General features: G+C 36.2%; 6 protein-coding genes across 10 annotated transcripts; 3 read left to right on the forward strand and 3 right to left on the reverse strand.

The window, feature by feature from the left end:
• Positions 1–444: 444 nt before the first annotated feature.
• LOC128223545 (uncharacterized) lies at positions 445–7,889 on the reverse strand. The gene is made up of 4 exons (XM_052932821.1): positions 7,620–7,889; positions 2,197–2,328; positions 1,151–1,285; positions 445–692 (listed from the first exon to the last, which is right to left on the reverse strand). The coding sequence occupies exons 1-4, from the start codon at positions 7,852–7,854 to the stop codon at positions 445–447; spliced, it is 750 nt and encodes a 249-aa protein (XP_052788781.1). The 5' UTR covers positions 7,855–7,889.
• Positions 7,890–24,769: 16,880 nt separating this feature from the next.
• On the reverse strand, positions 24,770–33,285 carry LOC128223546 (uncharacterized). Its single transcript, XM_052932824.1, has 3 exons — positions 31,971–33,285; positions 25,305–25,520; positions 24,770–25,065 (listed from the first exon to the last, which is right to left on the reverse strand). Exons 1-3 carry the CDS (start codon positions 32,802–32,804, stop codon positions 24,859–24,861), a joined length of 1,257 nt encoding a protein of 418 aa, XP_052788784.1. The 5' UTR covers positions 32,805–33,285; the 3' UTR covers positions 24,770–24,858.
• Positions 33,286–41,486: 8,201 nt separating this feature from the next.
• Positions 41,487–44,153, forward strand: LOC128224697 (coiled-coil domain-containing protein 190-like). The gene is made up of 3 exons (XM_052934673.1): positions 41,487–41,910; positions 42,996–43,198; positions 43,454–44,153. Exons 2-3 carry the CDS (start codon positions 43,124–43,126, stop codon positions 43,649–43,651), a joined length of 273 nt encoding a protein of 90 aa, XP_052790633.1. The 5' UTR covers positions 41,487–41,910; positions 42,996–43,123; the 3' UTR covers positions 43,652–44,153.
• Positions 44,154–51,425: 7,272 nt separating this feature from the next.
• LOC128223547 (mucin-2-like) lies at positions 51,426–133,641 on the forward strand. Its single transcript, XM_052932825.1, has 5 exons — positions 51,426–51,921; positions 58,261–58,350; positions 63,263–64,297; positions 90,278–91,129; positions 129,593–133,641. Exons 1-5 carry the CDS (start codon positions 51,426–51,428, stop codon positions 133,639–133,641), a joined length of 6,522 nt encoding a protein of 2,173 aa, XP_052788785.1.
• Positions 133,642–139,954: 6,313 nt separating this feature from the next.
• LOC128223767 (protein crumbs-like) lies at positions 139,955–199,651 on the reverse strand. 4 transcript variants are annotated; one of them, XM_052933135.1, is made up of 27 exons: positions 199,413–199,651; positions 190,853–191,446; positions 181,584–181,817; positions 181,162–181,278; positions 179,157–179,296; positions 178,297–178,513; positions 176,816–176,993; positions 175,533–175,668; positions 174,362–174,536; positions 173,451–173,588; positions 172,744–172,933; positions 171,120–171,240; positions 169,671–169,884; positions 168,090–169,151; positions 165,471–166,179; positions 164,368–164,480; positions 162,313–163,087; positions 159,176–159,308; positions 158,079–158,286; positions 156,412–156,525; positions 153,710–153,844; positions 153,108–153,341; positions 148,257–148,376; positions 147,778–148,008; positions 146,285–146,430; positions 145,384–145,465; positions 139,955–144,843 (listed from the first exon to the last, which is right to left on the reverse strand). In XM_052933135.1, the coding sequence occupies exons 1-27, from the start codon at positions 199,474–199,476 to the stop codon at positions 144,704–144,706; spliced, it is 6,720 nt and encodes a 2,239-aa protein (XP_052789095.1). In that variant the 5' UTR covers positions 199,477–199,651; the 3' UTR covers positions 139,955–144,703. The 4 variants fall into 4 exon arrangements, with proteins under 4 accessions (XP_052789095.1, XP_052789096.1, XP_052789099.1 ...); XM_052933136.1 differs by lacking the exons at positions 190,853–191,446; positions 199,413–199,651 and adding exons at positions 185,699–186,098; positions 188,050–188,173; XM_052933139.1 differs by lacking the exons at positions 190,853–191,446; positions 199,413–199,651 and adding exons at positions 185,699–186,080; positions 188,050–188,111.
• A 7,349-nt stretch (positions 199,652–207,000) lies between these two features.
• On the forward strand, positions 207,001–239,680 carry LOC128223821 (uncharacterized). Of its 2 annotated transcripts, none has more exons than XM_052933240.1 (23): positions 207,001–207,035; positions 214,203–216,356; positions 216,760–216,850; positions 218,692–219,569; positions 220,613–220,747; positions 221,489–221,632; positions 222,382–222,578; positions 223,190–223,305; positions 224,125–224,191; positions 225,078–225,160; positions 226,250–226,356; positions 226,810–226,932; positions 227,481–227,687; positions 228,731–228,846; positions 229,263–229,301; positions 229,529–229,592; positions 230,256–230,362; positions 231,018–231,240; positions 231,591–231,706; positions 233,585–233,671; positions 235,473–235,551; positions 236,102–236,277; positions 237,560–239,680. In XM_052933240.1, exons 1-23 carry the CDS (start codon positions 207,018–207,020, stop codon positions 237,708–237,710), a joined length of 5,478 nt encoding a protein of 1,825 aa, XP_052789200.1. In that variant the 5' UTR covers positions 207,001–207,017; the 3' UTR covers positions 237,711–239,680. The 2 variants fall into 2 exon arrangements, with proteins under 2 accessions (XP_052789200.1, XP_052789199.1); XM_052933239.1 differs by having other exon boundaries at positions 207,029–207,094.
• Positions 239,681–258,028: the final 18,348 nt, after the last annotated feature.

Here is a 258,028-nt window from a genome sequence, read left to right on the forward strand (position 1 = left end):
TACAGGATTTACTTTTTCTGTTTACATTTTCATCGCATTTTTTGTACTCAAACACCGGATGTAGTCACTTTATCGGGCACATAGTGATTACATTCAACCAATTTTATTTATCTCATAAGAAACGTAACATTTTCTAGCGTTGTTTAATGTTTAGTACGAAAGTGGAACTTTCTTCACAAACATTGTGTAAACACTAGAAATCCCTGTTGTTTCGAGTGCAAATTGGTCAGTTCAATATAAAATATATAGGAAATTTATTTAGCAGTTACTAACGTTATGAATTCTTTTTAAATACTCTTTATCAAAAAATGAAATTAAGGATCATGCCGTTACTGTCGTTCTCTTTTCCTTAATAGACCAGTCCCATAAATAAAGTGCATTTATTGTCATATTTGTGTTAACAAAATACAAAACTAAGTGTACGCAATAAGGTTTTCCGAACGATCATGCACAGTTCCTCATGTAGAAGTCGACGCCGTCCCAGGGCCCGTAATCGCCGGGATTTGTGAGCACCGTGCACGTGTCTAGCTTACACTCCGTGATGTCATGGTTGTACCGAATCGTGACGCAATCGGTTGCTAGGCACTCGTCCATACACATCTGTGGAGTGTAGCTGGGATATACCATACTGAGGGCACAAGATAACGTCATATCCGGATAGATTTGGAACGTCGATCCGTATGGTGAACAACCTGCATTGAATTTAGAAAGTGTTTCTACTTTTAAAATTACAGACATATGAGCCAAATAATCATGTTTTATGTTTTAGAAACGAAACAAGGGATATTCAGTCAGGAAAAACTTCACCAAAAACAACGATTACAACGACATGTTTTCAAAAGAGGTATGCTCATTTTCAGATACATTTTCATTCAGCCGTTTGTTTTGAAATTGCTTTTGACCATTGAAATAAATTATTTACAAATGCTTATAAAAGTATCACAGCCCAAAGCATTTTTACAATTGTATTAATAGTTTGCGTTTATCAAGTGTTGTACATGCTGAAAGCGTTGATTTTAACCCACTTCAATAATGATTTTGCATAGTAAGATAGTTAGGCAATAAAGGGATATTCCCTCGCCTTCGTGCGCAGATCGTGTGAATTGGCGCAACATTTTAGATAAGTCCTTTCTATAGGCTCACAACGTACTTGGTTCGCATGTCTTGGTGGCCGGCCGGAAGCTGTATGCAGGGTTGCATATACACATTCCTCCCAACCCACACTCTACGTGGGGACCATAACAGTCTCCGCTGCTCTCACAAACACCACCGTGATTGGTCGCGCCTATTCAATGGCGGGAAAAAGGATAATTTCGACAAACAGGATAGTGATGAAAACGTAGGTGTTACATTGACGTGCCAAAACATACAAAACCTATGATGTCAGTCAAGAACAAAACCTAAGAGATGGTCAAAACATAGGTTTTAAAGCTGCACTCTCACAGATTGAATGATTTGACAACATTTTTATTTTTTGTCTTGAAACGAGCCAATTTTGCGAAAATCCATGGAAACCAGTTATATACGACTGCTGACAAAAATAGTTCGCAGGTTTTTATATTTAAGTTTAAAAATTGATGTTTTATGCATTTTTCTTAAATCGTTAGCCAAAAAACATTATGTTTTGAACGGAAATATGAAAATCCACGATCTGATTTTTTGTCAGCGATCTTATATCATTGGTTTGCAGATATTTACTCACAAATTTGCTCTTTCCAAGATAAAAAATAAAAAAGATGTAAAAATGGTTTATCTGTGAGAGTGCAGCTTTAAGTGGCAATGTCGTTCATTTTAAGGTTAAGGAGTCTTTTAAATCGCCAAATAAGTACTCACTCAGAGACTGTTTCTAGAAAATAACTCGTTTTCATAAAATAATAATTGCAAAAGGAACTTTATCCTATTTGACGGCACATAATTACAATTTAAACGCGGTGTACACAGAAGACGCAAACGCTATAATTGCTGCACTAAGAGTGTTTTAACACTATTATCATTGGGATGTATTACTTAAATAGTTAGATTTTAGTCTATTGTCAAAGGTACAAAAGACCTTAAAGTGATACTTATCTACACATTTTAAGTTCAAAATATACATGTTTTATTGTGGACTCTTGAAATACCTTTACATTTTTAACATGTCATAAATGTTTTTATTTTGTTCAGACGTAAATATTCCATCTTAATTTAAACACATACCTTCGATACATTTTTGTTTTTTGACGGGTTCGGTGATAAACGCTACCCCGCATGCGCATTTTCCCGCCTGACACGTGGTGTTTTCGATGATACAGTCCAAGTTGCCCGTGCAGACCGACCCAATCAGAACATCTGAAACAAGAGAGAACAGTAGATGGGGTCACCTTTTAATTGTTAACTTACCAGACGTGTCCCAGTTGTTTCCTGTAATACAGTCATAACAACAAATCTTTGTCAATCATCCTATTCTCGTTATGGAGTTATTCATCCACGCACCCGCCGGACGGTTCTATTGTACCATACCATCGTACACTCGCACATCATTTCGTTCGTGTACATGCTTATAATTAACCACCATAATATGATTATGGTTAAAACTTTTATCAATGGAAGACAGTTGTTTTTCACAATAGTTGATGTTTATTTTCATACTGGATTGATTTAAGTTGGTTTAAACAATATTTATTGTAATATAACGTCTCTAAATTAAATATATACATAAAGTTTAATATAAGCAGAATCAATTAATTAACTTTGGTAATACTAGAAAAGGCGACATATAATATAGCACAAGAGCACAACACAAATTGATCATAAAAGAAAGGATATTGAAGCTTCAATGAAGCTCTAAAATTGACCTAAGTTGTATTTGACGTTCTTATTGGTTGAAACGCCAACAAAAATGTCGTTGAACTTAGAACGCTCATACGTTTTAATTATTTTATGTGATGAATGAGTGCAATGTTACTCTTTATAAGAAAATGCTCAGGAAAAGCATGTGTATTACAGTGTAGCATGAAGACACAGGTAATTCTCGTAAGAGGATATTCATGTAAAATACTCAATTCCCATGCTTGAAAAAACCTTACTTGTTAACAGCAACTGCAGTACGATACCAACAGATTAATGAACTTTTGGCTTTGAATAAGTTAGTATCGGGTTGTTTTGTTTTTACAACGACAAAACTTTGTTTTTGTACAGTAACTTATGAATTATTCTCAACAAGATATATACATATATGATTTAAGAAAATAAGTGCAATCACTTGTGCTTAATTCATTTTCACTGCTGCTTGATGATAACAGATTGTTTACGAAACCAAATAAAAACTTCTAAATCAAGTTAAAAATGTTGACATAATGAAGGACCAATCCTTGCCCTTTCTATGGGGTTTTATGATTCAATAAATAATCATCTGGACGTAAAATTTTAAAGAATATTATAATAGATTATACACAATTTAATATCCACTCTGCAGCTGAAATTCAATTTGGGATCCACTATGCAGCAGAAAAAAAGATGTTTTGAATTGAGGCTAAGAATTAGAGAAGTGTTTATTAAAAAATAAGCTGATCAAATAATTCATGAATGGAGTTTTCTTATCTCAATTTTGACATTAACATAATTGCAAAAAGAAGATAATATCATTTGCTGCTTTTTAAACCCATCTTTAATAATGGGAAATCATTTATTTGTTGAGACACATTCGCTATGTAAAGTGTAAAAGCCAGTTGAATGGGATCCTCTTTCACCAGGCACCACGGGGTGTTATCTTCATGACATAGTTGTTTCCTGCCTGTTGTTATATTCTTTGGTCTAAGGATCTCAATGATTTTGCTATTTACAACACCTGATTTGGTCAACCTCCCTTCTTCAAACATAACATTCATCGCCCTTTCGTCCCCGGCAAAGTTAAGTTTGGAATGCCATTTATCTGCGATAAATGAATTTGGTCAGGAGCAGGACGCCTTCAATAGCTTTTGGAAATGATCCAATGATGTTACTTTTGTGAGTCGATGTGGTAAGGTCCATTGGTCGGGAAAGAGTTACCAAACTCCATACTGACCGGCAGAAGGTCTGCATCGTGCATAGCAGATAGTCACAATAAGGACGGCTCCAGTGTTGGTCATCATCGTTTTAACGAATGAATCTCAACAAATAAATATTTTTTATTGAATTATGAATGAGAGTTTATATTTAGAGGCAGTTATTGTTATTCTGTAACCTTTTCCAGTTAAAAACAAAGAACGTTCATTAATTATTTGATATGATGGGTATCTTAGAACATCTCATTTTTTCTAAATATAAATACAAAGCACAAATTCTGAAGTTCCAACCTCTAATTAAATTGTGTGCTATCTATACACTTTCTTTTATTATATCGGTCATCAGTTATAGTTGATAGGTTATTGAAGCATAAAGACAAAATGTCTCACAGGAAAATGATGTTAATCAAAATTGGGGTGGGGAGGGGGGCACAAATTTAACATAATATTGCATTACAGTGACATATTATAGATAAAATTTGCTCCTTTTTTAAAAAAAAAGTATTTTAAAAAATGTGTGAGCCATAAAATCTGTATCATAAATCAATTTATAAAAATTAAGGTTTAATCAAGGTTTGCTAATTAAAACATGGCAATAAATAAGCAGCCTTGACTGCGCCTAGATTGCTATGTACGATATAAACGTTCTCTTGGTTATTGTGGAGCTTGGTTACTCTCTTCGGAGTCATGGCCCTTATAGCTATTACCAGAGTTAAAGCTCTTGTATCAGTCCCGTCATTATTTGTAGTGTCCTGCTAATTTCCATCAAAAACATTTAGCCGGAAAATGCATCTTAAAAGTTTCGACTGAGGACGAGAGGATGAAGAATTCTACATGTCTACTGTTAACAAAATAAAAACTTGTAAATGGCACAACTGATCCGTACGAATATTACAACAGGCAGGAAAACTTCGACCCATTAACAACAGACTGAAGAGGCAAAGATAAAGTACAAACCCTTCGAACCATAACTTGAACACCAACAAAATGGACCTGCAAAACCGGTCTGCAAATATTTAAATACGATGTTTATTCTCGTACCGTCCGCTCAATTAACGGAGCACCTGTAAGTGTGTTTGATGGCAAATTGTGGAGCCCTCAGTGTCTGCTGTCATTTACTGGACTCTCTATTAAAACCTCTTAAATTGGACATGGGATCTTAGCTAATAAATGTACACATGTTAAACAAAACTGAGTGAGGAAAAGTGCTTTCATGATTTGTTTGATTAGCTTGTTGTAAACTGATTTTTTTTTAAATGAAACCATTGGACGTGAAAAATTAAACGTGAGTAAACCTTGTTGGATATTTTTCGGTATTGTTGAGTTGTTTGGAGGTAGCGCTTTACTTATTGATAATTAATTAAACCGAACAATAATGCTGAAGTGTGTTATGTCGTACCGCCTGTAAAATGCGTAAAATGCATTATATCGTCAATACGGTGTTTTCATCAATGTGCCTCAAATTAATTTCAGATCATGAATTAAACAGCCCGGCATTTTGCATCGATTTGTCATATTGAAAGACCATCATTCACTTTTAATCTCAAGCTATATAGCGGATAAGCAGACCGGGTCGGGTTAAATTCAGTTTCGCCACATGTGTCCGGTTGTGCAATCATAAATTCAGATGTTATACAATCTCCCTTGACGAAATCATAAACTCTCTTGCAGTGAAATGGCTCGTAACAAGGGTACGAACGGGCAAATATCGCCTTAAAGGGGCTGTACTCCGTTTGATGAAATAGCGAAAAAAAATGTCGAAAACTGACATAAACTTGGTATCGATGTGTACAATGCATTGATACTTACTAACTGAAGTACCAAATAGTTTACAATTAATTTATTTTTCGCAGTTTTTTCGTATTTTTCTATTAAAAAAGATTACTAGGTATGTCTAGTAGAATTCATTCCTTATGTGTGATTGGCTGGTCGATGTTATCACGTGATATTACCAAGTAAGGTATATAGCTTAAATATTCCGACCGTGTATAGTGGTTATGAAGTGGTTAGTGTGCACTGGTTATGAAATCCTTTCTACGACCATTCGCACTGTACCACTGCCCCTGGCATGTACAGAAGTTGTCAGTTCCTTGCAGAAGTAAAGGCACCTAGTACTGGTTCACCGCCCAGGAAAGGTGTGCGGTGGTTGAACTGTCACTCTGGGACCCTTCAATGTGCTCACGCCGGGACCCGGAGTATAAACTACTAACACCACCACCACCACCGTGTATAGTGAGCCTTCGTAGCACAGTGGATATGACACTGGACTGCAATTTTGGCGACACCGGTTCGAACCCGGCCTCCGACTCGTTTTTTTTTTCATTTTTTTTTTTTTTTTTACAATTATGATGTCAAAGAGTAAAACATTTTAATATATAATTGTCCTGAGGTTCGTTACAGAAAAACACTTTTTGTGCCAATCTGGTGTACAGTCCCTTTAACGGGTTCTCGTAAAGAACTTAAATGTCAAATGAGTGTTTTTATCAGAAGTAGTAAGCCAAGTTGTATGCTCCTTGACGAGAAAGTATATTAAGTGCATTTTGCGGGTTGGCAAGAATCGGCGTATTGAAAGTCTCTTATGCATGAACACAATTGAAACACTGTGTGTATTTTTTTTATTCTCACCCTATAAAAGTATATGTACGATTCATTTAACAAACGCCGAACAAATTTCATTGGATCTGTAGTTTTGCAATATTTTCGCATAACTGACATACTGCGATTGGTTGAAAGCGGTATCATGCTCAACGTGTTAACACTCCAAATTTCAGTAAAATTACCATCGATCAGATGTCTTTATAACTCCTCAACATGTGTAAAAGCGACAAATCTATATATAACAGAAATGTTTCGAACATCCAAAATGGGTTATCCGAAAATTATGCATGAAGATGACAGCATGAGCTTTGTATTGATGTTCACTTTTAAGAAAGACGATATTGCAATAACACTATTTTAGAATCAAACCTGGATGTTTTTTACATTTAACAACGCAAACACAGTCTTGAAAAACACACAGTCTGAACAACCTTTTTTCAAATCTGAACCAACATTTTAGGTTATATTTAGCTATTACTTATTATTATTAATGTTGAAACCCTAATCAAGTGCGGTGTTGTTTTGGCAATACACAGTCATTTGAGTTCGTAACACCGTTAGTAACTTCAGTGTGTATAGGATATACACTCTCAGTGGCTTTGCTATTGCATGGTATGAAACCACTGAGAGCGTGTATCCCATAAAACAGTGTTACTAATAATACCATTACATGGTGTAAAAAAATAATCAAAGCAGCTCCGTGTGGGAATACAAACTCGCCCGAAATCGTGCGGTCGAGTATCATGGTCATTGCCAGCAGAACCTCTTTTCAAAGTTAACATCTAATAGTTGATAATTTATATCAAAGTTTTAGTATTGTGATAGGGGAAATTATACATTGTTCGATCATAATGCTATGCCATGACAGAAATGACGAAAATGACAGAAATCCTAACAGTTTCCATCAGATTGGTTTCAATATTGAAGATCTCGAAGCATTGTCCTAACACAATACTTATCATTCGCAATAAATTTTAGTATTTCCATACAAAGCAATACCTCGAACAAAGTAGACGCTCCCTGTGTCTGGCAACCCACATACGGTGGTGAGTACTGAAGCTGCGCCCCGACAAGACTTAGTCACGTGGTTAAAGAAGAAACTGTTACATCCGGGTAACCGTTCACACAAAACTGCGCAGCGCGATGGGTTGCCCACCTGTCCGAGATGAGTGCTCCCAGGGGGGTCGCATGCTAAATCCTGAAAGTCGTGGTTCCTGCGGAAAGTCTGTGACATATGGAGCTGTGATAGAACTCCTGAGAAAAAGGCAATGAAATATAACATCACGTTCATTACTAAAATTGTCTGGCTAACAGTCCAATATGCCATCGTTTCTGTGGCCGGCGTCTGCGGCTGATCTGTTATCGACTTTAAACTGTTTCTAAAGTTAAGTAGCAGTTTAATAGGGTAGTGTTAAAGGGAGAGTATCCGTTTCCCTTCTGCGTTGATTGCAAAATATAGGAAATGAAACATATCAAAACATTGCAAATCATTTTTTTGTATTTGTTTTTATATTTTATTTAACGTCACTAATTTTTAACCATTCATGTATTTGTGTATATGACTCTCTAGTAGAAACTGCATATTCTTATAACACATTATATTATATTCTGGGCGTGGTAACATAGCACTGTATAATTTAAAGAAAAATAAACAATACATGAATAGAGTTAACTGTAAAAGTTAATATTGGACATGTAATACAAAAGTCAACAGGGGTTACAAAGAAAACGTCAACGATACCTGATCGTATTTATACGAACTGTACTGATCTCACAGACATTGTTTTATATCGTCGTTATCGCTAACAGATTGCACACAAATCAATAACTCAGATATTACTAACGATTTATCATAGACTAATTCAAAAAAAAGAACTAATATTTTCAGGCTTTGATCTGGTGGAATCTATATCAGAATTGCTCACTCAAACATCGGGTATACCACAATGGTGCAAATTGAGACCATTATTGCGTTTTATTATTATCAATAGCATTGCGTGCTGTAGTGATAACATGAATATGGACCTGATTGCAGGTTGATCATCACTGCATGATGCCGGCTTTAGTTGAGCAAACAAATGCACATAAGCTTCAATACATTCTGAATCCCATTGAAGAATGGTGTAAGGCAAAAAATACGTCTTTGCATCCTACTAAATCGAAAATCGAAATTTGAAGATGTACTCTTACTCTCAAATATTAAGATTTACCGAAATTAATACAATTGTTTTAATGTACCAAAAACGATGAATACATGTCAAAAACAATGGTTCTTATGAAGGATACCGTGTTTAATTTGAAAGCAGGGTGCAGATTACACGATAATTCTACCTTATATGACGATAATAGATCACAGTAATGCACCAGTCAATTGTAACCACGGCCCCCAGGTCCGGGGGTATACCGGGGATAGCCGGGGAAATGGGCCGTGTTTTTACCTTTCAGGTGGCCCCGCAGTGCCGGGTGAATGCGGTGGTTTTGTCTTCGCACAAAATATAGCGGGGAATGGGCCTTACCTAGGCTACCTGGGGTGCAGGGGCATTTGGCGGGAATTTGACCATCAGTTCGTCCCCGCAGGGCGGGGATTTTACCCGGGGTTGGCTGGACCGAAAGTCAAAGTCCCCGCTATTCCACGGACCTGGGAGGGGCATGGTTACAATTGACTAGTGCATAAATACTTAAGCATTCGCCAATCATTTAATATATTTGCGTTTTCAGCTATTAAATTTGATACATTTAATCATTGAATTTTAATATATTTCGAAAATTCTTACATTTGATCTTTGTCAGATTACCTCGTTTGTGTGTTTTTGACATTGGTAAGCTGTCCAATCGAGCTAATATCAATTTGTATGATGATAATTGATTATTAAAAACAACAACAACGATGCATAGTAAGCGAAAACAAGCAGTTGACATTGCATTGTTGCGAGTTGTTATCTTTATTAAGAATTGTTCGGATAAGAGTGAGGTTTGTGCACATAAACTGATTTAAAACCCAAGTAAATTTACATTTACTTACCGTTCCAAGGCGGTACCTAACAATTCTTGATAAACATACCAATTAATATATATAAAGTATGTATGCACTGTGCTGTTTATAGAGTTATGTGCTGTTCTATGTTTCTTGTTTGTGAATTTGTGTTCTATGTCTTTGGCGTTTGCCCATTGCCACTAAACCGGGTTTATGTTTAAACTTTTTGCTACTGAGCATGTTTCTGTAGCTTTTTGCATATATATTGTGCTTGACACCATTGTGAGACAGAGTGAACCATTACTCATTAACACTATTAATGAAATATATTCCGGGAATTTAAGCCGCGAAGGAGAGGAATTCATCAACAGTCTAGCAAGGCCACTTCAACAGAATGTTTTTGATGAAACAATTAGACTATTTTCTAGAAATGATCTTGTTGATGACTTTAATAGACAAGCCCTGCTGGACTTTCCAGGACGGCTGTACGAGTTTAAGTCGAATGACTCAGGAAAGCTTTCTGAGCTTCAAAAACTTACAGCACCACACTGCCTGTGGTTAAAGATAGGCTCACCAGTTATACTCTTGAGAAACCTCACGGACACACTAGTAAACGGTACTCGTGGTGAAGTCTATGACATCGAAGTAGATGGGCCTGTTGTGGAATTTCCAGGATGTACTTTTAAAGTTCCAAAGGTTAAATTCACAGGTAGGAAAAAATAGTAGTTCATAAATAATTTAATCATTGCCTAATACATGTGCATGTACATGTAAACACAAACGTCTAGGTGTTTTTATAATCATACAAACATTACATGGCTGTTAAAGCAATAAGCAATAAGCAATAAGATGCCACATTTGGACAAGATAATAAATTTATATGAATTGCATCATGCATTATCTAGAGTGCAAAAGTACCAACCAGATCAACCTTATGTAATACAAAATCATTTTAGCTTGTTAACAACTTATTTAAAACATTCTCGAGTCCGCTTCCTGGGTCAGCAGTACTGATCGAGTGTCTATATGAGAGGCCAAAAGAACGTTCCCCGGCCGGGGATCGGTCCCGGGACCACATGTTCAGGATTCCGACACTCTACATCTGAGCCATCCTAACATGGGATACATGCAGTCTTTCAACAAACAACATAAAAGAATCAAAATAATCCACACATGAATACAATGTATTGGTATTGCAGAAGTTGTTCAAAGTAAACAGTAGTTATATTGCTTTTCATCTAATCATTTACAGTAAATACAATGTACATGTAGATAATATATTCGTAATGGAAGCAAATACTGTTTACATTTCGGTATTCAGGCCTTAGATGAATAGAGAGACCTGGCAAAGCGGACACAGTACCCACTTAAACCTGCATTTGCGTTGACTATGCATAAAGCCCAAGGAATGACATTATCAGTATGTCAGTATGAGAATCTTTACTCATGAATGCATTCATAAATTCATAGAATCATGTATTAAGTGTCTGAAAATTAATCAGTAATGTTTTTTTAATTAATCACTCAATTAAGAATCAAAACTTGATTTAAATCAAATATCAAGTTGTATTTAATCTTTTTGCTTCCAAAAACTACATTATAGACTGGATCTACATTTTGCTTTGGTGCATTTACATGTATGTAACTGTTTGGTGCATTTACATGTATGTAACTGAAGAAACAAGATACAAATTCAATCGCAATTAACACTGTAGCATTGGGTACAATAATGTAGATGAAAATGCCTAACTATCTAGCTTTACAAATGAAACAATGGCAGCTCAATGCAAACACTCATTAGATGGTGGCTCAATGCAAGCACGCATTACATGGCGGCTGAATGCAAACACTCTTTAGATGGCGGCTCAATGCAAACACTCTTTAGATGGCAGCTCAATGCAAACACTCTTTAGATTGCGGCTCAATGCAAACACTCTTTAGATGGCGGCTCAATGCAAACACTCTTTAGATGGCGGCTCAATGTAAACACTCTTTAGATGTTTTAAATGGCGCAATAAAATTACATGTATTAGAAAGTACCTCAGTATTAATTTCATTTTTTCAGAGACATGAGAACAATGAAATTTACATAAATAAGAATATATACAAATTCAGTCATTACATAGCTTTGTGGCACATTAATGAAGATGTATGCAGTTCTTTAGCCTACACGATATATATGTATGTTGCACTCTCCCGGGAAAAAGTCTAGTTCTGGGCTGAGGGTTGTTAACTTCCATCGGCGTTATGTCATCCCCTCTCCAACAGAAGTGTTTGAGTTCATGACGGGGACCGGAATAGACCCCTCCTTGGATCTGTCATGCTGCCGGATGCCCATTTGGTACGCAGCTATCTCAATTTGGAAAAGTTCAAATGTTTAATACCTAGGATGTTGTTAAATTACAACTATTTATTGGTACTACATGCTACTTATTGAAAATTTCCCTTGAAAACATTGTACAATTATTTTTGTCTAACCCACTTTCCTTATGATTGAAGTTATTCACTGGCACAGCAAGTGATGAGGTGCACATTTGTAATTGAAATAACTGGAGTTAAGGGTGCAATATCATTAACAATTCAAATTATATATCAGAATTAAGACTATTTCAATATCATATATTTACTATATATATATTAATTATATTTAGCTAATGAAACTGCATGTATTATGAAACTTATAAATATATGTGTTAATAATTGCTGCTAACCTTATTCCTACTGAATGTTTACATGTATTCTCAGTACATTTCAAAGAATTTCTGTACGTAATAATGTGCTTGATACAAACATATTTATGTTCTAAATTTTTGTCCCAGTATAGGATCTGCACAATATGTCAGATAGTACTGGTACATAATTAAACAAAGTCTTATCCGAAATTTAAGGTGTTTGTTTTATAAACTAAAATCATAAAAGTTATATTTATAGGATAGAAATTCATTGTACTTAAAAGTATATATTAACATTAAATAAATTCTGCAGAGCTGATTTGATGAATAATCCTTACCTTTCAAAGTCGCATGACCTTTATTCGCTTAAAGGGAGGTCCATCATGTGGCTGCGTCAATGGACGTTTCTTCTTAGGGGGAAGCGAGGCAACTGCTGTCTGACATGGTCCGGCGTTAGACTTTCTGGAGGTCACATGTTGTCCAACAACGATGCTGTTGACTGTATGCCGGTACTGTGGTGCATTTGGGTTTGTGTTTGCCCCTTTGTATGTAGATCGTTGTTGGTTGAAGATGTTTTTCAATCACATCTGAATTAACTAAGCCTGGAGTCACACACACTTTAATTGTTCAAAGGCAAAACCTGATTGTTAAATAGCAGAAATCCCCTTAAGCAGGCCTGGATGTCCTCGTGGCATTGCTTTGACATTAGACGTTTGCTTTTTTTATCAACATATTATTTACAGATTTTTCTCAGTTTAAAAACCAGTCAGCAATACATTCTATATCCTTCAATCTTTTATCATTATTATTGTCAATTTGTCGCATGTTTTGAAAAATGAAATAAGTGTTGATGTATTTTCTTAAAGTTCTATCGCGCCATTCAAAACATATCCTCTTTGACCTAAATCACTTTTGTGTTGTTTCAATACGTGTAACATTTCTGAAGAGCATCTTTAGCTAGATTTTTTTGCATTTTCAATCGGTTGTCTGAAAATAGATGGTCATTTATGAGTTTTCTATGTAGCTGCAAACAATTATGTTGGTCCAATTTATAGCAGTCTACAAATATTTGCCACTTGATAGTAGTACTGTTTGAAAGTTTAAGCATCCTTGTGGCTCTTTTGAAAATTCCACTTTTCAAAGTGTTATTTCTTCTTCTTTTTATACAGTGTGATACATCCATGATAAAAACAACATTAAAAAGTGCAGTTTTTTTTCAAATGAAGTTATATTTTGTTTTATCATTGGTTCCTACACATAAATGCATAAACGATCTGTTTGAAATTGCCCCATCCATGCACGTATAGAGGGTTTTGAGCCCAAATGTCCATACCGCCTCCCAGAAAGTTCTGATGCCTGGACTCCCTTAGTGAAAAATAGGCTATTGGGAATCTGAAACCAGTGATTCCAAGGAACAAGAGTTGGAGGATGTGCGTACCTAGTTGTTTGTCACTAGTGCCTGTTCTAATGGTGTGGCAATGGTCGCCCTCCACTCCATTGACCGTAAAACCGACCAGTTCTATCACATCCCCTTCCTTGCTGATTTGAATGTCATTGTCGGAATGAATGAACATTTCATCAAATATTAAGCTCCAATTCTGCTCACCTCAGGGATTGTTTGCCTTTCAGCCTCCTCCTTCATCTAATTTATCATATCATCATTTATGATGGGGGGGGGTTGCTTGACACTATTTTTATAAAGCATGGGCGTAGTCGCAGATGGCAGTAATATAGTTTTCGAAAGTTGCCTGTATGTCTTGGGGCTTTAGTTGTACAGCTGAATGCATGCCACTGAAGGATTTGGACCAGCGCCAACGACAAGGATGCCTTTTTGAATTAGTTAATTGTTCTTAAAAGAAATCAACAATGTGTGGATCAGCATCCTGAAGAAGATTTTTAATACTTTCAACTTCATCTGTTCCCGTTGTTTCACATGGTTCAGTAGTATTTCAGGTGTTAATGTTTTCCTTGTTTTGGCCTTTATTCTTCAATGCCATTTTCTGGCATGTAATGCATGTATTTGAGCGATGGGCGATTATTAAAACTTTCTTGAATAACATTGAACGCACAATTTTACAAACTTCATCATTATCATGTTTAGTCCAATTTTCAATAAAATGAAATCTGGTTAAAGTTGTTTGTTGTGTCACCTTACAACCTGAGCAGAGAGTAAGTTTAGTCCCAATTGTGCACAATACTGCAACACTTTCTTTTTCAAGTTTGTATGTATTGTCAATTTTGAAAGTATTGAGGTTCACAGATTTTCCAGAAATGTTCTGCTCCAATGTGCTGTCTTTGTTGAAAGTTATTTCTTTTACAACTTTGTTACCATTTTATGTGGAATCACTATCTATGCAGCACACTGCTCTATCCTTGTTGATGCTTCTTACTTTAGCAGTTAATGGAAACATTTCTGTGATATCTATCAGAGAATAATCATCTGATCTTGGCTGGAGTGCTTTAAGTGGTGTCAATTTAAGTCTAATATAAACAGTTTCATTGGCAGAACATTAAGACCAGGCAAAACGGTGGTCTTAGTAGCGGAACTTAACTGTTATTGTATATATACTGTTTTATTTATCATTTTCTTTAGGAATTCAACGGTTGGTTAAGCATCTTCGGGTTCAAGCCATTGCCTGAAAACGATTCTTTGGAAGAAAGTGACCACAACAATAACTTAGTTATAATCAGTATTTGCTGATCATTCGGAAAATCGTCATTGGATTATTGCGACAATATGACTACATGTTAATTCGAGTCCTAGTACTTAACAACGGAGACGTCAAGCAATCCAGTATGCGCAGATTTTGATGCGGGATAATGAAATCATAACAATTTTTACGTCTACCTTGTTTATATCGGTCTCATCTTAATTGAAAAAGGTGTTACCGCGGATATTAGAAAGGGTTATTTTATAATTCGTAATGCTGTTTTGAAATTTCATAAATCAATTTTTGCACTCATGCTCGATATTATTTATTGTTTTTTAATTGCTGTTTTTTTCGGGTTTTTTAATAAATGCATAGCCGAACCATTGCGGTCGAATTTCGACTACTGTATAAAGTCTTATTCCAGATATTTTGCGTACTTGCTAATCTATACGTACCGTGCTAAGAGGTACCCATGCTTTAAAAAATATTCAGAGAGAGATTACCTCTGATATAAAAAATCAATAGCAAAGAGGTTACCCGTGTCGCTGTGAAACCGAAAGTAGGGCGTTTAATTGAATTTTACATATATTTTTGACAATTTATTGCAATTTGTATGAACATGATATACACATGAATGCATGTAATATGTATGGTGTGTACATAATTAAACCAGTGGTTGATTTAAGTCCGTAGAACATAGAGAGGCGATGGTCGAGGCAAGACATATCGATATTGTGTAGCTTATTGTCGAGTTGCAATGATTGGAAAATGGGCACATTAAAAAAAAGACATAGCTATAACATTCTAGTGTTCCGTGGTATACTTCTTTTGCACATGACATACCTCCTTTCACTAGAATGAACATTAACTGGATTGTTGTCCATCGCCGTTTTGTTTTCAGCAGAAAATGACCGGTGCATGTGCAAAAGGGGTACCGTTTCAGTAGATTTCGCAAAGAGGGCACCGATATGGATACGCACTGTGTACTTGATATTGTTTGGAAGTGAAGATTCTTTCGATGACGTGAATCAAGGAATTTGCTAAAAAATACTGGAACAAAAAGCAGAATTGTTTTCAAAGTCAGAGAGAAAGGTGGTTCACCGTGAAGTCACAAGTGCATTTAAGGCAAGAGTCAGATATGTTGCCGGATATTGTATAGCTTCCCTGAGAAAGAAGTATTTAAAAATGAAGAAGTCTTCAACAGGAGCAGGCATTGATAAATACGATAATGCAAAGACATGCATGCACTCAAAGAAGATGAGTATTTTTTTAAGTCAATGACATCAGACCCATACTCCCTGATCGATGCCAAAATTTGTCTCGTTCTTTGACAAATGTAAAAGATGGTTTATTTATATTTTGTACTCATCTCACAGAGAAAGTTTAAACGCTTCTTACACATAAAATGCTATCATCTGCAGGTAAATTTATGCAATGTTCTTGTTTTAATGAACTTTCATCAAATATTAAACTGTTTGAGAATTTAACAGTATTGTGTGCATAGAACTATCCCAGGCAAGTTATTGTGGCTTAGAACCATCTTTGCAAATTGGAGATTTGTTGGACCAAATGACTCTCATGTCCAGTCAAATTGTTAAGGTACATGATGAACTTGTAGCTAAATTTCTGATGGTATTTTTGGACAATTTCGCAGACTTAAAAAACTCTATGAAAATAGAGAAAACACTCGCACATAGAGAGCAAATAAAGATTTCAAAATCAAAAAAATCTGATCAAGCCAAACCAATGCCAGGATCATCGTCGGGAAACGGAGCATATCCAAGAAGATTCTGAAGAATCTGTCATATGACCTCTCTGCGAGGCTGACCATAATAGGGATGAATGAATTACTTAGTATGTGCGACATTTGTGAATGTTGGATTCATAGGTCATGTGCAGGTTTGAAAAAAACCAACAAAATGGAAAAAGGTATCCTCTGAAGGAGCTCATTGGAGTAGTAAAATATGTTCGCCACAGGGTAAAAGCAGAAAATCTGGTAAATCCAGTAAATGTTCCAAAGTTTGAAAAGTTAAACACTAAACATGTGTTGATTGCTAAACATACCGGTATACAATATCCAGTACACGCGATTGGAGTGTTGATTAATGAAAACGCTTCTTACATCTAGGGATTTACCGAGGAATTACGCAATCAAGATGTCTGTGAAAGTGAAAATAAAATATCGCGAAAAAGAATTCGTCTCGTATGTATAAAAACGCGTCTCAATCAGCGAATAAACTCGAGGTAGGAATGAAAGTTCCAGCAACTTTTTGTAATGCATGCGCAAAGTTTGCATGTCAGTTTGTTCTTTTTGTTTGAGTATGCCGTAAAGGCCAATCTAACTTGCATAAAAGTATTTTTTCTTGTAGATGGGAATCTTACCTTACTTTTTTCATGAAAAAAATGTGGAATAATTTTTAAAATGACATATATTCACTATCTTGACCAAAAAATATATATATTATCCAGGCAATGTGATGAGCACCTGTGAACTTCAAACTAGCAATAAACTTGCGAGATGATGAAAGCAATGTTCAAATATCCTAATACATATACGTTTATCAGTTACTGCTATGAAACTAGCTAATTGCATTAAAATCCATCCATTACATTTGCACTTTTCGGCTAATACTTGGGGCTACTCATTTAGGATTTGACTTGTATTGCCTGTGACCAGAATTGTAAAAAGGTAAAAGCACGCTTGTCGATCCTACCACCTTTCAATGGTTTCAGTGCTTCCATTCTCCTTCAAATTGGAGATTAATCATCAAACTTGAATAATATTTTAGATCTATTGATGACATTTTAAGTATATGTATTAGCTGTCATCATATACACTATCAAATAAATTTAACCTTCTGAATTAAAACTTCATAAATCATACACGTCTGTTAAAGACGCTTCGTTGAAAGATCAAATTGAACATCAACCTTTATGACAAGTGGGATGATTTCAACTTTAAATGTTAATTAACCTACTTTGACAGCGATGATCCAATGTCCCCATCCTATAGATAATTCATTTCACAATTGTTGAGATGTGCTAGAGTATATTCGGACGTTGATGATTTGTATGCCCGTAGTAAATTCATTACTGCTTAAAAAGCAAGAATTTAGATATTATCCGATTGTGACAAAGCTATTAAATATGTTTATTTCCATTCAAATTCACGTTTAAATATAAAAAATCTCTTTGAGAACACATTGATGGTGGTCTCTGCGACATTAATTGATTAGCAGTATCCAAATTTCCATGTTGTATATTTTTATACTTAATATTCAATTTGTTTTTAAAATAATGTTCAGTATTTTTTGAAGGATATTCCTGCGTTGCGACAACTGCCACCTGTGTTTTCGTGCTGATTGTGAGGCTTATGAAATAAAGCCCTATTGGCTCGAGAAGAACACAAGTACCCCCTGTGGCCACTGCTGCGCTGCAACCATGACACAACAGCAGTCTAAGAGTGAGATGTTAGAAACTTAGATAATTTATTGTTTTATTTTTTGCACCAGTTTTCGTCATTGTATCTCAGTATGACTGACAACCTGTGACATAATTAACATACTATTATATTATGTTATATACAAAGTATTGCAAAAAGAAACCACAGGGGCTGTGCAATGCTTAGCAGATGATGTTGCTTACAGCTCATCTCAAAGTGTCAATAGCCTCTGATGGACTTTGAACCGGACTGAGTTCAGAATATTGAGAAACTGGGTTCTTGGGGCTTAAACATCCTGAACCAAAGCTTCATCTGTGGAATCGATTACTTCATACTGTTGTCCACCGTCAATTGAATTTTAGCAGCAGTCACAGACAGTCCTTTTTTCTCATATTTCCCCTTTGTGGTTGTCGACGCCTGGACGGATTTACCAGGGTGGCTAAGCGTCGCAGTTGGGATCACTTCAGGCATCTGTTCAGAGCTTATCGCAATTGAAGCAGTCACATTCATTGTTCCGGTTACTTCTGCTGGGGTCCGGTCTTTTCAGGGTGGAGCTAGTATTTGAAGTCTCCCGTCGTTTACCCTCCTGTTTGGTCCTACGCTTGAGCTCTGGTGTACCATGGCACGTTTCATATTATGTCCCTATTCAATAACGGCACCTTCAATTTGCATCACTCGTCTTTACAAACTCTCTACTTGGACCTTAGATGCCATATAACACATTTTCAAGAAATCCATTTTTTTCCTAATATTCATGCTGTGTTTCCGCTCCTCCTTTTTCAGAGAAGATGGGGCCATTTTTGAAACAACCATTGGAGACGAGGCTGGTCTTGACGAACGGGAAGTCGTGGAAGCGAAGATATCTGGATTCTCCTCCTCATCCGAGGATATTTCCCTTAGTTATTTTCATTAACGATCATGAAATGCATTGTGTGTATGGATCGCCCACCTTATCATATCCACGGCATCTTCCAAAGAGCGCAGCCGCTGTTGTACTACTCTTTCGCCGGCTTCACGGTTCAGGGAGTTGTAACTTAACTCATAATCAGTCAGCCCAAGCGTCTAGCGATTGCTCTGCAAGTTGACGCCCGTTTTCCAAACAAATCTTGCATTCCAAACCGTCTTTCAAAACGTTGCATTGTTATACAACTTAAAGTCCGGAGACTGTTCCATTACCAGATCGTAGTACTCGCTTTGCCTTCAAAACACCAAGAAGATAGGTAAGTGGCCTTGGCATACTTACCTCTACTGAAAACATCCCAATTGGATTTTCCATCGAAGAGCAACGCTTTTTGAGGGATTGATACCCTTGATGAAAGTCACCGATGAGCATACACAAATATATCTAAAATAGCCTGTAAAGAGAGACAATAAGCACAATTTGTTTAACCAAAAACGTGACGATGTCCCCTTAAATAATGAACATAAAAATAGGAAGTATTGGATGTTATGGAGTACCACAAATGACAAAGAAATAAAGGCAATTCACAAAAGTCAATGCTGAATTTGAATGGACACTTTCCTGAAAAGGAATATAACATTCAAAACACAATAACCATATTTAGAACAAGCAAAACGATTAAAAACAAATTATGAAATTAGCTAAGAACCTTATGTATTGCTAAAATGATACTGACTGTAAAGAAAATGCTTTTTAGTTTACATGTTACATAGGCACTACACAAAAGATTACCAAATGCAATATAAATATACCAAATATTATTAAAACAAAATCGCTGAAAAATACAAAAATGAATCAAAGCGCTTAAGGCTTTCGACCAGCTACGTTATCTGTATGTTCATGTAATTTGCATAACAAATTTACATAAACATCTTAAGATAGTGTAAGCATGTTCACGAATTCCTTCGCAAATTCTTAGATTTTTTATGCTGATGCTAAATCAAAACAATAAAGTATTAGTCACCTGAAATAAATACTCATTCAATATGTGCAATGCCCGAATAATTCAAAAGTAAGGAGTTACTTAATTACCTAGAACTTTGATTTCATAAACATTGCACTGCCACGGATAAATCATTGAAGCATGTTTTAGTAAAATCCACTTTACACTTCAAACATGAGTCGTTTTTAATTTACTTGCTTAACCAAATACATCCAACAGAATTTTGGACATGTAAATAAAGTTTAGTCTTGAGGTCTCTGTCTACGATGACCGAATCCTCACGCAAAATTCCTCTGGATCACATCATCCACATAATATCCATTCCCTATATGTATTGATATATCTTAATATTGCCCTCAACCAATGTCACTCGTGGACAAAAGGAGCAGATTTATATCAGTGGTTTATAATTATGCATATGCAACATGCTCAAGACTCTGTGCTGAGACAAACTGAGAAATCTTCACACATTTTCCGCTGCACACGGTACACATGGCTATACTCATAAAAACGTAGCAGGCCGAAAGCCTGTCAATGTTTTTAGCGTTTTGATTTTATTGTTAACGTGTAAAATATGCATTTAGTATAGGTTAACAATTGTCGTGTAGCCATTTATTTTGTGTAAGTACGTACTTACAATCTTTATCAAAAACTGTCAATTATAAGACGAGTTAAGGCTATTTTGAACATAGAAACAGTAAATTTTCCGGGTTAATTTCCGGGGAATAAACCTGTTCGAAACCGAAGACCCAGATTCTATTTTAACCGATAGTTCTAGATCCATGGCCGTGAGTATTCAAGAATGTAAACACAGATACATACATGTATTTATTTTGTATCAGTACGCGTTCATTTCGAAACTATTTGCGTGTTCTGCTTCTTATTAAGTGTATCATAAGTCGTCTATTTTTTTAAATAATTGCGTTTTCTATTATTTGAATTGCAAAATTACGCAATTACGCTTATTTGCAATGTTTTAACGGCTCACCATAATCTGAATACTTATTAAAGCCATATAAAGAAAGCTCATCATGCCGAACGCAGCTCCGTAGCTATAGAGTAGATTTGTACTGTAAATTTATTCGTTGACCATCGTAGTTCTAACAGCGCTTGTGTACTCCCGCGCGTGCATTACTCCGTCAAATGTTAAAAATGTTATGTCGATCTGACGATGATAGATTCCTTTCTACGGTAATAAAGGTCTGCAAGCATACAGCCTAATAACAGTGTGAACTAAAAATTTAATCAAATTGAAGTTTATGCGATGAATAATAGCACTGATAATGTGAGGCGATTAATGAAACCGTACAATAAATACGTAGAAATACTCCCTGTTTATGTTCATTTTTCTGCACTTAGATTTAATATAGAAAATACTAGACCAGATTATACCCAAAGCATAAATATAAAAAAATCAAAATCAAATTTAAAAACAATCATATGTATCTAAGCAGAGCCAAGCACTTAAATGTAATAAATTGGTTTAAAAAATGTCAAAAACGAGAGATTCCAATTCAAACTTGGATAGCTCTAAAGGTTTCACGGGATAACCAAAATGAGGTGAGAGTGCACAGAATTACGCTGGCGACCTCTCAGTCTTTGTCGACATCGCACGGTCAACGGTGACGGTGGTGGACCTACAGGAAGTCGGATCGCAGTAATAATCAATTCCATTTACAAGTCCGAAGTCGAAACCTATCGTATCACAAATAGTTTATAAATGATTATGACGACGAAGGCTAGGATTTTTAAGAATGATGACTCTGAATGGCTGAAAAATATGAGATTTATTTAAGTCAAAACCCCTGGGTTCAATTAAAAAAAATAACGAGAATAAATTAAAAAAAACACGTGACATTTGGCAGGAAAATTAATGGGCCGCATAAAAATGCCAAAACTGTACTTTATTTACTAGAAATAAGAAAAACATTTGGTTGATTATACTAATTTGGATGACACCAGCGGTCAAAATAAACGGGACTTAAAGGGGGAACAAAAATTAATCACCCAAACAGTCGGTGCTCGCATCGCCAATTTTATAAAAACAGGGCTTCTTACATTCCCAGCTTCCAGTGTTGCCATGGAGATTGTCTAGTGTTCACTGTTGCCTCCTTTAAACCATCGAATGGAGTTTATAAAAGCATTGGCTACATGGAATATGTATTGTTTTAGAAGACCTCGTATATGCATGGTTAATGGTATAGTGCAGCCTTTTCGCAAACATTGAAATCGAATTTTTTAACACCTGTTAAGATTAAGATGTTTAGAGAAATTGTGGTTTGACGTAGCAACAGATCTAAGATGTGCAAGTCACGCCGAGATTCAAGTTTTATTACTCATAAAGCCCATAATTGAGCATTTCAGTGAACATTATACATACAAAGTAAAAGTGAAATAAACAGCTCACTGTGATGCAGATTTTTTTCAGAAGCTTACGAAGGCTAATTCATGAATAATGCATTATAATACTAGTATTCAGTCAAAAGTAAAGCAAATTAGTATTATGTACTCTGTAAACCAGGCATTGTATATTGGAACAAATATAAGAATTAAAAGTCAAACATGAACGGGCACAATACAGGTCGATATAAAAAAAATTTTTAATGCATTATCATGTTTAACTCATTTGACTTTAATGATTAAAACAAAACAGTTTATGATTTGTGTCCAGATAAAGACGTATAAACGAGATTCTGGCGCGCTTTCAACTGGGGAACACGTAGCTATTATAAATTAAACAAAATATAGATTTGATTTTCAAGAATAGCAGAACCAAACTCTCTCTAAATTAGTTTTCGAGTTATACTTGGTAAACTTTAACATAGAAATTTTGATCATATCAAATAAATGTCACAGAGTCATTATAGTATTACTCTCAGAATGTTCCATTTAATTGTGACAACATTTGTGTGAGTAAAGAACGCACCAGTGAACATCCACACGCTACTGAAATGATGTCTTTAAAGTTGTCTAATTAACAGCAATTTGACTAAAATCTGAACAAGGATATTAATGATGAAAGTTGCATTACATATTTCAAATGTCCATCGTACATTAGTCTAGTTCGCCCTTAGTTTATAAGTCCGAGTCTTTCAAGCTTCCGTCCTTGTATTCCACGTGGAGAAACAAACTGCTATTTTCGGGCTTCTCCAACTCATCCTTGTTCCCTCGCACCACCCGACACAGTGTTCGCAAAATAACTTTAGAGAATATGGTGAAGAACGTTCGAGGGGTGAACACAACGAAGCTCTATCAAAGTCGTACACACCATAGCTTTTAACGAGCGTATGCACGATGAGTATCTGGCTTTCATTTAAGGAATGAATTGTGGGCTTGATGTCATTATCGGGGTATGAACGCAATTGGGCTGGTTATATTTATACCAATAGTTCATTGTTTCATTCAATAATTGTTAAAAAATACTTCATTTCATTTAAGAAAACAATTCAGTAACTCTTCCCTACCCATCATTCTGTAAATAGAACGACCCGACTTTAACCGGAAGCATTTTTTCCAATGACGTCACAAAAACGCGGGAAAAGATCTGCCACTTGAAATCACTTTTAAACGTAAAATTCAAACTCTTATGGCAACAATTCATTTAAAATTCCTGAATCCTGAATCCGAGTTCTCGAAACCTCTTAATTAGCTTATCTCAATTAGCGCTAAAAACATATTTAAATTTGATTTTTATAAATGATAAATGATTTATTAGGATAATCAGGCAGATCAATTATACTTAAAGTCTAAAAACATTGTTTTTAAAGCACTCATTTTAGTAAAGAAATACAAAACAAAGTGAGCTAAAGGCCATCAGGAGTTTTCAAGAAATTGAGCACAAAAAAAGTGTTTAACACATGATGCGTTGATCCCATTATCAATATGTGATTGACCATAGAATAGACGCTCTTGGGTTTATGTCATATTTAGATGATAGCAGAATAGACGCGCTTAGGTTTATGTCATTTTTAGATGATAACACAATAGACGCGCTTAGGTTGATGTCATATTTAGATGGTCACAGAATAGACGCGCTTAGGTTGACGTCATATTTAGATGGTCACAGAATAGACGCGCCTAGGTTGACGTCATATTTAGATGGTCACAGAATAGACGCGCTTAGGTTGACGTCATTTTTAGATGGTCACAGAATAGACGCGCTTAGGTTGACGTCATATTTAGATGGTCACAGAATAGACGCGCTTAGGTTGACGTCATATTTAGATGGTCACAGAATAGACTCTTTTAGGTTGATGTCATATTTAGATAATTGCTGAATAGTTGCTCTTAATTAATGATCATATATACATTTACATTCACGTACGTATATAAATAAGTATTTTACAAAACTTTAATAATAAAGTACTACTGTACAACCGTACGCTGTATTTTAAGTGCAAATTAGTTTATATCGGCGATAAACGACCGCTTTGAAAACAAGTTCCATTTGCAATATATGATTCAAACCACGGGGCTATGTCAATTTAAAATCGGTGGAAGAACGGCTTGAAGATGGTTTAAACGGCATGTTTTATTAATCACACAAAGTAGAAATAATGACAAGAAAACCAGTCTATACACAATCGACGAGAGAGTCAAGACTTTGTCTGCTCGGAGCGATCGCCCTTGTCAAATATTTCGTTGACCGAGAGTTCCCGATCTCTATCTAGCAGGTCCTTGGTGCGGATGTAACGAGCCTTCTCCGCTTGTTCCCAGCGCTGGTCGAACTCTGGCATCTGATGAACCGTGCGCAGGGAACCATCCGGGTTATAAGTATCCGGGTCAAAGGCCGGGAACATCGCCTAAAATAGATTCGAAAACGGATATTCTATTTTTGAGTTGTTTACCTTGAGTAGTTCTTTTTTCTTACAGATATTAAAAAACCAAATAGCAATATAAACAATCGGACAGAACATTTTCATGAAGTTGCAATTGAACTGACATTAATGTTTGTTGATGAATATGCATCCATGCATTACTTGTGTCTGTCCTAAAGCGTAATAAAACCATTTTATGAAAACGAGTATGAAATAAGAAAAACCTTTGGCACTGGCTTGGATTTTTTGTCGTCTGCTTTTGACTTCGTGTCCGTTACAGCGGCGTCTGACGTTGACATGTCGATATCGTCTGCGTTGTTACCAAGACGATGGTTGATTTTATCGCGCGCCGCCTTCAGTTCGGAGTCGGTAAGGTCCGTGAGAGGCTTCGGCTTGTTCCGCCGTGGGCTGGATAAATTTCCGGTTCCGGTGTGTAGATTCTGAAAGATTATGTCACTAGTTTATCGTATTAAAGACATGCTCTTCGGATAAAAGATTATCATTTGAGAGGTAGCGAAGCATCACTTGAGAAGCTGATTGTATGTTATAATCCTGGTAGATTAAGCGAATGGAAAGATTAGCACGTTTACCCTTTCAAAAAACCTATAGTATGCACCGTAACTGCCATAAAGATAAACACGCCATTAACTTGGCTAAAGACCAAAAAACAAATTAATTGCAGCACAAAAAACAATGTTATCTTTGGTGCAAAAAATATGACAGAAAATTGTTTTTTGTTTAATTACCGGGAACAAAATTGCTGAAACAACATTTCTAATCCACATGGACATTGAACGTGTCAAATGATGGCAATACACGTCCACGTCCTCATGTCTAGATACAAACGTTGTTAAAGGCGCACAATATAGGTTGATGCATAAAAAATAATGATCAAATACCGAACATAGCATATGAATTAGGTATCGATAAAAATATAAGCTTTTATTTTTATTAATAGCTACGTGGCCACAAATATATTTTTTATTTGTACCATAAATATACGCTTTTTTGTTTTTATCATTAAAGTTAAATTAGTCAAACACGATTATGCATTAAGAAAATGTATCAGCCTGTATTGTGCGTCTTTAGAGTAATGTAACTTGGTTTGTTATATGTCATTGAAATCGAAAATAATGGACCGATCACAGCAAACGAAATAGCATATCGGACGTACGGGCGGATATCATACACAGCTAATACACTTACAAGTATGGGGACCAGTTTAATTTGAGTTTGTATACCGATGTCAAATGCTATCTATCTTGTTGAAACTTTTAACAAAGAGTGAAGGTTACTCTATCATACCGCTGTCTTTGAACCTTAAGTGCAAGCTTTGTAAATTGTTTACAAGGCCTAAGGAACTGTCAAATGGTCTGTATATAACTTGTTAACAATCATCCTTTGTCCTGTTATAAATTGACGGTGGTTGGGTTGTGCACAACGCTACATTGTGTAATAATTCACACTAACTTTTCACCGAATTTTAGGAATTGGCACAGACTGAATAGACAATATAATATGATATAAAATAATTTATTCAAAAGCTTTCTGTGTTTGCTAATCAAATATTATTGTAAATCCAACTCTATACTTTCCATACCTATGTGGTCGGAAATAAAATAACCGAATGAAAAGAAAAACAGTCCATCACATTCGAACATATTTGAAGGGAGTTTTATCATTGACCGAAGTTTTAAATTTAAACATAAAGATCTAATAAAGTCTTTTTTCATAGGTTTATCATATAACTCACAAACTTCTATTACTCAAATACTTTTAGAAGTGCTCGCACTTACCTGTCTGAAGAAATATAATTCAGGATCTTACATAGCTTTCACAATTCAAACTCCAAAATCAGAGGTATGCACAATATGGCTATATAATTATTATAAACAAAAAACGTTTTGAGTTTGATTCTGAAAAAGGTTTAACGAAACACTGTACAAGTCGTTGCACTCATAAAGATTCTAACTATCTTCCCAGCTCTTCCATATACATCCTTATAAAGTTCTGTTTCATATTCAATCGGAAGATTATTTTCGTATAGAGCCTTTCTCACTCTGTAAACCTTCACTCATTCAACGTTTGAAATGAAAAATGTCTTCAGTATATTCAAAATAAATCTCTTCAATAAGATCATTGTACCGATGGTCTTTTAAAAGTTACCCATGAAAAATCAAATACGTAAAGTTTCTGATTTTTATTTGATTTTATATCTACTTGCTTGTCATTGACTATTGACTATTGACTATTGATACAAAATCGGTAGCAAAGGTTATCGAAATCTTTTGTACATCAAAATTGGGTTTATGGCAATTTGGAATTAGAGAGCAATAAAGTGCCAGTCTCACGTCTTAATTTATAATTAAAATGGCATTAATATCTAGATTTAGTAATAGATACAAGCAGATTTGTGCCGCAGATAAGATATAATTTAAATTTTAAAGCCCTTTAAACGGGATGGGTTGTTTACAGTTTAATGCTTTGGAACACATACAAAATTATAATATAATGTTACATGTTCAGCGACTAATTGTATTTATTTACGCAAACTTTTCGGTCGACCGAATGCACTTCAATATATTATTCATCCTGCAGTTACTTAAAGCTCCCAGTGAGCCCCTGTATCGCGAATCGTTCTAGGGTGTTACCTCACCATTTGTGTATGCGTGCTTGATATGTGTCTATTGTTTATGCGTGTTGGTCTGTGTCTATTATTTATGCGTATTTGTTCTGTGTCTATTGTTTCTGAGTGTTGGTCTGTGTCTATTGTTTCTGAGTGTAAGTCTGTGTCTAATGTTTTTCAGTGTTGATCTGTGCCGATTGTTTCTGATTGTTGGGTCTGTATCTATTGTTTCTGAGTGTTGGTCTGTGTCTACTGTCTATGCGTGTTTGATATGTCTTTTGTTTCTGAGTGTTGGTCTGTGTCTATTATAATGCGTGTTTGATCTGTGGCTTTTGCTTATGCGTGTTGGTATGTGTTTATTGTTAGGCGTTTTCTTTTGCTTGTGCGTGTAGGTCTGTGTCTATTGATAGGCGTGTTTCGTTTGTGTCTAATGTTATCGCGTGTTTGGTCTGTGTTTTTTGTTTCGGTGTGTTTCATTTGTGTCTATATGTAGGCGTGTTTGGCCTCTACTTTTTGTGTATACGTATTGGCAGGTGTCTATCGTTAGGCGTGTTTGGTTTGTGCCTATTGTTTATGCATGTTTGGTCTATGTCTATTGTTCCTGAGTGATGGTCTGTGTCTTTTGTTTATGAGTGTTTGTCTGTGTTTATTGTTTATGAGTGTTGGTATGTGTCTATTGTTTATGTGTGTCTGTCTGTGTCTATTGTTTATGAGTGTTGGTCTGTGTCTACTGTTTCTGAGTGTTGGTCTGTGTCTATTGCTTATGAGTGTTGGTCTGTGCCTATTGTTTATGAGTGTTTGTCTGTGTCTATTGTTTATGCTTGTTGGTCTGTGTCTATTGTTTAAGCGTGTTGGTCTGTGTCTATTGTTTATGCGTATTTGTTCTGTGTCTATTGTTTCTGAGTGTTCGTCTGTGTCTATTGTTTCTGAGTGTAAGTATGTGTCTGTTGTTTATGAGTGTTGGTCTGTGTCTACTGTTTATGAGTGTTGGTCTGTGCCTATTGTTTCTGAGTGTTGGTGTGTGTCTATTGCTTATGAGTGTTGGTCTGTGCCTATTGTTTCTGAGTGTTGGTCTGTGTCTATTGCTTATGAGTGTTGGTCTGTGCCTATTGTTTATGAGTGTTGGTGTGTGTCTATTGCTTATGAGTGTTGGTCTGTGCCTATTGTTTCTGAGTGTTGGTCTGTGTCTATTGCTTATGAGTGTTGGTCTGTGCCTATTGTTTATGAGTGTTGGTCTGTGTCTATTGTTTATGCGTGTTGGTCTGTGTCTATTGTTTATGCGTGTTGGTCTGTGTCTATTGTTTATGCGTATTTGTTCTGTGTCTATTGTTTCTGAGTGTTGGTCTGTGTCTATTGTTTCTGAGTGTAAGTCTGTGTCTATTGTTTATGAGTGTTGGTCTGTGTCTACTGTTTATGAGTGTTGGTCTGTGCCTATTGTTTCTGAGTGTTGGTGTGTGTCTATTGCTTATGAGTGTTGGTCTGTGCCTATTGTTTCTGAGTGTTGGTGTGTGTCTATTGCTTATGAGTGTTGGTCTGTGTCTATTGTTTATGAGTGTTGGTGTGTGTCTATTGTTTATGTGTGTTTGTCTGTGTCTTTTGTTTATGAGTGTTGGTCTGTGTCTATTGTTTCTGAGTGTTGGTCCGTGCCTATTGTTTCTGAGTGTTGGTGTGTGTCTATTGTGTCTGAGTGTTGGTGTGTGTCTATTGTTTCTGAGTGTTGGTGTGTGTCTATTGTGTCTGAGTGTTGGTGTGTGTCTATTGTTTCTGAGTGTTGGTGTGTGTCTATTGTGTCTGAGTGTTGGTGTGTGTCTATTGCTTATGAGTGTTGGTGTGTGCCTATTGCTTATGAGTGTTGGTCTGTGCCTATTGTTTCTGAGTGTTGGTGTGTGTCTATTGTGTCTGAGTGTTAGTGTGTGTCTATTGCTTATGAGTGTTGGTTTGTGTCTATTGCTTATGAGTGTTAGTGTGTGCCTATTGCTTATGAGTGTTGGTCTGTGCCTATTGCTTATGAGTGTTGGTCTGTGCCTATTGCTTATGAGTGTTGGTCTGTGCCTATTGCTTATGAGTGTTGGTCTGTGCCTATTGCTTATGAGTGTTGGTCTGTGCCTATTGTTTCTGAGTGTTGGTGTGTGTCTATTGCTTATGAGTAATGGTCTGTGCCTATTGTGTATGTGTGTTTGTCTGTGTCTTTTGTTTATGAGTGTTGGCCTGTGTCTATTGTTAATGCGTGTTGGTCTGTGTCTATTGTTTATGCGTGTTGGTCTGTGTCTATTGTTTATGCGTGTACGTCTGTGTCTATGATTTATGAGTATTGGTCTGCGTCTATTGTTTCTGAGTGTTGGTATGTGTCTACTGTTTCTGAGTGTTTGTGTTTGTCTGTTGTTTATGCGTGTTGGTCTGTGTTTATTGTTCATGCGTATTGGTATATGTGTATTGTTTATGCTCGTTGGTCTGTGTCTAGTGTTTCTAGCTTGTCGCTGTAGTTTACATTGTGTTAGGGAAATGAATAATAAACAAATAGGGTTGAATAAAGTTGTTTTCGTCCTTGGAACAGTTGTGATCTTACTCTTTACCTTCCCATGTATAATTGTATAGTTTGTAGTCTTGTGAATATTTTCCACGACTTGTAAAAAGAGAGAAGTAAATGTTACCGTTGCATGGGTGGCCATTTTGTGTGGAAAAGGTTGGCAGCCAAAAACAAAAGTTATGGCCTAAAGTACACAAACATGAAGTATTCCCTGATCTTATATACATGCGCATCAACAGACCGGTATGTTTTTCAAATGCATTTCTAGCGGTGATAAGTAATTTGTTACTTATACTTTCAGAAAAAAATCATATTGGTTCCATGATTCTGATTGATGTTAGCGCGTTCACATATTCCGTGATAAAAATTTTGACTCGTGCAAAACGTTTTGACTTCATCAGAAAAAATCACCACGCGATTGGCTTATGTACGATGGAAGTAATATTTGAAAAAAATAGAACGGATGTATTTTTAATGTCACTATTAGAAGCACAAGGTCATTATAAATAGAAAAAGCGAAGAATGTAAACACACGCTATGTTTACTTTTATGACGTTTGAAGTAGGTAAACTGTTTGTATTGAAGCCGCTTAAGAACGCCTTATAGCTCCCAATATTTGTCAAGTTGCGTCGATTAAACCTGCTTTATGGACTTTAAGGTATCTGATTTTCTTTTTGTCATGTCATTGGCCGTCATGTTAAATGTTAGTGTCAGATGACCATATATCAGTTTTGTACCATTTTAAAAGGGAATTGCGTACTGGTTACTTGAATGTTAAGTAAATGCCCGTATAAAAACACTACAGATAAAGTTGTCGGCAGTTTTATTGCGTTCTTTATTTTAATTGAAATGGGAAGGGAGATAATCGTTTATTTTAATCTTTCGAGGTCAAAATAGCATGTTTGCAGCATCTCTATCAGTAAACTGTTTTACTATTCTTCCTCTATGTATTAAACCCTTTCAAAGGTTACCAAACTTATTTGGGGTCACCAAGAATCAAAATGGCATATTATCGTACATTGGACAAGATATGATAAGTACGTGTATTAATGGCCTTATATAGGTCTAAAAATGCAATACAACCAAAAGATCAAATTTACTCGTTTACTCAATTTTCATTTGACAGATTCAATGACTTTATAACATACGGATCCTGATTGATCACCCCTGAAGTATCGCGTTGTCCTGTTGTCAGCAAGTACTAACATAAACTTTAATGTTTACAAACTTCAGAACATTCAGAAAATACAAATAACCTTGAACCTATGTGTTAAATAAAACCGTGTTTCTAAAGTTGATTGTTAAAGCAGATGATATGAGGCTAAATCAAATTATGGTTATCTAGGAATGTGCTGGGAACTATTAGTGAAGGCTGAAGTCAAGAAATTGTTGAACTGATTTAACATTACTGCTCCAGAAGACTCAAATGATTTGCCTCATTGACCCAAGCAAGCAAAATCATAAATAACTGCGTATCTTGTTAGCACCTATATTGTGGCAAAAAAGAAAAACTTAACTATTTCACGTTCTAATTCTTACGCTCTCATACTATACTTCCCTGTATACGACTATACTTCCCTGTATACGACTATACTTCCCTGTATACGACTATACTTCCCTGTATACGACTATACTTCCCTGTATACGAGAGATCTAACAAAGGGACTAAACATCGATTTCAATGTAACCTGAAGGCGTTTAGGTGGTCTCCCTTTACACAATACAAAATAAACTTACCTTTTCTACATTCCCGTCGTTCCTCAACGATTGTGCGCCATTGGGTATGTCAGCCTGCCCATCTCTGGGAGTTCGGTCGTCCGTCCTTTCAGTGTTTATATTTTCTATATGCGGTAGAGGAGCGGAGGCCCGGTAAGAACTATTCCCCGCGTGTTCTCCCTGAAGGAGAGGGCTTTCACGATTGGTAAGTGGGCCACCACTTGGTCGTGTTCTTAACGGACTACTTCGTCTCAGAATGGGACTACTTCTATGCAACAATGACGTGTATTTGTTCAGTAAAACTGCCTTTTCCGTGTTAGTTGCCTTGTCCTGTAGATATCGCGGTACAAATGGTTGGTTTTCCCCTTGGGCTGATTTCAGATGGGGTGTTATACGTCCCAGCGTTTCTAAGTAAGCGTCACTCTTTGCATGTGCGGCAAGAACTGGCACTAATGCTGACGGATTGTTTTGTAAGAAAACTATGGCATCATAAAGCTTATTCTCATCCTCTGAATACACTGGGTTGATAGACTGGGTCACAAAGGCGTTACTCTTTTCATTGTCATCATATTGTTTGCGTTGCGTGTTCATTTGTTTGTACCTCGGCGAGGTCACAGTGAGCACGTGTTTATCTTTCTCTTTCGCCCTGTCGTCAAGCTTCGGCGGCCTATGTACGCCCTGCCGGATCCGTTCAAGCTCCTTCTCGATCATCTTCTTTTCCTTGTCCAGGGCGGCGAGGCGGTACTGCGCGACAAACTCCGCCCCGACGCGGCGGTTCTCCGCACGCCGCGCTTCCCGCCGATTCTTCCCTCGCGCGATCTCCTGGGACCGCATCATATGGGAATACCAACTCATGGCCGTGTAACAGGATGACGGCTCCGGGATGTATTTGTCGCCGAGGTAATCACTGTAACATGTGCTTTATCTTTCCCCCCGAATGACAGGATAAAAAAATGCTACACCGCTATTGTATTCATAATTCTAAAAGCAATACAATAATGACTCATATAATATTGACACTGCATGCATATGTGCTATGTTCCAGCAATTAGAAATATCCCTCTATATCCGCTTTTGGAACGGTCCCTTGGTCTAGCCTATTATATAATTCTCACATAATCACAGTCCTAATGACTCCTTAAAAAACCTCACAGTTCAAACGTCATGTATGTTCCACATTTTTTATTTGTTTTTGCTTCGTACAACCTCTTTTAAATAGTCACATAATGCACCGCACGAGAACTCGTGTATCACATGTATATATACAATCCTCTTTTACATTGTTGTTGTAATCAATTTATCCATCGATGTCCTCTTCGTCGCCTTCTGAAATAAAACCAGAATATAAATATGTATTTCCTCATTAAAATAACTTCCAAACGAATGGTTATAGGAACCGTTTATGTTCGTTTGTTACATGTATTTTGAAATTGAATGCCCTTAAATATGAATCTCCAATGTCACGCAATCTTTAATATTCGAATACGAATTGAAAATAACACTGAATATATGAATACCGTAACCTTACTGCACTATTTACCAACACCCAGTACCAGAAGTGGTCTTCATCGGTAAAAAATAACGCTAAACTCGTTAAAGCTGAAATATATTACCAATAAACAAATCCCATTACAAGAAAAAACGTCCAAATGCACTTACACCAAGGTAAAGATAAAACACAACTGTAAATAATGCACTTAAATTAATTTCATTTGCTACAAAAAACATTTTAAGTTCCAATGATTTAAATTGACGAAAACATTTAAATTTGCCGATTGATTAACTTGTTTGTTTGATTAAAGATTAAACTGAATAACTTGTGATAAAAACGGCTTATTTGGCATATAAATAATATAAACCTTATCATGCTATGGATGTGGTGGTCTTTAAAACTAATTTTTCAATTTTCATTTACTGATTAGTTACGTAATAAATTGTTTCTAATCTTAAAGTAAATAAGCGCATGCTGCCGATGCTATTTATTATTAGTGTTCGAAATGATATTTTGTCCAATAGAATTCCATTGTAATACAATGTACATTCATTTCGGTAAATGAGTAGTCAGCCGTTATTGATTTTAATGAGGTAAATCAGTCGATTTAAACATAGGCTGGGTTAGTAGACGAAATATAATCTCAAACACTAAAGACCTGTTATCAGCAATTAATAAACCACCTGACCAATATACCAGACCGTGTGTCAGAGGCACTGTGTTAAACCGACATACCAAAAATCTGGTACGGTGAACTTGTTGACGTCAATCTAAGGCGTTAATACTTAATTACCGCTAATAAATTCCAAACTTTAGAAGACGATAGTTTGCTGCTTTTCTAACGGTGTTTTTTGTTTAGGATATGACACAAAATAAGTATCGGAGTGAATAAGTCTGCGTGTCAATACCAAATGGCTTTAATTAGTAATAGGTGTTATCTGACATCTTATACACCGGCTTAATGTCCAGGTTCTTGTATAGTACACCTTGAGTACAGTGTATTAAACATCACAAAACATATCAGGAACAAATGAAAAAGTATTTAATCCGTGAAAGACACTGTCCGTATGTTGTTAATTTCTGTGAATAATAATGATCCGCTGTAAAAAAATGCTTTACCATTAAAAACACTGAATCGCTAGAAATCGCATTTAACATAAAAAAAATCATAAAACCACCGGAGCTTTATTCATTTCTCTGGTAACATCACGCCGTTCGTCGATTAACCTATTCCTTATTATTTTTTTCCAAATCTCTGATAAAGGTTCATAAAAAACGTATTATTTATTTCGATATCACGTATCCTTCGGCCTACGCACACCAGTACCATATCATATGTGAACACTGCCCTACCTACACCCTCTACCCTTCACCATACCTTTTAAAGCTGCACTCTCTCAGATTGATCGATATGACAACTTTTTGTATTCATTGTCTTGGAATCTGCTGATTTTGGCGTCAATGCTAACAATTTAGTCATACGAATTCACTCACAAATTAATATACTAAGACTCAATTGAATGAAAAAATGCCGAACTATTCATTTTTCGTTAAGTATTAGCCATAAAATATATTTTTTCGAACGTTATACAAAACAAAGTGATCTGATATTTCATTAGCAGTCTTATATCAGCGTTGTTCAGATATTTTCGTGCAATTTGGCTCATTTCAAGACAAAATAATAAAAGTTGTCTAAACGGCCAATCTGTGAGAGTGCAGCTTTAAATTATAAAAAAACCCTGTTCCTTATTTCAATGCCAGCAATTTGTACTCCATTGCATACGCTATTTCCTTATTCCATAACGATACGGTCGACGTACCTCGAAACATTTCTTTAATATCACATACACGTATTCCAAAAACACACGCACACACCTTAATTCGATCTTGAACTCCACAGATATTGCTATATATAGTTTGTGAGATCAAAAACAATACAACGAACATTTAAACTTGATAAGAGTGTAATAGGTTAACACAATGGTCGTTTTTATCATTGCTACAATAGCGCTAATTGTCACAACTCTGGATGACTCTGCTATTTAACTCTTATCCAAAGATCATCTAGGAGACATCTTAATAATAGTTTCGAATAAAAAGAATGTAATACATTGCTGGTGCAATGAACTACCCAAGTTGTAAATGTCTCGCTGACATTTAGGTCTAAGTAATGTGTGTGTGTGGGGGGGGGGGGGGGGGGGGGGGGGGTCCAGCGGCATCTTAGTGTTTACCGCGAAATTTCTCTGTTCTAGCCAGCGCGCATGCACAAATGCTGAATCAACCGACTTCATATAAACCAATTAACAAAGCGGAACTAATCCAGTCGATAGAAAGCTAATGGCGGCGACATAAGTGTAAGCACTAATGAGATCCATTAAAACATAGAGGATAATTGTTTCAGTGTAACATCGTAATATATTTCACCGAGTGAGAATCAAAAGCTAAATTTCACGAGTGGCTACGAGTGAAATATTCACTTTTAGTGTTCACGAGGTGAAATATATTGTGAACTTACATTGACATTTTTTTTCTTTTTATTATATGCCTAAAACATAAAATTATTGTTTATGGATTTTTTAAGAAAAGCGCGCCAAATTGTATGCGAACGTTAGGACATTTCTGAAATGACGTCGTTGAAAGTGTGTCCCAGCCTTGAGTGCGCTGACGTTTAGTTGGAAATATATTTCTTTCATGCTTTACGATGAAATATGGGGTTTTAACAGTGAAATAACAACAGTGAAAATATCAATTTGATATTTTCACTGCAAAATAAGGAGTGAAAATATCAATTTTCAGAACTACTTTTAAAATCTTTTGTTGTTACATGTACTTGCCTTGATCAAAACAGAACACTGGACTTCAGTAAATTATGTCAAAAAAGGTTAAAAAAATAAAGACATATTTTATAAATTTAAATAAATATATAATTGGAAATTAACAACTTACCGTTTATTACCGGTTATCCCGTTTATCAAACATTTTACTGATCTTTGAAGCTGAATGTTCGAACATTTGCTTTCATTCCAAACAAATTACAGACAAAAACAACTGTTCGAACATAAATAAAATTTTATAGCATCGATCAAATGTATTTTGAACTGTTAACCGTTGTAGTACGTAAAATGGGCTTCCTGGAGAATTCACACAACAATTTATCGGATAGATCCGATATTTTTTACCCCACCCACATCTCAAAATGTGTCAACAAACTAGCGTGGCATTTACTCTTCTGGAAAACAAACATTTTAAAGCGAAACAGACTGGTCTCTGACAGTAAGATGACTGTATATTAACTTACTATAAAAACACGCGTATATGCAGTCTTAAAACTAAGAAGAATGGTTAAAATCCAATGAGTATCCACATTTGTTTTGCTTACTCATTTGACCTTCCAAATTTTCATCCTATAAATAGCGGCGTAGTAATTTGGTTAAAATAAAAAGTGTTTTCATTATTTTTTGGAACATTTGTGCACTAATAATACTTCATTTTTTACTGTTCATAAAGCTTTGCAATAAAAAACGAGCGAATATTAAGCTATAAGAATGAATAGCAGAGAACTATTTCTCAGCAAACCGAAAGTAAAAAAGTTGACAGCTATAATTATGCATGAGGGGCGCCCTACGGGTAGCGGCGTAAAGCCCACCCTTTTCAAAAAAGGGGGTAATTCAGAAATAAATAAAAAACAAATAAAACTCCGAAAATAAGCATAAAAGAAACAGAAAATTTGTGTATTTCAGTGTAAGATCGTATTTAATTTCACTCGTGATCATAAAAAAACTACATTTTCACTCGTGGCTTCGCCACTCGTGAAAATATGTTTTTCTATGACACTCGTGAAATAAAATACGATCTTACACTGAAATAAACAAATATCCTCTATATATATGCGGGCTAAAACAGTGAAAAATATCAAGAATAGTGAAATATCAATTTTATGTTACTGATAAATCTCAATAGTCCACCGGAATACATATAATAATAACAACCATAACTTGAACATTTTGTTTCCATAAGGCCATTCACAAGAAGTACGTTCTGTAGTTTAGCTACGACAGTGGATATTTTATCCTATTTGTTGATCGTCCAATATGCCAATAAAGTTTTATGTGGCTATAAATGTCCCCGTTACACCTGCCGCAGAGTTCGACGGAAGGATTATATTTCACGCTTCTGTAAACATAAAAAATAAATAGTAAATTCTGATTTAGGTATATCAGTCTTGGTTTAAAGATGATACAATAAGATGTAGATTGTAACATACAGTATTGATTAACATTCAGAATACATTGTTCATGCAATATCAGTGTGAAATATGATCGAATCAAATGAAACAGTGCAATCTTTGCCATAGTGTTGGGGCATTTGGGTTGATCGAAGAAAGCTACCACTGGAATTGGATGTTTTCCTTTGTTAATACTTTTCAGTAAGTTTAAATCGGCATAAAGAGCTCGTTTCTCGTTTTATTCGATTATTAAGATGTGATATTATTCCACACAATTTGTGATTGTATTCTCATAAGGAAAATGCGAAGTTGATTTCAAAGAACTCAGCTTAAGATAACAAGACAGTATGATTATGTTTTCTAATACGCTTTGTTTAAGTTATTTCAGTAAATAAATATATTTTGTCTTTTTAAGTACGGCTACAGAATATCGTCGCAAAAGGCGTCTATCAATTGATTGATTGATTCATGGCTTGATTGATTGATTGATTGACTGATATCAAAACAATACGACTTGAAAAGGAGTGTATACATGCACTCCACGAGTACCCATGGTGCTGTAATGAGAGTGTGGGGGGGGGGGGTTGTCGGGGAGGGGGCATTGTGCAGAGTGTACGGCTCAGTACCGCCTTGCCGCCCTGTGCAAGGATCAGTGAAAATGATAACCGTCCGCCCAAGATGGATGACAGGGCGGAGGAAATTTTTAAGCATGTTCTCACTGTGACCTCGCCCAGGTAACCACGCCACCGAGGAAACATGATGCAAGGTTAGAATTGGTCCTGTCGTGATTCAATTTATCAAAACACTGTAATAAGAGGATGAGAATAAGCTTACGACACCATTGTCTTCTTACAAAACAACCCGCCAGAATTAGTATCAGTTCTTTACACGCATGTACATGTAATCAAATTCTGGGTTATGACCACGGACACGTGGCAGTTCCCTTAAACCCCCGACGGAAGAAAACGTGTGAAATAGTTTCTATCGGGCCTCCGCCCCTCAGCCGCCTGTAGAAATTATAAACACGGCATAGACGGACAACAGAACACTGAGAGATTGACAAGCTGAATCCCCAATGGCACACAATCATTCTGGAGCGACGGAAATATGGTTTATTTATTTTTTGTAAAGGGAGACAAAACTAGCGACTTCAGAATAACCGGAACTAGGTGTTACGTCCCATTTTGTTATTGATCCGTTACACACAGGGGGAAGATTAAAGAAATAGAACGTGAACATGTTATTTTGCTTCTTACTTGGGCCAAAACAAAACAAACAGGAAAATGAGTGCTAATTCTATCCATTCATATTTTGATAGAGCTATTTTGATGCGTGAGTGTGTTCTTGTTGTGGTTTTGCAAGTTTGTGTCTCTTTTTCCTCTTTGATGAACAGCGCGATCGAAATGTACATGTAATCGTTACTGCACCTATTACAAGAATTATTGAATGTAAACACGACGACGTTTACGGTGCAAGTTATGGAGAAGTTCAACCTCGAGGGCGGCATATCCTTTAAATAAACCCATATCAAATTTGATTTAGCTCATATTACCAATTAAGCAGTAGGTACCACGGTGCTATATAACAGACATGTTCCGTGCTTATATGTTCGGAATGTTCGGCAGTTGAACAACACGATACTTGACGGGGTTATCAATTATGAGCCGTGTGTTCAGATGCCCAAGTTAGAGACATCAAAAACGTCAAAAGAAAATTGAGCAGACCAGTAAATTTCATCTCTTGAATATTTCACATTTAAGTGCTTAAGTACTTTACCTTTACAGAAAGATAAGCATGCATAAACATATTGATCTTAAATTCCTTAAAGCAGATTAAATAGACGTATTTTGGGCAAATATTGGGAGCTACCATACTTTTTAAGTGGGCTTCAAAACAAACAGTCCACCAGCTTAATGGGATATAAGTGTGTTTACATTCTTCGCTTTTTTATTTATATTGGTTCATGGAAATATATCTGTGTCACTAATAGTGGAAATAATATTCATCGGTCCCGTTTTCCTTTTTTAGGATAATTCACATCCTTAAGTTTTCATTTTTTGTAAAAAGGTTAAACTAATTTATTTTATGATGATTGTGAAACAAGTTATTACACCCTTATATGTATCACTCTCTTTGGCACGATGATACGCGGGAGTGTGGTCTTGTGTTGTTGAGTACCCGGAAGAAGTCTCCCTGACCAACTTGCTGATCGCAAACCTAACTCACCTCCTAGAAATTGATCTTAGCTCGCGCTTACCTGTGCGCTGACTTAACAACCTATTGTATTAATAGTTCATCGTTCACCAGCAAACCGCGAGTGAGTAGTTTCGCTCAAGTCAGCAAGTATTTTAGACTGCACCTATAAGTCAATATCTCAAATTATCAGGAATTATGTTAACGTGTTAAATCCAATCAGAATCGTATAATAAATAAATAAATAATATATATATATATATATTAATGCTTTTGTGTGAAAACAAAGAAATATAAAACGAAAGAAAAATCCTTATTATACAACACCCTTACACATATCCCTTACAAACAATATTCCATGCAGGGGATCGGCTTTCTGATGGTCCTGTAGACATTCCTACATATTTACAGGCCACCAATTTCTTTTTTGTATTATATTTTCCACAAAAAGTGGTCACGGTAGCGGTAATCTTTTCTGTTCCCTTTTCTGATCTAGGAAAACTTTCACAAGAATGAGAATTATGAATTAAGAATTTTGCAATGGGGATTATAACATTCAGAAGTATAAGTAAAGGGACGATAAAAGGAAATAACAAACACATATTTTCTCAGGACGAAAACTACTCCATTCAACTCTTAATTTTTGTATTCAATTTGTATGTCTATTTCAGCAAAAGTAACAGAAAAAAGTGGCTGCTCAAATTTCTATGAGCATCTGCCGTGGAACCAACCAACGACCTCTCGCTTTACAGGCGGACACTGCCGTGTCGATATAAAACCTGTATGTGTTTAGTAAACATGATTGCGGCGAACGTTTGCTGTTTGGTTCCCCGCTTGCATTGTATGCGCTGCCCTGCCATATGCGTTCAGTAAACATGATTGCGGCGAACGTTTGCTGTTTGGTTCCCCGCTTGCAGCGTATGCGCTGCCCTGCCATGCGTTCAGTAAACATGAATGCAGCGAACGTTTGCTGTTTGGTTCCCCGCTTGCAGTGTATGCGCTGCCCTGCCATGCGTCCAGTAAACATAATTGCGGCGAACGTTTGCTGTTTGGTTCCCCGCTTGCATTGTATGCGCTGCCCTGCCATGCGTTCAGTAAACATGATTGCGGCGAACGTTTGCTGTTTGGTTCCCCGCTTGCAGTGTATGCGCTGCCCTGCCATGCGTCCAGTAAACATAATTGCGGCGAACGTTTGCTGTTTGGTTCCCCACTTGCAGCGTATGCGCTGCGTTGCAACAGGGATACAAAACAAAACGTTTGCTAGCGGTTGTAAACGCTCGCCTTACTGAACCTACTGCTGGCTCTCTAGACAGCTCTCTAGTGCAGCAATATTGTACCGAATTACCGATTAAATAATATTCAAATGAAACAAAAAAACACGTAAAGTTTGAGTAGGTTCCAAAATATGAAATTGTAAATAACCAAGCCCGTTTATTAGGCTTTAAATTGTAATTTATATTTGATATACGGCCTAAAATTATTTGCATCTATTACTAGATCCAGGTATCAATGCCATCTTATGTCAAATTAAGACTTGAGACATGGATTTTATAGCTTTCTAATTCTAAATTGCCATAAACCCAATTTGATGTACGCAAGTTTTCGATAACCTTTGCTACCGATTTAGTATCAATAGTCAATAGATAGGCTGATGTGAAAATCATATAAAATCAGAAACTTTACAAATTTGATTGTTCACGGGGAACCGACACAAAGATCTCATAGAAGAGGTTTATCTTGAATATACTGAAGACATTTTCCATTTTACACGCTGAATGAGTTTGGTGGTTTACAGAGTGAAAAGGGATATTCTTAAATAACTTTCTGATTGACTATGAAATATAATTTAACACGGAAGTACATGGGAGAGTTCAATTAATAACTTTTTATTAGAGGACCGACTAGTAGCTTTTTCCAGAAGCCATTTAAAGAAGTTAAAGCAAATTTTTACCGTTATCTATTTGCGCTTTGGAAAATAACGTTTATAAATAATACTTATAAGGAAACAGTGTTCAAACCTCCGATTTTGGAGTTAAAATTGTGAAAACAAGGTAAGGGTCTATATGATATGAGTTTTTGAGACAAGTATGCAGGAATTTTTCCAAAAAGACTCTAACAAAATTGTATTCATGAAAATGAGTTATAGTTAGTTTTATAATTTATTTTAAACGGCAATGATAATACGTCCTTACAATTAAAATTGAATGTGTTCGATTATCTTTTTAAAATAACTGTTCGGGCAAAACCATGATTTTTCCATTTCTGACCATACAAATTGAATTCGAGATAGTTCTAACAAACACAGAAACCTTATGGATAAGTTATTTTATACCATGTTATATTTGTATTCAATCTGTGCCAATACATGGAAAGCGCGATGAACATTTAGTGTGAAAAATTATGCAATGTAGCGAAGTCGCAACTGAACAACCGTAAACTTATAACAGGACAAGGTCGGATCATTAACAAGTCTTCTACATGTTCCTCAGGCTTAATAGACAATTTACAAATCTTGCACTTGTGGTTCATTGCAGGTGGGATGATCGGATACCTTGACCTTTTAACAATATGGACAACCTATTAAACTCTTAAACTGTATAATTAAACTGGACAGGTCCGTAATGGCATAAATCTATCACTCGTCCCTACATCCCATCTGCCATTCCAAAGTCGAGTTTAAATCGATCTTAGTTTAAATTTTAACACCGACTATCAAAATTTAGATATGGCGACTGTCTAAGTTTAGATATGGCGACTGTCTAAGTTTAGATATGGCGACTGTCTAAGTTTAGATATGGCGAAACACTTCAATCAATTGACTTGTGCACTGTCAATATGTTTTAGAAATATAATTGGTGCAATTTTCTCTTTTTCACTTAAATCAGATTCTTGTTATCATCTTTACAACTAAAAATAGCATTAGTTTTTGCTGCCATTAGTTTTTTGACTTTGCAATAATTACTGTGCATATCAGTGAGGTTGTAAAACCACGTGCACGGGTGCGTGTGGACAACCTCTCGTGCTCTTCTTTTACCAAGACTATAGCATATTATCACACTCTTAGACTCAAAACTAATAATCTCTTTCCCCGAATATCTATAATATAATAAATGATTCACACAACATGATCCTGCAGCATCCTAATACCGGAACCGGAAGTCGATCCACTCCTGAGTCGAACAAGTGCTTCTCGCACATCTTGCTGACTCCGGACTGCAAACGGCGCACGACCATCCCCTTGGTAACCACGCAGACGATACCGCCATGTCCACGTCAGACCCCGCTGTAACGGAAACGAAGTCAAAAGCAGACGACAAGAAGTCTAAGCCTGTGCCAAAGGTGTTATCTTATTTCATGTTTGGTTTTCCTAAAATGGTTTTATTACGCTTGACAAACACTTTTTAAAAGTTCTAATGTATGAATGCATATTTATTAATAAACAGAAGGTGTCATTTTGTTCACTGCATGGAAATGTCAGTTTAATTGTTTATCTTGTAATTGTTTTAATATCTGTTAGAATTATTAAAATTACTTTAGATAAATACAAATAAAAAAAAGAATATTCATAATGATAAATATGTATTTGTATTTAAGGCTATGTTCCCAAACTCTGACCCGGATAAGTATAACCCGGATGGTTCCCTGCGCACAGTCCACCAAATGCCAGAGTTCGACCAGCGCTGGGAACAAGCGGAGAAGGCTCGTTACATCCGCACCAGGAACCTGCCAGAAAGAGACCGGGAACTCTCGGTCAACGAAATATTTGGCCAGGGCGAACAGACCAAGTCTTGACTGGTTCATTCAACCGCAATTATTTATCGTGTATATATACTGGTTTCCTTATTATTTCTTCTTTGTGACTGTGTACAAAAAATCATTTCAAACCAACTTCGATCTGTTCTTCTATTCAGAAGACAAGGTCGATGTATGATACCGACTTCTTTTACATTTTCAGCTGGTATGTCGCCATGTTTTAACCATTCATTATTAACAAATGTACCATAATACTGTTAAGCCATTTAAGTTAACCGCTCAGGTTGTTTGATCCTGAAGTCCTGTTTCCAGTCGAGTTTTGTGTATAACGCGTATCAGTCGAGACTGCATAGCGGTCGAGACGCATACATGCTTTAACACCGAACGAGACGTGGTGCAGGTCGTTTGATTTTGTGCGGTACATTTGAACATATGCAACGTTTTGTTTTTAATTGTATTTAAAATTGGACTTTCATTACAAACATTTACGAGTGGTTTGGATAAAAAAAATTGCTGCATGTAATAAACTCCTGGCATATTTTTATGTATTATTTTGGTTTAACTTGTCTGGTTCCGTTCTTTCATTCAATGTCAATCGAAACATCGATATCGCAGCGAGCTTTTTAGTGGTTCCGTATACGTAAACAGTGTTATACCGTGATACCCGGCGTGTCATACTATCACGATTATTGCTACGAATTGTGGTGAGATGTGTGCCAAGTATATCGTGTGCCTATAAGTACTGTTTAGTAGTTTTCTCGCCGTGCAGAAACTATTCGAAAAGTTCTCTTATATCAATAGTGTATTGTCTCAAAAATGTGGCATACATTGTAGCCGAAGGTAATGTGTCTTGGCATGTTTTCAACGTCCAAATCCCACTGCTTAGTCAGTGGCGCAGGACTCTGGCCTGGCCCATGGCTGCATCAATCACCACTAACATGGCTCATCACAACAACCTGCCACTCTGGCCTGGCTCAGCACAACATACTGCCACTCTGGCCTGGCTCATGACTGCATCAATCACCACTAACCTGGCTCATCATAACACCCTGCCACTCTGGCCTGACTCATCACAACATTCTGAGACTCTGGCCTGGCTCATCACAACATCCTGCCACTCTGGCCAGGCTCATCACAACATCTTGCCACTCTAGCCTGGTTTATCACAACACCCTGCTATTCTGGCCAGGCTTTTTACAACATCCTGCCACTCTGGCATGGTCCATTGACTGAATCCATCACCACTAGCCTGGCTCATCAAAAGATTCTGCCACTCTGGCCTGACTCATCACAACGTCCTGCCACTCTGGCCTCGCTCATGACTGCATCCATCACCACTAGCCTGGCTCATCACAATATCTTCTCACTCTGGCTCGCTCATGACTGCATCCATCACCAATAGCCTGACTCATCACAACATCCTGACACTCTGGCCTGGCTCATGACTTCATCCATCACCACTAGTCTGACTCATCACAACATCCTGACACTCTGGCTTGACTCATGACTGCATCCATCACCACTAGCCTGACTCATCGCAACGTCCTGCCACTCTGGCCTGGTTCATGACTGCATCCATCACCACTAGCCTGACTCATCGCAACGTCCTGCCACTCTGGCTCGCACAACACAACGTCCTGCCACTCTAGCCTGACTCATCACAACGTCCTGCAACCCGGCCTGGTTCATGACTGCATCCATCACCACTAGCCTGACCCATCACAATATCCTGCCACTCTGGCCTGGTTCATGACTGCATCCATCACCACTAGCCTGACGCATCACAACGTTCTGCCACTCTGGTCTGATTCATGACTGCATCCATCACCACTAGCCTGACGCATCACAACGTCCTGCCACTCTGGCCTGGCTCATGACTGCATCCATCACCACTAGCCTGGCTCATCACAACGTCCTGCCACTCTGGCCTCGCTCATGACTGCATCCATCACCACTAACCTGGCTCATCACAACGTCCTGCCATTCTGGCCTGGCTCATGACTGCATCCATCACTACTAGCCTGGCTCATCACAACGTCCTGCCACTCTGGCCTCGCTCATGACTGCATCCATCACCACTAGCCTGGCTCATCACAACGTCCTGCCACTCTGGCCTCGCTCATGACTGCATCCATCACCACTAACCTGACTCTTCACAACGTCCTGCCACTCTGGACTGGCTCATAACTGCATCCATCACCACTAACCTGGCTCATCACAACGTACTGCCACTCTGTCCTCGCTCATGACTGCATCCATCACCACTAACCTGACTCATCACAACGTCCTGCCACTCTGGCCTCGCTCATGACTGCATCCATCACCACTAGCCTGGCTTATCACAACGTCCTGCCACTCTGGCCTGACTCATCACAACGTCCTGCCACTCTGGCCTGACTCATGACTGCATCAAGCACCACTAGCCTGGCTCATCACAATATCCTGCCACTTTGGCTCGCTCATGACTGCATCCATTAACACTAGCCTGACTCATCACAACGTCCTGCCACTCTGGCCTGGCTCATGACTGCATCCAGCACCACTAGCCTGACTCATCACAACGTCCTGACACTCTGGCCTCGCTCATGACTGCATCCATCACCACTAACCTGGCTCATCACAACGTCCTGCCACTCTGGCCTTGCTCATGACTGCATCCATCACCACTAGCCTGGCTCATCACAACGTCCTGCCACTCTGGCCTGGTTCATGACTGCATCCATCACCACTAGCCTGGCTCATCACAACGTCCTACCACTCTGGCCTGGTTCATAACTGCATCCATCACCACTAGTCTGGCTCATCACAACGTCCTGCCACTCTGCCCTCGCTCATGACTGCATCCATCACCACTAACCTGACTCATCACAACGTCCTGCCACTCTGGCCTCGCTCATGACTGCATCCATCACCACTAGCCTGGCTCATCACAACGTCCTGCCACTCTGGCCTGACTCATCACAACGTCCTGCCACTCTGGCCCCGCTCATGAATGCATCCATCACCACTAGCCTGGCTCATCACAACGTCCGGCCACTCTGGCCTGGTTCATTACTGCATCCATTACCATTAGCCTGACTCTTCACAACGTCCTACCACTCTGGCCTGGTTCATAACTGCATCCATCACCACTAGCCTGGCTCATCACAACGTCCTGCCACTCTGCCCTCGCTCATGACTGCATCCATCACCACTAACCTGACTCATCACAACGTCCTGCCACTCTGGCCTCGCTCATGACTGCATCCATCACCACTAGCCTGGCTCATCACAACGTCCTGCCACTCTGGCCTGACTCATCACAACGTCCTGCCACCCTGGCCTCGCTCATGACTTCATCCATCACCACTACCCTGGCTCATCACAACGTCCTGCCACTCTGGCCTCGCTCATGACTGCATCCATCACCACTAAACTGGCTCATGAGAACGTCCTGCCACTCTGGCTTGGTTCATGACTGCATCCATCACCACTAGCCTGACTCTTCACAACGTCCTGCCACTCTGGCCTGGCTCATAACTGCATCCATCACCACTAACCTGGCTCATCACAACGTCCTGCCACTCTGCCCTCGCTCATGACTGCATCCATCACCACTAACCTGACTCATCACAACGTCCTGCCACTCTGGACTCGCTCATGACTGCATCCATCACCACTAGCCTGGCTCATCACAACGTCCTGCCACTCTGGCCTGACTCATCACAACGTCCTGCCACCCTGGCCTCGCTCATGACTTCATCCATCACCACTAGCCTGGCTCATCACAACGTCCTGCCACTCTGGCCTCGCTCATGACTGCATCCATCACCACTAAACTGGCTCATGAGAACGTCCTGCCACTCTGGCTTGGTTCATGACTGCATTCATCACCACTAGCCTGACTCTTCACAACGTCCTGCCACTCTGGCCTGGCTCATAACTGCATCCATCACCACTAACCTGGCTCATCACAACGTCCTGCAACTCTGCCCTCGCTCATGACTGCATCCATCACCACTAACCTGACTCATCACAACGTCCTGCCACTCTGGACTCGCTCATGACTGCATCCATCACCACTAGCCTGGCTCATCACAACGTCCTGCCACTCTGGCCTGACTCATCACAACGTCCTGTCACTCTGTCCTGACTCATGACTGCATCCAGCACCACTAGCCTGGCTCATCACAATATCCTGCCACTCTGGCTCGCTAATGACTGCATCCATCACCAATAGCCTGACTCATCACAACGTCCTTCCACCCTGGCCTCGCTCATGACTGCATCCATCACCACTAGCCTGACTCATCACAACTTCCTGACACTCTGGCCTGGCTCATGACTGCATCCATCATCACTAGCCTGACTCATCACAACGTCCTGCCACTCTGGCCTGACTCATCACAACGTCCTGTCACTCTGGCCTCGCTCATGACTGCATCCATCACCACTAGCCTGGCTCATCACAACGTCCGGCCACTCTGGCCTGGTTCATTACTGCATCCATTACCATTAGCCTGACACTTCACAACGTCCTACCACTCTGGCCTGGTTCATAACTGCATCCATCACCACTAGCCTGGCTCATCACAACGTCCTGCCACTCTGCCCTAGCTCATGACTGCATCCATCACCACTAACCTGACTCATCACAACGTCCTGCCACTCTGGCCTCGCTCATGACTGCATCCATCACCACTAGCCTGGCTCATCACAACGTCCTGCCACTCTGGCCTGACTCATCACAACGTCCTGCCACCCTGGCCTCGCTCATGACTGCATCCATCACCACTAGCCTGGCTCATCACAACGTCCTGCCACTCTGGCCTCGCTCATGACTGCATCCATCACCACTAAACTGGCTCATGAGAACGTCCTGCCACTCTGGCCTGGTTCATGACTGCATCCATCACCACTAGCCTGACTCTTCACAACGTCCTGCCACTCTGGCCTGGCTCATAACTGCATCCATCACCACTAACCTGGCTCATCACAACGTCCTGCCACTCTGCCCTCGCTCATGACTGCATCCATCACCACTAATCTGACTCATCACAACGTCCTGCCACTCTGGACTCGCTCATGACTGCATCCATCACCACTAGCCTGGCTCATCACAACGTCCTGCCACTCTGGCCTGACTCATCACAATATCCTGCCACTCTGGCTCGCTAATGACTGCATCCATCACCAATAGCCTGACTCATCACAACGTCCTTCCACTCTGGCCTCGCTCATGACTGCATCCATCACCACTAGCCTGACTCATCACAACTTCCTGACACTCTGGCCTGGCTCATGACTGCATCCATCATCACTAGCCTGACTCATCACAACGTCCTGCCACTCTGGCCTGACTCATCACAACGTCCTGTCACTCTGGCCTCGCTCATGACTGCATCCATCACCACTAGCCTGGCTCATCACAACGTCCTGCCACTCTGGCCACGCTCATGACTGCATCCATCACCACTAAGCTGGCTCATGACAACGTCCTGCCACTCTGGCCTGGTTCATGACTGCATCCATCACCACTAGCCTGACTCTTCACAACCTCCTGACACTCTGGCCTCGCTCATGACTGAATCCATCACCACTAAACTGGCTCATCACAACGTCCTGCCACTCTGGCCTGGTTCATGACTGCATCCATCACCACTAGCCTGGCTCATCACAACGTCCTGGCACTCTGGCCTCGCTCATGACAACACCCTGCCACTCTGGCCTGGCTCATCACAACGTCCTGCCACTCTGGCCTCGCTCATGACAACACCCTGCGACTCTGGCCTGACTCTTCACAACGTCCTGCCACTCTGGCCTCGCTCATGACTGCATCCATCACCACTAAACTGGCTCATCACAACGTCCTGCCACTCTGGCCTCGCTCATGACTGCATCCATCACCACTTACCTGGCGCATCACCACGTCCTGACACTCTGGCCTCGCCACATATCCAATCAAACGCAACAAAATGTAAGTGGGGACGAACAAATAGGGTCGATCTGTTTAGTGTATTCTTATTCACCAGAGGTTCGATTGTGATAATATATAACAGTTAGATTTTAACACGATCAAAACTCTGATAAATGAACATCCATCACTTGACCATAGAAATCACTTATTATGTCTAATACATTGATCTAAAACAACTATTTAAAAAAATGAACAAGTCAATTGTTTAAAGTCAAAATTCCAGTAAAAAATCAAACTGTTTATGAGTATTATAAAGAAATAAGAAAGGAAATATGTGATGCACTTAGTTTTTACCATGGGTCTGCTTCTTCATACGACACATTTCTTTTCTATGCAGCAATGGCAAACCCACTTTTTCAATCCAAAACGATCCTGTGTATTAAGACCGATTAAAGTTTCTATACTATTTTGTCATGACTAATTACTTTTCTTTTAAAGTAACCATTTCCATCACCTCGTCTTCGATGGATACCATGATTGTAGCTTGAGTGTGTGTGGATCAGAAATCAATATATGTTTATGTTGTTCATGTGAAATAGTGTTGCTTTCCTCAATATGTAGCCCCCCAAAAACATAAGCTGCCAATTCGGACCTCATGTTGAGTCCAATACCTGTGGATGTCATAATTTGACGGTTCCAACAGCCACAATATTATTTTACCATTGTTACCAGCCTCGCTTTGACGTCATTGATAGCGGAATAAATATTTACATGCATATTTAACTGTGTGAATAGGTAAAAACATTTTTAATAATATTAAGCTTTTATGTCATTTGTAAAGCAACCTTAATTTGTTTGCGAAATGTGACATGTAAACATTAATAATGACGTCAAGATAAATAAGAGCGCGCACATATTCAATGCTATCCATGAATTATTTATGCCAGTATACGGCATAAGTTTGTACAAACCAATACCATATTTAGTATCATTTATTTGTCTTATGTTTCAGAACGAAGTAGGGCATACGGCTTTTCAATTGTAAAGAATAGGAGAATATTTTAATATTGTCTGGAAACGACCCGAGAGGGACTCAAAACCATAGGGGTTGAGGGTTCCACTCCAACATGGGGCGTTTCCAAATAGTTGTTGTGTCAGTAAGTTTATTTATTTTTTCTGTAATTCAATATTTGCCAGTCGTTTCCAATAAATGAAACAACTTTTGCAAGGCATATTTACTCGAACGAGAAAGTTTGAACGTTCGACCTTTGTCATGTTTTTAAACGAAATTTTATAATATTTCGTCAGTCAATCTGTTTTAAACGCAGTGCATTATAATTTGTAAATATTAAGTTTATTCTTTTTTCAAGTTGTTAAAAGGTAACGTAAACGCGCATTGTTTCGCATACATAATGATGATAATGGAATCGCAATTTGATTTCAATAGGAACAAGATTGCTTTTATTTTCCTAAAAATAACATTACTCGGAATATGCATCGCAGCGCAAGGTAAGGTTTACTTAAAACAGTTATATAATTACCTTTTTTATTTAAACAGTAACGGATATGTTAATTGTCTTCTGGTTATCAAAGTAATGAACGAACTATTTGGCGATGATTTGTAATGCCTTACACAACTAATATACCTATATATCGAGTTTTATTTTGAGATTGTGTATCATTTACGCATATGTTCAATTGAATGGTTCGTTACTACTCGGAAAGAAACAGAATGGCGAACTTGGACGTTCCGTAACATGCAACTGTATTACCCAGAGATGCTGTGGACGTTTCGTACCAAACTTACCAATATGTTTTGGACATTACGCATAATTATCACACATTAATTATCAGCATATATGATGGAACTTTTCATTAGCTCTGAAAATATGTTCCATACCATAGACGTATTTCAATATGCCTGATGCCAACTGTCCCATGCAGAACTTACAGTACTCTCCAGGCAACATCTTGCCAACTGTCCCATGCAGAACTTACAGTACTCTCCAGGCAACACCTTGCCAACTGTCCCATGCAGAACTTACAGTACTCTCCAGGCAACACCTTGCCAACTGTCCCATGCAGAACTTACAGTACTCTCCAGGCAACACCTTGCCAACTGTCCCATGCAGTACTTACAGTACTCTCCAGGCAACACCTTGCCAACTGTCCCATGCAGAACTTACAGTACTCTCCAGGCAACACCTTGCCAACTGTCCCATGCAGAACTTACAGTACTCTCCAGGCAACACCTTGCCAACTGTCCCATGCAGTACTTACAGTACTCTCCAGGCAACATCTTGCCAACTGTCCCATGCAGAACTTACAGTACTCTCCAGGCAACATCTTGCCAACTGTCCCATGCAGTACTTACAGTACTCTCCAGGCAACATCTTGCCAACTGTCCCATGCAGTACTTACAGTACTCTCCAGGCAACATCTTGCCAACTGTCCCATGCAGTACTTACAGTACTCTACAGGTAACATCTTGCCAACTGTCCCATGCAGTACTTACAGTACTCTCCAGGCAACATCTTGCCAACTGTCCCATGCAGTACTTACAACTTACTTTGATTAAGATTGCAATTATGGCAAAGTCAGCGCCCTCAAAACTTATGTTTCGTTGACCATCCTAACATTTTATTATCCATGTGTTTTCTGTCTGTCTATCATACTGTTTTTTTGTTTTATCTGTTGCAAGTCATGTTAGAAATATTGAATTTCTATGAGAGCAATTTATCGTGCTAGTAAAAAAGCACGTGAGAATATACTGCCATATTGTGTATAAAAGTTAACTTTATATATTTGATAAAAAGTATATAATTGCCAACACATGAATTATTGACATATTTAAATTCGATATGTATGAAATTAAAGTTCAAAGCTTAATCGACGCGATTTAATACAAACATTTATGATAAAAAGTAAGACGACTTCAAAGAAACCCCATAGGTCCACCATATATAACAGCGTAATGCACAGTTTATGGAATAGGCATTCATTCAAATTGATTTACGATAAAAAAGTAAATATATATATTATATATATCGTCACCTTAGTGCAATAACTCAATAACTGCATATAGATATAGAAGCAGATATTGAGTTCTTGCACTAAGGTGACGATATGTTAACCTATTTAGCCACGTCTATGATGTCTTCCATCAAAATTAGTCTTTATGTATTTAATTTACAGTTTACTGACCGTTCCAAGGCGGAACCTAACAATGCTTGATAAACACACCTAATTTTCTATATAATATATATGCACAGTGATCAGATCGCACATTTTCATATTTAAGTTCAATTACTGATGTTTTATGCATTTTCACAAAACCGTTAGTAACTCTTTTAGCCATTAAACATTAAATTTCGAACGGAAATATGAAAGTCTGCGATTTGATATTTTTGTCAGCAGTCTTATATTACTGGTTTGCAGATATTTACGCCAAAATTGGCTCATTCTAAGACAAAAAAAAAAGTTTTCATTACGGTAAATCTGTGAGAGTGCAGCTTTAAACATTTCTTCCCTCACTTATACCTATGATTTATTTTGCCATTCAGACCGACCATACATGCAGACGTGCCTTGACTGTAGTGCTGGTGCATCGTGTGATTTTTTGCAGGTACTAAATTTGATATAAATAATCTTTCGTGCAGATAAAATCCCGGAAATGATGACGGTAAAGTTGGAAGGTAGTTGGTAGTTGGTAGTTGGGGATTCGAATAATCAACTACTTACCAGTTGCCAGTTGGGGATTCGAATATTCAACTACCTGCTAGTTGTCAGTTGGGGATTCGATAAACACTGTTTTAATTCACTTTTATTGGTATATTCGCCAGTCGGATATTCGACCATTTCCAGTCGATTATTCGCGAATGTTCAACTGCAAACCAGTCAGTAGTTGGGGATTCAGTTTATGTCTTATATGTATGTATCCGCCGCATGAAGAAACAATCGTACGGGTCACGCTAAATGTATGTGCGTAACATAAGAAAAAACAAATGGAAGGGGAAATTAATTTCTCACAATTTTGCTTTGTATTCACGTTTGCACGAATTCGTGAAAGATAAAATCGTTAACTCGAGAAAAATGAAACAATTTTTTTTGTAACCTCTGTCCGACGCACGAAATTTCATCTTAATTCTCGTCTTTAACAAAACAATAGGAAAAAACTTCAGGAACAAACTCAGTAGCCTGAAATTGAACCAAATTTCTGTTTCAAGGATCAATGTTTATCAAACACAAAGCGTATCGTTAACATTACACAACTATCAAAACTCTGCCATCGCTAAATATATGGTTTGATTATCATACGGTTAGTAAGTAAGAACTCACTACTGGTCAAAGCCAGTTTGTGGGCGGCAGTGTTTTGTGAAAGAACCGCTCATGTTTTGTAAAATGCACTTTTTTATTTCGAAACAAATCATTAGGAGTTTAAATCTAAGATACTGACAGCTGGAACCCTAAAGCAAATGTTGATATTTGCCTAAATATCGTCTTTGAAGACCACAATTTTCAAATGCGTTATTAACGGCTTTCAGCGAGTTCGTTGTAGCGTGATTGGTCGATTGACATTATCACGTGAAATTATTCAATGTATTGTTCTTAGGTCAAAATATCCATTCGGTTGTGTAAGTCCTTGTGGCCTAGTTGTGAAGGTGTAGGTTTTCTATTCTTTGCTTGACTTTACCGACGTAGGTTCGCACCCGACTAAAACAAAAATATTCTTTATACTTTAATTGTATTTTTTCTGCAATTTCGATATCATAGAGTAAAATAATGATAAATGAGTGTTTTCAGATATATTACCGGGAAAACTAATTTTGGTCCAAAAACATGAGCAGGTCCCTTCAATACATAGAAGGAAAAGGGGTAAACATGGTGTGGAATGCATATGCAATGTGTACATGTTTAATGGTCTGATATTGCTAATGGCTTTATTCATTGGTCCCGAGCCGATATCACAGGCTTCGGGCGAATAACAAGGCCTATTTTCACTTGTTATATACACTACTTAAAAGATATTATTCGATACGCAGACTCTCAAAAATTTGTACAATGAATAACAAATATAATGACATCAATTTTTCAGCAAAAGCATCATAAACACACCTGGCAAGATTGCCTTTCCTTTTTTATTGGTTTTAATGGATTGCTACTTGTCGACTTCGATTCGAGGTGTAAACTATGGAACTGTACCGCCGTGCAACAAAATATGGGGTCGGTGGCTTTCCGGTGGTCTTTCAGTTCCGGTATTTAAATATTTCTCTTATTTTGTTCAAACAGCGTTTTACATATTATTGTTATGTATTTAAACAATTATTTTACACTTATAACATAACATAACATGACATGACATGACATGACATGTCATGACATGACAGGACATAATATGTCATGACATGAGATGGCACAACATGCCATAACATAACATAACATGACCTGACAGGACATAACATAACATGACATGACATGACATAGCATGACATACCATACCATGGTATGACATAACATGACATGACAGGACATGTCATGACATGACAGGACATAACATGTCATGACATGAGATGACATAACATGACATAATATGACAGGACAGGACATAAAATGTCATGACAGGACAGAACATGACATAACATGTCATGACATAACATGTCATAACATAACATGACATGACAGGACATAACATGACAAGAGATGACATAACATAACATAACATAACATAACGCTTTAGTATTTAGTAAAACCAAACAATAAAGTATATTACATTTTTATAAATATATATAACCACAGGCATCTGGATCATTGTTTGTCACTTAAATGTTGTTTAACACCATTTTGGGTGCATACAATGAGATAAACAACACATCTGAAGATATTTAGTTTCTTTGATATACAAAAAAGAAACAATAGTATGTAATATATACATTTCAGAATGTTTACAGTACGAGATATTTACAGTTTACGGTCACGTTGGTACGTGTGACGTCATAGATTATTATGTTGGTGACGTCACACAAGAACATTGCCTGGATATGTGTTTGGACATGGACGATTGTAGAGCGGTCAGCTTCAATGCATTCAATATGTCATGCTTTTTTCACTCCTGTACGGATAAAACGCCAGATGACAACTCAGTGTTTATAAAACGGATTTGTGTAGAAAGTTCAGGTATCTGGAGTTAACAAATATGTTTCGATCTTGAAAAAAATACTATAACCCCCACAGCCAATACTAAATATAAACAAATCACTCCCCTTAAAAAATAGTATTAACAGTACGTACCGCATTGCAAATACTTACTGTATGATGTTTAAAAACAAAACTACACAACTCTATCATTGAAAATTGAAAATGAAATTGAAATTGAAAACTACAGTGGTTTTAAAAGACGTACCTTCCAGATGAGACTTACACATATCACTCGTACCACACCCACCCCCTTGTTCGAAGTATTCAATGGCTTTTAATTAGTACTTTGGACCCAAGAGATTGATTCGTGGTACGCCAACACTCACAAGTAGGCAGGAATCGGTACACAGACTCTCAAAAGTATTTATTATTGTATTGGTTACGCAACATTCGATTGAAAAATTGAGGGTGGGGGTACAACATCATGCATACATGTTATTTTGAAGGTAAGAGACCACCAAACAAAGTTACTATATATTCTTTAGTCGATTGACCAATTTTCACGATGAATATCACTGATTTCTAGTGTTTCATGAGCCCAGCAATATATATGGGAAGAAATTGCTACTTGTGTACTTATCGTTACTATCGTATTAACAACGTTAACACAAGGTTAAAACAGTAATGAACCTAACCACAACACACATCCAGTGTAGGTGTGCCAACGATGTGGTAAAAATGTAAGCAAAAACGTAGATCAAAAAGTTCCAGCATATTCAGCAAGTTTTTATAGAATGAAACAGGTTAATTGTTTACATAATTTCGCTCCGGATCCCTTTTACATGTCTGTCATGGCAGGAATTAGCTATTTATTTATTGAAATTTAAAAAACAAAATGTCATCAAAAGATACAAAATCATATTAAATCATGTTAGAAAGTGCATTTATCCATGATGACCCCCAAGCCCTTCCATAATTTATACCGAAAGTTTGAATACTTGAGTTTAAACACACTTTCATATTTAGACGCTGGATCTGGTTTTAAATGACACAATTATACTATTGGGAGGCAAAACAAAGGGTAAAACAACATATATTTTGGTAGTTTTTGGAACCCCGATTGACCCTTTAAAGCTATGACAATTTGCCTTTCTATTTCAGCACCTGTAAAGAATTACACTCAGATATGCCATGACTGCAGTAATAATTGCTTTCATTGGCTCTTTGTTTCTCGACTGTATACTGGACCAATAACAAGCAACTGTAACAGTACCTGCAGTGATTGTGACAACGTTGTATATGACCGGGCTACAGAGGAGTGTACTCAGAGGCAATGTGATAGACCGTATCTCGTCAATGGAGTTGGACAGAAGCTCACTCGAAAAGTTTCCTATCAAGGTGAAAGATTTTGTTTCCTTTATTGATCGGAAAATTACGTTTTTAAACTATGATGAGCTGGATCGCGTACTAGACAAGCAAACATGGCGTACATATGCACTAGGTATTCTGTAGTAAGCTTGATCAAGTAATAGCTAGCAGACAAGGCATTAGGCATACTATTATGAGCTGGATCACGTGAAAGCTACCGGAAAAGACACACAGATGCACTAGGCATACTACAGTGAGCTTGATCACGAGATAGGCTAGGAAACGAGACACACACATGCACCAGGCATTTATTATTTGCTGGATCACGTCATAGAGTATCATGCAAGATATACATATGTACTAAGCATACTTAAATGAGTTGAACACGTGAAAGACAAGCAGACAAGACGCACACTGGCACTATGCATTCTTTAATAAGCTCACGTGATAAAATAGAAGACAAGATCCATATGTACAATGCTTACTATAATGCGCTGGATCACCTGAAAGACATACAGCAAGACACGCACACACATGAACTAGGCATACTATAATGCTCTGGATCACGTGATAGTCATACAGACAAGACACACACACATTTAGTAGGCATACTATTATGCGCTGGATCACGTAATAGATAAACATACAACACACAAATGCACTAGGTAAACAATAATGAGCTGGAACACGTGATAGACAAGGAGACAAGACACTCACATGCACTAGGTATACTTTAATGAGCTGTAAATACGCCTCTCAAAGCCATCATTGTCAATGTTTGTTTCTTTTGTATTAAGCATAATATTGATTGCAAAGTCATCTTTAAGCTAACAAACTTACGCTTGAGTTTATTTCGTAGGAAGAGCTACTGCACTGTTGTCAGTTTTGAGAGGACAAGAAAATGTGTCCTTGGCAGAGATAGCAATACTACTTGACCACGCCTACCCTTTCAAGTGTTACTTTGAATAACAAAGTTGAAGTTATGATTTCCATTACTATGTTATACCTTCTCTTGATAAGGCTGGCTGGCTACGAATCGATCGATTATTATAGCTCCTATATTTTACGCCTGCAAAATATATTTCCTTCTTATATTGATGAGATATTACATGGTTAAGTGATTAGTTGTTAATATTAACAAAACTGTTAACGATTTATTTTCTAACTTTGATTTAATTGCGGATTAAAATACTTACCTACACAATCAGTTCAGTGATAATTACATTTTTATATTGTTATTACATTACAGAGTGTCCAGAATTCGACCTTCGATTTGTCATTAATACGCCAGCGTGTGAAGCATTTGCTGTCGACGAAGGTTACGCAAACGTCACAGATGGTAACCCGTCCCCTTCGGATCTGACTTGGTGCTATAAGCGGTGCTTAGACACGCCAGAATGCTTAGCAATTTCCTTCATGGCCAATTACAGTTGCTCTTATCATAACTGCAAAGATTTTGCTCCACTAGCTGTAGGTGCTAAAAATATGGTGTACCGTGACTGTGTTAACAGTAAGCATGTTTTTTACTTTATCTGATATATTTTAGATCGCTTGTTAAATCAGACTCTTTAACATTATCCTAAATGTACTCCTTGACATGCAACCAAACCCAAATACACCCAGGCTAAAAATCAAAGTGGGAGGCCTATGTGAGAAACGATTGCGCTTACCACTGCTTTAACTGCACTGCAACACTTGGTATGTTCATGATTATGGTATGTTCATGACCTATAGGGCACAGTCTGTAATACTTGAGCTGAGTGAAATTCGTTTTGTAGTCAGATCATTTCATCTCAATAGTTAAATGTTCTTTTAAAAGTGATTCATATCTTATAATCTATATGCCATGTACTAGTTTGTATATTGATAATGTTGTGAAGCTAAAACAGATAAAACCCATATGATGATGGGAATGCACTCCTGCGTTGGTGTTTATATGACCTGAAAAACAATTAGTGTCAGTAAACCTATAATATTTAAAAAAAAAAAACGAACAAAAACAAAGGGGTCACTCCTGCAAAAGACCTAGCATGAACTAACTATGAATTATTGCAATTTTTTAACAATCTCGAACTTTACTGACATTGATAAATTGCAATAAACTGCCGGTCACGTGATAGACAAGGCACACGCATGTACAATTCATGCATGTACTTTAATACGCTCGATCACATGATAAACAAGATGAACACGCGCACTAAGCATACTATAACGCGCTGGGTCACGAGACAAAACACACTATACTAAGTTGGATCACGTGAGCTAGGTCACGTGATAAACAAGAGACAAGACACACACATGAACTAAGTATACTTTAATGACCTGGATCAAATGATAGATAAGCGGACAAAACTTAGACATTTATTATGCATACTATAATGAGCTGATTCACGATCCAAGCAGACAAGACACATTCACATGATCTAGCTATACTATAATGAGCTACAATCTCTTTTATAGCCTGCAACAACCCCCAATACCAAACATGTGTCAACTGCATGCCTGGACCCAATTGCCAATCCTCATACTACACCGTTTCTGGTCCCGAGAGTTCGTGTCAACAGAAATGTCAAATGGAACAGCACTGTGGTGGATTGCAAATCGATGAACAACTTTGCTCCTTCTTCGATTGCACGCAGCCAACGATGTCGAGTAATTCTACATTTTACAGAAAAACATGTTCTGAAAATGGTATGAAATGTACTCATGAAAATAAAATGTCATTTATATGAAGCATGTGTGCAAAATAAGATAAACGTAACCTCTATATAGTTGACGAATACAGTTAAAGTTAAATGGGAATAATCATCAAATAGCAAATTTAAAATCAATGTACGTTTTGAAGAGCATACACTCACCCAAAGTTTTAACGAATCACTTGGGGTTTAAATGATTTCGAAAACACCAAAGCTTGAGGGTAGACTTATATTACTGTATCTTAAAGAACAATATCAACCTAACACATGGAGTAAAACAATAAAATATCAAAGATGATAATGAAATAAAATCACGAAACTAAAGGGAAATAAACTATATTATCCATTTTGTGATTAATAAACGTGTATGCCAGTATATGGTGCGAACCTCTCTGGCTGCGATGACCACCAAAAGCGGACTCAGATTGAGTTATAGAATAGTTCGTTGCTAACCATGGCTTTTGGTTGTAAAAAAATGTTTTCCCGACTGTACGGGCAATCCACTAGCGCACGGTTCCTCTAGTTGACATATCACTGTAAAATGGTTAGTTATTTCAAGAGTATGAATTATGAGTATGATAATCGTATACATATAAGCTGCAAAATTGGTACATTGATATTTAGTTGGTAAAAGTGTTATAGTTAATTCAGTTTGCTGAACTCGTTAGAAAGTATTGCTAAGAGGAGGTAAGTAATTTATCATATTATTTAAATACTGCTATATTTTGCTGATGTAATCAGAAATAGTAGAGTGCATAAAAATGGTTGCTCCTATGATCGGACCAATCCCTACCTACAGGAAACAATTCAAATCTCTGCCCGGTTACCGTCCTGTCAATACCGGCACCTACTACTGTGTAAGAATTTTATTGAAAATGCCAAATCGTAACACAGTAACAAATATTGCACTATACTGGGTGTAGGCCATCACACTAAAAATAAAACTTCTTTCTCATGCGGAAAAAGGATAAAAGATATACAGTGAAACACCTTATAATTCTCAATTTTCATCTTATTTTTAAGTTCTAAAAGATTATTTGCACATTTAGCATTTAAATGATGCATCTTACCCTGCTCATATGTAATGTTGGCAATTGAACTCTATTAATCCTTGTGGTACGCTTTCAGAGTGAAGGTCCGCTCACTGGAAAATTGACCAAGTTTCACCCGTTGTTACCAAATTTGTTCTCATCAAGGGATTTATTCAAGTCTTCCGCCAGCATTTACAGGGTAGTTTGACACCCATATGTTGTTCTGAAAGCTTACAGAAAAGGATGCAAAATGTTTCAAAATGACTAATCAGTTTCTCAATCATGACCCGTTCATATAATTTGACATTAATGGTAAAATACTTCTATAAACGGGTCATCTTTCTTGAAAATATGGGTAACTTGTGCTAGCTTAAGAATATTTGGACATGATCCTTGTTTCATGATTTCATTGGCCATTTTTCGGATGGTAACTTTTAAAATATAATTGCCAGCAATGATGGTTTGGGGAGGAATACGATCTATTCCAGTTACATTTTTTACTAAATCTTTATATTTTCCAATATCTTTATTGTCGACCGGGTTGAAATGAAAGTCAGGTGATATTTCTCCTGTATTTTTCAAGACTAGGGTGTTTATTGTTAAGCTGAGTTCCAGATATTCCAATATTTTCGGCTATATTGATGTAAAATGAGTTCATTGTTTTCGCCACATATTTTGGGTACTCCGATTTATTTGTAGGTTTCTGAGAGGGAATAGGTTTAATTATCGGCCAGAATTTTTTAGATTTGTGTCCTCCACTACATCGTTATTGGAAACAGCTACAAACGTTTACAAATCTTTGCCTTTTTGGTCTTGACAAATAGAATAATTGGCCATTTTACTTCCAATAACAGTTGGAATAATGAATAAAAATACAAAATGCAATGACTTTATCTGTAATGTATTTTCTTAATGCATGTAGGTTCCAGTCGGAAATTATATTTCACTTTAAACAGTTGCCTTCAAATATTTTACATTTTCAAATCATTTGGAATGAAAAATTAGCTATACATGTCGCTTTTACTTTTAATAATGTTTTCTTGATTTGTTTCCAGTTTTAGTACAATGATGCTTTTTTATGAAACTCTATGATCACACAGTTTTAAACCTTTTACTTTATAAGGCAGACTGTGTGTGATGTTTATAGTTTCAACCAATGACTGCATCGTATCTTTGAAAAGTTTTTAAACTAGGTGCTCTGAATTGTATTCCTCCGACTGCAGATAGAGTTGGGATCTCTAATCATAGAAGTACTTGGGGTTTACCTATAAGTTTATTATTATTTGTTTTATTGTTAAGTTTCCTCAAGTTAATGCATACTTTGGTAAGATTTACCTTTTGCGTTTTATCTTTTTGTAGGATTGTTGGGATAAGAGTGAGGTTTGTGCACATAAACTGGTTTAAACCCTCAGTAAATTTACATTTCACTGACCATTCCAATGCGGTACCTAACAACCCTTAATAAACATACCTATTTTTTATATATATAGTATGTATGCACTGTGCTGTTTGTGGAGTTTTGTGCTGTTCTTCCATGTTTCTTGTTTGTGATTTTATGTTCTGTGTCTTTGGTGTTTATCCAGTGCTATTAAACCGGGTTTACTACTAAACTTTTTGCTACTGAGCTTGTTTCTGTAGCTTTTCGTATGAATATTGTGAACAACTTTTACACAAAGAAATATTATACCTAGCGCATTCGTTCCGCATTTTTGCATGCTAAGATCTATATAAAAATTTGCAATCGGATTTCAAGAAAAAATGCAATACGACATTTGCAAACATTTGCATATTCGTGAGTTTGACACAAGTATTATAAACAATATACCAGTTTAAATATATGTTTTTATAGAACTTTGGAAAAATAAAGTTTTAAATTAAATTTAATTAATCAATGGTAATTTAAGTCATCGTAAGTTGATGAGGCGGGCTGTCTGTTGATGCATTTAAACTTTTTTTTTCAGTATGTTCAGTGTATGAGGTTTATAATGTAAGTGATGGAAGGGGAGTTGGTAAAACGACCATTCACAGTATGACGGAAAGACGTTCGGATATGCACGCTTGCTTTGAGAGATGCCTAGAAACTAGCATATGCAGGGCAGTCTCTTTCAAGCCTGGGAACAATGGATGGAATTTATGTACCTACCACACATCTGATTGCATGACCGAGAACGTTCCAGGCTGGATATTTTTATGGAGATACTGTTTAAATGGTGCGTTCGTTTTATCTTTAGACAATGTCTTCCCTGTCACCAAAATACGAACACCTAAATCATTGAATTAAAACAAGATGTAGTTATGAAGACACAGTATTGTTTTTACTATTAACGGATTAAACATGTGTATTAGATGTTGAAAATGATGACATTTTCCATATCAGTGATATTATTAAGGTAAACTGTGAAACCGATTGAATTTCACCTTATCCTTTTAGACAATAAGGCATGATCGTGCATGATTGTCATAGTAAAACACATGTACCATTCTGAACAGATATGTTATCAAATGAAGTTAAACGCTTTTGCAGATATAAGTGAGAAAACGAACCTTACTGCACTGATAGACAATAAAATGTCAGCCAACCAAACAATTGGTGCAGATGTAGAACAGCTATATCCGAGGGCAGGAGTTAATTGTTACACGCCAACTACATCTACACCTACAACTGCACTTACTATTGCATTTAACACTACATCTACACTTACAACTGCATCTAGCACTACATCTACACCCACAACTGCATCTAGCACTACATCTGCACCTACCATTGCATCCAGCACTACATCTTCACCTACAACTGCATCTAGCACTACATCTACACCTACAACTGCATCTAGCACTACATCTACACCAACAACTATATCTAGCACTACATCTACACCAACAGCTGCATCTATCACTACATCTGCACCTACCATTGCATCTAGCACTACATCTACACCAACAACTACATCTAGCACTACATCTACACCTACAACTGCATCTAGCACTACATCTACACCTACAACTGCATCTAGCACTACATCTGCACCTACCATTGCATCTAGCACTACATCTACACCTACAACTGCATCTAGCACTACATCTACACCTACAACTGCATCTAGCACTGCATCTACACCTACAACTGCAACTAGCACTACATCTACACCTACAACTGCATCTAGCACTACATCTACACCAACAGTTGCATCCAGTACTACATCTGCACCTACCATTGCATCTAGCACTACATCTACACCTACAACTGCATCTAACACTACATCTGCACCTACCATTGCATCTAGCACTACATCTACACCTGCAACTGCATCTAGCACTACATCTACACTTACAACTGCAACTAGCACTACATCTGCACCTACAACTGCAACTAGCACTACATCTACACCTACAACTGCATCTAGCACTACATCTATACCTACAGCTGCAACTAGCACTACATCAACAAACACAACCACAAACACATCAAGTAATTCGACTGTGGCAACGACGGCATCAACACTGAATACGACGATTTCCTCAACAATAATGAGTTCCTCTCTTGCGTCAAGCTCTCCAGGTTAGTACTTAATCAATGATTTTGTAGCATTGTTTTTAAGGTACAGACATTTGATTCTGATCATTTTTCCGCCATTGTTTTTATAATGTCACATATGTCCTCCATAATTATTATCCTCTGCAAAACTTCCTCGTTGTAACGAGATATCGTGACTTTGGGAATAAACTGGCTGAAAAATTGACAAGTGTATTCGATCATAAAAAAGGTGATTTCGAATCAACGTTTCTACTAATATCACAACTGAGCCCTGTTTGACCTTGTTTGTTATCTGATGAGTACTGCATAACATTTGATTTAAAGGTCAATATCGATAAAACAAAAGATAGTTGTTTTCGTTATGAATAGGCCAGCTCGCTATATTTTCAACAAACGAGAAAACACAATAGATAAGTAGCAAAATATCAATATTTAGGTGTTTTATTTTTAAGATCTGGAAGTTTTATTAACGCAAAACACCTAGTTGAACAGTCAAAAATGCGATGCGATATATCGACCGACTTACAATTACAATTATTGTACATACAATATTGGCAATACTTCTATACTCGGATGAAGTATGGGTCTTTGAAAATCTGAACATTATTGAACAAGTTCCCCTACATTTTCTCGGAAAACTACTCAAAAACTTATATGAGCACGCCCGCGTATATGTTGTAAGGTGAAACCGGTCTATATCCATTAGAAATAACCATAAAATGTAAAATAATAACGTTCAGGACATCCAGTGTTCGAGAAAAAAAACAAAATTAATTTATCACAAATTTGTTATATGTCTTGCAGTATGATATTACCAGATATTTTATATTGAAAAATCACATTAAATCAATTTTTAATAATACGAGTCCTTTAAAAATAGGGCTGCAACAATCTACAAATACAAGCCCTAAATTACACAAATGTGTTAAACCAGTCCGACCAGTTCAAGATTGGCACTATGTAATGAGGCAAGAGCTACTTATTATTCAAGGAAATTCTTGAATTAGAAAAGTATTATTAAACATTTCACCCATATTGATACTCTATTTCAGTTAATTTTGTATGACGAACAACAAACTCCCGTGAGAAATATGAGCGTATAATAGTGTTGACTACGCAGAAAGATACTGTCATACTTGTAGGTCGAAGCCCGGTGATGAATACCACAACTTACTAGATTGCCCATCACTGTCAACTGCTATAAAAATGACTTCCCCTTTTTTGCTATTGTGATACGTTTCCTTTATTCGATATAAAATGGTGATATAAGATATAATCTCAATAGTTAGAATTCTTTTTGTATTACTATTCTTTCCAGCACTTCCTACGCTCACTTTAAGTACAGGCATCGAAACATACCGACCAATATACATCATGCCATGCCTTTGTTCTACGGGAGCCTTTGCCAACCTCACCGTACAAGAAATAGTGCAACAACTTGAGGAAAACCTTACCGTATCGACTAAAAACCTCTCCTCATATCGACGCAAAAACGAGTGCGCTCCAGACGACCGATCATCGTCAAAAACAATAGGACGTGTTGGCGTTGGGATACTTGCTTCTTTACTGGCTGGAATTGTTGCCATGGATTTCGTTAATATTGTTAAAGCAATTAAGAGTGTGTTACACCTAATGGGAACATGTTGTTGCAAGAAGTAAAACGGACCTTGCAAAATCTGAGACAAGCAGGGCTATAAATAAAGCTTTGTTTGCCATTTTATGTTAATGCAATTTGTTTTTTCATGTGCCTTTGCTACTTATTCGTGTAAAATGTAATAAGAACAGTAGCCGTTTGAACACTTCAGGTCAATCGTATTCGAAACACCCATAAACAGGTTATTATCATATTTTTATCGTATTACTGATTTAATTCCAAAGTTTTAGAAACTTCCATCACCCAATTACTGAAATATGACAAGTGTAACGTGCGACGTCGAACAAACACCAACAAATCCCTTCAGAGAAAAGTATGCTCGACCCTGAAGGGGTCCACTGGTCTTTATATACAATAACTTCTCTATTCACACAGAGCCCGGGCTTTGCTAATTTGCATATAACCAACCAAGTTAACATCCGTTCTATGAACGTACGTCCGTTTATAAAGGAATATTATTATTATGAACGCACATCCGCCGCCTACAGCGGACCGTTAAACAATGAACGCACATCCGCCGCCTACAGCGGACCGTTACACAAGTTTATTATAATAACCAACCCTATATTTACAGAAACAAAACCCATAAAGACATACGGGTCTTGTTCATGTCCTTCGTAAATTAAAAAAATATTGTATTTTTATTGTTTGAATATTCCTGATTGGATGATAATATGACTGTATATTTTGCTTGCACATGCGTAGCAGAGTAAAAAGAAGGCAGATTTTTCTGATGAAAATGAAAGTTTATCTTGACAATAAAATATCGGATTTAAAGCATTTGGATCAGTTTGCTTTTTAATACTGAGATTTATAGCTTGAAAAATCGTAATATAAGAAAAACAAAAACTAAACCTAGCAGAGCAAATGCCAGCGCACGACTATTATTAAATACTCTACGTTGCAAGATATATCCCTGTGGTATAATGATTGTAAGAGTTGCGTATGTAGTTGATATTGTTCGTCAACTACATTTCAAATATGAGTGTCATCATTATATGTGGCATTTTGCCTTCATGTGTTTGTAAAGCTAACTTCCCTGACCATTGGTATACGGGAAAGATTAAAGTTTACATTGCCAGAACATCACTACAATGTTCCATTGTATTAAATAATTCAGTGATTATGACATTTTGACCTGGTGTGGGGATTATTTTGAATGCATTGTCATATTACCTTAGTGTACATATAGCGTGTTCAATATGCGTGTGGATTTAATTTTGTAACATTAAAAATACCATGATCTGTGAAGATAGCTTGTGGACATTAAGATTGTGGACATTATTCTTTAATCTAAGTATTTACAATTAAGTAATACTTATTTGTAAATACTTTTATGAAAATGTGAGTGAATAAATAGTGTTTTAGTTAAAGTTTGACGCTGTGTTCTCTTTCTCTGTTGCTTTGGGTGGTCGTTACAGTATAAAATGAGCGTTCTGATGTATAAATGCTTTTCTATCATAATGACATTAAAAGTTCAGTCCAATATTTGGCAATTTAGAAAGGCGGAGAGGGCTTGTGGACTTGTGGAAATGGGACGTCACTCTAAAAGACCAATGGCCATGCCAAATATATTCCATGTTTCGCATACTCAAGCGGTTTGTTGTTTAGCTTTTGGATGATTTTTTTAAGTCTAATTAAGACAAATACATTAGTTTCTAGACCTTAGTTATGCATTATTTGGTTGCGACGAGATTTGGTAGTGACTACCCCAAACATCATCATCATACTAATCATAAATAGTTCTTTGATACGTGTGGAAATTGTGAATATTATTATCTTACAAAAAACTTTTAATTTCCACCAAAAAATATCTTGACAATATGGACATAGTAAAGGGACATATAGAGGCCTGAAACATTTTTCAGACATGAGATGCAAGTACAAAGTATCTCGTAATAATTTATTGGAAATTATAACAAGAACTGACACAGGAGCGTAGCAAATGTCCCCGAAAGGCCTCGTTGTACAGATAACCATTATTATTTGGGTCTGTATGTACAGATAGCCTCTACTATCTATAATGTTTTTATGACAACCTGACCTACGGACGTCTCTCAAAATGGGCACGTGTTTGTGATGACCAACCAAGTTTGAGATCTTTGGTCACCAGTATTTTTCAGTCATTTATTGAAAACGGATTTTTAGTTCAAGGTCACCACGACCTTGAGCTTTGACCTACTTACCTCACAATCGATAAGGAAATCTGCTGTTCACATCAAAGCAGTCAAAGACTCAGTTATACTAATACAGTTGGTTGCCCAATGCTTCTCTCTGCATTTATTGGAATTCAAGTACGGTGCAGACTGTTAAAACGTTTTTAGTAAGATACCGCAATTATATGTCCTATAAGACCGTAAGGCGTAAAAAAATGTTTGTTTCCAATAATCCCACTAAATGTGCTTTTCTTTAATGAACATGTTAAGTATTGACCTTTTTATATTCAATTTTTCTACAATAGTGATATACTCTAATATACCCAAAACAACATAAAAATAACCTGACTCACCTTTGATTAAGCATTATTATAGTGTTTTTACTTTTGTGTTCATTTTAGAGTAAAGACTCCATTGCTTTGGTAGGGAAGTTAAAAATACTTTTGATTCTGTCTTATTCATTGATTAAAAAAGTCAATTGTTCAAAATAAAATTCCTGTACAAAAAAACACCATTTGAGTAGTATTTAGAAATATGTGATGCAATTAACTTTGATTAATTAGTTAATAGGATATGAAAGACGAAATCATTCAAATAAATACCAGGAAAAAGTATTTTTTATAGTAGTAGTGGTTTATTTTTATTAGAGTAAGCGTTGGTATAGAAAGGTATCAGGGGCTGTGTGCTAACAAGGGTCTAGGCGAATACTGTGATCCTGTGATATTAAATAGTATCAGAGACTTGGCACATCTTGAGCTTTCATAGTGCAGATGGTCCAACGTATTATGTGTTTGCCGAAACTTAAGTAATGGGAATGTGTCATGCGGTATAAAATGGCGGTGTTCGAAGTGACTTTGATGTTTTTGGGAGGATATGTTCACATGGTAAGGAAAATATATCACTTTCTCGCAATATAAATATGCCTACCCGAAGGCCATACATGTACGATTCTTTTAGTTTTTTAAACTATGTTTCTAGAGGCATGAACAAAAAAATATTGACTGTATAAGCTCAAGGATTGCTTGTTTACAAAGTGAAAATAGAAAATTGCGTCACTTAAATCGGTTTTTAGTCAAAGTGTGCCATATTTTAGCTATTTTTCATTGAATTTTTGCATCTGTTTTTTGACGACTAGTTAACTTACATGGGCTCTATAAGGCCTATTTAATTTTTTTGTTTAAACACATGTTATGTTTGGACGAGGAAGTTTTATGCAGTAATGTTGGATTCAGAATAAGCGTGTGTTTATGAAAGTGTAATTAAGACACGAGCTGTAAGACATGTTAATATTTCTAAGAAATAGCCATTTGTTACCTAATAAGAACGTACCGCGTATTTGGTACGCAAAATAACCTACTATATAGACTTGTATACTATTCTAGCAATTGATATATGTGCTTATGAACTTATGACACTTTTTAACAATGTAAGAACTCTTGATGTAACACGAACGTCTCACAATACGGCAAATAAAATGAATGCACACATTATCAGTCTGATTTATTAATATTATACCAGAAATCAATATCTTAAAAAAACATTTTATGTGGGTCATGCAAAACGGTATTGCTTTTCTCAATATGTAGCCTCCAAATGACATAAGACACCTATTCGGATATCATATTGAGTCCAATACCAGTGAGAGTCATAATTTGACGGCTCAACAACAACCATGTTTATCCACCATTGTAACTAGCCTCGCTTTGACATCACAAACAGCGGTATAATTAAATATTGAACTGCTTGAATAGGTTCAAACATTTTAAGATTAGGTATAGATCATTTGTGAAGGAACCTTTCATTTGCCAACTGAGACATGTAAACATAAATAACAACGTCAAGTTAAATGAGATTCAATGCTTTACATGAATTATTTATGCCAGTATAATGCATAAGAGTGTACCAACCAATACCATATTTAGTAATTTTTATTATCTTATTTTTAACAACGCTTAAGCGCCCACGGCTTTTCACTGCAGAGAAAATAAGAATATTTTAATATTGTCTGGAAACGACTCGGAACCGCAGGTATTGAGTGTTCGATTGACACACGTGGGGTTTCTTAATAATATCTTATTTGCTGTCTTTATAAGTTATTTTCTATAGTCAATATTTGCCAGGCGTTTCCAATCGGTGACAGAATATTGCACTGTACGGTAATTCTTTATAATGTGTGTACGTTTTTTGGTATGGGTTTTGATGTAATGCGTTTTAAAGGCAATCGTATAAGTATTCCGTCAGTCTGTTTCAAATGCAGCGCATTATAATTTATAGATATTAAGTATATAATTCTCCAATTGTTTATATGTTACGTATTGGTGCATATAATGCATGCATGATACTGATGATTGGAGTCACACTTTGATTTCAACATGTTGGCTTTTATTTTCCTGAAAATAACTTTGGTTGGAATTTGCATCACAGCGCAAGGTAAGCTCAATTTAAAACAGTTTTGTAATTCACTTATAAATTAAAATGGTAACGTAATTATAATAAATTCTTAAAAGCCAAACGGAACAAATGGTAAAAGTTCTTAACTCTCGTTTCATTTATTTCCTGTTTTGAATTCATTCTGATATACTTTTTAAACAGTTCTTAACTCTTTAATACAAATGGTTTATGTTGTCATTCAGACCGACCACACATGCAGACGTGCCTTGATTGCAGTGCTGGTGAATCGTGTGTTCAAATACCGGTACTTAATTTCATTTATATGAGCATTCATGCAAATAAAATCTCGGTCATATCCACCGATTCGGGATAACGCGACCGTGCGGTCCTTAATTTCAGATACAAATTACAAAAGCACACGGCGACCGCCACAGTACCGTGGCTATAAAGCGGGGTACTTGGCGTTGTTTTCTCGCACATGGGTGCTTCGAGGGGTTTTAGCGTACTAAATATAGTATCCGATATATCGTTTAACAACGTACCTACCTAAAGCGCATAGACGAGTGGTAGACTTCCTCGCATGTGTACCGTAAGGGCCTTTGCATCATTTGTACAAATGACGTTTGATTTCGGAACGACATTTCGGGCTCCCCAAATCGTTAGAATGTCCGCTCCAGTCCCTCACTAGCCCCGTAATTTGTAAGGAAATTGGCAAAAACGGCAATTTTATCAAGGATAAGCCTGTGGTACCCTTGCGGAATACACGACGTCTCGCCTTGAGTCGGAAAAAATCGAAAGATACCGTGGGGGCCCACCCGAATGTGTGACCGCTTCACGAAATGCAGCAAACCGATACCAGCTATATCCATAAATCCGTAAATATCCGCCGTAGGCAGAAACAATCGTACGGGTCCCGTTAAATAAATGACCGTAACATAAGTTAAAAAATGGCTGGCAGATCAAATGTATTTCTGATAATTTCACTTTTACTAGTAAAGCAAAATCGCATTTTTAAACATTTTTGGAATTAGTTGAATTGAAAAGCACTTACCAAAACACACATAAAGGTGGTGATAAACCCTTCTTTCAAGCGACTCTTTCATTTTTGACAGGGTCGGCAAGGAAACATTAAACTCTTTATGTCTGCTTTATATAAATGTAAGCGGATATGTTATAATTTACATTTTGTGCAGTTTTAAATAAATGCCATTCGATGCTATGTGATTTTTCCCTTCATCGGTACGAAATAGGCATTGCCTATGACTTTGCAATGACCTTGGGCAATAAATATATAAACGGGTTTTCGATCATGGAATTTCCAAATAATAGTTTGCAGCATCAATTCCGTGAGCGCATGTCTAAATAAAACATATGTTAATAAATCGCGTGAAAACGCCACAGATAAAAAAAGGATAGTACAATATAAACTTGTAAAATTCAAATGATAATTAAGGTCACATAAAAAAATCATTCGTCCGATTTTTTACGAAATAATTGGAGCGGTTAAATATGAATACGATTTTGTCATTTAGTTTAAAACAAGAACGGGTGATATATATTTATTTCAGGTTATTTTAGACATTTGTACCGCAAATCAAAATCATGTATCGTCGGATCTACTTTTTGACATGACATGTTAAAAGATTACCGGTTACAGTTATGGGCCACTAAAAATATTTATGGATTCGATTCCTATTGCCTGCGGACAAGGTTGTAAAATAGTATAATCGGTCTTGTTGCGCCTACAGCCTTTTTCAACTCTGATTGGCATTTCTTAACACTGGGAATCAGAAATCATCACATTTTTAACGACCTTGAAACCAAATTTCGTCTTTTACGGCAGACGAATGCGTTTTATTGGCAGTTTAGTATGTTAAAACATTGTTCTTATTGAGTTATGTTTTTTTATTTGTCCGACGCACGAAATTTCAACTGCGGGCTACCTCTTTAACAAAACCATACAAACTGCAGGAAAAAAACAGATGGCCAAAAATTGACCAAGATCCTTTTTAAGCATTCGCTCGTGGATTGTAACATGTACTTTTTTTATTACGAAATAAAGTGTGGTAACGTGTAAGGGTAAGAGTTAAAACTAAGATACTGACAGATTGAACCCTTCTTCAGATGTTGATATTTGCTCAAATGTCGTCTTTGAAGACGTTATAGCGTTACTGACGGGGCTTTGATCGATTCGTTGTTGCATGATTGGTTGAATGACATTATCACGTGATGTTATCAATGTATTTCAAAAGGGTCAAAATATTCATCCTTGTCGTTGTCATCCAGTGGTTTGGGCGTTGGATCTCTCATATTTTCTAGACTTTAGGACGCGGGTTCGCACACTACTTAAACCATTTTTATTTTATTTTTATTTTATTTATTTTTTGCAATTTCGATATCATTGATAAAGATAATGATAAATACGTGTTTTCGGATGCATTTCCTGGCAAACATTGTATTGGTCCAAAAACACGACCGAGTCCCTTTAAAGCCTTACATAACTATCAAACCTCTGTAAGTAAGTCATTTAAGCTAGTTTGTGAGCGAACGTATTTTGTGAAATAACCTCCCTAGATATTGTCGTTAAGTGGAAAAGGATATATAGGATTTGGCCTGCATGTATAAAATACATATATATGTAAATGTTAAATGGTATGGTTTTGCTTAGAACTGTGGCTTTCTTTAATTTCATCCACTTTTCAGCCGGCTAGGGCCAAACAAACATGGCAAGAGTGCCTGTCCTTTTTCAATAGTGAAGATGGATTGCTACTGGTCGACTACGCCATAGGATGTAGACGATGGAACTGTACTGCTGTGAAACAAAACATGGACTCGATGGCGTTCCGGTGGTCCTTCAGTTCCGGTATATGCGACAATGTTTTTCATATTATTTTTATTTCCATTTAAGCAACTGTTTAAGTGTAATACGTACTGCGTTTTCGTTCTGCAAACTGTCGTTGTAGATTCTGTATTGAGGTTTTGAGCTGTTCTGTGATCACAAACTGCTCATGTTCTAAGAATAAAATGTTTAATGCTCTATGGTACTCAATATTGCATCCGGATCACTTTTCGTACGCTTACCTAAAGTAACACTTTATAGAACAGCTTGAATTAATTATTGATATAATCATTTTATTTAAGCGACAAAACAACATTATAGCTATTCACTGATGTTTAAAGCATGCGCAAAAGTTCCAATAGCCAAAATATAATAACTCTTCAACGGGTCGCAAGCATAAACACTTTGACTAGAATCGGTTTTATATCGTAACGTCCACGAGAGTCTATAACGGCCTGGCATCTCATACGCATGCTGCTGATACGTCTGCGAATCTTTTGTTGCGGGAGTCGCACCTATTTATCAAGTAACGAAACTGCAGGTACTGCAATGTTTGTTGGTTAAACAGGACGAGTAGAACTCACAGTTTATGGATAATCGTCCCAGACGTGCTTTATTGGAACACGGTCAGAGCATAACTCTGTGCCGTCCACTCTGACAATATGTGCAGCTTCAAGACTAGGCATATATGATATCTACAGCAGTGTTTAATACCAATGCTTAACTAATTATTATCTTACCGGAAAATCAATATATGCAACTTAAGTCAGACTTAAGGCGATAGTGAATACAGACCAAGTAGTGTGATGTGAGCCCTATGTGGGCGCAATTCGGACGTTCTAGAACATGGACGAACGACTTTGTCGTTTTGCTCTCATACCAACAACATAAAGCCGGCTTCGGATGGTTAAGTTAAGATGACCAGTCCCAATTTGAAAGTCATTTGAAAGGCAATAGCCTTTAAGAGGCGGATTTAGATAAATCGGTCCTGAGCTGGATACCAATGTGTGACCAGTTCATTTTTAAAATGTCATGCATTTGATTTCGATTCCACCTTCTTGTCACGACGCTCTGGGAAACACAAAGAGCGTACAATGTATGTCACTTGTCGACCTGGTAGTACCTCTATGTCTCTGTTCATTTATTCAACGTTGATTCGCTTGTGCATTTGCCATCATTGACGATACTCGTCTACATACTACCATATACAGTAAGCAAAATTGGTGCATGCCCTAAAACTTCAAGGAAACTTACTGTACGTGCCGAGCAAAGGAATCGTTCAAATGTATATAGCATGTAGCGATATTATAAAGGTTTCGTTACATTCTTCATTCTTCATTTCATCATTTATCCAGGTTATAAAAGTGATCCATGTGACGTTTTTAGTTGTAGATGAGTTCTGTATCTTAATGTGTATGCCAGTTATGGGATTGGAGGGTAAATATTCGTACCTTGATCATAGTTGTATATTATGTATATAGTCGTTTGCAATTTAATGGCTTTTAATATTGCGCCATAAATGTAGAACGAGCGGACTTTGTTTACTCCGTAAAAATGTGTTAACTTATTTTAGAATCAGCTTAACGGGTTTCATTAATGGAATGCATTTAATTCATATGTGAATAAAAATAATAATATTATATACATTTCAGAATGTACACGGTACGAGATATTCACAGTTTACGGTCACGTTGGTACGTGTGACGTCATTGATTTTTATTCTGGTGACGTCACACAAGAATATTGCTTGGATAGATGTTTGGACATGGACAATTGTAGAGCAGTCAGCGTCAATGCATTCAATATGTCCTGTTTGTTTCATTCCTGTACGGACAAAACGCCAGATGACAACTCGGTGTTTATCAAGCGGATGTGTGTAGAAAATTCAGGTAGTTACTTTGATCTAGAACCATTTATTATAATCCCCACACCCAACACTTAATTAAAATAAAACTCACCCACTTTAGAATTAGTACTTATGTAACGTTTCTTCCCAAGTCAGCTCGGACACGCTACCTTAAGTTAAACAACAAACCTATTCTCGGACTGCATTGTCCAAAAAACTAAGTATAAAATTAGTAATATATACAAGTGATTAACAATGATTGATTGCAAAACCAATGATCGGAGAAATAATTATTATGGTTCAAGAATCAATGTTTAATTATCCCAAAAACCAAGAACGCACAAACAGAAACACAACAGTATGCTATAACTTCAAACAGGGCCAGCATATAAAACGCTTATAAACCAATCACAATATATCAGTGAAACCCCCAGTCCTAATTGTATAGCGTACGGGGAATCAAACCATTGACCCAGTTCCGTCTGTATCGCAATGATCCAGGCTTACTAAGAGGCCAAAAAGAAACCCTACATATGTCCGAACCTTGAAACTAGAAGCGCATTGCTTCACTTTAATTCTCCTACCCCCAATAGTTCAGAACCCGCCCTAAACAGTTCAAAAAGATACTTCAAAGCTTCCCTATATATTAACTTGATGTTCTCACATCGGCGTCAAGACACGAACTAACTATTCCTAAGCCTTTCGCTATTTTATACCCTAACATCACATGACCAAAACGGAATAATACATTTTAACAAACCCTATGGGTGAAACCATTATATTAAACTAATATTACAGACAAGGGGTGTCAAGTTCATTAATCTTTAGAAAAAGTAGAAATTAGGAATATAACCATGGCTTTAATATTGAATACACAAAACATCCTAAAGAAGAAATAAGATAACAGCTGAACTCGTAAAAAATCAAATACTTTATAAATGTCACTTAAACAGAGTTGTTTATTTTTCGGGCTCCGGACTACATGACTACAGGAACATTACACTTACATGAAAATAGCGTCATTAATAGTTTGAAAAGACGCATCCTACACATAACTACGGGTAAATGGGACCGAGTCACAGTGCCTCAAATCTCCTAAACACTTTTATTTCACTGTGGTATAGTAATAACACGTATACAATCGTTAATGTATTTCAACCCTTCATTCAATAATACCTTTATACGTCTTATAAAATGGGCATCTGTATGAGAAAATATGAATATATTTATATCAGCGTTTGAAATGTACAGGTATTTTAAGGTAATTTAAGTTTAAATTTAAAGTAGGTGTTTTAAGTGTTGTTTTTGCTGGCCAACTTGGGGTGGCAGGGCCCTTGTCCTCCCTGCCAGTTTCACCACTCTATTGTATTTGAAACGCACTAAAATTCCTATATATACTATTGTCAATTAACCAATTTGCACGAATAATTACAATGAAAACTGAGGAAAATGGTAAATAAGCATACATTTTGGTTGCTTTTGGATAACTCTGGGTTGACCCTTTAAAGACACTATTGATTTCTTTTTCAGTGCCTGAAAATAATTTCTCTCAGATATGCCATAATTGCGATACTAATTGCAAAAATAATCACTTCATTTCTCGAGAGAATACTGGACCCATTACAAGCAACTGTAACAGTACATGCAGTGATTGTGACAACGTTATATATGACCGATCTACAGAGGAGTGTACACAGAGGCAGTGTGATAGACCATATATCTTCAATGGCGTTGGAAAGAAGCTGACTCGAAATGTTTCCTATGAAGGTGACACAATTGGTTTACTTTATTAATCGGAAAATCACGTTTCGTCCTGAAACACCTGGATAACTAGCAGAAAAGATACAAACATATGCACTAGGCATACTTTGATGTTCTGGATCACGTGATATAGTTGAAAAGAATACTCAAATATGCACTAGGCATACTATAATGAGCTAGATCAAGTGATAAACTAGCAGACAATACATATGTCAGAATGATATTGATCACGTAATAGATCAGCAGACAAGACACATTTGCATTAGGCATACGTTAATGAGTTAATTACGCGATAGACTAGCAAGCAAAGCATGCATATATACTAGGCATACTATAGTGTACAACCATATAATAGACTTGCAGGCAAGACACACATATGTTCAAGGCATACACTCATAAGCTGGGTCAAGTTACAGATCAGCAGACAAGACACTTACACATATATGCATAAGGTATAATATAATAAGTTGTATCACGTGACATACTTGCAGACAAAGCACACATACGGCATAACTAGGCATGATAAGCTAGATCGACGGATAGACTTACAGACAGGACACTAGGAAAGACTAGCAGACTAGTCACACATATGCACTAGGTGTACAATAATGAACCGGATCACGTTACAGTCTTGCAGACAAGATACATACGTATGAACTAAGTATAATATAATACGCTTGATCACGTGAAAGACTTGCAGACAGGAAATAACATATGCACTAGGCGTACTATAATAAACCAGGTCAAGTGAAAACTTGCAGGCACGACATATACATGCATTAGGCGAACAATAATAAGCTGGGTCACGTAAATGACTAGCAAAGAAGACACACATATACACTATACATATAAATTAGAGAATTGACAGAAACTTATCCAAATATTGTAAAAGCTGGTGTAAAAGAGAAGGGGTCGAACTTAATGCCTTAATGTCGTGAATGAATAAAATATTGTACCTCATAGATAATAAAACAATAATACATTGGCCCTCGCCCCAATTCCATTTTGATAACTCCAAAGCTGATCAAGGATATCAAATCTCTACAAATTAAAACTGGTACTACACTAGGCATACTAAAATAAGTTTGATATCGTCATAGACTATCACACAAGACAAGCTCATGCACTAGGCATACTAAAATAAGCTGGATCACGTGACCGACTGGCAGTCAAGATACTCATATGTGCTATGAATATGATTATAAGTTTGATGTCGTCATATACTATCAGACAACACACACTTAAGGAATGAATTGCAGGATTAATGTCATTATCGGGGTATAAACGCAATTTGGCTGGTCAAAGTGTCATGAGTCCGAAGGACTCCACGTGTACTTTGACCAGCCCAATTTCGTTCATAATCCCGATAATGACATCATTCCCGCAATGCATTACTTATATTTACACCAATAGTTCATTATTTCATTCAAGCATTGTTAAAAAAATACTTCATTTCCTTTAAGAAAACCTTTCAGTAATTTTTTCTAACCCATTATGTAATAGAACGACCCGACTGTGACCGAAAGCATTTTATCAAATGACGTCATTATAACGCGGGAAAAGGTCAACCACTTGAAATCACTTATAAACGTAAAATTAAAACACTTATAGCAACAAAACATTTAAGATATCATAAATCAACACTTTTTAAATGTGGATTTATATTTAACGGGACCTGCTGACACAATACAAACAATAACAAGATCAACAATTTTCATTTATATTGTTATGCGATGAATTGCGATCCGAACATATCCGAAGATGCTGCGTTCATCGGATGATAACCGCAATTGCCGAAAAGCAGTTCATTGAAGGAATGAAAGTTGAGGTGTAAATATACATGCACTAGGCATACTATTATAAGTTTGTTATCGTCATAGACTTTCAGACAAGACACACACATGCACTAGGCATACTATAATAAGCTGGATCACGTGACAGACTGGCTGTCAAGATACGCATATGCACTAGGAATACTATACAGACGCTTATTAGCCAAGAGTTGTTAAAAAACATTTTTAAATAAATTGTAAATGAGTTATTTTCTTAATGTGGTTCTAGTGAGAATTTAAATACTCTTACACGCTAAACACTTACACACACAATAAGTGAATGATAATAGATTAAGTTAAATTATTACATTACAGATTGCCTGGAATTCAACCTTCGATTTACCTATCAGACACCAGCGTGTGAAGCATTTGCTGTCGACGAAGGTTACTCAAACAGGACAGATAGAGTCCCTGGTCTTGTGGATAATTCTTGGTGCTATAGGCGGTGCCTTGACACACCAGAGTGCTTATCAATTGCATTCTTGGCAAATAACAGTTGCTCTTACCATAGCTGTATAGACTATGCTCCACTAGCTGCAAATGACAGATTTATGGCGTACCGTGACTGTATTAATAGTAAGCATGTATTTTAGTAGACCTTATTTAATTGAACGCTCTTGTTAGAGAAGCTTTTTAACATCATCCATTTCGCACTCACTGACCGGGCCCAAAATTCAAATGCGCGAAGGCCTGGGACGCCTGTGAGAAACGATTGCGCTTACCACTGCTATAACTGTACTACAATAGCTGGCATGTGTATTTTAACGATGTGCCTTTACAGGGCACTATAAAGAATGTTAAACATGAGTGACATTTTACACGATTAGTTATCTATTCGGATCCTTCCATTAGAAAAGTTAATTCTTTTTCTCAAGTGACTCATTTCTTGTGATAAAGTATGTTTATTGATAATTTTGTGAAGCGCGAAAAGGAGCTAAAACACAACTGCACACATGTACTAGGTAAACTATTACGACCAGGATCACGTAATAGACAAACATACAAGAAATACACGTGCACTTTAACGACCTGGACCACGTGACAGACACGCAGACCAGACACATAACTGTTCTAGGCATACTATAATGAGTGGATCACTTGACAGACACGCAATCAACACACACACGCACGCACGCACGCACGCACGCACGCACGCACACACACACACACACACACACACACACACACACACACATGTACTATGCAATCTATAATAAGTGGATCACGTGACAGAAAAACAGACAAGACTCAAACATGTTCTAGGCATATTATTAAGGAGATAACTGATTCACGGGACAAGGAGACAGGACACTAACATGTACCAGGATTAATATAATGAACTGATTTACGAGACAAGCAGAAAGGACCCACATATGCACTTAGCATGTCACAATGAGCTGAATCACTTGATAAACTAGCAGGAAAAGCATACCAATTCATTAGGCATAATAGAATGGGCTGGAACGCGTCATGACTAGCAGAAAATGCATACCAATTCATTAGGAATAATAGAATGGGCTGGAACGCGTCATGGACTAGCAGGAAAGGCATACCAATTCATTAGGCATACTAAAATGAGCTGAAACGCGTCATGGACTAGCTGACAATGCATACCAATTCATTAGGCATACTAGAATGAACTAGAACGCGGCATGGACTAGCAGGAAAGGCATATCAATTCATTAGGCATACTAGAATGAGCTGGAACGCGTCATGGACTAGCAGTAAAGGCATACGAATTCATTAGAAATACTAGAATGAGCTGCAACGCGTCATGGATCAGCAGGAAAGACATACCAATTCATTAGGCATACTAGAATGAGCTGGAACGCGTCATGGATTAGCAGGAAAGGCATACCAATTCATTAGGCATACTAGAATGAGCTTGAACGCGTCATAGACTAGCAGGAAAGGCATACCAATTCATTAGGCATACTAGAACAAGCTGGAACGCGTCATGGACTAGCAGGAAAGGCATACCAATTCATTAGGCATACTAGAATGAGCTGGAACGCGTCATGGACTAGTAGACAAGACAAACAAATGCACTAGACATATACGAATGAAATTTATTACTTGAGACATGTATTGGCCATACTGAAATTATTGGATCACGTGATAGACACGTGGACAAAACACAAACATGTACTTAGCATACTATAATGAGTGGATCACGTTTAAGACAAGCATACAACACTTACGCTGACACCAATCATACTATAATAGACTGGATCACGTGACAGACTAGGAGACACACACATGTACTAAGTATACTATTATGAGCTGATTTACGAGACAAGCGAACAGAACACACTCAGAATGTAGAATCCATACTGAGTTGTATCACGCGAAATAATAGCGGTAAGGAAACACGCATGCATTAGGCATACTATTATGCGCTTAGGCACATGCAGACAAGAAACACACGGACATCTAGGTGCACTATGATGAGCTCAACGACATGACTGTCAAGCAGACAAGACACACACGTGTACTAAGTATACTATAATATGATATTGTTTGTTTTATAGACTGTAGCAGCCCATTTTACCAAACATGTGTCAACTGCATGCCTGGACCCAATTGCCAATCTTCATACAAGACCGTTTCTGATTTTACGGAGAGTTCGTGTCTACATAATTGTCAAATGGAAGGGCACTGCGGTGGACTGCAAATTGAAGACCAACTTTGCTCCTTCTTTGACTGCACGCAGCCAACGATCTCCAATCATTCTACTTTTTACAGACACACATGTTCTGAAAATGGTATGTAATGTATAATATATTAAGTCTGTGCGCAAAATAAGCTGTACAAAACCGCTAAAATATGACGATTGCACTTGTAGTTCAATGTGAATAATTATTATATTATTGCAAAATTAAAATCAATGTGCGTTTCGTAGAGCATACAATGACCAATCTAGCACCACTTGGGGTTTGGTTGATTTTGACAAATAAAAACACGCGTGATGTTGTATTATTTCATTATTTCCGGTTGGCTTATTGAATCAAAACGGTGTATGACATATCGATAACATTTGGAAACAGTGCGTTTATCGAAATATATTTTCACTTTTCTTCATAGATTTTAACCGCTTCATTGTAAATCTAGTAACATTAACGCAGGGAAGAAAATGAAATGATATCTTTTAAGTTCGTTTCCGGAATGGCGTTGTTTGGTTGAAATTTCGCGCGGTTTTCCTATTAAATAGCAATTAAATTTTGTTTTTGTTTAATTTAAAGCAAAAATGGTTTGTTTCAGTGTAAAATTAAAACACATTCCACCTCGTGTACACCAAAAGTAAAGTTTTCATTCGTGGCAAAGACACTATTGAAATATCACTTTTGGTGATCACTCGGCGAAATTTGTTGCATATCTTTAACTTAAACAAACAATCATCCTATATTTGTTGTATTTCAAAGAACAATAATATATACCAACATAACAAGTAAAAAAGAGAAGCAATAAGATATCAAAGATAATAAAGAAGAAATGAATGGTCAACTAAAGAAAATCTTAAAGAACAAAATTATTTTTACAATGTATGAAATGAACAATTATGCCTGTATATGGTATAAACCCTTCTGGCTGCAATGATGACCAGACAGCGACTTTGCATAACATGAAAACAATAAATATTGTTATACCTTAAAGATGCACTCTTAGTCCCAAATACGATTTACCACAATTAATACAATTGTTTAAATATACCAAAAAGGATGAATACATATCGAAAACAATCGTTCTGATGAAGGAAACCCAGTTTAATTTGAAAGAAAGGCGCAGAAAAAAACGGTATTTCTACCTTATGAGATGATAGTAGATCGCAGTACATCTTTTAGATGTCACAAATCATTTAATATTTTTGCGTTTTCAGCTATTAAAACACACGGTTAAAATCTTGTTATCAGTAATTCATATTTTCCATGAATGCATTATTTAGTAAGTAGCTAAAGAGTTATCACTCACAATATATGATTGCTATACATGTGAATGTATTGTTTTTAGCTCACCTGTCACATAGTGACAAGGTGAGCTTTTGTGATCACAATTTGTCCGGCGTCCGTCCGTCGTCCGTCCGTCCGTCCGTCCGTAAACTTTTACTTTAAACGACATCTCCTCAAAAACCGCTTAGCCAATTTCATCCAAACTTCACAGGAATGTTCCTTGGGTGGTCCCCTTTGAAAATTGTTCAAAGAATTCCATGCAGAACTCTGATTGCCATGGCAATGGAAAGGAAAAACTTTAAACTTCTTCTCCCAAACCACAAAGCTTAGGCCGTTGATATATGGTAGGTAGGATCACCAAATGGTCCTCTACCAAGATTGTTCAAATTATGACCCTTGGGTCAAAATTGGCCCCGCCCCGGGGGGTCATGGGTTTTCTCTATATGTTTATAGTGAAAACTTAAAAAATCTTCTCCTCTGAACTTACTTGGCCTAGAGCTTAGATATTTGTCATGATTCATCATCTAGTGGACTTCTACAAAGTTTGTTCAAATTATGGCCCTGGGGTCAAAATTGGCCCCGCCCCAGGGGGTCATGGGTATGCTCTATATGTTTATAGTTAAAACTTCAAAAATCTTCTCCTCTGAACTTACTTGGACTAGAGCTTAGATATTTGGCATGATTCATCGTCTAATGGATCTTTACAAAGATTGTTCAAATTATGGCCTTGAGGTCAAAATTGGCCCCGCCCCGGAGGGTCATGGGTATACTTGATATGTTTATAGTTAAAACTTCAAAAATCTTCTCCTCTTAACTTACTTGGACTAGAGCTTAGATATTTATATACATATATAGATACACACGTAAAATCAAGTAGTGACAAGAGCTTAGATATTTGGCATGATATATCATCTAGTTCACTTGTACCAATATTGTTCAATCTTTGGCCCTGGGGTCAAAAAATGTTCCCACCCGGGCGGTCATGGGTTTCCTTATATATGTATATGATGAAAACTTATTAAATCTTCTTCTCCGAAACCAAAAGGCGAAGGCCTTAGATATTTGGTATGAAGCATTGTTTATCGGACCACTATTAAGATTGTTCAAACTTTAGCCCTGGGGTCAAAATTGGCCACGCCCCGTGTTCATAGGCTTAGGTTTTCAATATTTTTATATAGTCTTATATAATAAAACTTTAAAAATCCTCTTCTCCAAAATATAAGACCTAGAGCTTTCATATTTGGTATATAGTGTTACCTAGTGGACCTACACCAAAGGTATTCAAATTATTGTCCCGGGGTCAAATTGGCCTTGCTCAGGGGTCATTTGTTTTTACATTGTCTTGTCACTTAAACATCTTTTCCTCTGAAAGTAAAGGTCAGAATGACTCCATACTTGATATGTAGCATCCTTACATGGTCCTCTCTCAACTTTGTTCAAATGGTTTTGTTTGGCCCCTTTTAGGGGTCACCAGAGCAAAAAATAGAAAAACCTTTAAACAACTTGATCTTATTAACTGCTTGATGGATCTTCAAGTCTGAAGCATCCTAGCATGGGCCTCTGTCAGGTCTTTTCAAATAATTTTGTTTGGCCCCTTTTAAGGGCCACCAGAGCTAAAATTAGTAAAAAAAACTTAACATTTTCTTCGCATGAACCCCTTGATAGATCTTCAGCAAATTTGGTTTGAAGTGTCCTTGCATGGACCTCTCTTAAATTTGTTCACATAATTTTGTTTGGCCCGGTTGCCATGGCAACCTAAAGGAAAATGTCAGCAATTGGTTATGATCATCTTCTTCTCCTAAACCGCTTTGACAATTATAATGAAACATCATAGGAATGATCCTTGGTTGGTGTTTTTTTTCAAAATTGTTCAAAGAAATTAATTCCATGTAGAACTCTGGTTGACATGGCAACCTAAAGGAAAAGTGTCAACAATTGGTTACAATCATCTTCTTCTCCTAAACCGCTTGGACAATTTTGATGAAACTTCATAGGAATGATCCTTGGTTGGTGCTTTTTCAAAATTGTTCAAAAAATTAATTCCATGCAGAACTCTGGTTGCCATGGCAATCTGAAGGAAAATGTAGGTTGTCGTGTCCGCGCTGTCACTTACTCTTATATGGACAGATTTTAAAATGACTTGCCATATGTTTTCGACATACCAAGACAACGTGTCGTGTGCAAGATCCATGTCCCTACCTCTAAGGTGAAAGATACACTAAGTGTTTATTCACAATGGAATGCTGAATATGAGGACATAAAGAGTGTTGGCTGTCATTTAGTATGATTGTTTTTTTTCTATGCTCAGAGGCAATTTAATATAACTTGCAATATGTATTTGACACATAAAGGCAAGATCAACTTTTTATGTACTTGTTCATAGATCAATGTCACATTGGGGGGGGGGGGAATTTGTCACATACTTTGACAGCTCTTGTTCAATATTCTTTGAGAAACAAGCTATATTAATAACAAAGGTTAAACTCTTTTACTCAGGTGAGCGATTTAGGGCCATCATGGCCCTCTTGTTTAATAATAGTGCCACTTAAGATAAATATGTCCCTTGAATTAAGTACGAAATTATATGGCTTGTCAAAAGCTGTGTGTTGTTGAATTAAACAGCAGCGGTCGTTAAAACTTACAACGACCGGTCCAACATGTCTTTCAAATTTTAACTTCACGACTTTCCAAAATCTTAAAATGGAAACATTGACAAGCATTATGACCCTTTCTGAAAAATGTTGTGTCGGAAATACTTATACAGATATACATATTAAAGTCATATATAAATCATGGCCTGTAAGCTTATGGTTAAATCAAACTCTTCTTTTACACTTCTTTGGATGCTGACTGGCCAGCCTTTATAATGCCATTTGGCCCTGTGTGGTGTGCAATATTTCTTCAATATACCATTTCATGTAGGGCTCGGAAATGTTCAGGAATTTTCGGCTCACATAGCGAGTATATTATCTTTTTGCATACACAATAAAGATTTTTCTCGTTCCAATGACAATGCAGTTTGAGCCATATTTATCAGCAAAAATAATACTTTTCCGGTAATTAACTTGACAACAGTTTTACTTTGGATTTTTTATTTCACTTTAAACATATCTCTTATGAACATCCGTTACACAACACAAAACATTTTGTAAAACAAATATCGATATTCTAACATTGGTTTCACATGCTATTTAGAAGTTTGCGACTGCATTTTAAGGACAAAATGCAATAAGACAACACCCTGAATATTCGGGCGTTTGGATTAAACAAATCAACAACATTTCAATAAAAAATCAGGATTTAAACGGTAGCAATATACTAAAAGAGTTCCTTTTCCTGTTACGATAAAATAAATAACAATTGGTTTTTAATGTGGGTATTGCTAACAAAGTTATTATTATACAAGCTCTTATTAAGTTATATTTTAAAGACAAATGATTGGATATGAGACTTCGAATGCATTTACCTATGTTTTAGAATCAAATAATCATTTAGTAATTGAATAATAGTATTAAAGTAGAATAGTATAAGAAAAGGAGAAAGATAAACAAGGTAAAAGCTGTGTGTGTGTGGATGAATGTAGTCGATCACTGACTTTCAAATCATTATGACATCAACAACTTCATCGAACAGAGCACTATTTTTAGTCCCAGTGTCATCACCATATAATAAGGAGCGGAGGGTTACCTTAGGAAATGAGCAGTATTGAGCATATGTTGCCATTGGTAAGTTACGAAAGGGCAAATGAGGAGACTGGTATGTGGTCTCATGACATCCACACCTGCAAAATGGTGAAGGATAATACTTTTTAACATATTTAGCAGATATTATAGGAGGAATGGATTAACTTATATATGATAGAATATACCTCCTTAACATTATCGTTAATGTATACAATGAACAAAACAGGAACTAGTATTGATCCCTGTGGAACCGCAGCTTTGATCTGACTTAATGATAAGGAGGCTCCTGGAATTACAACACGCTGAGATATATTCTAACTTGTTGTAAAACCAAGAGAATAAACGACCACACAGTCCTGCTTGTCTGAGTTTGAACAGTAGACCATGATACCAAATGTTATCAAATGTTTTACGTTTATCGAAGAAAATCAAATCGTATTTCAAGTCATTCGTCGAAAACTTGACAAAATATTTAGAGGTAAGTTAGTTGGTTAACAGTTAAGTCACCTGGCATAAAACCTGATTGGGGACGAGTTATTTGTACGATACATTTCACTTTGATGATAAGAGCGAGCGGCATAGACAATAGACAGATGAATGTGACAAAAACGAAAATTATTTAACTTGACTGAGAAGCTGCTATAGCCGTTCTGAATAATTACAAATTCGAGAAACTTTGTCAATAAAATTGGAATTGAACAAAAAGACAGTACTTAAGCTTGACAATAATTGGTTGCATGTAGAAAAAAATAATGTTGTGCAAAGAACAATCTTTATGTTAAGCGCCACTACAGAACGATATAATGGTTGCAATAGCGTATAAAGGCAATAATTATATTTTCATGACATAGTATTTACTTTGCACGTCAGAAATAGGTCATTGATGTTCACTACCTGATCAACAAACTTAAGAAAAAGCTTGATAAAATAAACGGGGAAACTCAGCCGAGACAGTGATTGTTGCGTTATTCTTTTAATCACGTACAATGGAGTATTATCGCCCTCCTATTAACAATTCTAAGCTTGTGTTAAGGAAAAACTGTATTTGCCGTTTTGGGGACCATCTAGTGTCTTGTCCCTAGATCGTAGGAATTATCTAGTCTCGGATAAAATGTCTTACCTTGTATATCACCATTTCTATTTCTGTAGGGAAATTTCCTTTGAGTTTTTTTTCCGTTGAAGGTATCACATGACTGTTGACTTAGGTGCCCTATTAATATAAGGCCTCTTTAATACTTTACAGCAATATTATAAAGGTCATAACTGTCTTAATACACTTGAACCTCTCACTTGGCTGTCCATGATTCTATTGCGACTTGGTGACATACATTCCAATCCTGGACCGGCATGTCCATTTAATACATCGATTAACACTGACGTCACGGAATCTCTTTAGCAACCTTTCACTCCAGCATTATAATGTACAGAGCTTTTTTTAAATATAAAAAAACACCCTTTATTCAGAGCAAAATGCATATGATATCCTTTCATTCATCCCTTGGTTAGGCCCCCATGTCAAGGACGATGAGCTACTTTTCATAATTGTTTAGATCCTTTTATAATAGAGGCTTGATTATCATGGTGGCATTCTGGTATACTTTTCTAGTAACATCCCAGCAATACGCAGAATGTACCTTGAAATTCCTCTTATTAAAAGTATATGAATTGAATTGCATGCCAATCGTCGAAAAATTATCCTTGGGACTTTTTAAAGTCTGAGTCTAAGATGTTGCTTCCCATTACGGACAGGAGCAAACGATCTCACAACCAACTCACTTCACTGAAACATCATCTTCTATTATAGATCTTTTCTTAACCTCAAATAGTGATATTAATATACAGTATGTAGTGTTTGTGAATCCATCTAAGATAAACCAATTCGTTAGCATTGCCCGGTGTTCTGTTCCTGTAATCTATCCAAACCTTTTCAACAACCATATAGACGCTTAATTTTGAAATTTGGACGTGGTTATTATGAGCTTCTTCGAATTAAAGTTGGAAATTTTGACTGGTCCTCTCTACTTGATGATAGTCTAGACACATATGCAACCATTTCCACATCGCAATTGTTGTCTTGTTCCAAGGAAACTATACCATTTGGTCACAGCCTTCATGGATGCATAAAAACATCATAACACTAGCATGCATAATACAAACCAAAAACAACAAACACTCAATCCGACTGGAACTCATATAGACACCTTAGAAACCAAGCACTACAAACAATTTGAGAAGCAAGTTTACAGCACCCAGAAAATCTTGCAAATAAACTTAAAGAACCGGTTATAAATAGTACTGACTTTTAAAAAATAATTAAGAAATTTAATACCACAAAAACTGCATCAAACATTATAACGCCCCTCAGACAAGTTTTAACTTAGATTTCCGATGATACAGTCAAGGTTAAAGTCCAGACAATTTCCAAACCCTTTTCGACAATTCAGACAAAGAATTTCCTCTTATAGACCATACCAATATTTCCCACTACTTTACCACAATAAACATAACTTAATATAAATACACTACAGTTCTACAGTCATGACTTACTGACAACGCGACAAGCCCTGACAATGTAAATACAATGTAGCAATACAATGATGTCGGATTCTAAAGGAATTCCAAACTGAAATAAGCGGCACACTATCGAATCTGTTCAACTATTTATTCTCCAAAATTCCGACACAATGGAAGGTCGCTAACGTCTTTGTAATCTTTTAAAAAAGAATGTTCCGCATGAAGTAAGCATTTATCGTCCAATCTCCTGCTTTCCATTTTCAGTAAATCTCTTTAATTTATTTTTTCACAAGCACTTGTTCCATATTTTTAATTTCTACATATGGGATTACATCACTCCTATCCGGTTCTGTATATAATGATTCCACAGTCAATCCGTTGTCCTTTCTCTACCATACATTCTATCAAGCTCTAGAAGAAGCAAAAGAGGTAAGAGTAATAGTGTGACACTACAAAGGCCTTTGACAGAGTAAGGCACAAGGGTCTTATACATTAATTCGAATCAAAAGGCATTTCTGGTTCTCTTCTACGTTGGTTGTCAAACAAATTATATGCTCGCTCACAACGAGTTGTTATAAATGGCTCCGAATCAACTCTATTGAAACTCAACGAGACTTTAGACTAATAAATCGTGCATTTGACTCAAGTTTCATAAATAATGTACCAATTAAAAAATACCTTTCTTAGAACTTTTGAAACGAAAAGTTTGTATAATTTTAAAGTTGAGTTATAACACAGTTACATGTAGGTGGAAAGATGATGGGACGGACGGTACGTTGATTAATTTAAACTTATTGTTTTCAGTATGTTCAGTGTATGAGGTTTATAAAGTAAGTGAAGCAAGGGGAGTTGGTAAAACGATCATTCACAGTATGACGGAAAGACGTTCGGATATGCAATTTTGCTTTGAGAGATGCCTAGAAACTAGCATATGCAGAGCAGTCTCTTTCAGAGATTTGGGCACTGGACTGACCATCTGTTACTACCACACATCTGATTGCATGACCGAGAACGTTCCAGGCTGGTCAGTTATATGGAGATATTGTTTAAATGGTGCGTTCTTTGTTTTCTTCTAAAAATATCTATATGCTTTCTAAAGCGTCTGGGCATCCATGATATTCAAGTTTTCGACGTTTTGGAACGAACTAGACATTTGAACCTTTCGTATACGATATTTTCCATAGCAGTGATATTACATGCATTGAGATTAAACTGTAAATCCGACTGCATTTTACCAATTTGACTAACTGTCCTATTAAAGAATAATGGTCCTGCATTATTGTCATAGAAATAGGCATATATCACGTGTGATGTGAGTTAAATCAGGTAAAGTTCCATTATGAACAAATATGTTATTTGATGAAGTAAAACGCTTTTGCAGATATAAGTGAGAGAACGAACCTTACTGCACTGATTGACAATGCAATGTCAGCCAACCAAACAATTGGTGCAGATGTAGAACAGCTATATCCGAGGGCAGGAGTAAATTGTTACAAGCCAACTGAACCTGCACATACATCTGCACCTACCATTGAATCTAGCAGTACGTCTACACCTACACCAATAAATACGGCTCCACCTGCAACTGTATCTAGCACTACATCTACACCTACAACTACAACTACGGCTCCACCTACAACTGCATCTAGCACTACATCTATACCTACAACTACAACTACGGCTCCACCTGCAACTGCATCTAGCACTACATCTACACTTACAACTGCATCTAGCACTACATCTACACTTACAACTGTAACAACCACTACATATACAACTACGGTTCCACCTACAACTGCATCTAGCACTACATCTACACCTACACCTATAACTACGGCTCCACCTGCAACTGCATATAGCACTACATCTTCACCTACAACTACGGCTCCACCTACAACTGCATCTAGCACTTCATCTACACCTACAACTACGACTCCACCTACAACTGGATCTAGCACTACATCTACACCTACACCTATAACTACGGCTCCACCTACAACTGCATCTAGCACTACATCTACACCTACACCTACGGCTCCACCTACAACTGCATCTAGCACTACATCTACACCTACACCTACAACTACGGCTCCACCTACAACTGCATCTAGCACTACATCTACACCTATAACTGTAACAAGCACTACACCTACAACTACAACTACGGCATCAACAGTGAATACGGCGATTTCTTCAACAAAAATGAGTTCCTCCCTTGCGACAAGCTCACAAGGTTAGTACGTAATAATTGATTTTGTTGCAATGTTTTTTAAGATATGAGCATTTGAGTATGAATCAATGTATTTGAGGTTTCGGTATACCAAAACTACGTCGTTATATAACGGGATATCGTGACTTGGGGCATAAACTGGCTGTTGAATTGACAAGTGTATTTGATCACAAAAAAGTGATTTCGAATCAACATTTCGACTAATATCACAACTCAAACTGAGCATTGTTTGTCCTTGTCATCATTTGATCACCTATGCAGTACAGTGGATTTAAAAGTCAATATCGATCAAACAAAGGTAGTTGTTTTTGATACTAATAGGCCAACTCGCTATATTTTTAAAATAAGAAGAAAAAAACAATAGAAACGTGTAGATTTAGGTAGGCGTTTTATTTTTGTAGTTTTGGAAGTATCATTTACACAAAAAAAACTAGTTGAACAGTCCAAAAAGGCAATGCACTTTTAATATAAACGCATTTACAATCCAGAAATATCGACCGACTTACCGTTACAATTGTTCTTCTTCAAAAATATTGTTAGAACAATCTACCAAGTACAAGACCTTTATTTATAACAGTGTGTTAAACAAGTCCTAACCGACCAGTTTAAACAAGATTGGGACTCTGCAATGAATAAATCTTCAAGAACTACGCATTGGTCAAGGAAACTCTCGAATATGAAAAGTAATTATTATTAAATATGTCAACTTGAGAATCAATTTCGGTAAGTTTCGTAAGGCGAACCACGAATTCCCGATAGAAATAGAAAGGTATAATAATGCTGACCAGTACGTAGAAAGATACTGTCATACTTCTAGATCAGATCTAGGTTATGAATACCACAACTTACAAGTTTGTCCATTATTTTTAAATGATAAAAGAAAGTACCTCCCCACCTATAACGTCAGTAAGCCAATTACTATTTACTACAAGGAACATATTTACTTGTACAAAAATTAAACTAATGACAAAAATAGCTTTATTCGTGAAATACTTCACATGTAACGATTTGCTTGTATTTTAATCATGCAATCTTTGGCCAACATTTTAGCGTTGACACGTTCTACAAAATTCCGTCAGGTTGAAATTTTGGCCATATATTGCATCATTAAGATACAAGCAAATCTAAAATATTTCACACGTGTAGAAGCAGAAAATAACACTGTGTTTTATAGGCTATGAAATATTTTCATATCTTTTCTGTCAAAAAAAGTTATTAAGACACAAACGTCACTTACTTGTTTGTTTACATGGGTTTTGAGCCGTGGTGAACCGTGTGAGAACCATTTTGAAGTCACGTGATTCCTCATACTGAGTACGGTTTTGACTAGTTGACACGGTCATACGGCACGCGCGTCTTAAAATATTTATTTTTTTGGTTTGGTTTCCCAAGTCTTAGGTGGAAAACGCTTATTAAAATGAGTTGTAAATCTTTAACTTCAGGTGTTTGCAACTTTTCCAAACGGAATAATTACAGATAAATTGATTGAACTTAAAAGTGAAAGGACTATATGTAATTGTGTTTTGTATAATGGTATATATATATATATATATCTCATGGGTTTCAGTGTGAAAGTACATATTGTCAACATAAGGGAAATACTTTTACCCTAGGCGAAGCCAAGGGTAGCAGTATTTATCGTATTTGTCACATGTTTCCTGAGCCATGCGATATTTAAACAATATACGATTTTAAGCATATAAAGAGTCTCGTCGAAGATACCATGATGATAGAATAGCTGCCTTCATTTGCTTTCCTTTTTGACTATTAGGGTACTATTCCTTTATTCAATATAAAATGGTTAGGGTATAACCTCATCCGTTATATTAGTTTATAATTACTATTCTTTGCAGTCGTTCCTACGCTCACTTCAAGTACATACCGACCAATATACATCATGCCATGCCTTTGTTCTACGGGAGCCTTTGCAAACCTCACCGTACAAGAAATAGTGCAACAACTTGAGGAAAACCTTACCGTAGCGAAAAGAAACCTCTCCTCATATCGACGCAAAAACGAGTGCGCCCAAGACAACCGATCGTCGTCAAAAACAATGGGAGGTGTTGGCGTTGGGATACTTGCATCTCTATTGGCTGGAATTGTTGCCATGGATTTCGTGAATATTGTAAAAGCATTGAAGAGTGTGTTACACCTTATGGGGAAATGTTGTTGCAAGAAGTAAAACGGACCTTGCAAAATCTGTCCCAATAGCTTGAGGACAAGAATGGCTATACATAAAGCTTTGTTTGCCATTTTATGTAAATGCAATATGTTGTTTCGTGTGCGCTTTTGACTTGTTCGTGTTAAATGATACAAGAACAGTAGACCGTTTAAACACTTAAGGTCAAAATACCCATTAACAGGTCATTACCATATTGTCATCATATATTCATCGTATTACACCCATAAAGATGTACCCGGGTATTGTTCATGTATTTTTTCGTAAATTAAAAACTAATATATTTCGAATATTTGTAACTCTATTGCATGAGAAAATACAATACTGTAAGGCCAACAAAATTACTGTGTGGTTAAGGTTACATCTTGTCAAAAAACGGTAGGCTACGTAGGCTTGATTTTTATTTGTAAGTCATTATATATTTAAAGAACGTTACATTAATCATTGTGTAAACTGGTTAAAGTAATCAGCTTATAGGTATGTATCCGTTTAAAAACACACACACACACGCGCGCGCGCGCACACAATAACAACAAGAACAACAGTAACAACGGACTATCAAAGCGGTAGGGTTGTTTCCTATTTGAATGATACCAAAGGAAAAGCAATACATTAACACATGTTACTTTTCAATTTAAGGAAAATATGTAGAGGGTGGTTTGCTGAATTTATTTTTCACAAAAGTTGTCCTTCAATTGTTGCAACATTTCATACATGCGTGACGAGTGAACTATATATATATACCGTTACAATTGTTCTTCTTCAAAAATCAATTTCAGCTCATAAGTTCATTCGTCCGTCTGTTTGGCTGTAGTTCCTGTCTGTATGCATTCTATTCGGCCTTGATACTATTTTAATATGTCTGTATATTTGGCTTCCACAGGCTCGGCAAAGTCCCATCGCCTGAAGTTGTCCTACTATTTTAATATTAATTAGTATTCGTATGTTGCTTACACGGGCTCGGCCATCTTCTCATCGCCTGAATGTGTCATACTAGTTTTCCTCTGACTGTGTTATACTATTTAGTATGTCTGTATATGTTTGCACAGTCATAAAAGGGTTACAAGAAGACAATAAATTTATTAGAAAAGTATATTTTCCCGCAAAATTCCCTTAAAGTTTATATTGACAATATAATATCGAATTAAAAGCATTTTTAACATTTATTAATTTGTTATTGAGACTCATAGCTTTAAAAGTGTTACATGCATTTCATTTTCATTTAAAGGTGACTAAGATGCATTAAAGTAAATAATGTTTCCCCTGTGATATTTTCAATATGAATTTTTAAGGATTTGTTTACTCGGGATGTTAAAGAATATTCTATTTTTATATTATTACACTGGTCCAAAAATATCTATATTATTTTTGGGTTAATTAAATCAGAAAATGTCAATGTTAAAAGAAATATTTCTGTTTATGTGTTAAAGAATGTGTGCAATGAAATTAAGGCAAAGATATATCCTGTATTCAAAGTAATGCTGACGTCATACGTTGTAAGATATATTGCTCTGATAATATGGCTGTATGGTTTGCTTATGTAGTTAATGATTTACCTTCACTATATTTTTGAAATAAGTTTGTTATCATTATATGTGGCATTTTGCTTTGATGTATTTGTAAAGCTTACTTCTCTGACAATTGGTCTGTGGGTAAAACTAACGTTTCCATTGCTAGAACATTTCTACAAAGTTCTGTCGATGTAATTATATTATTCTCTATGAAATACATTTCAACCTTTTGCAGCCGGATTAACTTATATAAAAACACATATAGCGTGTTCAATATTTCATGTGGGTTTTACTTTGTGACATTAAAAACACCAAGATACATGTAGCTTGTGGACATTTAGGGCGTTTAGTGTTGGTATTAAATGAACTAGTTTTCTGGTTTTATATCGTTTCCATTGGTTTTTATTTGTTGTGACAGTTTGAAATAAAATTAAAACCAGTCTTATCGTTTGCTTAACTTGTTTTTGAAACTATCGAAACCCACTCCGGAGGCGGTTTTTGCGGTTCGTTCCATCCGAAAAATAGCTCACTTTGACATCATGACGGACAGTGATCTAAAAAGTGTGTTGATAACACCATTTAGTTAAAACAGACAAACGACCATCTGCGGTATCATTGTTTTGAGAGCCCCCCCCCCCCCCCCCCCCCCAGATATAATGGCTGCATGCAGTAGCTCCATCATGCTGTGTACACAAAAACATGCATTTCTTACTTTAAGCAAAGATTTCGAAACAGGTTTCCAAACTGCCGAAACCTTTGAAACCAAAACTGAAACTAGTTTGCTATCAACAAAAGCGCCCTTAATCTTTCAACATTATTCTTCATTCTAGGTATCATAAGTTTAGTATTACTGTTTTGAAATTACTTTTACGAAACTGTTAGTAAATAAATATTGTTGCTGTATAAAGTTTGTTTGTCACTGGTTAAAAAATATATTTCTCTGTTGCGTTTGGAAGTCGTTCCAGTATAAATACTGTAAATAAGTACTTAAACCATTTTTATTTTTATTTTATTTATTTTTTTGCAATTTCGATATCATTGATAAAGATAATGATAAATACGTGTTTTCGGATGCATTTCCTGGCAAACATTGTATTGGTCCAAAAACACGACCGAGTCCCTTTAAAGCCTTACATAACTATCAAACCTCTGTAAGTAAGTCATTTAAGCTAGTTTGTGAGCGAACGTATTTTGTGAAATAACCTCCCTAGATATTGTCGTTAAGTGGAAAAGGATATATAGGATTTGGCCTGCATATATAGAATACATATATATGTAAATGTTAAATGGTATTGTTTTGCTTAGAACTGTGGCCTTCTTTAATTTTATCCACTTTTCAGCCGGCTAGTGCCAAACAAACATGGCAAGAGTGCCTGTCCTTTTTCAATGGTAAAGATGGATTGCTACTGGTCGACTATGCCATAGGATGTAGACGATGGAACTGTACTGCTGTGAAACAAAACATGGACTCGATGGCGTTCTGGTGGTCCTTCAGTTCCGGTATATACATAACATTTCCGTTATTTCTTTGCGACAATGTTTTTCATATTATTTTTATTTCCATTTAAGCAACTGTTTAATTGTAATACGTACTGCGTTTTCGTTCTGCAAACTGTCGTTGTAGATTCTGTATTGAGGTTTTGGGCTGTTCTGTGATCACAAACTGCTCATGTTCTAAGAATAAAATGTTTAATGCTCTATGGTACTCAATATTGCATCCGGAACACTTTTCGTACGCTTACCTAAAGTAACACTTTATAGAACAGCTTGAATTTATTATTGATATAATCATTTTATTTAAGCGACAAAACAACATTATAGCTATTCACTGATGTTTATAGCATGCGCAAAAGTTCCAATAGCCAAAATATAATAACTCTTCAACGGGTCGCAAGCATAAACACTTTGACTAGAATCGGTTTTATATCGTAACGTCCACGAGAGTCTATAACGGCCTGGCATCTCATACGCATGCTGCTGATACGTCTGCGAATCTTTTGTTGCGGGAGTCGCACCTATTTATCAAGTAACGAAACTGCAGGTACTGCAATGTTTGTTGGTTAAACAGGACGAGTAGAACTCACAGTTTATGGATTATCGTCCCAGACGTGCTTTATTGGAACACGGTCAGAGCATAACTCTGTGCCGTCCACTCTGACAATATATATGCAGCTTCAAGACTAGGCATATATGATATCTACAGCACTGTTTAACACCAATGCTTAACAAATTATTATCTTACCGGAAAATCAATATTGCAACTTAAGTTAGACTTAAGGCGATAGTGAATACAGACCAAGTAGTGTGATGTAAGCCCTATGTTGGCGCAATTCGGACGTTCTAGAACATGGACGAACGACTTTGTCGTTTTGCTCTCTTACCAACGACATAAAGCCGGCTTCGGATGGTTGAGTTAAGATGGCCAGTCCCAATTTGAAAGTCATTTGAAAGGCAATAGCCTTTAAGAGGCGGTTTTAGATAAATCGGTCCTGAGCCGGATATCAATGTGTGACCAGTCCATTTTTAAAATTTCATGCATTTGATTTCGATTCCACCTTCTTGTCATGACGCCCTGGGAAACACAAAGAGCGTACAATGTATGTCACTTGTCGACCTGGTAGTACCTCTATGTCTCTGTTAATTTATTGAACGTTGATTCGCTTGTGCATTTGCCATAATTGACGATACTCGTCTACATTCTAACAAATACAGTAAGCAAAATTGGTGCATACCCTAAAACTTCAAGGAAACTAACTGTACGTGCCGAGCAAAGGAATCGTTCAAATGTATATAGCATGTAGCGATATTATAAAGTTTCGTTACATTCTTCATTCTTCATTTCATCATTTATCCAGGTTAAAAAAGTGATCCATGTGACGTTTTTAGTTGTAGATGAGTTCTGTATCTTAATGTGTAGGCCAGTTATGGGATTGGAGGGTAAATATTCGTACTTTGATAATATTTGTATATTATGTATATAGTCGTTTGCAATTTAATGGCTTTTAATATTGCGCCATAAATGTAGAACGAACAGACTTTGTTCATTCCGTAAAAATGTGTTAACTTATTTTAGAATCAGCTTAACGGTTTCATTAATGGAATGCATTTATTTCATATGTGAATAAAAATAATAATATGATATTTCAGAATGTACACAGTACGAGATATTCACAGTTTACGGTCACGTTGGTACGTGTGACGTCATTGATTTTTATTCTGGTGACGTCACACAAGAATATTGCTTGGATAGATGTTTGGACATGGACAATTGTAGAGCGGTCAGCGTCAATGCATTCAATATGTCCTGTTTGTTTCATTCCTGTACGGACAAAACGCCAGATGACAACTCGGTGTTTATCAAGCGGATGTGTGTAGAAAATTCAGGTAGTTACTTTGATCTAGAACCATTTATTATAATCCCCACACCCAACACTTAATTAAAATAAAACTCACCCACTTTAGAATTAGTACTTATGTAACATTTCTTCCCAAGTCAGCTCGGACACGCTACCTTAAGTTAAACAACAAACCTATTCTCAGACTGCATTGTCCTAAAAATTAAGTATTAAATTAGTAATATATACAAGTGATTAACAATGATTGATTGCAAAACCAATGATCGGAGAAATAATTAATATGGTTCAAAAATCAATGTTTAATTATCCCAAAAACCAAGAACGCACAAACAGAAACACTACAGTATGCTATAACTTCAAACAGGGCCAGCATATAAAACGCTTATAAACCAATTACAATATATCAGTGAAACCCCCAGTCCTAATTGTATAGCGTACGGGGAATCAAACCATTGACCCAGTTCCGTCTGTATCGCAATGATCCAGCCTTACTAAGAGGCAAAAAAGAAACCCCACATATATCCGAACCTTGAAACTAGAAGCGCATTGCTTCACTTTAATTCTCCTACCCCAAATAGTTCAGAACCCGCCCTAAACAATTCAAAGATACTTCAAAGCTTCCCTATATATTAACTTGATGTTCTCACATCGGCGTCAAGACACGAACTAACTATTCCTAAGCCTTTCGCTATTTTATATCCTAACATCACGTGTCCAAAACTGAATAATACATTTTAACAAACCCTATGGGTGAAACCATTATATAAAACTAATATTACACAAAAGGGGTGTCAAGTTCATTAATCTTTAGAAAAAGTAGAAACCCTTTAGGAATATAACCATGGCTTTAATATTGAATTCACAAAACATCCTAAAGAAGAAATAAGATAACAGCTGAACTCGTGAAAAATCAAATACTTGTCACTTAAACAGAGTTGTTTATTTTTCGGGCTCCGGACTACATGACTACAGGAATATTACACTTACATGAAAATAGCGTCATTAATAGTTTGAAAAGACGCATCCTACACATAACTACGGGTAAATGGGACCGAGTCACAGTGCCTTAAATCTCCTAAACACTTTTATTTCACTGTGGTATAGTAATAACACGTATATAATCGTTAATGTATTTCAACCCTTCATTCAATAATACCTTTATACGTCTTATAAAATGGGCATCTGTATGAGAAAATATGAATATATTTATATCAGCGTTTGAAATGTACAGGTATTAATTTAAGTTTAAATTTAAAGTAGGTGTTTTAAGTGTTGTTTTGCTGGCCAACTTGGGGTGGCAGGGCCCTTGTCCTCCCTGCCAGTTTCACCACTCTATTGTATTTGAAACGCACTATATAAAATTCCTAAATATACTATTGTCAATTAACCAAAATTCACGAATAATTACAATGAAATCTGAGGAAAATGGTAAATAAGCATACATTTTGGTTGTTTTGGATAACTCTGGGTTGACCCTTTAAAGACACTATTGATTTCTTTTTCAGTGCCTGAAAATAATTTCTCTCAGATATGCCATAATTGCGATACTAATTGCAATAATAATCACTTCATTTCTCGAGAAAATACTGGACCCATTACAAGCAACTGTAACAGTACATGCAGTGATTGTGACAACGTTGTATATGACCGATCTACAGAGCAGTGTACATAGAGGCAGTGTGATAGACCATATATCTTCAAAGGCGTTGGAAAGAAGCTGACTCGAAATGTTTCCTATGAAGGTGACACAATTGGTTTACTTTATTAATCGGAAAATCACGTTTCGTCCTGAAACACCTGGATGACTAGCAGAAAAGATACAAACATATGCACTAGGCATACATTGATGTTCTGGATCACGTGATATAGTTGAAAAGAATACTCAAATATGCACTAGGCATACTATAATGAGCTAAATCAAGTGATAAACTAGCAGACAATACATATATACAGTAGGCATGAGATAACGAACTTCATCACGTGTTATGCTAGCAGACAATACACAAACATGCATTAAGCATATCAGAATGATATTGATCACGTAATAGATCAGCAGACAAGACACATTTGCATTAGGCATACGTTAATGAGTAAATTACGCGATAGACTAGCAAGCAAAGCATACATATATACTAGGCATACTATAGTATGCGACCATATGATAGACTTGCAGGCAAGACACACATAATTATGTTCAAGGCATACACTCATAAGCTGGGTCAAGTTACAGATCAGCAGACAAGACACTTACACATATATGCACAAGGCATAATATAATAAGTTGTATCACGTGACATACTCGCAGACAAAGCACACATACGGCATAACTAGGCATGATAAGCTAGATCGACGGATAGACTTACAGACAGGACACATGTTTATATAAATATATACACACTCGGCATACACTCATAGGCTTGATCACGTGACAGACCAGCAGACAAGACAAACATATGCACTAGCCATGTTATAATAAGTTGGATCAAGTGAAAGACTAGCAGACTAGTCACACATATGCACTAGGTGTACAATAATGAACCGGATCACGTTACAGTCTTGCAGACAAGATACATATGTATGAACTAAGTATAATATAATACGCTGGATCACGTGAAAGACATGCAGACAGGAAATAACATATGCACTAGGCGTACTAACATAAACCAGGTCAAGTGAAAACTTGAAGGCACGACATGCATTAGGCGAACAATAATAAGCTGGGTCACGTAAATGACTAGCAAAAAAGACACACATATACACTATACATATAAATTAGAGAATTGACAGAAACATATCCAAATACTGTAAAAGCTGGTGTAAAAGAAAAGGGGTCGAACTTAATGCCTTAATGTCGTGAATGAATAAAATACTGTACCTCATAGATAAGAAAAAAATAATACATTGGCCCTCGCCCCACTTCCATTTTGATAACTCCAAAGCTGATCAAGGATATCAAATCTCTACAAATTAAAACTGGTACTACACTAGGCATACTATAATAAGTTTGATATCGTCATAGACTATCACACAAGACAAACTCATGCACTAGGCATACTAAAATAAGCTGGATCACGTGACCGAAGGCAGTCAAGATACTCATATATGCTATGAATATGATTATAAGTTTGATGTCTTCATAGACTATCAGACAACACACACTTAAAGAATGAATTGCGGGATTAATGTCATTATCGGGGTATGAACGCAATTGGGCTGGTCAAAGTGTCATGAGTCCGAAGGACTCCACGTGTACTTTGACCAGCCCAATTTCGTTCATAATCCCGATAATGACATCATTCCCGCAATGCATTACTTATATTTACACCAATAGTTCATTATTTCATTCAAGCAAAAATACTTCATTTCCTTTCAGAAAACCTTTCAGTAATCCTTTCTAACCCATTATGTAATAGAACGACCCGACTGTGACCGAAAACATTTTATCAAATGACGTCATTATAACGCGGGAAAAGGTCAACCACTTGAAATCACTTATAAACGTAAAATTAAAACACTTATAGCAACAAAACATTTAAGATATCATAAATCAACACTTTTTAAATGTGAATTTATATTTAACGGGACCTGCTGACACAATACAAACAATTACAAGATCAACAATTTTCATTTATATTGTTATGCGATGAATTGCGATCCGAACATATCCGAAGATGCTGCGTTCATCGGATGATAACCACAATTGCCGAAAAGCAGTTCATTGAAGGAATGAAAGTTCAGGTGTAAATATACATGCACTAGGCATACTATTATAAGTTTGTTATCGTCACAGACTTTCAGACAAGACACACACATGCACTAGGCATACTATAATAAGCTGGATCACGTGACAGACTGGCTGTCAAGATACGCATATGCACTAGGAATACTATACAGGCACTTATTAGCCAAGAGTTGTTAAAAAATATTTTTAAATCAATTGTAAATGAGTTATTTTCTTGATGTGGTTCTAGTAATAATTTAAATACTCTTACACGCTAAACACTTACACACACACAATAAGTGAATAATAATAGATTAAGTTAAATTATTACATTACAGATTGCCTGGAATTCAACCTTCGATTTACCTATCAGACACCAGCGTGCGAGGCATTTGCTGTCGACGAAGGATACTCAAACAGGACAGATAGTAACCCTGGTGCTGTGGAGAATTCTTGGTGCTATAGGCGGTGCCTTGACACACCAGAGTGCTTATCAATTGCATTCTTGGCAAATAACAGTTGCTCTTACCATAGCTGCATAGACTATGCTCCACAAGCTGCAAATGACAGATTTATGGCGTACCGTGACTGTATTAATAGTAAGCATGTATTTTAGTAGACCTTATTTAATTGAACGCTCTTGTTAGAGAAGCTTTTTAACATCATCCATTTCGCACTCACTGACCGGGCCCAAAATTCAAATGCGCGAAGGCCTGGGACGCCTGTGAGAAACGATTGCGCTTACCACTGCTATAACTGTACTACAATAGCTGGCATGTGTATTTTAACGATGTGCCTTTACAGGGCACTATAAAGAATGTTAAACATGAGTGACATTTTACACGATTAGTTATCTATTCGGATCCTTCCATTAGAAAAGTTAATTCTTTTTCTCAAGTGACTCATATCTTGTGATAAAGTATGTTTATTGATATTTTTGTGAAGCGCGAAAAGGAGCTAAAACACAACTGCACACATGTACTAGGTAAACTATTACGATCAGGATCACGTAATAGACAAACATACAAGAAATACACGTGCACTTTAACGACCTGGACCACGTGACAGACACGCAGACCAGACACATAACTGTTCTAGGCATATTATAATGAGTGGATCACGTGACAGACACGCAATCAACACACACACGCACGCACGCACGCACGCACGCACGCACACACACACACACACATGTACTATGCATACTATAATAAGTGGATCACGTGACAGAAAAACAGACAAGACTCAAACATGTTCTAGGCATATTATTAAGGAGATAACTGATTCACGGGACAAGGAGACAGGACACTAGCATGTACCAGGATTAATATAATGAACTGATTTACGAGACAAGCAGAAAGGACCCACATATGCACTTAGCATGTCACAATGAGCTGAATCACTTGATAAACTAGCAGGAAAAGCATACCAATTCATTAGGCATAATAGAATGGGCTGGAACGCGTCATGAACTAGCAGAAAATGCATACCAATTCATTAGGCATACTAAAATGAGCTGAAACGCGTCATGGACTAGCTGACAATGCATACCAATTCATTAGGCATACTAGAATGAGCTAGAACGCGGCATGGACTAGCAGGAAAGGCATACCAATTCATTAGGCATACTAGAATGAGCTGGAACGCGTCATGGACTAGCAGGAAAGGCATACCAATTCATTAGAAATACTAGAATGAGCTGGAACGCGTCATGGATTAGCAGGAAAGGCATACCAATTCATTAGGCATACTAGAATGAGCTGGAACGCGTCATGGATTAGCAGGAAAGGCATACCAATTCATTGGGCATACTAGAATGAGCTTGAACGCGTCATAGACTAGCAGGAAAGGCATACCAATTCATTAGGCATACTAGAACAAGCTGGAACGCGTCATGGACTAGCAGGAAATGCATACCAATTCATTAGGCATACTAGAATGAGCTTGAACGCGTTATAGACTAGCAGGAAAGGTATACCAATTCATTAGGCATACTAGAATGAGCTGGAACGCGTCATGGACTAGTAGACAAGACAAACAAATGCACTAGACATATACGAATGAAATTCATTATGTGAGACATGTATTGGCCATACTGAAATGATTGGATCACGTGATAGACACGTGGACAAAACACAAACAAGTACTTAGCATACTATAATGAGTGGATCACGTTTAAGACAAGCATACAACACTTACGCTGACACCAATCATATTATAATAGACTGGATCACGTGACAGACTAAGAGACACACACATGTACTAAGTATACTATTATGAGCTGATTTACGAGACAAGCGAACAGAACACACTCAGAATGTAGAATCCATACTGAGTTGTATCACGCGAAATAATAGCGGTAAGGAAACACGCATGCATTAGGCATACTATTATGCGCTTAAGCACATGCAGACAAGAAACACACGGACATCTAGGTGCACTATGATGAGCTCAACGACATGACTGTCAAGCAGACAAGACACACACGTGTACTAAGTATACTATAATATGATATTGTTTGTTTTATAGACTGTAGCAGCCCTTTTTACCAAACATGTGTCAACTGCATGCCTGGACCCAATTGCCAATCTTCATACAAGACCGTTTCTGATTTTACGGAGAGTTCGTGTCTACATAATTGTCAAATGGAAGGGCACTGCGGTGGACTGCAAATTGAAAACCAACTTTGCTCCTTCTTTGACTGCACGCAGCCAACGATCTCCAATCATTCTACTTTTTACAGACACACATGTTCTGAAAATGGTATGTCATGTATAACATATTAAGTCTGTGCGCAAAATAAGCTGTACAAAACCGCTAAAATATGACGATTGCACTTGTAGTTCAATGTGAATAATTATTATATTATTGCAAAATTAAAATCAATGTGCGTTTCGTAGAGCATACAATGACCAATCTAGCACCACTTGGGGTTTGGTTGATTTTGACAAATAAAAACACGCGTGATGTTGTATTATTTCATTATTTCCGGTTGGCTTATTGAATCAAAACGGTGTATGACATATCGATAACATTTGGAAACAGTGCGTTTATCGAAATATATTTTCACTTTTCTTCATAGATTTTAACCGCTTCATTGTAAATCTAGTAACATTAACGCAGGGAAGAAAATGAAATGACATCTTTTAAGTTCGTTTCCAGAATGGCGTCGTTTGGTTGAAATTTCGCGCGGTTTTCCTATTAAATAGCAATTAAATTTTGTTTTTGTTTAATTTAAAGCAAAAATGGTTTGTTTCAGTGTAAAATTAAAACACATTCCACCTCGTGTACACCAAAAGTAAAGTTTTCATTCGTGGCAAAGACACTATTGAAATATCACTTTTGGTGCTCACTCGGCGAAATTTGTTGCATATCTTTAACTTAAACAAACAATCATCCTATATTTGTTGTATTTCAAAGAACAATAATATATACCAACATAACAAGTAAAAAAGAGAAGCAATAAGATATCAAAGATAATAAAGAAGAAATGAATGGTCTACTAAAGAAAATCTTAAAGAACAAAATTATTTTTACAATGTATGAAATGAACAATTATGCCTGTATATGGTATAAACCCTTCTGGCTGCAATGATGACCAGACAGCGACTTTGCATAACATGAAAACAATAAATATTGTTATACCTTAAAGATGCACTCTTAGTCCCAAATACGATTTACCACAATTAATACAATTGTTTAAATATACCAAAAAGGATGAATACATATCGAAAACAATCGTTCTGATGAAGGAAACCCAGTTTAATTTGAAAATAAGGCGCAGAAAAAAACGGTATTTCTACCTTATGAGATGATAGTAGATCGCAGTACATCTTTTAGATGTCACAAATCATTTAATATTTTTGCGTTTTCAGCTGTTAAAATACACGGTTAAAATCTTGTTATCAGTAATTCATATTTTCCATGAATACATTATTTAGTAAGTAGCTAAAGAGTTATCACTCAAAATATATGATTGCTATACATGTGAATGTATTGTTTTTTTAATAATAGTGCCACTTAAGATAAATATGTCCCTTGAATTAAGTACAAAATTATATGGCTTGTCAAAAGCTGTGTGTTGTTGAATTAAACAGCAGCGGTCGTTAAAACTTACAACGACCGGTCCAACCTGTCTTTCAAATTTTAACTTCACGACTTTCCAAAATCTTAAAATGGAAACATTGACAAGCATTATGGCCCTTTCTGAAAAATGTTGTGTCGGAAATACTTATACAGATATACATATTAAAGTCATATATAAATCATGGCCTGTAAGCTTATGGTTAAATCAAACTCTTCTTTTACACTTCTTTGGATGCTGACTGGCCAGCCTTTATAATGTCATTTGGCCCTGTGTGGTGTGCAATATTTCTTCAATATACCATTTCATGTAGGGCTCGGAAATGTTCAGGAATTTTCGGCTCACATAGCGAGTATATTATCTTTTTGCATACACAATAAAGATTTTTCTCGTTCCAATGACAATGCAGTTTGAGCCATATTTATCAGCAAAAATAATACTTTTCCGGTAATTAACTTGACAACAGTTTTACTTTGGATTTTTTATTTCACTTTAAACATATCTCTTATGAACATCCGTTACACAACACAAAACATTTTGTAAAACAAATATCGATATTCTAACATTGGTTTCACATGCTATTTAGAAGTTTGCGACTGCATTTTAAGGACAAAATGCAATAAGACAACACCCTGAATATTCGGGCGTTTGGATTAAACAAATCAACAACATTTCAATAAAAAATCAGGATTTAAACGGTAGCAATATACTAAAAGAGTTCCTTTTCCTGTTACGATAAAATAAATAACAATTGGTTTTTAATGTGGGTATTGCTAACAAAGTTATTATTATACAAGCTCTTATTAAGTTATATTTTAAAGACAAATGATTGGATATGAGACTTCGAATGCATTTACCTATGTTTTAGAATCAAATAATCATTTAGTAATTGAATAATAGTATTAAAGTAGAATAGTATAAGAAAAGGAGAAAGATAAACAAGGTAAAAGCTGTGTGTGTGTGGATGAATGTAGTCGATCACTGACTTTCAAATCATTATGACATCAACAACTTCATCGAACAGAGCACTATTTTTAGTCCCAGTGTCATCACCATATAATAAGGAGCGGAGGGTTACCTTAGGAAATGAGCAGTATTGAGCATATGTTGCCATTGGTAAGTTACGAAAGGGCAAATGAGGAGACTGGTATGTGGTCTCATGACATCCACACCTGCAAAATGGTGAAGGATAATACTTTTTAACATATTTAGCAGATATTATAGGAGGAATGGATTAACTTATATATGATAGAATATACCTCCTTAACATTATCGTTAATGTATACAATGAACAAAACAGGAACTAGTATTGATCCCTGTGGAACCGCAGCTTTGATCTGACTTAATGATAAGGAGGCTCCTGGAATTACAACACGCTGAGATATATTCTAACTTGTTGTAAAACCAAGAGAATAAACGACCACACAGTCCTGCTTGTCTGAGTTTGAACAGTAGACCATGATACCAAATGTTATCAAATGTTTTACGTTTATCGAAGAAAATCAAATCGTATTTCAAGTCATTCGTCGAAAACTTGACAAAATATTTAGAGGTAAGTTAGTTGGTTAACAGTTAAGTCACCTGGCATAAAACCTGATTGGGGACGAGTTATTTGTACGATACATTTCACTTTGATGATAAGAGCGAGCGGCATAGACAATAGACAGATGAATGTGACAAAAACGAAAATTATTTAACTTGACTGAGAAGCTGCTATAGCCGTTCGGAATAATTACAAATTCGAGAATCTTTGTCAATAAAATTGGAATAGACAGTACTTAAGCTTGACAATAATTGGTTGCATGTAGAAAAAAAAGGTTGTGCAAAGAACAATCTTTATGTTAAGCGCCACTACAGAACGATATAATGGTTGCAATAGCGTATAAAGGCAATAATTATATTTTCATGACATAGTATTTACTTTGCACGTCAGAAATAGGTCATTGATGTTCACTACCTGATCAACAAACTTAAGAAAAAGTTTGATAAAATAAACGGGGAAACTCAGCCGAGACAGTGATTGTTGCGTTATTCTTTTAATCACGTACAATGGAGTATTATCGCCCTCCTATTAACAATTCTAAGCTTGTGTTAAGGAAAAACTGTATTTGCCGTTTTGGGGACCATCTAGTGTCTTGTCCCTAGATCGTAGGAATTATCTAGTCTCGGATCATAGGTTAACTTTATATTGTAATAGATATAGTACAAACTATATATCTAAAATAAAATGTCTTACCTTGTATATCACCTTTTCTATTTCTGTAGGGAAATTCCCTTTGTGTTTTTTTTTCCGTTGAAGGTATCACATGACTGTTGACTTAGGTGCCCTATTAATATAAGGCCTCTTTAATACTTTACAGCAATATTATAAAGGTCATAACTGTCTTAATACATTTGAACATCTCACTTGGCTGTCCATGATTCTATTGCGACTTGGTGACATACATTCCAATCCTGGACCGGCATGTCCATTTAATACATCGATTAACACTGACGTCACGGAATCTCTTTAGCAACCTTTCACTCCAGCATTATAATTTACAGAGCTATTTTAAATATAAAAACACCCTTTATTCAGAGCAAAATGCATATGATATCCTTTCATTCATCCCTTGGTTAGGCCCCCATGTCAAGGACGATGAGCTACTTTTCATAATTGTTTAGATCCTTTTATAATAGAGGCTTGATTATCATGGTGGCATTCTGGTATACTTTTCTAGTAACATCCCAGCAATACGCAGAATGTACCTTGAAATTCCTCTTATTAAAAGTATATGGATTGAATTGCATGCCAATCGTCGAAAAATTATCCTTGGGACTTTTTAAAGTCTGAGTCTAAGATGTTGCTTCCCATTACGGACAGGAACAAACGATCTCACAACCAACTCACTTCACTGAAACATCATCTTCTATTATAGATCTTTTCTTAACCTCAAATAGTGATATTAATATACAGTATGTAGTGTTTGTGAATCCATCTAAGAAAAACCAATTCGTTAGCATTGCCCGGTGTTCTGTTCCTGTAATCTATCCAAACCTTTTCAACAACCATATAGACGCTTAATTTTGAAATTTGGCCGTGGTAAGTTTACAGCACCCAGAAAAGCTTGCAAATAAACTTAAAGAACCGGTTATAACAAGTACTGACTTTCAAAAAATAATTAAGAAATTTAATATCACAAAAACTGCATTTAACATTATAACGCCCCTCAGACAAGTTTTAACTTAGATTTCCGATGATACAGTCAAGGTTAAAGTCCAGACAATTTCTTCAAGTCCCAAACCCTTTTCGACAATGCAGACAAAGGATTTCCTCTTATAGACCATACCAATATTTCACACTACTTTACCACATTAAACATAACTTAATATAAAGACACTACAGTTCTACAGTCATGACTTACTGACAACGCGACAGGCCCAGACAATGTAAATACAATGTAGCAATACAATGATGTCGGATTCTAAAGGAATTCCAAACTGAAATAAGCGGCACACTATCGAATCTGTTCAACTATTTATTCTCCACAATTCTGACACAATGGAAGGTCGCTAACGTTTTTTGTAATCTTTTAGAAAAAGAATGCTCCGCATGAAGTAAGCATTTATCGTCCAATCTCGTGCTTTCCATTGTCAGTAAATTTCTTTAATTTATTTTTTCACAAGCACACGTTCCATTTTTATAAATTTCTACATATGGGATAACATCACTCCTGTCCGGTTCTGTATACAGTCGAAACTCGATGGCTCGATATTCTAGGGACCGGCCAAAATACTTCGCGCCTCGAGAATATCGAGCCAAGCGGGATTGCTTACAGAATGTTATTTTTTTATTATTCGTTACAAAAAGTGTTGTTTACCTCGTTTGTTATTGGCTACGCTATCTCCGCAAGAGAAGAATATTAATTGGACATAGTTACACGTCGTAAAGTTCGTAACATGACTTATTCGATACTTAGAAAATATTATTTGATTGTTTTTATTAACCATAAAAATTATGCGAAAGCAACAAACAAGCAATGATTCCACAGTCAATCTGTTGTCCTTTCTCTACCATACATTCTATCCAGCTCTAGAAGAAGCAACAGATGAAAGAGTAATATTGTGACAGTACAAAGGCCTTTGACAGAGTAAGGCACAAGGGTCTTATACATTAACTCGAATCAAAAGGCATTTCTGGTTCTCTTCTACGTCTGTTGTCAAACAACTTACATGCTCGCTCACAACGAGTTGTTATAAATGGCTCCGAATCAATTCTATTGAAACTCAACGAGACTTGAGACTAATAAATCGTGCATTTGACTCAAGTATCATAAATAATATACCAATTTAAAAATATGTTTCTTAGAACTTTTGAAAAGTAAAGTTTGTATTCAGCGTATAATGTTATAGTTGAGTAAAAGCACAGTTACATGTAGGTGGAAAGATGATGGGACGGACGATACATTGATTAATTTAAACTTATTGTTTTCAGTATGTTCAGTGTATGAGGTTTATAAAGTAAGTGAAGCAAGGGGAATTGGTAAAACGACCATTCACAGTATGACGGAAACACGTTCGGATATGCACTTTTGCTTTGAGAGATGCCTAGAAACTAGCATATGCAGAGCAGTCTCTTTCAAATATTTGAGCACCGGACTGATCTCCTGTTACTACCACAGATCTGATTGCATGACTGAGAATGTTCCAGGCTGGTCAGTTATATGGAGATATTGTTTAAATGGTCCGTTCTTTGTTTTCTTCTAAAAATATCTAAATGCTTAAAGCGTCTGGGCAACCATGATATTCAAATTTTCGACGTTTTGGAACGAACTAGACATTTGAACCTTTCGTATACGATATTTTCCATAGCAGTGATATTACATGCATTGAGATTAAACTATAAATCCGACTGCATTTTACCAATTTGACTAACTGTCCTATTAAAGAATAATGGTCCTGCATTATTGTCATAGAAATAGGCATATATCACGTGTGATGTGAGTTAAATCAGGTAAAGTTCCATCTCGGAGATGATAACAGGAGCTACCTTCACTGGCTTTACTTTTTGACTATTAGGGTACTAGTCCGTTATTCAATATAAAAATGGCTATGATATAACCTCATCCGTTATATTAGTTTATAATTACTATTCTTTGCAGTCGTTCCTACGCTATCTTCACGTAACGATATCGAAAAATACCGACCAATATACATCATGCCATGCTTATGTTCTACGGGTGCCTTTGCAAACCTCACCGTACAAGAAATAGTGCAACAACTTGAGGAAAACCTTACCGTAGCGACGAGAAACCTCTCCTCATATCGACGCAGAAACGAGTGCGCTCCAGACGACCGATCATCCTCAAGAACAATGGGACATGTTGGCGTTGGGATACTTGCTTCCCTTCTTGCTGGAATTGTTGCCATGGATTTGGTGAATATTGTAAAAACAATGAAGAGTGTGTTACACCTCATTAGGAAATGTTGTTGCAAGAAGTAAAAGGACCTAACATAATCTGAGACCAGAAGTATTATATAAAAAGCTTTGTTTGTCATTTTATGTAAATGAATTTGTTTGTTTCATGTGCCTTTGTGACATATTCGTGTAAACTGTAACAAGAACAGTAGACTGTTTGAACTCTTAAGGTTAGCCAATAAACAGATTATTTTCATATTTGTATCGTATACCTGATTTATTTCGAAAGTATTAGGAACTTTCACTATCCAATGACTGAGATATCAAGTTCATTATTAGTACCTACCCCATATTTACAGAAACGACACAATTAACGATATACCCGGGTCTTCTCCATTTACCTTTTCAAAGATAAATTTATATATTTATATTGTTTTGAACACTCCATTGGATGATAATATGACTCTATTGTGTGTACACAGGCATAACAGAGTAATAAAAGCCAGTATAATTTTTTGGAAATTTCAAAATTCCATGAAAGTTTATATTGACAATAAAATATCAAATTAAAAGAATTTTGATCAGTTTGCTTTTTATACTGATATTTATAGCTTAAAATGTCGTAATATAAGAATATGGGTAAGATTGATTAAAGTTTATATTACTAGAACTGTAGAACATCACTACAATATTCCATTTTATTAAATAATTCGATGATTTCAGTTCAACCTTATGTGGGGATTATTTGCATTATTATAAGCATTATCGGATTACCTTTGTGTATGTATAGCGTGTTCAATAGTGCATGTATATTTAATTTTGTATCATTAAAAATACCAGGATCTGTGAAGATAGCTTGTGGACATTAAGATTGTTGACAATATTCTTGATCCTAGGTACTTAAATGTTAGTATTACTTACTTGTAAATTTAACGTAAACTTTTAAGAAACTGTGAGTAAATAAATAGTGTTATTGTTTAAAGTTAGACGCTGTTTTCATTTTCTCTGTTGCGTTTGGTGTTCGTTAGTGTATACAATGAGCGTTCTGATGTATGCATGTTATTCTACTATAATGAACTTAAAAGTTTAGTTTAATATTTGGCAATTTAGAAGGGCGGAATGGGTTAGAACCGGGTACATCCACACTCGATTCGCTTGTGGACTTCATCATCAGCATCATCATCATCATCAATTAACAAAAGAAAAATGCAGTAATATAATTCAAAAAAAGTTCTTTGATACGTGTGGAAACTGTGAGTTTTGTTGTCTAAAATATCACTATTTAGTTCCACCGAAAATAATCTTGACGATATGGGACATATAGAGGCATGAAACATTTTTCAGACATGAGATGCATGTAAGTACAAAGTAATTCGCCCTAACTCATTGGAAAATAAACAAGGGTGGAGTGGGTTAGAAAGGGTCACCACAATCTTGAGCTTTAACATACTGACATCAAGATCGATAGGATAAATCTGCTGTTCACAATAAAGTGCCAAATAAAGTCTTATGGCCCTGGGCTCGAGCATTCTTCAGTTATTGATCTGATATTAAGTTCAATGGCGCCATAAAAATGAGATTGACCTTAGAACCAATGACCTCAAAATCAAAATAGTTCATCTGCTGGTGATGACAAGGCTGCCCAGCAAGTTTGAGGTCATTGCTTCCAAGCTTTCTTCAGATATTGATGATGTGAAAGTCACGACAAAAACACCTTGATCTTCGCCCAATGACCTCAAAATCTTTAGAGTTCATCTTTTCCATATGTCCACTACACCAGTATACAAAGTATGAGGTACCTGTTCTTCTACCCCAATGCCATAAGGGATGCTGCTGCTACTACAATTTCTTTTACAACCTAAACAATAACATAAAAAAACTACTACTATAAGTTGTAGTAGTATTAGAGTTGTTACAGTGGTAGCAGACGTAGTAGAAATAGTAGTGGTATTATACCGCAGCCGGAAGTTTATCCTCTCCTCTGCGGAACAAGCCGAAGATTCTTACACACCCTGCCGACTCCAGACAGCAAGCGGCGCACGTTAGAAGCAGCTGTAATGGACACAAAGACCAGAAATCAAAACGTTTAAGTCATTGCCAAAGGTTTTCTAATTTCATATTTGGTTTCCTTAAATGGATGATTACGCTTCAGGAGAAACAGATGAAATGTATGAATACATCCGCATTCATGTATGTTTGCATGTATTCAGTTCAATTGTCACTGCAAGGAAATCTGCAGTTTGATTGTTTATCTTGTTATTGCTTTAATATCTGAACGAAGTGGGTACAATTAAAGATAAATACAAATTAAAAAACAAAAACATATTATCCGTTAAAGCTGCACTCTCACAGATTGAACGTTTTGACAACTTTTTTTATTTTTTGTCTTGGACCGAGCAGTTTTATGCGTAAATATCGGAAAACCAGTGATAAAAGACTGATGACAAAAGATCAGATCGCAGATTTTCATATTTCCTCTCCAAAATTAATGTTTTATGCCTTTTAAAACCATTAGTAACGCCATAAAACATTAAATTTGAAATGGAAATGATAGCAAAAAAATAAAAAAGTTGGAAAAACGGTAAATCTGTGAGAGTGCAGCTTTAAGGTAAATATGGTACTATTTCAGACTATGTTTCCCGAGCTTTGACCCGGAAAGGCATAACACAGATGGTTCCCTGCGCACGGTTCATCAGATGCCATAGTTCGACCTGCTCTTGGAACAATCGGAGAAGGATCGCTACATCCGCACCAAGGACCTACTAGACGGAGACAGAGAACTCTCGGTCAACAAAATAATTAAATAGGGCAAGCACTCCGAGCAGACAAAGTCACGAGACACGGACAATTCATTCATTTTTATTTGTTAACCGTCTATAGACTCTTGATTGTTAGTATTACTTCTTTGTAACTGAGTCATTTATATAATGTCTTTCAAACCAATTTCCCTTCTACTGATGGTGTTTTATATCGATTAATTGCATATCGCCATGCTTTGTAATCATATATAGCCAATTTACCTTAAGGAGACTAGACGCCAAATGGTCCAAAATCGGCAAATACAGTTTTCCTTTAAACAAGCATAAAATTGTCAATGCGAGCTGGTGTGAGGCCGATAAAAATAGCGCAAAATTGTTTTCCAGATCAAAAAAGCGCAGAATGTTTTATTCGCTAGCTGACAAGTCATGTGATCGTTTCACACTCGTAACTGTCTATAAGCGTTTTAGCGACTCGCTCTAATTTTCAGCAAAGTTTACATCTTTCAAAAATTATTTTGATCCATTTCGTCACCGATGTTGATGTCAGATCTATGTCTACGTTGTTTCGCCGCAGTAATCCGCAATGTCCGTTCCTTTGGGAAGCCACGAAATGTGTATATTTAGCATGTGAACGTCACGTGATGAGCACAGATATACATACATCGATGCTTTTTTTAATCTTGCGTGATTGTACGTGGTAGGGTACTCTAGTAAACTTTGAATTTAAAAAAAACACGCACAAACTGCGAATGTGCATGTGTTGTTAGCGATGTGATACATCATTAATTAAGATACAATGCGTTGTACACAGCGATATCTATTTTATTTCAGTTCTTGACATTTTTTTTTACATATTTGGCCTCGGGAATGGGTCAGATATCCTGACCCGTGAGATGAGCTGAAAAGGGTCTGATAATATACCAATTCGGACCTCACATTGAGTCCAATACCTATCAAAGAAGTCATCATTTGACAGCTCAACAGCCACAGTGTTTGTTCACCATTGATACCAGTCTCAGTTTGACGTCACGGACCGCCGTAGACATATATGTTTAACTGTTTGAATAGGTTAACATTTTAATATTAAGTATATGTCATTTGTGAAGCAACCTTATTTGTTTGCGAAATGGGACATGCAAACATTAATTAAAACGTCGAGAAGAATAAGATTGCGCACAAGTTCAATGCTAACCATGAATTATTTATGCCAGTATAACGCATAAGTTGGTACGAACCAATACCATATTTAGTACTATTTATGTATCTTATGCTTCACAATGTAATGGCGCCTTCGGCTTTTCAACTGCAGAGAAAAGGAGAATATTTTTATATTGTCTAGAAACGACTCCAGTGGCTCTCAAAACCGCAGGTATTGACAATTCGACTGTAACACGGGGCGCTTCTAAATAATATCATATTTTGCTCTCTATATAGGTTTGTTTTCTATAAGCAATATTTGACGGTTGTTTCTAATTAGTGAAAAATATTGCTCTGCACGGTTATTCTTTACATAATGTTTGTACGTTCTTGGCATGTGATTGGATGTAAAACGTTTTAAAGGCAAATGTATAAAGTAGTCCGCCCGTCAGTCTGTTTCAAATGCAGCGCATTATAATTTATAGATATTAAGTATATAATTCTAAAATCGTTTATATGTAACGTATTGGTGCATATATCGCATGCATAATACTGATAATTGGATTCACACTTTGAATTCAACATGTTGGCTTTTATTTTCCTGAAAATAATTTTGCTTGGAATATGCATCACAGCGCAAGGTAAGCCAAATTTTAAACAGTTTTTTAATTTACTTATAAATTAAAATGGTAATGTAATTATAATAAATTCTTAAAAGCCAGACGGAACAAATGGTAAAAGTTATTAACTCTCGTTTCATATATTTCCTGTTTTGAATTCATTCTGATATACTTTTTTCATATCAAACAATAATAATTATGGTATGGTTTATTGTATCTGTTTAAACAGATTACCTCGTTAAAACCAATGATTTATTTTGTCATTCAGACCGACCACACATGCAGACGTGCCTTGATTGCAGTGCTGGTGAGTCGTGTGTGCGTTTACAGGTACTCATTTTTATTAAATGAACATTCCTGCAAATACAATCTCGGTCAATCATGCTGGCACTTAAGCGTTCTTTTCTCGCCTGTGCTTCGAGTGGTTTGAGCGTGGAGTTAAGTATAGTATCCGATATGCGGATTATACACGGCGTATCGCCTTGTGTCGAGAAAAAATCGGATACCGCGCGGGCCCTATCGAATGTATGACCGCTTCGCGCGAATGCACAAAGCCCTGAGATAAGATCTATATCCCTAAATCCGTAGTTATCCTGCCACTTGCATACAAATCGATCCAATAACAAGGTGCCGTGTAAATTTTAGTTTATTAGGATAGGAGACCACGTGATGTTTATCTACAGTCAGGTGGTCATGTGACGGCGAAAACAAACTTCTTTTCTATATTTTGCAATGTCAGAGGAAAAGCACAAATACTGTTTCAGTATCTTATCAGAATATCACGAACAGCAGATCACAACAATCACTCGCCAATAAAGTCCCATCATTATGCATAATACTGACACTGGCAAAACAATCGACCTGAAAACCTATATGTGATGTGAAAATCTTAGCCCACCCGCAAATGCTGGAAACTGTGAAACAGCATTCAACGATACTCGTCGATAGTTTATTCCATTTCTGTGGTGAATGACAAAATCCCACTTACAACAGAAATGAATGGTCTCTTTGTCGGTGCAGTTCTGAACATCCAACACTATCAAGATGAATAAATTCCATTTAACATGTGGCGATTGTTTATAAACACTCGTGATCTTGAATTATGACCTGTGTACTGTACTCTGTGACTTGCGGAATAATTGTTACATAATCAGATAATGTTTGGAGACTGATCCATGCTTATGTACGTTTTAAACCTTTTTTATGTTTTGAAATGATAGTGACGTATTTAAATGCAATAATTTTGAATATAAACGTATTGAAAAAAGTTGAACAGTTTTGAGAACTATTTTGGGGGCGATTTAAACATAGATACCGAGCGTGATGACGTCAACAGGGAAAAAAACATTTGGCCTCCTTACTTTTAAAGATATTTGATAATTTTAAGGTTATTTATAATGTTCAATTTAACAAAGTAACAGGATAAATAGAATACTAGCTTAGTCCCGTGGATGAAGAAAGTTTATCTGGCTCGGCTGCGGATTTTAACGGGTTCGCCTCCGCCTTGCCAGATAAACTTCCTCCAACCCCGGCACTAACCTTGTATTCTCTATATCCGCCGTAGGCTAAAAACAACAAACAATCGGACGTGACGTGTCCGGGTATTTATTTGACCGTTACATTAAAAAACAAATGGCAGATAAAATGATTTTGTCACAATTTCACTTGTACTGGTAAGCAAAAACGCAGTTTTAAAACATTTCTTTTCAACTACAGTACATTTCTATTTTGTGATTTAGTTAAAATGAAGAACACTTACCAAAACACACATAAAGGCGGTGATAAACCCTTTCCTTTGAAGAGACTCTTTCATTTTCGACAGGGTCAGACATTAGAACATTAAAATGATATGTTATTATATATTTTAGTGCAATTTTAAATCAATGGCCACTATTGCATTCGATGTTATGGGATTGTTTCCCTTCATCAATACGAGATAGGCATTGCCTATGACTTTGCAACTTAGACCTTGGACAATAAATATATAAACGAGTTTTCAGTTATTAACTTTAATTATCATAAATTTTCAATATAATGGTTCGCAGTATCAATTCCGTGAGCGTATTCTTAAAACAGGCGCATGTCCTAATAAAACATATGTTAAGATGTCGCGTAAAAACTGCCACTGATAAAAGGATAGTACAATATAAAAATGTAAACTCATATGAGATCATTCAGGTCACATCAATTTTACTTTTTTTCGTTCGTCAGATTTTGTCCGATATAATTGGAGCGGCGAAATATAAATTTTATTATAAATAAGCGCCCTTGAACGTATTTTATTATGAAAAGGGCGCTCAACAAATCTGGTCTAATAATAATAATAATAATAAATACGATTTTGTCATTTAGTTTAAAACAAGAACGGGTGATATATATTTAGTTCAGGTTATTTTAGACATTTGTACCGCATATCAAAATCATGTATCGTCGGATCTACTTTTTGAAATGACATGTTAAAAGATTACCGGTTATATTTTGGGGCCACTAAAAATATTATTTTGGATTTGATTCTTATTGCCTGTGAACAAAGTTGTATACTAGTTAAATCCGTCTTGTTGCGCCTACAGCCCTTATTCAACGTTTTCCGAGCTAAAATTTAAAATGAAAGCGATCTGCATTCATAGCTTTATATCCCTCTATGTGTAATTTAAAGGAATAATCGCAAATACTCTGATTGGCATTTCTTAACACTTGGAATCAGAAATCATCACATTTTTAACGATCGTGAAAGCTAAATGCGGTCACTGGAGAAAAGAGAACCTACGTTTTTTCATTCGTCAGACGCACGAAATGTCAACTTAGGGCTATCTCTTTAACAAAACCATACAAACTGCAGGAACAAACCAAATAGCCCCCAAAAAATAACCAAGATCCTTTTTTAAGGATTCACTCATGGTTTGTAACATGTACTTTTTTATTACGAAATAAATTGTGGTAAAGTGTAAGGGTAAGTGTTAAAACTAAGATACTGACAATTGGAACCCTTCCGCAGCTGTTCATATTTTCTCAAATGATGTCTTTGGAGACGTTATAGCGTAACTGACGGCTTTGAGCGATTCGTTGTTGCATGATTGGTTAAATGACATTATCACGTGATGTTATCAATGTATTTCAAAAAGATCAAAATATTCATCCTTGTCGTTGTCACCTAGTGGTTTGGGCGTTGGTTCTCTCATATTTTCTTGACTTTACGGCGAGTGTTCGCACGCTACTAAAACCATTTATATATATCTTGCAGTTTTTTTTGCAATTTCGATATCATATCAAAAGATAATTTTAAAGTAAGTGTTTTCAGATGAATGCCCTGGAAAACATTTTATTGGTCCAAAACATGACCCAGAGCCTTTAAAGCCTTACATAACCTCCCTAGATCTTGTCGTTAAGTGGAAAAGGATATATAGGATGTGGACTGCATATATAAAATAACACATATATGTAAATGTTAAATGGTATGGTTTTGCTTAGAACTGTGGCCTTTTTTTAATAACATCCACTTTTCAGTCGGCTAATACACAAACATGGCAAGAGTGCCGGTCGCGTTTCAATGGTGTACCTGGATTGCTACTGGTCAACTACAACATAAAATGTAGACGATGGAACTGTACTGCTGTGCAACAAAATATGGGGTCGGTGGCGTTCCGGTGGTCCTTCAGTTCCGGTATCTTCATAACATTTCCGTTATTTCTTTCCGAAAATGTTTTTCATAGTATTGTTTTATTTCCATATCAGCAATTGTTTAAGTTTAAGTGTAATACATACTACGTTTTCGTTTTGCAAACTATCGCTGTAGATTCTGTATTGAGGTCTTGAGCTGTTCTGTGATCACGAAATGCTCATGTTCTAAGAATAAAATGTTTACCGAATACTTTAATGCTCTATGTATATGGTACTCCAGATTGCATACGGATCACTTTTCGTACGCTAACCTAAAGTAACACTTTATAGAACAGCTTGAATCAATTAAACTTAAATTTTTATTGATGTAATCATTTTATTAAATCGACTAATAAACATTACGGCTATTCACTGATGTTTAAAGCATGCGCAAAAATGCCAATAGCCAAAATATAATAACTCTGTAACGGGTCCCAAGCATACACACTTAGAAAGAAGAAAACTCTTTGACAAGAATCGGTTTTATGTCGTAACGTCCACGAGAGTCTATAACGGCCTGGCATCTCAAACGCATGCTGCTTATACGTCTGCAAATCTTTTGTTGCGGGAGTCAAACCTATTCATCCAGTAACGATGCTTGCATACCAACAACATTATGCCGGTTTCGGGTGTTATGAGTAAAGAGTCGTTGTCCAGTCTCGTTTCGGAAGTCATTTAATAAGGCCATAGCCTTTAAGTGATGGTTTAGATAAATCGGTCCTGAGCTTGATTTGAACACCTTGTGTGACCAATCCATTTCAATTACATTTTCTTGCATTTGATTTCGATTCTATCTCCGTGCAACCACGCTCTGGGAATCACAAAGAACGTACATTGTATGTCACATGTCGACCTGGTAGTACCTCTGTGCCTCTGTTCATTAATTCAACGTTGATTCGCTTGTGCTTTTGCCATAATTGACGATAATCGTCTACAGACTACCATATACAGTAAGCAAAATTGGTGCATGCCGTAAAACTTCAAGGAAACTTACTGTACGTGCCGAGCAAAGGTATCGTTTAAAGGTATATATAATGTAGCGATATTATAAAGGTTTCGTTACATTCTTCATTCATCATTTCATCATTTATCCGGGTTAAAAAAGTGATCAATGTGATGTTTTTAGTTGAAGATAGGCTCTGTATCTTAATGTGTATGCCAGTTATGGGATTGGAGGGTAAATATTCGTACTTTGATAATAGTTGTATATTTTGCATATTGTCATTTACAATTTAATGGCTTTTAATATTGCGCCATAAATGTCGAACGAACAGACTTTGTTTATTCCGTAAAAATGTGTTAACTTATTTTAGAATCAGCTTAACGGTTTTCATTAATGGAATGCATTTATTTCATATGTGAATAAAAACAATAATATGATATTTCAGAATGTACACAGTACGAGATATTCACAGTTTACGGTCACGTTGGTACGTGTGACGTCATTGGTTTTTATTCTGGTAACGTCACGCAAGAATATTGCTTGGATTTATGTTTGGACATGGACAATTGTAGAGCGGTCAGCGTCAATGCATTCAATATGTCCTGTTTGTTTCATTCCTGTACGGACAAAACGCCAGATGACAACTCGGTGTTTATCAAGCGGATGTGTGTAGAAAATTCAGGTATTTACTTTGATCTAGAAACATTTATTATAATCCCCACAGCCAATACTTAAATAAAACAAATACTCACCCACTTTAGAATAAGTACTTACATGAAAATAGGGTCATTTATAGTTTGAAAAGATGAACCCTACACATAACTACGGATAAATGAGACCGAGTCACAATGCCTCAAATCCCCTAAACACTTTTATTTCACTGTGGTATTGTAATAACACGTATATAATCGTTGATGAATTTCAACCCTTCATTCAATAATACCTTTATACGTCTTATAAAATGGACATCGTTATGATAAAATATTTATATATTTATATCCGCGTTTGAAATGTAAAGGTATCGATTTAAGTTTAAATTTAAAGTATGTGTTATAAATGTCCTTTTGCTGGCCAACTTGGAGAGGCAGGGCCCTTGTCCTCTCTGCCAGTTTCACCACTCTATTGTATTTGAAACGCACTATATAAAATTCCTATATATACTATTGTCAATTAACCAATTTTCACGAATAATTACACTGATATCTGGGGGGGGGGGGGGGGGGTAAATTAGCATACAGTCTGGTTGTTTTTGGATAACTCTGGGTTGACCCTTAAAAGATTAAACACTATTGATTTCTTTTTCAGTGCCTGAAAATAATTACTCTCAGATATGCCATAATTGCGATACTAATTGCGATGATGATCAGTTCATTTCTCGACTGAATACTGGACCAATTACAAGCAACTGTAACAGTACATGCAGTGATTGTGACAACGTTTTATATGACCGATCTAAAGAGGAGTGTACACAGAGGCAGTGTGATAGACCCTATATCTTCAAAGGCGTTGGAAAAAAGCTGACTCGAAAGGTTTCTTATCAAGGTGACACAATTGGTTAATTTTATTAATCGCAAAATAACGTTTCGTCCTGAAACACATGAAGCACCTGATAGACTAGCAGAAAAGACACACACATATGCACTAGGCATACGTGCATGAGCTGGATCACGCGATAGACTAGCAGACAAGACATATATGCACTAGGCATACTTTAATGAGCTGGATCACGGGATAGACTAGCAGACAAGAAATATATGCACTAGGCATTCTTTAATGAGCTGGATCACGTGAAAGACTAGCAGACAATACATATATGCACTAGGCATACTTTAATGAGCTGGATCACGTGATAGACTAGCAGACAAGACATATATGCACTAGGCATACTTTAATGAGCTGGATCACGCGATAGACTAGCAGACAAGACATATATGCACTAGGCATACTTTAATGAGCTGGATCACGCGATAGACTAGCAGACAAGACATATATGCACTAGGCATACTTTAATGAGCTGGATCACGCGATAGACTTGCAGACAAGACATATACGCACTAGGCATACTTTAATGAGCTGGATCACGTGATAGACTAGCAGACAAGACATATATGCACTAGGCATACTTTAATGAGCTGGATCACGTGATGGACTTGCAGATAAAACAAACACATATGCACTAGGCATATTATAATACGCCGGATCACGAGACAGACTTACAGACAAGACGTTTATATATGCCCTAGACATACACTTATAAATTGGATCACGTGACAGACTTGCAGAAAAGACACACATATTCACTAGCCATGCTATAATAAATTGGCACACGTGAAAAACTAACAGACAAGAAACAAAATATGAACTAAGCGTTCTATAATAAACCGGATCACGTGAAAGACTAGCAGACAAGACATATATATGCACCAGGCGTACTTTAATAAACCGGATCACGTGATAGACTTGCTGACAACACACACGCACGCACGCACGCACGCACGCACGCACGCACACACACACACACACACACTAGGCAAACTATATTCGGCTGGAACACATGACAGACTTGCATACAAGACAAACACATATGCACTGGGCATGCTATAATAATCTGGATCACGTGAAAGACTAGCAGATAAGAAACAACATATGCACTAGGCGTTCTATAATAAACCGGATCACGTGACAGACTTGCTGATAAGACACACACACATACACTAGGCATACTGTTTTAAGCTGGATCACGTTATAGACAAGCCGATATAGCACACATATATGCACTAGGCATACTATTTTAAGCTGAATTACGTGGCGGACTAGAAGTCCAGATACTAATATGCACTAAAATACTAAACAGACGCTTTCAAAATGTTGGTGTTTGTTTCTTTATAGGTGCTTAAACTAAGCTCGATTTTAACGTAAGCTTTAAGCCAACAAAATCACACTTGAGTCGTTGAAATACGTTTATAAATAATAAGTTATTTTCTTAATGTGATTTAATTGAGGATTAAAATACTCTAACATGCTAAACTCTTACACACCCAATAAGTTAATGATAATAGAATAAGTAAAATTATTACATTACAGATTGCCCGGAATTTAATCTTCGACTTACCAAAAAGACACCAGCGTGCGAAGCATTTGCTGTCGACGAAGGATACTCGAACAGGACAGATAGAAACCCTAGTGCTGATGATAATTCTTGGTGCTATAGGCGGTGCCTTGACACACCAGAGTGCTTAGCAATTGCATTCTTGGCAAATAGCAGTTGCTCTTACCATAGCTGCATTGACTATGATCCACGAGCTGCAGGTGACAGATTTATGGCGTACCGTGACTGTATTGATAGTAAGCATGTATTTTATAAGACCTTATTTATTTTTACGCTCTTGTTAAAGAAGCTTTTTAACATTATCCTAATCGCACTCGCTGACCGGCACCAACATTCAAATGCGCGCAGGCCAAAATGCGTTGACCACTGCTATAACTGCACAACAATAGGTCGCATGTTTATATTAAGGATATGTCATTTACAGGGCACAATAAAGAATGTTAAGCATGAGTGACATTTTACGCGATTAGTTATCTAGTCACATCCTTCCATTAGAAAAGTAAAATCACTTTCTTTTTCTCAAGTGACTCATATCTTGTGATATAGTATGTTTATTGATAATTTTGTGAAGCGCTAACAGAACCTGAAACACAACTGAACACATGTACTAGGTAAACTATTACGACCAGGACCGCCTAATAGACAAACAGACAAGACATACACGTGCACTATAACGCCCTGGACCACATAATAGACAAGCAAACAATACATGCAGATATGTACAAACTAGGCATAATATATTGAGCTGGATCACGTGACAGACACGAGGACAAGACACACACAGATGTACTAGACATACTTTAATGAGTGGATCACGTGACAGAAAAACAGAAAAGACACCAACAGGCAAGACTCAAACATGCATATTATAAGGGAGTTAACTGATTCAGGGGACAAGGAGACAGGATACAAACATGTACCAGGATAACTTTAATGAACTGATTAACGAGACACGAAGAAAGGACACACATATGCACTTGGCATGTTAATATCAGCTGAATCACTTGAAAGACTAGCAGACAAGACATACCAATTCATTAGTCATACTAGAATGAGCTGGAACTCGTTGAGTGACTAGTAGACAAGACATACATATGCACTAGACATATTAGAATGAGTTGGATAACGTGAAACATGTATTAGGCATAATATTATCAGTGGATCACGTGATATACACGTAGACAATACACAAACATACACTAGGCATATTAGAATGACCTAGATCACATAACACATGTATTAGGCATAATATTATGATTGGATTACGTGATGGACACATAGACAAAACACTAACATGTACCATCCTGTAATGAATTGGTCACGTTTAAGACATACAGACACGACTTACGCTGACACTAGGTATGCTATAATAGTCTGGATCACGTGACAGACTAGGACACACACGCACCCAGACGCACACACTCACGCACAAGCTACTATTATTACCTATTGTTTGTTTTATAGACTGTAGTAGCCCATTTTACCAAACATGTGTCAACTGCATGCCTGGACCCAATTGCCAATCTTCATACAATACCGTTTCTGGTTATATGGAGAGTTCGTGTCTACAGAATTGTCAAATCGAAGGGCACTGCGGTGGACTGCAAATTGAAGACCAACTTTGCTCCTTCTTCGATTGCACGCAGCCAACGATCTCGAATCAGTCTACTTTTTACAGAAAAACATGTTCTGAAAATGGTATGTCATGTATATGTAGTCTGTGCTCAGAATAAGATGTACAAAACCGCTAAAATCATGACGAATGCGCGTCTAGTTCAAATGGAATAATTATCAAATTAATGTGCGTTTCGTAGAGCATACAATGACCAATCACGCATCACTTGGGGTGTGGTTGATTTCGACAAATAAAAACACATGTGATGTTAAACTTTTATTATTTCATTGTTTCCGGTTGGCTTATTAAAATAAAACGGTTTATTATATCTCGACAATTTCACCATTTGAAACAGTGAGTTTACCGAAAGATATTTTTCCCTTTTCTTGTTCGATTTTACCCTCTTCAATGTAAAAATGTACCATAAACGCATCAAATGCCGGGAAGAAAATGCATTGACATCAATTTGCGTCTTTTGGTTAAAATTTCGCGCAGTTTTCCTATTAAATATCTATTTGTTTTTGTTCAGTCATCAGCATGAAATTAAAAGAAAAAAATGTTTCAGTGTAAAAATACAACACATCGTCACCTTAGTGCAAGAACTGAATATCTGCTTCTATTCATATATACAGTTATTGAGTTATTGCACTAAGATGACGACATATCACCTCGTGAACTCCAAAAGTAAAGTTTTCATTCGTGGCAAAGACACTATTGAAATGTCACTTTTGGTGCTCACTCGGTGAACTATATTGCATATCTTTAACTGAAACAAACAATTATCCTCTATTTATTGTATTTCAAGGAATAATGTATACTATCATAACAAGTAAAAAAAGCAATCACAGATAATAAAGAAGAAATGAATGGTTGATTAAAGCAAATCTTAAAGAACATACATTTTTCACATTGTATGGAATGAAGAATTATGCCTGTATTTGATATAAACCCTTCTGGCTGAAATGACCACCAGAGAGCGACTTTGCATGAATAGTGTTATACCTTAAATAAATATGTCCCTTTAGTTATGTATAAAGTTATACGGCTTGTAAATAGCTGTGTGTTGTTGAATTAAAGAGCAGCGGTCGTTACAACTTACAACGACCGGTCCAATCTGGTTTTCAAATTTTATCTTCACGACTTCCCAAAATCTTGGAAGCATTGTCAAGCATAATGACCATTTCTGAAAATTGTTGTGCCGGAACTACTAATACAGATATACATATTAACATCACATATAAATCATGACCTGTAAGCTTATGATGAAATAAAACTCATTTATTACACCAATTGGATGCTCACTGGCCAGGCCTTGTAATGCCATTTGACCCTCTGTGGTGTGCAATATTTCTTTAATAAACCATTTTACGTAAAACTCGGAAATGGTCGGGAATTTTCGGCTCACATGGCGAGTATACATTGACTCTGTTATAATCGTTTTGCATACACAATATAGTTGTTTTCTCGTTTCAATGAAAATGCATTTTAAGCCATATTTATCAGCAAAATAATACTTTTTCGGCAATTTACTTGACAACTGTTTTACTCAAGCTCATTCTGAATTTTTATATTTCACTTTAAAGTTTAAAGTGAAATATAAAAATTCCGAATGAGCTTGATGCCATCATGTTTAAACATCTTTTATGAACAACTATTACACAAAACAAGACATTTTGTAAAACATATATCGACATTCTAACATTCGTTCCAAGTGCCATTAAGAAGTTTGCGACCGCATTTTAACGACAAACTGCAAAAAGACCAAAACCTTAATATGAGAGCATTTGGATTAAACATATTTCAATAATAAAAAACATTTCAATAAAAACAGGATTAAAACGGTAGAAATATACTTATACAGTTCCTTTCCCTGTTACGATAATACAAATTGGCATTTAAGGCAGGTATCATTAATGAAGGTATTCACAAACAAGCTCATATTAAATTATATTTTAAAGACCAATGATTGGATATGTGTGGGTGGATGTAGTCGATCACTGACTTTCAAATCATTTTGACATCAAAAACTGCATCGAGTACTATTTTTCAGTCCGAGTGTCATCAGCATAAAATAAGGAACGGAGGGTTACCTCAGTCAGAAAATAAACAGTAATGAGCATATGTTGCCTTTGTTAAGTTACAAAAGGCCAATGAGGAGAAAGTGGTATGTAGACTCATGACTTCAACATCTGTAAAATGGTGAGGGACTAATATCTAAACATAGAGATGATGATTCAGGGAACTACACTCGTTGCGGGGTGCGAGTGTGCAGGATCTGTAGCCGACGCAAATATTTTAGGAGAAAGGAACAAAACTCATGTATGATATATATTGTGTTGTATCATCTGCAAAAAGGTTTTTAATTGAATTTTCCTCCTTAACAATATCGTAAATGTATACAAGGAACAAAAGTGGAACTAGAATTGACCCCTGTGGATCTGCAGCTTTGTACTCACTTAATGATAAGGAAACGCTGAGATTTTTTTTGGAAGACAATAAACGACCACACAGTCCTGCTTATCCGAATTTGAACCGTAGATCACGAAACCAAACTTTATCAGATGCCTTACGTATGTCGAAGAAAAACAAATCTTATTTCAAGACACAAAATCTAAGTATGGAATCGATTTTTTTTCTTGGTCAGCTCTGATGATGTGTTGGGGAACAACTTGAGTCATTAACGTATGTCGGACAAAACAATCATTGGAAAAATCAGCCTGTGCGTGTTTGTCCGTAACAAATTCACCATCAATTGACTAGTAGCGAAATGCCCCTTGATGCTGCCCGAGTGATATATTTCGACTTTTAAATTAAGGAAATTAGTACCACAATTACTGCATCAAACACATTACCGCCTCTCAAACAAAATTATACATGCATTTCCGATTTCCTCAAGTCACAAACTCTTCTCGACAATGCCGACAAAGAATTTCCTTCAATAGACCATACCAATACTTCACACTACTTATCCACACTAAACATAACTCAAGATGAAATCACTACAGTTCTGCAGTCATTACTTACTGGCAACGCGACAGGCCCTGACAATGTAAATACAATGTAGTCATACAATGTCGGATTCTGAAGGAAATTTCAACTGAAATAAGTAGCCAGCTATCAAATCTGCTCAACTATTTACTCTCCACAAGTCAAATTCCGACACAATGGAAGATCGCTAACGTCTGTGTAACCTTTAAAAAGAATGATCCGGATGAGTAAACATTTACCGTCCAATCTTCTTGCTTTCCGTTATCAGTAAATCTCTTAAACTTATTTTTTTTTCACAAATACTTGTTCCATTCTTTTTTAAATTTCTACAAATGGGATTACATCCCTTCTATCCGGTTCTGCACATAGTGATTCCACAGTCAATCCGTTGTTCTTTCTCTATCCTCCATTCTATCAAGCTCTAGAATAAGCAAAAGAGGTAAGAGTAATATATTGAGACACTACAAAGGCCTTTGTCAGAGTAAAGCACAAGGGTCTTTTACATTTACTCGAATCAAAGGCCATTTCTGGTTCTCTTCTACGTTGGTTGTCAAACAACTTATATGCTCACTCATAGCGAGTTGTTAAAAATGGCTCCTATTCAACTCTATTGAACCTCAACGAGACTTTAGACTAATAAATCGTGCATTTGACTCATGTTTCATAAATAATGTACCAATTAAAAAATATCTTTCTTAGAACTTTTGAAACGAAAAGTTTGTATAATTTTATAGTTGAGTTATAACACAGTTACATGTAGGTGGAAAGATGATGGGACGGACGGTACGTTGATTAATTTAAACTTATTGTTTTCAGTATGTTCAGTGTATGAGGTTTATAAAGTAAGTGAAGCAAAGGGAGTTGATAAAACGATCATTCACAGTATGACGGAAAGACGTTCGGATATGCACTTTTGCTTTGAGAGATGCCTAGAAACTAGGATATGCAGGGCAGTTTCTTTCAGAAGTATGAGAAACGGATTGACCGAATGTCAGTACCACACATCTGATTGCATGACCGAGAACGTTCCAGGCTGGACAGTTATATGGAGATATTGTTTAAATGGTGCGTTCTTAGTTTTCTTCTAAAAATATATATATCCTTTCTAAAGCGTCTGGGCATCCATGGGATGATGTTCAAATTTCCGACGTTTTGGAACGAACTAGACCTTTCTTATACGTATGTTCCATATCAATGATATTACATGCAATGAGATTAAACTGTGAATCCGACTGCATTTTACCAATTTGACTAACTGTCCTATTAAAGAATAATGGCCGTGGATTATTGTCATACAAATAGGTATGTATCACGTGTGATGTTGGTTAAATCAGGTAAAGTTCCATTATGAACAAATATGTTATTAAATGAAGTCAAACGCTTTTGCAGATATAAGTGAGAGAACCAACCTTACTGCACTGATCGACAATGCAATGTCAGCCAACCAAACAATTGGTGCAGATGTAGAACAGCTATATCCGAGGGCAGGAGTAAATTGTTATAAGCCAACTGAACCTACACATACAACTGCACCTACCATTGAATCTAGCACTACGTCTAAACCTACACCTATGAATACGGCTCCACCTGCAACTGCATCTAGCACTACATCTACACCTACAACTACAACTACGGCTCCACCTGCAACTACATCTAGCACTACATCTACACCTACAACTACGGCTCCACCTGCAACTGCATCTAGCACTACATCTACACTTACAACTGCATCTAGCACTACATCTACAACTGTAACAACCACTACATATACAACTACGGCTCCACCTGCAACTGCATCTAGCACAACATCTACACCTTCAACAACGGATCCACCTGCAGTTGCATCTAGCACTACATCTACACTTACAACTTTAACAACCACTACATATACAACTACGGCTCAACCTGCAGTTGCATCTAGCACTACATCTACACCTACAACTGCATCTAGCAATACATTTACACTTACAACTGCTACAAGCACTACACCTACAACTACAACTACGGCTCCACCTACAACTGCATCTAGCCCTACATCTACACCTACAGCAACGGCTCAACCTACAACTGCATCTAGCACTACACCTACACCTACAACTGCAGCTGTAACAAGCACTACACCTACATCTACGGCTCTACCTACAACTGCATCTAACACTACACCTACAACTACGGCTCCACCTACACCTACATCTACACTTACAACTGCAACAAGCACTACACCTACAACTACAACTACGGCTCCACCTACAACTGCATCTAGCCCTACATCTACACCTACAGCAACGGCTCAACCTACAACAGCATCTAACACTACACCTACACCTACAACTGCGGCTCCACCTCCACCTACATCTACACCTACAACTACGGCTCCACCTACAACTGCAACAAGCACTACACCTACACATACAACTACGGCTCCTACTTCAACTGCAGCTAGCACTTCATCTACACCTATAACTGCTACAAGCACTACACCTACACCTACAACTACGGCTCCACCTACACCTACAACTACGGCTCCTACTTCAACTGCAACTAGCACTTCATCTACAGCTACAACTGCAACTAGCACTACACCTACACCTTCAACTACGGCTCCTACTACAACTGCAACTAGCACTTCATCTACACCTACAACTGCTACAAGCACTACACCTACACCTACAACTACGGCTCCAATTACAACTGCATCTAGCACTACATCTACACCTACACCTACAACTACAACTACGGTTCCACCTACAACTGCATCTAGCACTACATCTACACCTACACCTACAACTGCTACAAGCACTACACCTACACCTTCAACTACGGCTCCAATTACAACTGCATCTAGCACTACATCTACACCTACACCTACAACTACAACTACGGTTCCACCTACAACTGCATCCAGCACTACATCTACACCTACACCTACAACAACGGCTCCACCTACAACTGCATCTAGCACTACATCTGCACCTACACCTACACCTACAACTACGGCTCCAATTACAACTGCATCTAGCACTACATCTACACCTACACCTACACCTACAACTGCTACAAGCACTACACCTACACCTACAACTACGGCTCCAATTACAACTGCATCTAGCACTACATCTACACCTACACCTACAACTGCTACAAGCACTACACCTACACCTACAACTACGGCTCCAATTACAACTGCATCTAGCACTACATCTACACCTACACCTACACCTACAACTGCTACAAGCACTACACCTACACCAACAACTACGGCTCCAATTACAACTGCATCTAGCACTACATCTACACGTACACCTACACCTACAACTGCTACAAGCACTACACCTACACCTGCAACTACGGCTCCTACTACAACTGCATCTAGCACTACATCTGCACCTACACCTACAACTACAACTACGGTTCCACCTACAACTGCATCTAGCACTACATCTACACCTACACCTACAGCAACGGCTCCACCTACAACTGCATCTAGCACTACATCTACTCCTACACCTACAACTACGGCTCCTACTACAACTGCATCTAGCACTACATCTACACCTTCACCTACAACAACGGCTCCACCTACAACTGCATCTAGCACTACATCTACACCTACACCTACAACTACGGCTCCACATACAACTGCATCTAGCACTACATCTACACCTACACCTACAACAACGGCTCCACATACAACTGCATCTAGCACTACATCTGCACCTACACCTACAACTACGGCTCCACATACAACTGCATCTAGCACTACATCTACACCTACACCTACAACTACGGTTCCACCTACAACTGCATCTAGCACTACATCTACACCTACACCTACAACTACGGCTCCACCTACAACTGCATCTAGCACTACATCTACACCTACACCTACAACTACGGCTCCACCTACAACTGCATCTAGCACTACATCTGCACCTACACCTACAACTACGGTTCCACCTACAACTGCATCTAGCACTACATCTACACCTACACCTACAACTACGGCTCCACCTACAACTGCATCTAGTACTACATCTACACCTACACCTACAACTACGGTTCCACCTACAACTGCATCTAGCACTACATCTACACCTACACCTACAACTACGGTTCCACCTACAACTGCATCTAGTACTACATCTACACCTACACCTACAACTACGGCTCCACCTACAACTGCATCTAGCACTACATCTACACCTACACCTACAACTACGGCTCCACATACAACTGCATCTAGCACTACATCTACACCTACACCTACAACTACGGCTCCACCTACAACTGCATCTAGCACTACATCTACATCTACACCTACAACTACGGCTCCACCTACAACTGCATCTAGCACTACATCTTCACCTACACCTACAACTACGGTTCCACCTACAACTGCATCTAGCACTACATCTACACCTACACCTACAACTACGGCTCCACCTACAACTGCATCTAGCACTACATCTACACCTACACCTACAACTACGGCTCCACCTACAACTGCATCTAGCACTACATCTGCACCTACACCTACAACTACGGTTCCACCTACAACTGCATCTAGCACTACATCTACACCTACACCTACAACTACGGCTCCACCTACAACTGCATCTAGTACTACATCTACACCTACACCTACAACTACGGTTCCACCTACAACTGCATCTAGCACTACATCTACACCTACACCTACAACTACGGCTCCACCTACAACTGCATCTAGTACTACATCTACACCTACACCTACAACTACGGCTCCACCTACAACTGCATCTAGCACTACATCTACACCTACACCTACAACTACGGCTCCACATACAACTGCATCTAGCACTACATCTACACCTACACCTACAACTACGGCTCCACCTACAACTGCATCTAGCACTACATCTACATCTACACCTACAACTACGGCTCCACCTACAACTGCATCTAGCACTACATCTTCACCTACACCTACAACTACGGCTCCACCTACAACTGCATCTAGCACTATATCTACATCTACACCTACAACTGCATCTAGCACTACACCTACAACTGCATCTAGCACTACACCTACACCTACAACTGCATCTAGCACTACACCTACACCTACACCTACAACTACGGCTCCACCTACAACTGTATCTAGCACTACATATACACCTACACCTACAACTACGGCTCCACCTACAACTGCATCTAGCACTACATCTACACCTACAACTGCTACAAGCACTACCCCTACACCTACAACTGTATCTAGCACTACACCTACACCTACACCTACAACTACGGCTCCACCTACAACTGTATCTAGCACTACATATACACCTATAACTGTAACAAACACTACACCTACACCTACAACTACGGCATCAACAGTGAATACGGCGATTTCTTCAACAAAAATGAGTTCCTCCCTTGCGACAAGCTCACAAGGTTAGTACGTAATAATTGATTTTGTTGCAATGTTTTTTTAAGATATGAGCATTTGAGTATGAATCAATGTATTTGAGGTTTCGGTATACCAAAACTACGTCGTTATATAACGGGATATCGTGACTTGGGGCATAAACTGGCTGTTGAATTGACAAGTGTATTTGATCACAAAAAAGTGATTTCGAATCAACATTTCGACTAATATCACAACTCAAACTGAGCACTATTTGTCCTTGTCATCATTTGATCACTTATGCAGTACAGTGGATTTAAAAGTCAATATCGATCAAACAAAGGTAGTTGTTTTTGGTACTTAAAGGCCAACTCGCTTTAATTTTAAAAGAAGAAAAAAAACCGATAGAAACGTGTAGATTAAGGTAGGCGTTTTATTTTCAAGTTTTGGAAGTATCATTTACACAAAAAAACCTAGTTGAACAGTTCAAAAAGGCGATGCACTTTTAATATAAACGCATTTACAACCCAGATATATCGACCGACTTACCGTTACAATTATTCGAACATATAATCTATACAGGGCGATGAATCTGAAAATTATTGAACAAGTTCACCTAAGTATTCTCAGAATAATATCCAAAAATAAAATGAGCACGGCTCGCATATGTTGTATGTTGAAACTGGTCGATATCCATTAAAAATAATCATATAATGTAAAATTTTAATGTTCAGGACAGTTTTTTTTTTTCGAGGTAAACAAACTAAATTAACACATGTTTGTTATAGGTCTATGAAATATGATGATTTCAGATCTTTTGATGGACAGATCACATTATATGAATTTTGATTAACACGGTTTTTTTTTTCTCAAAAATATGGTTAGAACAATTTACCAAATACAAGACCTTTATTTATACCAGTGTGTTAAACAAGTCCTAACCGACCAGTTCAAACAAGATTGGCACTCTGCAATGAATAAATCTTTTAAATGCAAGAACTACGCATTGTTCAAGGAAACCCTAGAATATGAAAAGTAATTATTAAATATTTCAACTTGAGATACAATTTCGGTAAATTTCGTAAGGCGAACCACAATTTCCCGATAGAAATAGAAAGGTATACTAATGTTGACTACACAGAAAGATACTGTCATACATCTAGATCAGGTCTTGGTTATGAATACCACTACTTACTAGTTTGTCCATTATTTTTAAATGATAAAAGAAAGTACCTCCCCACCTACGTGAGTAGGCCAATTACTATTAAATACAAGGAACATTTTTACTTGCACAAAAATTAAACTAATGACAAAAATAGCTTTATTCGTGAAATACTTGACACGTAACGATTTGCTTGTATTTTAATCATGCAATCTTTGGTCAAAATTTCACCGTTGCATCGTTCTACAATTTTCCGTTAAGTTGAAATTTTGGCCATAGATTTCATTATTAAGATACAAGCAAATCTAAAATATTTTACACGTGTAGAAGCAGAAAATAACACAGTGTTTTATAGGCTATGAAATATTTTCATATATTTTCTGTCAAAAAAAGTTATTAAGACACAAACGTCACTTACTTGTTGTTTGTTTACATGGGTTTTGTGCCCTGGTGAACCGTGTGAGAACCCTTTTGAAGTCACGTGATTCCTCATACTGAGTATGGTTTTGAGTAGTTGACACTGTCACACGGCACGCGCGTCTTAAAATATACTTTTTTGGTTTGGTTTCCCAAGTCTTAGGTGGAAAACGCTTATTGAAATGAGTTGTAAATCTTTAACTTCAGGTGTTTGTAACTTTTCCAAACGGAATGATTACAGATAAATTGATTAAACTTAAAAGTGAAAGGACTATGTGTAATTGTGTTTTGTATAATGATATATATATCTCATGGGTTTCAGTGTGAAAGTACATATTGTCAACATAAGGGAAATACTTTTACCCTAGGCGAAGCCAAAGGTAGCAGTATTTATCGTATTTGTCACATCATGTACTGAAGCCATGCGATATTTAAATAATATACGATTTTAAGCATATAAAGAGTCTCGTAGAACATACCAGGAGCGATTTGATAGAATAGCTACCTTCACTGGCTTTACTTTTTGACTATTAGGGTACTATTCCTTTATTCAATATAAAAATGGTTATGATATAATCTCATCAGTTATATTAGTTTATAATTACTATTCTTTGCAGTCGTTCCTACGCTCACTTCAAGTACATACCGACCAATATACATCATGCCATGCCTTTGTTCTACGGGAGCCTTTGCAAACCTCACCGTACAAGAAATAGTGCAACAACTTGAGGAAAACCTTACCGTAGCGAAAAGAAACCTCTCCTCATATCGACGCAAAAACGAGTGCGCCCAAGACAACCGATCGTCGTCAAAAACAATGGGAGGTGTTGGCGTTGGGATACTTGCATCTCTATTGGCTGGAATTGTTGCCATGGATTTCGTGAATATTGTAAAAGCATTGAAGAGTGTGTTACACCTTATGGGGAAATGTTGTTGCAAGAAGTAAAACGGACCTTGCAAAATCTGTCCCAATAGCTTGAGGACAAGAATGGCTATAGATACATAAAGCTTTGTTTGCCATTTTATGTAAATGCAATATGTTGTTTCGTGTGCGCTTTTGACTTGTTCGTGTTAAATGATACAAGAACAGTAGACCGTTTAAACACTTAAGGTCAAAATACCCATTAACAGGTCATTACCATATTGTCATCATATATTCATCGTATTACACCCATAAAGATGTACCCGGGTATTGTTCATGTATTTTTTCGTAAATTAAAAACTAATATATTTCGAATATTTGTAACTCTATTGCATGAGAAAATACAATACTGTAAGGCCAACAAAATTACTGTGTGGTTAAGGTTACATCTTGTCAAAAAACGGTAGGCTACGTAGGCTTGATTTTTATTTGTAAGTCATTATATATTTAAAGAACGTTACATTAATCATTGTGTAAACTGGTTAAAGTAATCAGCTTATAGGTATGTATCCGTTTAAAAACACACACACACACGCGCGCGCGCGCACACAATAACAACAACAACAACAGTAACAACGGACTATCAAAGCGGTAGGGTTGTTTCCTATTTGAATGATACCAAAGGAAAAGCAATACATTAACACATGTTACTTTTCAATTTAAGGAAAATATGTAGAGTGTGGTTTGCTGAATTTATTTTTCACAAAAGTTGTCCTTCAATTGTTGCAACATTTCATACATGCGTGACGAGTGAACTATATATATATATATATATATATATATATATATATATATATATATATATATATATATATATATATATATATATATATATATATATATATATATTAAATCAGTTATCAATTTCAGCTCATAAGTTCATTCGTCCGTCTGTTTGGCTGTAGTTCCTGTCTGTATGCATTCTATTCGGCCTTGATACTATTTTAATATGTCTGTATATTTGGCTTCCACAGGCTCGGCAAAGTCCCATCGCCTGAAGTTGTCCTACTATTTTAATATTAATTAGTATTCGTATGTTGCTTACACGGGCTCGGCCATCTTCTCATCGCCTGAATGTGTCATACTAGTTTTCCTCTGACTGTGTTATACTATTTAGTATGTCTGTATATGTTTGCACAGTCATAAAAGGGTTACAAGAAGACAATAAATTTATTAGAAAAGTATATTTTCCCGCAAAATTCCCTTAAAGTTTATATTGACAATATAATATCGAATTAAAAGCATTTTTAACATTTATTAATTTGTTATTGAGACTCATAGCTTTAAAAGTGTTACATGCATTTCATTTTCATTTAAAGGTGACTAAGATGCATTAAAGTAAATAATGTTTCCCCTGTGATATTTTCAATATGAATTTTTAAGGATTTGCTTACTCGGGATGTTAAAGAATATTCTATTTTTATATTATTACACTGGTCCAAAAATATCTATATTATTTTTGGGTTAATTAAATCAGAAAATGTCAATGTTAAAAGAAATATTTCTGTTTATATGTGTTAAAGAATGTGTGCAATGAAATTAAGGCAAAGATATATCCTGTATTCCAAGTAATGCTGACGTCATACGTTGTAAGATATATTGCTCTGATAATATGGTTGTATGGTTTGCTTATGTAGTTAATGATTTACCTTCACTATATTTTTGAAATAAGTTTGTTATCATTATATGTGGCATTTTGCTTTGATGTATTTGTAAAGCTTACTTCTCTGACAATTGGTCTGTGGGTAAAACTAACGTTTCCATTGCTAGAACATTTCTACAAAGTTCTGTCGATGTAATTATATTATTCTCTATGAAATACATTTCAACCTTTTGCAGCCGGATTAACTTATATAAAAACACATATAGCGTGTTCAATATTTCATGTGGGTTTTACTTTGTGACATTAAAAACACCAAGATACATGTAGCTTGTGGACATTTAGGGCGTTTAGTGTTGGTATTAAATGAACTAGTTTTCTGGTTTTATATCGTTTCCATTGGTTTTTATTTGTTGTGACAGTTTGAAATAAAATTAAAACCAGTCTTATCGTTTGCTTAACTTGTTTTTGAAACTATCGAAACCCACTCCGGAGGCGGTTTTTGCGGTTCGTTCCATCCGAAAAATAGCTCACTTTGAAAAGAACATGATGACGGACAGTGATCTAAAAAGTGTGTTGATAACACCATTTAGTTAAAACAGACAAACGACCATCTGCGGTATCATTGTTTTGAGAAACAACCCCCCCCCCCCCAGATATAATGGCTGCATGCAGTAGCTCCATCATGCTGTGTACACAAAAACATGCATTTCTTACTTTAAGCAAACCTTTCGAAACAGGTTTCCACACGCCTAAACCCTTGAAACCAAAACTGAAACTAGTTTGCTATCAACAAAAACGCCCATAGTCTGTCAACATTATTCTTCATTCTAGGTATCATAAGTTTAGTATTACTGTTCTGAAATTGCTTTTACGAAACTGTTAGTAAATAAATATTGTTGCTGTATAAAGTTTGTTTGTCACTGGTTAAAAAATATATTTCTCTGTTGCGTTTGGAAGTCGTTCCAGTATAAAGTGAGAAGCGTTGTAGAGATGTATGCATGTTTCTTTCGACTATAATGACATTAAAGGGTCAGTCTAAGATTGTCTGGCAATTTGGAAGGGGAATAATAATCATCATCATCATCATCATCATCGTCATCGTCGTCGTTCATTCCACCAAAATAAATTGATCACGACCATATGGATAGGGTACAAGGCCTGCAACATTTTACAGACATGAGACACATGTAAGAACAAGTAACTCCCTCTCATTTATTCGAAAAAGAACAACAGTTGTCACAGTAACGCGATCAAGGCCCCCACAGGCCTCGTTGGGCGGATAGCTATAAAGGTTTTTGGCCTATATGTATAGATAGCCTTCAGTATCTAACACGTTTTTATGACGACCTTGACCTACGGAGATCCCTCAATAGGGGCTATGTGTTGGTGATGACCAACCTTTCTACCAAGTTTGAGATCCCTGGTTACCAGCATTATTCAGTTGTATATTGGAAACGGATTTTGACCTTGACCATTGACCCACTAATCTCAAAATCGATAAGGTAAATCTGTTGTTCATGGGGTTCTGGGGTTAAAGTCGCCACAACACCTTTGATCCAATGACCTCAAACTTCATCTGCTGTTTATGTTTAACCAGTAAACCAAGGTACCTGTTTTTCTGCCATAATGCCACTATAACTGCTGCTGTTCCTTTATACCAAGTTTGGTCAAGATATGTGAACTCTGACTAAAGTTATTCAGTTTCAACTGTTTTTCTATTTTTAGTAACAGTCACCTTGACCTTGCAGACCCTAGGGACCCCAAACGCAATCCCATGAAAGGTATCCATAAACTCTTCCTTTATACCAAGTTGGGTCAAGATATGTCAATCCTAACTAAAGTTATTCAGTTTCAACCGTTTTTCTATTTTTAGTAACAATGACCTTGACCTTGACTCTAGGGACCCCAAATGCAATCCCATGAAAGATATTCATAATCTCTTCCTATAGACCAAGTTGGTCAAGATATGTCAACCCTTACTGAAATTATTCAGTTTCATAGGTGAGTTTGACGACCCCCGGCCGCCCGCCCGAACAATAACGTTCATCATTCTTATAACCAGGTTTCACTATGTGAAAACCCGGTTAAAATGGAGCACTCTGACAAAGTGCTATGTGTAACTGAGTGGCACTCTCAACGTATGCATTTGGCCCCTGCTACCATACATGTACAATGTATACTCAAAACAGCGACTACGCCTCTACCCTGCTTTGAACTCCGTATAACAAATATCCAGTATTAATTGATACAAACAAAATGACGATGTTTCTTCGGTATTTATTTGTTTTCATTCTTAATATAACATATCAAATATAATAATGAGGGGATGGCCTCAAATAATAGGATCTGATCTAGGTATATAAAATATTTGTTAGACATTCTGTACACAGTAACAACATACAAGCATGTAGAAATATCTACAAAATAGTCAGAACGACCTATGACTTTTATACAAAATGAATAAGAAACTCCCCTGTACTGTACATGTAAACAAACATGCTTAAATATTGCCAGGACTGGGCCCATATTCAATACAACTATTGATTGCATGCAGTCTATTGGTCAAGTATTTGGTACTGGCCAATCAAAGCACTTGCATTCAGATCTTAAATTTAGTTTAATTTTATTTTTAATTAAGTATCAACCATTACTGGCTATTGAAGACTTTATCGAGTACATTTACTAATGATCATAATATCACTGAATTATTTTTTATATAGAAAAAAACTGCAAAATACAACCAAGCTTTGTATGTTTATAACCTGCACCTAACTCTTATATAAATGCTTTAAAATCATAAGTATCACTACATCAAACCTATTTCATTACTAAATCTCACAACACTTTCTGGAATGTAAATCAGTAACTGTTTGATATGTAGTTTTGGTATTTCCTTTTGCAGACATGCAAATATCTGTATAATTGTAACAACTCAGAGAATATAATTAGATAACACCACACTGATATATTTTAAATGTAAGTTCAATAAAAATAACATCATGCATTAACATCATATATAAGCTATAATGTTATGATATGTGTTCCGATGGGTCTTAATTAATGAGACTCACTCATAGATTTTATTTTAGCAACAATTCCTTCAAACTTTGTTGAACTCATAAAAAATCTAAATTTTATGAATAAACATCAAACAGCAGCTGGAAGAAAATCATTTGAACAGTATTTTATAAATACAAGCATAAAATAAAGCTTTAATCTGAGCCTTCAATGATGGCTTTATAATCATTTAAACAAGCATTTTGTTCACATTTCATAATTTATTTCTTTTTTAAATCAATGCCATACACTATGAAACGTTAAGGAGTCCCTATAATTCAATATGTGTACTGAAAAACCTCCTGTTTATATTGGCAAAATCATTTTGTAAAGCAAATATGTAAAATGGTGAACATATGTATGCGTACATAGGTGATTATATGGATCTATTTACAATAATGGACTTGCATAGCTGATGTACATGTATATGAAATGTTGTTTTCAATCAAACTATATACACAATATGTAAAAAATATTGATACCAAATACTATGAGTAACATTTGAAACAAGCATGTTTATTGTATGTTTAGTAAATCATAGAAATCAAACACCCTTAATCATTATACAATAAATGTTCTGGATTTAAAATAAAGACAGTCAAACTGATTATGTAATTCTATATCATAAACGACTTCGCCATCAAGATATAACATATATTTTTCAAATAAAAGTTGTGTAACTAGGGTTATCATGAATGAATGCGTCGTCATAAACGGTAGTCATCATATAATTATGTTTTACGTATTTATGCTATAATTCATAAAAAAACACAACATTTATGACATTAATAGAGTATCACATTCATGGTCGTTCGATACCAAATTTATTAAACTTATTTGCTTAAATGAATGTAAAAAAGTTGATGCAATTTGCAGTTTCCATGGTAATTACAATGGTTTAAAAGACAGAGTGAATGTATACATGTAGCTATAAGCAATATTCCATTTCCACCAGGTAAAACATTGAAATTAAATATCCAGAATTATAAATAAAATTTGAGTTCAAAATCCTAATTTAAAAGATCAGTATGTAAGAGGCTAATCAGTAACTAAAACTTAAGTTTTCTTACGGCTAAAACGAAATTCTATTAAATAAAACACAACATATCAACATCTGAACGTGTTAAATTTCTGTTCAAAACATATGAATCATAATTCCATCTAAAAAAATACAATCTAGATTTACTGGAACAGGAATACGTTTACCGACTTTCCCACAACATCAATGAAAATGCTTACAAATCAATAAAAGGATGACACCAAATATTGTCAAGCTTAACTTCCGTAATGAAGTAAGTGTGTAATAATGTTGGAGAACAAAAACTTTCCACTTTTCTTGTAACATGTTACCTTAATGTACATAAAAATGCTTACAAAATCATTTCCCGCTATTGTTATCATCACCATCGATACGCTTCCAAAAAGAGTCACATTGCTGTGTTGAAAATGAACAAGCAAGACAGCATATGGTATTACCTCATAATATCACATAATAGCAAATATCAATCATGTAAGTATATATATTTACAATAGCTAAAAATCTGGATTTATGACAGTTCCCTGGTTGAATGAAAATATACAAATATGTCAAATAATGCACAACTCCTGTATGTAATCTAGATATGTATTGATGTGGAACTCAAATATGTTGAAGTAGGCCAAATCTTGGGAAAAACAATGTTCAAGTAGGCCCAATCTTGTAGAAAACAATGTTCAAGTAGGCCAAATCTTGGGAAAAACAATGTTCATGAAGGCCAAATCTTGGGAAAAACAATGTTCAAGTAGGCCCAATCTTGGAAGAAAACAATGTTCAAGTAGGCCAAATCTTGGGAAAAACAATGTTCAAGTAGGCCAAATCTAGGGAAAAACAATGTTCAAGTAGGCCCAATCTTGTAGAAAACAATGTTCAAGTAGGCCCAATCTTGTAGAAAACAATGTTCAAGTAGGCCAAATCTAGGGAAAAACAATGTTCAAGTAGGCCCAATCTTGTAGAAAACAATGTTCAAGTAGGCCAAATCTTGGGAAAAACAATGTTCATGAAGGCCAAATCTTGGGAAAACAATGTTCAAGTAGGCCAAATCTTGGGAAAAAACAATGTTCAAGTAGGCCAAATCTTGGGAAAAACAATGTTCAAGTAGGCCAAATCTTGGGAAAAACAATGTTCAAGTAGGCCAAATCTAGGGAAAAACAATGTTCAAGTAGGCCCAATCTTGTAGAAAACAATGTTCAAGTAGGCCAAATCTTGGGAAAAACAATGTTCAAGTAGGCCAAATCTTGGGAAAAACAATGTTCATGAAGGCCAAATCTTGGGAAAAAACAATGTTCAAGTAGGCCAAATCTTGGGAAAAACAATGTTCATGAAGGCCAAATCTTGGGAAAAACAATGTTCATGAAGGCCAAATCTTGGGAAAAACAATGTTCAAGTATGCCAAATCTTCAGAAAAACAATGTTCATGAAGGCCAAATCTTGGGAAAAACAATGTCCAAGTAGGCCAAATTTGGGGGAAAAAATGTTCAAGTAGGCCAAATTGGGCAAACAATGATAAGTAGGCCAAATATTGGGATAAACAATGTTAGAGTAGGCCATAACTTGAGGAAAAACAATGTTCATGTAGGCCAAATCTTGGGAAAAATCATGTTCAAGATGACCGAGCATCCTTAAAAAAAGAAAAGCTTTCCACTTCCATCACAACACTAGCTAAATGCTGGATATTCTGATTCTGCATTATGTCTGGACATAGGAAATGGAAATTTGTAATCAATTTTAATGCAAATTATGCAATACATTTATATTAGACACTGCATTCATATCTTGAACTGTAGAATATTCTTACTGTTATTTTAATTTTTTAAAACCTAATCCACCAAATAATCTTCAGAAAAAGAGCACCGAAGAGGAAGAGCGAATGTGTGTCTGTTGTTTGTTTTTTCAGTTTTACAAGGGGCATAACTCAATAATAATTCAAGCCAGAGTTATGGACCATGCTGTACACATACATATTGTCTCTGGTATCAAGTGTACCAAGTTGTGTTAGGATATGTTGAGCAGTGTTTGAGTTATGACCAAGGTCAATGTTGTTGCACCATGACAACAATGATGTAAACGCTATCACAAAATCCCATCAGTTTTTCTTCGTTAAATAACGGAGCTAATGAAGTGATGGCAGTAAAACCTGCAAAATCGTTGACACCAGAATTCTGTTTCACCCTAATACTGCACTCACTTTGATGTTCTTGCAGCTGTGCGTATGATTTAAAGCACATATGTTCCAATCAAGATTACATTCCATGTCATGTAAGGTGTGCCATCCAGATATCATTACACATTTGAATAACCAGCTTGATCCATCAAGTCCCTTTGGCAACGATAAAAAAACAAGTCGCTGTTGGGTTTTTTATGCGCTCGATATAGAATCCTGATATCTTGTGAATTCATCATGGCCTCACACTGTATGAAGTAATTTTCAGTGCAAACCTTTAATAAGTCTTTTAAAGAAAACACCATAAGATATGCTTCATTTACAAGTAGCACTGTAAAATGCACCATCTCATACACAAATGATCATGACCAGTTCACACTTAAGAGTTGTTTATCTATGTCTAGATATGGGGTTTCTGAAACCCACCAGTCGCATGAACACCTACAATACATGCTGGTGATGTATGTATTGTTATGCCTCGAAACATCCAAATGCTATACCTAGTATGACATTTCTAGGAACATTTAAAGCTAGTATCTTCCGACTAGGGAAAAATAAAAAAAATACAAATGGTATGTCAGCCACAATGTAAGAGAATTGTCCGTATTATGGAAGAATTCACAATTCCTAAATTTTTGGTCAAACATGTTGAGTTATTATGCCGACACATCCTCAGATGGAGGTTGATACAACCATTGTTATTCTTCCTTGACATAAATGTTCACTGAAGATGTTCTGATGTCCCTCTGTTCACTATATCAACCTTTCAAGAGGGGGTTTCTTAAGCACATGTCCGAGTTCTACCCGAGATCCAGTGATTTCCTGTCTCGCGGGGCTGTACACGCCATGCGTGGCTCGTTTGCTCCTCAGACACATCAGGAACCATACAACACCTGAAATTTAGTGATAGTTTTAACAAGAAAGCTAAAAGCAGTGATGGATTCTACACCTGAATTATGTACAAACAATTGAACACAAATAATATTCATAAATTTTAAAGCATATTATAAAAGTTATCTTAATCATACTGAATAACCTCACTTCCAACAAATATTGTACAAATATTGTACATTCTACTCATGACCCTGTGAGGAGTTCATGTCTGTCAAGACACAAACCTTTACGAACACCAGGTGACTTAATTTGGTGAAAATGCCCCAGCAGGCATGTCACTTTTTATTTCTTACACATTATGTAAATAACTCATCAAAAGGAAACCACAGGTTGATAGCGTACCATGTAATTTCAACATTCTGAGTCCATAATTATCATCCTTTATATCTTAAAATAGATCCCTACACTTTAATACAATAATGCAATAACTGGTTCTATTTCTGGATGTAGTAATTGCATTCTTGCACTAGGCTTTACAGAGTTGATATTAACATCTTCACTGCCCCAATGACAAGGTGAAGGTCATAAGGAGGTCGTACCTATGGTGATGAGGATGAGGACCAGGGCCACCACGGGGCCTACAATGTACCATGTGATGTTGTCACCCATGTCTTGTGTACTCTGAAATGGCAAGCAATATTCATTATAGGCATACAATAAAATATGTTAGTTTACCATTTCCGGTTTGCACTCGACCATGTTTTTTTTTTTTGCCAGTAAAATCAGAAACAAACAACGTATTTTTTGGCCTTAGAAAAAGTGACTGAATAATGGCATTTAAATAAACATTTAAAAAACAAAACAAACAAAGCTAGATCTGTGTGCTTCTTTCAAAAAAGGGATCAATAAACATAACACATAGGCTATGCTCAATAAACTGATAAGAACATGACTCAGAATCAGATGATTTTGACCTTGCCATCAACGCCTTCAATTCAGTCATATAAGATAACTCACAATAGAACAGATCTCAATCTTTTAGAAAACTTCTGAATATTTCATTTTTAGTTTGTCAGTTTTTAGCCATAACAAAATCAATTTTCAAACGTAAATATGAAAACTGCGATCTGCTCTTTCATCAGCAATCTTATATCACGGGTTTCTAGACATTTTTGCAAAATTTGGCTTATTCCAAAACAAGCAAATAAAAAGTTGTCACATCAATCAATCTGAGAGTGCAGCTTGAACACCTGTTTTTTCCTTTGAAATATGGTCAAGCTTATCATCTCGAACTTTATTTACACAACTGTGAGCACTGGAAATGAAGCAAAAAAGATCCCTTTTCAAATTTTAAACATGTGAAGCATTACAAAGCAGTACCTTATCGAAGCATGTGGGATCCTCGTATCCATTCTGGGAACACACATGAGTATATACCTATGGTTTTTGAAATCTAATTGAACCAGTGAAGCACCTTTCATGAAAATCTTTGTGACTTACCTTATCGAAACATGTGGGACCCTCGTATCCATCGGGACACATACAGGAGTAGCTGCCGTTGCTGTTGCTGCAGGTGGCGCTGTTGTAACAAGGCGTCGACACCTCACACTCATTCACATCCACTTCACACTGTTCACCCTCCCAGCCTGACAGCGTAGGAACAGACAGAAACATTGTTAAATAGGTTAAAAAAGAAATTCAACTCTTTACATCTGATTACACAATTTGCAAGGATGTTATTGGAATAATAAGTTACAGGGTGACAGAGTATAAGTCAGTGGTACTTTTGTAATGTTGTCATCCTTAGAATCTCCAAATTCACTGCTCTAGGCACATCTCATCAGATGGCGAACACCAGTTTTTATTCGTGTCAAATTTCAGTTGGGCGGATTCACAAATCTCTATGGGATCATCAAATAGTGCTACACATATTAGATCATCAAATAATGCTACACATATTAGATCATCAAATAGTGCTACACATATTAGATCATCAAATAGTGCTACACATATTAGATCATCAAATAATGCTACACATATTAGATCATCAAATAGTGCTACACATATTAGATCATCAAATAGTGCTACACATATTAGATCATCAAATAGTGCTACACATATTAGATCATCAAATAGTGCTACACATATTAGATCATCAAATAATGCTACACATATTAGATCATCAAATAGTGCTACACATATTAGATCATCAAATAGTGCTACACATATTAGATCATCAAATAGTGCTACACATATTAGATCATCAAATAGTGCTACACATATTAGATCATCAAATAGTGCTACACATATTAGATCATCAAATAGTGCTACACATATTAGATCATCAAATAGTGCTACACATATTAGATCATCAAATAGTGCTACACATATTAGATCATCAAATAGTGCTACACATATTAGATCATCAAATAGTGCTACACATATTAGATCATCAAATAGTGCTACACATATTAGATCATCAAATAGTGCTACACATATTAGATCATCAAATAGTGCTACACATATTAGATCATCAAATAGTGCTACACATATTAGATCATCAAATAGTGCTACACATATTAGATCATCAAATAGTGCTACACATATTAGATCATCAAATAGTGCTACACATATTAGATCATCAAATAGTGCTACACATATTAGATCATCAAATAGTGCTACACATATTAGATCATCAAATAGTGCTACACATATTAGATCATCAAATAGTGCTACACATATTAGATCATCAAATAGTGCTACACATATTAGATCATCAAATAGTGCTACACATATTAGATCATCAAATAATGCTACACATATTAGATCATCAAATAGTGCTACACATATGGGATCATCAAATAATGCTACACATATTAGATCATCAAATAATGCTACACATATTATGCCATGGTGAAAGACAGCAAAGTAAAAGGATTTGACAACAACCAAATTTGAATAACCAGGGTGAAAACGATTTAAACTGCCCATACCTGTATCGTTACAATTGCACTCATATCGGCCAATCTCGTTCAGACATGTTCCATCATTGAGACAGGGACTGGAAGCACATTCGTCTATGTCCGTCTGGCAGGTGCTGTCTGTGTACCCGTTCGCGCAAGCACACATGTAAGAGCCTGGGTTGTTGTTACACGTTCCGCCGTTACGGCAAGGACTTGAAACACACTCGTCAATGTCCTCTGAACAGTTCTGTCCAGTCCAGCCTGTGTAAAACAATTCAATAACTAAAAACATTCTACACAGTACATAAATAATTTTTAAAATATAAAAACATGAGGAGATTTTCTTCCATTAAAAATTGAAATAAAGTAAAGGTAGTCTGAAGAAAAAACATAGAAGAAACAAAATGATGCCATCAAATTGGCATTGTCCATCGCTGCTGTCAACATGCTCATGACTTTTCACTGCTCAATTTTCAAATCTTTGCTTATTTCTTATAAGAAATACATACCAGCTTTACATGTACACTGGTATGTGTGTGGTGTTGTGGTGATGTTCTGTGTACAGCCCGTGGATTGGTTGTTGTGGCACGGATTTCTCACACACGGGCCCTCTATTTCACACTTCACACCTGTGATATACAAAATGCAAGTTGGTATTACATGTAATACTGTGTTTTTAAAGGGACTGTCTCACAGATGATAAAAAAGCGAAAAAAAATTAAAAAATTGTCGAATAATGACATAAAGTTGGCATCGATGTGTACAATGCATTGAAACTTACTAATTGAAAGTACCACATAGTTTACAATTTATTTAATTTAAGCAGTTATTTCGTATTTTTCCATTAAAAAAGATTACAGGGTTAATCTACCAGGTAGAGTTCATTCCTTATGCGTGATTGGCTAGTCGGTGTTATCATATGATATTACCTAGGTAGGTTTAAAGCCTAATTATGTCACTCAGTTAGTGTAAGCCTTGATAGCTCAGTAGGGAACACGCTGGTCTTCAATTTTGGCGACGCGGGTTCGAACCCGGTCTCCGACACAATCTTTTTTTTTATTTTGGTACTTTTTTTACAATTATGACATCAAAGCGTAACACATTCTATTAGATAAATGTCCTAAGGTTAGTTACAGAAAAAAGCTTTTTTTGGTGCAAATCTGTGAGACAGTCCCTTTAATCATACATATATGAAAAAGCTCATGATATATCTTCACACATGTAAGTACACCTTGACACCTTGGGTTAGAAACTAGTTCATACAAGTATTAAAGCTGCACTCTCACAGATATACAATTTTTACAACTTTTTTATTTTTTGTCTTGGAAAGAGCAAATTTTTGTGTAAATATCTGCAAACCAATGATATAAGATTGCTGACAAAAACTCAGATCACAGATTTGCATATTTCCGTTCAAAAATTAATGTTTTATGGCTTAAACCATTATAACGGTTTAAGAAAAATGTGTAAAACATTAATTTTTGAACTTAAATATAAAAATCTGCAATTTAATTTTTTGTCAGCAGTCCTGTATGGTTTCTATGGATTTTCACAAAAATTGGCTCGTTCCAAGACAAAAAATAAAAAAAGTTGTCAAAACGTTCAATCTGTGAGAGTGCAGCTTTAAGTTTAAAATTCCATAAAATCATACATTACATCAATATGCAATATACGGAACTCATGTTTATCAGGCCGAAATTTCTCGAAATTCTTAAGTCTCTTATAACAGTATTGAGCTAAACCCACTATTATTGTCTTTCAATATTTTGCGTTTTTTATACTCCTTTGAATGTTTTATTATTTAAGATAGGAATTATCATTACGATTATCACAATAAACCATTTTTCAATTATAAAAAATCTTTATTAGTATGTATTTTGGCTAATTGAAATAAGCAACTTAGGCCTGTCAAGCTGTAAATCCCTGGAAAAGGGAATGTTCAAGGCATCAACAATCAGGCTTCGTCTGTTTTCTGGGTGACAGTCTAACCAATGATGACTATTTTGTTTGCTAGATTCTGTATATAATCATTAGTGCAGGTCGAAGTCAGAGATGACATTGCTATCTAACTGTTCTGAGTCTGCTTTCACTGTTTAAGAGTTTTTACTTGCATGGTATGTCTTGATGTATGGCGTTCCATTTGGGTTAAAATTTGCTTAAGCAGAAAAAAGACTTTCTCTATAATTATATAGAGGAGCACCTCTATAATTTGAGAAGCACCTCTATTTCTGAGACAGAGGTGCACCTCTATTTATTAATTGAATATAGATGTAACCTACATAATAAGACATCTCAATTTGGAGGTGCAGCTCTATTTCATACATAACAACTAATGGAAGGTGACTTTTGAACCAAACAGTATGTGTGTGAAATGGCTATTAAGTCTGCTAGCTCTGTTTTAGATTTATTACTTGCATGACATCACTTTAAAGATTATCTTTAGGGCTGAGTTTACATTGCAATTTTGCAATGCGCATTTACAAACTGCCTGGGGTACATACATGCACAGACAGCCAAATATACATATTATATAATACTGTGTCACTTTGGTTAAATGTATTATACTGTTTTATTCATTTCACCCTTTATTTCTAATGGTCAGTACATAGGTTTTAAAATTGTTTAATGCCTTAAGAAATAGGTATGTTTAACATCAAAGGTTTAATACATTAAAGGAATAAAAATGTAGCATATACCTGGTGTTTTATAAGATACAAAAATCTTGTTTTCATATTTTCAAAGATCTTAAATTTATGACCCTGTCATTAAGATGGTAATGATAAATGTCCTTAAACATTTAATCAATCATGCTCCAATATAGTTCACATAAGTCATACATATTAAAAAATCTGAAAATAACCGCCAATTGATATGTATCACTAAGTGAAATACATGTACATTTACTTGCTCAGAATACTTTGTTAAGATATTAAACAATACTGTATAATTAAGTTCATATATATATAAAAAAAAAAAAAAATACATGACTTATTTCAATAAAAATCAATGACTAAGTTATGATAATGAAATTTTTACTTAAAAAGAAGAGTTTACCTGTCGAAGAGCTATCAACACTGTTAATTCACCAAAATATATCCATTTCAATCCAAATTAAAGAATATAAACACTTATTACAGTTGTCAACAAGTTCACATCTAAACAAAATTGCCTCAATCAGATAAGTTGACTGTCTGTTTATGTTCGCTATCCCTACATGAAGCATACAAGTTTAGCCAAGGGGCCTGTAGTTAACTTTATGATGCAGTATTTGAGGTAAAGGTTGTAGTGTAAATAAATTTGCTGGTGAAAAGAGCGCTAATTTGTGAAACTTAAGACAATTTGATCTTAAAGTGTTACCAATTTACTTTGAATTGAGTGAAGAAAAAGACAAATTGAAGGTGAATATTTATAACTCATCATTGACATTAGTATTAAAATATGTTTATATTTCATCAAATACAATAGTATTATAATATGTTTTGGCTAAAAAGGACCCTAAGAAACAAAATTACAATTTCCAAACCCCTTCTTATCTTTAAAAGTAATTTGATACATAAGTTATGTCTTTGCACTGAAAAAGCACTGCTGTTAAGTGTTACCTAGTGAAAATTATTTAAAAAGAATATCCTTGTTAACACATGTATTAAATAACTTGTTAAATTTACTAAATATTTCTTCCTTGTTTTCAACAATAGCATTTAAAATATTTTCTAACAAACCCCTATCATTTTACAATCTGCCTTTATATATAGGTGCAGGATTCGTTAACAGTGATTTATCAACTTCATACCAAGGCAAACATTGCCTGACAAATACAGCATACTTTATTACCTGGATTACTGTGTAAGTAAATAGCCCTATATTTAGAAAATATTTGATTATTATACCTTATATGTATATTTCCCATTCATTTTTTATAAGCTAAACAAGAGCATTTATATTTATACTAAAACAAAGGGGATATCAAAAATATAATAAAGCAATATGCTTCAAAGGATTGTTATTATCTTAGAAAATCTGCAGTTTAATAAATTGACAATTAAAAATTGTTTTATTAATTAATTTTGCAATAAAGTGAAACAGAAAATAGAAATATTTTAAGAGATTAATCACCTTCTCTGTCATCGTGGAGACCTTCATACAACTCGTACCATTAAAATGCTCCATACAGTGATTTAGAATGAATGAAGAGTTATGATTGGAGTATAACAAGATGGGTCAGTCATGGGTTACTGACCATGCCTTTTTGGTGGGAATTTAAGTAATAACTATGACAACACATGAAACTTCTTTGTCATAGTAACAATTTTGTAAGGCTTCAGAAGGCTTCAGGGCAATATTGTTCCTACACATGCACTTAGTGGCTCCAGGTTAACCTTGAAGATATGTAAGGACAGTAAAACAACGTTCATCTTCACCGTATATAGATGTTAGGGCAGTTTTAACACAATAAAACAACGCTCTAGCCTTGTTGATATTCACCCTATTGCAAAGGGCAATCACCTTTCCACACAAGGCAGAATTTATGGCATTATTTTCACAACATGGTCAGGTAGTGTTACAGATTATATTGTTTTACTGTCAATACAATAAAGCTTTACTACGTATTTACTAAAAGTTGCTATCACACAATAACAGCTCTGTACAGTGGTGGCTCCCTGAGCGTCACTAGGGAACTATTGAAGACATCATTTTTGACCAAGTATAATTTGGTCACACTTATTGTACAATTAATTAAAGCTTAAACTAAACCTAAAACTTTATCAGAGCAGCTTTTTTTCAAATATTTACACATGGAAATAAGCATATTTGTCACATATTTACAGTCCTACCTATTGACATTTCAATTAATACATTTATGCATCTTTTATGCAGTGAAAAAAGTGTTTTAAAAAATGCACTCAAATTTTAAACTGTCTTAGACGGTTTCATCAGAAGTATTCATGTTGGTCGAGTCCTTATATACTTAACAGAGAAGCGACCAATAACTTATCTGAAAGAATGCCCATCAAAAAATACTCTTCTCTATTTTAAAAAGTGGTGTCAATCTAATCTAAGATTACATATCCTACTTTAAATGTAGTTTTTTTTATAACAGAAAACAGGTAAAGAGAAATGGTTGTCCAGTTAACGCAGTGGTTAGCACACTGTCTTACCACCTTCGCAACATGTCTTCAATTGGTTTGTGGTCACCAAACCAGATGAGTGGGTTTTCTCTGGTTACTTCAGTTTCCCCCATAACACAAGACCACACTCTCGCATAAAATGATGCCAAAGAGAAAGATTAATATAAAAAATGTTGTAATAATTTGTTTCACAACCGTTGAAAAATAAGTTTAATCTAACAGAAGACCACAAACCTCCGTAATATGTAGGACAGGCACACTTCCAGTTCAGTCCATTGTTCACGATCTGGCAGTTGCCACCATTTTGACAGGAAATAACATCACACTTGGGCGTGTCACATGTGCGCCCCTCATACCCTTCTGAACACTCGCACGTGTAGTTCCCAACTGTGTTGTTACATGTCCCGCCATTTTTACAGTACATCGCTGGGTCGGCACATTCATCTACGTCTTCCCCACAGTATACTCCTGTAAATAGTAAAATGATGAAATTAGTCTGCTAATATCTTCTTTATTTATAACTAAGAATATCTATTGATCATGATGCTGTAGTGTCAGCCGTAAAGGGACGCGATTGTGGTATGGACTGCTGGTCAAAACATATGAGGTTCAAACCCCTGTTCGGGCATACACTCTTTCTTTCACTTTAATACATAATGGTGATTTAGTATCATCACATGTTAGAATAGTATGTTTGAACAGCAACAGTTGAATTGAATAGAAGAAATATATGTCTAGTCTTCATAAATTCAAACTCATTGCATATATTTTGTTTCGAATAAACCTTCATATTTTCACCCTCAATAAAAAAAAAAATCCATAGTTATGTGCCTGACCTCTGAAGCCTGTGTTAATACAGTCGCAGTTGAAGCCCGGGGCGTTGCCTAACGTGGTGCACTGACCAGAGTTCTCACAGGGCTGGAGGCGCATACACTGGTCCACACTGGACTGGCAAACATCGCCAGTGAAATCTGCAGAATAAGAAAAGGCAGACATAAGCTAGCTGTCTTTCATTTGTTGATGAAATATTCACAGTTTATTGATCATGTTCTTAAACATTTAATTGAAGCTGTCATAAACTGGTCAAGTTTCGGCTTGCACTGACCAAAAACAAGGACTGGCTAATAAACTTATTTCAGCAAGAATCGAGTTCCCTAGAACGAACAAGAAAAAAATGCTGTTGGCAAACAAGGGACATAACTCGGCAACAATAAAAGACAGAGTTATTGGCCTAGATGTCCTTATTTCCTCTTAAAAACATGCATACCAAGTTTATCTTGAATATCTAGATTAGTTTAAGAGTTGTGACCAAGGTTAAAGAGTTTGCAATCTGCTAACATGGACAACATGGCTTTGACTAAATGTACCTTGGAACCAGACGATCTTAAAAGTCCAAATACAATGATGCATGGTATCCCACACTTGTTTCCTTTACAACGATATATACAGTTGAACACCGTTAATCCGAAATCGTAGGGACCAAAAAAAATATTTGGGAATAGCATTTTTTTCGGATTAACAATTTTCAGAGAATGAAAACATTTTTGAATTATAGATGACGTGAAATACGAAGTCTTGAAAATTGAAATGTCGGTTACACGTTACCAACACATTTTGCGACAAAACCAGGTTTTTAATGATTGACAGAAGAACTTCAGCCTGTGTCTGTTTTTATATTTTTAGTAACAGTGACCTTGACCCTAGGGACCCCAAATGCAATCCATTGAAAGGTATCCATAAACTCTTCCTTCATACCAAGTTGTGTCAGGATATGTCAACCCTAACAAAAGTTATTCAGTTTCAACCATTCTTCTATTTTTAGTAACAGTGACCTTGACCTTGAATCTAGGGACCCCAAACGCAATCCCATGAAAGGTATTCATAAACTCTTCCTTTATACCTAGTTTGGTCAAGATATGTAGACCCTGTCTAAAATTATTCAGTTTCAACTGTTTTTCTATTTTAAGTAACAGTGACCTTGACCTTGAATCTAGGGACCCCAAAACGCAATCCCATGAAAGTGTCCATAAACTCTTCCTATAGACCAAGTTTGGTCAAGATATGTCAACCCTTACTAAAGATATTCAGTTTCAACCATTTTTCTATTTTTAGTAACAGTGACCTTGACCCTAGGGACCCCAAATGCAATCCCATGAAAGGTTTCCATAAACTCTTCCTATAGACCAAGTTTGGTCAAGATATGTCAACCCTAACTAAAGTATTTCAGTTTCAACTGTTTTCTATTTTTAGTAACAGTGACATTGACCTTGACCCTAGGGACCCCAAACACAGTCCCATGAAAGGTATCTATAAACTCTTCCTGTACACCAAGTTTAATTAAGATATATTACCCTTAACTAAAGTTATTTAGTTTCAACAGTTTTTCTATTTTTAGTAACAGTGACCTTGACCTTGAACCTAGGGACCCCAATCACAATCCCATGAAAGGTCTCCATAAACTCTTCTAATAAACCAAGTTTGGTCAAGATATGTCTACCCTTACTAAAGTTATTCAATTTCAACCGTTTTTCTTTTTTTAGTATCAGTGACCTTGACCTTGACCCTAGGGACCCCAAACGCAATCCCATGAAAGGTCTCATAAACTCTTCCTATAGACAAAGTTTGGGCAAGATATGTCAACCCTTACTAAAGTTATTCAGTTTTAACTGTTTTTCTTTTTTTAGTAACAGTCACCTTGACCTTGACCCTAGGGACCCCAAACGCAATCCCATGAAAGGTCTCCATAAACTCTTCCTATAGACCAACTTTAGTCAAGATATGTCATCCTAAACTAAAGTTATTCAGTTTCAACCGTTTTTCTATTTTTAGTAACAGTGACCTTGACCTTGACCCTAGGGACCCCAAACGCAATCCCATGAAAGGTCTCCATAAACTCTTCCTATAGACCAAGTTTGGTCAAGATATGTCAACCCTTACGTAAGTTATTCAGTTTCATAGGTGAGTTTGACGCCGCCCGGCTGACCGCTCGCCCGCCCGAACAACAACGTTCCCCATTCTAATAACCAGGTTTCACTATGTGAAAACCTGGTTAAAAATCAGTTAAACAAAGAAGGAGTAAAATCGGGACTGAAAATTATTTCGACAACTATAACTAGCAAAATAGATTCAGATAAAACTTGTAGGTTTGAATAACTTCATTAATTGTATGCTTCATAAATACATAGTGAAACAAATAAAGGGATTTAAGTATAAACAAGACAGCTGTTGAGTGAACACTAGCACTTGTCTGCCCTTGTTTTTTAATCAAAAAATTCCACATAATTCAAAAATCATTATTGCAAGAGTCATGGGCCTTGCTTTACATGTGCTTATTGTCTTTGACAACATGTCTACCAAGTTTCATTAAATATCTTGAGCGTATTTTTAGTTATGGCTGTTTAAGTTTTTGCATGACGACGACAACACCAAGGTCATCACAATAGCTCGACCTTTCTCTTCACCAAACTGACGAGAGAAAAATCATTATAATAGTTTTGGATCAAAGTGGAATAATCACATTGAATTTCTGGCTACTCACATTGTGTGCAATTACAAGCTTTGTGGTTGATGCCATCCACACAAGTTCCTCCGGCCCGACAGAAATCCATCGGACAATCATTGACATTTTCCGTGCAGTTCCGGCCTCCGTAACCTGGCAACAGATAGAAATAAGAAATGTTTTTGAGTACAAAAAGATTAAATTCATAACGTGGCAGACAAGAATATATATATTCACTCGAAAGTTGTCAACACTGTCTGGCAGTGTGGGCTGTTACATAACCTTGAATAGTGACGAGGGAATGCGCGCATTCATTCAACAGAATGCAGCAACAAATGCACCAAAAACAAATCAACTGATTACATTTTTAGTGCTCTGAGCTGAAGGCATATCCATGCTACATGTATACAGCTGTTTTAGTTAATTTTGATAAAATCATTCACATTGAACAAAAAAATATTCATAAAAAAAGAATAAATTTAAAACTTGTAAATTAAGATAAAAATTAATTATGTAATACATCTTGATAGCAATCGAATCCTAGACATTAATATAACTCTTATCTCCACATCTGTTCAACTACTGCACATGGTGCAATAACTTTATCAAAACTTAGTGTGGTTAAATTTTATCACCTACCACTACATGTATTTACATGATTATTGAGCTAACTTTCTTAAGTGATAATATTACGGCTTACACAGTATGATAAAGTTAGAGTGACTGATTAATAATATAATTTGTCATGACTAACTCGACCAAATAAATTTTCTGTCATGTATTAATACATGACTATTGTATTCTCTGTGTGACTGTTTTCCTTCCAAACATGACAATCGCATGGTATAAAATCCTGGTATGAAGTTAATTCCCATATAAAAAATCTAGATCTCCACAAAACCTTATTTACCTAAGGGGCAGTCACACTTGGTACATTCAATGTGGTGTCAGTAAGGTACAGATTTATAACCCTCAACCTCCTTCTGTCTCTACATCACCCCTGGGGCAGGCTCACTGATACATTCCCTGTGAGGTCAGTGAGGTGCAGCACTCCAACCCTCACTCTCTTCCCCCCTCAACATCACCCCTGGCCAGGCTCACTGATACATTCCTTGTGAGGTCAGTGAGGTGCAGCACTTCAACACCAACTCTCTTCCCCCCGCAACATCACCCCTGGGGCAGGCACAATGCGGTAGGTTTCCTGTAATGTGAGAGAGGTGCGACAACCCATCTCATCTAACACCAACCTACCCCACCCTTCTCTCTCCTCCCCTCTACATTATCTGTGGGGCACGCACACTGGTAGGTTCCCTGTGATGTGAGGGAGATGCGAAACACCATCCCATCTAACCCCAGCTCTACCGTCCTCCCCCCTCCTCTACATTACCTGTGGGGCACGCACACTTGGTAAGGTTTCCTGCGACATGAGAGAGGTGCAAAACACCATCATATCTAACCCCAACTCCAACCCCATCCCCCACCAACCCCATTAGACATAACCTGTGGGGCAGACACACTGGTAGGTTCTCTGTCATGTAACGGAGGTGCAAAACACCATACCATCTATCCCCAACTCCACCCCCTCCATCCCCGGTCGACATAACCTGTGGGGCAGGCACACTGGTAGGTTTCCTGTGATGTAATGGAGGAGCAGAACACCATACCATCTAACCCCAACACCATGCCTTCCCTCCATTCTACATTACCTGTGGGGCAGTCACACTGGTAGATTCCCTGTGATGTGAGTGAGGAACAGGTTCCCCCATTAACACAAGGCAGGTTCGCGCAGTAGTCAGTTGTCACCTCACACAGATCTCCACTGTAACCGGTCGGGCATAAGCATAGAAAGCCTCCACTAGTCACATCACTGCAAGTGCCTCTTACACATGGGGCAGCAGAACAATTATCACCAGCCTGGAGTCAAGGAGGGAAATTGTAAACCTATGTTTCATTACTGTAAATATTTTGAGATATTTTATAAAACAATCTAACCCCTTTGGCTCAAACTCGTTTTTCTTGAATTCCTTGTTGGCTCTAACCGGATGTAAAGGACTGATTTCTATATAATGAAGGAAAGCATTCCTGCTTGGCTCAAATTTTCTGAGGCTTTAGGTATTTTAAACAGTCCATGGAAGTTTGAGCCAATGAGGTTTGACTGTACATACATTTTTTTATTATTAGTTTATATGAATGACAAACAGAGTTATGTCTTATAGATTATGTTATAAATAGGCAGTTTTGGATATTATGTGACATAAATATTACAGAAAAGAAACTTAATTTATCAGGGCTGTCAGATTGACCTGGCTGCTGAAGGGCTGAAACCGGAAATCAAATGGGAATCAAAGGGGATGAAGCACCTTGCCCCAGAAGCAAAACTGGCTGTTTACAAGCCCTTGTGAGGGCTCTGACCTGACTTCAAATTTGAACCAATACTAACAACAAATACAGTTACAACCAAAAGCAACCAGTTAAATCTTTTTTAAATATATATATTTTTCAGTCCGTTAGATCCGCGGATAAATCACATCCTTGTTTAACGTGAAAGTACTCATGACCTTCATATTAACATGTCACGCCATTTTGTTTTCAGTCAAAAGAAACTATGATGTGATACTTGCTACTAAGACAAAGTATTTACTATTTCTGCTTGTCGCCATTCTTATACATATAATAGAAGTTAACTGTAGATCAAGAAACAATTCAAACATTTGGTAAAGCATGGATTAGTGTTTGTAGAATTGCTGGTTTATGATAATTATGAACGGAATATGGCCGATGTGTTTTTTTAAACGTGACTCACCTGTATAGAACAGTTGTTTCCGGTAAATCCCGTGCCTGTACAATCACACGAGAATGTCCCGATAGCATTCACACACTGGCCGCCATTTTCACACACTGTGCCGTTAGCACACTCGTCTATGTCTGTCCCACACCTAATAGGGGAGATAACCCAGAATATTGACACAAACAAACAACACAATGACACAAGAAAGACACTGTTAAATCCTGCAGCCATCGAGGGAGTCACGAGGAGTACACTTTCACTATTTCACCATTATTGTCCTATGTGTTTTGATATTTCTATCCCCACATTCATGTAAAACAAGAAACTGGTCATGTACAGCAGTAAGCTTTTGGAATATTTTCTTTAAGCATCATAGCATTCAAATTGAAGCGTTATTCCAACTCTTCAGTGTTTTCAAGGAGGTAAATATCAGTATACTTGACATACGAACTAGTATTTAAACGTTTTTAAATTTCAATGCCAACATGTCAAGTGTTTCAAAACAATTTCCTTTCCTATATCATCAAATAAAATATCTAGTATGCTATTATTATTAACTTCAAATGCCACATTATAATTCACACAGTTCTCACTTATACTAAAGAAGATGTATAGACTTTTGTTCTTTTACCACTGAAAGAAAAACACTATTTGTCTTCCTGATGTTGTGAAATATCATCCTGTTCTTTATATTATTTAACATTCACTGTCTTTATTCACGTATTATCTGATGATTAAGTGCCGTCCACAAGTTATAAACTATACCGATCTCAACCTTTTATCCAAATATAAAGTGTAAGATGTACGACCAGGTACTATACAGTCCTATATACACATTACCCTTCATTTAAATGACCTTAAAAGATCACTGGTTCACATTCAGTTTTGCATTTCAACGGTGAAAATGAGTGTTCCATTTACCATCAGAAAACTCGTCAGGCTGTTTATGCAATTAACATGTCATATGAATCATGGCAAACTTGAAAGATGAAAGGGCGTTTTATTTGCTCTTTGCATATCATGCATAATTCAAATACAGGTGTCATTATCAGTAAAAAATTCACTTTCTGATCAGCTAAGCTTTTGTTCCTCTACATTTTACTGGTTGAAATCTTTTTATTCAAGTGTATTGAATAGATGGCAGTGTAATGAAAGAATATATCAAAAACACCATTTATCAATTCCTTGAATCAGAATCATTTTCTTACGCATAAATATTAATTTTAACCTTATTAATCTTTTATCCAAAAGTGTTTGCAATGTATGTATATTCAATGTTTTAAAGCAACTCGCTCATGGTTTGTAAAATGCACTTTTTCTGAATTACGAAATAAAGTGTGGCAAATCATAAGGAGTGTTAAAACAAAAATACCAAAAGCTGGAACCCTTATGCGAATGTTGATATTTGCTCAAATATCGTCTTTGATGACCACAATTTTCATTAGAGTTAAGCGTTCAGCGATTGAAAATTAATTACAGCTGTGCACAGGTGTTGCATGATTGGTTGATTGACATTATCACGTGATGTTATCAATGTATCCTTAACAGGTCAACATATCCATCCCTTTTGTTAAAGTCTCGGTGGCTGTTTTCTAATTTTAACATGACTTTACCAACGTGGGTTGAAACCCCACTAAAACCAAAATACTTTTTTATCCTATAACTGTATTTTTTTTGCAATTTCAATATCATAGAGTAAAAATAATGATAAAATAAGTGTTTTCAGATGCATTACCAAAAAAACTAATTTTTGGTCCAAACACATGAGCGAGTCACTTTAAGAACATATTTCAATTTCTTCCCTTGCATTGCCCTTCATAATCATGAAGAGTTTTCTAATTTACTGTCTGCTCAAAATTTTCATAAAAATAGTTAGACAAAATAGTTCTAGACTTTTTTCAAGCAAAAACATTACCGAGGTTAAAATCCTTAAAACTAAAGTTCAAATCGCCTTTTAAAAAGAAAACTAGTGAAACAGTTTCTTAAACCACACAATACACTTTTAACTGCAAAGAAGAAATTCCAAGAACTCTCTTTTTAAGCCACATGTATGTTGATCAATAGTTAATTAAGTCAGCACAAAAATCTAACAACCAGCTGACACTTTTCTTATTGAAGAGCTTAGAGCAAGACAAAAATAACTCCTTGATTTTTATGGAGATAAGTCAGTCTAGCATAGAGTCCAAGACATGAATAACTCCTTTTATGTATTTTCAGATTTATATCAGGCCAATGCGGGGTCCGAATAGATTCACTGACTGAGTTGTGTGTAACCTGATCCATACTAAGGCCGGATATTTTTAACCATGATATTAAATTATTATAAAAAAATTCTTAGTATGAATATTCATATGAAAAGTAAAGTAATGATGTAAGAATCTGTTGTTGTTTCTGAATATCAGTTTTCAAGTGAAATCCTTACTAAAGAAATATTTTTTAAAAATGGCAGGTCACCTTGAGCTTAAAAACTTAACGAATTTGTATCCTGTTACCGATGTTTTTGGTTTGCCAATATGCAAAATTATTTCACCTTGTAAGCCATTCATAAATGACAGGAAGAATAAGTAATCAATTCATCACAATAAAGGATCATTTGTTTGTACTTGGTGACATACGTTTATACAAGGATTAAATGAATTATGATACTGAATGAATCATCTAAGGTAGATCTATGGGTTTAAATGTGGTTTTGAAAAAGAGCTAAAACTGGCTTTCTTAATCATATTTTGTGATATCTTAGAACACATTGTATGATGATAAATACTTTTTCTTCCAAAAAACTAATTGAGAGAGTAAAGTTATGATTCTCAAGAGTTTAAACTTTATTTCTTGTACAAGGATTGTGAATAAAGTTATATTATCTTATACAAGTCACTCTCATTGACACGATGTTGCATGAGAATGTGGTCTTGTATAATGGGGGGTAACTCGGTGTACATGGAAAAAACAACACTGTCTGGTGTCTCGATGACCACCAATCAAACTCACACACGCCAAGACCAGGCAGTAAAACGTGTGTCGCCTTTGTGAGAAGCAGGAGCGCTAACTGTACAGCCTGTGATAATCAACGATAGCCACTGAAGTTGTTCAGCATCAACAAAATATTGGTTATATCTAAAACTATAATGATTGTGCATTAATTGAATACTCACATGTCGCCATGGTATCCCGGGTAACAGAGACATTCAGCACGGTCCAGATGGTTAACACACTTGCCATGTACACAGTTATGGTTTACACAGTGGTCTACATGATTCTGGCACCAGCGTCCCTCGAAACCAGTGGAGCAGTTACATGAGTATGTGTAGTAGTCGGGAACACACTGGGTGGCTCCTGGACATGAGTCTTCATCACAACCATCCTGGTAACGGCAACCATCAGTGATTCCCATCTTACTCTGGAGTTTAAATTTCTGAACGCTTGTGTTGTTAATGAACAGTTCGTCCCTAAAGAATGGAAGAAGGATGCCCTGCATACGGACCTCCCGCAGACAGCCCTGGTAGGACTGCGCCCCAAGGTGTAACCTGTTCCCAGAGTTACGCAGCATGGCGTCCAGAGTGGCACCCGTTGAAGGTCGTGACCTGGTAACGTTGGTAACAGTCATGTGATCAGTATCCGTGACTATCATGGTCACCTGACTGGTATCCTCATTGATCTTCGCATGGTACCATTTTGCATTGTTAAAAGACATTTCCGATTTCAACATCACCGTATTTGAAGTTGAGACTTTATATTCAACAGTCAACTTTTCTCCAATAATTTCAACAAAAAAATGATTGTCAGAGCTTCCTTGTAGCTTCAGAATGATGCCGTTTCTGGCGTAGGTTCGGAACTGGAAGTCTATGGTTTTCACTTGGATACTGTTTTGCAAGGTGTTAGTGTATGTCGTCTCACTCTGACCTCCCTCAAAGAAGGCTGTGCTGATGCCTGCAACAATAACATACATTGAAGTGAGTTAAGTGATAAAGCAAACACTGAAGTTAGTTCAATGAAAAAGATATTTATAGATAATTCAAATTGAAACAAGAGATGATTAATCCTTAATCGTACCCAAGAGACAATCAGTGTGTACTTGGCAAAGCATTTATACCGGCAAAAATTCTTGGTAAAGATTTTATAGCTACAAACATTTTCAGCAAGTTTGGTGAAGGTCAGATGAGAATTGTTCAAGTTAGAGAGTAGACAAAGCTTAAATGGCAAGGGCAGTAATCCTGAAGTGCTTCGGGGCATTTGGCTGATTATCATACTTGACCGATTTATTTTACCAACAAATATTTTCAGCAAGTTTGGTGAAGATCAGATGATAACTGTTCAAATTAGACAGTGGACAAAGCAAAAATGGCAAATTTTGACCAATTCAAGGGCCATAATCCTGAAGAGCCTGGCTGGTTATAGAACTTTGCCAAGAATATATACCAACAAACATTTATAGTTGCAAGTTTGGTGAAATTCGGATAAAAACTGTTCAAGTTTCAGAGTAGACAAAGCTAAAATGGCCAATTTTGATAAATTCAGGGGGCCATAACTCTGGAGTGCCTAAAGCGATTAGGCTGGTTATCGAACTTGACCTAGATATTTCACCAACAAACACTTTCATGACGTTTGGTGGAAATTGGATGAGAAATGATCAAGTTAGAGAGCGGACAAAGCTAAAATGGCCAATTTTGACAAATTCAGGGGGCCATAACTCTGGAGTGCCTAAAGCGATTTGGCTGGTTATTGAACTTGACCGAGATATTTCACCAACAAACACTTTCATGACGTTTGGTGGAAATTGGATGAGAAATGATCAAGTTAGAGAGCGGACAAAGCTAAAATGGCCAATTTTGACAAATTCAGGGGGCCATAACTCTGGAGTGCCTAAAGCGATTTGGCTGGTTATCGAACTTGACCTAGATATTTCACCAACAAACACTTTCATGAAGTTTGGTGGAAATTGGATGAGAAATGTTCAAGTTAGAGAGCGGACAACATTGTGCAAGGTTTGAAAAAACTGTTTCAGCTGTATGTTTTTTACTTAAATATAATATCATATCTTAAAATATTTCACCATTGAAAGTTATCAATGATGCTGTAAACTTCTTCCGTTATACAAAAATCTCTGGAGGTTGCCACAACTTAGTCATATTTTTAACTGCCATCAGTTTGTCCAGAGTTTTCGCGATATATTTCAAATAATTCCTGTTGTTATTTCCCCCCAGACTTACATTCGAATCCGTCGTCCAGGCTCTGACATTGCGAGTTGTCCGGACATTTTCCCGTCACACAGAAGTCCAGCTCTGAACAATTCTTGCCACGATATCCAAACACACACTCACAACTGAAACATAACCAACACATGTGGTCAGTTGTCAATTAAAACTGCTAATTGCAAATTAAACAATGTACATGTAAATATAAATGTACAAGGGAAGTACATTAAAGCTCTTTTATGCCTGTTTAAAACAATAAGTTTCACAATTTACAGAATTTAATTCTTATCATGAAAAATAATGATGATAACCGTGCTTGAAAAAGTTTCACATCTTCCCTGTAAATCAAGTATAATTGTTTGTTTCAGTGTATGATCGTAATATATTTAATCTTAACTTAATCTTACAAAAAAACAATTTTTCATGTGACTAAAATTTGAATTAACAACTATAATTACACTTATTTTAGAAAAACATCAATTTTAATGCGCACGTATTATCATTTTTGAATTGATGTCATTAAATTTGTGTCCCAGCCTTGTGTGCACTGACATTTGATTTGGAACCAAGAGCGGGCTTAAATTTCAAAGCGGTGAAAAATACCAATTTGATATTTTCACTATTGGAAACAATGAAATATCAATATTATTTCACTGAATAATCTCTATAAACCACCGAAAAGAACTCTATAAACCTCCGAAAAGAATATTATAAGACATGAAATGAAAATTTCATTAGGAAACTGGTAGTGAATAGAAAATGGCTAAGGAACAGGTAAACCTCATAATACATGTATGAACAATAAATAACAATGTCTCAAAATATCATGGTGAAAGTAAATTGTCAATGATCTATATCTGGGGCTTATTTCTCCAAAAAAATCAAAAAGTAACAGGTTAAAAAAAAAAAATCCCAATATCATTTGTTTACCAAGTTTTGTTTCAATTATTCCTCTTAAAAAGTATCGGCACTCTTTGTATGGAGACAATCATGAGGTATCAGTATGTCAAACCTAAAAAAAATGGTAGGATTTGCTTAATCCCATTATTAATTGGATTAGCTGCTACAAAAAGTTTGAATATTCATAATGCATTTGTGTCAAAGTGCCTCAACAGTACCTGTAATCATTGAAGAACTTGTCTGTGCAGGTTCCATTGTTCTGGCAGGGGGAGGTGAGCATGCAGATTGGGTCTGTCTGCTCCCCCTTGGTGAGTTGTCCCCCTTCCGCCATGATGAGTTGGGTGAGAGGGGAGAGGGAAGGGTCAGAAAGGTTGTAGAACAAGAGGGACATATCCCCCAGCTGGACGTCCTGTATCGTGCCCTTGTAGTTCACTACTTGGGAGAAGTTATTGATATCCATGACAGATGTTGTGGTCTGTCTTCTCCTCCTACCAGTGGTTATTGTATCCGGCAGTTTGCCTCCAAACAGAAGATTTTCTCCCTGAAAGTCACAATAATCGACACCAACTGATTGCTGAACAATGCCGTCAACAGAAAAATTAAACTGTCCTGAGTTTCTGACCAAACGAACAAGGTGCTGCTCTCCATCTGCGTAACGATTCTCAATGGTTTGAACATAATGCTCAGCACTACACACTTTAATACGAACACTTAGGTTACCATTGTCCACTTCCAGAGTCACAAATGTGTCCGCATCATTTCCATTATATTTTCCAAAGAATAATATCAATCCGCGGGTTTGTCGCGTTCGTACAAAGAACGACATATTAAAGATATTTGAGATATTATTCTTGACATCAGGAGGAAGGGTAAAGTTGGAGTAACTGTCACGGTTGTTGTTGAACTGGAATGTCGCTGCTGGATAATCTGAAAACATACATCATCCATCTTGTTAGTCTATTTCAGTCTATTTCAAATGTTGACTGAAGATTTTATGTCAATTGAAAGCCTAACCATATTTAGGGAGATATTCCGCCACACTAAAACTTATCACCCTAATGCTTTTATCTCTTTTGTAGCTAAATATATCATTTATAGTACAAACTTTATTGTTATATGTCATATAAATGGGACATTAGCTGTTTCCCAAGCTTTCTCATTTTTGAAAGTACAGTGCTGAAAGAGTAAAAAAAATAACATAGATATTTTTTTACAATCCATGAACTAGTGATGTTCCGATGATCGATTATAATCGAAAATCGATTGGTTGGGCCTGAAATCGGCGACAATCGATTGTATTTGGTTATAATCGATCATCAAAAAAAAAAATGAAAAAAAATATAAGTAAGTGTTCAGATGTTATCTTTAACAAAATGGCAGATGAAAGCCACAATGAGCAAGTAAAAATGAACTATTTTTTATATAACACTTAATTACTTCAATCGTAGACATAACTTATATGCATATAATGATTAAGAGTTTAATAATGTGCATGACTAAAACTTCACTTTAGGTTTTATCTAGTATTTTAAAAAAACGATTGTACTATCGATAATCGGTTACTTGAGTGGAACCGATTATCGATTGTAAAATTGGAACCGATTCCCAACACTACCATGAAGAAGGGTGACATTAAGGACAAAAGGGTAAGGTGCAGTTGCAAAAAGGTAATTATTGGCCCATGAAAGAAGAGTAATGCATTGAATTTCAAAATACTCTTTACTGTGTAATGTGCACCAAACCATTAACAGTAAAACTGCAATAACTCAAGGATGCCGGGGCCCGACCTAAAATCTAGAGTTATCCAATGTTTCAAGCTACCCCGAGTTTCCATTTATATTCACTTTAAAATTCTTAACTTTTCATTCATCATTAATCTTTAAAAAGCAAAACTACTTCAGTAACTTAGTAATATTTTGTATTATTACGAAATATATTTTTATTTTTCAACATTGTTTACTTGACATAGGCACCGTTATGTATTGCATTTTAGAAAGTCAAAGGCTGTCGTATACTAAATGTAAAAATGTGAAAGAAAAACAAAACATTGAATGAATAGCAAGGTTGTTTTTCTTAAAAAAACAACATATTTTCTAAATAAGCATCCTTGGAATATGAAATGGCATAATATGGCAAATGATTTACGTTTTTCAAAATCAAGGATGGTTGATAGTCTTGAAGAACTCATTTACCCCTTCATATTGCATTTTAGAATTATTTTAAGGGACTCAGATGTTTGACCATTATGATATTCATGTTAATTACTCATTTACATGTCGCACAATTAAATTCTCATCATAACCTTCGCACCACTTTCTTCTCAATAAACCTTGGTCATGCGTAATGGTGATTACAGCTTTTATAATGATTTAACCTTCCTTTCATCTGTCATTGCAATTTTTACACTTTGTGAAAATTTTAACACCTGCCAATTTTTGTTTATTTTGGAACAGGCTTTCGGAGGAAAATGTGTGAAATTATAATCCTGAAGCAATCATAAGATTTAGGGCATAGTTTGTGTATTTGGTAGCGGCAATGGTGCTCGGGTTTTCACCTAATTTAGGTTTGGATCTATAATCAGAATATTTTCAAAGAAAATAGATGAAATAAAAGTCAGAACCTCGACCGATCCAGAGTTCTCGAGAAATTCTTGCTCGAGGAATTTAAGTTTTACTGTACATTCATTTTAGTAAATATGTATGTATCTTTAACTTAAAGAACAATAAACTAAATTCATATTTGAACACAACTTTTAACAAGACAAAATATCTGTTCTTGTTGGGAATGATTCTTAAGTGTAGAATTAACAATAAAAAGAAAAGCAAATATTTCGTCACCTGTGTTACAAGTGTTGCCGAGGTAGGGTCGCCTGCAGTCACAGCGGAACTTGTTCCACAAATCAACACAGGCACCATGTCCATTACAAGTGTCAGGGAAACACTGCTCTGTGCGCACACACACCTCCGTCAAGTTGGTGAAGTTTGTATGATCTGTTACAACACTAAGGGCCAGCTCAGTGACGTTAATCCTGATATCCTGCATGCAGCCAACAAACTGAGATCTTGCCACCGTTGTTTGGTTGCTGGAAATTCCTTGCAGTGAGCCAAAATAGCCCATGTTTAGGTTTCGTGGATAGCTGACCATTGTGGAGATAGTGCACTGAGGATTTAAGTCCCCACAGACAGGCCCCTGAACAATCATTATGGCTGCCTTTCGGTCAGCAAATGACAGCCTCACAGTATGCCACAGGGCATCATTGAATGTCTTAGCTATGGTCAGATTGTCAAACCCAGTGTCTGACTGGTTGGTCTGGTACTTGAGCCCCAATCTTCCATCAATTAGTTCAGCAGAAACCCAGTAGCCTCGAGTAGATTCGGAACCCCAAGCAAATAATACAGCATTGCGTAAAGTGGTTCTGAACCTAAAGTTTACAAACACGTTTGTCTCTGAATAATCAATAACAGTGGAAATGTATGAACTAATATCAAACGACATTGTTGAAGAAATGTTGCAGTATTTCCCTGTGAAACCAGGAGCACAAAAGCATTCATAATCCTGCAGACCCTGAGCCTCATCAATCAGTCTATTGCTGCATGTTGAGCCCATCTGACACAGGTTATTCTGACAGGCAGTCAACTCAAACGTGCAGTTACGACCCGCATATTCAAGCCCATTGTACATAATGCAGTCACATCTATAGTTAGCAACAAGGTCACGGCACTGGCCGGCATTCTGACATGGCGTGTAGCGCTCACATTCATTGATCTCTGTCTCACAGTGTTTCCCCTCGTAACCAGGGTTACACTGACATGTGTAATTATTCAAGAGATCTTTACAGATGCCATAGTTACACAAATCAGCTGGGACACACTCATCAATGTTGATGGAACAGTTAGGTCCTGGAAGTACAAAAAATTATCTTTTACTACAGAAATGTTTAATGTCAAACTTAAAAGTGCACCAAAGAACATATATATACCTGGGTAGACCTAACTTATGAAGAACAAGGTTGTGAAATATTATCATGCTGAGGTGATAGATGGAAATGTCTGACCCCATACTGTCAAACCAATTATACTTTATAAAACATTTAATTTTTCTCTATAGTACATTTAAAAAAAAAATAACAACAGAATAACAAGTAGATGCCGATGCATGTCCGTCGATCTGCACTTAAACAGGGGCATTACTGAAGAAATGCAGCCTAAGTTATAGCACTTATTACAAATTATTATGCCATTTGTCATACTGAACATGTGTAGAAATTTGTTGCATTATGTTCCTTTTAACAATTTTTTTGCATGACACCCCCAACATTATCATTGATGACAAAAAAATAAAGACTATGACAAAACCTCCATTCTTTGTCTCCAAAAAAACAGACAAAGTATCAAAATGATCAGCAATGACTTCCATACCCTCAGATCCTTTCACACAGTGACAGACGTGGCCAGCGGCATCCTCGTACGAGAAAGTGAGATTCTCAAACCCCTGGAAGCCGATATTGTACAGGCTGGCATTGGACCGCTGGAAACATGGGCTGTTGAAGTGGCATGGGGTGGCTGCACACTCGTCAATATCTATCTCACAGTTCTTGCCTGTGTAACCTTGGTAACAGGAACAGGTGTAGTTCTGAAGTAAAAATGGAAGTATGAGAGTTGGACAATAAATAGAAATCAACCTTTAGAAATATTTTATTTAAATTAGTAGTGACCGGGTATTCAATACAAATTATTTAGCTGCATTTCAACCATCCTGCTATTGAGCTAGCCTTCATAGCCACATTGTCGAGTGTGAAGAGGACTCTGCAGTGCAAGGGGTTGTGGGTTTGATCCTTACAAGATGCACAAAGTGGCACTCTTTTGTGCTTAGTGTAAATAATTGTGCATGGATATGCGATAATTCGTGGTTGTCATGGTTATGTGCGCAGTGATTCAGATTATGTTAATTGTCAAATCGGTATTTAAATAGTTCTAAGGAGAGTGAAGCATTATTTCTTGAAAGGTGCGTGAAAACTGTTTTATGGTGACATCTGAAGCGAGAAATAATTCATTAGCATTTTAAATATTGCCACAAGACAAGATTTCCATGATGCTACAGACGACAGTTTTCAACAAGGGAGGTAATTACAATGTGGCGACCATTAAAAAGGAGTTCCATACGGGCATTTTATCTTCGCCCGTGGGCAAGATAAGAATTTCTAGCATGGTTAAATTATTGGATCTACTTATCAGAGGTGGGAGAAAATATTTTTTTACCTTTTTTTGTTCAATAATAATGACAAGAAGACACAACAATGCTTAATAATAATAAGGCAGGCCTTCCAACACTCTCATACTTTTTTTTACTATAGATTAAATGCTAGGACAGTTAATATACAGTGAAAAGTCATAAATGCTACGTCGGAAGGCAAGATTTTGCTTCGAATAATGACTTAAAACAAAGATAACTTTTCTTTTTCTTTACCATTTAAAATGAAACAAAGGGCAGTCTATGTCGCTTAAAGAGCTCCACCTTCGTTTCATTACCAGAGTCTGCTAAGGTGGTTAGTTGCCTCAAACACTTTAACAAACCTGTTTCTAAAATAAAGTTTCGACAGTGCTCAATCAGGCGGCGGTTTTGGGAAATATTTTGTCAAAGTGTTTTAAGAAACTAAACTCTCAATCAATCTCTGGTAAAAGATCAAAGGTGAGGCTATGTAAGCGGCGTAGACTGTGCTATGTGTCATTTAAAATGGTGAATAAATAGTTAAGTCTTTATTTGAAGGAAAACATTGCCTTCCGACATAGCATTTATGACAAAATTCATCATGGGGTATACACTCACTGCTTGATGCTGTTGAGGAACAATGTCTACTGTTTGCATACCTTGATGCCGTCGATGCAGGAGGAGTTGTGTTGACACGGTTGTCCATTCAGATTACAGTCGTCAATATTGTTCTCACATTGGTCACCATAGAAACCAGTGTCTGTACAGTTACACTCATAGCTGGAATGAAATATAAAACAATCTTTGCTTTTGGAAGACAATATATACATGATTATCACCATAAAGTCAAGGTAAAGACAATAAACGATATTCTCAATTGTTCTTAGTAAAAACAAAACTTATAAATAAATAATAAAATTATATTTCTTTTCCCACAATATTACCTCCATACTTCGAGAGCAGATTTCAATGCTTTCTGTTTTTCATCATGCCACAAAATAATATAATGTACTTATAAGCCTTAATATTTTGTTGGGATAATAGGGCATTTACATGTGAGAATTTTTTTTGTAGTAGGATATTGCACGGAATTCATTCTCAATATTGTTACAGAAATGTCTTAACAAAGGGAAAATTGGAGCATGCTGTAAAAAGGTTCTTCTTTCACCCTGTCATAATTAATTAATTAAGAATTGCCATTTCTGCATAGTGAGTTGTAAAAGATTTTGAAAAGCAGCCTTTTCCCAAAAAATCAATCAATGCTATTAATTCAATCTAAGCGAAGACTTAGTTGCAAAGCGATGTCTTTCTAAAATCTTGAAGTGTGAATTTTGCCAGAGTTTCATAGTTTAAAAATGAAAAATGCTAACCTTTATTAAACTTTAATACAAAACAAAAAACAATGCAAAAAAAAATGCTGCTGGATAAAAAATTCAATTAGGGCCTCTCAAACACATTCAAAACATGAGGTCTGTAATGAGGACCATGCTTTACCTGCTCCCAATCACTCCAGGACTTAAAAACACAGAAATCACCATTTATAGATGTACTTCCTTTCTTAATCAATAACTTTACTATAATGATAGGATAATGCATCTATTTTGCCTAAATAATGAATCTTATTTTTTCATACGGTGCTCTTTTTCTCATTCTATTGAGGATAAATGCAACAAAGTGTTAAGTGACTTTAATAACGAAGTAGATAGACACTTTGTGCTTATCCCCGCCACATTATGTAAATAGCTCTTCTATTTAGATGTTACCAGATCTTCAGTTAGGATGTAGGTATCTCTTAGGGCTATAGATGAGTTGAATCATATTGTACCTTAAGTATGTTGAATGTACCTGATGTACAAATAAGCTTTTTAGTTGATTGAGGCATTGTCAATAATATTACATGTTAAAGCTGCACTCTCACAGATTCACTGTTTTGACAACTGTTTTATTTTTTGTCTTGGCATGAGCCAATTTTTGCATAAATATATGCAAACCAGACTGCTAACAAAAGATCAGATCGCAGTTTTCATATCTATCTTTTCAAAAAGTAATTCAATTCATTAATTTTATTGAAAATTACCAATTTAAAAAATAGACACTTTTCAGTTAGAAACATGTATACACAATTCTCCTTAACAATTAAGAATTGAACATAAGTAAAATTGACATAATTAAGGAATTGAGTTAAGATATTTTATGAATACAAGCCTAAATCTACATTCGTATATTCCATTTTCGACACTTTTGAAAAATCTGACAAGAAATGAACTTGACGTTTGGGCGTACCTGTTGATCCCATCAATACACTGTCCCAAGTTGCACAGGTCATGGTTACAGTCATCGATGTTGATGCTGCAGTCATGCCCCGTTGTCCCGATGATACAGTCGCACGTGAAGTTGAGGTCCATATCGTGACACGTGCCGTTGTAGAAGCAAGGATTAGGCTCGCATTCGTTGATCTCCTCACATCGTGCACCTGGGGAGAAATACATTGTTCTGTCACTTGTATTTCTGCGAAAAATAAACCAGTCAATATTCCAAACTTTAAAAATGTATTTCACATTTACTGAATCAAATCAAATCGGTACAGTTAAGGTCCAATCATGACTAATTACAAGAACTTATGTAATACAGACAAATAAATTCATGTAATACAGTTAATTGCAACTGATGGAATCATGGCACAATAAATTGGCTAATCGTGACCAACACTCACCTGATCATGTTTTTTTTAGTTAAACAAGTGGGAATAACTCCATAATAATTTAAACCAGAGTTATGTGCCTAACTATAATTTTGCATTATGTCACTGGCACAATGTGTACCAAGATTCATTTGAATATCTTGGAACTTTTTCTGAATTATGGCATAGGTTAAGATTTTGCATATAAATGTCAATGAAGCGACACAATAACAATATCCTATCACTACAGCTCGACTTACTTCTTGAAAACACAGACAAGCTAACAACTAAGGTTTAATTTTAAACTAACCTTTGAAGCCATAGGTACAGTTACAGACATAATCGTTGGGTCTACCCCGACATGTTCCGTTATTTTTACAGGCTGGGGGGTTGTCCTTAGCATCTTGAGAAATGAAACAGTGGTTCACCGCGATCTCACATCGCTTGCCTGGAGACAAATAGTAAAAAAATGTAAGCATTTACTTAGTGATTCAATAAAAATATGTTAAATCAAATAAAAAAATTCCACATTCAGTACTTTGAAAGCTAGGTTTTATTTATATTTAGCAATGAGCATAAGCCATACTATCACAATAAGGTGTTGCATGACTGTGTTTCTGGGTCCGGTTTAATAAACACCATGAGGCCTAAAACTGTGAATTTTGTGTTTCAATGAAAATATTGTAAAGACATTCATTAATGACTTTAAGGGTGAACCTGAGCACTATTAAAATTTACGACTAAGATATCTTATTGAAAAGAGGCCCTAGTTAATAAGTTTGGTAAAAAATAAATTGAGCACTATAATGTGGTCAGATTCAAATGTGATAACTAGTCTTTTTGCCTATCGCAATATGGAAGAGTTGCAGTGTGAAACAAAACAAAAACTGATTGCAAACTAATAAGAAATTGGATTCCTGGACAACATCATGACTGTTTACATAGACATCTCACTTGAACCAATCAGCTGAGATCCAGTGTATATCGTATCAACAGGTCATTAAAACAGAAAGATGTAACTGTGAAAACTTAGCTACTTTCCATGTCTTATCTGTTTTTATATGAATCAAACAACACATTATGGTTTGCTATTGAAATATCAGGATATTATGCATTACTTTTTTTCCCCAATTATATTTATCAATAACTTCTTACAATGGTTCCTGCATTGTTAACAGTGGTACAGTGATAATGTAATGTTTAGTTCAACTTCCAACTAACCAGTGTAGTAGGTCCCCATGAGATCACCATTACAGGAGCACTGGAAGTTTCCCAGTCTGTTGCTACAGGTGCCGTTGTATTGACAGATGGGTGGGGTAATCTCACACTCATTAATGTCTGTGTCACAGTTCGCACCCGTCCAGAACTCTGAACAGCTACACGAGTAGTTGCCAACCTGGGAATAAGGCAGGATAATATAGATTACTTAGAAATCATTGATATATTTGTAAGCATAAAATTTCATCGTACATGTATTTCTAAAATATACATTTTTTTGTGGGTAAATTGGTAGAATTTGCATTTTGTAGTAAATGTCATACTATTTTTTGGTTGGTAAGTCATGCACATAATCATATTAGTACATGACATTGTATTATTTTAGGGAAGAAAGCTTACTTTGGGATCTTAAACTCATAATTTGCCCAATCCTTGCTTGAAATCAAGAAAAAATGTCTTACAAAACAAGTGAGTTAACAGTATATAAAGAATATAATTCATTTTCAACTTACAGGGAACCTAAGCTGCCCAATAGAATAAAATATTATTTGATCAAATGGATTTCAAGACCATAATTGTCATAAAAGGCAATAGATTTATAAAGAGAACATTCCAATTTGGTTAACAATTAACATAAACCAATTCCAGACAAAATGTTGTCCCTCAATGTTGTCTTATCATCCTTGGCCATCTTGGTGAATCAGGGATAGGGGTGTTACTGTTTAAAGGCTGGTTCTCTTTGTACAAATGGCAGAAAAGGGGAATGACATTTAGAAAAAGTGTTCAAAGATCCAGCTATGCACCAAGGCCAACTTTAGCACAATGATACAAGGAAAGCAAGGAATATGACATTGTTAAGACAGGAGACTCAGGCTCCAATTTCAATCTTAAGCTTAAGAAACTTAAGTATCTTCTTTCTTTTAGCCAAATAACTTGCTTAAACTTGATTTTACAAAATCAAGAAAAGTTCATCGTGACAATCATACATTAAAGCATTTCCTTTAACATCTCAAAATGAGAGAAATACATGAGTTATATCAAAACAAAAATAGAATGCTTATCCTGATCCTATTATAAGTGACTAACAATTGGTCGAGAGACTGGGGCCAGTCATATTCTACATTTGTGTAGCAATCAAAACATTGACTGATGGGGTCAGAGAAGTGCCTCTTACCTTATCTATGCATATTCCGTTATTGAGGCATTTTGGTGTGGGTCCTAGATTACACTCGTCGATGTCACGCTCACAGTTACGACCCTCGTACCCGTTCAAGCACTCACATGTGTAGTTGTTCACCTCGTCACGACAGCTGCAAATGAACCGGAATATCAATAAATTATCCTTTAAAATTTACATCTGCCATTTCAGTTTAACAGGTAAATGATATCAGTATAAAATATGTAGATTGGAATCGAGTAAGTAGGGTTTATTAGGTAGAGGGTTATGGAAAGATGCTTAACACCCTGTACTTTTTTGGAAGCACCCGTCTGCCCTCATGGAGACCAGAATGTGCACCCTCCTGCCTAAGATAATTAAATATATCTTATGTTCTGATTAAAACTTGAAATTTCATTATGATTTCGAACAAAATTTACATACTTAGTACTTTCAAGCTAAAATACTTCCAAAAATCACAATTTCTAACATTTTCTATTAATAGAAATTTTCATTAATGAATACTTTGTGTTGAAGTTGTACTTCTTTAATTATCATTTATCACCATAATATATTCTATGATTTTCATAATGCTTGAATTATACACTGCCCGATACAATGTGCCCTTTGCATACATGTCATATTTCTGAGAGGCTTCCCAGGGGATTTTGGTCTGAATTCCAGGGGATTTTGATATTACACCAGGGGATTTTTATGCGGCGAAAACTTGCGCAATATCTGCATTTATAATATAAGAATAAATACAGAAATACACTCAAATTATAATAATTTTTGGACTTAGTCGTCATGGTCCTTCATGGAATTTCACACTCATAATATTATTGATGCTTTCCACTGTCAACCTTAAGCATGTTTTTTTGTTTTTTTTTAATTCCAGGGGATATGGATCCCCCCGCGGGGGACCAGGGGATGGGTTGAAATTCCAAGGGATTTTTCCCCCCACCGGGGGATATGGCATGTATGCTTTGTCCCTCAGCACCCTGTCCATTTTCTGCAGCACCCTGTCCTTTTTAAAACCTGGCTAAAACCCTGATTATATATACATGAATAAAATTGCATTGCAAGGGAACACTATGCTTGTGTTTTTTTCCAGGTGATTAAGAGGCATAATTTGATTATGATTAAGGTCTCAGTTGTGGGTTTTGCTAAAGATGTGCATGATAAATTGACAATGAATGTCATTTGAAACATGTGTACAACAATGGGAATAGATTTCAAGGACAGCTTTTGCGTAAATTAAGTATTACTAGAAATCTATATCAACAACACTAGTTATTTACCTGGCACCATTCAAGCAGGGGTTAATGGCGCACTCGTTGATGTCGATGTCACATTTCTTTCCCCCGTACCCGGGGCGACAGGTGCATGTGTAATTGTTGGCATGGTCGGAGCATGCTGCATCGTTCTTACAGGGGTTGGACGCACACTCGTCTATTTCCAAGCAATTGGGTGGGGTTCCTGGAAAGTCATTCAAAGACACATAAATATATAGGTAGTTCATTGTTTATCGTTTGCTTGTGCGCTTCAACAGCTTCATGGCCTTACACCAACATTATTAATGGCCAGCCAGCAATACCATATTGGATAGATATTGGCATCTGATCAGAATGTCAGATGATGGCTCAATGATGGCCAGATTAAGGTCCCATATGTTCAGTTTAATTATCCCCGTATGTGTACTGGTACACTGTTGCTGTATTCTAAATGATATTTTTGATTAACTAAAATACTCGTAATATATATTAAATATATAATGACTGTTTTAAATTTAAACAGATCAGAAAACATAGAGGTTCAACATCGGACCTATAATTTTTTAAATATCATATATATATCGAATCCATATACGACCGATATCCTTATGGTTGGTGAAACACTTTCTTGAACAAATGTATTACCTCCCCTGATTTTAATTCACTTGATTTTACATTCATTTGTTTTACAGGTGTTATAATTCATAATCAAACAAGTTTCTTTAAACCTCCATCTTGTACGTCTTGCACTGCACATCAAGTCCACTTTGATAACAATGGAGTGAAATGCGTTAAAGTTTTACATTGCTCAATGGAGAAAAAGTTCATCTAAATATAACATTATGTGAAGCCACAAGACATCTGAAAGAATGTCAAACCGATGATGGACCAATGAGGAACAGATGACTAACTATATATAGGCCCGATAACAGCCCGATAGGTTGCCCACAAGATATCAGTCGACCTTTATTTGATGGGCAAAGCGATATCTGATAGATATCATTTATGATATCTCTTTGATATGTGAAATAAATCAGTCTGATTTCTATCGGATAGGGGATTGCTGGCTGGGTAATTACAAGTTTCATAGTGAAGGTGCAATACTTTCGGAGATACATGCAATGCAAAAAAAATCTGGACATTTATTTATTTTGCCAAGAGCCATTACTCTTGTCAGATAAAGTAAAATGTATTAACAAGGGAAGGTGCATTAACAGCCCATGCTGACCAAGATACCTGTGATGTACAATGTGTGTAGGTGTGATTCTCTTAAGATAAATATGACAAAACTTTTCATGGGCATGACAGGACAGACAGGAAATAGAAGATGCAAAAAATCAACTCCTATATAGCCCCCCAGATATATCAATCAGTGGTATAATAATTATATAGGAAAAAAAATAAGGCTAAAGTCCATTTGGCAAAAGGCTTATTGAACACACGGGTTGAACATTATACTGTTTTGCTGCCAAGTGGCCTTATCACATAATTTTTCAACCCATGTGTACCTGCGTATCCTGGTTTACAGCGGCATTCGTAACTGTCAGTGAGGTCAACACAAACGGCCAGGTTCCCCCCTGGACACACAATGCCTGCACAGTTGTCGATGTCCAGCTCGCAGTTGGGCCCATTAAACCCTACCATACACTTGCAACGGTACGCATCCTCTTCGTTCACACATGTCGCGCCATTCTGACATGGGTCTGAGAGACATTCATCTACGTCCTGTTGGAAAGATAGGAAATGATTATATCAAAGGTCAAACATTTAAGCAGACGAGGAAAGAAAGATCATTTGGGCTTGTATTCACTAATGTCTGGAGTCTGAGTTTGAGAATGAAGACTTCAAACAGTTAATTGTATCAATTGAGTGCTGATGATAAAAACTGCTGTATATGTTACATGTGCTTAGTTTCACTATTATGTTAACTTTTTGTTAAATTTGAAAATTCATATTTAGGCTCAGACACAAGATGTTAGTGAGAATGGGTCTTGGAGGTTTATACTCCAGACTCAAAACTGTGAATTGTAATTTAATTCTGAATACCATTTAGTTTAGCATTGTACCACACACACTTATAGTGTGACTGTTACTACTGCTGACACAAATACGGTATCATTTTACTTCTTTTAAGTTTGAGTCTTAAAGATACAACGAAAACTGAAAGCATGTAAATTTGTCATTGACCGGACTCCTATAGAATACCCTGTACCTGACAGAATGCACAGTGGGCACCAATATACCCCAGACCCCAGACAATGGACACAAATTTACTCTGTACCTGATTGGGGGCCCCTATTTACCCCGTACCTGACAATGGGCACCTTTAAACTACATACCTGACAATGGACACCTATACACTACATACCTGACAATGGATGCCTATATATCCTTCGATACAACTGCAGGAGTAGCTTCCTGGGTTGTTATGGCACGTCCCGTTCCCACACAAGCCTTGGTCCGCCGCACACTCATCTATCTCCACATCGCACAACCGACCAGTGTAGCCTGAAACATGGACAGAGTCAGTGCAAGATGAAATAGGAAACAAAATGGTCAAAATAAAGCAACTGTACTGTAAACTATGCAAATGCTCTTATACGGTAAATTGTTCAATTTTAATAAGATTTATTTTTCTTGATTATTTGAGAATCAATAATTAACAAAATTTTCCATTTACAGTTGTTTCCCACTGGTTTAGTGTTTACACTCATGTTGCAGGCAAAGAAATTGCTGGGTGGATTCTGATTTAATCATTCGGAAAGCTTCCGACAAATAGAAAGTTCCTTTTAATCATTATTTAGCAGTTCACGCTGCAGTCCATGGCTAGTATAGAGCAATTCCTTCCATCCATCAAGATGGCTTTAATAATACTTAATAATATCTATTAAATTCTCACCCAAGTTGCAATATAAAATGATTAAGTATTGCAAATATACACAATTACTTTTACCCGATAATTGGATCTTGAATTTTAAAGATAAAGAAATATGCTGAAACAAAACAAGAGTTCCGCTAAGCGAATGCCAACTTTAATCTGGGTTTACTTCAGTCAAACAGGCACAACTGAACAGTTACTAAAACCAGAGTTGTGGGCCTTGCATAATGGATGGTTTGGTCTCGGGCAACATGTGTATCAAGTTTCCTTTGAATATCATGAATGTTTTTTGGGTTTATGCTCAAGGTTAAAGATTACGCACAACGACGCCAAAATTAACCCAATCTATGACACCAAGGCTGTGACAAAAACTGGACTCTTTTGGTTTCGAAAAGCAGACAAGCTAAAATCACAAATATCACAAAAAAAATCTTGCAACATTATCATCAATTATAACTATATCAAAAGAAGGATTTACTTTTTACAGTCCATATCATTTTTATCTCAAACAATCTCAACACTGAATACCTGTAAATACGTAAAAAGTAATATTAAATTACGGACTGCATGGCTATGTACATTGTAATAGGTGGAGCATACTATTAATAAATAAATTGTTAACATCTTATGCCTTGCCTATTTGATGACATTTGTATGCTGAACACTAACAAACCAACTTATCATAAATAAAATGAGGTTTCATGGCTGGTTAATGAAATGCAATGTGTGTGTAACATGTCAGAGATGACAGATGATATTAGCTTTTGTTGACTATCCAAATAACCAGTGCATAGAAAATATCAAACTATTGTATATGAATAAATGTCACACACTCTGCTTATATGCTCATGTTGATAGATTTGCGCTACTTATGTTTTTGACAAATTCTCATGATATTTCAGCTACTGGTTGCATGACTAATCCAGTTTATTATAAAATTTTGTTATCAGATTAATTTTATCTTAATTACAAATTAAGTTAAATCGATGAAATGTCATTTTTGAAATAAAGCCTCTTTGTTCATAATTAGATCTTAACGTTAATAAAGTCATTCATTTGTTCAAATAACTTTTCTTAAATGCTTAAGGTCAGTTCATTTCATAAACATTTAGAACAATTAAGGCACCATTATTTTGGGGAAAATGACCTTACCCTTGTAATTGGGAACTTTAGCATTTTTAACAAAATTTGGAATATTATCTCTAAATTAAAGAACAGTATTGAGTTAAAATTTCATCAAAACATCACTTCAAGTGAAAAGCCCTAAGGATCTTGAACCCTCGCCAATGGGCCATGACCATCAATGCAAAAACAATCTGACCATCTCATACTAAAGAAAACAATGATCATTCGATAATGACAGCATAGTTGTATTTTTCAAAAACTTGATCAAGATGAGTCGAACTGGTTAAGGGTTAGGCTCTATTTTAACATAACAGTAAAGGATGCATAGAGGATGTGGCAGATGTAGGCACTCTGTGACAAGTGGGCTTACCAGATCCAGTACAGTTACACTGGAATGTCCCAACCAGGGTTATACAGGGGGCGTCATTCTGACATGGGTTGAGCCCGCACTCGTTTACCAGCTGTTCACAGTTTGTGCCCTTTGTTCCTGGAATACAACAATTAGAAGTGCGGCTGAAACATGAATGTTCATGATGTCAATGGCAACTTCAGGCCTGAAATAAAATAAATTGGCCAAAATTGGCCAATAACTAAAATTTGGTTTAAGGTAATCCATTGCATTGATGGTGTAGATTCAGCTTATTTACCTGCTTCAACATGGAAATTAGACATTTAGTTATTACTCTAACAACTAACAAAATAAGGTTCTAATCAAGTATATGGATAGCAAGTTTAATTATCCAGATTTAAAGATGGTTTAATAAAATGTTGAAAGCAACCTATATCCCATACCTTCAGTACAGTTACAGCGGTATGGACGTGTGTTGGTGCCGGACACCTCCTGGTCGATACAGGTACCATTATACAGGCATGGCTGAACCGCACACCCGTACACGCTCAGGTCGATCTCACAGTTGGTTCCGTTATACAGGTGCGGGCATTTACATGTGTAGGTGTTCACGCCATCTATACAGGTGGCTCCATTATCACACGGGAAATTGTAACAGTCATCCTGGTCAACAACCGCTGGAATAGACAAACAGTACACCAGATATTATAATTTAATAAAGTGTTCTTTTCAAGTAAAAACTAAAAAGCTTAATATGTTGATGTTTATATATGCTCAGATACATAATTCAAAGGCGCACTATATAGGTTGATGTAAAAAAGTGGCTAATTTTGTTTTTATGCATTTCCATGTTTAATTCATTTTTAAATTCAGATTCAAAATCTGTTACCTTCAAATATGCATCATCGAGGGGAGTCTTCCATGACAATGACTTGTTATTGACATTGAAAAAGTAAGCTACAATGATGTGTTCTGATGCTTTTACCAAAACTAAATGGGTTCTTAAATTTTAAGTGCAGACCATTGAAACATGGCATTAAAATACCTGAAACTCACAACAAACTGGGTGGAAAATTTAAAACAAGGCATGAACAGACAAGTGCACATACACCTGTGAGATATTATACCCACAATGTTATCTGATGGAAAAATGACCTGTAACTATTTATTATCAACTGCATGTCACCTGGGTGGAATGTCAAACTCTGATTCATTAAATAACAATTAGAAGGAAGATTGTCAGGAAAGTATTGTATTGATTTTGCTATCATTATCTTGTTTGTTTACCATGAATTAACCAGCAAGTTGTTCATCTATAAACACGCCTTTTTTCCCATCTGTTGCAAAATACATTTTGCCATTTATAGATTGCCATATAATGCTTCATAAACAATGAGAAAATACCGCGATGATATTAAAACATGTATACAGTGCAGATGCATTATTCTAACAGTTGCTGATCCATTTGGGGCCAAAATTCAAAATGCAAAAACATTCACTTTTTTCCAAAATGTTAGAAGAAAATTCCTCATTTGACTATAAATAAAAAAAAGTTACTTGAAAAAAATATATTTTGGCAAAAAGTTTAACCCCTAAATCTTTTGTTGTTGAAGTCATGCACCAGTCAACTGTAACCAGCAAGAGGAAATGGGCTGTGTTTTTACCTTCCAGGTGGCCCCGCAGTGCAGAGTGAATGCGGTAGTTTTGTTTTCGCACCTAACAGAGAATGGTTCTTACCTTGGATGTTCCCGGGGTCTGGGGGCATTTGGTGGGGATTTAACCTGCAGTTTTGTCCCTGCAGGTTGGAAATTTTACCTTGTATTGGCTGAACCAAAAGTAGAAGTCCCCTGACTATTCCCCGGACCTTTGGGGCTGTGGTTACAATTGACTGGTGCATTAAATGTTTTCTTTAAGAAAGAAACCTTATCACAGTGTTTCATTCTCAGTATATTTCGGATAAATGGGAATCCTGACTAAATGGGGCATTTTTTCCAATCCGAAAGGCCCTGACCCCCTACCCAAATGTGTGGATTTAAGCAAAGGCTATTTTGTTGTTGTTGTTTTTCTATTTAATAATTGGGCATCATAACATGACAAATATCTTAACCATCATAAGTTACAATGAACAAATCTATCTTTCAACTACCTCTTGTGAATAGTTTTTATTAATTATTGGTCAACATTTTTTGCATGCCACCAACAACAAAACATCATTATAATTATCATATAACCACATAGTGTTTTTTTTTGAAGAAGAAACGCTGACAATTTAGTGACTTGAAACTGAGACCTTTGCTCCAGATATCTAGTTAAGATATTTACAGAATAATTACCTAGATAACTGACTGATAAATGTTAGCTAGACAATACTTAATTGAAGGGTAAGTGCTCTTAACAAATTATGATAAAAGTTGATACTTGAGAGAAAATAAACAGAGTACAGATAATGACAGACACTGGTAACAATTGTTACAATGTTACAAGTATATTAATTCTTTAACATAATTCTCAATCTCAGAAATGCTGCTTACTTTAAATAATTGCTTCAGGCTTGCCAAATATTATTATGAATACTATTTAAGTTCCTGTTTGATTTACACATGATAAAATCAATGTAAATATTGGAAGAAATGACAAAACTTAATACTTGATTCTTTGAAAAGAAAATCAATAACAGTTCTGTACCATTACAGTAAATTAAGGAATGAATTGTGTAATTGATGTCATTCTCAGGGTATGAACGCAGTTGGGCTGGTTAAAGTGTGTGCAGCCCGTCAAGGACTCCAGGCATACTTTAATCAGCATTCATATCCTGGATAATGACATAAATCCCACAATTCATTAATTATATTTACACCAATTGTTCATTATTTCTTTCCAAAATTGTTTATAAAATACTTAAATTCATTTAATCTTTAAAATACAGTAATTCTTTATCACCCATGCTGTAAATGGCACAACCAGAACGGTTTACACATTATATTGCTACGGAGTCCCAAAATAATATCACTTTTAATGTTAAATTGAAATGGTTATATGAGAACAATACATTTAACAAATCATAATTTAACAATTTTCAACATGTTCATATCAAAATAAAAAAACGCGGACTGCTGACACAATACAAACAGTTGTATGCTTTTTATATTAATATGCAGTGATTCGATCAGGAACATATCTGAAGATGTTGTGTTCATCTGAGAAAATATTCTCAATTGCCGAATGGCTGTTCATTAAAAGGAATGGAAGTTGAGATGTAAATATAGAACTATAAATATATATCATATAACTTTCTTGATATAAGTTGATTTAATGTGATTTTACTAATTTTACAACAATATTATCTATTAAGAATATGTGATTAAACATTCCTGAAAGTCTTGTTGAATCACATGTGGCACATTTCTCAACGAAGGTCTGTAGAGCTTGGCTGAGAGATCGAAGGACATTAATAATGCAGTAAACACGTCTGACATTTCAGTTAAAGCCTCTTTTAGGTCTGTGATCTTTGATTTTCTCCTTCATAAACCTGGGCAACTAAATGTTCCAAGGAAATAAGATTTGCTAGTAAAAAAAGTTATTTACTTCCTCTTCAAGGGATTTTGATCAATAGAGATCAAGTCTGTCTGGGCCTGGCTGGGTAGAAATATTGGATCAAAACTTGGATCTGGGTTTGCATCATAACTATCAATTATCAATTATGCAACATTGAACTGAAATGATTCTTAAGTCCATTTTATTATAAGGAACTGGGGTCCATTCCATCAAAAGCAGTTTCTGTGATATTTAATGGTAATATGTACGCAATTTATCCTAGGTGTCTTGATGACAGACTTGGGTTGTACATTTTTTGTGGTCATTATAGTCCATAAAATGGTTGGGCTCAAACCCAGAACCTCTAAATGATATGAGAGGCAGTATCTTCAGGCTTTAGAACTTTAATCGGATATGGGACCTGAACGAATCCTGCTCCCAGTGTTATTAACTTACAGGTTAATTCTTTTACTCTTTCCAAAATATACTCATAAAACACTTTATTCCAGGCATGACCAAGGAAAACCAAGTCCCTGACTCAATATTCAAGTCAGGGACTCCAGTTTAAAAGTTAGTGTTCTTCTCTGGGACCCTCAAAAATAACCTTTCACGGAGTGGAAACATTTAATTACCAAAGGCTCCCAATTTGTCAAGCATAAGGGTCACAGAACCCCCAGCTGAAATATCCTATGAAAAACCCTCAATCTTTAAAACAAGGGCACCGCAGAGTGAACAATATTAAACACCCAACTGTTGTCTTTTAAGTTGAACTTAAGGGGAATAACTCGAAAATTATTAAACCCAGAGTTATGGGCCTTGATTTACATAAGGGCATTGTCTCTGACAACATGTGTACCACATTTCATACGAGCCAATTTGACACATTTTAGTAATGCACAACAGCACCTACGCTACCAATGCCAGCAATGACACCAAGGTTATCGTAATACCTCAATGTAACAGAAAAAAAAGAGCTTAAAATTAGTAGTTTTTATCATATATGTTCATGTGGTGTATACCATACCTGTCGTAGTGTTTATAGTAGGCGTAGTTTCTGCTAATGATGAAGGCAATAATCCGAGTAATATGAAAAACACTAAAACTCCTAGTCCTGGTCGCGTTAACAAATGTTTCGTCCACATAAGGTATTCCGAGGAAGACAGTTTAAAGCTAAAATTCCTGGTTCTCCACTGTGAATGCACACATGCACACTTTATATCAAACGGAGTTTCATTAAAGCTTGTTTTTAAAGTTCTTGTTGAAACACTACATGTTGATTTACAGTGAGTCATTGTCAACTTATCTATTGCACTCCTCGTTAATTGCTCCATGCTTGGTCATAACATTGCACCAATATCGAAAACTTTCAAAATTGTGTCATCAGTTTTCATTTCATCGAGAAGTTACTGTATAACATAGCTGGACTATTGAATAAAACGAAACATTATTAGTGTTATTTCAAGCCATGTTAAAGGTATGGTATTATAAACAAACAGCAGGCTAGTTAAAAAGTTGACATTTGAAACCTAAATCAACAGGATTAGTGGAAATGAACAAGTCCAAAATCAGATATAACAACAGTATTTCACAGTTTACAGAACACTGCAAAATATGTGACCGAATAATCCACACTTGACGAAATTATGTCCACAATTTGCAACTTTTGAACTTTCAATTTACAAATACACAGACCTCCATCAACTTCAGGTTTTCTTTACAACAAACTGCAATTATAAAGCGAAGCATTCCAACATTAACAATTCATGTAATGAACACCTAACAGCTATTACCGAACCATAAAATCATACATAAAATATGAAACAATAAATGAACAATATTACTAGCCAGCCTGAGGGGGGAAAACCACTAAATGACATCACAGTAACTGACAGCCTTTATGACATATTATAAATAATTGAGCAGTATAATAAGTTACTATTGTTGTTTTCGCTGTCCTATAACTGTTACCAGACAATGATGGTACTGGGCTGACCATTCACCCCCATTTGACCCCACATTTTAATTAACAATAGCTGCATCAGTGTCTCCATAATCAGATGAGGATGCAGACAGATAGTTCATGTGTCACCAAGCTTATTAGTTCCTGCCATTTAATATGTCATGCAAAAAAATTAGGGAGTTGCCTATGGTTTTACTTTTTGAAAATATTAGCTTTTTCAAACAATATAGATTTCAGAATTATCAGAAGTTTGAGCAGAAGGGTCCAGTGGTGGAGTATGGTCGATGTCGTCTTTAAAGATATTCACCATTTTAAATACTTTTCAAGAAATGCATTTGAACATTATGTTGTTAACCAAAGCCCAAAATTAATATTTTTTAAGAGTGTTACTGACCCTTTTTGGCAAATAAGAGCTTATTTGTGACATTTTCTTAAATAATTATTAACAAAAGAGCTCTAATTGAATTGAAATTAGCATTTTGTGCTCATTTTAAACAAAATTATTTATTTCCATGAGTCCACATTTTAAATAACTTAGTTCTTCATGATCATCATAATTTGACATCAACCCTATGGGGGTGAAACAATGCAGCCTGCATCCAGAATCTGGGAGGTGATTTATCAACCAAGATTAAGCATGAAATCAGAGGACAAATACGGTTATCAGGAGCCTGGTCTTGTTACCAGCAAGCCACCCAGATAACCGGCTCCAGCATTACTGGGTGCCCACACAGTCCAGAATGCTTCATGAGATCGCTTTGTATATATACAAAATGTAAATACATGATTCCTTTACTTAAGATGCTCCTTTTGTATATGGTAACTAATCTTGAAGTTGACAATACTATCATTTTTTCCCATGATACAACATACCTCAGCCAGTTGAAAAAATAAATATTTACAAATTGAGAATTTTTGTAAAACAATAAAGATACAGGACTGAAATTTTAAACACAGCTTCAGAATAAATTATTTGTCTTCATGAAAGCCAGGCCAAGTTTGATGCATCTAAGTCAATATAATTCAATAAACTGGAATCCAACAAAACCTTTGACAAAGCCAACAACAAAAGATTTACAACGAAAATAACAATGAAAAACCTAAAAACAGCAAAAACTATGGGACAATCAATAAACACCAAAACGCTACCCAGCATGGAACAAATTTAAACTTTCAATTTCTTTTGAAACATTACCCCATGACAAAACATACATAAAAACTTCCTTATGTTATGGCTAAATTTACATTAAAACTGAAAACTTAATAATTTCCAGATCACACTGAATCAAACCATAATTTCCACAAAAAGATCACAAATTAACTGCTTTTTCATTCAAATTCCTCTCTAATTTTCCAATAATATCCAACAATGACAAAACACTACAGCATTCAAAATCCAAACAAGTATTTTATACCTGTAGTTTAATCAAAACAGCTTGTAATAAAAGCTGTCACCCATTATATTTACTAATGATTATCACCAATCATTGAGCATTCCAATTGAATGATAGCACAGTATTGCAGATTTTACAATCACACACCTATATTTATACAGGTATGCCCCACATGTACACTGTATGCCACCACACTTGAACTGAAGCGTCTCACTTGGTCGAGGACAAAATCCTTCCTCAGGTAACACAGAAAACCCAATACAAGGGAGACTACTTCTGTATACACCAACATGTGTGCACAGTTGAAATCAGAGTAAGGTACCTTTGATTATATTAAGAGAGAACCATGTTTGGCTTCCCTTTGTTCGAAGTCAACAATGCATTTACATGTATCCCTGGTCCATAATAAGGCTGGGAATGATGTCATTGTAACTTGAATATTATTGTATGTGCAAGCACTAAAATGCTTTTTAATTACATTTCAATTCACAAAGTAATACAGATGTATGTCTTTTAGTAAGAACTGTTGCATTGGGAACAACCATTAGTTGACCTAATTAATTGTTCTCCTAATTTTATTTTAAAAGGATAACAAGAAGGGGAGCTTAAACATGCAATTACTAGGGTGTGGATAAATTACAACACTGTCCACTTCTACACGCACAAGTTATTGAACGCTCTGCTTGACAGAACAGTTTATCCACAACCCTCATGATTGAAATTAGGCAATATCGATCAAAATAACTCGGGTAGCACTCACTGTTGCAGTAACTTTTACTTACAATTTATATTGTATATGACCATCCAATCAGGAGAGGCAGTGTATCAGCAGTCATGGGTTTGAGCAATACACACGGCACTTACTAGTGGCCTCTTTAAATGGTCACCAATTCTGGTTACTGCCCACAAAATGGGAGTTGAAATCTCAAACAAAACTCAAAACCGTTTTAATACATGTACACATGAAGCTCTCTTCACAATGAAGATAAATAAAACATAAACAAAAGTTAAATAAAAAGCAGGTCAAAAACATTGGCATAGTCTGATTTTGACCTGCGAGCTGTGACTTTTTGGATAAGTCCACTGTTACATACCTTATTAAGTAAAGTGTTTCAATTTAGAGTTACCTTTAAAGAGTAACCTACCTTATAGGATATATCTACATATTAAACAGTTTAGTGCAGTAACTCCCTATGTAGGACATAATACTATATTGGACTAGGTAACGTGTATGGCTGTAAAGCGAAAGGTTTCACATTTGAAAGTATCAAGGGTAATTTTTATTTATTTTTTGGTCTTTTCTCTGCTTTTCATAATGTCATTATTTTTAATTGCTATCTCAATTAATGGTTTAGCAATTGTTTATCTAACAATGTATTTCATAGAAATTGAAAAAAACAAAACATTTTGTAATAAATTATTGAAATAACATTATTTTTTTGAAAAAAATTATGCTTCGGTCATGACATCCTTTGAACTACAAATAGTCTCATTATATTTGATGAAAATCAACTTGAAATTTGCATAACTTTCACAGGCATTTTGTGAGACACCAACATGTATGTATTGAAAATTAGGACTTGCTTTAAGGAGATTGCTTTTTGAAAAATCGCTAGTCTCCCCTATTGTGTGGTTGTAGCTGAAAAAAAAAATGATGGACATGAAATTTGTAATTTTGGACTGGAGACGAACCAAAAGTGAAGTTTGGTTTATTCACCCGTATTAAATAGTGAAACATCTACTGCGACCTTGACCTTTGACCTACTGATCTCAAAATCAATAGGGGTCATCTACTAGTCATGTCCAGCTAGCATGTCAAGTATGAAGTTCCTGGGTGCAAGCGTTCTTTATTTATTGAGCGGAAACGAAGTGTGACGTACAGACTGACAGACTGACTGACTGACTGACGGACTGATCACAAAATCAATAGGGGTCATCTACTAGTCATGACCAACTTGCATACCAAGTATGAAGGTTCTTGGTGCAAGCGTTCTTTAGTTACTGAGCGGTAACCGTTTCTTCACCTCACAGTCACGGTGACCTTGACCTTTGACCTACTGATCTCCAAATCAATAGGGTTCATCAACTAGTCATGACCAACTAGCATACAAAGTATGAAGTTTCTGGGTGCAAGCGTTTTTTAGTAATTGAGCGGAAACCGTTTCTTCACCTCAAGGTCACGGTGACCTTGACCTTTGACCTACTGATCTTTAAATCAAAAGGAGTCATCTACTAGTCATGACCAACTAGCATACCAAGTATGAAGTTCCTGGGTACTTGCTTTATTGAGCAGAACCCATTTTAAGCTTAAGGTCACCGCCAACAAATCAGTTTTAACCTGAAGGTAACCGTGACATTGACCTTTGACCTTTTGATCTCAAAATTAATAGGAGTCATCTACTTGTCATGAACAACTAGCATATCAAGTATGAAGTTCCTGGACCAAAAGGATCTTTAGTTATTGAGCAGAAACTGTTTTTTTACTTCAAGTTTACCACGACCTTGACCTTTGACCTACCGATCACAAAATCCATAGGGGTCATCTTCTAGTTATGACCAACTAGCATACCAAGTATGAAGTTTCTGGGTCTAAGCGTTCTATAGTTATTGAGCGGAAACGAAGTGTGACGTACAGACTGACTGACTGACGGACAGGCCAAAAACAATATGTCTCCCTATAAATGGGGGTGACATAATAAGCAAATAACCAATTATTCGGATTAACCCAAATATCTATTAGTATATAAGTGCATTCACAGCTCAAGGTGTGAAATCAAACTATAGTATTGCTTTAACTAAGCTAATATTAGAACACGCTACTCACCTGATGGACATGAACTTTGGCTTTGGGAACAGGAAGAGTTGCTCCACTCTACGTTGGATGACGTGATGGACGGAGTGTTTATAAATATCACATTTGGCCCCTCCAGAATACAACCCGTGTACCCTCTCCCCACAAACAGCCCCTCACTCCCAGACAGCTCTACAGTTTTAAAAAAAGTCCGAAAAGTGGAGTTTGATATTATCTTAGAAAACTGCACAACACCTCTTAAGGAAATGTTCAAATATAAATCTCCTAGATATCTTTGTAAACTAACTGTCCGCCACACATTATTGTTTAAATTATTTCCCATATAAATCTCTGACTGTAAACCCCCTACTGACCAATTAAATGCAAGTGTGCCATTGTTAATACTAAGTTTTAAATAGTCTGTTGCATCCCCACCCCCTTTTTGGTAAAGAAGTTCCCCACTGTCACAAGTTCGAAATGAAAACTCTGTCTGAGCACCATTTGAAGCTACGTTCCACTCCACATCGTGTAGTAATACATAGGAACTATTTTCCTGCACGAAGTAACCATATCTCCCGACTTCTTGACCATGGCTCAACTTCGGTGCCAATAAAATGCACAGTATCCCTGAAAACAAACAAGGATCAACATAATGTTTAATTTCTCTGAGTCTGGTACCAAACACTATGATAAATAACAGCCATTATGCCATTTTATTCATAAGGCCAAGAACATTCTTAATAAGCAAGCGAAATTCAGTTGATATTTGAAAGTTATCAATTTTTTTTAACATTCTTGATTCTAAATTTATCTTAATAATGAAACAAACATAATATCACTTAAAGATGTCTTATGTACTTTTCAACATAAACTATTGGCCGCTAATGAAAAATATTCAATTTCTCACTTGCTATATAAACATGTCCAAAAAATACCCAAGGAGCAAATTTGTTCACATGGGTATACTATTTGCCTCAGGGCAAAGTTGAAATTTGCCCCCAAAGAAAATGTTCAACATTTTTAAAAGCATCATGATTTCTTACCAAAACCTACTGGTCATGATGACTTCACAGTGACAAAATATGATGAATGGGTCAACTTTGAATAAAAGGCCCATAAACTGGGTTGGCCTTTATAATGTATGCACATCATTAATATTGAAACAAACTTTTCTGAAAAAAATATCAAACATGAACTGAGTGTTATAAATATCATGACAAAAAAGTAAAATAGATTTGATTTTTTTTATATGCCTTTGGGCAGTTGGGTTTAATCCTGGATACCCAGGGTCTGTAATTGGGTACCACACCCATTACACCACACTACACAGTTACTCTGAGAGGGTTTAATGAAAGGTATCTACACAATTTGAAAATTGTCAACATTGTAAACAATTAGTCAGAAGTTGTCAGCATTTGTTTTTGGATGGAACTTTAATGTTTTGTTTTTATCTAGTTGGGTAATGAGTAACCTTCAAAAGGCCTAATTTCACTCTACTAACCCTTTTTATTCCTTTATATAAACAAATGAACAAACCAAATCCAAGAATGCCCCTTTTAGATTTCAGACACAGGAAGTCTACATTGATAAACATTGGTAAATTGTCGGCACACATATATGACTGTTAGTGGATCAATGACTGACGCACATATGAATGATGGTCCAACAATTGTCGGCACACATATATGACTGTTAGTGGATCAATTACTGACACACATTAATAATGAATGTTGGTCCAACAATTGTTGGCACAGATATATGACTGTTTGTGGATCAACTACTGACACACATATGAATGTTGGTTTAACAATTGTTGGCACACATATATGACTGTTTGTGGATCAATAACTGACACACATTAATAATGAATGTTGGTCCAACAATTGTTGGCACACATATATGACTGTTTGTTGATCAACTACTGACACACATATGAATGTTGGTTTAACAATTGTTGGCACACATATATGACTGTTTGTGGATCAATTACCGACACACATTAATAATGAATGTTGGTCCAACAATTGTTGGCACACATATACAACTGTTTGTGGATCATTTACCAACACACATTAATTATGAATGTTGGTCCAACAATTGTTGGCACACATATACGACTGTTTGTGGATCAATTACTAACACACATATGAATGTTCGTCAAACAACTGTTGGCACACACATATGAATATTTGTGGATCAATTACTGACACACATATTAGTGTTGGTCAAACAATTGTTGGCACACATATATGACTGTCTGTGTATCAATTACTGACACACATAATATGAAAGTTTGTCCAACAATTGTTGTGACACATATATGACTGTTTGTGGATCAATTGTTGTCACACACATAAGGGCTTTGGTCAAATTGTTATCCAATACATTATAACATTGGACAAATTGTTGGCATACACATAAGGCTGTTTGTCAATTGTTTTCATGAAAAAGAAATAGTTTGGTCAATTAATTTCAGACACATATGACTGTTGGTCTGACCGTCACATAAAAATACTGTTGGATCAATTTGTTGTCAAAATCATGAGGCTGTTGGTCATTTTGTTTTCTGTCACAAGTCAATTGTTGACCTATAATAAGACTGTTGAAAATAATTGTTGTTGTACAAATGAGTGTTGGTCACAAGATAGTTGTCACATACAAATTACTTTTGCTCACTTATTTTCTTTCACATAAGAATGTTGGCCAAATTGTTGTCAGAAAAGTAAGAGAATAAGTCAATTTTTGTCACATATAATGAAGTTGTATCTCACAACTCATCACAGGTTATACAACTGCTGGCCATTCTACTGTTTGTCAGACAATAGTTTTCACACACTTAAGACTGTTTAAGAAACAATTGTGACACATAATGAATGTTCATCAATTGTTGTCCATCACATACTGTTGTTGGCCAATTGTTGTTGCACCCATAAGGCTGTTGGTCAATTGTTGTTACACATAAATGTCAATTCTAACACAGATTAAACTCTCTGGTCCTTTGTTATCAGACACATATGACTGTTGGTCAAATTGCTACCCCATACATAAGGCTGGTGGTCGAATTGATGTCAGACACACATGACTGTTGGTCAAATTACTGTCCAATACATAAGGCTGTTGGTCATTTTGTTATCAGACGCACATGACTGTTGGTCAAATTTCTGTCCCATACATAATGCTGGTGGTCATTTTGTTGTCAGACACACATGCCTGTTGGTCAAATTACTGTACAATACATAAGGCTGTTGGTCAAATTGTTGTCAGACACACATGACTGTTGGTCATATTACTGTCCAAAACATAAGGCTGTTGGTCATTTTGTTGACAGACACACATGAATGTTGGTCAAATTACTGTCCCATACATAAGGCTGCTGGTCATTTTTTGTCAGACACACATGACTGTTGGTCAAATTCCTGTACCATACATAAGGCTGGTGGTCATTTTGTTGTCAGACACACATGACTGTTGGTCAAATTACTGTACAATACATAAGGCTGTTGGTCAAATTGTTGTCAGACACACATGACTGTTGGTCATATTACTGTCCAAAACATAAGGCTGTTGGTCATTTTGTTGACAGACACATATGAATGTTGGTCAAATTACTGTCCCATACATAAGGCTGCTGGTCATTTTTGTCAGACACACATGACTGTTGGTCAAATTACTATCCAATACATAAGGCTGTTGATCATTTTGTTGTCAGACACACATGACTGTTTGTCAAAATACTGTCCAATACATAAGGCTGCTGGTCATTTTGTTGTCAGACACACATGACTGTTGGTCAAATTACTGTCCAATACATAAGGCTGATGGTCATTTTGTTGTCAGAAACACATGAATGTTGGTCAAAATAGTGTCCCATACATAAGGATGTTGGTCAAATAGCTGTCCCATAAGTATGTTGGTCAAATTGTTATCAGACACACATGACTGTTGGTCAAACTACTGTCCCATAAGACTATTGGTCAATTTTTTGTTTCAAAATAAGGAATATTGGTCAAATTGTTGTCACACAAAGAAGACTTATGGTCAACTGATGTCACACATGTAATTAATGGACAAATTGTTGTCACACAAAGTAAGACAATTGGTCAATTTGTTGTCACTCACAGTAAGACAATTGTTCAAATTATTGACACAAGTGATTAAGTTTTTTGTCACATACTCACATATATAACTCATTGAGTGTGTGTGTGGGGGGGGGGGGGGGGGGGTACTGAAAAAATCGGCCCCATTAACAATAAAAAAAGCATACTTTTGTCACAAAAAATGGACGCTAAAACAAATGAAAAAAGTGAAATAAAATATTGTTTTTTTAACTCTTAGCAAGTCAACTAGAACAGATATTTTAAATGCAGTCTTATTCTCTTTTAACATTCTTCAACCCAATGATCTTAAAGTAAATTCTTTGTTTGGAATAATTACTATGTGGTAAATTCACAATTTAAGGCACTTTGTCTCTATTTTCACAACTCTGAGCTCCTGGCCCCAACCATACAAGGGAAGAAAAGACTCTTGAATGTTGGTAAATTTACTGCACACAACCACATTAGACTTTGATCACATTCTTATAAAATAGTGCTATAAATTAAGTATTGATGAGTTTAATTTTAAGCAAAGTATCTGGAAAATGTTTCAATCAACTTATATTGTGTTTTTAACAAATGTTTAATGTATGTAGTAAACATGAACATTCCTTTGCCCACCTCTCACCAAGGGGCATATTGACACATGGTTATGAAATATTAAATTATAGAATAACATATAATGGAGAACTTGCATCAGATGGAACACAATATATACAGACACCTGTGGTTTGTAATATGACCGTAGAGGACATTAAGCTTTGCTTGTTTGTGAAAATATTGTCATGAAATCATGATCAGTTGTTGATTTTATGTCCCATTAGTTGATAAACAGCCAAAAATTTGGCTCTGAATCATACTTTCTGGACGGTGTCTGTGATATTAAAAAATATATGGCTTTATGACTCCTTAAGCAAACTGTACCTGGTAATAAATGTCAGCAGAGAACTACATGATGTATGGTATTGCGATTTATTGACAAAGTATGATTTTTAAAAAGATGTATGGACTAGACTTTATATAGATGCATTTAATACAATACTACCAAATATGACTCATAAATTCTAACAATTCTTTATATCATGTTATGTTCAAGTTATAATGAGGAAAACAGTTTCGAAATTGACAAAGCAAATGCCTTATTTTTTATGCAAGAATAGTAATTAGATTTCTTTTGGTAATATTCCGTGAGTGTTGGCCATTATTTGGCCCAGTGAATCTGGACAATGCAAGGGCAATTTGGTCTAGTGCTCAGCGCTCATAATTACCAATTACAGTAGCTTAATTCAATAACATGATGGTCTACGATGACAACTTATTTTTTAAGTTTCAACACATGTTTATCAATGTGGAATTCACTGTGCAGTATTCAAAAAGCTAACTTTTTGAAGGGACAATATTTTATAAAAAACAAGAGGCCCAAAAGGGCCTATGCTCTACTGGCATGGCTTTTGTGGTCATATCAATCCAGAGCATGTATAATATGGGTAAAAGGCAACAGACATATAATTTATGTTTTGTGTTTGGGTTACCTGAAAACGTAGCACGTTCAACATCTGAGCCCAGAAAGTAGTGTAAGCAGATTAGTTGCATGAACTATTTTAATATGTGCCCAGTAAAAGTCATCTGACAATAAAAAAAATGCTTTCAAAACTGTACTCATGGTAAAAATTTCTGTAGTTTTAAAAGTTAAAAAAAGTTGGTCAAAAGGTCAAAGTCAAGGGCATCCTAGGACAACATTGATCAATTTGAACAAACATTCACAATCAATTGTGCTGAGATGGATGCATGAACACACAAAAAGATTTTCAAACCTTTCCAGATTTATGTTTACCAAACCTGTGAACCCTGGGTGAGGCCAGTAATGATACCAGGTGCACAACTTAAACATTCACAACCAATTTTGTTAAGATGAATGCGCAAACTACAGAACTTAAAGCTAAAAAATGGCCTTTGGGCTTTCAACAAGAACAAGGCAGAGTAATTCACAAAATCAACTGCAGAAGCAAAAAGCAAATTGTCTCTCAAAATCCTAGACTTGCAAATTGTCTCCCTTAACTCTAGACTTGCATTTACATGTACATGTAAACTTGGCTAAAAATAGAATTCGCTCCTGCAGACCTGGCTAAAAATAGAAAGCATTTCTTTAAAACTTTCATGGCCCATAATCTAGGCATTCATGGGCGGATCTTGCTGGTTTTCGAAAGGAACCGAGCTCTAATGGATATCTAGATACTCTACAAGTTTCATCGAGATACAATCAAAACTGAAGACTGTATCGTGTTCACAACCAATTGTATACACAATAGCATTTTTTTATACTATCAAGGGCCATAATGTAGGCATGCATGGGCGGATCTGGCTGGTTTTCGAAAAGAACCCAGCTCTAATGGATATCTAGATACTGTACAAGTTAGACTGTATCGTGTTCACAAGCAATTGTTTACAGACGCACGGACGCACGACCGCACGGACGCACGGATGCACATATTACGTACACATTACCATCGCATAAGCTCTTCTGGCCTTTGGCCAGTATAGCTAAAAATTACTAAAAGAGATCCTTGTTATAATATTTTGCATCAGAGATTTGGTTTTATTAAGCCCCTTGAAATTAAACAGCTGTGGCAGTATTCATAAAACTTTTTAAGTCATTTCCTAACTTAAGTAACATTCCTTATATTAGTATCTTTTAAGTCATATGAAATAAAAAATAGTTTTTTAGAAAAAGTTATCTCAAAACATTATTTCTATTGACCTTATTGAAAAAACATACTTTAATGTTTCTTTTCATTTGCCTTTTTTGAAAATTTTAAGAAATTGACTGGAAATGACTTTGAAAAAAAAAGTTTTATAAATACTGCCCCAGGCCCCAATATTTTGATCAATCTTAAGTCCATTTTAACAAGATCTAACTTAACCCAATAGTTTTTGTTTTAAAGAACATGATACTAAAAAGTTAAAGGAAATTATTTGATACATAGTCATGATAACTATGTTTTGGGTTATAAAATCAAGATTAAGAAGTTATTTGGCTCAATGAAATAAGATACTTGAATTTGTTACAGAGCTGAAGAATGTTCAAGATATCTGGGCTTGGGTAATAAAACATTATCATTTTAAGTTGTTTCCTTATTTAACTCATCTCCCTTGCCATATGATATCAATGTTCAAATCTTGAAATGTCAAAAACACTTCAGTTTCATATAACCTGTTTATATGACACCCCCCCCCCCCAAAAAAAAAAAAAAAGAAAGGGAGGAAAATTGTGGTATTTTTGGGGCAATGGAAACAAAATTTATTTTTGTATATAAAACATCATGTTGATCAAATGGCTTGTAATAGAAATATTTATATATCATACTATTATTTTCACTTAATAAACTTATATAAAAGTCCTGGTTCCTCACACTGAATTATTGTAAGACTGTTGGATAACTTATTTTAAACCTTACATACATTTATTTCATCAACTGTTTACAGAGTTCAGTAGCATTAACTTATGTAAGCTATGATACTCCTGGGGTATTACAAGCCTTAGAAATGACCAAATATCTTAACATATATGAGTTTGCCGGGGGGGGGGGGGGTATTTAAATTTTGGCATATTTGGTATTTGGCATATATATTCATTTTTCAAATATTTGTTGTAATTCCTGAGTCAAATGTTTCTACAAGAGAGAATATTTGAAAAATGAATATATATATAATTATTTATTTATTACAATTATCTGAAATATATATATGCCAAATACCAAATATGCCAAAATTTAAATACCCCCCCCCTGGCAAACTCAGGCATCCCACCTGAAAACAAAGGGGAAATTTGCTCCCTAGGGTAAATTCTCCCCTATGGATACATACAGGTAAATCTCCTTATATAAACAGGGTAAAAGACTAAAAAATATTCAAAAATCATACCTTTAGATGTAAAAGACACTTATTGATAAGACTAATTTGACTTTGACAATATTAGGAATGAAACTTAAGTTAGCAAATGTCTTAAGATGTTGTATGAATACAAGCCGAGGTTATAACAATAGGTTAATCTTTAAAGCACTAATTCATTTTGAATAATCCTAGATAAAGCAAAACCATTTAATTGATATAACAATTACAGAAAAATTTCAAGCAGAAGTATTATTTACGTATCAGATAAAATTTAAAATGTACATTCATCAGACAATTATGTAAACAATTTTACAATAATGGAAAAGTGACTAATGCTGACAGTACACTCCTGTATATAAATGCTAGTATCAGCATGCCAGTTATTATATTAACCTCTTTTTTATATTAAAAAGGCTTATGTAAAGGTTCGGAGTATAACAGTTAAATAAACCAGCGTATACTCTATAATATCAAAACACCTTAAGATAAGTTTTATCTTGTGTACCTCGCATTTCAACGACGATGCGATATTGTAAGATAGTACTTTACTAAAAAATGCCAATTATGTTATAGATCGATGTTAATGTACCGTAATGTAAACAACTTACCTATTATGAAACGAAAGGGACCCTTAACCCTGGTCCATCTTTTAATCAGCTTAAATCCAGGCATAGTGTCATGGCTATAATCCGTGAATGCTCTCAGAAACTTCCGTGCAATCCCGTGGGTCAAGACACTAAACACACCTTAAGAATGATACAACCTACAATTAAGGTACACAACTGTGTCACGTGACGGTACTTGTATACCGCTCCAATTCTATATTTAGATCTCAATTTAATTTACTACTATTCGGTTTGTTTGTTCTTGATCTAAAATCAATTTTACAGGGATTAAATGGAATGCAAAGCATGTGTATTGAAATGATACAGTTGTACTAGCACGTGTGTATTGAAGCGTGACGTTTATCTGTGGGAATCAGCGCGCGTCTCCATTGTCGTTGCGATCAAAGCGAATGAAATTACAGGTGCTACAGGTAGTTGAAGGGAAACAACCCAATAATTAAGTTGCGTATAGTCTATATTTACGCGGTGTTTATTGTCCCTTGTCGCAGTTGCTGTCCCACTTCAATCGACCTTCTAAGTTTGACGGAGATCAGTAATTATGTTAACATCATTTATTGTATGCTTTCCGGTGGTTTATAGGGGTTTATCAGTGGAATAAAATCTATGTATGAATGATCCAAACTTTTTTTTTCACTGTTATGAAATTTTAGCCCGGCCGTCCTCACGTCCAATTCAAGACGGTTACGTTCGCATACAATTTGACGCGCTGTTCATAAAATTTGATGTCACTATATATACTATTTTCCAATCATTTAATAAATTAAGATCTTACAATGCAACTATCCACTATGTTTGTTGTATAATTCTTTTTTAGCTGGACGCAATCCTACTCCCAGGTAGGAGCCTCTATATCGCACAGCCGCATTTTAATATTTGGGAAAATAAACGCGTTGGTCTGACTTAAAATGATATAATATATAACTCGTATCTATAATGCTTGGTTACTGCTAAACTATTTTCTGTCCTGTGTAGACATTAAATGCACTCATATAATACGTTATAAGAAAATTTACCATTGTACTTGCTAATTTATGTGATAATTTACTGTGTAAGTGACCGACTTAATTCGCACTCATTCCGAGAAATCCATTATATAAACATTGATATGCTTGTGATGATAATTTATATTGCTTCTCAAGTTTCAAGATACAATAAGTTTCTTTCGTATGTGTTCAATGAAGTTTAATTCACATGTCACAAGGCGGGTTCATTCTTGTTTGTATGACGATGAAAGTCAAATTCAATTTTAGGTTCTGTTTTTTTCTGTGTTTGTAATATTCACGAACTTAAAGAAATAAATAACAAAAAGAATTTCTTAGTAATGCCTGACTCTAGCAACCGAGGCCACAGGCTCCTCGGGTTGAACCCGCGGACGCGTTGGTTATTGACGGGGCTTGTCGAGATCTTACCAACGGTTCGCTCGGATCGAACGTTTGAACATAAGTGACAGTTGCCGCTCTAGCGAACTGATGCTATGAGTCAGTGTTTTTAAACGAAAACATGAAAATATGAATTAAATACATTTATCAAAACTATGAGAAATAATTCAACACAGGTAAATGCGACATAACAGTATATATTAAATATGAAAACAAAATAAACCTGTTTTATTATGCACCAGACAATTGTATCCACGGCCCCCAGGTCCGGAGGTATACCGGGGATAGCCAGGTAAATGGGCCGTGTTTTTACCTTCCAGGTGGCCCCGCAGTGCCGGGTGAATGCGATGGTTATGTGTTCGCAAGAATATAGCGGGGAATGGGCCTTACCTAGGGTCCCTGGGTTGGCTGGACCGAAAGTCAAAGTCCCCGCTATTCCCCGGACCTGGGGGCGGGGGCGTGGTTACAAATGACTGGTGCATTACATGTGCTTACCTATTTGAAAGTACACTGAAATAAGGGAATACCTAAGCTCCCACCCCAGATAAGTAGATCCAAACATTTGTCCATGCTGGAAATCCTTATCTTGCCCACGGTCCAAGATAAAAAAGTAACCATATTTAAAAATAAGTTAATAAATTTTACTGTATTTTGTTGAACTGAGTTGGGAGAAAAAGCATCTACCATTAGTGTGGACATACCACGTGATTTGTGACGTCACATTTTGTTATAACATGAAGCAAAAAACAGCTCGATTCGGAAAGGATTATCGCTGTAAGTTTGTTTTTTTCATATCATTTTTTTAAAACATAGCGGAGGCTAAGCGGAAAAAAATGTACACTATTCTCGGTTACTGATCTATATCGTGGGCAAATGCTGAGAATTTAGAAAATATTGTTTGTTATAACGAAAAGCAAATTGCGTGTCTGGTCTAAAAAAAGTTATTTATATCTATTTTCACCATATTTGCATTAAAACGGAAGTCTCGGAATGCATATTCTATCCTCAGGGTATATTCATACCTACAAATGAAATACTTATATAGAAACACGATCACTCGGTGCGTATGTCAGTCCCTTTGTGTTACTGTCATTTATTTAATTACTGGTGTAGAGCATGCAATCCGTGGCACATACACCATGAAGCCAAAAAATAGATGCTTCTTTCGGTGAATTAGATGTGCGTGTAACTGACAGACAGACAGACCTAAGTCTCAATGCCAGTTTTGCGGTCATTAAAAGTGTGCTTCTTCCGGTATATTTGATGTACCCGGCAACTGACATAAAGACAACCGTAAGTCTCAATGTCATTTGAGCGGTCAAGAAAAAGTGTGCTTCTTCCGTACACGCAACTGACATAAAGACAACCGTAAGTCTCAATGTCATTTGAGCGGTCAAGAAAAGGTGTGCTTCTTCCGTACACGCAACTGACATAAAGACAACCGTAAGTCTCAATGTCATTTGAGCGGTCAAGAAAAGGTGTGCTTCTTCCGTACACGCAACTGACATAAAGACAACCGTAAGTCTCAATGTCATTTGAGCGGTCAAGAAAAGGTGTGCTTCTTCCGTACACGCAACTGACATAAAGACAACCGTAAGTCTCAATGCCATTTGAGCGGTCAAGAAAAGGTGTGCTTCTTCCGTACACGCAACTGACATAAAGACAACCGTAAGTCTCAATGTCATTTGAGCGGTCAAGAAAAGGTGTGCTTCTTCCGTACACGCAACTGACATAAAGACAACCGTAAGTCTCAATGCCATTTGAGCGGTCAAGAAAAGGTGTGCTTCTTCCGTACACGCAACTGACAGAGAGACTATCAAAATATCTCAATGTCCGTTTGACGGGTAAAACATATGTGTACTTCTCCCAGCGAAATGGATGTTCGTGCAACTGACAGACAGACAAACATAATTCTCAATGTCCGTGTTACAGGTAGAAAATGGGTGCTCCTTCCGGTGGACTTGATGTGCGCGAAACACAGACAGACATAAAGTTTCAATGTCAGTCTGACGATAAAAAATGTATGCTTCTTCCGGTGAAGTGTCGGTGTGCGCGCAACTAACAGACAGACAGACGAAAGTGCCGATGTCAGTTTGGCGTTTAATAAATGGATGCTTCTTAAGGTGAATTAGATGTGCATGCAACTGACAGAAAGACAATTGTAATTCTCAATGTCCGTTTGACGGAAAAAATGTATGCTTTTTGTGGTGAATTATATGTACGAGTAACTGACAGACAAGCATACGCCTCAATGTCCGTTTGACGGTAAACAAAACAAGATAAGTAACGAATGCATTTTTAAATCACAAAATTTCGTGCAACTTCCGGTGCCGCAGTGAAACTTTAGCGCGAGACTGATGAAAAGTCGGAAAAGTCAAACTTCGTACGTATTTCAGTACAGCTATTAAGTTGGTAACACATTACTTTTACTAAGACTTTAAAAATTAAAATTCGTTGGCCGCATATAAAATTGATCGTCAGAAATATTCAGTCGAGCCATTTCGATATTTTTTCTGTTTTTAATCGAATTTGCGAACATTATAGGTTAAATGTGTCTAGTGAGAATAAATTATTGCAGCTATCATTCTGTACAGTTTAATATATACATTTATGCATGCGACGGAATATGATAAGTTGTTGATGACATATAAATATGTACATGTACTTCATTTCTATGATATGCATTTCTCAATGTATTTGTTATTCATGTTATTGCATACACAATTAAGTTATCACTTTTATATGCTGTGTGAGTATAAGGTAATATCGTTCTGAATCATATTTTGATTTGATAACATCACAAGCAAGAGTAGCGAGCGCTAGTCATATGCTCCATAAAAAAACACAATAACATCAGTGTTTGTATACAACGTGATAGATTGCGTCATAAATGCTACGTTTGAAGGCACTATTTTGCTTCGGATGAAGACTTAAAACAAATATAACTTCACTATTTATTCACCATTTTAAATGAAATATAGCGCTGTCTACGCCGCCTACGGAGCCCAACCTTTGGTCTTTTACAAGGGTTTGATTGAGAGTTTAGTTTTATAAAACACTTCGACAAACCTTTCACAATACGGCCGTTTGACGGAGCACTGTTAAAACATTATTTTGGAAACAGGTTTGTCGAAGTGTTTGATGAAACTAATCACCTTATCAAACTTCAGAAATAACAAGAAGGCGGGGCTCTGTAAGCGGCATAGACTGCCCTTTGTTTTATTTAAAATGGTGTAATAAAAGAAAAGTTATCTTTATTTAAAGTCTTTATTCGAAACAAAATGTTGCTTTCCGACGTAGCATATATGACGTAATTTATCACGTGCTATACACACACTGAACATGTTTAAACCTATTTTGTCACGCACAATTTGTTTATGTAAACCGCATTGAGGAAAATAACTGACATTTTTTTATCCTTATCAAGGGGTCTGGGCATTTTATGAGACGGGATGATTTTCAAATTTCAATCGCAATACAGCGATTTCATTGGAGGACAAAGAATAACTTATAAATCTGTTTTGCTCTTCTTACTGGATGAAGTAAAAGTATATTACTATTTAAATCGTATGTAGTGTGTATGTAACAATCAAAAACATTAAAAGCAAAATATAATGCTTTCTTTTGGTTTATTCAAAGTAAACTCTCAATGAGGGCTCCATATTTTATACTGTTATTTTTACATGTTTTCCTTATATTTTAGAAAATACCGTCATAAAGCGATAATCGATGCCAAGATTATTCAATCGATTATCGGAGATCGATCCTTGTGTTTCAAAAGAAATCTATTTTCGACAGTACGTATTCGAGCGCTACGCAGTTATCTCCCTTTGAGCAGATGGGTGACAAAGGGAAGTAGCCGCTGTGTGAAGGTTGAATGCAAAGTAGCAAGCGTGGTACTTCCTGAAGGCCGACCTCCTTATTTATCATTTGGTTTTATATAATATTTCATCGTCCAAGTCTTTGAATAAGTAGTAATCAGATCCTCACTATATAGTTTGCAATATTGCATTTTGACAGGCCGCAACTGATTAAGTGGAATCTGAGGCATAGTGTTTGTACATACTATGTAATTATCTAACTAAACGTGAGCATTCCTGGCACATGGTAACGGTTTGCATGTATTAGTAGTTTAATAGAAGAAAATGATTTTATTTCATTTCAAACATTCAAAATACATGGTTTCAATGAAATAAGTCGAAATGACCCTTGATCATTGCAAAAGCTGATACATATTCATATATATATATATTTATATGGCGATCATAGTCAATAGTTCATATGTAAAAACATTTAGTATTCGAGCATGTATAGCACATAGATAAATATTACACAGAGACTTGAATGTATGATGCAGATCCCAACAGCTGCCCCTGGCTTACATTAAATAGTTGCCAATCATGACTATAACATCTAAAAATCTACTGGGGTTATATAATTGACTATATAACCCTAGTGGATTTTTAGATTTTATAGAATGTTGAAATATCGTCGCCAAATCACGATTAATATCGTCGCCAAATTACAATTAATAGTTGTATTGTGTTCCATCGCGTGATAAGCAGCCCATAAAATGTTGTATATTTTTCATTTTCAGGATCAAGACTGATTTTACTCAACTGAGGCCACAGGCAACTATTTAAAGTAAGCCAGGGGCAGCTGTTGGGATCTGCATCATAATTCAAGTCTCTGTGGTTTAGTACGGTAGTTTCGTACTTCTTCAAAAAACATGTACAACAGCCTTAAGCCACACTCTTTTTTTTCAAAACCCACTTACAAAACACAGTATTAAATTGAAATTTAAACTAATGTTCAAAGTAGGAAGATCTTCTTCAATAAAAGGTACAATAACCTTAAGCCATACTTTTTTTTCAAAACCCACTTACAAAACACAGTTTTAAATTTAAATTTAAACTAATGTTCAAAGTAAGAAGATCTAATATGCATACAATGAGCGGAAATTGTGCTAGATGTAGATGCCTTATTATAATGATACCTGAATTCGGCATTTAATGAATCAAAAGAAAAATGACTTCATAATTGCAAGAATCTGCTTTATATCAACCCCCACGAAACTGCACATATATAAGTCCCGAAATAAATACGCTGGCGCTAATAACGTTTTTGTTTATTATTATTTTGCCACGTACATAATTGCCAATGGGAACTCCGTCGGGCCATTTCCCATCGAAAACAACCTCGGATGTACGCCGGTACATCAGTAGAAGTACATGTAGTTCGTAAAAAATGAATAATGGTATTAACATATTTTAGTGTTTTAAGGTGTATTTTGTATGACTAAGTTTAATTAATTGCCGGTATAGTGTATTATTGTATAAATCATGAATTAAGATACCCAAGAGCATGGACCTATAAACCATAACCATGGTTTATAGGTCCGTGCCAAGAGAAAAGTCAATAAGTTTTACTGCTAAACTGAAATTACTACACGATCGACTTGCAGCGTAGTTAAATGTAAAGATTTCTGACATTGTAAACAGTCCATTTACATTCGAGGTTGTTTTCGATGGACAATGGCCGAGGAATTCCGAATGACATACATGCATACAGCATGAAAATTGATACATATATGCGTTTCCTCCCAAAACGAATGGAGGTTTTATATGTGACTATTTTTTTTAGAACGATGATCGAGTGTTATTAGTTTTTTATTGTATGATTATTTCTCTCTGGAACTGTTATAATTATTATTAATTATTATTATTATTATGGAATTATTATTATTAGTAGTAGTAGTAGTATTTAGTTTAAGTATTTCCACGAGGGTTTAAATATAACTGATCACGTGTAAGTGAGAATAGAGAGAAAAAAATCTGTGATAGATTTTTTGTTTTCAACTTTTAATTTAGGCAATATAGATCCATAGGCGACAAATGAAAATAAAATGCTGGATGCTCGAGCCTGCGTCAAAGACACGTGCCTGGAACTGAGTAAAACCAGTCGATAGAACAGCTCATGGTTTTCTGTGCATTCCATTTATATATTGCACCCTGTTTAAGAAACATCCCTTATTTCGAAAACAAAATATTCTCTATTGTTTAAATGGCAGCATTTATGGCTCATATCCGTATGCTGAAAATGCCATGTGGTAATTACAACATTACCGCGGGAGTCAAAAGTGCAGCGATTAGAAAAAAGGTAATTTACTGCGCATGCGCACTCGATGATTGTTTTCCATTGCCGCAAGATGAACAAAACCGAACAGGTACTTGTTTACATTTTCCGTTGGTTTAACTTGTTATGGATAATGTTTGCAATATAAAGGTAATGAATTAATGTCATTTTCATATATTGATTGAAACATACCAAAACAAATGTTACTGACTTATTCACAAGATAATTTAAAGGTGGCAAAGAAACGGTAAGCTCTTCAGAGAAGTTTGCCTTTTGCTTTTCCGGGCTGGTTTTGACGGATTCCCAGGCTATTTTCGTCGTCGTATTCTGTTATTTCTTAAACAATCCTGGGTTTATTGGATGTATTTTATCGTCATCTTAGCTATCATATCCTTAGATTTGGGTAAATCTGTGATTTGTCGCAGAAATCGGAGTTTGCTTCCTGTTGGCTTTCACGCCAATGTAAACCGAGGACATGGTTGTTACTATAAATAGTAACAGTGAAGTTCAATATTCATCATACTGTAGGTTGTGTTATGATGGTATCTTGTTATACAAAAAGTGTGTCATTTGTTTGAAGTGGTTGATATTGATAGATGATTTGTTGTAAAGCAAGATTTTCCTTTCTTGTACATAAGAAGCCAGTGATTTTGTTCTTAATTTTTGAAAATGTATGTATTTTGAGCTAAATTTTACTGTGTATGGACAACAAAACACCCATCAAGTATAAAAATTCTTCCAGAGAATATGCAAGTTAATTTAAATTCTTCTTAAGTCTTTCCTAGTAAACTTAAAAACAGATTTAATAAGTCGGTAAGGTAGAAATCTTTTGACAGTTTTGATTTTTTTTTAAATCTTTGTTAAAAAAGTACATGTCGGACCGTTACACAGCTTTCGCATTGTCAGAACCCATGCTCATTTATTATATTAACAGACAATTCTTTGGGGGTAAAAGAGTAGCGAAGCTTCATAACGCCTTAATATATTCATTAAAATTTCGCACTATCCCTATTGCTTGAGGTTTGTCTTGGGCGCCCAATCAAACATCTGGATTTCACCTCATTTTCTTTTCACGGTTCTTGCTAATTTGCCTAACGTATTCAATGGAGTTAAACATTGTGAATAGCCTGGGTATCAAGGATGTGCTTTTTGTATAGTCCTGGAATACTCTTCTTCGTAATATACTTATTTCATGGTGATAATCTAAAGAAAAAAGTTTGCAAACCATATTGCGACTGATTCAGGATTGTGCCACACTTTGAACACAACTTCTCTAAGCCATCATCTTTGGTTAACCACTGGTACTGTGTCGTTTCAGTCAACAAAACATAGCTTTTGGAGGTTTTCAATGATGGGCAATGTAAACAACTTTTTGTAAGCCCTAATATGATTTGCTAATACATTGGTCCTAACATAATCATGCTTTCAGAATATGTTAACATGAAAGAAAAAAGCTATTAATTGGTAGCAATTCACGAAGGTGTCATATGCAAGAAAGTGTCTTTTGCAATAATGAATTGGTGTAATGTATATTTGCCTCAAAAAATCATGCTAAAAACTTAATCACAATTTGCAATACCTACATTTATTTATTTTAGTAGTTTTGGGATGCTACACTACACTTAAGAATCTCCTTTTATTGCCAGGAGGGGTCAAGGTTGATTTCTTATTTCTTAAAAACATGACTAGAAACACATAATTGTTAAGAAAATGTGTACACATATTCTCTCAATGATCGTTTTTGTTTTAGAATGTTTTTTTTATGAACAATAATTTGCTAGAATTTGTGATGTATGTTGCCTGGAATTTAAGATTAAAAGATTGAATGGCATTAGTGGCTTTATCTGCACGTTTTCACTAACAGTGTGCAAATTAAAATTTTCAAAGCCATAGCGAATGGAGCTATTATTTTTTATCTCTGATATACTTATTCTGATTCTTTAGTATTTTAGTTAATTTCAAAGGCTTGTATTTCTTTAACAGACGGTAAGTGATGAAACTCTTATTGAATAGAATCAATTAATTGTAGCTGTTCAACAACTATCAATATTAAATTTCTGGAATCAATGGTGCTACTGATCCTGTATGTACATTTTGTTAATTTAAAAAAATAAGTTTTTAGTGTTATTTCAATTCCAAAGTTAATATTGGCACATTTATTTATTGTTGATTGTATACTTTGTTGGCTCAATTGAAAAGAAATGATGAAATGAGTAAGTTACTCCTTTTTTTTTTAGAGCAAATCCATTTTTCTATCCACAACTCTCGTCTTTATGCCACGGATACTGATATTTTCCTTTATGAGCATTTTATTTCCTCATTTCAGTTCATTTGTCTCATAACATTTCCCTAACATGGTATAATTTCACATTTTAGGTTTTGTGATTTGAAATATATTATTGGTCCAGTAAGCATAAAAATAGTGCAGCAAGTCAAACCGTGTTTTTTTGGTAAATATTGTATGGGTATAATAGGATGGTAATCAATTATGTGGTCATATATCACCATTCATTGGAAATGGAGATCTATACAGATTTTTTGGCGGATGCATTGTGGTCATGCATGTAATGGAAAAGTATTAATACGTGCTGAAAATAAGAATGCATGAATGGACATCTTTGATAAAGAAAAGATATGACAGTTATGAAAGGTCAGGGCTTGACACTAAATTTTCTATCAGGTGACCTTAGGATCACACTGGCTAAAAAAATTCATTTGGTTCAGTTTATCCAACCCGTCCTACTAAATAGCCGCCGACCCTATAAGTCAGTTGGAAAAGAATGAAATATATAAATAAAAACATTTTAAGCTTTATACAGAACATTATATTGCCACATTTCCTCAATGATGATAATTTCGTTCTTACATAAACATACATACCTCAGAAATTAAAAAAAATTGGTAACCCCTAAAAATAACTGCCTTCTCAAGATTTCTTTTTGGTGGAAATGGCTCTGATGACACACAGGTTAAGAATTGTCACATTGCAAAAAATTACAATCCATCATAATTCACCTTCAGATATTATAAGAATGTCATTGTTTATCGATTATAATGTCATTGTTTATCGATTATAATTTTATAAAATTAAGTGCTTACAACTATCTTGCACATAAGATATTAATTAAAATACCTAAATGTGTATTTAATTAACCAAAGCTTGCTGAGGACCACGTCCCAGACACCAGATTTTAGTACATTCAATGAGGTCAGACAATGTGCATCTGTTTACACATAAAGAGATTGTAATTTACAGTGCCCCAGATATGCTGCATTTTGCGTATTTCACTTAAAATAAATTGTCAAATAAATTGTCAAAGACGCAATTAATTTCATCAATGGTCATAAAGGGGACACAAAATGTTTTTAAAACACCTGAATTATTTCAAATTCAACTGTAAAAAACCAAACTTTGTTGGTAATTAAAGCCTGCTTTGTTTACTTTTGGTATACATCAGTTTTTGTATCACAATAATGCTTAAAAATGCCAGCAATTGAAATATTGCTATGAATCAAGCATTAACTGAGGGGTTTCAGGGTTCATACACATATTTGGTGTCTGCATGGTAAAAAAAAACAATGTTCAAATGAGGACGCCAACCACATATTTAAGTAAAAAATGTTGAACATGTTGAGATCAGTTGCAGAGTGCTCCTCAGAGTGTGTTTTTAAATTTATTTCGAACGAAATTGTCAGATCAGCACATACGAAAACAAAAACCATGATGGCATCACTGACCTATAAACCATGGTTAATACATTCATACTGTACCAAACATTAACTTAAAAATAAGTGGGCTCAAGATGGCACTCTAAATATTCAAATGTTTAGCTATGCAAAGAACATAACGTGGTTGTGAGATTTGTTCTATATTTAGCTTTATACTTAGAAGATCATAGATTAAACAGAATGTTGGGAAATAAAAGTGTCAATAGTAGAGTTTGTATACTTTAATTGTTTTATTCACATTTGAAGTTTTGCCTCGTTGCCAGTGCTTAAATTGCTCAATTGTCATGTTTGAAGTACAAATCTTCTGATTTGTCTCCCCCCCACTTAAAGCAAGTTAAACAGGATGTATATGGTTTACTCTGAACGACGATATCAGTTATTGGTGCATAGAGGCATGTCCACACGACGTCGGCAATCCATGCATCCAGTCTGTTCATATGTATGCAAACTATCGTAGGATGACCTACTTACAAAAGATTGCTTGCCACTTAACTATATACCTCCAGTTATTAATTTATTTAATGCCCGTGCAGGTTATTGCATGTTTATGCACTGCACTAGTCTTGAGAAGTTATAATTTTATGGGTATGGGTGTACTGTTTATCTGGACTTTGATGTAGACATTGCACCATTTAAAGACTTAACTAGTGGATAATAACATCCCTGTTGGCTTGATAAATTGCTAGTGTGTTAAGTCAGTCACTTACTTTAAATTGACCCTGACAAGCTGACCGATCCTGGTAGCTTACACGCTTTGTCTTGGTTTGTAATGGTTCTGTTTAACAAAGGAGATTTAACATTTTCGTTATTATAAATATATTACTGGGTAATAGTATTGTGTATTTGTATGTATGAAATCTGTGTTACTGAAATAAGTATTAATTACTAAGTATAACAAAAATAATAAAAACAAATAAGCTAGTTGGTTTGGAAGAAAAAGAAATGAGGTAATTTTGGCTTTGGTGTCGAGTGCATAAACTTCAACCTTGGCCATATAAACTCAAAATATATAATATTTAATTGAAACTTGGTACACACGTTGCCATAGACAATATGCACATGTATAGCAAAGCCCTCAACTCTGGCTATAATAATTACCCGGTCAGTCACTTGTTTGACTAAAAAAGTAGACAAGCATTAGCATACACTTCCTGACTCTCATCCTTGACTTTACAACTGTTTACTCTTGTTAATGTCCACAAAATACATTTATAAATTACAGTCTGCAATTGTTTCGAAACATCCCCAGTGACTCATTTAACTGGGCATCCTGAATCCTATACGCATTGTTATTATTGAGGACTTTTTATTATTTAACATGAACATTAAATATGAGTCACTGGTCCCACCATAAAATTCCATTGTCAATGCTCCAGGGATGATAAAATTCCGGATTAATCCAGAATTCCAGATTTAAGGCCTCACGGATCGATTTTGAGATTAATGTAAATCCGTTGAGTTTTTCCTAGGGGGGAGGGGTACAGGGAGCGATTCGAGCTCAGTTTGAACAATATGGGTACGAAAGGTGAGTTTTCCGTAAATTTAAAGCCGGAAATTAACGAACCTAATTACGTCTTGGCAATCGAGCTATATGATTGGTTAAGATAGCATTCAGTGATTACGGAAATTACCGATGGGACTAGAAGACAGTATCCGGATGGTCGTATCCGGATATGACAGACGACGAAGACGAATAAACAGGTATTGGAAAATTGGAAAAAAATGACCACCACCAACTTCTAAAAACATCGATTCGTCGATTTTAAGGGTATATTTGTCATTTATTTTTAAGAGAAATTCCCGAAATGTTTCTTTTTGAGTTAATAGAAACTGAGAATGAATTTTGCGCATGTAGCATTATTTCGGACATCCCGATTCGGATTGTGTCATAATAATAGATATTTTACAAATTTTATTTGGCCGATTGAAGTTTACGCTGTAAACCGTTTTTTTTATTATTCTCATAATGTTTGAAGCATTGTTGACTGTAATGGGAGGTTCGAATGAAAATTTGTTTGGTCAAATTTAAAAAAAAATGAATAAATATTTTGTAGTAGTAATATATATTACGTAGAGGCAGTCATTTTATTTTCTATTTGAGACAGTTCAACAAAACTTCTTGAGGACCCAGTTTGAGTGAGATTTAAATTCTTTTGTTGTAATTTGTATTTCCAGGTATGTTTACCTGTATGGTTACAAAAGTCAGGGATGAACAGACACCTCAGCCAGTGCATCCAGTTGTTCCTGTCAATGACTGACAATTCAATCCAGAGGCCATGATACTTGGATTTATGGCTGAACATGCTCCCTGGCACCACAGTAGTGTGTCTTACTTAAGACACTTGCCAAAGATACAAAAGCTCTCAGCGAATTAAAATTCAAAGGTGTACAGCATCATACAAGATGACTTACGGAGTGGCTAGCCATTTCAATAATGAACATGTGGAGGAGTTAATGGATCTCGGTTTAGTTTCAACTAAGACAAGTCAACAAACACAAACACTGAGAAAACTGTTGCAGCTATTTTTCTGGCATAGAATAAGAAATAGTATTGAGACATTTGGCCTCCTTAAAAATCACAAGGGCTGATTCTGAATCAATTTTCATAGAATTTGAAAGCCTGTTTGAGAGACTTGAACTGCTGTGGGACAATCTAGTTTGTGTGCTACTGGACTCATGTAACACCATGAGGGGAAAAAATCTGGCTTGGGGACCAGAATACGTCAAAAGTCCACCATGTCCACAACGGCTACGCTGCCAAAGCATTTAAGTCCCGTTTGGATATTATTTGTAATAATATATATAATAATTAATAACATTATATTCTCATCAAATGTGCAGAAAATGGAATAAATACTCTTATGATACATAAAAATTGAATAAATAACACTTCTACAATAAACATTTGCAAGCATGATAATTGATATGTTGTTCATTATTATAAATCAAACATCCCACAGTGTAGACTGTTCATACACAGGCATTTGATCATAGCCAGTTGAGTTTTATGGGAAGTGGACAACTGAACCAAAATGTCAGGTACATGTCTAATGCCTGTGACTTCAGGTAAAAAAAGAGTAAATTTAACTTTGTTTAAAGACAACTGTGTTAAACTTCACTGCTAAGATTCCTGATAATTGTTCTGATTGTGGATGTCTCCTGTTGAACATAATTTTATCTACCTAACCGAAAGATGTACTCCTTGAACACTATTCTAAGGCAAAAAAGGGTATTAGAATCCCTGAAATACGGAAAGCTTCGGGGGGGGGCTTTGCCCCCCATGTCCCCCCACCAGGGCTTTGTCCTGGACCCATCGGGGGCCTTCAGTGGCCCCCTGAACCCCACGCAGACATTTTCAGGATTGGCAACTCGGCTCTGTTATCATCCCTGATGCTCATGATAGTTTTGTTTGACTTTTTAAAAAAGTCTGTTTGACAAACTTTTTTACTAAATAAGTGTTGCAAGGTTTGATTTTATCTTAATAATTTCATTTAATCTTATAATTATTAAGCTAAGATTTTTTTTTCAGGATTGTCCATCTACAGGCAATGGTGGGGCAGATGTTGAAACACAGAGTAAATGTCTCCTGGCAACCAGTCAACTCAGTAATGGTGACCTAGCAACCATTTCAGAGCAACATTCCAGGGAAAACATGGCTGAAGAAAGTAATGGATGTCAAGAAGTTGACCATATTATAGAAAAACTTAACAGTAAAGAAAATATTGCTGGAGCTGATCTTGTTAATCTGGTCCTGTCCAAGTCATGTAAGCAAACAAACAATACAGAAATAACAACAGAAAGTGAAGATAATTTAGTGGCAGATAAACCAGATCATTTAGGGGCAGATAAACCAGATCATTTAGGGGCAGATAAACCTGATCATTTAGGGGCAGTTAAACCAATGGAAAATAATGTAATTTCACAAGTGAAGACCTTTATAACTGAATCAGACCAACCAGATAAAGTCAGGGCAAACTCAGAAATGCATACAGATAGCTCTAAATTGTCTAATGGATGTCTCAAAGAAATTGATGTTGATGAAACCAAAGTTCCAGTGTCGGAAGATACTGTAAATTGTGATCAAGAACAAATTGAATGCAATAACAGTTCTGAGTTTAACAGGGTAGAAATAAAGGAACCAGATAAAGCCGTTGTTGAATCCAATATAGAAGTTAATGATAAGGAAACTGAAGTGAATGATACAAAGAACAATGCAGATATGAATAACTTAACTAATACTGAAGACACAGGTACAACTAAAGAAACAGAGGAAGTGCTTAGTGAGAAAAATATTGTAGATAATGTAGATGCTTTACATGAAGAACATGTTAGTATAAATAATGAGATACCTTTACAAGAAAATTCTATGTTAAAACCAGATGAAAAAATTAAAGAAGTTGAAGAACATGTAGAAAACATTATACCTGATAAGACAAAGGAAGCAAGTACCATTGATCCACCCTCTGTTATCATAGAAAATATAACTGAAACTAGTCCGGAGAATTGTGAAATAAATAGAGAAGAAGAACCTATGGATATTGAAATCCAAAAATCTGACAACTTATGTGAGGTTGTTCAAACAGAGGATGTTGTCAAGGAGGAGTTGAATGAAGCCAAAACCTGTGATAGCAATGGAAGTAAGGAAGAAACTGATTGTGAAAAATCAGATTCAGTTGAAACAGATTCAGTTAAAACTAGTAGTCAATGTGATAATGATGAAAAAAAGGTTGAGATTGTTCCGGTTAATGATCCAAAACCCTCTACAAATGAAAATACTTTGCTACCAAGGAGCCCTAGTAAGTTATACGCAAAGGGACAAAAACTAGACCAGCTTCTTACCAAAATAACAAACAAGGCGGTTGAAACAGATAGCACTAAACCAAAACCTATAGCTCAGAAACATGCAAAGGCTCGGAAATCTTGTGGTGGATCAAACACTCAAATACCTCTGGCCCATGTCAGCAAACCTACTCTCACATCTCTAACATTCAACGTGAAGGAACTAGAGAAGACCGGGGTGCTAGACATGCCAAAACCATCGAAAAGGAAGGCCTTTGAACCAATAAAGATACCATCACCAGATTTTAAAGCCAAAAATCAGGTGAGTTCACCTGTGCATACTCCAGTAAAGTCACCTGTAAACTCTGAAAGTCAATTTATAAAGAAGAGATTAAAAGGTGTTAGAAAAAAGAAAGGGCGCAGACTTGGGGGCTATAAGTTGCCAGGAGAGAAAAAATACAAGAAGAGAGAGTCAGAGGAAAGACAAACAGGAAAAAGTAAAAAAGAGAAAGAAGAAAAAAGTGACACTAAGAATGATAAAATATGTTCTGAGGCAAAAACTAATACAGATATATGTGTGGCTTATAGTTCAAATGTTCAAGCTGACTTGTCAAAAGAAACCAAATCAGACACTATAGATAACCATAAACAGTTAAAACCTGACACAAATTCAATGAAAAATGGTGACACCATTTTAGTGCCAAATAATTTATTGGAAAATCCCCAGCAAATGAATGCTCTTGAAATGCTCACAAAGAACGCCAAGAGATCGTTTGCAAGTGCCAGCTCTACAAAGAAGGCAAAGAAAACTGTAAGACAGGGGATAGATCCACTCACCCATCGAACACTGGACTCGTTTCTGAGGGCAGGCAGCCATTCACAGCTTGTCACTAGTGGCAGAAAGGTTGGTCAATACATCTTAACCCAGTATATCCCATGTGATTCATTAAATTTATATGTTGGTTTAATTTTATATAAGTTTGTTTTTTTAAATTTGATAAGATCAACTTCAGTTTAAGAATACTTGAATATATATGTTTTTTTCTTAAGTTAAATTGTTAAATACAGTCAAACCTCCTTGGTTCGATCTCCCAGGGACTGGCCAGAATACCTCGGGCCTCTGGGAATTAGAGCCGAGCGAGTGAGAAAGAAATCGGTCCTCTACATCCATTTTTAGCCATCAAGGAAATCCATCCAACGGGGTTTGACTGTGTCACATTAGTTAATTATAATTTGAGTGAAGTGTCTTGTTTGGTAAAGACAACATGTAGTATCAATGAGAGAGCCTTGAGATGTATTTTTTTCAGATTGTAGATAAAGCACGGCCAGACAAGAGTGAAGGAGTGGAAATGGGGGACTCTCATATCAGTGAGCACCAGAGAAAACGAAAGGCCTCAGGTAAGGGGTAGACAGGTGAACGTATTACATGTAAACATTATCATACATGTATAATATACTCATGGCATAATTAGAATTCTTTATACCATAAATGACTGGGTATAAGATGATAGGGGGGATAAGACGCAGGCAAAAAAAATCAGTGAAAAATCCAAGAGAAAAAAACTTTTAATCTATGTTTTAGGTTATAGGATGCGTAGAAAAAATGTTAAAATCATCGGCTACCATATTTGTTGACTGTGATGAAAAAAAAAAAATTCAGGAAAATGGCGATGGTTATCTTTAAAACCATACAATACTAATACAAAGCAAAATATGTTTCATTGTTTATTCGTTTCATGTTATATTAAACATAACAAATTTTAAAATTTGTGGCTGGATGGCACTGAAAAGTACCTTATATGACAATTTGTAAGATTTCTTTCTGACAGTATATCGCGGTCTAGTATATCGTTAACGATAACCTGTCGAGAATGAAAAGTTTAGTAATGCAAAAACCTTATACTTTAAGGATTTGTTCTCAAAATGTCAACGCCTACAGAAAAGAATAAAGAACACGTGTGGCAAAGTGCGAAAACACAAGACCATTATCGCAACAGTTATATATATGTTAATATGTGAAACAGCTTTAAAGGCAGTGCAAATTTTTCACACCTTATTGTACAACTGACAATATTTTGACAATGCAAAGCTTTACTTCTTTATATCCATGTTTAATTATTGTTATATTCAAAATAATATTTAATAATTATAAACGTCTTACGATATACTGTTTCCCGATCTTGATCTTCAACTGCCGTTTTAACCAATATATACTCGATCGATATGATGACGCGAGTAACATCCCTTTCCACATAAATCTAAACAAATGCTCGGCCTGAAATCGACCTCCGAAAAAAAGTTCAAAAGCTTGTTACTGGTTATTAGACGCAGGCATATTTTTACATTGAAATATGAGGGGAAAAAAGTGTGTCTAATACCCAGTCATTTACGGTATATTAGTTTTAATATCTACAAATCATCATGAAGTCAATATAAGACCATGGACCTAAAAGACCATGATATTGTCAAAGAACCTAGATCTGCAGGTCCAAGCCTTCAGGCTATGTAGGGTTTAAGCGAAAGAGTTAAGTAGGGTGCTTCACCCTGTCCTCTTGATAGCACCCAGGGCCTTTTCTGTCCTTTTTGGGAAAAATACCCTAGACATTTTGTGTTGCGAAAATGCTGAAATTGGGAATCTTTTACAGTTTAAAGAACAAGCTGTCTCCTTTTTAAAGACCCAAAATGGCTGTAATATCAATCCTTGGTGTTTACATATATATTGCAATAAATCATGACAGATAATATTTCATACTGATCTCTGAATGTGATGAAAATCAATGATTTCTGAATTCAGTTATCCCCAAAACTTCATCACATAATTTGTGGCACCCTCCTACCTTCATAGAATTAAATTCTGCAGATAATAATTATTAGATATTTCCTCTTAAAATTTGTCTGAAAATTCATACAAACTTGATTCCTTTGGCTGTTGAAATCTTATATAACATGTACATAAAATATGTACAATTACAAATACTTTCTTCACAGACTGATACAATATGCCCTGGTTTTTTTAGCACCCTGTCCCTTTTCTGCAGCACCTTGTCATTTTGATAAACTGGCTAAAACACTAGCTACATGTATGTGTTGTCAGTTGACTTTTAACACTGTACTGTATCATGGTACTGGTATTCTTAAGGTAGCTTAACCCATGTCTCATGAATATGTGAAAAACATAATATGTACCGATAGAAAAACATCTCCTTATCTCATAGCACCCATTTTCTCCCCTTTTGCAGGACCCATGAAGGTAGTACAGCATGTGGACATGGACACAGCTATTATAACACCCGAGGAGAAAAAACAGAGGTTAGATGGTAACCAACCCAGACCCTTGGCATCTCCAGTGCAGACAATGGCCAGGTCCTCACCTGCCGTGACCTCGCCCCGCTCCCCACAGCTGCTCACCACCCTAAAGACCATGCCAACATCTGTGTCCACCACGGCTCAGAGAGGGGCGCCTGTATTTACATTGCTGACCTCCAGCCCACCTCGCTCTGCCCAGACCTCAGGGGGAGGGACACAATCCACCCTGATATTAGCCGCAGGGTCCAAATCACCCTCCCAGACCATTCTTCAAAGAGGGATGCTGAATGGGCTCCCCATGTTTCAGATTGTTAGCAATCAGACTATTGTTTCATCATCAGCGCAGGGGCAGGCGCAGTATGTGACTCTAGCTCAATCTCAAACCAAATCAGAGCTCACATCATCTTCCAAAATGTCATTACCCAGTGCGGTTCCTGTGCTATTTACCCCTGTGCAATTCTCGACTGCTGTGACTAGTGTAGTCAACACAGCTGGTGCTAAACCAATCACAACCAGTCTTTTGACTTCAATTCCCTCAACCTACATGCCCCCAAACAATTTCATGGTGTCTAGTTCAGTTTCACATTCCAATATTCAGAAAGACCACAGTGTTTTAAAACAGAAACTTAAGTCTAAGATAGAGTACAGGATGCCGAATGGCCAGTTTCTGGATGCCCGGCACCCTCATGGAGCTGACCACCGAGGGGTTCCAAATGGATTATATCCTGTCACACCTCCACGAACCCCACCAGAACAGAAGTCACACTCGGATGAACAGAGATCAGAGACCGAGTCACAGGGGGAAATAGAGGTAAATGAAGCTCTTTAAAATTGTATTAAAATATTAAAGAATGAACTTCAGTGACTGTTGTAATTATTGAGCAATTTCAATGACCTTTTGAGTTTTCATTTTAATATTTTATCGTTCTGACTTTTAAAGCTGCATTTTCACAGATTTACCATTTTTACAACTTTTTTATTTTTTGTCATGGAAAGAGAAAATTTTGCGTAAATATCTGTAAAACCATGATATCAGATTGCTGACAAAAAATCAGATCGTAGATAATCATATTTTTGTTCGAAAATGAATGTTGTATGGCCTAAACCGTTACTAACTGTTTAAGAAAAATGCATAAGACATAAATTTTTGAACTTAAATATAAAAATCTGTGATTTAATTTTTTGTCAGCAGTCTTATTTAACTGGTTTCAATGGATATTCGCAAAAATTGGCTTGTTCCAAGACAAAAAATAAAAAAAGTCGTCAAAACGTTCAACCTGTGAGAGTGCAGCTTTAATCTTAGGCCTAAAAAAATACATTTGGTTCGGGTTACCCGACCCTACCTACGGAATTGCCGCCGACCCTACCGTTTTTATGGTCAGTTTGAAAAAAAAAAATGAAAAAAAATAAAATAAATAAATATGTAGTTTAAAACCTTAATTGCTTATATAGAAGATAACTTTAACACCATTATCCAATGATGAAAATGACATTCTTATATAAAGCCTTAAAAAATAAATAAAATAAAAAAAAAAAAAATCTACCTACCCTACCTATTTTTGAAAAGGATGTAACCCTAACCCAACAATTTTTTTTTAGGCCTTATTATGAATTTTAAAGAGTAAATGAATACTGATTGCTTAAGATAAAGAGTTTTATAGGCTTTTTTGTTTTTATTTTTAATGATAATCAACCTTGCATGCATGTTCCTCAACCTCCTGAAATGGTCCAAAAAGAATTATTCAAAATATTAGTGTATAATGTTTGATATGAAATATCATTTGGAAGTGTTGCTTGTTTAATAAATTGTTTAAGAACATTTTATTCTTATGTGCTGTTAACTTTTTGTTCTAGAGCTCTGCGAGTGGTTCTGCCACGTCGGATAAGGATGTGGTCCCACTGTGTACATGCAAGATCAGTGGCACGAGCTTCCAGAAGATGGCTTCCAATGTCACCTTCTGTCAAGCCCTCGACTCTGTTGATGGAAAGGTAAGTCTTGTTACAACAATGTAGTCCTTGATGATCCACTCTGTTGATGGAAAGGTAAGTCTTGTTACAACAATGTAGTCCTTGATGATCCACTCTGTTGATGGAAAGGTAAGTCTTGTTACAACAATGTAGTCCTTGATGATCCACTCTGTTGATGGAAAGGTAAGTCTTGTTACAACAATGTAGTCCTTGATGATCCACTCTGTTGATGGAAAGGTAAGTCTTGTTACAACAATGTAGTCCTTGATGATCCACTCTGTTGATGGAAAGGTAAGTCTTGTTACAACAATGTAGTCCTTGATGATCCTCATAATGCTGACATAAATAGATTTGATGCAAGCTATGTAAAAAATGATTCTTGTGGTTAAACTTCCGGTGGAATTGGCTGAGGCAGCCATTATGTCATTGCTAGGCAACAAGTTATTAAGTCGCTTAAGTATGGAAAGAACTTAGGAAACTCGCTATGAAAGTGGCGGATCAATGTAAAAAAAAACAAGTTCAGACAGAGGTGAAAAAAGTCCAGACCACCTGGAAATCATACAATTGTTTTACCAGTGCCTGGCCTGGTTCAAATGGTGGCATTGTATGTGAGTGGGAATAATATTTTAGTTAAGTTGTTAACTGTGGCAAGTGTGAGTTATGATAGTTGCTGAATGTTTAATTTATTGAACTCACTAAATGAATTTATTTCCTATCTGTGTTTTGGTATGTTTCTAATATATCCTCCCTCCCTTCTTCAAGGTGCTGGGTTGCTGTAACAAGGTGACCAACCCCCAGTTGGTCCGACCGGCTGTGAAGATTCCGTTCCTGGCCGTGTGTGAACACCACAGGAAGAGGCTGCGCTCCCACCAGTGTTGTCCTGGCTGTGGACACTTCTGTACACAGGTAAGGCTAAAGTTAGGAAAACTGTGTTTTAATGAAAATTGAAAAGTATTTGATTGATTTTATTATTATTATGAAGCAGTCTGTAAAAGGACTACACTGGCAATACAAGGCTTTGTTATCAGCGTAGAACTGCTTAGCCAATAGTCATAGAAAAATATGCAATGACAGTTAAAATGCATTGAATTTAATGAAGACTAAAAAGATGTGCCATCATAATCATGTTTGTAGATGATGTAATAGTAATAGTAATATTTATTTACATGTTTACCACTCAGCACTAATGCCTATACCTGGTAACCACATTTGTGTATGTTTGTAATTCAATGTACCTTGTACACTTTCATAATAGCTAGGACTCTTGTATGCAAAACACCAGTGTACAATGCACTAAACACAATTGATTAATGGTGACCAATACTCTTTAGCCAAGAAGTGATCTTTAGCTCTGGATTGGTCTGTCAAAGAGATTTAGATTTTTGTATTATTCAAGTCAAAATAGAGGCCACATTTACAATGGGATAGTCCCTTCCAAAATCTATGCATTTATTCTAAAGCTCTGATATATGAAGCCAGGTTAGGTTTCTCACATTTCAGCCAATGATGATAACATAAAAAATCCAATAAAAGAAATAAAAATTAACCGAAATCTTCGTTCTACAGTATGTGAAACTTAATTATAAATGTACTAGTTTTAAGGTCACCACAATTTAGTTAAAAAAAGTTTCATCTGAATTTTTCCGTTCCTTCAGGGCCGGTTCCTACAGTGTACACGTGAGAACAGTACATTTGTCCATCACTTCCATGAGGCCTGCCAGGTATCCCGGGGTGATGGGAAGAACCTGTGCCCCCACTGTGGGGAGGCGTCGTCCCAGTATGAGGTCAGCCTCACCCTCCCTGAGGGCGCCAAGTCAGCCGTGCCCAAGCAGAGCAAGACAAGCAAATACAAGTAAGTAACATGAATATTTCCTTCGTTTTTGTCTCCCATATCAGAATGGCAATAAATTGGCGGAACTTAAAAATTGGAAAACTAATATGTGGAATTACAACACTATTCACTTATATTGCACGCTAGCTATTGAATGGTGCCCTTGACAACTTGGTACAATACAGGAATGTCAACGAATTCTCTCATGATTATTAATTATACACTTACGCTGAAGCTGAGTAAAGCTTTTTATTGGCTTTTAGCAGCACCTGGAAGATTTTTTTACCTGGTGGATAATTCTTTACTTTTTGAATTGATAACAAGTATAACATACACACTATGCTTTGATTATCTTTTATATTTACTACCAATTTTCAATGATAATATCACTACTCATTTATTAGATTTTATTTGGATTCATTTGGAAAAAAAAATGTGACCCTTAAAACTGTACATAGTGACATCTAAGAACGACTTCCTTGAGCCTTTCATTTAATTTAATGAAGTAAGCATTTCAGATGCCCAATATGTAGTCTCTTACCTTTTGAAACAGAATGAAGAATAGAGCACTTGTGCATCTGATTGATGACTTTCCTAATGCATAGTCACTTATTATTCACATTGCACCACAGGATGAAGGCTCGTATAGGTCTGGCTGACCGACGGAGTGCAAGTGTTGAGAAGGAGGCTATGGAGGAGACCGCTGTATCCGTCATCCTGGACAAAACCAAGAAAACGATCTCTACAAGTAAGGCCATAGCTTCAATCGATCACTTTGAAAACAACAACAACAACAATGATATAAAATTAAAACTTCAATAAAGGTCTTTAGAAGTAATTGAAATAAGGTTTTCTTAAACAAGTTCAGTATTTAAGATTTTTTTTCATATTCTTGTAAGTTTATTATCTATAAAACCAAACAAATAAACATATAATCAAACCCAGATCTAAGCCCAGTATGCTTCAAGCTTTTGGGCTTGTGCCAATTTTCGTTAAACCTCAGCAGAATTTAATTGACACCACCACTGTTCAAACAGCCAAGTTTATATAATGCACAATTGTCATGGAAGTATTTCAGCTTTGAAGTTTGAAGTTGGAATATCCCTGAGGAATTATGCAAAGAATGAGTGTATTTGTTTTAGGAGTGTATTTTAGAATCTTGGTTTGTCTGTTTATGAAAACGTTTGGTCATTGCACAATTATCTGGTCACTATCAAAATGTTTTCGCTGAACTGCGTGTTATTATCATTCATTTTACGGTAATATTTAAGCATTCATTCCTTGAACAAACTAAAAAACTTCTTTGTATAACAAAAAGGGTCACAGGTGATTATTTCATAAGTCTATGATGGATGAAAATATATATTAATTAATATTGAGGTGTAGTGTAATTCAGTTAGTAAAATTAAAGTTCGAAAAATTAAAGTTTTACAGGCATAAAGCTGATTCATGCTTGAAGGCTTGTGCTGATTACATTCACTGGTAATTGATGTATTGATATTTGAAACAGACTTGCAGGGCTTGAGCTAATTACTTTGACTGGTAATGGTGTATGGTTTGTCTTTAGATGATCTCCCACTGGGCCCGGACAGATACTCCCTGGAGCGTGTGCTGTCTACACTCGGTGTGGAGAGGTATGTGACTCCATTTAACTGTGGATATAACTTTTATTGTCGCAGAAATGATATGCCCAAAAAGGGTGGCATATAGGCCTCTGACCGTCCATTAGTCAGTCCTTCTGCCAGTCAGTTCCCATGGTTTCTGAACAATTACTGAAGAACTCTTTATTAGGCTTGTTTGTAAATTCTAGCAAGTAACTGCTATTGATTTTAAAGTCAGGTGGTCAAAGGTCAAGGTGACATGGAGTTGAAAAAATAGTTTTAGATCAATAACATAAGCCCAGGAATCTCAAATTTGGTAGGCAGGTTATCTATGACCCTCAGATGGCCCCTATTGATATCAAGGTCAGTTGTCAAGGGTCAAGGTCCCAGTTACTTTGAGCTGAAAAGCACTTTCCAATTGATAACACTGAAAAAGGCTTTGGACCAGATACCTCAAACTTGGTAGGCAGTTAACTGAGGTTAGTCATGACCAGGATTTTGGGGCGAGTAGAATCTGAAAATGGATTTGATATCACACTGTTCTTAAAAATAAAAATAAGCAGATGAAACTGAATCTTACAAAACAGGCGGAAGTTCTTAAATTCTGTCAATCATTGAAAACTTGGTTTAGTGGTTATGGCAAGCAGCAGCCTTTCTTATTGAATGCTTAATTATAGAATGATAACAGCAGAACGAATTACCGGTTACAAGTATTTGAATTTTGATGAGTAGATTGCATTGCAGAGGAGATTCGTTGAAGTTTGATGAATGAAATTATTTTGTATAATTATCAGCAATAATTTCACATATGACACATTAGTGAAATTAGTGTGATCATAAACAATTATTATTTTGCCCTCATGGTGACCTCCATGTTAAATACTGCATCATGTAAAACCAAACTTTGAATGTTTACCAGGCCGAAGAAGTATCGTCACCTGCCCAAGTGTCTGTACACTCCCGCATATGATAATGACCTGGAGAAGGTTGTCTACATGCTTGGTGAGTGAACCAGTTTAGTTTATAACCATATGTTAAACCTTAATTGTGTAGTAAGCTGAAAGCTTATATGACTCGCTCTGTTTCCTTGGCAGTAACTAGTACTGTGTGAGTCTATGAGAAAGCACCTCTTGGGTGAAAGGCGGACACAACTAGACACTCTCTCCCAACCTATGAACCAGTTTATAGGTCCATAATTTGGTTGTGGGATGACAATATCATTCTGAATCTTATCATGACATTTTACCCCGCTGAATTAAAATAATAAATATTTTAGATGTAGCTGAATCAAAATCATCATTCAATATTTTAGATGAAGCTGAATCAAAATTACCAATATTTTAGATGTAGCTGAATCAAAATTACCAATATTTTGGATGAAGCTGAATCAAAATTACCAATATTTTAGATGAAGCTGAATCAAAATTACCAATATTTTAGATGTAGCTGAATCAAAATTACCAATATTTTAGATGAAGCTGAATCAAAATTACCAATATTTTAGATGTAGCTGAATCGAAATTACCAATATTTTAGATGAAGCTGAATCGAAATTACCAATATTTTAGATGTAGCTGAATCAAAATTACCAATATTTTAGATGAAGCTGAATCAAAATTACCAATATTTTAGATGAAGCTGAATCAAAATTACCAATATTTTAGATGAAGCTGAATCAAAATTACCAATATTTTAGATGTAGCTGAATCAAAATTACCAATATTTTAGATGAAGCTGAATCAAAATTACAATATTTTAGATGTAGCTGAATCGAAATAACCAATATTTTAGATGTAGCTGAATCAAAATCATCAATATTTTAGATGTAGCTGAATCAAAATTACCAATATTTTAGAGGTAGCTGAATCAAAATTATCAATATTTTAGATGTATAAGTAAGGTCAATGTTTAAATTTGAAAGCATTGGAATCATTGTCACGTATGGCGTTATGAAGAAATAATAATCTTTAAAATCAACTATCAAACAATCTGACCTGAAGAATTTATAGTTTATTAAAAGCAGAAAAACATGTAAATAAGGAGTATTGTGGGTTAAATTTCTTGACTAACTGACATTTGTGTATATTGCAGAGGACGGTCATGACCCACGGGAAAGTTATGATGATCTGGAAGGTCAGAGTGCCCTACACGCCGCTGCAGCTGTTGGAAGTCTCCCCATCGTACATGTTCTCATACAGGTATTGGAAATAATCACATATATATATGAACACCAGCATTATATCTGATGTATTTTGGACAATTTCAAAGTAATATTAAAACTTTTCCCCATGAACGAGGAATTCCAAGTAAGCGCTATTCATCATCTCGTGTTGATGATGTCCCTTTTGTACACACCGCCCGTCCACTACTAGGATCGCTCCAGTAAATGACTAGTACTTATGAACACCTGTATAAAGGGCTGAATGACACGAGATTATCCAAAACTTATACACTTATATTTATGATAAATTTCATAATACTCATAATCTTGCAAAATGGCAGTTATATACTTTTTTAATACTAGATACCTAATCTTTGTGGTTTTTGGATATGAGAATCATATGTAAGCTATAATTGCAACCTTTTTATGAGTCATGATGATTTTGAAGTATACATTGTAACCTTTGATTCAAGAAATCCCCTTATTCCAGGCTGGAGCATCCCCTCATGTCCAGGACATCTACCTGAAGACCCCACTCATGTTTGCCGCTGAAAGCAACCACATAGACGTCACCTACTACCTGATCAAGGCTAATGCTACAGTAGATGCTAAGGTATGGGGTATATAGGGGGCTCATTTTAGAATTTGTTCAAGGTGGAAAATCAGAGTGTGAGGGAGTCTAGGGATATGGCAAAACGTTCAATTTATATCATAATATGATTTTAATACATTTGATTCTACTGAAAATTACTTACATTAATATCTCTTCATCATTTTGCAATATTTTATAAATTCTCATAACACTGAGAGATATGCGATCTTTTGTTGTATTATAGCCTAACAACTAGTCAACCAACAGGATGAGAGGTGTCTAGTGGTATGGGTGTCCATCTCTAGCTGAAGAAAACGTTGGTTCCTGGGGAACATTTCTTAGCCATTCTAAATCCAAATCTGGTTTCTACCGAGGAAATGAACTCAAGCATGCTTGTAACAACTATCCCTGTTGTCACAGTCAAGCTAAATGTAATTACTTATTAGTATAAGCTATCAAGATCTACCCTGGATAGACTTGAGAGAGGGTAAATATATGCTAACCCCTTTCATCACTATCAAGCTAAATGTAATTAGTATAAACTAAACAGCCTCCCTCCCTCTCTCCAGGCTGACGATGGAATGACAGCCCTGCACCTGGCAGCAAAGGCTGGCCACCTGAATGTGATCAACATTCTCCTCGACACGGATCGTATCCCGATTGACACTCGGGATGACGGGGGCTGGACGCCTCTAATCTGGGCTGCTGAACACATGGAGATGGAGGCTGTCAAGCTTCTGCTCAAGAGGAAGGCTGACCCCAACCTGAGGGACACTGTGAGTGTTCTGATAGAGGAGTTTTGTGTGGCTTTTCCAACTGTATTTAAAATTACTGGCAAACTGATTTGGCAAACATTTTTTTAAAGATCATTTGTGAATTTTTACATTCAAATTGGAAAAATATATGATTTTGGGCATTGAGAAAATAGTATCAAAATCATATATTTTTCCAATTCGAATGTAAAAATTCACAAATGATCTTTAAGAAAAATGTTTATCAAATTAAGAAAAGTAATTGACTCTCGCAAAGGCACTGAGCTAACAGCATTTATTAATTAATTAATTATTCAATGATGATGAAGGAAGCTAAGTGTAGCTTGAAGAGTCTTTCTGATTTAATTCCCAACAGATGTCCCAGATGCAAAAATTCCCATTTGGGCAGGTATGGGTCATTTCCCAAAAAACTCTGTATTCAAACCCCTGTATTTGTATCTAATTTGCCACAATGTTTTCTTTAGAACATATCTGAAGTTTATATTGCATGAGCAGCGCAGCATTTTCATATAATTGTTTATTTCATTGCTGAATTGGAATATTGTCCAAGTGTTAATGCACAGCATGAATGCACAAAAACAAAAAATCAATCCTTGATTTAGCAAAATATTGAATTTGACACGCAAGTTTAAAGAGAAAGATTGATCCCAGCCTGAATAGGAATGAAATGAAATCTTGGGTAAACCAAGATAATTGTTGCGTTATAATGTTTCTAGGAAATATCATTGCTACAACACTCAGACATGATGTTAGCTCCTGAACACTCAATATTGCGTGTTGATTTCTGGTTTCGAAGTACAAGATAAATAGAAAATAAATCTTGAACTTAAGTTATGAATAACATGTTCATACTGCATTCTCTGCGAGTTTGTCTAATGAAGCAGGGCTGCTGTTTGTATCTTCTTTTGAATGTGATTGAAATAAAATAATCCTGTTTTTTTGGCACCAGGTGTTGTTTAGTGCCTAGTGGTGAATGGTTTGGAAAAATGAACTTGCAAAACCCCCACATGAACACTGGAATTTGAAACTATCTTTGTTGCTTGCAGGAAGAGAATACTACAATGCACTGGGCTGCATTCTCAGGTAGCGTGTCCATAGCTGAGCAGCTTCTGTCAGCTGGCTGTGATCTGGACAGCCTCAACATGCATGGGGACAGGCCACTGTAAGAATATACATATAATATATTATACCTTATTTGTTTGATTCTAGGGCCCTTGATTCAGCCCCATTCTTAAAGTATGAAGATGTCCTTTAAATTCATATATATAGTATAATGATTATTTTAAAAGGTATATAAGACAGTCAGGTTAACTTTTTGTTGGTTTTAGTTGATAATACATTTTTGAAAATTCACTCTTTGCTACAACTTTCCTCATCAAACAGCATTGGCCTCCTTCCCCTATGTGGAAGGAGGCATCTCTTTGCTCTCACACCTGGCACCTTGATCACTATGTAACAGGACATTCATTTGTTGACTAGTGATTGATTAACTGAACCTACTGTGCTTGTGGTGTACTACAATAGGAAATTAATTAATCTCTAATAATTTATCTACAAATTCTTGTCTTTTTTCTTCAGGCATATAGCGGCTCGTCAAGATCACTATGAGTGTGTTGTGTAAGTGACATGTACATATATATTTATTTTACAATTAGGAAAACTAATGAGTTTGAACTATGTGAAGGTAACATATGCACAATTATATGAATTTGTACTAGTACTAAAAGGATTTCGGAAATTTAAAGATTGATTAAATGCATCAACATGAAGTACAAGCTAACTATACTAAGGAATCCATTTTCTTTCAACTGTTACATATGCTAGAGATGTTAAACTGTTTGCAGTCTGTTCCTGGCGCGAGGGGCAGATGTGGAGGCGAAAAACAACAAAGGAGAAAGTCCACTAGAGGTTGGTATACAGTAGAGAACATGTGAACATCTTAAGTACAAGATTTTGAAGACGATAGTTCACAGTTATTCTCACCAGAATATGATTAAAATTTGTGTATGTGTACTACTATAGATCATATTACTCCAATAAATTCTTTCTGGTTTATTATTTCCCGGTGTTCTAAACAAAGTAATAAAGAGGTTTTACCTATCCTAATGTATCATCTACAATTTCAGTACTAAATGTCTTTGGGAAAATAATCCTAGACTGCTCATTACTTAGCTTATTCAGTGCAGTAAGTGAAGAAGACTTCACACGTTAAAGTATGAATATGTTTATGTAATGTTTAACAAATGTTCAATTGTAAACATTTGTCTTAAAATGGTTAAGGACTTGACATTATTTCATTTCTTTAATTGAAAGTTCTCTGTCAGAGATTATTTCGTTATATAGATCATATTTGTATCAGGGCTATTCTGTTTAAACAAACAACTAACCACAGGAAGGCAAAATAAAGAATTTCTATACAGTAGGGGAGGTTTCGTTTTTTGCTTCTAATTAGTAAAATAAAATTAAAGGGGAATATCCAATTTTAAAGCGCTTACCTTGGGGGCGGGCATATTTTTAAATGGAACAGCCCACTGTTGGATTGCTGTAAACATGCTAATTGTCCCTCCACAGTGTTGTATGGATCAGACGTCCCCAGTGTACACGGCTCTCAAGGTGAATAAACAGCTCAAGAGTTTTGGGGCAAAGCACATGGGAAGACCAGAGAAACTGCTCCACAGGTAGGTCTGCATGGAAGGGAAGACTGTTGGAAGACTTGAGATGGGATATTCTGTGAATTATTACCTCAATATAACACCCAGTTCGGTCAGTAGCCTTATCAAATTATAACTGTGTCTATATATTGTGATCTATGGGCCATGAAAAAGTAATCATGAATTTGAGATTGGGAGCTTTTGATTTCAGACTTTCATGCACCTGTAATAACAAACATAACAAATAGTAATGAATACCTTGAAATGGGTAAACATTGCTTTGGAAACAATTTTAACTGGGGTCTTTGCCCAATGACCTGCTTTTAATCTGCTTTTGGCCCTTCAGGGTGACTGGTTGGTCATTAGAATGCCACATGGTGTGGTATATTTCTTATATTATAGCGAACATTTATATTACCATTCAATAGATAAAAGCATGTTAAATGTGTTTTATTGAACTACGGTAAGCAAATGCTTAAGGTGTGATTGTTTTCAACGTTTTGGAAATCACAAAGCCTCACTCAACAACAATTTTTCATGACCTCAGTGGTTCATAAAATATTTTTGAACTGGTTATAAAACTAGTATATATACGTATCAATCGTCTTTATGTATACAAAAAGAGACACATTAATGTAAGGTGTAATAAAACAAAGTAGCCAGTATGTTTTTATGATTCCAGAGACCTGTCCAAAGGTCGTGAGAACATTCCAATCCCTTGTGTGAACGGTGTTGACGACAGTGGCATCCCAACGGACTACCTGTATGTAACTGACAACATTGAGACCATGTGTCTGCAGGTTAACAGGGTTATCGGGAGTCTACAGACCTGCCAGTGTAAGGACGACTGCTCCTCTATCTACTGTGCATGCGGCAAGAACAGCCTCCGATGTTGGTATGATAAGGTACGTGTAAGGGGATGGCAAGAAGTGTATAACAGTCAGCAAAACACCATTGGACCTCAGAAGGTCTGTAAAATTGCCTGAGAACCTATTCATGCTTCAATAAGCTGGTCCCACTATCTCTTGACTTGTTAAGTAGATGCCAGTACTGGATTCTGCTTTGCAAACAGACTCAACCCTACATTATATTAGATAGAATCTTTTGTAACGACTCCTTATAGCTTAGGCAGTATCTTCAAACAAGTCGACAAATAGCATACTGTAATTTTTGCTTTACATTTTAAGCTTTTATAAGTATTAAAAAAGAGAAGTGTTGTTGTCAAGCTATTTCATTGCTGCTATACATGTTTTAGTATGGTCGACTGGCAGCAGATTTCAACATGCAGGAACCACCACTGCTGTTTGAGTGTAATCGCGCTTGTGAGTGCTGGACCACGTGTAACAACAGGGTTGTACAGAATGGAGTCATGTGGGTACCAAATTGTGCAACTTTTTATGTAGCCTGCGTAGCATTTGGGACACATAAGGATCATGTTGTCCAGCTTTGTCTCCTTTGTTGTATTCGATGTCACTCTTTCATTTTTAGCTCGACTATTCAAAGAATAAGGAGAGCTATACTAGTCACCCAAGCGTCGGCGTTGACGTCACCCCTTGGTTAAGGTTTTGCGTGCAAGCACACATAGGTTAATATCTCAACAACTACTTGAGGTATTGCATTGAGACTTAATGCAATGGTACTCAACCATCCAACCTACTTAATTAACCAAGTTAGATAACTCTAGTTTGCATTTAATGCAAATAATAGGCCTTTATTATTTGACTTAGAAATTCTGGTTAAGGTTTTGCTTGCAAGCACACATAGGTTAATATCTCAGCAACTACTTGAGGTATTGCATTGAGATTTGATACAATGGTACTCAACCATCCAACCTACTTAATTAACCAAGTAAGATAACTCTAGTTTGCATTTAATGCAAATAATGGCCCTTTATTATTCGACTCAGAAATTCTGATTAAGGTTTTGCATTTAAGCACGCATAGGTTAATATCTCAGCAACTACTGGATGAACTGCATTGAGACTTTATAAAATGGTACTCAACCATCCAATCTACTTGAATAACCAAGTAAGATAACTCCAGTTTGCATTAAATTCAAATAATGGCCCCTTTTTTATTCAACATAGAAATTCTGGTTAAGGTTATGCATGTAACCACTTATAAGTCAATGCTTCAGCAAATACATAATGTATTGCATTGAAACTTTACACACAGGCTCCCAACCATTTTACCTTCTTATTTAATCAAGTAAAATAACTCTATCTTTCATATTATGTATTTTTTGCCCCTTTACTAAGCTACTTAGAAATTCTGGTTAAGGTCTTGCATGTTAGCACACATAGGATAATATCTCAGCAACTACTTGATGTATTGCATTGAGACTTTTTACAATGGTATTCAACCACCCAACCTAATTGAATAATCAAGTAAGATAACTGTGTTTTTAAAATAATGGCCCTTTATTATTACACTTAAACATTCTGGTTAAAATTTTGCATGTTACCACATTTATGCTAATATCTCCGCACATCATGTATTGCATTGAAATCTAATCTAACAGTGATCCTTGCATGTTTCGCCAAAACTTTTCAATCCTTACACTCAAATGCGGCGGAATAGTCCAGCGCGCTGTCTCTGTGACAGCTCTTGTTGCTCTCGTACTTTAATATTTGTTATCCAGTCTTTAGCAAACTTCCTTACACTGTTTATTAGCATACTATCTTGTCTGAATTAAATTAACAGCCAGATCGCACTATTAACTCCAGAGTTATGGTCCTTGATCAAAATTAATTCATTTCACATTCCAAAAAGTGGGCCCTCTAATTAATATTAAATTGGTTGAGTTCTAACTCATAAACAAGATTTATGGATTGGCAATTACCACAGTGAGTTTTAATGGAATGAAATCTCTGTCTTGATTCCTTATCTTTCTGGAATATATGAAGAAATCTAGAAACTTATTCATAAAATTTCTGTTTCTCGAGTGTCATTGGCACGATGTCGTTGTTTAAAAACTGAAACCCTTTTTCACAATTAAACCATTGAAGATATCAGCATAGAGCTAGGTATATTTGTATAAAGTCCCATAATTCTTGAAAGATTTCTTGAGCCTTGCCGCTTTACCTGTCAAGAATAGGGACAAGCTTTAACATCAACTTATGATGCTTTAGATTGATAAAATGTGCTGACATTAAGTCAGGCAAGTTGTGATTGGACATATCCCATGATGTGTCTGTATTTTTTGTATCTAAATAGCAATCTTAACTTTGAAAGTTCCTGTATTTTCCAGGTCCCGTTTACAGGTGTTCAAAACAGCAGGTCGAGGTTGGGGCTGTAAAACACTTGTGGACATTCCGAGGGGCACATTCATATGCGAGTAAGTTACTACATATAGAGAGAAATATTTTTCTGATATGTAATCAGTTTATAAATATATACAAACTTTACATATTTGGCAGTTGAATCCAAATATGGCCTAAACTAAACACAGCCTGATACAATGTGCCCCTTTTCACCCTTGGTACAATGCCTTTTTTCAAACATGGCTTAAACCTAATATTAGTCTTATTATGCCCCCTTTTGAAAAAAGTGGGGTATATTGTTTTGCACATGTCGGTCGGTCGGTCGGTCGGTCGGTCGGTCTGTCTGTCGGTCGGTCGGTCGGAATACCAAATGGTTTCCGATCAATAACTTGAGAACGCTTTGACCGAGGGACCTCATACTTGGTATGTGTATTGGTCATCACCAGCAGATGAACCCTATTGATTTTGAGGTCAGTGGGTCAAAGGTCAAGGTCAGTGTGACCTTTACATGAAAAACGGTTTCCGATCAATAACTTGAGAACGCTTTGACCCAGGAACCTCATACTTGGTAGGTGTATTGGTCATGACCAGCAGATGAACCCTATTGATTTTGAGGTCAGTGGGTCAAAGGTCAAGGTCAGTGTGACCTTAACATGAAAAACGGTTTCCGATCAATAACTTGAGAACGCTTTGACCCAGGGACCTCATACTAGGTAGGCTTATTGGTCATGACCAGCAGATGAACCCTATTGATTTTGAGGTCAGTGGGTCAAAGGTCAAGGTCAGTGTGACCTTTACATGAAAAACGGTTTCCGATCAATAACTTGAGAACGCTTTGACCCAGGAACCTCATACTTGTTTTTTAATGCATGCACAGATGATTGGGATTGATGTATAAATGTTTGTATAGAAATGATTTTCTTTTATGTTACTATTTTAGTTGGGCATTTATTTGCCTTCTTAAGTTATCATAAGTAAAGTGCATCTTATGCAATTTTGGAGAAAATTTGCCTCAAGCTCCTCTATCCACTAAGTGCCATGTTTGTTTCAAACTAAGATAGATGATCATCAAGGATATATTTTCTTCAGTAAAGTTTTAAAGTAAGAGTATTGTTCTGATATTTGTCTTATATAGTAGACAGTAGAAATTTATATGTCACTAAATGCATGAGTTGAAGTATCAGTTTTCAGTGAACATCTAGTTTAATTATGCCCCCCTTCGAAGCAGAGGGGTTATATAATTGCTTTGCACATGTCGGTCGGTCTGTTGGAAGACCAAAGCTTGTCCGAGTGATAACTCAACAATTCCCGGACCTATGGTCATCAAACTTGACATGAAGATTAGGTATGACCAGTAGATGACCTGCCTCATATGCATCCAATGACAAATCAGCTGTCATTTCAGTCCATGCATATTTCATTCAATTGTCCAAATATTTCTGGCAACTTGGCGCTCAGGGGGCATAATGTTTGACAAACATCTCTTGTTTAAACCTTAAAATGACCTTAGTCATGACGTTGTTTATTATAAAAAGGAGTTATATGGAGGTATACAGTGAAGGAAGTTATTGGGGCATGACAGGCTATAATATTGACCCCCTGACCTACATATTACAATCATGTCTGCTCAAATTTTAAATGGTTTACCCATGTCCTTTTGAATCCTTTATTTACGTCCATAAAATTGGTTTTACCTTCGTCCATTTACTTGGTTTACCATTGGCCATTAAGATGGTAAATTTATGTCCATGGTAAACCTATGTCCATTAAATGGTTAAGCCCTCGTCCGTTCAAATAGTTTTAAAATGGTTTACCTTTGTCCATTGAAATTGTAAACTTATGGTCATCGAGTTATGACATGATGATTATTTGCAGGTATATAGGAGAGCACATATCAGACTCTGAAGCAGACAGGAGGGAAGACGACTCATACTTGTTCGACTTAGATAATAAGGTAAGTGGCTTCATGTCTATAAAGTGCCTGATACATTGCTTTATTCAAAAACCTTACTCAAGTGTTCAGTGAATATAGAATCATGTAAAATGCTGAAATATCAATTATTATGTCAATAATACAATTCTAACTATGGAGACAAGTCCAGTATTCAAAAATAAAATTGATATATTTTCCTTTGTGCAGCTGCTTGATTACCGTATTTTAGAATTCGGACAAATGATAGTGAAGCGGGTTTTTTTAAATGTCACTTAAAATGTCTTAAAGTTCACTGCTCAATTTGGCTTTTCAAGACAATGGGCCCTTAAAGTATTATTGTTCACCCCTCAGATGGCCTCAACAAAAAGATTGCCCCTCAGTGTTTAAAGAGTCCACCCCTCAGTTGGCCATTTCAAGATGATGGACTCTTAACAGTTTTTCTTGCTTGTTTAGTTTACCTGCATGTCAAGTTGCGCTTTAGATGCTTGATAATATCTTAAAGGGTTGCACTATTAATATGAGTTCATATGTCTAGCGCTGTTTCCATCACTGTATATAATACCATTGGCAGGATGGTGAGACATACTGTATTGACGCACGGAGGTACGGGAACGTTGCCCGCTTCATTAACCACCTGTGTGAGCCGAACCTGGTCCCGGTGAAGGTGTTTGTCGACTCCCAGGATCTCCGCTTTCCTCGCATCTGTTTGTTTGCCTCCCGTGACATCAAAGCACAAGAAGAACTTGGGTACGTTCAGACAGCAGCACTGCCATATAGGTCCTAATAAAGGCAAACAATTTAGATTGTAACTTCACAAGTCTTAATATGTCTGAACATCACAGGAAGCAACAAGTCAATTGTTTTTGTTTCTTACTTTCTTTAATGAAATTATGGCTGGGGATCTGTTTCATCTGACAAATATAATTATTATGATAATTAAAATGATGACTTAATTTTTTTATTTCAACTGACACCTTAGATGTTTGTTGAAGTTGGCCATTGCGCAATAAATGACTTGTTGGAATGAGACTTTGATGTTGTTAGTGTTTTTAAGCTTTGAGCTGGGATAAGTATTATTGTTCTGGGCCAGTATTAGAGGCACACAATTTAGGTTGATGCATTCATTTTTTTAATTTTAAATCATTATCGTGTTTTCATTTGTCTTGAATGATCAGTACAAAAAAATGTCCATAATTTAGGTACAGCGAAAAAATATTAGTGATTTTTTTGCACTTTTTTAACTGGCCACGTAGCTATTAATTAATTTTTTTTTATAAAAAACTGTACTTTTATCTCATATTTTTTATTGTTTGTTTTTATCACTTAAGTCAAATGAGTTTTGCATCAACCAATATTGTTAGGCTTTAGATATTTCTTACCCTTTTCATTCTTAGACATGCCATAGTGATTCCCATTAATTCAGTCTATTGCACAATTAATTATACTGTCTAATCACAACACTCAGATTCTACTCTTAAGTTTAAGAAATCATTGATTTGTGGACTGAGTTAAAGCCTTCTTTAAATTTGTTCTATATCGCAAAATGCCTAGGCTCTTGTGCTGAGAACCACATTAACCATCTGCCTTGGCTGTAGCACTAAGAACTACTTTTTGGAAATCTGACAGCAGTGATAACACTGATCATGATCAAGGAGCGGTATTCAGTAACCAACTTAGATTTCACTTAATCTCAAGAGTAAAATCTTAATGTTTTGATTGACTGTAAAATGAAATTGCCAATCGAAAAATGGTATCACCGAGGCATGTCTTAAGGATAAGAATATAAACTATACTGAGAACTGCCCTTGTTGTCATTCAAACTCGACCATTTAATTGACAAAAAAAAAACACAATTATATTTTGTCAATAAATATTAGCACCTGGCTGTATAACCCTTTGGCCTACTTTAAAAATTTTACCAATTATGACAACGTCTGTGGAGTGACAGGAGGCTCTCATATGCATTATGTTAATTGGGTGTCTATAATAAATTATGTAAGAATCATATGCATGCCCATGTACCTTCCAGGTTTGACTACGGGGAGAAGTTCTGGATCATCAAGTGGAAGCAGTTCACGTGCACTTGTGGCTCCGAGAAGTGCCGCTATTCCAACGACACAATACAGAAAACCCTCACAGAATACAGACAGAAGCACGAGCTAGACGACCCCATAGACTGAACACACAACTCCATAGATTGGACACCAACCCAATAGACTGAACACACAGTGCTTAATGTATGGAATGTGGACTACATGTGTGAAACATAGACTGAATACACGACCCCATAGACTCTTATTGATGGAATTAAGACTGAACATATGTTGCTTAATGCCTTGAATGTGGACTAAATGTGTGGAATATGAACTAAACACATATCTTAAGTTTGAGGAGTTTACAGCTTGTTACATCCACTTGGAAAATGGACTTAATCCATTTGGTCTACTTTTTCTTGCGCATCTGACAGGCATTTCCAGTGAGTATGTGTTAGCTGTGCTGTAAAATTCTGTCAGGCAACCCCTATGCCAGATGAGTCATGTGACATTTCTTTTACAGTATGAGTTATGATGATTGCATTTTGTTATTTCAATAAAGCGTAATTGAATATATACTTATACAAGGTTTTTACTTAATTGTAAATAAATAATCGTCCAAAATGTGATTTTTAGAGGAACTTCGTGACCTCAACATTGATCTATAATTACAAAGCGCCATGGTGCCAGAGAACAATGTTTTTAGTTATTTGTACAAAAATGTGATTTCTATATTAATATTTTTAGAAATGGATAATTTAAGATATGCAAGGAAAAAAATCAAATAATGATTCATGTATGGATAGAAAAATCTGACCATTTGGCACACTGCTTGGTTGTTGTTATATATCCAGACCAAACACACAAGATAGATATTATTTAGTGTATAATGTGACCTCAATCACATCCTATTCTTTAACTTTGGCCAGCTCCCCTGGCTTCGTGGCATCTATTTAGACTCATATGGGGGAAATACCGTAAAAGAACTCCCTCATCTGAAACTAGCAGGGTTCATACTCAACCTTATCTGTAAGTCACCAGTTATTCTATATTTGTAGTTACATTCCTTTAAATTACACAAATATAGATGCATACAAGCCTTATTTTTTCAGTAAAAAAGGAGTTGCATTTTTAATTAATAAAATAAAGAAGACTTACATGTAGATTGAATATTCTTTCATGAACAGGTTTGTATTTAATATGTGGAAATATCTACAACTGAGTGCTTTACAATTTGTATATATGTATTTGTTTATCATAGGCATATAATGCATGCTTGAATAATTGTTGAAAAATTATTTTATGAAATAAAAATTGTATATTTTATGAAGTGTAATAATGAATTATGTAATTAAAGTTGAATATTTACCATTTGGGGGATGGAGGAAATCCCCCCCATATGGACAAAATCCCCCGACTCATTTTTGCCCAGTCCAACAAAATCAACTCCATATGATGCTCAACTTTTCTTGCCATTTTTGATGGTTATTTACTGTATATGTTGTAGACGATATATATTAAATGTTATAACTCTTTACAACAATTTTACCTACAAATAATGTAAGTAATGGTTTAAAATCATGGGGGGATTTTGTCTGTCTGAAAACATGACTGAGGGGGAATTTGCCCCACCCTTCTACCATTTATTTTGTTACGTCACGTGGCATCAATCAGGTGCTTGTATGTCGAGTCATTTTAATTAATTTATATACACATGTAATAAATCATTTTGTACATTGTATACTTACGTTATTGGCTTAGTTTTTAACTTAAAATTTGTACATATGTCATGAGTTTCTATTATTATTGGTATATGAAGTACTACATGAAATATACAACTAGTAAATATATAACTAGTACATCATTGTTTTGCAGTAAAATGCAGTCCATAATTTACATAGTCATGTGTGTGAAATTGTTATGGAAAAATTTGTCAATTGTTAATTCACCCACTAGACTTCATATGTATTTGCATGGGATGATCGATTATCGATTGATCCAGTTTCAGTATATTGGCAATATCAGCAAATTGATAGGCACTGCACATTTGTTAACATTTCTCATGTTGGATAAGTTTAAATAGTCTGTACATATTGTCAAATAAATATGCAAGCATGTTCATGTTTTTGTTTATATATTATATATATTTATAATATGCTGTTGTTTCTTGATATAGAGAGATATGGTAAAATTCATTTGCCATGGAACAAATACAGCTGTTGGAGATCAAAACTGATGATTGAGTATTGTCCAAAATGCCTCTTAAAGCAACTGTGCACCAGGTGATCAATTTGCAAGAAAAAAAGAAAATTGTCGAAAACTGTCATAAACTTGGTATTAATGTATACAATGCATCAAAACTTACTAACTGAAGTACCACATAGTTTACAATTTATTTAAGTTGAGCAGTTATTTCGTATCTTTCCATTAAAAAGATTACTGGGTATGTCTACCTAGTAGAATTTATTCCTTATGCATGATTGGCTGGTCAATGTTATCACGTGATACATTGTGTATTACCGAGTTAGGTGTTTAGCTTAATTATGTCACCCGATTAGAGTAAGCCTTCGTAGCTCAGTGGATACGACACTGGACTGCAATTTTGGCGACACGGGTTCGAACCCGGTCTCCGACACATTTTTTTTTACATTTTGGTACCTTGTTTTACAATTATGATATCAAAGCGTAACACATTCTATTAAATAATTGTCCTGAGATTCGTTACAGAAAAAACTTTTTTTGGTGCCAATCTGGTGTACAGTCCCTTTAAGTCAGTGATTATATTATTACCACGAAGAGGGAACTACTATCTTGCAGGTGAGTCCTATGCCCTTGCGAAGTATATGTTAGAGATCATATTGGGAATCTACAGAAAATGGAGCGAGCGCAGCGAGGGGAAGCTTATTGGTGTTCAAATGGTGTTAAAAATATTAAATTAATTATTTGGTGTTCGCACTAAGTTGACCCACCAGCTCAGTGTAGACTGTAGTCACGTGGTTTTGGCGCAAAATTTTAACCGCAGAGGCGTTGGTTTCATTTAACCAGTGTCGGATGATGGTTAAAAAGTCGCGGCTTTGTACATATTTTATTAAAGCAAATGAAATGCATTGATGTTTGAACAGATATGGAAACGCACTGAAACATTGACGTAAACATTGACGTTTATAATACTTTTCGTTTAAAATTCAACCAAAATGTTGATATATAGGTCATTCCAATTACCTAGGTATGTTTGCATAGTACAAAACTTTACTGGGATTACCTAGTTAAGTTGTTTTTTATTTATAATGATCCACAAAACGGGTTTTGCATTTTTGTTCTGAATTTGATTGATTGGTTGTATATATAATTATAAAAAGCTTATGAAATGAAGAAACGTTAATCAGATAATTATGTATTTGAATATTTCACAGAAACATTTTAATTGTGCCCTGAATAGAACATATGTATACGATTTGATAGCTGATAACACATTTATTCTTATTCGGGTTCATGATGTCAGCTTCAACTGCCTTGCGACAGCGGCACCCTTTACTCTCAATCATAATTACTTCACGCATGCGCCGAGGGCAGAGCGATTGATTAAAAGACGACTTTACTAAGTCATGTAGATCAACAAATGCTCTACACGAAAAGAAATGTTTGGAGATCATTTTGGCGATCTACAGAAAATTGAGCGAGCACAGCGAGGCCGCATCTAACTTATTTGGTGTTTGCTCTTAGATGACCTACTAGCTCAAACCTTTGTGTAGTCACGTGATATTTTGGCGCGAAAGTTAAACCACCCAGGCATTGGTTGCATTAAATGAGTGTCGGGCGATGATGAATTGTTGCGGTTTTGTTTCAAAAGCAAATAACATGGATTGATGTTTATACAAAAATGGAAAAGCACCGAATCATGAACGTTTATAATACTTTTCGTCTTAAAATTAAAAAAAGTTGATATTTAGTTTTTTTGGATTACCTATATAGGTATGTTTGCATCTTTATGTCAAAAGTAAAATTGGAACATTCTTGAAAATTGGGATTTGGGGGTGGGGTGGATTTCGAGAAATCTGGATGAACTGATGGCACGTACACGAGGAATAATGGCCGTTGGACTAGATCTACTCAAGATTGAACTTAATAGCATGGTGATAGCCAATACATAAAGGTGTGCTCTGCGACGAATCGTAAATCTTGCTGATCTTATATAAGGCCATCTCCGCAGACATGTATTACCAGTTCACCATGATAGTTGTTGAGCTTCAGTGCTTATATTCACATTCAGGTAATTACCTGGTGGGCGCATTTTAAGAGGATACAATTATTGTTCAGGTATTATCTCTATTACACTAAACAACATTACTAATATATCAGCTCACATCTTTTCGCTAACATTTTCTTAAGTTTATTATTGTTTGTATGTTGTTTCCGTAATAATTTCAAGTACATAAAACATTATGTTCACAACATATCGAATTCTGATTTTTTATTCGAAATATGAGTTCTCCCTTTTCGAACATGTCGAATATACCCTTTACGTTTCAACCTTTATATTTATATAAGTATACTGTATCAAGCAACGACAGAGCAGTCATTGTATAAAACTGTCTTAAATCATTTAAATTGTATTTAATAACGCTAGTTTTAATGTTAAGTTTAAGCATTTAAATTTTAACGACTAAAACAGTCCTAGGGCGTTTTTGTATATACCGAACTAGTTTCAGTTTTGGTTTCAAGGTTTCGGCGATTTCGAAACCTTTGCTCGAGTTACAAGTGCAGGGGTGTTCAGTTTCAACAACATGGTGGAGCTTCTGCATGTAGCCATTATTTTGAATTTACCGCAGATGGTCGTTTGCTTGTTTTATCTATATGGTTATGCAACATACGTGTGGATCACTGTCTGCAATATTGTTATTAAAAGTCATCTAGTTTTCGGATGGAACGTACCGACAAAATACCACTCGGAGTGGATTTCGATAGTTTCTAATAAACCAGTTTCGGTTTTGTTAAACAAACAAAAAGCCTTTTGTTCAAGGCTTTGGATGTTCAGTTCTATCAAAATAGTAATATGTTATAGTATTTTAGATATTGCGGATGAAACCATGGGTTGTTGCGTTAAGAATTTTAGGTTATTTATCGCCTTGTTAGTTTTTGAGAATATATATGGCAGTTTATTCTTATTCTAGTACTCTAATACAGCACCATACTCGGACATAATTATTCGTTACATACAGTACCTTGTTGTCAAACATCGTCGGCATCCAAAATACCTTATTCCGTTATACTTCATGCATACCGTGGGGAAATTGACTAACAAAATCTCATTTTAATGAATACGCATAAAGCATGGGACGCAACTATTCTTCCAATGAATTCGCGTTTTACGATTAAATATTTTTCAATAACCCTGTAGTGCCAGTAGCCTCCATGGCCGACTGCTGACAAATATGGTACTGAAAAGGCGGACCCAGTTTAATTTCGGCTTTCGCCAGATTATTTTTCAACGGGAACCAATGAAACTGCCTCATTTATTATGCCACCCTTTGCACAGGCATGTCGGTATGTCGGTCGGTCGGTCCGTCGGTAGACCAAAGCTTGTCCGAGTGATAACTCAACAATTCCTGGACGTATGGTCATCAAACTTCACATGAAGGTTGGGCCTGACCAGTAGATGACCCCTATTGATTTTGGGGGTCATCGGGTCAAAGGTCAAGGTCACAGTGACCTTTAATGGTAAAATAATTTTAAAGCTTGTCCGAGTGATAACTCAACAATGCCTGCACCCATGGCCCTCAAACTTGACATGGAGGTTGGGCCTGACCAGTAGCTGACCCCTATTGTTTTTGGGGCTCATCAGGTCAAAGGTCAAGTTCACAGTGACCTTGAATGGTAAAAGGTTGTCCGAGTGATAATTCGACAATGCCTGCACCCATGGCCCTCATAATTGAATTGGAGGTTGGGCCTGACCAGTAGATGACCCCTATTGTTTTTGGGGGTCATTGGGCCAAAGGTCAAGGTCACAGTCACCTTGAATGGTTAAAGGTTTTCCGTTTGATAACTTGACAATGCCTGCACCCATGGCCCTCAAACTTGACTTGGAATTGGGCCTGACCAGTACATGACCCCTTTTGTTTTGGGGGATCATCTGGCCAAAGGTCAAGGTCACAGTGACCTTGAATGGTAAAAGGTTGTCTGAGTGATAACTCGACAATGCCTGCACCCATGGCCCTCAAACTTGACTTGGAGAATTGGCCTGACCAGGAGATGACCCCAATGTTTTTTGGGGGTCATCTGGCCAAAGGTCAAGGTCACAGTGACCATGAATGGTAAAATGTTGTCCGAGTGATAACTCGACAATGCCTGCACCCATGGCCTTCAAACTTGACTTGGAGGTTGGGCCTGGCCAGAAGATGGTCCCTATTGATTTTAGGGGTCATTGGGCTAAAGGTCAAGGTCACAGTGACCTGGAATGGTAAAAAGTTATCCGAGTGATAACTCGACAATGCCTGCACCCATGGCCCTCAAACTTGACTTGGAGGTTGGGCCTGGCAAGAAGATGGTCCCTATTGATTTTAGGGGTCATTGGGCCAAAGGTCAAGGTCACAGTGACCATGAATGATAAAAGGTTGTCCGAGTGATAACTCAACAATGCCTGCACCCATGGACCTCAAACTTGACATGGAGGTTGGGCCTGACCAGTAGATGACCCCTATTGATTTTACGGGTCAAAGGTCAAGGTCACAGTGACCTTGAAAGCGAACTCGACAATTCCTGGACCTATGGTCATCAAACTTGACATGAAGGTTGGGCCTGCCCAGTAGATGACCCCTATCGACTTTGGGGTCATCAGGCCAAGGTCAATGTCGCAGTAACCTTTAACGCAAAAAAGTTAACAAATCTTCTCCCACTGATATCTAAACAATGCCAGGACCTATGATCATTAAACTTGACATGGATGTTAAGCCTGACCAGTAGATCACCCTTATTGATTTTAGGATTCATAGAGCCAAAGGTCAAGGTCACAGTGATCTTGAATGGTAAAAGGTTGTCCGAGTGATAACCCAACAATGCCTGAACCCATGTCCTTCAAACTTGACTTGGAGTTGCATCTGACTTGTAGATGACCCCTTATGATTTAAGTGGTCATTGGGTCAAATGTCAAGGTCACAGTGACCTTGAACGAAAAAAACTTGTCTGTGTGATAACTTGACAATGCCTGCACCCATGGCCCTCGAACTTGACGTTTAGGTTTCTGGTGACCAGCTGATGACTCTGGATTTTGAGTTCATAGAGTCAAAGGTCATGGTCATAACACACTCTATCCTCACACTTTAATGGTCATAATCTGAAAACTGCCTTAACGGCAACAAATCAGCTGATATTTCGGTCCATGCATATTTCATTCAATTGTCCATATAATCCTGACAACATGGCGCTCAGGGGGGCATAATGTTTGACAAACATCTCTTGTTATTCATGATAAGTTAACGCGACTTTCCTAGCCATATTGCTCACGGTTCAAGACAAAGAATGGCGTAGTATTGTATGTGAGGTATTCGACGATGGTTGACAAATGATGCACTCATCTATCATGTCGGATAATCTCTTTTCTCTGTTCCAGTTATAGCTTTGGAAATGGCAAATGAAACAATAAACTTGACAGAGAGGTATTATCAAGACGCCTACGCCCTGTTGTCGGGCTTGCAGAAACAGTTTATTGACAAGATATACGGAGGGGCAATATTTCTGTTAAACGCGGTGACCATGTGCTATCATATACGCATTCTTAAAGAAAAAGTAAATGCAGAAACCAGCTATCACCTTCAGCTGTTTTATATTTGCATAAACGACTGCATTCTGGGAGCAGTCATAATTGTTTTTGGTCTGGTAGATGTTTTTGACAGTCGCTCAGCATACGTGTGTGAAGTTGTCTGCATTCTTCTCGCTGCTTTCAACGCCACGTGTCATCTTAATATCATGTTTGCGTGCAAACAAAGGTACGCAAGAGTGAAAAGAGCACAATTTGCGACCGAAGAATGGAAGATGTCTTACACACATGCTTTACAAATCATTAACATTGCGGTCGCTGTATTGGCTATGTGTATTCTGCTTCCATTTGCAAACACATCAATGTGGAGTTTGCATGGAGCTTGTTGGGCTGATAAAGTCAACGCATTTGTAAGACAGTTGGTAATATTCGTTACATTGGTGTTTGTGCTAGGTTCCATTATTGCATCAAACGTGCTGCTAATATTGACCCTTGAAATTCTGAAGACGCCAACCATGCAACGTTTCAGGTCTGCACGAGTGGCTCACAACAACTATGTAAAGACGCGGATATTTATGTATATACCTTATACATTGTCATGGTTGCCGATGATTCGTGTAATGGCATATCAAAGAATCTCAGGTGTGTTTGTCAATAATATCGATGCCTGTTTTCTTCTATGTATTGCACATGTCAATTCCTTTCTCAGTCCTCTTATTCTGATGACCCGAAAGGGCAAGGTTCAAAAGTATATCAAAAACGATCTACTGACGTTGGTTCGCAAATTTCAAAATTTGTTTAAATGTAGGAGCAATCAGATTGCCCCGGAATAGTCTTTCCTTAATTTGGAACATATCCTAATGTTCAACATTTTAAAACTTAAACAACTTGAACAACCGGATAAAACTAAATCGAAATACTCATTCCGTTAATACGAATTATTTTTACTTTAAAACGAAATAAGGATGTACGTTTGCGTCATTTAAGTACAAATGTACAAAATTGTCCTGCAAATACAACTTGTAACGAACGCTTCCTCGCGTTACCTCATTGTCAAATCACCCACTATAAGCCGTTTCCTGATGTTCAAACCGTCGACTGTATGCCATTTGTTTCCAAAACGCCACATTTTCAAATGCAAAAACACGTAAAGGCCGAAATCAGCTTCCGTTCATATTGTCAAATACCATACAGGTCAATAATCTCTACATAAGCCTTCTCATTATATCGCCGTTTTGCATAAATCTCATTTAATGGCTCAAGACCACAGTTATCTGCCCCCCGTTGATCCGGATGTTATTACAGAAAAAGAGTGCTTGTGTTCAAGTATCAATATTTTATTAAAATTGAATGAAAAAGAAGCAAAACATGTTCTTTTTGCAGAGAACTTGACTGAATTTGACACTCTATTGCAGAAATTGATAGTTTTCAGTGGAAATATTGGAAAAATCATAGCTTGTGGAAGTCTGAAAATTAGTTGTTTATAGCCGATTGACTCCTTGGCGGAAGAGTTCTGTATTTGAACTCAATTTTGACAGTCGGGTCAATGGTCAACATGGTGTTTTCTTGTGATTATATTTTGTGTCTTGAATTGTTCTAGAGATGCCATGTCCTTGTTTTTCAATTGGGATGTGTATAAAGTTAAAAGCCAGGTTAGTGTCTATACAGTATGAAACATATAGTAAAAATAACTGTGGTCTCACGCCTAATGAGGCATTTTCTTGTCCATTTTCAAACAAGTGAAATGTGAACCCCCGGTAATAACCTTCCTTTAATAATCTTTTCAAGGCAAGGCATGGTGATTTATTAAAATAATTGATAAAAAAGAGGACCGTTTTCTGAATACAAAATAACAAAGAAAATAAGTTGGTTTTTAGTTTACAGGGGCTCGCTCATTTTTTGAAGCAAATCGTGGACTTCAAAAAAGATATTCTATAATATATAAACATTTTTGAAGGGTTGCAGCCGTCAGTATCTTAGTTTCAACACTCCTAATGATTTGCCACACTTTATTTCGTCATAGACAAAGTGCATTTTACAAACAAATGAGCTGATCCCTTTCATGTTTGTTATCCTGTAGCGTTGTTTCTCTTGTATCGGTGTTGATTTGACCCTGGTCATTGTGCCTTCTATAAGAATCTTTATTAAAAGTTAAACATTTATTCTTACCCCAAACAAGGATTGACCACAATTAATACAATTGTTTTAATATACAAAAAGGATGAATAAATGTCGAAAACAATGGTTCGTATCAATGATATCGAGTTTATTTTGAAATAAAGGTGCAGAAATCACGGAATGTCTACCTAATGAGACGATAGTAGACCACAGAAAATATTTTAGCACTCACCAATCATTTAATATGTTTGCGTTTTCAGCTATTAAATACACGGCTAAAATCTTGTTATCAGATATTAATACTTTCCATAAATACTTTATGTAGTAAGCAGTTAAAGGTTAATCACTCAAAATTATGTTTGTTATACATGTGTATGTATTGATTTTGAATAAGAGTGTCATTTTAAGAATATTTGGCTTGTCCTTGAAGCTTCCATTGTTTTATTCAGATGTTGACAACTACATACAATCACCGAATGATATTTCAAATAATGTTTATATGTATGTTCCTAAAATCGATTGCCTTTAATTATAAATTCATAAAACTGTTATCAAATGACAACCTTTTGATTCGATGTACTTACCTTTAGTGTAGAAAACACGCATAATATACATATTGCCCCTACTATACGCGGACCCGAATCATGACAGTAGCAATGACCACGGTAATGACCCCTATTATACGAGGACCCGAATCGTGACAGTAGCAATGGCTAAGGTATTGGCCCCTATTATTGGAGGCCCCGAACTGTGACAGTAGCAATGACCACGGTAATGGCCCCTATTATTGGAGGCCCCGAACTGTGACAGTAGCAATGACCACGGTAATGGCCTCTATTATTCGAGGACCCGAATTGTGACAGTAGCAATGGCCACGGTAATGGCCCCTATTATTGGAAGACCCGAATTGTGACAGTAGCAATGGCCACGGTAATGGCCCCTATTATTGGAGGACCCGAATTGTGACAGTAGCAATGGCTTAGGTATTGGCCCCTATTTTTGAGGGAGCCGAATCGTGACAGTAGCAATGACCACGGTAATGGACCCCTATTATTCGAGGACCCGAATCGTGACAGTAGCAATGGCCACGGTAATGGACCCCTATTATTCGAGGACCCGAATCGTGACAGTAGCAATGGCCACGGTAATGGACCCCTATTATTCGAGGACCCGAATCGTGACAGTAGCAATGGCCACGGTAATGGACCCCTATTATTCGAGGACCCGAATCGTGACAGTAGCAATGGCCACGGTAATGGCCCCTAGCTATTACTATACGAAAAGAGTAAGGATATCAGCGATTATATATTTCATGCTTGATTAATATTTAACCTCAAAACTTAATATAAACATTTGTTTAAACATTGTATGTTTTGGTCCTTAAAACAATGGATTTGCTGCATTTTCCTTACTGCAGTATACGCTGATTTACAATGTTTTGTTTTAATTATGTTATAATTGTAATTTTCCACTGAACATATCAATTTGTTGTATCTTCGAGCAAGCAAAAAAGTGATGACATTCCCGCAGGTCAACCGACAAACAGAATTTCTTTTATTTCATACCTTAGTAATTTTAAATAATATTTATAATTTTTTTACAAAACAACAACAACATATAAAAGTCGTCGATAAACGTCCTATTCCTTCAGAGTAGTAATAAATAATAACGATAAAAAATTTGCACATTTACGCGAAGTATCTTATGTTAACGTTCAAACTGATAAGACAGGTGCGTTTCAAATTGCCATGGCTATACTGTCATAAGTTGACAGAAGCTTAAGTTAGACGATCCTGGAGCCATATGGATATACGAAATCATGTAGGGCCAAATAAGTTGACTGCATTAAAATTGTTAGCATCCAAAGCGTTTCTGTAAACGAACACGATACCTTAATATATGCATGCATGTATGATAGGGTTATCATATATTTTACAGCAAATGACATAGTTGTTTGTCCAGCTATGGTTTTGTCCCGTGTACGTGGCTGGATTCAAACCACTCGACGGATCAAATGGTGTCATTCAAGCCAGCGGTTAAAGGCTCCATCAGATTGAAAGCCACATGCAAGTTGTTTTGAATGAAAAAAAACATCTTGCGACGTGTTGTCTCTCGGCACAAATTGCCAAAGTTGCCCTAAGCCTCAATGTTCCTATCAAAATACCGACCAATTATCATCACACATTCAATGTTAAAGGAATGTCTGGGTTGTATAACCCGAGAAAAGCAACCCATTTTACTGCCCTGGGTTTAAAGCAGAAGTCTGTGTAAGGCTGGTTGCATGGGCTGTGCTTATCAAAACAAAAGGCTGCACTGGTTATGCTTTGACGGGTCAATATTCGTTGCTTATGAACCATATCTCTGAGTGCAGTATGGTTTTAGCTATTGCCCTTATTTAATTTTCATACTTATCGTTTGTCCAGAGCATAAGTCGAAAAGTCTTTAAGGTTTTCACTTCAAACTTCATTAACATTTGATGCCATTGAGGAGAAGGGAACCATAACTCTGGATGCAGAATGTTTAGAATAATACCCTTTGTTAATTTGTATTCTTATTTTTTTCCGGGGCATATCTTGGAACGTCTTTGAGGTATTTACCATAAACTTTGTATACAGATAGATCTCACTGAGGAAAAGTGGTGCAGTACACAGGAACGATATCTACCGGTGTAGCATTTTTAAGCTATTGCCCTTTCTTAATGTTCATACTTTTTTGTTCAAAGCATGACTTGAAAAGTATATGAGGTATTTACTTCAAACTTCATATACAATTAGATCTCATTTAGGAGAAGCGCAGTGCCCAGGAACCATAATTCGGGCTTCAGTAATATTTTAAGTTATTGACCTCTATTAAGGTTTTACTTATTTTTGTCTGGGGCACAATTCGAAAAGTTTTTAAGGTATTTACTTCAAACACAATAGACAGATCGATCTCACTGATTGCCCTTAAGTTTGTTAATATTCATACTTATGTTTTGTCCAGAGCATAACGTCAAAAGTCTTTGAGGTATTTACTTCAAACATTATAAACAGAAGGATGCCATTAAGAAGAAGTGAAGTGCACAAGGACCATAACTCTGGGTGCAGTGATTTATTTTTATTTTTTGTCCTTAGTTTATTTTCATACATATTCTCTGTCCGGAGCACATCATGGAAAGTCTTTAGGTATTGACTGTTAACTTAATATACGGAATATACCATTGAGGTGAATTCCAGTGTACAGGAACATAAACTCTGGTTGCAGTATCTGTTGAGTTATTGCCCAGTGTTAATAAGCATTGGAACTTTGTCGAAAGGCTAAATTGATGTTGTTCTTAAATCGGCGTCTGAGACTGCTCTCGTTAACATGGCCTTGTTTTGATAAATTTGTGAATAACATGTTTGTTAAACATTCTTTTTATGCAAGGGTTTCTTGGTTTATTTGACATGGCCTTGTTTTGATTATTTGGTAAATAAAAAAGCTGTTTACATTCTGTTTTGGGATTTTCTGGTTATCTTTCTTTGACTTTGCCGTCGCTTTAACTTAAACTAGGTCTTTAAGTCCAATGATCATCAGAAATAAAGACGAGTGCTCGGATAATTTATTATTGAAGTAACTGTTGTATGGACAGATTAGCTGGCAAATGTGGTTTTCATATACACTGTATATGAGAGACGACTTCAGACCAAAAACCCCGGAGTATACAAACTCATCGATCACATCGGCCAGTGTTTTGTTAACGTCATAATCATTTAACGTATATCAAAACATTTGACAATATATGATCAACGCTTCATTACAGAAGGAGATTGAGGAAAGTACCCAATGACGCCCACTTATGGAATAAAAGAAATATCTTAGTCGGTTGACCTCCGGGAATGTTTCACTTTTCTTTGCTTGCTTATCGATACATTTCATTCGATATTGCTATAATAATATGACAAGTAGTATACCTTCCGATAAAGGTTTCTTTTTCTTTTTCAACTTAATCACATTTAGTTACATCATAATGTTTATATTAGTTTTAGATATTCTAATTTCTGACATCTGTGCTTGTAAGTGTTCTTGTTTTTCAGGCTGCCTGGCACCCCTGCATCCAGAAAAAGACTGTTGAAGAATGTCGTATAAATAATGTGGGGACTCAAATTTATATCAAAATACGATGTTGAAATATGTGTTTGTTCCGTATAACTTTGTACGTATTTACTTAAGTGTTGTTTTCTGAATAGAAGTGACTCAGAGGCAGTGGGAAATAAAATGCTTTGGGTTTCAACTAATAACGAATATAAGTCTATTACAAACACATATATTTTCAGGTCTTAAAGTGTAAGTAAATCGCACTTAAAATGATAAGAAAGTACAATGAATACAAAGTAAAAACAATTTAATGACTTCTAAAATAGTTATATAGTTAAATAATGTTTACATAATATAAAGACATACTGGAGTAAACACATGTCATAGTTAAACGGAAAATCGCCGACTCTCGCTTCGTGCCCACCGCGTCAAGGCCACATCATATTCGTATTTCTACGCGTGAGTACCCTTCATTGAGATCATCCAGAGATAGTTCAGGATGTCATTGTCGCGTTCACAGTCTACATTGTCGCGTTCACAGTCTACATTGTCGCCGTTCACAGTCTACATTGTCGCGTTCACAGTCTACATTGTCGCGTTCACAGTCTACATTGTCGCGTTATTGTTGCGTTAACAGTCTACATTGTCGCGTTATTGTCGCGTTCACAGTCTACATTGTCGCGTTATTGTCGCGTTCACAGTCTACATTGTCGCGTTCACAGTCTACATTGTCGCATTATTGTCGCGTTCGCAGTCTACATTGTCGCGTTCACAGTCTACATTGTCGCGTTATTGTCGCGTTCACAGTCTACATTGTCGCGTTCACAGTCTACATTGTCGCATTCACAGTCTACATTGTCGCGTTCACAGTCTACATTGTCGCGTTATTGTCGCGTTCACAGTCTACATTGTCGCGTTATTGTCGCGTTCACAGTCTACATTGTCGCGTTCACAGTCTACATTGTCGCGTTCACAGTATACATTGTCGCGTTATTGTCGCGTTCACAGTCTACATTGTCGCGTTCACAGTCTACATTGTCGCGTTCACAGTCTACATTGTCGCGTTATTATCGCATTCACAGTCTACATTCGCGTTCACAGTCTACATTGTCGCGTTCACAGTCTACATTGTCGCGTTATTGTCGCGTTCACAGTCTACATTGTCGCGTTCACAGTCTACAATAAACGCCGGAATCAGACGGGTGACGGTAGCGATGAAAGCAATGTCCTCCATTCCCGCGTTGAACGCACTAACGACCCGTTTCAAAACACCTGTAACAGTCAACTTTCTCAAGGTCGCGCCAGGATCAGCCAGGAAAACGTCTGTTTCCAGCTGTTGTCCGCCCCAGTTCTCCGTTGCTTTGATGGCGTCACAAGAGACGCTGGGACCGACGTACGTTGAAGGTTGCTGTCATCTGGAGTACTGAGAATCTCAATGACCTGAATTTACAGCATTTTGTTTCAACATTTTAATGACGCCAGTCTTTGGGAACAGTGACTATTGCTCTTTTTAACGGGATTTACTAAAATTCGTATAAAGGTGAAAAAATAACTTTTTTGAATGCATTTTAGACAATTCAATAAACTTCTATTCATATGCTTTCCAGTGATTTATAGAGATGTTTACGTGATATAAAATGATGTTTTAAACAGTTAAGTACGATTTGACATTTTTCACTGTTTTGAATTTTTTGCCCGCTCTTTCCATATCAAGGACTGTGTCACAGGGCTGAGTCACAATTTAAACGACACCATTTCCAAAATGGCGTAACGTCCACATACAAAGCGGCGTGCTTTTCTGAAAAACTTCGATTAACTGTCATTTTTCCTCACACCTGTTCCAGCATTTATCCAAATATAACCATATGATGCCGAGCGCCAGACAAGGCAGCATATTTTAATGTCATTTGGAAAAATGTGCAAATCAGCAAAAAAAGTTGCACTAGAAACTTGTCCTTATCATTTACTCTTAAAGACAACGCAGATCGTGATAGGAAAAGGAAAACCGAGCAGGCTGTTAATGTGAGGAAATCCAAAACAATGGTAAGGACATTTTAACTGTGATTTCGTTATAACAAAATGGTTGAATATTATAAATACATAGTAAGACTCGTATATATATATATATATATATATATATATATATTAATGAAATATTAATCCTAGATTTACGTGATTCTATACCTTGAGCCGATTAGGAGAGGCAAATCCTATATACTCGAGGTTTCCTAGGCTTTTAAGCGTTTTTCCTGTTTAATTGTAGGCTTGTTGTAGTAGTTCCTTGATTAGTTAAAACTGTTGTCTATGCTGTATACGTTTAACGGCATGCAGTAATTTTAATTTAACATAATCTTTGATCTTGTAGATCGGCGGTAAGGTAACATGTCTGTTGTCCGCATTGATGAAGTCATATATGGTGGCATGTTTCCTGGAGATTTCGTCTTGTCCAGTTGGACCTCCATGCGCTTGCAGTTATAATTACATTAACTGCTCCAGTGGTGGACTATCTGTTCTACCGATGATCAGAACTGCAGAGCAAATATTTACAATTGACCTAAGCAATAACACGTTCACCTATATACCGGATGATTATTTCAAAAGTCTACACAGCCTTACGGACATTTCATTAAAACATAACTGGATTAGCAACATACGTGTCAACGCTTTCCGCGGCCTGGAGTCAAGTCTTACTTTTCTAGATTTATCAGATAACCAACTTACAACCGTTCCAGCAGCACTGAGGTTTTTGACACATCTAGAACGTCTAAATCTACAACGAAATCCAATTTCTTCCTTCGACCCCTATGCATTTGAAGGAGTTGGCAAGTCGGTTTTGGAATTGAATATTGATTTGGGACTATTTTCATCATGGCCTGAAGAATTAAGCTTGTTGCAAAATGTTTCGATCATATTTCTGCAAAAACTGAATGTTTCGACGGTGCCCGATGAAGCATTTTCAAACTGGACACAATTGCATCGGTTTTTCTTGTGGGACACCCGGCTAGATGCCATCCCAAGAGCATTGTGTTACGTTAATTCTACATTTAGCTTGTATTTCGACTTTAATACTGCGATCAATTCAGGCCAAGACCTTTTCCAAACTTGTAACAAGAGTTCATCACACCCGTTAATAAATCATGTTGTTCTTAATGGAAACAATCTAAAACGAGTTTCGAACATAATCACTTCGTTTCCGGAAATGAAGTTATTGGCGATAGCAAACAATCCATTGCTTAAGTTCATATCAAATGAAGAGGTTCCCAACAACTCAAAATTAGCCAGTCTTTACTTAAGAAACAACAGTTTTAATCGCTTTCCGGAGGCTCTTCAGAATCTACCGAATCTGACATTACTTGACCTTTCTTACAACAACATAATGTCACTACAACGACATGATTTGGACGGAATGACTCAACTAAGGGTATTTATCCTTAGCAACAATCCTCTTCAGTACGTCTCGGGGGACGCGTTCAATGCAGCTGCTCTTTTCAGCCTAGAGTTTGATTCAACAAATCTTACTACCATTCCACAAGCGTTTTCAGCTGCGCAAAGTATGCTTGATATAAATTTGACGGATTCACCAATTGTATGCTCGTGTTCCATGTTACCATGGCTGAAGAAATGGGTCCAAGATATTAGGTATTTAAATGGAAACTGTGTAAATGAAAACACGCACTTATCGGACTTTATCACGAAACAACTACCGAACTGTACATACTGAAAAGTTTTGTTTATATATGTATTACGATCAATGTTGACCCCGATTTTGACCAAAGTTTAGGAAACGCATGAACAAAAAACATTGTGAAATAAAGTTAAAAGGGAGTTCAGACACTCTCCAATATTGAGGCTGTAATGTTTTATATATAATTTGTACCTCGTGTGTTACAAGTTTTCCTTGTGAATAACAAATAAAGTTTGAGTTCAGCTCTGTGTTTTTTTACATACATCTACAAAAGAGACAAATCCTGTAAATCTGGATGACAAACGGGCAGAGGTTTCTGAGTTTTCCCCAAAAGGAGGGTTTTATCTCAGTTTTTCCCCGGCCAGTCGACCACGTCTGTAAGCTCCATTTTTGTCAGGCATGTTGTTACCAAAAAATACGTTGCTCATGTTGCTAGTTTGTGCTGTATGTGTTAATCGGTTTCCCAAGTGCTTCACTGAGACTTCCAAAATAATACCATTGAAAAGTATTGATTTTGTTGTTTTCTATAGAAGGTTATAGAATGGTATTCAGGGAAATTGTATGTTTTGGTCCTTAAAACAACTTTTGAATGAATTTGCTGCATTTTCCTTACTGCAGTATACACTGATTTACAATGTGTTGTTTTAATTATGTTATGGTAGTTTTCCAGTGAACATATCAATTTGATTTATCTTTGAGCAAGCAAAAAAGTGATGACATTCCCGCAGGTCAACCGACAAACAGAATTTCTTTTATTTCATACCTTAGTATTTTTAAATAATATTTATATATTTTTTTACAAAAAAACAACAACAACATATAAAAGTCGTCGACAAACGTCCTATTCCTTCCGAGTAGTAATAAATAATAGCGATAATAAATCCTTTGCGCATTTACACGAAGTAACTTAATTATGTTAACGTTCAAACTGATAAGACAGGTGTGTATCAAATTGTCATGGCTATCGCGTGACGGTAGTTCTTGAATGGCAATAAAGATGATTTACAGTCATTAGTTGCCAGAAGCTTAAGTTACACGATCCTGGAGCCATATGGATATACGAAAACATGTAGGGCCATATAAGTTGACTGCATTAAAATTGTTAGCATCCAAAGCGTTTCTGTAAACGGACGCGATACCTTAATATGTGCGTGCATGTATGATAGGGTTATCATATATTGCACAGCGGATGGGACAGTTGTTTGTACAGGTATGGTTTTGTCCGTGCACGTGGCTGGGATCAAACCATCTGACGGACCAGATTGTGTTATTCGAGCCAGCGGTTAAAGGTTCCATCGGGACATGGAGGTTGTTTTGTATAAAGAAGCAGCTTGCGACGTGTTGCCAAAGTTGCCCTTATTTGGCGAAAAAGAGATCTAAGCCTTTGTTTCTTATCGAGATAACGACCAATTATCATCACACATTCAATGTTAAAGGAATGTCTGGGTTGTATAACCCGAGGAAAGCAACCCATTTTACTGCCCTGGGTTTAAAGCAGAAGTCTGTGTATGGCTGATTGTATGGGCTGTGCTTATCAAAAACAGAAGGCTGCACCGGTTATGCTTTGACAGGTCAATATTCGTTACTTATGAACCATATTTCTGAGTGCAGTATGGTTTTTAGCGATTGTCCTTATTTAATTTTCATACTTATCGTTTATCTAGAGCATAAGTCGAAAAGTCTTTAAGGTTTTCACTTCAAACTTCATTTACATTTGATGTCATTGAGGAGAAGTGTAGTGCATATGAACCATGACTCTGGTTGCAGTATGTTTGAAATATTACCCTTTATTAATTTGTATTCTTATTTTTTTTCCGGGGCATATATTGGAACGTCTTTGAGGTATTTACCAAAAACTTTGTATACAGATAGATCTCATTGAGGAAAAGTGCAGTACACAGGAACGATATCTCCCGGTGTAGCATTTTTAAGCTATTGCCCTTTCTTAATGTTCATACTTTTTCTGTTCAAAGCATGACTTGAAAAGTATATGAGGTATTTACTTCAAACTTCATATACAATTAGATCTCATTTAGGAGAAGCGCAGTGCCCAGGAACCATAATTCGGGCTTCAGTAATATTTAAAGTTATTGACCTCTATCAAGGTTTTGCTTATTTTTGCCTGGGCACAATTCGAAAAGTTTTTAAGGTATTTACTTCAAACACAATAAACAGATCGATCTCACTGATTGCCCTTAAGTTTGTTAATATTCATACTTATGTTTTGTCCGGAGCATAACGTCAAAATTATTTGAGGTATTTACTTCAAACTTTATATACAGAAGGATGCCATTAAGAAGAGGTGAAGTGCACAAGGACCATAACTCTGGGTACAGTGATTTTTTTTTTTTTGCCCTTAGTTTATTTTCATACATATTCTTTATCCGGAGCACAGCATGGAAAGTCTTTAGGTATTGACTGTTAACTTAATATACGGAAATATGCCATTGAGGTGAATTCCAGTGTACAGGAACATTAACTCTGGTTGCAATATCTGTTGAGTTATTGCCCTGTGTTAATAAGCATTGATATACTTTGTCGAAAGGCTAAATTGGTGTTGTTCTTAAATCGGCGTGGGATATGGCAGTCTGAGACAGCTCTCCTTAACATGGCCTTGTTTTAATAAAATTGTGAATAACATGTTTTTTAACATTCTTTTTATGCAAGGGTTTCTTGGTTTATTTGACATGGCCTTGTTTTGATTATTTGGTAAATAAAAAAGTTGTTTACATTCTGTTTTGGGATTTTCTGGTTATCTTTCTTTGACTTTGCCGTCGCTTTAACTTAAACTAGGTCTTTAAGTCCAATGATCATCAGAAATAAAGACGAGTGCTTGGATAATTTATTATTGAA

This window comes from Mya arenaria, chromosome 17 (genome assembly GCF_026914265.1).
Source record: "Mya arenaria isolate MELC-2E11 chromosome 17, ASM2691426v1".
NCBI classification, from domain to species: domain Eukaryota; kingdom Metazoa; phylum Mollusca; class Bivalvia; order Myida; family Myidae; genus Mya; species Mya arenaria.

Coding starts and splice junctions, on each gene's coding strand:
- LOC128223545 (XM_052932821.1), bottom strand. CDS start 7,854: ATGTCACAGACTTTCCGCAGGAACCACGACTTTCAGGATTTAGCATGC. Junction 2,329..7,619: donor GAGCGTCTACTTTGTTCGAG/GTATTGCTTTGT, acceptor CTCTTGTTTCAG/ATGTTCTGATTGGGTCGGTC. Junction 693..1,150: donor CACCAAGACATGCGAACCAA/GTACGTTGTGAG, acceptor AATTCAATGCAG/GTTGTTCACCATACGGATCG.
- LOC128223546 (XM_052932824.1), bottom strand. CDS start 32,804: ATGAGTTGGTATTCCCATATGATGCGGTCCCAGGAGATCGCGCGAGGG. Junction 25,521..31,970: donor ACGACGGGAATGTAGAAAAG/GTAAGTTTATTT, acceptor ATAATCTTTCAG/AATCTACACACCGGAACCGG. Junction 25,066..25,304: donor AATCCAAGCCAGTGCCAAAG/GTTTTTCTTATT, acceptor AATCTATTTTAG/GCGATGTTCCCGGCCTTTGA.
- LOC128224697 (XM_052934673.1), top strand. CDS start 43,124: ATGTCCACGTCAGACCCCGCTGTAACGGAAACGAAGTCAAAAGCAGAC. Junction 43,199..43,453: donor AGTCTAAGCCTGTGCCAAAG/GTGTTATCTTAT, acceptor TTTGTATTTAAG/GCTATGTTCCCAAACTCTGA.
- LOC128223547 (XM_052932825.1), top strand. CDS start 51,426: ATGCCTGATGCCAACTGTCCCATGCAGAACTTACAGTACTCTCCAGGC. Junction 58,351..63,262: donor TTACGCAAACGTCACAGATG/GTAACCCGTCCC, acceptor ACGCTTTTGCAG/ATATAAGTGAGAAAACGAAC. Junction 64,298..90,277: donor TCTTGCGTCAAGCTCTCCAG/GTTAGTACTTAA, acceptor ACGCTTTTGCAG/ATATAAGTGAGAGAACGAAC.
- LOC128223767 (XM_052933135.1), bottom strand. CDS start 199,476: ATGCCTGGATTTAAGCTGATTAAAAGATGGACCAGGGTTAAGGGTCCC. Junction 169,152..169,670: donor CTGTGTGAAAGGATCTGAGG/GTATGGAAGTCA, acceptor TTGTACTTCCAG/GACCTAACTGTTCCATCAAC. Junction 148,377..153,107: donor CTGTCCTACATATTACGGAG/GTTTGTGGTCTT, acceptor TGTATATCACAG/GTGTGAAGTGTGAAATAGAG.
- LOC128223821 (XM_052933239.1), top strand. CDS start 207,071: ATGGATAATGTTTGCAATATAAAG. Junction 226,357..226,809: donor TCGTACATGTTCTCATACAG/GTATTGGAAATA, acceptor CCCTTATTCCAG/GCTGGAGCATCCCCTCATGT. Junction 233,672..235,472: donor AGGGGCACATTCATATGCGA/GTAAGTTACTAC, acceptor GATTATTTGCAG/GTATATAGGAGAGCACATAT.